This window comes from Cinclus cinclus, chromosome 1 (assembly GCF_963662255.1).
Source record: "Cinclus cinclus chromosome 1, bCinCin1.1, whole genome shotgun sequence".
Lineage (NCBI taxonomy): Eukaryota > Metazoa > Chordata > Aves > Passeriformes > Cinclidae > Cinclus > Cinclus cinclus.
In genome coordinates this window covers 103,095,922-103,371,135 of record NC_085046.1, presented here as the reverse complement: position 1 = coordinate 103,371,135, position 275,214 = coordinate 103,095,922, and the positions used below count along the sequence as shown (strand labels likewise).

The 275,214-nt window shown below is 39.7% G+C and overlaps 2 protein-coding genes across 6 annotated transcripts; one reads left to right on the top strand and one right to left on the bottom strand.

Moving 5' to 3' along the window:
* Positions 1-32,153: 32,153 nt before the first annotated feature.
* Positions 32,154-42,504, top strand: TGIF1 (TGFB induced factor homeobox 1). 2 transcript variants are annotated; one of them, XM_062501064.1, is made up of 4 exons: positions 32,154-32,165; positions 32,914-33,211; positions 39,843-40,069; positions 41,346-42,504. In XM_062501064.1, exons 1-4 carry the CDS (start codon positions 32,154-32,156, stop codon positions 41,910-41,912), a joined length of 1,104 nt encoding a protein of 367 aa, XP_062357048.1. In that variant the 3' UTR covers positions 41,913-42,504. The 2 variants fall into 2 exon arrangements, with proteins under 2 accessions (XP_062357048.1, XP_062357058.1); XM_062501074.1 differs by lacking the exons at positions 32,154-32,165; positions 32,914-33,211 and adding exons at positions 34,630-35,035; position 35,082.
* A 19,715-nt stretch (positions 42,505-62,219) lies between these two features.
* On the bottom strand, positions 62,220-194,252 carry DLGAP1 (DLG associated protein 1). Of its 4 annotated transcripts, none has more exons than XM_062501043.1 (11): positions 193,299-194,252; positions 179,001-179,215; positions 152,179-152,356; positions 149,723-149,963; positions 139,108-139,121; positions 88,517-88,912; positions 85,169-85,260; positions 76,390-76,808; positions 67,255-67,346; positions 65,266-65,418; positions 62,220-62,429 (listed from the first exon to the last, which is right to left on the bottom strand). In XM_062501043.1, the coding sequence occupies exons 1-11, from the start codon at positions 194,250-194,252 to the stop codon at positions 62,220-62,222; spliced, it is 2,964 nt and encodes a 987-aa protein (XP_062357027.1). The 4 variants fall into 4 exon arrangements, with proteins under 4 accessions (XP_062357027.1, XP_062357009.1, XP_062357035.1 ...); XM_062501025.1 differs by lacking the exon at positions 193,299-194,252 and adding an exon at positions 184,981-185,031; XM_062501051.1 differs by lacking the exon at positions 139,108-139,121 and having other exon boundaries at positions 88,517-88,890.
* Positions 194,253-275,214: the final 80,962 nt, after the last annotated feature.

The window sequence follows — 275,214 nt, the reverse complement described above, 5'->3', positions numbered from 1 at the left end:
ATCTGCTTGAGTTCTAGACTCTTAATCACTGTTACAATAATGACTTGCCTAAACAGTTTGCTCCATTTTATCTCTGATGCAGTTGAAATTTTCATTTCATGAATTTCCTTGCATTTCTCTGCTATATGCTGCTGATGTCAGACACTGTGACATCTGAGCACGTTCTTACATGGTCTGTAAAAGTTCATTCCAAGCTTTTGTTCTCAAAAGCTATGGAGAAAGCACTGTGTGAAATCTGTTCAGAACAGAAGTTGGTTTGGAGGTGGGAGATGAGAAGTTTTACACCTGGAAATAAAAGCAATGTGGCATGAAGGTATTTGTAATACGGGTTCCTTTTAATGAATCTTAGACACTTAGTTGACTAAAAACATTAAATTGGTTTTTCCCTAAAGTAAGTAATTAACTTTCAACACAGAAAATTAAATTGCCTAAGATTATTACACAGCTATCTGAACAATACTTCTAGTGTCTTGTTGCTTTTATTGCTTTGTTGCCCCTGGCATTTTGTGTGTAATTATCCAGACACCATGAGACATATTGATTAAATAATGTGGGGCACTTTTCACAGTACAGTCTTGTTTTATATAATCTTATGCAATAAATTATTACTCTACTCAAGTAGTAAGTAAGAGCGGAGTAAAGAGAGAAACTTCGGGCAATGCCAGTCTATCCTGTCATCCATTATCAGAAGTCATTTGGACTCCTGATCCTAAAACAAGTTACATCTTTACTGGGAGAAAGACAGACAGACTCCTGAGTTGACTTTAGTAGATATTTTTATATTAGGCTGAGCATATTTCCTCTTAATACACTGGAAAAAAAAGTGTTTGAGGAGCAACTTCTGTGCCAATGCTCCCAGAGCTCCAGAGATGTGAGCAGCTCTCTGTACAGTGTCAAGCACAATGGGGATTGGTATGCAAGTGGGAAAATTAAATGTCTTATGGCATTTTCATGATAAAAGTAATAAGCACTGTTTCAGTAGATGTGACAAAAGCTATGTTTAAAGAGCACTGGGCTCTCTAACTCATTGGACCATCAGTTTTACCTCTGTCTTGTCTAGGCTGATTTAGCAACTTTCTGCTAGAAAGGTTCTAGATAACAAGTGGCAACCAAAATATTTCAAGGCTGCCTTATCCTCTCTTATCCTACAGCCTAACGGCAAAAGGAGACAATTGTACCCTGTTTGCTAACTACATGTTGTCCTTTAATCTTGCATTTTGACTTATGTTGTCATGAAGTTGCTAATCATCATTCTGTGATGCTGTCTGCACAGCCCCTCCACACAACTCTGGGTTGCATTATGTGGGGCATGGTACCACAAAAGAACAAACACAAGCACTGGCACCTGTTGATAACTGCTGTTTAGAGGGAAGTTGTCCCTTTTGCCAGCCAGTGAAACATCAGAACTCCAGGCCACTAAATAAATGCTATTATACATCATCTGGGCACCATATGGTCTGCGTGTTCTGAGTGTAGCTGAGCCACAGCCCTCCAGGCAGTTGGGTGAGAGACCTGGGTTCAGCCTCAGTAGCTGTCTGCTTTCTGCTGCACTAAGGCTTCCACACTGCTGTGCTCTGAAGAGAATCAGGAAGAGCCTGTCATAAAGTACCAGAAGGATTCTGCTCCCCTGTAGAAGTGCTGAAGTTTCTGCTGACCCTTCTGGGCATGGGTGAATACATTCCCTTCCAGGACACAGCTCTGCACTCTGGGGTATCTGCAGCTCTGATGCTGCCTCAGAGAACTCATCTTCTACTCTGGTAACTGAAACTTGTGGCTTAAATCATCTCATCTCATCTCATCATCTCATCTCACGCAGCTTTTATTACGTCTTGCAAAAGAAGCCCACTCTACATTGGAGTCTTGCTTTGGCACCATGAATGGGCAGCACTGGCACATGTGCACAGCTGGAGATGACTGGGTTAAATGTGTCAGCAGGCTGAGTCCTTCCATGGAGGGAAAGAGGAAATGAGGTCTGAACCAATTCCTAGAGTAGCACAAATTAGTGAGCTACTAAGAGTCCTCAGAGAGGTTCCCAGAGGATCTCACACTACTAATTGTAGCTGCAGGTGGCTACAACCATGAATCACATAGGTGAAAGTAGTGCTGAAGCCTCAGCAAGACTGGTTTTATAAGTCCAGGAACTCAGCTCAACTACTAGTCCATTATTTTATTTGCCTTACTGCCAAGACATCCTCAGTCCCTGTACTAACAGCTACCCAGACTACAGCATCCTACTGCCATTTGAAACTCTGGCACTGGGACAAGCTGTTTGGCTAGGGCCAAACCCTAGCCTACATCCATACAAATAAACCCAGTATGCATACAAGTTTGACAGGGAAATTTGGCTCTCGGTCTGTGACTCACTTTTTAACAAGTGAAGATCTGTTTCCATCCCAAAGTGTTTGAAAGGTACTTCTGTTTTTCAGAACATGAGATAATTACAGTAAGAAATTACTTCATCATCTACCAATAATGTCTTGTAAGCATAGATACATAAGTTTTGCAAGGGAACTTAAAACTTCCAGGTTTCATAGTGAACTTCAAACTCTTAACAGAGTGAACTGTACTTTCCTTGTCCTAACTGCTTACATGTCTGGTTGTCTGGAGTGGTCTTTTAATTTTATCTTTTTTCTCCAGAAGACTCACAACCTATCTAATGCCAGTTGAACTGAACAGCTTGATTGTTATTTCCAGCCTAGGGCCACATTTGTTCTACAATGTCACTGTGCCTAACTTGTGTCCTGCTCCTTCAGAACCTGGGTCCAGCAATACACTGAATGCGTTTAGCAAGGGTGGACAGCATGGAGATAAGCACAAGCTCAGTGGCATCTCACACAAAATCACAACTGATGAAATTCATACCTTCTGCATCTCAGCTCAGTTTCTAGAGGTTGCTTATGGCACGTTGAGACATGACTGCAATTTCCTTTTGGGCCTGAGAAGGCTCAAGGATCTTATAGCAGGAGGTCTTTTACAATGAGACCTTTTTCTACTGTTCCTTTTGAAGCTGAACTTTTAAAAGAGGGTGGAATCCATTGAGAACAAGGAAAAGAGAGAAAGAGACAGCATATTGTTATAGAGAATTTATAAAAAAATGAAAACAAATTATCATTTGCTGTGTAATCTAGTGTGTTAAGAGCAGATAGTCCTTTGCTACAGAAGATTTTGTCTATCTTTAAAACTGATAAGATGGAACTAGTGCTTGAAAAACTAGTAAAAACTACATCTATAATTTAAACTATGACCAAAAGCCTTTAAAAACCAGCCAAATACCAAGAGAGCCTGCACAAGGAGCAGGTTCATCCAGAGGACACCGTAAGGATGACTGCTTATTCCTGTTTACTTCATCCAAAGACCCCTGCCCAGGACCACCAGAAAACAGCCCTCAGGCACAGAACGGGAGAGGGAGGTGAGGGGGGGGGGGGGGGGGGGAAACAGGCTTTGAATATCTCTAGGCGATGCTGAAACTTCCACGAATATGTATGAACTTAAGTATATCTAAACAGAGCGCTGAATAAACATGCCTGCTTTGTAACCTCTGGAGTTCCAGAGTCTTCCCTCCCATGTCAGTATGTGACTGGCTCTGAAACTCAGAAGTTTCTGGGGCACTTGGATTCCTTCATTGGGAGACCGAAGTCTTTGGGGATATTGACTCAAAACATTTCCCCATTTGTGGAGATGTCAGAGTGCTCCCTTGAAACGGAGGAGGTGAGCTTTTGTGTGTGTGTGTGTGATGGCTAACCTCTGATGTGATTAAAGGGAGGGTGAGTGATGGGCTGTGAGTGGGATAGGAGAGGGATCCTGCGGAGATGATGGTGCCACTTGTCATGGTAAGTTGTCCTCCCCAGCACAAACCATTAGGCTGTGGGGCTGCCCCTCCGCCCCCCACCCCGACATTCACGTGTGGTCTGCGGGTGCTCATATCTGCTGATGGGCCATAATGGGCCATAATTGACTCAATTGCTCCGTGTGATGGGCAACTGTGTTGTCTTAGAAAGTGTGAAGGACTCCCAAAGGGTCCCATGATCCACATTTATACATCATCCAGTGTGAAGCTCCCCACCCGGGAGAGCTGCCTGGGCATTCCCTTCCGAACTGGAATATAAAGCTAATAGATGTGTTCTGTGGATTTCCCCAGGATTGTCCCCCCACCTGAGGATCCAGTCTGCAGCCATCACTTTGACCAAGACTGAGGCCATCACACGTTGAAATTACAACAACCAAATCACTTTGAGAGGCCTACGGTGGTGATGAGAACTTTCTACTCTTGTCTTTGCCTTCTCTTTCTTATACATTTTCTGTAGTGATATTTTCATAGTCATATCACTATAGATAATAACAACCCAAATGGCTCTATACTTGTTTCCCTTTGCAAGCAAACTCTTCTATAACCCTGCATATGTATATTTGCAAGGACAAATGACTCAGCATCATTTCACTCTAATCTACCTCAAGGCATTTTTTAACAAGAACTTGGGATACCCATGCTTTCAGGTTGCAGAGGCCCAACTCAGTTTATGCATTTTGTTCAAACAAAAAATTCCTTGTAGGAAGCTAGGTCTGCCATCTCTCCTAGGAAGTGCCCTTATTAAAAGTGGGTTCAGAGTTATCTTCTCTTTTCCATTTTCTTTTCTAATTTGTACACACCATTATTATTGGCATGATTTTTTACAAATAAAGTATTTCTCTTCCTTGTATGACAGTTGACACCAGTCTCATTTTTGCATATAAAACTGTATCTTTCTATGGTTAGTACTGGTGAAGTGCAGATGGAAACTTCATAATGCTTTATCAGTTATTATGGCAGTTCCTAATGGAGAGTCTGAGATATTCAGGATTATTGCATTTTAAATACACCCTTCTTCAAGGAATACGTTATTTTCATTTGTGGAGGTCTAGTGTACAAATAGATGCTATTATGGGATTCCATCCAAAGGGACCTTGACAGGCTTTAATGGTGGGTCCATGTGAACCTCATGAAGTTCAACAAGACCAAATGCAAGATCCTGTGCTTGGGTCAATTCTAGGCATAAATACAGGCAGGGGACCAAATGGATTGAGAGCAGTCCTAAGCAGAAAGACTTGGAGGTGTTGGCAGCCCAGAAAGCCATATTTGTCCTGGTCTCCATCAAAAGCAGCATGGCCATCAGGTCAAGGGAGCTGGTTCTCTCCCTCTATTTTGCTCTTGTGTGACTACACCTGGAGTGCTGCATCCATGTCTGGGTCCTCAGCACAAGAAACATATGGACCTGTTGGAAGGAAGACCATGAAGATGATCTGGGTGGGACACATCCTGTGAGAACAGGTTGATAGAGCTGGTGCTGTTCTGCCTGGAGAAAAGAAGACTCTGGGGAGATCTTACAGCATCTTCCAGTATCCAAAGGGAGTCTGCAACAGCATCTTTTTACAAGGGCATGTAGTATAGGACATGTTGCTAGGACAAGGAGAAACAGATTGAAGGGTGAGTAGGTTCACCTTAGATATTAGGTAGAAATTCTTTACTGTGAGGGTGGTGATACCCTGGGACATGTTGCCCAGAGAAGGCCCATCCCTGAAAGTATTCAGGTTGGATCAGGCTCTGAGTAATCTGGCCTACAGAAAAGTGTCCTTGCACATGGCAGGGAGGTGGGAACTAGATGATCTTTAAGGTTTCTTCCAACCCAGACCAGCCTATGATTTTATAACTGGAGAAGCAAATTTACATCAAAAATTCCCCTACTGGGGCAGTGTCACAGGGCAAATCTGGACCTGCAATTCCTAGTAAAACTCTGGCAAAGTACAGCTCGCACACATTCTCTCCTTGACCTGCTCTCTCTTCAAACATTCCTTAAAAATTCAACAGAAAGATGGCCAAAGTCCTATACAGCAGGTACAGCCTAGGCAAATGACATGTGGAAACTCCTTAGAATTCTGTGGATGAACTCTTCAGACTGCTAGAATGGCCTTCAGTGCCAAAGAACCTGATGCAATGTTTTAATCCCAGTTTAGAGGATTAGCATTTGTCAGGCCTAAATGACTGTAAAAAACTGGGGGAGAGAGGGTGGTACATAGGAGCATTCAAAATCCGTGCTACACACTGTACCTGCTTCTGCTCAGGTTCCTGCCTGACCTCACCCTCAGAAACCATTATTGTAATTTTTTTTATCAGTCTTGTCTCTCTCAGAAAAGCTGTTATGCCACAGCCCAAGCATACCAACACACAGGACTCTGTACCCTCAAGTAATGCAGCATTTCCATGCATGGCTTTTCCTCTGCCCCAGCCAGAGTGTCTATGGTACAGCACTAATTTGAGAGGGACACACTTTCAATACACTCCCATTCTATCATCTTACCATAAGAGAGAATGACAGGACAGTGGCCAAGCACTGCAGGGAAAGGGGTTTACAAGTGCCTGAGTGAAGTCATGCATTGACCCTGTTCCATTTTTTCCAGATGTGATACTTATGGTTTGTAAGGTTGCAGTAGGCAGTGTAGTCCTCTGCCAATGTTTTTACAGTGTACTGTGGGAGAATTCATCTGTCCCAGCCCAGATCCTGGCAGAAATAGCATGGAAATGGCTCATCATGAAAGTTAATTGGTTTTGGCTCTACATTTGTGGTTCCATTGGTGGAAAGGCATTGATCAATGGTTCACTCTCCAGTGTTTAAGTTATGCAACAAGCCTGCTTGTCTGCAATTCTCCTTCTTTTAAATTGTCTAGAATCAGTAAATTGAGCCTATTTTGCACTCCAGATAGATCCACCTTCAGCTGTCTGAACTAGGCAGCCTTTTCTATATCTCCTGCATCCCAATACATCCTGCATTTAGCTTTGGTGCTGTGCAAGTCAGCACATTCCCCTTCCCCTGGCACACTTGTGCACAAGTCTGCCTCTGCTCAGCTTTCTAAGACAATTTCAGTGATGTCAGCCTGTGGCTTTCTAGGCCTGGTTTCTATCTAAGCTCTGTGAATCCACAGACCTGCACAAGACAATCTGTTCACAGCTCCTGATCCAGCCCAAGCAGTGAGAATATACCCAGCTGAAATATTTTTTTTGGTACAAGCTGATGTAGAATCATCGAACTGTTACTCTTGGAAGAGACTTCAGAGATCCTCAAATCCGACTGCCAACCCAGCCACTGTCATATTCAGAAATAAACCATGTCCCCAAGTACTGCACTCACGAGTTTTTGAACACTTCCAGGAATCGTGATTCCAACCACTTCCTTGGGCGGCCTATTTCAATGCCTGACCACCCCTCCAGTGAATAATTTTTCCTAATATCCAGTCTAAGCCTTCCCTGGTGCATCTTAAGGCTATGCCCTCTTGTCCTATTTTATTACCTTGGAGAAAAGGCCAATCCCCACCAGGCTACAACCTCTTTCAGGCAGTTGTAGAGAGCAATGAAGTCACACCTGAGCCTCTTTTCATGGTTGCAGAGGAGAAAGAATTAGGACCAAACTTCACAGTCTGATATGACATTTCTGGGCTATCATGGAAAAGAGGCTACTGTACTAAAAGGGAATCACTATGGACTAAGAAGGAAGATGGCTGCATAACTAATACATAAGCAATAGTCAGTACACAAGGCAATAGTAAGCTCAAGGACACATAAAAACTATCAAAAGAAAGCATTAGTAATAGGCTATTAATTACCCACGGTGAAATATTAATAAAAAATTAAAATTAGTTTAAACTGTATTTTGTGAAAACCCTAGAAAGATGAAACAAAGGTGCTTTCATGATTTGCTTGCTGAAAAGGCAGCTTTGAGAGTCAACAGGAAGCACTTGGACTGTCAACATGAAAGGAGCAATTGATCAGAGGAAAGTGCAGAGGGGCTCCCACTACAGAGCAAGCTGAGGAATTCTTTGCAGTGGGCAATAATAGCGATGATGGAGAGCCCAAATATTATAGGAGGGGCTCTTAAGTGACAGGAAGGCATAAGGGTCTTCTGGGATGAGTCAGCAGGAGGCAAAATAGCACTATAGAATTTGAGGAGGGGGGGTTGAAGGAAGGAGAGAGTTTAATACAATGATTAATTTCTTTTTTGCATGGGGATCAGGGAAAAGGCTAAATGGGGAAAATGAGCTGAGTAGAAGACAGAAGTTCTGGAAAGGGAGTTGGAATTATTAGTGTCTTCTGATAGTGGTGAATGAGAGAAATTAGGGGCTGCTGAGAGTAGCAGAGAGTAATGTGGCATTAGTATATGTGACAGATGAGGAAAGCTATTATCTTCATGTTTTCTACTTGAGGATCCCAAATTACTTCATGCTGTAATACCTTGAGCCTTGGAGAAAGTTTTTGGTCTTGAAAGGAGACACCAATCAGACAAATATAACTGTTCAGGTTCATAATGGCTATATGGCTAGCAAGGGATTGAGCAGATTGTAAAATCTGGTTGAAATAGGAACAGTATATTTGGAAAGGCACTGACCAGCCTCTTTTGGAGTGTGAGAAGATAGAAAAACATCCAGAACACAAGAAATATCAGGTAGCTGAGCCCATTAGTAGTTTTGAGAGACAAGCAAGAGAACCATTCCCAGCAAGGGCAGCAATAGAACTGACTGTATTGGAGGGTAATCAGACTGGGGGAAAAAAAAAACAAAACAACAAAAGAGGAAAATTCAGATTAAATCACAGGTAATTTCTGCTGATTTGCTTCATTGAAAAGTTTACTTAGCATTTCATGTGGAAACCAAGAGTTTACATTTATTGCACTCCTCTGTGGTTTTAGCAATGTAATCCCAGAACTCTGACTGCCATTTTAAAGAAAATATAGGAAGCTTCCTGGAAACCAGAAGTTCTGCTATCCATATGGCTGGCACAACCCATTCAGATGTGTATTCAACAAACATTCATGAAAACTAAAATAACACCTTCAAGTTAAAATTTTGTTGTCCTCTGCGCCCTGCTGCTTTCTCTACCTAGAAATGAGTACTGTCCTTGTGTGCTGCCCTGGGAGAGAGGATGGAGACAAGGAGAGGTAAAGGCAAAGGTGTGTGTGGAAACTGAAGGGTGCCAGCAGATAAGAAGAGGAAGGGAGGAACAGCTCACGGTGCTCACACTTTGGCAGTGCTGCCAGGGCACTGGTCCAGGGGAGGGACCAGGTAAGCACACATGGGCTGTGGCCAGGACAGCTGGCTTGGGAAGTAGCCACAACTGCAATCTCCTACCACTGGTGAGAGAAGAGGACAGACTCCCCTGGCAGGGATGGCACTCCCCTGTTCCTAATTTTTTCTCTTTGCCTCTTGAATTTTTTGAAGCAGTATGTCATCATTACTCATGCCAGATTCATTCCTACCCTGGAAGTGACTCTACAGATTTTAGCTCAGATATTAACTGTTTGGACACAAATATGTCATACAGAGCATTGAAAGGTAAAATTGTGACCTGGAAGAGGTGGGATAAGTATTTTGTACACCAAAGAGTTTTATTGAGGAAGGCTGTGTGGCAACATCATGACACTACTAAGACCAGGCCTTGGGTGCTGACTACCACTGTTTGTTAACCTGCTTGGGCTTTCAGAGGAAGAGAGACCAATACCATCAGTAAGGTCCTACAGCAGCTATTCACAGAATAAACAACAAAGTCCATAGACAGTAGTTCTGAGGTGGGACACAGATCTGGATTAGGAACTACCTGTCAACATCGGTGCCCAGAGGACTAGCACAGCGGGGCTTTAACAGAATTCCTCCTCCTTCCTGAAGAGCTGAAAATATTGGACCCCATGGACTCTGCTGGCTCCTTGCTCCCTTCCACATTCTGAATAAGAATAGGAATCACCCTGAGAGAAAATTAGTTATGTAGGCTGTTATTGCTGCCCTTTAGAGAAGGGAAACAAGCTAAAAAGCCATATTGAAGCTGAAATTAAAATTCAGGACTTTCTGGCTAGGTGCCCTCTGGAGCTTGTATCACTCATTCTGATTAGGAAGAAAAATATTTAATATACATTGAAATATTTTTGGCAAGAAGAGGGGAAAAATATGCTATATGAAAGATGTGGTTTTAATTACACTGCAAGTTTGGCTGAGTGGAATAGTAGCAGCAAAATAGTTCGCTGTTTAAGCCACTCCCCTCACAAACTTAAAAAATGGCTTTTCTGCTTAGCTAAATATTAAGATGACATTTCACTACAAGTTCAATCAACACCCTTGAAAAAAGACAGTTGCTCTTTCTTTACTAAGAAAACTTTTGACTTGTACATGAAAACAATGATGGGTAAAAATAATCTTGATCAGTTACTCATGGATCATATCTTCCTGTTTATTCAGATATTAGCCCAGTATCTTTACCTTTCCTCATTACAACAATCACTTTGATGCAGGATCGCTTTAATGGTTACTGATATACACAGAGAAAGAAAAGATATTTTTCCTAGGAATTATTGCACAGCACTGGCACTGCAGCAAGCACTCAGTGTTACAATGTGTGCAGCAAAAGCCATATAGCTGAAATTATTTGCAGATTTCTATTTTAAATTCCAATTTCACATACTTGAGATGTGGTCCCATTTGTGGTCTGAGTCTAAAGAAGAAATATTTATCTTCCTTTTGTTTAAAGATTATTTCTCTCTCAGACTGGAAGTATTTTGTTGCTGTCAGAGTTCCTGCTGTTCTTTAATCTATGGATATTGTGGACAACAGGCTGGACAGAACTCTAGAATACCATTTATTCTGGTGAAGGTCTCTGAACTTTAAAAAAAGAACTGGCAAAATGGGGATCCAAATACTGGACTTGGACTGTGCCCATTTGGTCAGGATATGAGCAGTTTTCCCTTTTAATTTTCATTCTCACCCTGGGGGTTGGGTTTTTTAGTCATTCTTTTATACATGCAGCATGAAAAACATGTTACTTACCAAATCACTCTGACTCACTAAGTCCTGTTAGTTCAAGGCCTCATCTACTCCAATCTCACTAGAGTCCTATTTCATGGCATAGCTAAAAGCTCCTCTTTCATTATAAGTCATGACCATGGCAACAATCCAGTTGCATTATTTGGCAGACTGGACCTCCTGACAAAACTAACATGATATTATAGCTATTAATATATATTTGCATCTCCAAAGCAGAGAAAATAATGTACAAGGTAAATATTAATGTTGCCGGATGCATTATACAGCAAAGACCAAAGTACTGAACACAGAATTTGCTTTCCCTTTCCACAGACATCTAGTTTAAAAACTTCGAGTACCAAGGCAATTGTTAATGCATCCACCATTCTCGGGTAAAACTTTAATGTATTACACTGCCATTCTGCTAAAGTAGCATTCTGAACCTAGGTAAACTCTTTTCCTATAACCTTTATTGAAAAGTTTCCCGTCAAAATCCTGTTGGTCATGGGCAGCTAATTATCTTTTTTAAGGAGATTAGCGTTCTTTAATCAATCCAAAGATTCTTTTTCACATAGAATCAAAACAGCCATATCACATTTGGTACTCGGAAAACATACTTGATTAAACAGGAATCTGTATTTTGTGAGTGCCACTTTCATGGGCTCATAGGACCATGGAATGATTTGGGTGGATTGGGACTTTTGAAGGTAGAATCATAAAATTGTTAGGATGGTTTCAAACGTCTTTTCCAAACAAGTCCAACTGTCAACCAGTACCACCATAATGTTCACCATTAAACAAAGTCCTCAAATGCCACAACCACACATTTTTGAACATGTCAGATATGGTGACTCTACCACTTCTCTGGGCAGTCTGTTCTAGTGCTTTACAACCCACTCCATGAAACGTGTTTTTCTAATACCTAATCTAAACCTCTCCACGTCATCTAGTCCAACATCTTCAGAGGGACATCTCCAACTTTCTGATCTGAGAAAGCCTTGCACCCAGGATATCAGGACACACTAAATCAGAAGTCCTCTTCTGTGTGGAGCTTGAGGTCTCCTCCAACACTGCCTCATGGTTCTGCTGGCATAGTCCTACATTGCTTCAGTCACCCTCCCTTCCACAGCCAGATGAAGCACAGTGGTCACAAGTTTCATCCTGCACCCTGAAGGTCAGTCCTGGGGAAGACCTGAGGACAAAGCAGGGAACTCAAGAAAACTGAGGTCTTGAATCTGTTGCAGTGCCACGGGACTGGACTCATCTCACAAACTACTGATGATGGAGCTGGTGGAGCCAGCTGTGCTGGGAAAAGTGGACACACATCTCAAATGGGGTGCTGCTGAATTTGTTGATTTGGCTGTTCCACAGAACTTCCTACGTCATCAGCCAGAAAGCATCCTGCCAGGCAGTGTAAAAACTCCCACACCCACCAGGCCAAACACTCGGTGCAGGTCTGTAGGGAAGAGCCATATGCCTGTGGGACCTGTCATACTTACATGGAGCCAGCAGTTCAGGCACTATTATCCTCTCTCTTCTCTGGCAAGTGAAGAAAGTTCCCCCTAATCAGATGCCACTGTTGCTTTGCCCTTCTCACAGGGGAGAAATCACTGACAAGATCATTCCTTCTGTGGAGGAGATCCCAGGGTGCCCAGTGAAGGGGAAGCCCTGGCTAGGGGGAAACACTGCTTGTAAGGTTCTACCTTGCATGCAAAAAGTTTGCAGTTAGTCTGTAGACAGTTTCACCTCCCTCCCCCAAACATTTTCCTGAGCAATACCCAACCTTCCTGCCCACCCTCTGTAAAGCTGTCCCTGCTCAGAAGCAGTGATACTGTGACCCCTGCCAAAGACTGTCCTAACTTTACTTGGCTATTGCCAAGACAAGGTAAAAAGGTCTCAAATTCAAAACTTTAAATCAGGCCTAAATTTCAACCATACTTATCTTTAAACATTTCTAGAAAAAAGACAAGTAGAGGAAGCATACAATATTTGCCAGCATAAACTGAAATAAGCACTGAAAAGAGAATTGTGGAAAAATGTGTTGTACTTGCTGTGGTTCTGGCCACATCCTGTTTTAATTCAACACATCAGAAACAATGCCACTAAATCCACTTTCCACTTGCTCCAAATAAGTGAGCAAATGAAAACCTGGAATGAAACTGAACTAGATTTAAAATTAATTTTTAGGCTTAGAAGCACAGATGAAAGGATTATCCTGAAAACTTCTTCCCCTTCCTTCATGCCACACTGCATTTTAAACATACCCAGACAATGAAACTATTGCAGAGCTGGGCAGTTCCTTAGTTACAGAATCATAGTTTTCAGGGGCATCAGTTTGTGCTTCGGTTCTTCAGGTGTTACTTGCTTAGTAGCAGTCTGAATTGTAGCAGTTGTTTTTTCTCTGGACAGCTCTGTGCAGCCCTCAGATCCATCAGGTGGTATTGCTCTGTGTAGTGAGTAAGTACTGCCTGGTGGTTTTCTTCAAAAAGGTTGCCCAGCTTCCCACTGCCTGCTAAGACTTGAATAAAGCAATTACTTCACTGAGCTTCTGTCCATGCTGCAAAGCCTCTACAGCTTCCTGACTTCCAGAGTCTATAAAAAATTCCTGCTGGAAACAAAACCCCCCAACTGTTACATCCTCCCTTTTGGAGAAGGAGTATGGTTGTGTCCACCAAGGGGTATGGTTGTTATTATATCCATAGTTGAAATTAACTCAGGTTTCTTCTTGTCATACTTTCAAGAAGCATCTTGGAAAAAGTATATCTTTCTTAGGAACAAGAACCTAAAAATGTACAAATAGTTATTTAGATCTGTTTATTGCCTGAGAAACTGAGCACTTTACTGTTTCAAAGACAATTTTACTTTTTTTTTAAATTTTCATTGTAAAATTACAATACTGGGACACATATAACTAATCCATTCCTGTATCACTAACTCCAAGGTAACATACAAACACAGAAGAAAAGACACAACACCAAATGATACTAGGCAACTAAGCACAATGGATTTCTGCAAAAACTGCTGTCTAACATGGCATGTAGATACACTTTCATGATCTGATGTCCTCAAACCTGTCCTAGGATCACTCCACAGGTATGCCACTGACTGAAGCAAACTCCTGAAGTCCCAAAGCAGAAATCTTCAACCAGCTCTTCCTCCAGCACATTCACCAGGATAACTGGACCCTGCAGGTCAGCTCTGAGCCATCTCTTAAGATATACGCAGTGCTCACAAAAGCCAAACCAAGATTTTTTCCCCTGTATGTTTAGCACTTAACTTCTCATATTAGTTTAGTGGTTAGAGTATTTACAGCTACCATGGAAGATCATGTTTCAAGCCCTTAAAATGGAATTTAACCCAGGGGTCTGTAATTCTGTATAACACAGGCTGTTGGGCAAGTCTGTATTAGGTAAACTGTTTAAGTAACTTTATATAGTTTCATATAAATAACTGCACAACCGTTAAAGCAAAGAAATGAACCACACTCAGTGACAATGCAGCTGAGTGAGAGAGGAAGTAATTCTCTCTCTCTCTGACTTGATAAATATTTGGTTACAAGAGGCTAGGAGAGATCTCTTACAGAGCATGCAGGAATCCAGTAACGGGAACGGGAACGTTCCCCTGGGATATGTGTCACTTCATGACTAAGCAGCATATGCTTGTTCTAGCTAATGACTGGCATTACCTCCCCCATTTAAAGATCACATCTTTTAAATAAAGAAAAGTTTCCACAGTGTGGTAGGGAAAGAACTCCAGAAGAGAATGATGACAGAAGGAGAAAGATTACAACCTTAAGTGTTACACAGGACTTGAACTGTCCTCATCATACTGGAAATCACAGCTGCTTCTGTTCCTCCTGATTGCACAGCCAGATCAAATCTAGCGACTTGGAAAATCAGCAATCCTTCCAAGAGGGTTTTTAAATGCAAGGGCAAAACTAGACACCTACTTACTGGTGGAGGGACCCAGTGGTCTGAATTGAAACTGAAAAAAATATGTAGTGCCTGAATACAAAGAACATGTTTCTTAAAAGTCACCAAGATACACATGTGAAACTGAATCCTTGACAGAGAGGTGGTGGAGGTGAAAGCTTAAAAGATAAAACTCCCTAGAATCCTACAGTATTTGAATTTGAGCAGAGGAAACTAGCAAAGATGGTCTGAAAACACAAAAGTTTCTAACAACTACCTTAATTTCCCTTTCCTTTCTCCTGTCATGTTGGAGAAAAACTCTTGAAACAATTAATTCTTCCTCTGGAAGAATTTCCTTCCTGGAAAATATCAAAATCAGTTTCACCCAAGTTTAGCTCTTCTAATTATGGTGTTTTCAGTATGATCTCTAGGTCACAGATCAAGGAGAAAATGATGTGCCACACAAAGACATGTTTGACCCAGACCCCTGGATCACTGATTTTTATCAAATGACCTATGGGTGAATTTGATCACAAGGCATCCAAAATGGGATTAAGAACAGTGTAAACAACTTTCTGTAAGCAAGCACATGCAGATAAAAATAAAACATGAGGGGTAGGGAGAACAGTAGCAGTCAGGTTAGAGGTAATTTTAATTTGGTTGTAAAGGACCCATCCATTCCAGCAACATTACACAAAACCTGTGTCCCACCAGGGTGAGATCTGACATGACTCAGCATTCCCTAGGCTGTTCCTTCCATGTGGGACAGCCAGGCAGGAGCTGCTGTACACACTGTTCAGTTTCCCACTTGGCATGAATGAAGAAACAGGACATAGAGTGCAAGCATATCATCGTGTGTATTCATTCCTTAAAATAAATTCAGCCCAAGCCTTCCTTGGACAGAGTCAGGGTTAGGGATTATGCCAGGGCTGACTGCCCAGTCAAACAAATACCATTTACAAAGCTAGACTTCGCACTTCAGTGAATGCAGAGATGACCAGAACTAAGAACTCAGGTCCCAAAATACTTCTAAAATTGCATAATCACTCTTTCTAACGGGCTAACTAGATCTAACCGAAACCTTCCTCATTTAATCCACTGTTTTGAAAACAATACTGGCAGCAAAGAAGAAATATTACCGATCCAGTGTTTTAATTCCTTTAGCAGGGCAGTTCCACCTCAGGATCCTGGTTGAATTATGACACTTTCCAGGGTGCTGCAATAACATGGTATGTGGTTGCTTTCAGCTTATCAAAAGGACACAGAACAATTTAGCTTAAACCTTTTTCCTGGAGGTTCACACTAACACATTTTACCTTGCACTTCCTAAAGCCCAAGAGCACATAGGCAGTGGCAGTTACCAGAACAGAGCTGACACACAGGAACTTTCTGAGCAAAGAAATTCAAATATGTTGTCTTTTCTCAGATCTCCGAGCTCCGGTCTCTTACAAAGAGCACTTCTCAAAAAAGCTAATGTAATTATTTCAATAAAAATATACCTTTTCTTATCCTCTCCCCCCCCCACCCCCTTTCTTTTCTTTTTTTTTTCTGAAATGGTGAAATAAAAGTTCATGAAGGAAGTACTCATCTGTTGCAAATTGGTGCATGATCATTATAGCCTTATCATAATGCTTTAGCATTGAGTTTATACATTTGTGCCTGTGAAGGCTTTTTGTTAATTATGGAAAAAGGGAGTGATTCTCAACAAACCTGAACTTTGGCAGCTATTTCACTATTTTAGTAGCATATTTTGAAAGTACTGATTTATAATTTAGCTCCAGCAGCATCTCAGTACCATCACTGAGAAGTGAAGTCACAGAACAAGGGAAGATTTCAACCAGTGTCAAGGTCTTCCCACATGTAAGAACCTAATTATTCTGCTTCAAAGTATAAAAATTTCAAGCAATGATTTCACTGATATCAAAGCTGACCTCTTGATAAAATACCATCAGACTGGGAACAGGTCCAAAGCATTCCTCAGAACTCATTACACAGGACATATATGTCACTCATTTGTAAGGCACTAAGTAAGAACATGCAGTACCCAGAACATGCAGTACCTAAATATGGGCTCTGTAATGTTGACTTTTGGATTCAACTTCCCCACTAGCATCTCCATCTTCCATTCTTAAGGGATGATCGTGTCTTGCCCATGGTTACATGGCAAATGAGAACTCACAATGAGCCACTGCATCACATTCCACATTTACCATTCAACCACACTTCATATTCCACAAATGCAGCCAGACTAGAAGTGCCCAAAAAACATGTTGTGGAAGACAACATGACTTTTCCTTGTCTAAAAATCAAGATTATTTGTGATCAAGATTATTAAGAGCTGCAGAACGAAAGATTGCTATAACTCTTTGATAGTACTAAAGGCTGAGCTCCCAGGCCTGGGATAACAGCCCTGCACTTCAAAGGGATAGTTCAGCAGCTCTGAGATTGACCAAAAATTGTCCCATCATGGCTGTTCTCTAAGATGTCTAAACATGTTTTCTGGGAAGACAGCAGCTCATAATTCAAAGTAAATATTATAATGCATGCTCCATTTCGGGAAGTTTAAAATTCTCAAGAAGAATGATGACAGAAATCTGCCAAACAGATTATGATGTTGATGCAGAAAACAAAAATCTTAACAAAATATAAAGGATAATTTTGTATCTATACCACTTATTTTACCTTAGTGCATACAACCATATGTAAAGACACAGACATGCTATAAAGATTAGACTCTCTGGGGGCAAAAAGGAAATTCCAGGACATAAGGTTACATCATTTCCAATCATGAGTGAAGAAGTGCTAATTAAAGAAATGTTCTCTCTGAACAGGTAGCTTTCAAGGGTCCTTTTTCATACCAAAAAATCAGGTTTTTGTTAGAAAGCGAACTGACAGGTGACATTTGCAGCAAAATCCAACAGTTCCAAAATACAGTCTTCCAAAGTCTGTGCAATACCAGATGCAGGTCTCATATTTTTCATTAAAACCAAATCACTCGGTACCCCTAATAATTTTGGTACAGAATACGAGGAGCTAAATTAAAGGTGAACAGAAATGTAAGCTCTCTGGATCTAAAGGACTAGCTGAGGTTATCACTTCAGATGCTTTAAAAGATGAATGCACAACTTGACCTGAACCAAACTTCAAAGTCATTGAAAGCCAAGGGAAGATGAAAAGAAAAATAAAAAGGCTTCAGTAATTACTTAGCACTGATATTTGAATAGTAGAGAAACTATGTGTACTTAGCTTAGAAGAAGCCTCCATACTCCTGATTAAATAACCTGAAACTTAAAAAATCCCTAACAGTAAGTCCCCGAAATACAAAATATAATATTACTTTGCACTCTAATTAATTCTTTTCATGTTACAGGATAAGTAGCAGTATCAATTGTGTTTTTATAACATACATGTTATTAAAATAAATACTAGCAAGAGGGAAATCATAGCACGGGAAAAAATAGTAATAAGGGCAGGAAACAGGAAAAAAAAAGGAAAAATTATTTTTCCACCTTACCACTAACCTAGAGACCTATTGAGCAATATAAACACAGGGTGGGGAAATGAAGAGAGGCAATTTCTTTTCTAAATCCATTAAATTCACCAGAATAATCTGTATGGACTCACATCCATTGCTGCAGAATTCCACCACTTAAAAATACCACTTAAAAATATTTCCTAAAAGAAGAATTACCCAAACCGCTCATGAAAGGCCAGAGAATCTGGAGGCTTCACAAGTCTATTATTCACAGTAACAGTTAGATGAGCTTGGAAAGTACAACTAAAGATTTAAGTAGCACATGGAAATCCTTGCCAAAACTCCCTTCCTATCAGCTTACTACCTCCCACTCCTTTCTCCTGCTGCAATCTTTACATCTGCACTGGGTTTTCAGATAATCATTCCACAGATGATTAAAAATGACTTTGAGATTAGATACCACCAGCAGCATGATCAAAACATCTGATCTGATGTTTTTGGCCCAACAAAGGCTCTGCCAGCAAGAGCTGCTCTAATCTCTTTACCTGGCTCAAGGGATTAGTTAATTAGTTAAGTAACAAATCTACTGGTGGAATAGTAATGGCAAAGAACTATTTCAAACTGCTCATTAGATGTGAGCTCATGATCTCAAGATGGTTGCGGCTGTAAGGTGGAATTACATCATTCCCCCTCAGTGTTGACACTGGGGCTTTGGGTACACATCAGGCAGACAGCATCTGCCTCACTAGAATTCAGATATGTAAGTCATTGCCAGTTCGCCTTCCCTGATATACCAATCAAAGAAGCCACAGCTAAGCTAAGAATTAGCTTTTTTAATTTTATTTTTTGTCTAGAACATCCATAACTTACTCAGAGGAGGACCAGGTAGCACAACCACAAAAAGAAGTTCAAGTCTTGTCTCTGCAGCAGGTTCTCTATTCACTACCACCTGCAGAACCTTTCCAGTAAACAATAACTCAGTCATACTGAGCAGATACACCAGCAGAGAGGTCACTGACACACAAAGAAAGAAGCAGTGAACTCAGTCACATGCATACTCACATTATCTGACCATCTCAACTAACCCCCCATGCTCATTTCCTAGAAGAAGTAAAACCTGTACACACAAATTCTCTGAGGCCCCCAAATACATTTTGGCTTCTGATGTCAATGTTCTTGGTAGCCAGTCTGCAAACCACACAAGCCAAAACCAGGGACCCTCATCACTCCCTGCTCTTGTCTCAAAGACTTTCTGCTCAGCATGTCTTCCCTCTATTCCTCAGAGGCCAGGCAGTGCTTTATAATTATTTTATTTTTTAACCCTCTCTAAAGGCCCAAGTGGCAAGCATAAATTAATGGTGTCACCATTAATCTCTGCCTATCCAATGAAGGAAGCACTTTCTTACATGACCCTTCATAACTACTTGCATGTCTGCAGGTAACACACTGGGCACCACTTCATTGCTACAGTCTGACTTCAGAGCTGCCTGGATGGCTGCCACCCCACCAGACAGCGACAGCCAGAAAACATTAAACATACACAGCAACTTCACACAAAGTCAAAGTACACATACCAAAACAGCACAAAGCAAACTTGTGAGCTTGGTCGGGTTTGTGGCAATACAAATGGCATAATGTTAACTGGAGAGAACCTTTTCCCCAGCATTTGCCCAGCAGTAAGAGCCATTCTGGTTTTATGGATATGGAAAGACTGCTGTTAGTTCCCTGTGCAGAGTCCTTCAGTATCAGATATGGAAATCAAGTCCCTTGATTCTCATACTTTGGATATATTTCAAGTGTTCTGTAAGTTATTAACTGCAAATACTATAATCTGACACTGCAAATACCAGACATCACCTAAAACCAGGTTAAAATCTGGTGTCTACAAACTGGTGGTTGTATTGTGTCTGCATAGCTGGATGAAATTTTTTTAAAGCTGTAACTGCTATGATCACTGTTATCAAAAAAACAGGATCAACTCTACAAGCTTTGATGACCATGAAAGAACAAGTTTGAAAACTGGGAGTCCTGTACAGTTCTCTGAGTATGAGGAAATCATGATATCACTGAACTAAGTAAGGATATAAAAAAAAAATTCTTGTGTTTTGTAAAGCAATGTGAGAAGCTGAACACGCTGTCTTGCAAATACTCCCTCCTCTTAATTTTAAAATCCATCAAAATTATCTCCTTGGCACTCCAAAGAGAAGAGGGATTTCCCTCATGCTCTGTGCCAGAGCAAGAGGCAAAAAGCCCACACAGTCCTGGGACCTCATTAATTGCTAGCACCAGAGGTTCATTGATAATCTCTGACTTGAATATTATGGTTAGTTTTAATGTTTCATTGATCTGCAAGTCTTCCAGAAACAGTTCTGTGCTTTGGGTTTATAGGAACCGCCACTGCTTCCACCAGTTTCAGAGAAAATTGATTTACATTACTTATTAAAAATAAATAAATACTTCAACAAAAAATAAATACAGCAACATAGATGGCACGTTATGAAGGCATTGTTATATTATCAGTCACTGAAATAAAAGCTTTGTCATCATTTACCCATTGTTTAAATTCTCCTAGTGATCTACCGTAAAAAGAAGAGGAACACAACTGAACTTATCTCTTTGTTGTGCTGGACCCTAGTAATTGAACTGTAATTAGGGACAGACAAACAAAGCTATTGGTTTAGCATTTTTGCACAAAACCAAGTTCACCAAGAGAAATATTTGTTTTGGTGTGGTGGATTTTTTTTTGTTGGTTGGTTGGTTTAGAATGTTTGTTTTTCAGAGAGAAATCAAGGAGACATCAGATTTAATGTTACTAAGTCGCTCATCATCTGTGCAATCACTGTAGTTATGCATGCAGATTTGTAACTGCAAGCATCTCTACTCTGGCTTTAAAAATACAAATGATTCATCAAACATCATTTAAAAGACCTAAATAACTCCACAGGGAGTGAAATGTTCTTCATGTTTACCTGCAGTTTTGTGTCATGTTTTTATTACCTGCTTTCAACAAAGACAAACGCTCACCGCTTTTTGCCTTGTGCTTGGGGTACTCAAAATTTCCCCCTTGTCTGTTTGTCGCTAAAATCATAACTGAACTCCTGTCGCTGACTTTCCTTCCGTGGAGAGGTTCTTTTGAATTCTGTAAAAAAATTTATCTGGAACTGTCCTACAACTTCTGAAGTTACTAAGGAACCCAGGCAGACCAATAGACAAGGGCAACACACTTACGTAAACCTCCTTTCCCCGGGAATCCTGTCTAAAATTCCAGACCTTGTTCTGCTATAATGCTACAGCTGCAACATTTCAAGATTTGCTTAGGGCCAACAGCTACCCTTTGCTGCCTGGCCCTCAGAGGAGAGGCACTTCTTTGTTCCTAGGAGGAAACTCCATGGTGAAGCAGCATCTGGCAGCATCACCCCTCACCAGACCCTCTGAAGCATTCGCCCGGTTTTTTGACCAAGTCTTAGGGGTACAACATCCCTGAGACAGGCCATGGAGACAAACCACACTAAGCTTTTTAATTTCATTTCTATTCATCTTCCACGAACTCATGGCTGCTGCTGCTTTCTCAGCTCTGAACAAGAGCAGCACACTGTTAAAGAACACATGACCAGCCAACAGTGAAGTAGCTCTGACTGATCCCATCTGTAGGGGCAGGTTTTCCTTATCCCTCTACCCCACTTTTACTGAAATTCCCAAGTTCCAGTGCCATTATGTGCTGTTTCAAAACAGCATTAGGCACACTCAAGACCCATCCAAACAAAAAAAGAAAAAAAACCAAATTACTGCCGTGATTTACAATGCATCAGGCAGCGACTCGCATAACTGGCTCCCCTGAGAGCTCTTTTGAAGTGTGCATGAGTCAACAGACTGACAGCAAAGCACAATGTGCCATCACCAGGCATTCATGGGCAGCCTTACTGTTTCTTCTGCTGCACATCTCATTCTCCTGTCTCCAGTACATCTCTTTTATACGTCCCTCTGGCTCTGTCAAAGCAAGTTATACTTTATTAATTTGCTGGTCAGGTCCTTTCATATTGCAGAAATTAAATTAATGGGAAGTGTAGCATCCTTGAACACTAGCAGAACTACAAGCTATAGCATCTTGCCTCACAAAAGTCCACAGAAGCTTTTACATACATCTGAGTTATGCCAAAGTTTCACTTCAAAACCCCTAAGACCATCTAAACCCTAACTGTGGCTACTTGAGTAATATTGAGTCCCCCATTTTTCACAGTCCCAGATGGTCTTTTATCAACATTCACCAACACCTGCTTGCCTTACTACTACCTTAAACTACTCCTGACACCGGGCCACCAACAAGTCTAACCTTACTTGTACTGAATTTCACACTTTTGAAGGATAATGAACATTTCTGACAGGGACACTGTATTTCTGAAGTAGCAGTTAATAAATCATTTGGCCACTTAACAGAAGGTGTTATTGCTGAAAGTAATCACCATCATGACTTTCTTAGCAGTGGTCATGCGTAACATGATGGAACACGGACAAGAAAATCCAAAGTTGGTTTGAGAGTGAAAAGTAGCATGGCTATATTAGTGTGGTGTTTCACTAACACTAAGCCTTACATCTTGCCAATTAGTGAAGCAGGAATGTCACAGTGACAAGATCATACTGTTACAAGTGCTCAGAGTTAATTTAGCATGGCATGTGTCACTTGGACAGGAGTTAAATTTTGGCCAGTTTACAGAGAACTTTTACAGAGGCTTATCATTTCCCAGCAGACATGGCACACCAGAGTGATCATTTCTGCTAGGCATTCCATTCATTAAGCCTTCCAAAAATAATACTACTGTCACCAAATTTGCAGACTAGTATCTTCCATCTGGACATACATTATCATCATTATTAGCATAGTAAGACAACAAAGAACATAAATAAAATGACTAACAACACTGTGTGCATATTTATGCACATACAGGTGTATGCAAACAGTGCTTAATGTCCGCTGCTTTGTATTTTCTTCAAAGATTTACACCAACAGTGAAACTTGCTAGAGGTTACTATATTTGTGTGTATATATATTCAGAAGCATAAACATAATTGTTAGCTCAACATACCCATATACACAGAACAGAATATCAATCTGAAGTTCTGTGTATATTGAGGCAGCAAAGAACATTAGATAAATGCATTCCATGTTATTATCTTTTAGTTTGGCAGGATCAATGTTTTCATACCAAGACTATATATAAATTGACAGTGTTACTGTGAAATAAAGCAAGAAAGAGTACAGCACTACAAGACAGGTTTCAGCTTAACAGCAGTTTTCACACTCTTGGTTTTTAATGTCTACAGCACAGAACAAGCTTTAAACTTTTTCATTTTAAAAAATACAGAGTAACAAAGTCATTAAACACTTTTATTCAGAATTCATAATAGCTGTTAGATCTTAAATCTTTATTCAAAATAAGTTACTCCACTTCTAAACACAAAACAATTTGAGAAATCTCATTTTAGCAGATGACACTTATTACCACCAAATTAATTACCAGGCAAAGAGTACTGTCACTTATATGACAGCAATAATCCTTATCTCTGTCTCTCTGATACACGTGTTTTGTGTTAAAGATCAGATAAAAGAAATCACTTTAAAGCGAGAAACTAAAAAATTGCTCTGCTCACGGTGCATAGCTCCTGTTATCCACACAGCAATCATTCCCAGATGGGCACTTCTGCATTTTAGCTTGACTAAGGCACGTTATGACAACTACTGTGTACAGTCAATGGTAGGTACAGGTTAACAATTTCATAGTACACTGCTATATAGTGCTTTGTGTCCACTATAGTTTACTGTAGGTATACATGATTTATTTCCTACTGAACCAGGCAGCAGTGCTTTTTCTATTGAAATGAGTGTGAACACACTCACTGGTATAATACTGCTTAGCTTTCACCCAGGAATTCATAAATACCTAAGCTGGTTTTGAAACTTTAAACATCTTCGTTTCACATTTAAGGCTAAAAAGTTCTGTCTCCAAAGAGGAAGTTCGTCCATTTTAAGCCACCATGATTTAAGAATACAAATACTAGCCAGAACCTAGCTGCATGCAGCTTTCCTAGATTTTGTGGCTGCAGGCACACTTGCAAGAGACTGGAATAGGTGCCACAAGAAAAACAATTAGCACTTTGCAAAGTTGCAAACAACAGAAAGATTGGAAGACATTCAAAGCGGCTGTGGCCTTTTGTTACACTTCTCGGCATTAACCAGTTAAGCTCAAATCAGGTAAGTCATAAACTTGTTGGCATTCAGGTGATTCAATTCTAGCTCCTCAGGAGGCAAATAATCCTACTTGGACTGATCACATTTTGTTATACTTCATGGGGGCACAGAAGTAGAGTAGGTTTAAGAGATTCTAATATTTACTGGTAGTAGGGTGGTAGCTCCTATTACACCTCTTATCTCCAATAGAAGGAGAAAAAACAGATTTTTAGTGTCTTAATAGTTACCATATACAGAGAGCAGACAGCTCCGTGCAGACTCAAAATGTCAGCGCCACCAAGAAGATCATAAATTCCCATTTCTCTGCACTGCCCAAACCTCCTCAGTCTGCAAACCTTCAGACTCGGGGTTTTAAAATCAAGCACTGACACCTGAGTTATTTTCCATCGTACAAAAAGTACCGAGAGTGAAAGAGCAGAAGACCCCATCCAATTGATGTGATCCCCTCCAAAGGCCCAAGAGAACCTGGATGAAATTACTTGTTAGACTGTCTCTCTCTCATTGCCTCGTAATGTTCACTCCTGGATGGGCCACTTGAAGGTTTAGTGATCTTCCTTGGTGCCCTAAATCATAACTGCAGGCAGGCACTCAGTCCTAAATCATCTCAACACGCATTAGCCTGAAGGAGACTAAGGCCTCAGGCTATGGCAAGGATTTTATAGAAAGGTGGCCAACACCCAGTACCTGTCACTTGAAAAACCTTACACAACTTCGGCAGTGAAAGGCTGTCTTTAGTCATCGTTGGATGACTTCTCACCCAGCTGAAAAGATCAGCTCACTATTATCACTTAAAGGACAGATGCAGTAATCCCTTATTCTACCAATTTGCTCCTTTAGGCTGAGCCTCTCAAGCAGGCAATACATCTTTTCAATGCACAGAAATGCTCAGTAAATTATAAAATTAACAGTTTACTCATATATTCAATCTAAGAAGCTGTCCCATAGGGCTGTAGATTTGACTGGTCACTCAGAACCTCTCTAACACATCCATAATACTGCAAAAACATTCTGTTTGCACTTAAAATCACAGAATGGTTTGGGTTGAAGGGAACTTCAGATATAATCTAGTTTCCACCCCCCTACCACGAACAGGAAGACATTTCACTAAGCCATATTGCTCAATGCCCCATTTAGCCTGGCTTTGAACACTTGCAGGGATGGGGTATCCACAGCTTCTCTGGGCAATCTGTTCTATGTCTCCCCACAGGCCTACTGAAGGGCTTCTTCCTAATACCTAATCTAAACTTGCTCTTTTTTTCGGTTTTTTTCGGCCACTCCCCCTCATCCTTTCACTACAAGCCATTGTAAAAAGTCAATCTCCAATTCTACAATCGCATTAATTTTAAATTGTGTAACAACGAAGATTACTGAAACAGTAACAGTGGCAAAAACAATCAAGTGGATGCAAAACCTATAAATGTACAAATCAGACAACTTAGAAAACAAAGCTCTCAGAATATATTCAGAGCAGGTACAGCACAGACAGCAGTGACAGCTTTTCTAAATTCAGTACACAGTGTTTAACAGTGGCTTGTCATAAAATTCTACTGGTTTCTAATTAGTCTGTATCTTTTTCAATCTTTGTTGAACATGAGGTTATGTATCTGAACAGTTTTTTCTGTGCTAGCTTACCTCATAAATAAAACTCACATTTATATTCTGCCAAAAAGGCATAGAAATTCTGCAGTCCCAGAATGCACACTTATTTCCTACATTTACCTTTCACCCTAATTACAGGAAAAGGTGACTGTGTGTCTTTAGCAAAAACTTGCTATTTCTCAACGTATTAAGATTCAGTACCATTACTTCCTCAGTTCACAGGTATAACAAATATTACAAGTTAGATTTTACCTCTAAACTAGTGATGTCATTTATTCTTCTACCAGGTAATATTTAGTGCATATTTCATTCATTACTATCATATTTTTTGTCCTTCTGGAAGTCAAATTTAAACTTGTCTTGTAAGGACAGAAATAACTTCATAGACAATGTTCCTGAAACACAATTCTTAAAAAACAAAACAAACTTCAAATGTAGACTCAACCAAGCAAATATTTGGCTAGCCATAATGTTATTTCCTTTAGAGTAGATACATTAAACACAATATAAGTGCCCAGGTAGAGCTATTATTATTGTAAAAGAGTTATTTTGTTCAAAATTAATATTCTACCCTCAAAAAAAATCAGCTGCCAAGTGCAGATAACTCTTAGGCATTGTTTTTGTTCCTTTATACAATGACTTTTGTACAGTTAGATACAGTTTGCTGACGCACAGCCCTAAGTGGAGATTGTCCAACTAAATACTAGACTGTCTAAGAGCCAGCTAAGCAAGGTCACTCCTTTTTTGGGTGTCTTGCAGTAAACCTTCTGTCTTGTCTTCCTTCAGTATGCACTACCAGTCTCTGGTAAAAGCAAGTTAGGCATCCTACAATTAAAACAAAACAAAAAACTTTAAAACCACCTTTTCTTTTTTTTTTTTTTTTGTCAGACATACCTGATTTACCTGCTTGACTTCTTACAGATAAGCAAAATCCAATTGCATAAATTGCATCCACGGTTTCGAATTTCAGGAAACAGGGATCTGTTTCCTCTCATGCCCCAAGTTCTTGAGCTAAACCAAGACTGTCAACAATCATGCTGATCTTGTTATACTCACTCGTGTACTACAAAAGAAAACAGAGACAGGGCATCCCCTCTTAGACAAGAGGACAAAGCAGATACGAGATGTGCCTGTGACAGACAGAAATTATAATTTCTGCATCACTGAAAGGAATACATGATACATGGAATACACGTACTTTTAAGTTAAAACCTGAAATGGAAGACTCTTAACTCCAAGCAAGATTAAACCTACAATTCATTATTTTTTTGTTTTGTTTTAATTTTACACAGGGATTTGTCTTCAAACTGTGGAAACAAAACTGCATTTACATTAATGCAAGTTTCACATATCACTCCCCAGAGGAAGCGACACAGATTTTAGTCCCAGAGTGGAAGTCATTACACCACTTAAGAATTTTCTGTACTGTCTTATAACTAACATCACTGAATATACTTAAATTGTCTCTACAGTAATAATATTATTCTATTTCCATATGCTTATGCACTAATCATAGACATAAGGAATGACCATGTGCAGATGAGGGAGCAAAGGGCTGGCACAGGGAATAATTGAAGGAGAGAGACAGCAGTACACCCTGCCAGAGCAGCCATTGCTCCTCTTTGGCAATAAATGTCTGAAAACCCCAGCAGCAAGCACAGATCACTCCAGGAGCTGGTCCTCCTCAGGAATCCTATCCCTTACCTTGAGTCCATCCTAGAGTCTTTGCTGAGAACCAACAGCTTGCAAACATGATGCCGCAGCAATCAGGAATCAGTATGATTTTATGTATAGAATTCCTGAGGTTTTTGCACTTGTTTGATCTTTGATAAGCACAAGAATGCACACAGAAAACAAGTGAAAATCGTGTTCAGGTTGCAGAGTCTATTATGCAGAAATTCTGAAATCTTAGAATTGTCTTAATGACTTAGATTTACCCTTTCTGCCCTTGCACAAAGGTAGCAAAGTGAGCTCTAATTGTGAGGGCACAGCTGGTTGACATAATTTATTCAGATTTCAGAAAGGCTTTTGACAGGGTTCCGCACTACTGGAGAAACTAAGATACTGCTACGGAAAAAGGGCAAACTAGTATCATAGGTGAATAGCTGGCTGGAGTAAGCAAATCAGAACTGTAAGATTAAACTCTTTTTTTAGTTATTATTATGACAAAAGGTTGGCAGCAAGGTACTTCTGCATCCTCTACTTAGTCCAGTGTTTTTAATATAATAACTCTGACCAGTGAGAGAAGGAGAAATGGGAAGGTAAAGAACAGTGAGGGAGTCTGTGGATATCAAAAATGTATTTGGGGAAAGAGAGATTTGTGAATAAGTTCAGTGTGACTTCTGTTACATGAGTGAACAATGCAATGAAAAAAGATTCAGCACTGATATGAATTTGAAATCATGCAGAAGAGAAACTTCACAGAAGCTATACAACCTCCAAAGCTGGTAGAGCCCCATGCTCAGTATGTAGCAGCAACAAAAGATAAAGCCTAACATGCTGGATTCCATACAAAAATAGATCAGGGAATAAGTAACATCAAATACATATATATTCTAATCAGAGGCATAACCTTGTTTGAAATACTGCAAGCAGCATAGGTCACCTTTACTGAAAAACCAAACACTATAGGATTAAATACACTTGGGAAAAAAACAAGGCAATGAGCAAAAGTTGGGAGTAATTCTCATAGGAAAAGAGTGAAATTTTCTGTCAAAAAACAGTCATGCCAAAAGATATAAATTAATGAATAGTACAAAACCAGGAATTTTGGTGGTTTGTCTCAAAGCACAAGAGGATATTAAATGAAATAGGTAAGAAAAAAATGGAAAACAATGCATTTTTGTGTAATTCACAACTCAACATGCTTCTCTGCCACTCAAATGCCATTATAGTTTTAGTTCTATGAAGATATTAAACTTTTACACCAGTGTCAAGACTATACAGCTAGGTCAGTAAGAAACTCTGAAGTTCTATTAAAGTATTCCTCCAGTGCTTGTATTGAACCATTAAATATTTGGATGGGGCCTTTTTATTTGAGAAATATTACCTCACATCTGCCTTGTGTAGCCTCTCCTTTCCTCTGATACACTGAAACTACACAACATCATGGACTTGAAAAGGTGAAGATTAGTTGTAACCTACAGTAGTGATTCCTGTTTTTCTATGGACAGATTTATTCACCTGTTGCATTGCATTACTTTTTGTGCCATAGGCACGAGCTGCTCAACTTTGTGCTACTTAATTTTGTTCTGACTACAATTTAATAAATTTTATCAGAAATATTTCAATGGCATCAGAGCGTCAATAGATTTATTTTCATTACAGCCTTGGGGGGGGGATGTGCAGGTGTGTGTGTGTGTGTATGTATGTAAAATGCTATCTAATTAATATATGGGAAACTGTAATAAAAAGACCAAGATAACAGATGTCCACAAGCCTGATTTGACTAGGCCCTGATTTCCCAGAGTACTTCTTTTAATTACTTCTATGCCCAAAACATTGCCTTGGAGACATCAGCAGTCAGGCAAACATAGTCCCAGCATCTCAAAGCAAAATACCTGCAAAGTAAGAAACATACAATGCACTGTGCATGTGGCAATGTGGAAGGACAGAACTATGTGCACACAACCACTGAAAACTGATAAACCTATCACATTGGACAATCATGGAGTAATTAAAAATACAGCCCCTCCAGTTTAATTTCTCTCCCTCTTTGGAATCCAGTTTTACAAACACAGCATGTCTGTGCAGACGGGTCCAGACAGAGCTGAACTTGTTCTGACTGAACCAAGCTGTTCCAACCTGTTGGCACAGATGGATCTTGGTGCACGTGTACGCCACTACCTACCCAAGGAGCTGCACAGATGCCAAAGTTGCTCAGCATGAAGCAGTTTGAAGTGCTTGTGAGATACAACTAACACTGCTGATGCAGCTCTAGTAGTTTAAGTGACTCTAAAAACACAGCCTCACCAGCACATGGAGGAAAAATAGAGTGCAGAAAGTTGCATATTGCCTTCCATACCTTCTGCTTGCAAGCAGTAGCCAATACTAATACACACAATCATCTTACACACCACCAGGTTATTTGCTATAAAACCAAGTTGATCTATCCATTAGATTTGAGCTCAGGCAAATCACCTGCCCTCCTTTTAGGTACAGCCTTGTTTCAGGTGTGTTGAAGTTTTAGCAGCAGAAGAAGCTGTGGGGATTTTCTTCCACTGCACTGCTTTTTTGCAAACTTTAACCCACTATCACCTGGAACATGTGTCAGGACTCTACAAGTGGTAAAGGCAGCCAAAATTTGTGGACAACCCTGAGATATTGCCCTGGGCAACAAGTGCAACGTGAACTCCTCAAACTCACTCTCAGTCTTTCCCATTGGTCCCAACTACGCGTATACCCCTCCAAACTCGTATCCATGAAGGAACCTGTTTCAAAACAATGTCTCCCCATGCTTTTTATACCACAGGAGCAAGGAATGAACACCCACTGCTCCACGGCCTTCTTCTACTAGCTAAAAAAAGCTGCCACATAAAGTCGAAATTTATCTTTTCCTGGAAAGGCTGTTTCTAAAGCTTTTGAAAAGAAAAAATAATTGAGTTTAGTGAGAAAGTAAAACTTTTTTTTTTCTCCTTACAAAAATGACCTTGTCAAGAAAAACAAAGCAAAACAAACTTCTAAGAAAAAAAAAAGAAAAAAAAGAAGAAAATAAGGAAACAGCTAGTTTCACAGATTCTGCTGTGGAACGGTCCCAAGCACAACGTGCAGGCGGCTCTGGCGGCACGGAGAAAGGGAAATCTCTTCGAATCCTTGACGTGTCTTTTGTTAACTTCCCATAATTGCTTTTTTGGCATGACCATTGCCCGGACGCTCCAAACAAGCAGTTCGAAGAGCCAGCCCTCACAGCTGGGAAGCAGGGCTTTTCAACAACAAAAACAAAACACTAAAAGCCAAAATAAAGCCATACGGCGGCGTGCGCACACATCCCCCGCCCCTGAGCCGCCAGTCCCTCGGGGGCACGGCTCGGGTGAAAACACCGAGCGAGCCCGGTCCTGCCGGGTTGGCACCGAGCTGTGCACCCATCCCCTGCGCTCAGCCGGGGCCGGCGCGGCGGGAAGGCGGCGGGAAGGGCGGGAGGAGGGCGCTCGGCCGGCGGGCTGTGGCCCGGACCGCGCTGCCGCCGGCGGGACCTCGGACCGCGCTGCACAAGCTCCCGCCTGGCGCGGCGCCGTCAGTCCGTCCGTCCGTCCGTCAGTCAGTCAGTCAGTGAGGCAGTGTGCCGTGCCCGGCTCGCCTCGCTGACCTACAGCTTGGACACGCCGCCCAGCACAGGGGTCACCCATCCCGGAGTGAACCTTCGGCCCCGCAGAGCAGCCGGCATCGAGTCCTCGGTTCACTGACGTGACTCACCAGCTGTCCTCCCCCCCCCCACACACACATACATACATCCATCCCCCGTTCGGCGTGGAACAGCTGTTTTATCTCCCGCTGTAATTACGCCACATAAAAATAGTTACAAGGTACTTGGGGAGGGCTTGCTGCTAAAACGCTGTTGCTTCCCTTGTGCAGTGAATACGGATTTGTGCGGACGCCCGCGCCGCCGGGGGGGGGGGGGGTGTAAGGCGGTGGGGAGGGAATGATCCCTGCTCTGCCATAGGAATCCATTATTTCATCAGCCGTTTCAGGTGCCTGCCGCTCATCCCCCGCTCCTGCCCGGCCGGGAACAGCCCAACAGCCCCGCACGTGCCGGTGCGGGAGTGACACAAACACGCTCCCGTGGAATAAGTGCACGCCGCCGCACCCGCACGCCTGCTCCGCGGCCAGGCGGCTCCTTTTCCTCTCCACGCCGAAACCTTCGTCCGTGACACTTCAGACCGCGGCTGGGCGTTCAGCACTATTTTTTTTTTTTTTTTTTTTTTTTTTTTTTCCTTCTGCCTGGTTTTGTCAGGGGGCGGCGGGGGAGCGCCGGGACCCGCCGGCAAGGCCGCCTGTGCCCGGGGAAAAAATCTCCACCTCGCCAGGGAAGCTGGAGCGAGCTGCTGGCGGGTGTCACGTTTCCCATCCCGGAGGAAAAGAAACTGTTGCTGCTGCGGAGCGTGCTCGCCAGACAGGGATGAGTCAAGCTGTGAGACTTCTCTCTTTTACAGCTGCGATCATGTGCCGCAGCAAAATCTACCGGGCTGGGGAGGGGGGGGGGGAGAGTCAAGGGGGAGAAAAACAACCTTTTACGAACTGCTGTAAAAATAACCGCAGAAACGGGGCTCGCCTTCCCCGCGGGGGTGGGTGGGGGGTGTGTGTGGCCAGCGCCGGTCAGGCGGGGCTCCTTCAGCACCGTAGGGGATGGGGGGAGCAGCCCCCGCCGAGGCGGGAGGGGGGTGCAGATCTTTGGACAGCTTCTTTCCCTCCCCTGCCGTACGTACTCTCCTTTCTTCTCCTCTATTCACGCGAAGGAGTGGGTGGTTCGTCCGGCAGCAACAGGAGGAGGCTAGTCAAGGGCAGCTGTCAAAATCTCCCCCCCCTCGCCCCCCCACCCCCGCCTCTTCCTTCTCCTCCTTCCAGTTTAATGATCAAACGTCTGCCTGGAAGAAAGGCGAGGGAGCGGGAGGCACGGAGAGCTCCCCCCGCCGCTGCTGTTGTGTGTGCATGAGCGAGCGGGCACAGGCGGACACCCCCCCCCGTTCCGGCCGGTCCCTCCCCTCCCGTCTGACAGAGCCTCAACACCCGGGAGGGGAGGGAGGAGAGAGGAGGAGGAGGCAGCAGCAGCCGCGAGTGCCAGTGCAGCGCACGGTTACTCTCCCGTACTCACTGCGGGGAGGTGGGGGAGGGCAGGCGCTGTGTACCTTTCTCTCCCGTGCCTCTCCTCACTTTAACAGGCCGGGGCCAATCGCCAGCAGAAGGGAACAAAGGAAAGGGGGGGAGGGAAACCCACCCCGGCCGTATCAGAAAGCCCCCGGGGGAGGCAGAGCCCTGCGGCTCCCGCTGACAGCAGCGCGGCCGCGGACAGGGTGCCTGGCTCCGCGGTGGTGTTTCTTCTTTCTTCATCGACCTCCACCTCCTCGCCGAGCTTAAAGGGGGAAAGCAGCGTCCGGCGAAGGGAGAGAAACTTGGGTCGGTACGTGGGGTGTCCGGCGATCGGCTCGGTCCTCGCGATCAAGATGAAAAGTAAAAAAGGTAGTTGTGGTGGGGTGCCGGGACAAAGCGGGGTGCCTCGTGCCCCTACCCGGGGTCGAAAGGGGAAGGGGGGGCTGTCGCTAAACCGGACAGAGTCCTTTTGCCTTCTCGGTCTTTTGTCCCCCGTGCCCCCCCACCCCCTGGCCTGTATCCCGTGGAAGATTGCAGTGGATGCTCCACTCCCAGACAAAACATGCGGGGCTGTTGTGTGGAGGCGGCCGTCTCTCTGCGCCGCTGGCTCCCTGTCAAAAACACGTCCAGCCGTTCGCCTCGTGTCCTCCGCCAACTTTTGTTCTCGCCCCCTCTGTCGAGCCTCTTCCCCCTGCCCTCCCGTAAAAAACACTTTTCAGCGCTTTTCCGCGCCGATCCTCACCATCCCTGCGAGGGGGACGAGGGTGCGGGTGGTTTTCCCAACTTGGGGCGAGGGAAGCGGGGCCGTCCGGCAACTCTTTGTTCCCAGGGACGGCAGCGTGGGGCTTGAGGCGTGGGGGTGGGGGGCATCGGCGGGAGGACTTCAGCGCCCTTCGCGCCCTCGACCACCTTGTTTTGCTGAAAGTTGAAGCCTTTTCTATCCCTTTTATCCCTTAGAACACGGAGACCAAACGCAAAAGTGCAAAAGTTTTGACACAGGAGATAAAAGGAGGAAGACTTTCCTCCTCGCTATAGCCAAAAGGCTGTTTGAGTTTTCTTTGTGTCCACTTCCAAACAGACAAACTTTACAGTTAGAGGATGGTTACTCATCGCGCTCCCGGTGCTTTAAGTGCCTTTAAATTAGCGCTTGGCCACAAAGACGCGGAACGTGCTTTTGGATCTAGCGCTCCTGCGCTGGCTGGGAAGAAGTTCATAGCAAAGCAGTGTCTGTTCAATTGCGATTTGCCAGTCGGCGGTGTGGCTGAAGGGTGTTTTGCATTCAAAGACCATTAAACGCTCCGAAGTGGAGGGTTAGAGGGAAGCAGTGCGCATGTTCAGTACTCCAGAGTTGTGCTGTTTTCCCCCTACTATGCATTCCTGCGGCTCTGTAGTAAAGCAGCCTCCCTCACTGTTAATACCCTCGGAGCAATTAATGCATATGTAGTTAGTGAAATCACTGGGCTGCTGCAGACATGGTGTGTACTAATATGGTTTGTGGCCCTCGTCAGAAGTTTTTTTTGGACATGCCACTCGGGTAAGAGGAGCTCACACAAAGGGAACTGAGCCACGAAGGCGAAGTTTAAAGAGCAGGCAGGGTGGTGTTGAGGAGCGCGGAGTCCCGCGGGAGCGGAGCGGGGATTGATCCCAGTCCCAGCCGGAGCTGCGCGCCGAGCTCAGCGCCCCGTGCCGAGACAGCGGCAGCGCTGGCTTTTAAATGTTTCAAGCGTCTTAGGTAGGTCGAGGTTCTTCACCGTGTTGGAAGCAGTTTGTGGTTTGTTTCCCCCTCCTCTTTTATAGTTTCGCTGAATTAATTTAGCCCAGTTATTTTTAGGACATTCCTATGCTGCCTATTTGCACAGCAGTGGTGAGCTGGTTTCCTGTCTGCTGTTGCTTCCATTGTTCAGACTTCTCTCCCCGAGGGCAGCTGCTGGTTGGTGAAATACCAAACTCACTGCACTTTCAACTGTTGTTCTTGCCACCCCCGAAATAAATGCGTGTGGAAAACGCTGACGCGGTTTCTAGGTATGCATGTGTAGGGCTTTGTGTGTAAGAGTGTGAGTGTGTATGTGTAAGCTCTGCTTTGAGGATTGCAAATCCTGGGCTGAAACAATGGGAACAATGAAAGGTGACAGGCGGGAGGGAGAACTTTTGAGAGGGGCCATGGGCCTCGGGTTTGCGTGGCACAAATTAAAAGTTGAGGAGACAAAGGCGGAAACTTTTAAAAGGATGTTAGGGCTAGGGTGCCTTTGTTTTAATAAAGATTGGGCTTGTACTTATTTGTGACCTCATGGCGTTTGAAGTTCATTCAAGAAGTTTCAAAGAGTGACTTTGTTACAGATTTCTTGCTTGCACCCCTAGAAAAATCCCATCTAGAGAAAAAAAAAAAAGTATAGTACAGCCAAGTCTAGTTACTTTGGAAGTAGTAGAGTGCAAGCTGTAAAGTACAGAGGACAACGTTTAGGCTACTTCCTCAATTATGAAACTCATTCAGAGGAAAGAGGTGTTATTTTGTTCTTTTTTTTTTTTTTTTACTGTGGAAATTCCCTTCAGTATCCTTGTAGTTTTTTGCTACTTCTGAATAATTTTAAACTAACGTATTTTTGTTGTTGATTTTTATATTCGCATTACATTTTAGTTAGATTTTTTGTATGTGTGTTGAGTTTTAATTTTTTTGTGTGAGATACTGTGTTTTTTTAATTTTTGTTGTTGTTGAGGTTTTTTTTTTTTTTTTTTTTTTTTTTTTTGTTAAGCTAGCAGATTGTATTTAAACCTCAGGACTCCTCTATGGATAGTTTAATTTACAAATAATAACGTGATAGCAATCACACGGAACCTACTTAGCTGATCTAGAACACAGTCTCGAAAAGGCACAGGCGTGTGCTCAAGTTTATACATGTGAAGAATCTTACTGAACTTGGTTACAACAGGATCAGGGGCTTAGATAGGAACTGGTTCTGTTTATCAGTGCTCATAAAGAAAAATCTCACTTAAGAAATTCAGAGAACCCTAAGGGGTGGGAGGTTTTCTTTAAGGTGATTTTCGTCCCTCTCGTCTCTGGAGGGCAGAGATTGTTACTTGTGGTATACTTTGTCCTCTTTTGAATAACAATTGGCTTCTGCCACTTCCTCCGTGAAGCTCTTCCTCGACACAATGGGATAGTTGTTTTTTTTTGGTGCCTTCCCCCCCCCCCCCCCCCCATAGCCTAAACTTTTCGTTTGCTTAACTTCAATTTTATTTGTCTCAGCTTCTCTAAATACTTTGTCCTCCCCTTCAAAGTATTTCAGCATACCTTTTTAAGCGGCAGTAGTTTGTTTTGAAATCAGCTTTAGTCATCACTGTACTTTTACTCAAGTTGTTTCAAGCTGTTAACTGAGGTTTGGGTGTTGAGCCCAGACTCCAGATCCTTGGTGTAATCTTCCCTGAGCTGATTACGGGGAGGACCTGTAAAGTCTTTGGGCTGTGATACAATGCAGCAGTGCATTCAATCATGTATATGACTTCAGCTGGGAAGCCAGGAGGATAAAGTAATTTATACAGAAGGAATGCTGATCATGTAGTCCTTAGGTCATTAACAGCGTAGACTACTCTTTTAAGTGGCAATGTAGAAATGAAGGAATGGGATTTTATGTTGTTTCTCAGGCCTCTCTGCAAATTTAATTGTGCTGCTTTGCTTTTAGTTCTGTAAAAGCTTTTTTTTATTTTTTTTTTTTTGGATTAAATGTATTTAGGAGGAGACATGAAATAGCCTGGTCCTAGCCTGTTTTTAATACAAAATAAATTAGTAGGTCAGCTGGGGCTACTCATCGTGTCCACAGGCCTTTATTCTGGGTGTAAATAACAATAAGCCAATGGTCCAGTTATGGAGCATGGCCAGGAGCCTTTTCAGTTGTCCCCTGTTAAAACAGGAAACCAGCAGCGAATAGGCTGATTACTAACAAGACGGAAAAACAAAGCTGGGTTGTAATCAGCAGGAATGCTTTAATGAAAACAGAGCCTTGACAGCAACAATGTGGCTCCTGCTCTAGTAAAAAATATCAGCTGGGCTAGTGAGAGATTTCTAGCCATGACTTCCTGTTGCTGCTAGCTCTGTGCTGCTCAGGAGAGATCTGCCACGAGTTCAGAGCACTGATCAGCTATTTAAATGAGCTCATTTAAATGAGCAGAAGTCGTACTATGCTGGGTTTCCTGCTTAACCAAAACCTGCTTTGTGTCACTAACTTAGTGTGTCAATTAATATGACACACTAAGCCAGCAGGTCAAAGGGCTGGCTCTGCTGGTGACTCATTTCTTGCTAGGTAGGTTACAGTTAGTCAGATGACAACTTTTACTTAAGCAAAATATCTTGTCTGAAAAGGGAGAAACGTTTTTATACTGCTGGTATTCAGACAGTTTCTTGTCACTTTTTATTTTCTTTTTTTCTTACAGCTAAAGAAAAAGCTACAGTTCTAGGAGAGGTTTTGCTGTTAAGTCAGTTTTCTGAAATACAGAAGTGTCCATGGAACCTTTTAGTTGTGTGGTAGATCATTGGAAAGGTCACTTCATGTTGAGTGGTGTGTATCTGGAGTACTTTTTGTTATGCCGTGTTAAATACTGCTTGCAAACCATTAGATGTCTAACTTTTTCATAGTAGTTTCTCCTTCCCTCTTGTTTCCAGCCCTTGCTGTTTGCCTCTCCCTCTTTTCCAAGGTCTTGCCTTACTGCCCATTATATTTAAAAACAAACAAAAAACCCAACCCAGTCAAGTGCTGCAACAGTTCTGGTTTCTGACAAACAAGAACAGTGAACTTCAAAACATTGTCTGAATAGCATGGGCTAGTTTTAGCTAGTTTTAAAATTCAATTTAAAAGGGCTGAGCTGCTTTGAAGAGCCATCCTGTTGTCTCTGCAGGATCTTTGTTCCCAGAAGTGTTCCTCATGGCTCCAGGAGCCCATGGTGCAAGGCGTATTCTAAGGTTAGGTTGCAAGCGTGACAGCACTTTCCATGAAGCTATGACAAAAGTGGTTTGCTTGGAATTATTGTAAAGCAAAATTTTAACATACTTTCTACATGAATTAAGAAACTGTTTGCATAATTTGGAGTTTATCTTGTGTTGGCTATTTAAATATTGTCCTATTGTTCCTGTTCCATGACTGGATAATTTATGTAGCTTATCGTCAGATGAAAGATTTGGTATGGCAGTTTGGTGTTTGTCAGTTACATAAATCAGCAACTGGGAGAATGAAAACAATACCAAGTAAGTTAGTGAAGTAACTATGTCAGTCAGATTGCAGATTGATCATCCTGTTGGGAATGCTTGCGTATCAGAACTGTGCATTTCAAATTGAACAACTTAGACTAAATTTAGGTATGTTGGAGCTATTCATAAATGGAGGAAGGAAAGAATAATTTACCATGTCAGTTTTGGCTGGAGTTTAGAAGGGTGAGGAAAGGTTCTTCTCTGCATCTATCTATCTATCTATCTATCTATCTATCTATCTATCTATCTATCTATCTATCTATCTATTTTTGTGTGGTGGTGGGAGCTTTGGTGGCTGGTTGGTTGATTTTTTTAAAAGGGCGTTACTTCCTTCTGTGCCTTTACTTATGGATATAATATAGTTTTATGTAGTTTAATATTTTCACAGGTACACTTGTTATTTAGGACTCCCTTTGTTTCCTTAAATAGAATTTTTTAATTATGGGTGGTTGCCCACAGAAAATTTTACTTTTGACATATAGTTGGCTTTACTATTAAGATTTTTAGTTTTGGTGTTAACAGGTGAGCAAGTTTGTTCCTTTCCACTCCCTCACCCCCCAGTCTAAGTTCAAAACACAAAAATATTAGGGGCTTGTTTTCCTTCTATAGTTTCTAAAACTGCTTCTGAAAGCCAATGTGAGTTCACTTGAAATTAGTATTAATTTGTGCTAGTTGAACATGGCTAGTATCTTATTTGGACTTGCATGTAGTTTGTAAGATTCCTAAAATTTCTGGTGAGTTTAAAGCATGGTTTTCTTTGTGTTTTATGCAACCTAATGATTAATGTATCCTACCAAAGGAGTAAAATTGTCGCCTTCCTAACTGTTGAATACTTGCTCGTTTGTTTGATTTACATTCCACAGCTTCATGTTGTTAGTAGTGTGGTGTACATATATAAAGAGGTAATCAGATTTTGAAATCTGTTCCTTTGTGTTGGAGGGAGAATGTATGCAGTTAACTTGTAAATTTGGAGACCTTATAGTAAGCATAGCACAGAACACATGTTTCCAGGGGGAAAAAAATGAGGTGAAAACCATGAAGTTGAAATAGGATACAATCTGGTATATTTAAATGATCATGGTTCTTTGATACAGAATACAATTAAATGAGAATTCATTTCCTCATAAACTGGTGAACTCTTAGGCAGCTGGTTCTTCCTTCTGCATTTTCTTTCCTTCATAAGTGAAAATCTCCTTAGGGGTGGTGACAAACACAATTTTTGCCTTTCTTTTTTTATTTTTCTTCCATTAATTTTTCTGAATAGATATAATTATTAGTTTATAAAATCTATAATCTATCCCTCCCAGGAGGGAAACATCAGAATGTTAAGAAATAATTAAATAACCTAATGCTTGAGTTGGGGTGTTTTATGTTCTTGCTTGTTGACCTTTTTGCCCAGCCATTGGATAGTTATCCTTGAACAAAAAGGGCTGGATGCATACCATAGCAAGCAAACTTGGACAATATTCTCATTAGATAGAAGCTACCTGATAACGTGCAGCAGATAAAAGGTTGCCAGGGGAACAAGAAAATGAAGGTTTGCAGAGAAAAATTCCTTTAGGAACGGATCATTGGTGATACTTTTTTGTTCAGCTGACAGAAAAGCTACAGCATGACAAGTTAACGCTGCGGGACGAATCTCCTGTACGAGGGGCTGCAACAGCAAAGGCAGTTAATGTGATATAAAATGTCTGTGCCATACAGTGCTGGAGCCAAGTAGTCAACGGATTTAGGAGGCTGATTGTTCTTGTCTTGCAATTGTAGGTGTAGTTGCAATATCAGGCAGTGAAACGGAGGATGATGACACTATGGATGTCCCACTGGATCTTTCCTCATCTGCTGGCTCGGGCAAACGGCGGAGACGTGGCAACCTGCCCAAGGAATCTGTGCAGATTCTTCGGGACTGGCTCTATGAGCACCGATACAATGCTTACCCTTCAGAGCAAGAAAAAGCGCTGTTATCCCGACAAACACACCTTTCCACACTACAGGTATTTAAACAAGTAGTTCTGCCTTCTAAAGGAGCAGTTTTCTGTTTTAGTTCACCTGTGGTCTAGTCATGGATACAAATGTTTACAATGTGTGTGAGATTTCCTTTTTTATTGCTACTCTCCTGCTGATGGTACTCATAATGAGAGATAGAGACTGATTATGTGTTACAACTATCTTTGTTTATTGGGAATGAATTTTTTTTTCTCGGAGAACGGACAGTTATGAATTGGAGCATGCATGTTAGTTTTTTGTGGAATCATGCCCCAAAAGAATAAAAGTGTCTGTACAAGGTAATTTTTTGTGAGAAGAAGGTATTTGTCAACAGAGCTTACATGGTGATAGATGTGCAGCTTAACATGTACCTCTTCACTTCTAAAATGGCAGCTTGAGGCTTGTTGCAGTAGAACATGGATATATATGTGTATGGTCACTGCCATTAAAATCAGTGGAACAACCTATGTGGGATAGAATTACTCAAGGGTGTTAGTACAGGCATGGTGAAGCGTTTGTGTGATTATTTTGGATTCTCATCCTGCCACTGGCATCTGTGAGGTCCCTTGGACGCATCATTCTCATCTTCTGTGATCATCTTTTGTGGAATAGTTTCTGCCCATTGCTGCATCCCATGTTGTAGAGAGGTGGCTGCACGAGAACTTTGGTAAACCAGGGTTTGGTTTGGGAGCTGCTAAATAGAGAGCATTCCTGTTGAGTCCTGGGTTTTGTTTTTCCATATTAATTCATTAGTGCAAATTTCATAATTGGCTATAGAGTAAAATTTTCTTAATGCAACACTATAAAGAAGACTTCATTTATGTAGTGAAGAGAAAAAAGACGTTAAACTATAAACTATCCTGTATTGCCCAGGAAACTGGTTGATATTTAAACAGGGACAAACTTAAATGAGGTAATTCATGTTATGTCTGTCGACACAGTCAGTTGAACAAGGAAAATCAGTAACTATTTGTGGGAGGAGTGGCTCTCTTCAGAGAGAAAAGGTTTTCCTGTTGTTAATTAACCTAAGCTAGGGAACAATAGCCAATAGGTTAATGTGTGTGCACAGAGTTAAAAGCTAAACCCCTAGTTTGGACTTCAGATGTCCCGGGGCTTTCTGTAACAGGAGCGGGGAGTTGCATGTCAGAACTTGTCAGTAGGTCTCTATTTTGTTCTGCAGTGAAGGAAACTGCTTGGAGGGATTCATTAATCTAACCATCCACTCTAGTGGCACATAGTTGGGAATGAATGAAGGTAGAAATTAAGATGTCATTATATTCCCAGGTCTGCAACTGGTTTATCAATGCACGCCGCAGGCTGTTACCTGACATGCTGAGGAAGGATGGCAAAGACCCAAATCAATTCACTATCTCACGGCGAGGGACCAAGCTTCCCGAGGGTGGCCTGGTGGAATCTGCCATCAGCCCAAAGAACTACATTCCCCTGCTGGAGGAGACCTCCTTCCTTCCTGCTGCCGCACCGCTCGGCAAGACTGTGTCCTCTTCCAAGCCGGCCTCCCCGGGCTCGGTCCTGGCTCGGCCGTCAGTGATTTGCCACACGACTGTGACTGCGTTGAAAGATGCCCCTTTCCACTTTTGCCAGCCAGCTGATGTAGGCCAGACCACGGACCTGCAGCAGCCCCCGGCTGGTGGCTTCACAGATAACCCCCTCTCCTGCCACGAGGACGCATCCAAACTGGGACCTGGTGCAAACACACAAAGTGGGCTCTTTAACACTCCTCCTCCAACACCACCAGACCTTAACCAGGATTTTAGTGGATTTCAGCTTCTGGTGGATGTTGCACTCAAAAGGGCGGCAGAGATGGAGATGCAGGCGAAACTTATGGCCTAAATCCCCTTCCTTCTCCTTCCCCGTTTTGTTTTACCAGGCAGGGATCTAACAGCTGTGTGGTTATTGCCACCCACACGATATCAAAAGACTTCACTGCATTATTATTTTTTTTTTTTTATTAATCTTATTTGCACAAGGGGATTGCTGAAATGAAGCTTCCTGTCACTGAGATGGTCTTCAGTGGAATACGGTCATTCCAAGAATTATAAACTTAAAGCTACTGTAGAAAGAAAGGATTGTGTGTTTTGTTGGGATTTTTTTTAATGTTTTCTTTGTAGATTTTTTCATAATGTGAGATGTTTCCCAAGATCATGTGATTTGTTTTGTTTCCTTCAGACTGTGCAATATCTAGTAATGACATAGAGTCTTCTTATCATTCCCATGTGGAACGGAATATACCGACACGCTGTCTAAATTTTCAAATTTTTTTTAACAATACAAACCTTGGATGATCATGCTTTTTTTCCCATAATATAATAAAATATTTTCTTTAAAAGTGATGAATACAGAGTATTTTGTTGAATACAAGATTTGCAGAAAACATGAATTAGCCTTGAAATAAATGTAAGTGAGAAATACTTTTGAGCTCATACTGACTTTGGTTTAGAGAGCCATGCTAGCAATTGTTGTCAACCAGATGTTTGAAAGAATGCTGAAAAGTGGGCCAGAAGTACCTGATTATGTTCTGCTGTGTTGAAATATTTTTAAGGAGCCAAAGGGAGCTATGCAGGCAATTCTGACTAAATTTCAGAGGGAAAACTTGGGCCCCTCTTCTCGGCTCCTTGTCATATTTTAGGGCTGGGAAATGTGATGGCCCATGGGGAAGATCTGAAGATAAAAGGAGGAGGCCAGAAGAGGGGCTGGGACAAGTGCTCTTTGCAAATCTTTGTAATGCAGCTCCTAGACATGTCTGGTGACAAATTTCAAATTTTGATAGGGGAGGGCAAGGGCTTCTACCCTTACTTGGACCAGCAATGGCAAGGTTTTTACTCAGTAATTCTAGTCGACTGAAATAAAATAGGCTGTATTGCATTGAAATCTGAGTTCTGGGAGCCAGGTCTTTGTGAGATACTTTAACAGGTGGTTGGCTAAGATTTAGAAGAGATCCCTGTTGTATTGGAGTGTATTTTTGCCAACAGAATCTAAGTTACCTTTCAGAAAAGGACTTTACTATCAAAATTACTTATTACTGAAAAACATGAAGACTTGCAGCTCATATTTCAACTTACTTGAATGTCAGTCGCCCACCCTTATGCTTCCAGCAACAGTGAAATAAGAGACGTCCAGGGTAAAAAATTGGTTCTGGCTAATCTTTAAAAACAAACCAGTTGTCTGGGAGGTTGTGGGAGGGCTTTGAGGAGCAGGAGAGTTGGTGAATTTAAGGATATCATTATGAATAGAAAGAAGACTACAGTATTCTGACTGCTGTTCTGTTTTGCTGGGGCCTTTATCATTTTCTAGTGTCAGAAATACTCTCTTCTCTGAAGTGCTGTTTGGAGTTCTTCTGAAATTGTGCCTTTCCTGAAGCTTCATGTTTAAAATCAAAATGGCAAACAGTAAACACTGGCTTACTTTTATGATTGCATCAACTTTGGTAACACAGTCATCCTACTATAATGTATGAATATAGAATTATTTTTTAAAATTATTTGGAAATAAAGCTGGAAAATAATTTTGAGCATAGAGATGTCTGTATACTCTGTCTTCAAGGAATTGCAGGTGGGTACAGAAGAGCCTTGTGTAGTGTCTCTCTGGATACACTGTACTTGATACTTCTGAGCTATTATCCTGAGTTAATTATGTATGTATTTTTTGGTGGGGGTTTTTAATGACTAGCTGTACAATGGAAGTGTACTTTTTTGTAACTGTGAGGTTCATGTTGAGGGAAAGGTTGGTTAATAGACATGGTTTTGTAGAATAGGTGATTTATTTTAAGGGGTTCTGCACACCTAAAGTGGAGTGTCATCTTTGATAAAGGTTTGGAAGATGCCTTGCTCTTTCCTGTTCTTGTGGAAAGGAACTTTATTACAACACTCCTGACACCCATGCTTCATGAATGAAAGAAAAACAGCCTCACAAATATGTTTGCATTGTTTGATTTGAATTGCTCAACATTTTCCTCTTCTGTTTCCTTGTTTTTTTAAAGCAGTTTGCTGGTGTGCTGTGGGATAAAGAAAAAGTGGGGCAACTCAGATCATTAAAGGGCATTTTCAGAGATCTTAACTCTTCATTACTTTGCCCTTTAAAATAAAAAATGTCAGCAAGCTTAGAAAGAAAAAAAACTTTGCTGGTTGAGCTGACCAGTTCTGTAATTTCACTGTAGCAGCTGCAGTACTGAAAATGAAAATAGAATGAGGAAGAAAGCTGTTGCCATTCAGGTTAACAGCTTTCATTGAAAGTAAAAGCCTGTGGTCTCTCTGCTGCTTTCATTTACTATTATTCCACACAAAGTGGTATTAGTGTAAATGACCACCAAAGTCCTCCTCATGTGATGAGCACTGCATTTCCATTTTGCTGACTAACTTACCCTGGGAACTTCACTGGTGGCCAATTTTGCTTGAGGCCAATTATACGCTTCTTAAATTATTACTTGTGTTAAGGTTACACCTAGAAGTTCGGCTGTAGTGGTCAGATGGCTGTGGCTGAGTAGCACCTGACACCACACCAGGTAAAAGCTTTTCCCTACCCTGAGGTGTTACTTAACTTAGAAAATGAAAATTACTGATATTGAGTACCTGCTAAAATGTATCAAAAGGGAGTTTCTGCTTTCCTGTAATCTAGCACTGATAGTTTGAGTGCTGGCTATTGAAGCTTACCTGAATCTATTCTTTCTGAGCATAAACCTGAAGTAATTTTATCTAAAGTTATCAGAGGTAGGTAGATGTAGGGCATTGGGTGGAGCTAAGATCCTGAACTGAGCCGGAGACCGAGTAACAAGCCAAAGGCTTCACGTGCTGGCCACAGATCACTGGTAGAGCAAACAAAAAGTTTTATTTGTGAAACTTGTTCTACCATGGGAAAAAAAAAAAAATAAAGGTAGTGAGGCAACATGGGTGGTTTTGCTGTTTTTGCTGTTCTTGCAGCAGTGATAAACCTAAATGCAAAACAGTTTTGTCAGAGCCCAACCTCTGACTGCAAGCACACACTTTGGCTGCTCTGAGGCTGAAGGGAAGGCATAGCCGTGTGTTACTGGAGACTGTGTGGCCAGCCAGGGCGTCAGCGAGCTGAGAGGTATGACAGATTCATGCCAGGGAAAACAGCTCACACGCAGACTTCATCAACCTTGTTTTCATGGCTTTTGTGTCTTGTAAACAAGTTGTGGCAGCTGCGTGCGATAAATCTCTGCGCAAAGCAGCAGTAATTACAATAGGGAGGGAATCTTGAGGCTGGCGTCGCTGCCTGCGTGCAGGGAGGGGGTGGCGTCTCGCTGCCTGTTGCTGGGGGTTTCGTGGTGTCCCGCATGTCCCCAGCCTGTGCCATGAGGTCAGCCTGCACAGAACCGTTGGAGCTGCAGCAGCTGGCCTCGTGCTGTGGGGGAGGGAGCGGGGCAAGGAGAGCGGGAAGCTGGGCTGGCTTGCATGGCTGCGCCCTCCCGGGCCATTCTGGCTCCGCTAGCGGAGGGATCCTGCTGCCCAGGCAGAGCGGGGGGCGCGGGAGCTTGGCTGGAAAAGGGGCAGCAGGAGAAAGTAAGCAGCAGCCAGCGAGAAGGGAGTGTGTGGTGGAGAATCGGTTTTCCCCTTGGAGATGAGGTAAGGCTGCAGTGGGAAGCCCAGCCCACAGAAGGTGCAGTACAGCTGGGAGTCCAGGTGCACCGTGACCCTGTTCAGTGTCACTTTTACACCTACGGTGTTTAGGCCACTTGTAGTTAACTGTGTCCTGCCTGTCAAAGTCTGTTTTCATCTGCCATTTTTCTTCAGGGCTTTTTGGTAACCCTTGGAGTACTTTATATTATTTTAAAACGCGTTTAGGTTTTTTTTTTGTTTGTTTTTTTTTTTTTTTTTTTTTTTTTTTCTCTACTTGGCATCTAGCAATTGTCAACTTCCCGTCTGGCTTTTTCCCAGTAGGGATTACAAATACAGCTCATGTTCACTTTTCAGGACATTACTTGTTCTAAGTCTCCTGTTCACCAACTGCCAGAGTTGTTACATCTCTATCCTGTTTCGCTGGTTCAGCAGGCTCTTCTCCCATGGGTTCCAGCCTTCAGACTGAAGGAGAAGAAATTAGATTAGCCACTCACTCTAGCAAAATGTCACTTAGAGCTGATGCTGTTCCAGACATGATAATTGTACCCATGTGTGCTGTATGTGGTTCAGTGTATATTCCAGTCCCTATCACGACAAGGAGTGCCTGGAGTTCTGCACACGCAGAAAATAATGTAAACGGGTGCTAGCTATGCTACAACGTAAAAAACTCAGGCTGCTCTTCCATCAATATTTTGCATGCACTCCTGCTGACAGCTCAAAGCCATTTCGCTCACCTTTCCCTTTGAAACTGGCTTTATTTGCCTTTAAACTCCTTTTTTCTTTCTGAAGCTGAAGTGTCAGGTCTGGGGCTAGAGCTGGCAGGAATCTCAAATCCTGCTACACAGATTTGCAGAACAGGGCAGCTTTCACCAACAGGTCGACTTCACAGCCCTTTGTAGCTCTGCAGGGCTGCTTCACTGTGCAACACCAATCACAGTCCCTGAATCTGATGCAGCCATGAATAAGTCGCATCTGCCTCCCAGCTAATCCACTGGATAGCAGGGTTTCTGCCAAATTCCATGTGTTTCTACTGACAAACAAGGTGTTGATCTTTCAGCTGCTTACACAATGTGTAATAAACTTGTAAAAATGCACAGAGGTAGGAGTGCTTTGAATTAATTTGACTTAACTGGGGGGGAGGAGGGGGCGGAGAGGGGGCACAGGTGGCAGATTGTGAGTTGAATGAGTGCAGCTGACAACCATCTAACCCTGTTCATTCTTGGACAGTTTCCCTGGGACCACAGACCTGGACTGTGGCTGCTTTCTCTAATTGCAGCCTAGGCAGTGCCTGCCCTGGGCACCAAGCCCTATCTCTAGGTGTGTTACAACATGACCCTCTCGGAGTGAAAAACCCTTGTCTGGGCATATATAAACCCTGCACGTGGCTTTTGTTATGAACCTTTCATCACATCATTTAGCTGACGATGGAGAGGATTGACCTGACTGCGGTGAGAGTGGGCCAGACCCAGAGCTGTGGATTTTGCAGTAGATATATCTGTGTTTCCCTGGCTTCTCTGAGTCTTTCCATCTCTGCAGTGTTGCCACACTGCTGGGGAAATAATGTCCTGGAGCTCCTCCATCAGTGACATTTCACAAGTTGGCAGGACTCACCTTCTTTTTGGAAATATTCATTTTTATATGTAGTAGTACCAAAATAATTCCCAACGATGAGGCCTGTAGTTTTACCAGTATGGTGCTCTATAAGTGCACAGAGAATGTTTGATCCTGCCTCTGAAGTCCCTACAGCCTGATAGCTTTGTGCCCACTATCACAGAGTGGGAAGACAGTGGGAAATCGTGTGCCACACACTCCATACTTGCTTCTGCTTCCTCCCCAAAACCAAACAGTTAGGGCCTGAGTGGCTTCCTTTAGGGATAAACCATTTGTTTTCATTAACTGATGTGTCCTATCTAGTTTCAGCATAAACCAAGCGTTCTTCCCTATCTCAACTTTTCCTCTGGTGTTCTAGCTCTTTTGCAGGAGCAAAGCTGATATATATATATGTATTTATCCTAGTAAGGATACCATATATGTATTGATTCTGGTATTTATATAAAAAAATAAACAGAATCCCTTGACCAATGTGAGAGGAATGTGATGTCCCTGAGCTTGCTTTTATGATTTCTGATAGTTTTCTTGGAAATTGTTCTGGATGGAAGGGATAACTGATGGTAGGGATCTCAACGGTTTTGTAATTTTCCTGAGTAAGCATTCAGCTGTTTTGCCAGAGCCTGTAATTTCACTTCCTTTTCCAGCCTGCAGTTTTCTGATTGCTTGACCTTGTATCCAGTGTTTTATTTTGTTTTCTTTTGCACTTTTAGTCTCATTCCTTATTTGAACTCTCCCTCTATCATTTCTGTTTGACTTGGGAGTGCTGACACAATATCATGCATAGTCCATTTAACTAGGTTAGAGATATTTTGACTAGTTTTGTACTGTTTTGAAAGACATCTAATCTCTGCTACTCCACTACGCTAACCACAACAGCAGATCTTGCTTTGATGCAAACAGATCAGCTTCTGTTCATGAGAGAAAGAACATTTTCCCTGTGTAGGTAGCTCAGCTTTTCTCTAACTTCTGCTTTCTGTGTTATGACAGGGGTAAAGCAAAGAAAGAAGCAATTAATAATAAAATCCATTGGGCATTTTCAAAAATGGAGGGAATATTTTTAGTTTTGAGTCAGTGGCATTACTGGTTTCAGCATACATTTAGAGTCCTGGCTCTGCTGCCATGAACCTTCTCCTGGTGAGGTGTGAAGCAGACATTCCTCTGCCAACCTGAACAAAAAGGTTAGTTCAGGTTATTGTATTAAACACTGCTCAGGCAGTTGCTTCTGTAACTCGTTCTTCATGCTAAATTCAGCTGGCTTGCCTTCAGCCAAGGTATTTCCAGTGATGCACTGCCAGCTTTCTCCAAAGGCCTCCTCAAAGTCTTTTTTCCTTAGCTGGTGATATGTGGTAAAAACCTTCTGTAATATCTCAGATTAGTGTTTAGATTTGCATTTGCAAAGCACATACTGCCTCTTGTAAAACAGTCAGTCCCTCCACCTCCCTTCCCGTACCAAACCTACCTTGACCCCTGATACTGTGTCCATGACACCTTGGGCAGAGAAGAATGTCCCAGTCACCCTCTGAAGGGAGAGTGACATCCTTTACCATCTGTTTGGACCCTAGGAGGAGGTGGTGGGAATGCAGACATACATGTCTCCCCATGGGAGAGTTCACACTCGGTCCTGCAACACCTTACTCCTTCACCTGTATGTGATCATGAGGTGATGGTGGTCTTGGGGAGGGCAGCATGTGAAGCCCAGCTGAGTATTGTGCCAACAGCCAGCACCACTCTCTGAGCTTCCTCTAATGTGCCAGTGTGAGTTTAAATAAGCAGGAGGAGTGAAAGGAGGTGTGGGGGGCTGTGTCAATTTCTCTCATATTTACACTGATAAGCAACGGGTATTTCCACTGTGCAAAATTTAATTTCCTTTCCTTTCCTTTTCAAATGCAGTGATGCAGAATCTCAGGTTTCCTTCCATGGGGTCAGAAGAGCAAAGAGGGCTGCAGGGACCAGCTGATGCCTGTGTTGGCCAGACTCTCCCCATCTGGCAGAAGTGACTCATCGGTGGCATGACCCAGGCGCTCTGTGAGGCTTGTTTGAGCTCAGGGGGTTTGACTTCATATCCTCTACTTCCTTGAAGATTTGCCTTTAGCCCTTGGCTTACCCCAGCCCTCGTCTGCATTTCCTACCCAGCTTGGGCTGAAGTGGTCTGCCCCAGATGCCTTCCCAGTGCCAGCGGCTCCCTTGTTTTAGGATGTGGGAGCTTCTATTGCAGAGCTCAAGCTGCTGCCTCCACCTGGGGCTCATTACATGTTGCTTCCTCTCCATCTGCCAGGGACCTGGACACAGAGCAGGGAAACGGAACGCAAGGCACTTGTAAAACTCTCAGCCCTGTCTCCCATTGAAGGAAGAGCCGGCTGAGACTCCCTCCCTTCAGGACAGGCTTCCTGCCCTAGGAAATCCCCTGCTGTAAGGCAGCCCGGGAGATCCACCTTGGGGCCAGTCAGCACTGGCTGGATACAGAACGACAGCTATGGGTTTTTAGAAAACCCTAATAAAACCTTTTGCTTATACATAAGAAAGAAAAAAAAAAAAAAGTGATCCTGACTGCTCCTCAGCTCTGTGGTTTGCCTAAACTTACTTCCCTGGAATACACTGGAGTTTGATCTTTGAGAAATGATATCTAAAAAAGCCCACATGTAAAAACTTAACTGTTCCAGCGATAGGATCATAATCTGCCTTTGATCCTGTAGATTGTTGAACCACAACTCTATTCGTTGCCCAAGGACTGCAGGAAATGTACACAGGGTTATGCAAATCTCTAGGAGAGGGAATGTTTTGCAGGGAGGGGGGGAAGATGGCTCTTGCCACAGCTGTCAGTCTCTGGCTTGCAGCTGAATAGTTTGGCAGCCCCTGCGCTCTCCTGTGTCACCCTGCTGCCGGTTCCCACGGCTCCTACCCCTCTCTGCTCACCGTCCAGTCGTGCCCGTCTGGAGCGGCGAGCTCTTTTCAGATCTCCCCCTGCGTGCACATTTACAGGCAGAGCTCTACAAGCTCGGTCCCTCGTCTGCGTTTTCCTCCAAGCCACCACTGTGAGTGCAGTGTTCATGTTTCGCCTCTAAATCCCCACGACTTTTGCCGGCTGGGGAAGTTTGCATGGGGTGGGTCAATCTGATGGGAAGGCACAAAACAATTTCTTTGGGAACCTTGAGCAGAGTTAAGCCTGCACTAGAGCCCAGCCAAGGCAGGACAACAGCAACAACACAATAGGACCAGCAGACATGGAGCATCAGGGAGGACTTTAATTTAGTGTAAAATGTGAATTTTTGCACTTTCCCAGACTTGCAAAAGAGTAGTCAGATCCTTATAAAGACACAGGTTGGGTGTAGCGTGGGAGTATATCTGTCATCAACACCACATTCAACACAAGAGCTTGACATCCTAACCGTGGCTCAGCATAACAGATCCTGATAAAAAATAAAAATAGAGGTCCTTTGATACCTTCTCTGGTCTTTCTTTTTTTTTTTTTTTTTCTTTTTTTTCCTTTTTGCTTTTGGTATGTAAGCTAAGTGGCATGACACTGGACTTTGGTACTTCACCCAGTTTACTTTAATTTGCATGTTGAAGAAAGATATCAAAAGGGCAGGATGAGCCCACCATTGCCCAGCTGCCCTGCTAGGGCTCCCCTGGCAGTCATGCCCTGCTGTGCCAGGGAAGGCTGCGCTGCATCCAGAGCGCAGCTCAGCCTTTTCCATAAGCTGGGTATACTGCACAGGTACAGGGGCTGCACACACCAGAATGTGGGGCAGTGCTGCATCAGCTGGGCAGGAATTTGTTTTGCTGTTTCTGTTTGGTTTTTTCACCTCGGTGATAATTCTTACCCAATGTGTGATCTCTGTTCTATGTACTTTACTACTCCTTGTGATAATCCAAATCCGGCCCTGAACTTTTTCACTACAAAGGAAACAAGAACTTTGCCCTGTTGGCTGTTAACAGGGTACTCAGCGATGCCTCAGGCTCGTCTCACGTGCAAAACCCCCCAAACCTGTGGAAATCAGGGTCATGCTGATGACAGAACACATATTGTTCTTTCACCAGTGCGGGTGCAGATCAGGTACTTTGCCACGGACACGACATTTCTGGTGTCAGACTCCTCTTAAAACAGGAGCAGGCACCCAACTGGTTGGTGGAAAAAAGCCTTTAAACACCAGGACCTCCAATAACATGCTGTGTACAGCTCAAAGTGCAACTTGTGGTGGGTTCAAAGTGCTGAAACATTAACCAGGCCTTGGGCCACCGTCTGTAGTTGCCGCTGGGTGCCCGCAGCATGGCTCCCGGGAGCGGGAAATGAGGGTGGCACTATTGTTATCCGCGTGGAGAAAGGGCGCAGCGGTGTTTGCGCAGTGCGGATGGAGGTGCTGGTGGCAGCCCCGAGGCGTTGGGTGTGCAGAGGCCGGGCAGCAGTAATAAGGTACAGCAATAACAAGATACAGCAATAACAAGATACAGCAATAACAAGGTACGAGCTTCCCCGTGTGGGGAACAGGGAGAGGCTGAGCGCTTCCATCTCAGCCTCCAGCTCTTGTTGAAGGGCTCTGGTGGATACTGCCATGATGGTGGTGGTGGTTTGAGGCTGTCCTAGCATGTCCACTCTTTTGTTTGCAGGTATAACTTACCTCAGGCAAAACCCCTGACTCTAAGCCTTCCCCTGACCCCAAATGAGGCAAGGCTTGTGGGTAGAACAAATATCATCTATGAAATTGCAGGCTGCAATAGCAGGGGAAAAGGAGATTGCTAGAGCTGCTTCCGGGCCCACACCTTGGATGGTTTGGAGCTGGGTGGTGCTCTGGTGGTGTTTTTTTCTTTTTAACAGTGGTGAGGTGTCCTGGAGATCAGATGGGGAGATATGAGGAGCCAGAAAGCATTTCTGAGCATTCAAGTGCTGTAATCATGTTACTGTTCCCTGAGCTCAGCTGACACAGGAGACAGGTAAGCATCTCCCACTGCCCAGGTAAGTGACAGTTTATAAATCTTCAGAACACCCGAGGAATAACAAGTCTTTTGCAACTTTGCCTTTGAACTCTGAAGGAGTTAGGCTTGCATGATGGATGGCAGCGGCGCCCAGCCGTATTCTGAGGCATAGCACGGCTCCCAACTCCCTTGCAGAGGCTTTATCCTCAGCTGGAGGGAGGGTACAGCAAGCTGTGCGTCAGCACCGACTCTTGCAGCTGTAGAAACTTGTAATTTCCTTTCCAAACACCAGCACCCTCAGCCAGGCAGTTGGCCTTAGGCCAAAAGCCATTCCTGTAGTGTCTGTTCCTGCTATATACATGTGTAATGTTAACTTACCTGATTCCCCATGTGGGTTTCCCCACAGCCACTGCCACATATCTGTGTCTTGTCAGTGTGGTGGCTTTGTGAGCAGCCTCTTCCATTATCAAGCCTTATGAGTTTACCTGAGAGTGTGTCCCTGTTCAGGGGAGCAAAATGATGCTTTTCTCTGCTTGTGCTGAATCATTGTTACCTGGCAAGGGTTTGGGAACTGTGAGATAATATTTTATTGTAGCATATTACAGCTGCAGAAAAGGTATTGGATTCTGGGTTTATATCAGAAGACTAATTCTTGATCAGGATCATAAAATATTTAGGTCTAGAACTTTGCCTTCACAGCTCTTTGTAAAGTAATTGCTCTAGTAGTAGTGGCAAAAGAAAGGACATGCTCATTTATGATGCTTTAAATCAGACAAATAATTTTTGAAGACAAATAACAAAACTGTAGCAGAGAGCTCTGGTGCAGGGCTCCTTCTTGGATTGTAAACACTGCAAGAGAGAAACCTTCAATATTTACACAGTACTCAGCCCAGCAAAGCGCAGCTTCTCTGGTTGGGCCTTTAGAGGCAGTAAAAGGAATATTAAATCATGTTGAATACCTTTTTGCAATATTTGCAGTTTAACGATAACCAAGCGTGTGTGTGTGCCAAATACTGTGGATTGTGAGCATGCAGCACCAGAACCAGAAAACCTGTGATGAGGCCAAGCCTTGTGATATCTTCCCCCTGCTCATCACACGTGTGCTGCAGTGGCCGGGATCCTTTCTGGTGCTCCCACAGTTCATCAGAAGCAACGTAGAAGGAATGAAGTGAGAGTAAGTGTGTTACTGTGTGAGCTGTCACCAGTTGTGCCAAGGACTGTGGATTGAAAAGTCGGGGGTGGGGGGGTGAAGCATTAAAAATACCACTGCTATGTTGCCCTGTGGGCTCACAGAAAAATGAGACACAGAGAAGAATTAGCCTTTTGCGGTTTCATGTTTCCCTGACCTTTTCAGAGAGGAAGAACAAAACAGATCCAACTTCTGCTCCCAGCTACAGTGCTGAAAGTCCAGAACACTGACTCCTGAGGTGCGAGAGCAGAGTTTCATGCTGTCTATTGAAAAGCATAGAGAGAGAGCTGAGGTGTAAAGATAATTTAACAAAAGCTGTGTGAGTTCAAAGATAAACCTCCATCCCAGGCAAGTGTAATTATCAGTTTGAATATAATTTTGGTGTTCAAGGAGATCCATTCAACCTGCTCTGGTGGGATTTCTGCCTTGATGTTAGTGTGAGGTAAAGCAGAAAACACATGTCTCCTGAAGCACAATGCCCTTGTACATGTGAGTGAGAGATGTGCCACAAGGGAGGACCCCTGGGCACCAGCACCGCAGTTGAGAGCCCCTGGAAGTGGCAACTACCACTGATGCACATGGCAGGGATGCTGTGACGGCACCTGCAATCACACCACTTAACACTTGGGAAGGCCTTGAACCATTAATGTTAAGCTCACATGTGCTACTTGATATGAAAATAGTTCCAGTTAAAAGCCATTTCAGAATTTGTTATTTTTGCTTACGCAACTGTTGACAAACAAAGCCTGCTTGGATTATACTTTAATGATAAACTGTGTGCTTCAACAGGTTTTCTTTGTTTTGGCTTGGTTTCTTGGTTTTATTTCCCACCTTCCACTAAAGGAAATTTTAATCTCAGAGAGACAAAATACACAAGGTGGGCTGCTTCCTACCTGAAATCCCAGCATTGCCTGGTAGAAGTTGATGGACACGAATCATCACAATGAATGCAACACTGCACACAAGTAGCTTTTTTTTTTTTTTTACAAGCACAAGGTTGTTAAGCAAAGGATGAGAAACACGTGGGGTACACTGCAGTTTGCTAATGTATGGCTGAGTTCCCAGGTCCGTGCACATTCCTGCAGACAGGCTGCAGTTGTCATGATGCTATTGCCAGGAAAGATGTAAACAAAAGGAAACCTCTTGTCAATTGGAGCATTAGATTAGTAATACAAAAGAGTACTTCATAGAGTCTTTCAGATCAATACACACCATCTATTTGTCAAAGATGTTTTTCTCTTATGTGTAGTCATACAGCCTCTTTGACGTAAGACACCGGTTTTTTTACATTTTTTAAATAACAGCAATATGTACTATGTGGTGAATCAGGGCAATGAGCAAGATCATAGGATCCTCTTGCAGAGGATCATGACTTAAAACTTGTGTGTTTCAGGCAAAGCATTTCTGGGTTCGTTTGAAGGCTGACACATGGACGTGTATCCATTGAAGTTGTTACAGGTTTGTCTTTATGTATGTCTCCACTAAATTTTATAGCTGTCAATTGTCTGGGATGAAGTCTGGTTTCTCTCCCAACACTGCAAATGCAATCGTGTAATTTCACTAAAATTCCAAGCCTGGCTCTTATGCTGGATTAAAACAGTAGATAGCAAGATGGAAGGAGAAGTCATGCATTCAAACTCTTGTTTCCCATTATGACAGTTTACTTCATGGAAGCAGTAGCAGCCATCTGACCTGGCTTACTTTTGGGTTGTGTTTAATGCACACCACATTCCCCTAGAGTTGCCACTGCTCCAATAGCAATGCCCCGCCCTGCACAAGGCTTGTTTTTGACTGGGGGTTTGTATCTCCCTGCCCTCACCATGATACTGCCCTGTGGTTGATGCTACCTCCGAGATTTGTGCAAATTGAAGAAGTGTGGTCATGTTGGCACTGATGCACTGGGAAGGGATGTCACATATTTAAAAACTATTTACTGAAATGTTGCTCCAAGGTGGGAAGGGATTTCCCCTTTCATCTGTTGCTACAGGTGTGATTGTCCCACAGCATAGCAAAACCCCATCTCAGTTTTAGTGCATAATCTGTGAGCTGTCTGGCCCATATGATTTTTTCCCCTTTTGTTGTCAATTATTGACTGGAGAGATGAAGAATGACACATGCTAAAGTGCGCCAGTTATCTCAGTTTCCTTCCCCTTAGCCAAGATTTACCAGAACAGCCTACAAAATGAAGAAGTTTCAGTATTTATTTTTTTTTTTTTCAGGTGATAGGAGTTTTCTTCTGAAGACTGACAAAAAGGACTGGAGCACAGTGAGTTATTATTACAACCACTTATTTAAAAAAAAGACAAAAGAATGTGCTGTAAGATAACAAATAATATAGCCCAACTTGTGCATGCAGTAACTTCTCAGTGCTACAAAAAAACCAGGGAAGATCGCAGTCCTGAACGCACACTCACAAAACCATTCCAGATTGCAACTGTGAGCACCCATAGTCAGTTCAACAGCAAAAAGTAAGACATAGTATTTTAAGGAAATGACTTTGATAATTCTCCAGTTTGAAGTCATGGATAATTGATGGGTTGGACATTCCCACCAGGGAAATAGGCTAGTTACATTGGAATGGGTTACCCTTTGCTATTCAACATCTCAGCTCCCTAGTTACCATCTCCAACCTCAGGTGTTTGCCTCAGCACACGGTTATTTACACAGTGACTTATCTTACCTTGGTGAGATATTTGATACCCATAAAACATCAGTCACACTCTGTCCCACTGCTTTTCTTTAACTCAAGGCAAGGCCCATCCCTCTTCCAAAACCTTTGACAGCTTTGAAATATGGCAGTGTTGCTGTTGGTGGAACTCAGGGGCCATGCAGTGGTTGCTTTCTCCAGAGGCTCTCTGCAACACCTCAGTACTTCCCCCTCTTTGAATAGAGGTGGCAAAATCCATAATTTGTTTCCATTCTGCTTGGCTGAAAATAAGGAAAAGTTCGGCACCCTGTCAAGGAGATTTTTAAGTGAAGAGTCAATACAACACAATACAACAAGTAAAGGCCTCTGCACCAGGAGTAGCCCATAATAGGTGGTGGCAATGTCACAGCTCCACTTGTTTTTTAGTATAGCTCTTTTTTTTCTTCTTCTTTCATGTGTGTGGGTTTTTTCCCCTCTGGGTGGAGCAGAGCTGGGGAGGTGACGACTTACCTGCCACAGCTCGGTAGATCACAATCTGGAACTGATAGAGTGTTAACACAATGCCCCAGCAGAGCTTTTCTGTCTCTAATTTCAATGATTATGTTGTTGCTGGATCAGTGAAGAGAACCATGAAAAACACAATTACCAGGAAGCCCTGTTCCTTTGCTGGCCCCTTTGTCTCACTGCGCATGGGGCATGTGACTCACGGAGCAGTAGAGCAGTGGCTGTAGTCTCACGCACTACAGAGAAGGGTGCTGTCCACCGATGGGACCCAAGCGTGGGAAAGCCTGACTGCTGGCTAAAGGGCCAGTCACGTCATGTTCTGCAGCTGGCATCCAAATGCATCCTGATGAATCAAGTGAGAGCAGCCACCTTCTCCTGCCACAACAGTGACCAAGCAGAAGAGAACCTCCCCGCATGCAAAAGCACAGGGAAGGGATGATGTTCAGAATGAGCTTGCTGTGACAGAACAGCAATGTTTTATAGGTCACTGGCACAGCATCAGACTAAAGGGAGAGGGCATGAGTATCTTTCAGCTGTGAGTGCTGGTCTCAGGTTTGCTCGGTGCAGCACCATGGCTAGTGGGCCTGACCTGACCGTGTTATGTGATGCATAGTGGGAAAAGAGAAATTCACTTGCTCTCTGCACTCCAAATCATGCATAAACCTATGACCTCAACAACAATACCAGTAGGAGGAGCAGAGCAGCCAATATTTTTATCATTAATTGCTATCAAAAATGTCAGCTCAAAGTCATCAGATTTGATAGGTGAACATGCTCCAAACTGTCAGCTGAAGTGAATTATTTGCCTATTGCATGATGCAAAAACAATGTCTTGCAGGAGAGAACAGACATTGGCAAACAAACTGACAAGAAGATATACTTCTGGGGAAGGCTTCAGATTTGATCTGGAAGGAAACATTGAGTAGGGAGAAAGTTTACCTGCATGAAAGGAGGGGTTGAGCCATGGCTTGGACTTCCTTACTCTGCTGGAGAACAGCATGAAACATACCTGCCATTTTACTCCCTTTGAGCTGTTCTCATTACAAAAAGGTACCAGACACCTCACAAAGTTCTTTAAGTAATAAAGCATTTTCCCCCTTCCACCCCGGTGCATCAATTTATCAGTGACTAATGAGCACATAATTCCAGCATGTGAAGAAAAAAAACCCTTCAACTTGGTGTTAAGCAGAATTTTCCCTGCCCATGGATCTGCAGCACAAATCTTTCTGGCCTTTCTGTGCTGAGGGTCTAGGCATGGGCAGACAGTACATGGTACAGCACTGGCACACTATTAATGTAACTACTAGGTACTACCAAGTGAATAAGGATGTGTTTAAATACTGGTATATCCATGAACAACATCATCCAGGACGTATTTCTGTGGAATTTGGTGACTGTCTTTATTTCACACAGTGGGAAGCAGGATTCCAGTGAAGGGAAAGTTAGCTATGCCTGCCAGGGATCTCTTTTGCCCCCAAAAATTCAGACATCATGGGACATAAGCAGAAAATGAAAGGGAACCAGTAAGGGGAAAACCAAACAGGCTGGGGTCTTCTTGCCACTTCTTTTGAAGTCCCCAGTGTAAGTCCTGGCATCTTCAGTGGGGTTTGGCTGGGCTCTGTGCAGAAGTGCCTTTGAAGATTTTGCTAAGGCTCAAGGCCTTGATCATGGCAACTTTTATGCCTGTGAGCAACTCTGTGCAGATGAACACTTCCAGGGTGCTCAGCAGGATGCTTCGGATGAGACTTTGCAGGGCTGGTCTTAAGCAATGAGAGCTTAAGAGAAATATTCTGCTTGTCGTGCTTTTATCCTTGGCCACATCAAATGAAATGCCTTGGCAGTTCTGGAGGAACAAATTTGCATTGAAAACCCACAGCTCTTACAAGCAGTGCTTTAATTATTTTATTAATTTGCTCTTTTTTTACATTATGGGAAACATTCATCTATTTACATTTTCTTGTCCACACACAAACCAGATAGATAATCCTATGGAAACCCAAATCATTAAGCCATAAAAACACTCTCCTCTGTCTAAAGGCTTTCAAATTTGTGTCTTTTGTTTCAAATCAAAAACATTTTTAAAATCACATTTGGAAATGCAGGTAGGCCAGTGATTTACATTCTACTTAAAATATGCATTTGAACATTTTCCTTAAAAAAAACAAAACAAAACAAAAACTAAAAAAACAAAACCCCAAATAAATTCACGAAGATACAGTTTAAATTAAAGTGATAGTGCACATCAAAGCATTAAGGGAACACCAATAAATAAACTGAAATATATTACAAATAAATTATTTCTATTTACCTTTTCAAATATTAAAAATCTTTAATCCATTTCTTCATCTTTCTTTACAAAAAGATTATGAGAATTTTATGGAAACATCTGCAAAAAATATAATAAATACCTCTTTTTTTTTTTAACTTTTGAAGCAGGAGACAAAAACAACCTTTTCTAAAATTTCCCCCAAGAAAAAAAACAACAATAGTTTAGTCTCAAAGTGAAACAGAATATAGGCATTTTTAATATACACTGGGCAGTTTAGACTAAAACCAGATAGTTACAAATTATACTAAAACAGAAGATGGAGCAACTATAGCATTAGTGTTGGTAAATGAGTCAAGTGGTTAACTAGTGGCATTCTATGGGAAGAATTATTTTATTTTGAATTTTCTGGTATTGGTTATATTTTTAATATTTTGCTAAAAAACTAGGCAAACACTATAATAACCTCTCCAGTGCCAAATAAACTAACAAGCATTCAGCTAAGAATAAATTCATTTAAAATAGATACAAAAAATATTCTATGATATACAAATACAATAATTTGTAATGTACAAGACTAGATAGTCTTCACTTTTCTGCTTTTTTAGGGGGGGACTTGCTGGATATAAATTTCTGTAGCCACTTGTCAACCAAATTCTTAACTCATCTTTCATAAAACGTTCACAAAACTAAGTAAGTCTGCGACACATTTGTGAATGTGGACTCTCACCTAGGTACTGCTTTGAATACTTCAGTACAAATGAGTTCCAAATAATTAATACTTCCTATGACTATATATGCTCAGAAGTGGCAGTTGGCACTATTACATACTGCAAACACGGTGATGTTTTGTTGCTGCTAAAAGTTAAACGCAGTGTTTCAAAACTAGCAAATACACTGGTATTCAAACGCTTAGAGGGTCAAACCTTTTGAAGCTCCTGTAACACCAAGCACTCTAGAGTTACACTGGATTTCTGATTATTCTAGTTAAAAGTCTTTTATTTATTAAATTATTAGCCCTTATCTTGTAAACCACAGCAGTAAATATTTGTGCCCTGTTTATAAAGACATAGCTCAGATATCGATGGCTTTGAGAGGTAGCAAATTCTCTAGTGGTTTTAGTATGCTCTCATGAAAATACTCGGTGCCAGAACCTATTACCTCTCCTATTTTCTCAAATAAAATTAAATTAGCACCTGGCTATGATGTCATAGGAAAAGAAGCTGTCTGGCATGGTCTCGATGAATAGTTTTAGCAAGAGCTTAACTTTTCGATGACGATTTTCAATGCTTCTTAAGTGCAAGCTGCAGAATTACGCCACATGTGCAGTGGGATTTTTCACTGGTTGGACTGTCCATACAGGTTGAGCAGCCATGGGCACAGCCAGCCAGCACTGGCATACAGCAAGGGCTGCCACCTGTGCCCCTCCATGGTGGGGCTGCCCCTGTGCCTGTGCCCACTGGGAGCAGAACGCAGCCTGCCTTCCTCTCCCGCTTACCCCTGCCCTGGCAGACAGGGTGAAGAGCACGTAGGGAGCAGCAGAGGAGTCTGGAAAACATCACTGCAGGACTGCACACATGCTGAGGACTGCACAGCACTCCTCTGCTCACACCAGTCCTGTCACCCAGAGCAGCCCTGTCACCCAGAGCAGCCCTGTCACCCAAAGCAGCTCAGGCTAATTCTGCTGGCAGCAGCACATGCCGGTTAGGCACGCGTGTGCGCACTCACACACGCTCACACGCACGCACACAACTCGCTTTCAGCAACATGCCTGACATAGCTTTCCTAATGTTGGCACAAGAGATTCCAGTAGCAGCGCGGTCAGCATCATTCCTCATCAGAGGAGCTGGAGGACAGGCCCCTGGCCCAGCCAGAGGTGGCTGGAGGGGGACAGACACACAGGACTTCTGACCTCTCAGGCTCCTCCTCTCCAGCCCTATTATCTGCCATTTCCGCCCACTATTAATGAGCTACTTAGGATGCATATTTTTCATGATTGCAAAACAATGGCAGAAGCCAGGGTAGGAAGGCTCGTAGTGAAAAATATTCATATTGATCCCATAACTTGTGAAAAATAGTCTATTGTTCTTGTTCAAGTGAGTACTTTATACTATTAAGAGGAGGCTGAATTAGAAATTTACTCCTAAATATGGATGGTTTGGTGATAAGCAGTCTGACCTGTAGCATATAACTAGCTGTGGATAGAGCAAAGCAAGCCTGGCCTGGAAAAACATCAGAGGCTCCATGTACAGTAATTCACCTACAGGTGTCCATGTGTGGCTGCGTGGACGTATGAGATTGGATGGTCCCACCGAGATTAAGACATCAACAAAACCAAGCTTTTTTTTCTGTTTTTTCTTTTTTTTTTTTTTAACCAATATAATCCATACAATACAATACAAGAGGAATTGACAATACAGTACAATTTTAAAAATTCTTAATACTTGGACAAGAAAATCCTTCTTTTATATTATCTCTTCAACTGTCATTGCTTCTTATCTCCTTTCTTTTTACTCTTTTATTGCCTTTCAAAATAGATTATTTCCCTGGAAGATCGAATTTACAATCTTCTGCTGATTGAAATGTTTAAGTAGTGACTGATGAAATAAAAATGAGGCAGTTTGTGCAGCTGCGAGTGTGCAGGTATCTTTCCACAGGATCTTTTATATCCCTCACCATCTCACCTGTGGGATATATTTCCACTTTTTCACCTGCCAGAGCTGTGGGGTTTCTTTTCATTCCCCCCCTCCCCACTCCCACCCAAGCTCCCTCCCCTTGTGTGACTCCTTAATTCAGGTGAAAATGTGATTTGGAGGTTTAGAATAAAGTGCGCCATCTGCTTTTAAAAAAAAAAAAAGCAATAAAAGGAAAGGAATCCGAGTCATAGCTCCTTTCATCTTTTGTGAGGAAGACAGCAGAGTCCAAAAGGATCACCCTGCATGACTGAAAATACCAAAGTCCCCTACAGTTTGATATTGCTGTACACTGGGTAACAGACTAGCTTTAGGTCAACTAAAGATCATGAGTAAGTTAAATGGAGCATCTACTGTACAGGTGCGCGGGTGTGTGGAGGTCTGAGTGCTGCATTTATTTGTTCCAAACAGAAAAGAAAAAAGGATCGTGCTCATTTACATGAGGCGAAGTGGCAGCATCAGTACATGTGACAAAGCATCATGATGACATGGGCGAACCTTCAGAAAGCAAGGGTGGTTAGAGGACATCTCTCGGAGGACCGACAACTATGCCACGGCAGTGGAGTTCACTGGGAGCATCGGGGCAGCTGCGTACAGAGAGAGAGGGGAGGGGAAAGGAGGGAGAGAGAGCGAGAGAGAGGAGGAAGTACAAATACTTTGTGGTGACCTTGAGCAGGAGCCTAGAGGGGCAGATTATACATGAGGCTTGTCTTGCCAGAGAGAGTCCTCCAGGTTGGATCCCTTCATAGCCTGGTCTGGGCTTCGGGGATGTATATCTCAATGCTTTCGGCGCTCTCGGTAGCTGAGTTCTGGCGGACCGATGCAGCGCGCTTGGCAGCCATCAGCCGTTTCCGGGCCTCTTGACGCTGCGAGCTTTCCAGAGAGCGTTCTCGTATGAGTGGCACCTGACCTTTCGATGGCTTCTTTGGCACTGGAGGAGGGACCCTTCTCTCCTGATCAAAGCAGAAGGTTAATGGCATTATACAGCTTCTCAGGGAAAGGTGGGAAAAACTAGGATATATCAGTAGTTAGAACACACATTTTACCTATGGTTTGTTAGCTCTTATCTGCCTTTCTGTCTTCAGTCAACTGGCTTTTGTGCTCAAGGGCTCATAAACATAGGGTAAGGGCAAAGGGGAGGGGAGGGCCGGCCGCCGTGCTACTTCTCCTCGGGGAAGGTGCTGCTGGGACCAAAGCCCCCACCGCTACCTGCTTAGTGCCAGGGACTAGGAAAGAGATCGACCTCCCGCCACCGGCACAGCTGGGAGGGAACTCTGGAGAGCCCCAGCTCCTGGGCCACCCTCTTCTATCCATGCATAGCGCTAGATGCTCCTGCAACACAGAGGTGCCATGGCTTTGGCGTTCCCAAATGCAGATGGAAGCTAGCTGTCTGTAGCTGGTGCATCAGAATAAGTAGTTTTTTTTAAAAAACACCACATATTTATATGTCTATTTCATAGCAGTTTAGTGGCTGCTCAAAAATCCCACACTCTGGGTTTTGCTGTGCAAGCTCATACACTCTGGCCTCGTGCTAAGTAGGCATGAAGCTACATTCATCTAGAAATAGAAAATCTGGTAGGAAAAACTTAAAAACCATTAAGAGAACATGCATCATGGTGGCAGCTAGCTCCAGATATGTGACCAACAAGGAGGGCTTTTATGTATATCCTGGTGCATGTACACACACATACGCACGAAAAAAAAAAAAAAAGAAAAAAAAAAGAAACCAAAAAACACCGACAAAGAAAAACCCTCAGAGAGGGATCTCTCCCGCAAAAGAAAAGTGTATTCAGAACTGAATTTCAGGCGTCCACAAAGACTTTGTCAAGTTAATTAGATTGTCTTTTAAGTTACATCCCCTTCCAACTGTGAACATGGTCTCTGAGCGAAGGGATTTTATCACACTACAAAGGTCCCATTCTGCCCTTTCGTTTTCTCTCATGCTGCTCACAACAGCTTCCATGGCTCAAAATATAAAGGTGCTTAGTTACACTTATTCATACTTTGCTTTTTCTCTCCATCCAAGGATTAGTCTATGCTGCTTAAAAAGGGCCCAGTGGCAAAGGCCAAAGGCAAATATCAATTCCACAGAAAGTTTTTTCTTCCTTTTTTTTTAAAATCCTTTTTAAGAAAGGAGATGATCTGTTTCATCTAAAATCATAGACAAATGCTGTTGAAACAGGAACACAGTGTAATTCTTTAAAATCTTTACCTTCCTACTGTAGGTCCCTTTCTTCAGCACTACTTAATTCCCTTTAAACCGTTACAGTCTTCTTTTTGCTGGAAATTCTTTGAAATGTTTTTCAGAAGCAAAGAAAAGGCACATTTTTTTTCAAGGATAGGTCTCATTTTTTTACTGCTGCAATTGCAAACACTCAGCCTACCCACTTTACTGTAAAAACTAATGAAAGACCATATACCAGCATTTCTGTGCATGCATGTTTGGCAGTTTTAACTTCCTTTTCTGATAGATACTGGAAAAAAAAAGAAGATAAGAAAATGACTTGCCTTCAGTACCTTGGACTAGGAAAACACACTCCCATTCATTCCCCTACAAAACACACTAGGTGTGCACAAATGGTGTGAACATGGCACTCCTAAGTCAGGAATGAGTATTTAGTCTTGATTGGAGGAGGAGGAGGAGGAGGAATTGTGCTACCAGCACTGCCTGTACAAGCTTCCTGCTGCAAGATTAACGGGGTTTGATATTATTATGGTTATTTGTCCAAAAGAAAACACCATTTTGGTAATTGGCAGCCAGCTGACCATAAGCTGGGGTAGCCAGGACTCCTGTCTGAACCATTGCACCTGTAAGTCGTGTTCCCCCTCCTTCTGGTGACCCTACCTGTTGGCTGTATTCATTGCTATCAGACCAGTCACAGCAGAAATTCAGCCATCAAATCACATACCTATAGGAGCATGACATTAGACCATTGGTTCCTCTAGGAATGGGTCTGTGCTCTACGGATTTTCTGAAACATTTGTGTATTTTGGCTTACCCAAGTGCTGTTTGTCTTGAGGTGGATAGTAAGGAGAAAAAAAAAAGGCGATGGTGCCAAATGAGAATGTAAAGTGAAATGTGACTCACACTTGGAGATGTGGTAGTTTTGCAGGGTGACAGAAGAAGACTACATTTACCAGGAAAAAAAAAAAAAAGGAAAAAAAGCTCACCAAAGCTCCGGATGACTTTTATGCTACCTCATGTAAACAATGAATACCAGGAATGTGAATGTCTTTGTGAAATCACTCACTTAAGAAAAGCCCAAAACAAATAAAAAACAAACAAATGGATAAAAAATGTAATTTCGTCATGTAACATTTTAACATTCTGGAAGGCATATTTTTTATATTGCTGTTTGTAATCTGGCTACCAAAGTCAGCGATGGTTACAGTGCTTCCCTAGTGTTTTCAGTAACACAACCTAGAACTCTTGCTGTATGCAATAATATGAACCGTAAATGTGATTTATTTAATTTTAAGAATCAATATATAAGGCAGTTCCTTCCAACGATTGATCGTCTAATACGATTAAATGTAAAGCTTAACAAAGTACCACATTCCCATTATCCGATTCACAAAGACAGTTTTGGCTTAAAAATATGCCTGAAACATATTACAGATAATATCCCAGATGATTATTATGTAAACATTGTTATTACAATGAAATTAATTTGATATGAGCTTCATTTCACATTTTTAACGTCAACGCTGTAACACAGAAGCCTATTTAATCTGTCCAGTATTTGTGCAGGGTTTTAAATGAAGCATACAAAATCTACAGTGTTCTACCTTCTTGTCATGAGGATCCATCTGTTTCCAATTATTGGCCTTTAACTGATGAAGTTCATCAAATTTCATACTAATATTTTCTATGGACAACTGCAACATATCCCAAAACCCTGCTAAGTCCTGGGAGGTCGGCCGTGGATGTGCATTAGGATTCTGTGCAACAAAAGAAAAGAACATGTTGGCTTTAGTACTTCTTAATGTAAAGCATTCATGCAAATGGTTACAAATCTTGCTAGCAAAGCTGTTTGAGCAGATCCGAGTGATGGGTGAGACCCAGAGAGAGGAGCAAAGCAAAGCATTACTTACTGGCAGGAATCTGGTGCGCTGTTGAGCTGCTGTGCCCTTCAAACACCCACTCACCAAAGGCAGTGGTACCCCCCACAGACCAAGGGTAAAGGGCCCCTGTGACAAGATCTGCCTAGGGATGCTCCTGGGCACAACTGGTGGCAATCCTATCTGCGCTGCAGTGAATTGCCAGTCTCCACTTTCATGAGAAAGGATTCCCCACCATGTTCACACTTGTAAAAAAGAGTGATACCTGTGCAAATTTACATTTCCTGTATGTGCAAACAGTGATATATTGATGTGTGAACAATTTTTCTGCACTCTGAGAATGTAAGGTTTACAAGAATACACTAAGTAAAATTGTCTCTTGTACATCTCAGGCCAATTTTCTTTTTTTTTCTGTTTGTCAAGAATAACCTGTGCAGGGTGAAAAGCGAAGCCTACATGCAAAAGCACAGTAAACCCATTTTTACAGTCAGATTTTTGGGAAGAATGAAACTGGGACAGAGGTGGGGAACTCTGATTTGTGTGTGCAAACTCATCAGCCCAAGAGCATTGCTCAGAAGAGCACATCTAGACAGTCAGCATCTCCAGCACAGCTTGGGCCAGACCCAAGAAATCCTGTCCTTCCTTCTGTCCCTTTAGTGCACCCCAGCTCTGAACACTTTTTGCATGCAGTGGGTGAACACAAAACCATCCCTGCTCCACTGGCAAGGCTTGGGGGGAGGGAAGGTTTTCTATAGGATGTGTCTCTTTCAGCTGCTTCCCAGCTGGAACTGTTTAATTAAAATGAGATGTTGCATACACTCACTTCAAACATGTTTTTTTGTAAATGCTGAGGAATTCCTACACCAGTCAGCAAGGTTTCATGGGTGCTGTGGCCTTGTCAGATTACACTGATATATTCTTATTAATTTTGTTGTTATTAAATAAATTACTAGTAGCACCTTGCACAATGTTTTACAGGGCTCAAGTTTTACTTTGCCTTTGGTTTTCTTCCTCTTCAGAAGTAATAAACTCAAAAGAGTCAGTCAGTTGCCTTATAAAATTCCTACTTGTGCTTTTCACAGTCACACTGACAAAGGATTTTGGTAGGATTATTATACCATGAAAGGTGCAATTATTGAAAACCATAAAGTATATATTTTTAGAATCATAAGGAGATGAGAGATAACACTTCGATTTCTAGTTTTTCAGTGCGTGTCTAGCAGTTGTAGGTTGTTATTTGCAAAGATGTGAAATCAGAAAGCTTTTTCAGTTTTTATATTAAGGATTGGAAGTCTTACTAAGACAGAGCCAATTTCTGTTGCATTTGCCCACTGAGCCAGATTTTAGTCTGGAGCTTGTTTCCCAGGAACAGCTGGGAAAACCCAATCAGGAGATTTCTGATCCACCCTCCAAGACCTTAAGGTGTTTTACCCATCAGTGTGCCCAGGAACTCGAGGATCAAGGGAGAGATCCTTGCTCCTCTGAGGTCAGTAGCAGAGCCTCAGTGATAGTTCACCCAAAGCTTTTTGCCTTTGTTTTAAGGCTCTCAAGCTATTGTGAAACTCATGCTGACTCTGATAAGTTTGAGTTACTCTCAAATTCATGTCAAGGCCTTTACTGGTGCCACATTAGTCAGAAAATCAGTTTAGTTTGTGTAGGATTATTCACAGGGTTAGTAAAAGGCTCTCATTAGTATCTAGCAGAAAAATTACATACCAGGTTTTCTTCGCAAAGTTCTCTGAACTGGTAAAATTTCTGAGCCATGAGAAGCTGGGCACTGCCCACTGCAGTTCGAATTTTCCCTAGAACTGAGAGAAAAAGAAGAGTAAGTCACAATGTTCTCTTTGCTGCAGGCAACCAAAAGCCTATAAAAAGAGAGGAGAAAGCTGTGCAGCAGTCAGCTCTGGCTTTCAAAAGGTATGTTATCTTTCAGTCACAAAAAGATATAAGCTGATAAATCTAAGGTCAGATCTCCACAAGGCAAAAAAAAATATGTAAAAGGTTGCTGCATCTTACTCTCATTCCTCCAGTGAGACCAGTTGTAACCAGTTGTAATGACAGTGTAAACGTGACTAATCAAAAGCTTCTGTGGGCTGTATAGAAAGCTCCCCAGAAATGTCACCACTCGTGACACCGCTATGACCCAGGCTCAGGATTTGAATACAAACCCAACTCCCTGCACAATGACACGTGGCTCTCAAATCCTGCTTGCTCCTCCAGCTCACTGAGCACCTCAGGCCTTATTGTTAGGTGTAGCTTAGTGTTGCTCCATCACTATTTTAGTGCATGCCAATGAATCTCATCTGGACCTTCTGAGTACTTTCCATGAGCACAATCCAAGGCTGTTTCTGCCTTCGAATTAAAATGTCCAGGAGTACTTCAGGGAGCAATGGCACACTGGCCTCTCCTCCTTGCTGGTGACTTGGAGGGAGGTGTCAGAAAGTCCTAGCACAGCTGACTGGGGACTCCTTTGTACAGACAGCTGGGTACTTATTGCCCCTTGGGACTGACCAAGTGCTGTGAAGGGCTACAGTGAACCAGAAGACAGCCCATAGTAAATGCCTCTGAATAAAGCAGGAGCTCACACTGTTTTGGTTGCATTCAACCTCACTCAGACACTGGGATTTTACAGGGGTAGCTGGGAATACACTGCCCAAAACCAAGGTATAGACTGACTGGTGCATTCAGAAACTCCCTGGGGAGTTCTGGTCCAGGGGGAGACTCTGTGTGTGGACACATGTGTATGTGTGTACCTCTGTGTGTGTGAAAAAAAAAGCAGGAATGCAGAAGCACTGCGAAAAGACAGACATGGCCTCAGCTGGCAATAAGACAGTGAATCCAGAAAACAGAGTATGAATTTAGGGACTGCTGAGTGAAAGAATTGATGCTGTGAGCAAGAAAGCAGCTACTGATTTGTTTGAGATTTCACGTGCTCAGAAAAAAACCCAAATTTGGTTTTAAAAAAACAGGTTGGTATCACAGATTTATCTGGCTCCTTTATTAATTTCTCTCTCATCTGAAACAACTTATTATCCCCAATTCTCTGGTTAACAAGTGATTAAAAAGAATTGAAATTAAATTTTTTTAATACTACCACTTCCTTAATGAAAAACATGAATGGCAGCCACTGTTTCACAGTTCTCACCATCATTTCTACTCAGGCATATTTGTATTGTTTCAACCCTCAAATAGACACAGCGACTTTTCCATGACAAATTTACAGCCTGGATATATAAGACAGGTGGAGGAGGATCAGGAAAAACAAACAGATGAAGTGGCCAACTCAAGGTGAGTGAATTGCTGGCAGAGCCTAGAAGAGATAGTAGTCCTAAGGTGCCATCTTCTGCACCATCCCTTGGGCACAGTCACTTTTTGTATAAAAGCTAAGACAGCATTAGCAGAGCTCCCCTGGGAAAATACAGCTAAGTATTTTGATTTACCACAATGAAAAAGATACACATATATACATAAATACATGCAACTTTGCTATAACCCCTTCTAACAAGATTTTTAGCGTTTCATTGGACTGGTGGCAGTGCTGGCTACCAGAATGCCACCATACAGTGCTTGGTAAGAGAAAGGCCTCTCCAAGGGTTTGAGTAGCCACATGCTAAGCTGACTGGTACAAATACTCATGATAAACTGAACCTCGATACACACAAGTACGAAATCTGTGTTCTCCTCCTTCAAAGCAAATGGTTTGTCCTCCACCAGCCTCAAAGCTCACTTCCTAAGGATGTTGAAGGAAAAGTGGGATGTGGAGTTCATTTATACTTCAGACATACAAAGGGGGGAGGAAGGGGGAGGGAGGAGAGAGTCTTTTCACATTTTTTTCAGAACCTATAGGAGAGAGTTCTGTGAACGCACACAGAGCCTAGACTTTCATTTTGTTCCCAGAACTCAGCTCAGCACTGCCAGGAAATAACCATGAGCTGGAAGATTCACTAAGCAGAATATTTTCAGCATATTGCGCAGGGAGTTTTGCACACAACTCTCATTATTGTTAGCAAGGCTTGCGTGTCTAATTCTATGCGCACAGTGCTGAAAATGGACCCCTTGGTGTGTCTAGTCATTTATGCAACCCAATATGCAAACCACTCAACTGAAAGGACTTTTCAATAGTAGGAGGAGCTACTCTGAGAGCTTTCATGTGGTTCCCATTGTTATGAAAACTCTTCCCACTGAGTATATTTGGGAACAGCTGCCTCATCTGGAGCTCAGCCACTCTGACGGCTTCCCAAGACTTGAGAAGGGAAGAAAAAAGTCTCTCAACTTCTTGGGATTTAAAAAAAAAAGAATAAAATATGAGGTGGGCTTTTCTAGGAAACCTTCACCAAATGAGCTGGAAATCACATCCCAAGAATGCATAAATGTATATACGACTTGTTGGTGATAGATAGGAATGTGCCCCTTTCTTTTGGGGAAGAAGAGCTTAATATTCAGAGATCTCAGAAGAGGGAAAAGGAAGTCCTTGTCCTTGGTTGCCTAGTGGCTGGCTATTTGCCTAAAAACCATCATCCCAGCTGACTGCGGGATGCATGCTGATGCTGCTCTCTATTGTTGCCACTTCTGCTGTAGCTGTGGCTGTATCTAGTCAAGTGTCACTGATTCCTCACCCCTCAAAAGCAAGGGGTCTGTTAATGTGCAACTCCTCAACAACCAACTCTGTCACGGAAGTTAGGGGGGGAAAAAAAGACAAAACACAAAGCATGCAAAAAACTGAAAGGAATGTCTCTACAACACACAAAGCCTTATGAATAGCCTAAGTTTTGTTTCCAAACCCACGTTGCTTTTAGTGTTGCAAGGCACACTGCTCATTTTGCTTACTCAGTCAAAATCTCTGGTGCCCAACAGAAAGGCTAAGGTGTAGGGAAAAATCAGAAGTAAAAATAGACCAATAGATTTTCTTACAAGAAAAGCCTGCAAGGCTTGAAGCCAAATACAAAAAAATAAATGGAATTGCAAAGATAATACTCAAAACAAATCAGAAAAGAATCAGAGAAATCTTTAACCGCAAGGGAGATGGGGTAGGAGGAAAAACACATAAACATTCAAATTGATGTGTTCAGCTAATAGGATACAAAGAAAGCATATAAAACCAAGCAACAAAAAACCCTGATCTATCAAGATGCAATCATAACGGATTTAAGCACCTATATAATGTTATTCATATCTGCTTTCTGTTCCATACAGGGCTATACAGCACACTCAGCACTGTTGGATCTGAATGCCTTCCAGTAATGCATTAAGCAACATTATTAACATCCATCATATGTTTTGGTGTCACCCCTTCCCCAGAGAGAGAAGTGTGTGTACTGCAGTGTTTTGTTTTTATAATTTAGGTTTTTCCACCCTTTTTTTCCCCCTCTCTTCTGGCTTTGACTTATCTTCCTTGTAAATCCAGTTGTCTCCTGTGACATTTTTAAAGACATGGACAATTATCTCTATTCTTGAAGAACTTATAGCTATTTTGATGGAATTCAACTACTGTGGAATGCCTCCTCACTATTACTGTTCTTATCTAGGAGTCACAGAGTATTATTCTAGGACAGACACATGACAGTGAATATCCTTGTGTCTTTAACCCTGCAATATGTTCTTCTTTTAAAACATTCTTGAAAATAGACTTGGACTATGTGCTGTTCAAGCAGTAAGTTCTTGCTTCTCTTGTTTGCAAGAATTGCCTAGGACCTGTTTTGAAGTTGTAGAGCTCTATGTATTTCCCTGTTCCCTGTCTTCATTGGAAAATAAACAGGAAAATGACAACAAAAAGAACTGTGAACACAAGCAAAAATTAGTCATTGTCATCTGCTCTAACTAGCAAGGTGACTGTGCGTGTAACAAGCATAACAAATATAAGAAAAAAAAAACACACCTGAAGTGATGTGAAAAGTCATCACATAGAAGCCAGGGGAGTTTTGAGAAGGGACAGCATTATTTGGCCTTAAAACCCCAACTGATGTATTTGCATTTGAACTTTGACAGGCCCCAGGGTCTAACAAGTGACAAAGGAGGCACTTTAGGACCATCAAATGCCCTTAGTGTGAAAGCACCTGGTTGATAGGCAGGGCACAAGATAGGGAACAGAATACAGGGGGACTTGCTCATTGCCCCAGAACCAAGTGGCAGGAACAATAGCTGAAATTACAGGGACACAGCCTGACATTTGCGTTGCAGATGTTGGCTGGGCACTATGCATATGAAGCAATCCTGACACAGAGCTGTCACAATCCATTTCCAAACCAGGATGGACCAGCATTTTAGCCTATTCATGTTGACAGACCTACATTTAAATAACTCGGAGCATGACAAAAGCCAGGAAATTCAAAGTTAAAGCTACTGCTCAGGTCTTAAGCTCAGCTATTAAGGAGAAAACAGACAAATGGAACAAACTAGGGAAGGAGCAGTCCTTTCTTTGAGCCATATATACTTACAGGAGTGATCTCATTGAAATTAATAGGGCTGTCTGCATGAGCAAATGCTGTTCATTTGGAGTAAAGCAGTTTCCACGTGTTCTCCGACTTACTTGGCTTTTATTAGCACATTTAATTTTTCTTCCCCCTTAACTAGATCGTTTCCTTACTTGCGAGTTTCACTTTTTGCCTTGCTAGCCTCTGGGCACTGGTAGGGCTTTCCTTGCTGGCTTTCCTTTGAGAAACCCTTGTTTATGGAGAAGTCCCTTCTGGGAACAAAAGAAAACCAGAACAAGAAAAGGATGAGTTGGGCATATGGCCAGAGGCACGTAGCCAGGGGGATTCCAGCAGGACTCGGCCACATGTCAGGCTGGTGGCCATCCCTCTGCAGGGCTGCCCCAGCCCACGGCAGGATGAGGCTGCCTCACTCCTCGGGGCGGCAGAGACCGGGATTGTTTGGAGAAGCCCTGCAGAGGAATGGCAAATGTTCTTCTGTGCTTATGGCTGAGATTGAACCCATGGGTCTCTTTTGCCATGCACAACTATTATGAAAAATGTACATTTTCCTAAACTTTATTCTCTCATGTCTAACCTTTACTTTTTATGTTTTCTTTTGAGACAATTGAAACAAACCAAAACAGCAGACAGTGTGTAGGCATTGCATAATTTGCCAGAACTGGATGAATCTGTAGAGGATCTGCTCCTGAGCAGTGAGGTTCCTGCAGATTTGAGGTCAGCCTTTATTCACAGACTAGCCCAGAGGGCTACCATATACACTCAAGAGAGTTATAATGACATGTCTTGTGAGAGCCTTGGTTTATGTTTTAGTTGGATTGGCCTGGCTTGTCTCGCCACTAAACCCACATTACACCTGACTTGTGGTGAATCAGGCCTGCTGTTTGCTTCCGATGGTTATCTTTACACCAAAGCCACAGTACAACCCCATGTGAAAGAGAAACTTCTGGGGGGGTGGGGGGGGGCAGGCAAAATGGAGCTTTCTGGTTCTTCCAAGAAGGTCAGTGCTCCATGTGAAATACAAACAGCAAAAAAATACCCCTTCAAAGACAGGCCAAGGCCATAGGAGTATTTTCCTGTGCCCAGCGCTCCTGGGGAAAAAAAAAGTGGTCAGAGCTGTGCAGGGAGCCAGGTCTGATGCTGCTAATTTTGTATGTAAATGGTGACAATAGGGGCCTGTGCCAAAAGTCACCAACACTCTGACTATTTGAAATTTTGCAGGGGAGAGGAAGGAGGAGCAAGCAGATGGTTGAGGAAAACATACAAAAAAGTCAACAGTTGTTTTCACTTGAGGCCTGATCCAAAGTGTCAATCAATTCTCTCAAGGTGCTTAGCCTCAGATGTGTAACATCTTTTTTTTTTTTATGAGAGCCCTTGAGTTTGTAGCCAACTTCCCTGTAACTGCAAAACACACTGAAATCGTATCAAGTATGTTAGTTTAAAGTGTGAGTGGTGTTCATCTGCCTGTCACACATGCTGCAGCTTTATCAGAAAATGATTTCAGATAAAACCAGTATGTACTATACAATAAATAATTCATAGCGGAAGGGAAGCCACATTTCTCTCTATATTGGCATTTCATCGTGCAGCCGCTGAACCACAGCTTGTTTTTATACAGGGCAGCAGACTCCATTTCCCAGCTAGAAACATTCAATCCCATCTGGCAGATTCATTCCCAGCTAGATAATACCCCACGTATCTATGTAACATACAAGCTACTGTCAAACAGCAGCGAGCCGTCTCCCCGAGACAGCTGTTCCGCACAAGGGCCGCATTGTCTGAAGGAAGCGCGGATCGTTTTACGTGGAGCGCTGGGGGGATGAGCCCTCTGTCAGCTGCCATGGCATCGAGAAAACCTCGCTCATCACACGTTCTCCTTGTTTTGTTATCTGGCCAAACACATGCTCGGGATGTCAGGTTGGAAACAAAGGATGCATTCCCTGCTCTGGTTATGTTTCATTAGGGAAAGCAGGACAAACGCACCTCTTCTCCTCCTTTCCTCTCTCTCTGTAAAGTTTATAGATGCACGAAAAAGGCGTTTTTCGGGGAACAGTTTGTAACAACCAGGCTTTTGTTTCTGGCACTGCTGAGCAGGCAGCGTGGCCCCAGCCATATGCTTTTCCTTGGCACCAGGTTTCCTTGGGACGCGCTGAGCCGCAGCAGAAAGCGCTGCGCAGCCTCTGTGGGAGGCAGCTGCCACGTGCCACGGCAGCTGACAGTGTCACACCAAAATAAGTACGGCAACAGTGGCTACCAAACCCAGGTGACCCTTGTCCTCCTGCCATTTCCAGTGATCACAAGCCGTGCCGGGACACATGCGAGGTGTACTGCGAGGAGGCACTGGGAATAGCCAGTCTAACCATTCCTTTATCTTCCTCGTAACTGAGTCCTCCCACTGATTGCTCCAAGAACCCTATAAAACTGTCTTATATCAAAGACACCAAGACACTGAGAGAAAATTCTGTACAGATATGCATTTTCTGCATCTACCAGCCTCGTAAAATTCACTTCATGTTCTTTTCCTACCACTTTATTGGTGCACCAACTACCTTGGTGCACAAAGAAAATATTTATAGGTTTTTCCAGTATTATCAGTTTGTACAATGACAGAATAGTTTGGGTTAGAGAGGACCTTTAAAAATCATCTAGTTTCAGCCCCACTGCTATGGGCAAGGACACCTTCCACTAGACCAAGCTACCCAAAGCTCATCCACCTGTCCTTGAACCCTTCCAGGGATGAGGCATCCACAACTCCCCTGGGCAAAACCATTCCACTGCCTCACCACCCCCATCACAGAAGATATTCTCCTTATGTCCAGTCTAAGTTGTTATGACTTACAAAAGTTGTGTGTTTACTATTTGTTATGTGTTTGCACTTCTTTTTCAATCCAAAATGTCATCACTCACAAGGTTTATTTCTTTGTACTACATAAACAACAGAAACCCTTTTCTTCTGATACATGTTCAAACAGATTTTTGAATGCATTGATGGTGTGAGTTAAAAATGAGATTCAAGAATTCTCGAACTTGGGCAATCTGGATCTGCTTTTAAGGTCAAACCTTCCATATGTTTTGTTCAGAAAAAATTGTTAGCCTATTATATAACATAAATTTTGTAGAAATATAAAATCTTTACATATCTTAAAATTCAGGTTATCTTACACCTGCCATTAAAATAAATTTCCAGTTGCTTACAATTTTGTCTAACTTTGACTATCTAGATACTACCTTTTCTTTCACTGGGGTGAATGGAAAGTTCCAGCAGAAACAGCTGATGCATTTCTAAGAATTTTTTTTCCAGTGTTAATTTCTTTACTTTCATAATTCAAAACCTTTACATTTCAAAAGAATTCAAACATCTCTCTTCTTGAGAGGAAAGGTTAAAAATTTTTAAGAAGCAATTCTGGAGCTGAAGTAGTAGTCCTTGTTTTGGTAGGACCTAATTTGGGAGTTGGAAAAATATTACTTGTATATCAAGGAAAATATGCTTAGGCGTGCCCAAATTATATAAAACTGAATTCTCTATAAGCAGCTCTGCTCCTTAGTGTTTCCCAGAAACTCACTTCTAAAATTTGAAACAGCTTTATTTGCAAGGAGCATGTTCGTAAGCTCACAGATTTACCTCTGTCTAAAATTGACAGCTAGCAATAGTACTGTTCCTTGTAAGAGAAATAGATGGAAAAAACCCTTCCATTTTTACTGGGATAAAAAATTCTGGACTGGGGAACACATGCTCAGCCCCCCTTCCCTAATTAGAGTGAATAAATAAGATGTGAACTACTCAACCCTCAACCCTTCTAAGTAATGAAGGTTTACTAGACAGTCCTATTACCTTACAGGTAGGTTAATATTGGTGATGACTGAGATGTAGTTTGCATGTGTGTGGTTTTTTATCACACAATATGAAGATTGGGATGGTCAAAGCAAATGAGAACTGCAAGGGAGATGTAGAGAGGCTGGAGAGGGGAAGAGAGAGAGGACAATTTGGAAGCATAATTGAAATCTCTTTCAGTAGGGAGAAACATCTAAATACTCTTACGCCAATCACCATCTGAAAAGGCAACTGAAATATGAATTTAATTAAAAGGAACTACAATCTGTTAAACTATATGCTGGGGTAATGAGAAGTGATTCCAAATAGAAGAGTTAAGAAACATTAATACTACAAGATCCCTAATCACACTCTCCTAATTATCCGTTGAACTATGCAATCCCAAAAGCTAATACCACTGGAGTTTCAGAAGTGCTGAGAATTTGCATTCCCTGTCAGCTTTAATAAGGATTATTATACACATACATACAGTCCTTTTGAGAATCACTTCATTAGCTAAGTAAGAAAGGGCACAATACAGAATTCACTGGAGTAAATTTGACCTATATTAAATACTTTGCAGTTACAGTATTATTGTGTGTGGTCACTTACTGTCCTCAGGTAAGTTGTTTTCATGTTCTTCTCTCTCCATCTGTTGGCACCAACCTTCCATACGATCTCTCTCTGCCTGAAGTAGCTTCAGAAACCAGTGGCCATCTCGCGGGCACACTGACCTTTGAACAGCTTCCAAAGGATCTTCAGTAATAGAGTCAATCCATGGGTCAGGAGGAGGTAAAATTGATGGATCAAAATCTGTCTCAAAGTCATCATCCACTGCACATGCATGATAATGGTTTCCTGACCCTTGTATGCTAACAGTAGAGGTGCTTGCGTCTCGGGAGAACTGTCTTGATATTTGTCCAGAACATGTATTGTCCTCTTGAGGGTCGATTATTTCAAAGTTCTCATGGAAATCCAGGTCTGCCTGCACAGCTGTTGTTACACTATTAGATCGTGTAAACCTGCGAAAGCTTTGGAGAGCACAAACAGAAAACATTTAGAAAGTTTTATCTAGGTAACTCAGTATGGAAGGACTTACTAAGATTCTGACACTCTTCCTAAGACTGGCAATCATACGTAAACTTTTTTCCTCATCGCAAGCAAGCAAACAAGCATCTCTCTTTTTCCATGTAAGCTCACTGTTTATTGAGACAAGGACCTCTAATTGTTCCGTGGTTTAACAAAGCCAGAGGCCAGCCCAAGAGAGAGCGAACAGTGACAGTAGCTCTGGATTTTAGGTTACTGATTAATGAAAAGTTTAAGAGGCCCAATTTTCAGAAGCGGTTTATCTTTCAAATTTTATAACTCACACCCCTTTGAAATTGCATCCAAACTCACAAGCCCGCATTTAAAGATCATACATGTGAAATCAGTTAGATACTAATACCAATGAGTCTACTATGTATGCGATATTATACATTCCATTTATACAAAGAAAGTACTTTTAACCCCAATAAGTACTTTTATTGCTTCTTCATAATTACTCTTCATAACTATAGATCTGCTGTCTCTCACAATTTTATTGCCCATTGCCCATTGTGTTTAGACACTTTATTTTTCGCATTCAAACTTCAGTTTCAAAATGATGTCTTTTTCACCAAAGCCAGCATTCTGCCTGTGTGTGTTACCCTCATTGTGATGGCTGCTCTCCTATGGGTAGCTTCCTCTCACCTTGCAGAGTTCTCCTGTGTTGGGGCATCTGAGGGCCAAGAACAACCCTGAGGGTGAAGGCAAGAGCAGGAGAGAGAGAGGTTTGGGGGTTTGGGGTGGGGTGGGTTTTCTTTATGTAAACAACACTTTAAATTCTGCAGTCCTAGGCATCTGACCTGAAAAGGCTGACAGAGGAGGAGCACAGAGAAGTATAAGGAATGAAAGATGGCCAATGCTGTTGCAGGGGGTAGTAATGAGAGCCCATTTGATCAGCAGTGAGTTGTGGAGGGCATGAGTGGAAAACAGGCGAGGCAGACTGCTGTCTTCTCCCATGATGAAAAAGAAGGTAGAACCATAAAGTAATTAACATAGATGTTTCTTAGATCAGGAATAGTTAAGGTTCAGAATTAACAGTTTTGAACTCAATAGGGAGAGATTCCCATCTCCTCTTCTTACAAATCCAGGGCACTCATGCAGCCAGTAGCTACTCTCCAATTTGTTCTCAATCTCATGTCTACACTTGAAACTAGTGTTAGGACCCATTTGCCTTTGATGTTTTGGCTGTTTTGCCCTTGCCAGCTCCATTTTTAGTTCGCATTCAAGCGGGAATGAAAATGGTGAAGAGATGGTGGAACTGGATGCTGGTGCCATTTCACTTCCTTTCATTTATATTCCACCTTCCACTAAAGAGCAATATCCAGTTAGACAAATACTATTCAGAGCAAAATTTTGTCAAGTTTATATTTAGTCTGCAACTGGTGAGGGAGCGGATGGAAGGATGCTGAGGGAGAATTTAACGTCCTATATACCTGGTATATCCAGATAGCTCAGGAGGACTGCAGCAGACTTCAAGGAGGATTGTAATAGGTCCTGCTGATACAGGAAATTAATGGCTGTTGATCTGGGGCTTTGAGTGGTGTAAAGCAAAGCAAAACAGAAATTGAGAAAGATTCTCCAGTAAAAAAAACAAACCAAAACAAAATAAAAACAAAAAACCAAAACAAAAACAAAAAAAAACCCAAAAACAACAACAAAAAAACAAAAACAAAAAACCAAAACCAACCAACCAAACAAAAAAACACCAAGAAACCAAAAAACCAAAACCAATACCTCTGCAGAAGAAGGCTCATATTAACATCTCAGCCATACCAGTCTCAAGAAAACTTATTAATAGATTGTGTATTTTTAAAATAATCACAAGCATTTTAACACAGTATCTGCTGCTTGCAGTCCTTTTGAAATAGATGTCGTTAAATGATACAAAAGTCATGGTTGTGCCACTGTAGTTGTGAATGATATGCACCAACAAACTGAAAAATAGAGAGTGTGCAGAATTCTTCAGCTTGGTACTCTTTATCCTTTGGAAAGCACAGGAAAGCATTTGTTATGGACTGATACAGAAGAAAAATTTAGAAGGGGAGGACAAGGGTCACTGGGGAGGTGGAATCCCTTCCACTGGAGAAAAGGTTTAGAAAACACACGGCTGAGGACAACTATGAGAGATCTATGAAATCCTGACCAGGGGATGTTTCACCATTTTTCTGAGCGCAGTAACTGTGGGGAGGAAGGCAGCCAGTTGAAAGGCTTAGAGGTCTAAAGATCTACATCTAATGAAAGGAAGTACCTCTCCACACAATGTGTAGTTAAATTGCCACAGAATCCTGAAAAAAGCAAAGGTAAAAATAAGTTCAAAGAGAACTTGATCAAATTCACAGGAAGAGCCATTACACATCTCATATTTGGCTTAGGAAGTCCCTGAATAACAGAATACTAAATTGGGAATATCTACTGGGACAAACAATGCTTAATTCACTTTACACACTTTATACACACTCCTTTATACTTTTCCTAAGTATCTGCTACAGGCCCCTGGCAGAGAAAAGCTGTCATAACTAGCTGTTGGTCCAATCCATGTTAGTTTTTTTAGAAATTGCTTCGATTTGACCACCAACCTGACAAATCCCTTATCTGCACTGAAATACATGAACACACATATAAACACACACATAAACATGTGTGCCCACACAGGCACATGCTGACTGGGGATTTCTTTTCAATCATTTAGTCAGGGTTCATTGAGAGCCAAGGCATTAGTCCATAGTGTAGTTTTCCACACCTTCCATAGCACTGGTGACAAAAGCAAATGCCTTAGTCCAGGCTTTCTCTTCTCCATGTCCCTACCTCCATGTCACAGCCACCTTCTGCTTTCTTCAATGCCCTAGACTTTGACACTCTTCTGTTTCAGATGACCACTTGTGTTTTCAGTTAACACCCTGGCTTTTCAGTGTATGCCAAACCCCAAATGTGAAAGCATCCAAGTCTGCTTGACAGGAGGATGTATTGCTGGAGGCTGTACATTTCAAGTCTTTCAGGAGTGTACTCTTACTGGGTTCAGTATAAGCTAGTACCACCAAACTCAGACTCTGCTTAACAAATGAAATAGAATGACCTACTTTTTTTTGCCTTTGTTTTATCTATATAATAGTATGTTACAGGTTTTCATGGCAGTTTCTTGGCACCGGTTTATGTAACTTATCTGTCTTCAAAAGAAAAACAACTTGGCAACAGAATATAGCATCAGTTTGAAATTAAAAAAAAATACTTCCAAGGAAATGTATTTTGAATAAAACAGAAATGCAGAAAGGTGCTTACTATCTGCTTGCCTCCAATTCATCTATATAAAATGCCTAACAGTTGGTAATTTTAGTCTCTGACACAGCTTCCTCACTCACTTCCAGGATGTTTTACTCTTACAAAATACCATTTGTGTCCCACATGAGCCTTTTTTTTTTTCTCTCAGTTAAAACTCTATAATAGAGGAGAGCTGTTGAAGCTGATGATAAATTTTTTGCTACTTCTACCATATAAAACAATCACAAGTCTAACAAAAAAACAAAAAAGGAAAAATTTCAAAACAGTGATTTGCTTCTTCTTCTGCTTTCAGGCTTGGCCCTTTTGTACTCAGCTGTGCCCTGCAGGCACAAGGTGTAATAATTACAACTTCAGAGAACTGCAGCAGATATCTGGCCTAGGGTGCAGAAAGCCATGAAACCTCAGACTGGATAAACCAGTATGGAGAATAACAGAATGATGTGTTTTGAACAACACCACAGTCACATGTTAGCATTAAACTCTCAGCTTCCAAGTCTCTGACTTTCTTTCGCAAAACACGTTTGCAATGCAACTTGGATAACTTAATTTGTTCCTAAGAAAGCCCCAAACCCCAAACCCCAGAAAACATCTGGATTTCAAACCAACTAATGCATGATCAATCTCACAGGTGTTTAGATTAAACTCAGCCTTACTGTACCCACTGGCTGTCCTCCTTCTTGGTGGTGCACTTCTCTGCTAAGGCTGCAGTTGCTGTCAGCAGAACAAAACAAACTGCAGAAGGAGTTAGCAGATATGGTACCGTGTATCTAATGGCAGGAACAGTATTCCTGCTCCAACACCATTCCTTGCAGCAGCTCATCTTTGTTCATCACATTGTTTTAAGCTGGTTGGTTTATTTGTTGTTTTTTTACCAGCTCTTGCATTGCAGAACAGAGATGCAGGCTGGTGTGCTCAGCTACCCTCCAGGGCTCGATCTGGGGCAGGGAGGCTATTGCCAACCAGCAGGGTGTGATCAGAAATTTATGGCCAATTCTGCCAAGGCCAGGCTTGCAGCACCCACCATCTGGCTGGAAGCCACCAGAGGTGTAAGCATTCCCTTAGGTCACAGGCAGCTGTGGCCAGAGAAGGAAATTGGCCCTGTAAGAGTCAGGGCATGCTTTGCCTTTTGTTCCAGCAGCTCCTCCTCCAAGTATGCACAGGGTAGGAGGGGCTGTGGGGAATGAGTCCCACCAGGGTGGGACTGGCCAGAGGAACTGGTGTGGGTTGCAAGGGACATTTAAAGGTCATCTGGTCCAACCTCCCTGCAATAAGCAGGGACATCTTCAACTACATCAGGTTGCCCTAAGGAGTGCAGCATTGAGAAGTGTGAGTTGGACTGTGGGACTGGCCTATTGTATAGGAAAAACACTAAAACCTGAGTATTTTTTGTTGGACAATAAGTAACCAAACCCAAAAACCTACAGGAAAAAAAAAAAAACCCAGAAAAATATGAGTTTATATAGTAGCAAAATACAAAGATGTGAGAGGTATTTTTTTTTCCTGGAAGAGACAGCACAGGGTTTTTGTTTGAGTATTTGATTTATGTTACCATGTTGTTATTTCAAATGATTCCACTTTATACCATATCAGGAGTTGTGCTGTGATAGGACACACTTTGTGCATCAAGATCTCGCGGTAAGACACACTTTTGTATAACAAGATATGGGGGCACCTTCCTCAGTACCCCAGAAACCAGAGAAGAAGGAGAAGGACCATCTTTTTACTGCAGTCTCCTCTGCTAGTGTTCTTACTTCAGAAACTGCCATTGTTTCAGTATTCAAAAATTCTTATGATGGCAAATCAGGCACAATTACCAGATGATGGTACATCTAGAACAATGAGGGAGACAATTTTGGAGGTGAGACTGTAATAAGAGGAGATCTTGGGGCAGGCAAGATAAATTGCAAGAGAGACTAAAACTGATTACAGAGCTATGGGACTGAAAACCCTTGTCCAAGAAGAATGCATGCTAATTGTTTTTGGTAGAATAAATTATTTCCTTTTTTCTGCTTCAGTAGAACTGGTTGACTTCTAACAACTCGATTATCTTCTGTAAGTGAGGAGGGTGGTCCCTTGAGGTCAAGAAGAAGTTACAGGTAGAAAGAAATGACAAACAGAAATGGACAGAAATTGAAGTGCCCTGAGATTGCATGGATGAGTTTCATTAAGTGCACTTTCCAAAACTGCCCTGGAAGGAAAAAGGGAACAACATTTTGGTTAGGGTTTTGTCAGCATCATGGAGAAGGTCAGGTGAGAGATAAAAGATTAGCAGCAGTAGTATCATAAGGCTGCAAGAAATGCATACCAATTTCTCTCTAAGAGAAAGACTGGACAGAGTTACTCTATAAATGCTAGAAATCACAGAGCTGCAGGTAGGGAATGGGTATGAAAAATATTGAGAACCAGCAGCATAAAGAACTGAGGATAAGATAAATAGCAGCAATGGGTCCAGTTGTAATGTGGTCAGGTAGCAGGAAGCACATTTATCCTTTGAACAGTACAAGAGGAGGAGGCAGACTGAGGCATTTGTCTTGGCAGGATGCCCATGGTACAGAAAGTGAAGGGCCAATGAAAGGTCTGAGCAAGATGGAAGATTGAAGAGACAGAGCTGTCCTGTGAAGATGTTCTCTTTTTGAATTACTTAGACCAAGACAATAGAGGCAAAATGTTTTGCTTACCTGGTCCAAACACAGAAGAAGGAGTATTTAAAAGGACAAGAGGAGGTAAGACTCCCCAGTGTGAGAATGACAATCATATGAGGGGAGGGAAAGGGGAAGGAAAGAGCAGGAAGCCAAGGAGACTGAAAGCTGTGGTAGGCTTTTGGTGCATTAGGCAAAGAGCTTTCTTGTTTTGTAACACTGTAATTAATAGTGCAATACTGTAATAGCTTAGACTGTCAAGGAAACATGATCAATTTACTGTATTTATCCTCCCTGCTGTGTCATTCTTCTCATTTTACATTTATTTAGTATTTCTGAAGCCTGGAATATTAAAAAAAAACCCATTAATTTCTCAAAGATTCAGCTAAAAAGGCCTTTTCTGAGGCTTTGCAGATGTTATGGTGCAGGAACAGCGAAGAATGTACTGTATTTACAATTCTATTCCTGTAACAGATAATCAATACGTTTTGCTCTGCTGTGTTATGGGGGAAAAAAAAAAGTATGAGTGCCCTACTGTGATGATAATCCCTTTGTGTCTTGAGTGCACTCATTTTCTAAGGATTAGAGGTTGTCCTTTATCAGCCAGCTCACTTCTGAAAGTCCATGATAGATTGCTGCTTGCCCGTCTGCTCCAAACAGCAGCAACCTCAACTTTATCAGCAAGGAAACCCCCCAACACAGCTGTGAGTAAGTATTGCAGAAATACTGCTTTCTCAGGGCAGACTCTCACAGGCAAATCTCACCTTTTTCTCTGGAGCAATAAAAAATGCAGCAGAAAGAGGACTTTGGAAGTAAGGTATTTACAAACAGCCATTTATTTCTTTCTTTGTGGGGAGGGGGAGGGTTGGGCTTTTGGGGTAGTAATTTCCTTTGTGCCCAGGCTGAAGTGAAATGGTCCTTCAGCATCCATTCTAATGTGCTCATTTATCTCATGCTGGAAGAGTTGTGGGTAAATGGGGCTAAGATCTAACACATAAAGAAATGTCTGCCAGCAAGAGATGTTTTAGCAGGTTAATGAGGAACTTGGTAACAGCCTAGCAGGGTCATTGCAAAATCACATTTCTTTCTGCTGAAATCACTTTAGCCTTTTAAAACCACAGGAAAATGCTCTGCAACTTTACAAAGAGATTTGGTTGAACTGAAAATGGTGTAGATAACCTGCTATTTTTGAGTGTTTTTGGCAGATGTAGCAAAAAAAGGTGTGAAAATGGACATCTCCATTGGCTCTTGTAGTCAGTGGGCCAGAGAAGGGGAGAGGGCCTGAATTTTGTCAGCTCAGATTTTTTGCACCCAGGTTTCCTCTGGAGAAATTACAAGAATAACTTCCCTCACTGGCAAGTCATACTGTACTGAGGCTTCACCTGTGACACAGGAGGGTACTGAGAGTTATCAAGAAAGTGGCTCCAGCATCCAAAAGTGGATGTGTCCACTTGTGGCATTGTGCCACAAGCAGCCTGAGAAAAGAGAAGCAAGACTTGTGTGGGTGCTTGGAGCAACACTGGACAGGCCTGCACACTCAGAGGCAAGGGGAGAGTCTGGCTTTTCTTCAGTTGCTGAGTCCAGTTTTGGGAAGGAAATAAGGTTTGCAGCTGCAGTTAAGCACTCAAAAATTTTACGTGTCTCCCGAGTGCTACGCACGGTTATGCTATCCTGCAATGTAACTGCAAATTTGTCATCAGAAAGAAACAAAACCCTTAAAATCAGCTGCTCTAGTTTCTTTTTTCTTTTAATTTTTTTTTTCCTTGGAGGATATTTGTTTACTAACTCAGGATATGCTACAAATTGTAGGGAAAACAGTGTTTTACAGGCTTTCTTTGTAATCTCAACTTTTTTTGTTGTTGTTTGTTTGTTTATTTGTTTGTTTTTGCAAGGGAGCAATTGTAATGCAGAGATGTCTGGGTGAGATACCTGAGTAAAAGCATTCAGTTTGGCTCTGCCACTGCACTGCTACATGTGGCTGAAATAGTTCTGCTGAAAATCAAGATAAAATTTTCCTCATCAGTTCTATGCTGCTGCAGCCATCCCAAGACTAATACTCCAGCTGCAACACTGTCCTCTGTTTAGGTAGATTTTCTGTGAAAAAAGAGATTATTAAAAGTATATGAGGTCCCTTATATATGTACACATATTGGACTTCCATGTAATGCAGGAGAAGTGCCACATATATACATTTCTCTCACTGATGTTGAAAAATCCTCTCTGAAAAACAAGAGCTACAACATTTACAAGACTCAGCTTTTCAGATGGGTGATATAACAATTCATCCAGGAAGCAGGTTTATGTGGTCATGTGTGCAGGAACTAGGGCTCTTAAAAATTAGCTGTGGCATAATTATTTACTTTAGAAAAACAGTATTAACTTTTACTCACCACTTCTCCTCCTCTACTTGAACTCCTATGGACTGGAACTTACTGGTTGCTTTATTGTCACCTGGTATGGTAGATTCTTCAGCACCATCAACCTTAAAAAAACCAAAACATGACAGGTAATAAGAATGTGTTTTAGCAGAGATATCACCTGGCTGCTTGCAGTTTCTATTTACCTTAACTACTAGAGTGTCTGCACCTGGAGTTTGTACATGAGTTCCTTCATCTAGTCAGTTTCTCTGTGCTCTGCCCATTTCTGATGTTATTAGTGAATATTCATTATTCTTAATCTTATAAAGCATTTCTGGTAAGACAGCTTTCAACCTGCAACATGCAGATGGATTTTATCCAGTATTTTACGGAGGCTGGATACTCAGGTTTGTCAGAGGACATCTCTGAGCAGCTGTAATCCAGGTATTGTGCATCACCATTTGTTTGATTTTTCCTTCTATCTGTGCATGGACGCATATGTGGACTCCTATCAAAACTGTGTGTTTATTTTGTTTAAGTGTTAGTGCCTCAAATCAGAGCACTGCAGAAAAAAGATTTAAAGACAGCAGATATGAGTCTTAGATGCCCTATCTTTACTGCTTCATCTTGCAAACAGGTGGTCCCAAGGACACAGGGTGGAACTTAATACCACATCTCCATCTCCAGCTCCATGAGGACATTTGTGCCAATGGAATAAAGCTAAAATTTAACCACAGATGTGTCTTTGAACAAAATCACAATATTCTGGGTCCAGTCAGTGTAATTGTTAATCCCCAATGCTATATATAATATGGATACTCATAGAAGAAAAACATTTTCCAGCAGACAGAACTTTTGGGCCATAGCAGTGTCAAGAGGTGACCTGTAGCCTCAAACTGACCATGGGTGTGCAAAATATCCAGCCGTACTGGTTGTTCCACCTGCAACTTCTTGTTGAGAGCCACTTGACCAAGCTGTGCAGGAAAAGTGTTCAGTGAGGGAAGGGAGTTACAGAAGCTGTTCTGTGAGGTGAGCTACTTCCTTGATACTGAGGGCTCTGGGGAGATAAATACACCTTAAATCCCATAATTGACAGAGTGAAGCAACCTAGCAACCTTTTGATGGAAGGGCTTTTCTTTGCTTAATTTTGCTTGTTTGCTCAGCAGATTTACCACAAAGGCTTGAAGTGTCCTAAGAGTAACTGGGGGGTGTAGAGGACACACATGGAGGTTCATCAGAAGTACACACTAGGTTTATTTGGCAGAGGAGGAAGAAGAAAACCAAGGAGATACCTGTGGCTAATGCAGCTTGCCCTGCTCTGCAGCGATGGGTTGAGCTATCATTAAGGTGCACAGTTGGTCTGAGTTCAGACTGAGCCTGAACTAGGCTCCCTTTGCTCAGTGGGGAGAGACTGACTCCATACTGCCAGTCAGAGGACTGACAGCGTACCTACCACCTTTAGGGCAGTTGTTTATAAGAGAAGTAATTTCTGGCATCAACATCTATCTTAAGGTATTTCTACTCCCACACTACCCCTTCAGCTGTACCAGCATGACTGCTTGTGCAACGATACTGCAAAATGGATCAGACAGCAGACTAGTGAAGTAAATTTCTTTTATCTGTGAAGCCTGTCTGACTCTAAAAATCTCATTGATGTGCACAGCTGTGAGGATGGGACCACGCACAGGCAGGACTCGCATAAGGCTGTGTCACTGCTGAAGGTTTTGGTTTATGTCATCCCAGCTCCAGGTGGTTTGTACCATATCTTCGTTGGACAGTACACAAATACTGCCTTGGCACACCCTCATGTACCATCCCCAGATTTCTTGACTATTTCATGTGATTATACTGGTCATCTGTAAACTGCAAAGTTTAAGAGGGAGATTGTCAAAGGCTTGAAGAACATTTGGAGCTATGTTTTCCTCAAATCTCAGGAAACTGAGGCCTCTACACCTTTCAAAAGCAGCATTTGTTACTTGCAACACTACCTTAAGAAAAGATAGCATGGAGGTGGTCTCTCAAGTACCATGATTCACATTACCATTTTGGCTTCTGCAAACATGAAAATTATTTCCTTGAGCCCATTATTTTGCAGGGTCTTTGCTAAGGAGTCTTAGTTTCTTGGATTGGTGAAATAAGGGATTACAATAATATAATGGCATTTTAGGCTTGGATGGTAATGGGAATATATAACAGTTTTCCTCTATCCCTGTCCCACCTGGATCTTTCTCCTGTGTTTAACATTGAACATCAACCCTTCTTTCAGAATATACCCAAAACAAACAGATGTGACACAGTAAAAGTCTATAACAAAGGCAGTGAATTGAACCCACAGGCAATGGTTATTGTTGCCCTTCCAAGAAGAAGTGAGAGTAAAGTCACAGCTTCTCCAGCAGTTACCCCTGGGATGGCATACTTCAGCACAGCACCTCTCATTTATCTCATTGGACTGATGTAGAGATTTCATAGTTAATTCTTAGACTTTACTAATCAGATAAGCCTGTCCAGACACACAGTGTTGTGCCTACAACTACCTTCTGCAAGAAAAAAAATTCTGTCTTCTTGTGAAGACCGATAAGCTGTGGATTGCTATTCTATTTGCTCAAGATTCATCTGTCAAAACTTGTGTTGATACTCAGTTAATTTTAATTGCAAGTACTTTGTTACAAAAGCTAATCTGCAAGCAGATAGTCAGAAGTCCTATGCACATCATTTTTTTGTGGGGAGTAGGGGATTGGGAAAGATTAATTAAGAAATCTAGTTCAGTCTAGTTTAAAGTCTAGTTTTATTTACTCTTGTCCTTTCTGTAAACAGGAATGAACCTTGGCAGGGTTAGTTTTCTTGTTTCATTCCACTAGAGGTAACAAAATGTAATTTTCTTTAACAAGGGCAAATCAGAAGGATCTTCTGCTCTTGAGGCTGAGATAGGAACAATGCTGCCTCATTCAAGTGGCTACCAGTCATTATGAAATGCATGAATAAGCAGCAACAATTAATTCAGTGAGGCTGGATGAAAATATTTTTTGGTGATAGTGTAATGTAAATCATTGTTTTACACATTCCCTTTCAGTGATTTAATTCATGCCTTTCTGACCCCCACTGTGTTATGATTCATAGATTAGTGCTCATGTGTGTAATTTAACAGAGTTGAATAACAAACAGCACAAAGACTCAAAAAAAAAATCCTTGTATCCGATGTATTTATGATAAATTAGGAAAACATCATTAGTACCATGCAGAATGATTATGCTGATGCAAGTTCTACATAGGTACCTGTCAGGACAAGAAGAAAAATACACAAAACATTGTATAATGAGCAGTAAAACAGATGCAGAAATCCAAAACAATGGCCAAGCATGTGATCTATGTCATGTACTGTACCTGTATTCCAATAGATAAGCATCTGTTTTTCTTGAAGTGGTCCTTCTTCCTATCTTCTACTGCAACAGTGGCAATGGTGGTGGTGGTGGTGACAGTGGCAGTATTGTTCCCTACATGTTGGCTTGCAGGGCCATGGATCTGTGCATTGGCAGCTTCAATAGCAGCTGTCAATGCCTTCATACTGTCCAGGCTTTCCGTGGAGTTGCTAAGTCCAGACTGACTGATGATATCACCCCTCTGTCCATGCCCATCCATGTATGCATCTTGGGCAGACTCTGTGCTGCTCTGGGCTGTGATGGAAATAAAGGGTTTGGTGGTAGTTCTCGGTGGGACTGGAGGAGGCGTCTTCTTGTAGGTGGTAATGCAGGATGACACTGAAAAAAACATAGCAGAGTTCTTGTTTTATTGATGCTGCGGGGAAAATGGATGCAAGTGTGATATCACAGCATCAGCAAGCATGGACAGAGCAGAGGTGAAGATGAGGCTGTTAGCCAAAGAGCCCCCAAAAGTCGATCTACGTGCCATAGTAATGTCTTGCTTATCAATGTCTTCTATTCCTCCTATGTGAGTGGCAGAACTGCTAGTAGGGCAAATAGGAAGAGAAAGTATTTATTTACCAAGTTCCTCCTTAGTCTTTTTGGGATTTTTTTCCACAATATATTTTCTACTAACTGTCCTAAGTCCCGTGGGTACAAGTCCTTCCACCAAAACGTCTTCTCTGTTTATGGCTCCCAAACAAGATTCACAAGGATGGTAAGTCTCCATCCACTTATCCCAGCTAAACTGTACTTCAAATAGTTTTATTGCAATTGTTTGATTCTGTCTCCCTATCTTGTCCTACTATATGCAGAATCTCAAACCACATTTTTCTGATGAGAGAGAGATTCTCAAATCATCCTTTATCAAAGTTTGTTAACACTCACCATGCTTGGACTTGTGTATTTCTTTCTATAAAATGTCTCACTTGTTGCACAGACTTCTTGAACACTTTGAAATGCTCTGTAAATTGTTGAGAACATATTTAAAAGAACATTTTGCCATGCCTAATTTCTCACCATAAATATAACATCAGTTCTGGAAAAAAAAATCACTTGATTTTACACAGAGAATTAGTGTAATGAAGTCAATGGCTAAAACCGGTCAGTCAGTGGTAAAGAGTAAGTATAAATGTGTGCAATAGCAAAGACTTCATTAAAAGTTCGCCTTTTGAAGACTATGCTATCTTTTTAAGTGCTGCTATGTGGAGTTATAAGCTTAGCTTGAGATTCCCAGGTTAAAACTGTTGTTCTGTATGCACAGAATTACATACAGAAAGCACTACATGGAGATTGAAACATCTTCCTTTAAGGGTTACTTTGCAGCTCTGCATTACTGAAGTCCTGGAATGCTTTCAAGGGAGGAAAGAAAGTCCATTAAGAACAAAAAACAACCATGATATGCTCTATTTTTTAACAAAATAAATGCAGGCATGAACCTGTGCAAAGTTCAGACACAAACTTGTTAACATAAATTCTTATTAACAGTAATCATATGGCAAGAAATGATTCGTCAGATCATTTTAATTGGCAGATGTCTATGCCACCCACATAAAAGGTAACTACTACAGCTGTTCTGTTCTCTGTTTGCACTGTATCTGCTTGTTGAGCCAGAAGCCATTATGGTATTAATTTGACTAGCTCACATCCATATGTCTCCTATCTCCCCATAGCTGTAGGAATAGTTACAGTGTAAAAGGTGTTTCCAGGGCATGAAATCACACGGGATTTTTTTAAAGGACTCTAGTATAAGTTTCTGATAACATGTCTGAACCCATGTTAAACACGTTGAATGCTAATGGAAAAAAAGAGTGTTTCAGGTAGTGAGGGTTTTGAAACTATGATTCACTTCTGAAGAATCAAACTGAAACCACGGCATCTCTGAGAGAAGAGATGGCTAAAAATGGACTTGTCAAATTTTAACTCTGGGGAAGTGAATAGTTAATAGGGTTAAAGGTGCTTTATAAAGTGCTCATGACAAGGTCAATACCTGGAACTAACAGAAAGGATGACAGTTTTACAAAGGGGATTATAAATGTTGTGTTGTTTTTCATTGGTCTTGATGCTGTCAAAAAGCATTTGTTGTGACAGCACATGAAGGCAAATCAGCTGCTGTTGCTGCAACACAGTCATATACTCCAGGACTCATGGAGAGTTGTGGAGGTTGCTGCTTGAATCAGGATACCCCAGAAACACTCTGGGTGGTTCATGGTCAGGAGAATGTTCTCTGAGTTGTGGAAATGCAAACTGAAATTCAGAACAGAGGAATTCAAAGCACACACATACACACACACACACACACACACACACACACACACATATCCAGGTAACTCTTTGGGAAGCTGGTGCCAAACTTGTCTAATAAAAAGTTCATGAACAGCCGTACTTTGCAATTCAGCAAAGTATAAATTGTACCACTTAAAATATACTAGGAAAGGTCACTGGGGAACTTCTGGGGACATGCCAGCACCTTCAGTACATCCCAGCACAGCACGTAAGTATAATTTTTCTTACATAGCAGAGAGGGGGATGATAATGAAACACACTTGAAAAGGCATCTTAGGTAGGAGAGAGAGTATCAGAACTAAAAAGCAAGCCTCAACAAGACAGGTCCCCACATCACTGGGCATCTTGCACTGGAAAGAAAGTCAATAGCAACTGTCTATTGACAGCTACCATGCTCTCTGGACACAGCAGTACAAATACAGAATTGCCTGATTAAGTCGTCTTTCATTCTGTTGGTAAATGTACTCAATGAGGAGTATAATCCACACCGCATTGAAAGATGTTTGCACTCAGCTAATTAAATCTGAAGTTATTCTTAAGAGGGGGGGAGAATTGACAAGTCATACGGTGAAATTGTAGAGAAACAGCAAAACGTTCTTTCAGCAAGTCAAAACAAATCCTCGGTTTCCTGGAGTCACGCAGCACATACTGTACAGCTCCAGAGAAGCAGAGTGTGCAAGTCATAAAAGAACCCCAGGCACTTCATTACTGGAAATGATGTAAGCTCCTGCCGCTCCTCTGCAGAAACGACACCAAAACAATGCCGGGGTCGCCGCCGCTGTCGGAGGCTGCTGCTCTCAATGGCCCCGAGGCACAACAAGGAAAGGCTTTCGGTCCCACCGCTCTCCTTCGTGCGCGCTCAAGCACCTGGCAACCTGCGCCAGGGCAACCTGAAGGATCTGCGGCTCTTCAAGCGGCCACGGTGTTTTGAACGCCAAGCTGCTCGAAAAACGAAACCAGTCCTTCCCAAGAAAATTGCCAAAACGCTGGCGCTCTCCTTGTCCAGCCAGGAGAGCCTGAGCATCCAGTGGGTGCAGGGAGAGCGCATCCATGCGGAGTTTTGGCCCTGCGGGCGAAGGAGGAAACTCATCTCTGCATCTCTCCTGCGGCACAGACTGCCCGGCAGGAGGACTCAGAGGGAGGAGGACACTACAGGATCACAGGACTCGTGAAAAATTTGGAGAAATCCTCACTTCATACACAGGGAACTTTCAAAGTGTGGAAGCTAGTTTAATTCACATAAGGAAGTGTATTTAAAGGGCTGTATAAATTCCCTGATAAATATGTTCTCGGACATAGATCAAGGAGTGAAGTTCTGTACGGAAACTGATCTGACTGGAGAGTCAAGTCAAAGTAGTTAGTCTTGTGAATCATTAAAATTGTTTAGATACAGAGTTAATCAGAAATCACTTGTTCTGAATATTAGAAGAACCCTCAGTTTGACACAACATAGACTAGTTTCCACTGTTTTTTTCCAGAGAGCACATGCTGCTGAAGCAGGTACACATTCCTCTCCCAGGGCATATGCAAGTTTTAATCCAGAAACTAGTTAAGTCATGAACAAGAATCCTCAGACAGCCAAAGCACTTTGAATCAGCCTCACTGTTTCCAGTGCATCAGTCCTCCAAGTTATACTCTCCTTTTCCTTTTGATCTTTACCCTATTTCTGTGGACTGCCATCAGGTTACAGTTTAATCCCAAATGCCTAGTGAAAAAAAACACTTTCTCCAGATTAAAAAGAAAAAACAACAAACCAAAGAAGAAGCCACAGTTTTTGTCTTTTGGTTTTTGTCTTCCTCGCCAGTATTTCCAAACAACTAGCTCATGGGACAGGAATTTGGAACAGGGAGTGTCAACCACCCAGTTCAGAAGGAAGTCTAATGATAAAAAAAAAATAATCCCAGATTGCATAATAATAAAGGCTTGAATTTGAATGTTTCATTGTAAGAGTACTTCAGTTGTTTAAACATGCTCACTAGGGGAGATGAGCCCTCAGGAGCAAACATCAGCATGCAAATTCAAATTTTTAACTGAGTGAATGGGTGCTCAGGAGAACCCCAAGGCAGATTAATATTTTGAAGGAATCAAATTCATCCAGTGCTTTGAACAGTTCAAGTGATGAGACACATCAGTAATGTATTTCTAATTTGGCAGTTTTATGTAAACTTGATTAACAAGAATAAATGAACGTGCAAATTTAAAATTAAGTAACATAATAGTGTTTCTTCTGAGAAAAAGCATGAACTCCACAGTTTGAAAGGAGCAACAAAGGACACAACTTTCTCAGCACAAGAAAGATGTGGACCTGTTGGAGCAGGTCCAGAGGAGGCCCATGAAGATGAGCAGTTGGTTGAAGGACCTCTCCTGTGAAGACAGGCTCAGAGAATTGGAGATGTTTCACCTGGAAAAGGCTCCACAAAGGCCTCACTGTGGCCTTCCAGTATCTTAAGGAGGGAGAGGGACTCTTTTATATGAACGGATAGCTACATGACAAAGGCAGTGGTTTCAAACTGAAAAGAGGACAGGCTTAAATTAGATACTAAGCAGAAATTTACTCTAAGGGTGGTGAGGCACTGGAGGTTGCCCAGAGAGCTTATGGATACATCACCCCTGGAAGTGTTCAAGGCCAGGTTGGATGGGACCCTGAGTAACCTGGTCTAGTGGTGGTGTTCCTGCCCATGGCACGAGGATTGGAACGAGATGATCTCTAAGATCATTTTCAACTCGAACCATTCTGAGTCAACGATTCTAACTTGTACACAACTAAGTATGAGAATAAAATGCAGGAGTTGTTCCATGCTACACAGACAGACCTCAGTCTTGTGATTTACTGTCTGTTAAATGGGTGTGTTAACAGTGGTGCCCTTGCACCACAGATACAGGCAGATCTCAGCAGACCTAAGCTTCAGTACTGCAGCCTCTGGGTTTTAGAGGTGCAGTGCTTGACTTGCCTTGTTAGACTCAAACTATACAATTATTTACTTTTATTTTTTTTTTTTTAGAGTTGGGAGTAATGCTTGAAAGTAGGGTTTCAGATCCTGTATTGTTATTTTTACATGCAAGAAATTGGTATGAAAACAGAGCATGCATTATCTTAATAAAAACCTAAGCAGATGGTTTCTGAGGATGTAGAGATTTACTCTTACAAAACTGAAGCAAAGATTTTTATAAGAAGTTTTAAACTGCCCAAGGGAATAATACCACAGTGAGTTATGGATGTCATTATTCCAAATGAGAACTACTGAAATTTAGACACCACACCATCAGGAATTCTGCCAAGGCCATGCTTTTTCCAGACCTCCCTCACCACCAAGCTGATACCTTATTTGATGAAAGCCTAATCTTCACTGGTTTAGGAAACAGGCAAAACATATAACTAAAATCCTGCAGAAATTTATACAAAGTATTTATTTTTTCTGGCACACAGTAGCACCACAGACTTAATACCCCATGTGCTCAGAGGTTTAAAGCCATTGCTGGTGACTTTCTTTTAAGTCTGGACATTTTTGTTTGCAAGTAGGGTGCTTCCAGCTGGAATTCCAGCTGGATACAGTGAAGGATCTCCTGAAGGTGAGACTAAATATGGCTCATCCTGCATCTCAAATGAATTGAGCTGGAAAATCTGCATGTGCATACCCAGTGGATGACAGGTGAATATTTCTCCAGCAGATTTTTTTCTCCTTTTAATTTCTTCTGCTGGAAGCTGCTGATACCAGTCAGAAGCTTAATTGCTATCTCAGGGAAGCTGAATTACTGTGCAGGGAACAGGTAAGACAGCGAAAGATGTCTGCTAAATGCAGTTTATCACTAGGATATTATCACAAATTATGGATGCACAGACAAAACCCAGGGCATTTAGGCTTCCCAGGAGACCCACTTTACTCCTTGTACTACACAGCTACTGCTGAACTTCTCTCTATAAAAATGACCAGTACATTAACAGCACACAGCTTAAGCATTTCAGCTCTTGTGGCCCAAAAGTCAGGAGTCTATAAATAACTGCATCTCTGGAAAAAAAATTTCACATTAACTGAAAGTTATTACCCAGTGTGGATCACTGATGGTATATAATTAACTCCCAAAACTTGTGAACTTTACTGGTCTCAAGCAATTAGCACTTGGCTCTATTCATGGCACACAGGTATCATATATACCTACTGAAATTCAGTCAGGCTGAGAGAAATCAGAAGAGAAACTGTTCTGGCCTTGGCCCTACCCTAACCTTTGGCTAGAAACAAAGAATCTGGAAAAACACCACCAAGAACTTCAAGGATAAGGATGTGAGTCTGTTCAGGACAGAGTCTCTCCTGTAGGTTTGAAGATTCAAATGCTTTGGTACAGTCATGGTAGAAGGTCTTCGATACAGAGTACCAACCTCTACATGCAATGAAACATGAAGGAAAAGAAAAAGGAGATCTTTTCACATGTACAACACTTTTTTTTTTTTCTGAGAAAATTGGGGAAACACTGCTTGATCTGTTGCTTAAACTAACTCTTGCAAACCGTTCAAATGCTTTCTGCTCTTCACTGAAATTTTATCTCCCCCCATATTGGAGCAGTAATGGAAAACATGAAACCTTATAATTTCAGATAAAAATAGGGTGTTTAAAAGTATTTTATATTTCAGAACTTGTATGTCATAAAATCGCCATAGTAAGAAATGAATAAGCTTTCTGAATATCAGTATTTTAATTTTGTAATAGGTATTTAGGGAAAACAAAGAAAACCTTGTGAAATATGGTAGTTTATCCCACTTAGAACAAGAATGTGTAACAGTAAATAAATGTAATAATATTCATCATAATGAAATCAGATTATTTTCCTATATATTTTTCCAGGAAGCAACTTCACTGGCACTTTGATATAATACTTTGTTACGTGTTACTGCAGCACTCTCGAGTTCCAGAATTTGCATATTTTCCTCTTGGCAATAATGTTAATAAAACAAAATGGGCATTTTTTTAAAATGTGGAGTTGTGCTGACCAAATACAGACATATCTGTGTAAACAGATCTTTAACTAAAAACACAGTACAATAACCAAACCCGAGATTTTCAGAAACACAGGGGGTTGAACTGTCTGCAAGTATCTAGTCACCACAGTTAGAAGATGTATTTAGAAGTTTTCAAATCTGAGCATGCTCCGAAAAACCCATCACTTATTTTTTTGCCTACTGAGTAATGGCTGAATGTAAAGACTTTGTCTACTAGTGCACATTGCAAGTTCCTAATAACTTGGTGCTAATAACTTGGAAAACATGCCTCTTTACATTCCTAAACTGGATTTGGATTCTTGAAAACCTCACCCAAACTGTGAATATTAAACCTAATTTCCAGACTGTATCAGTAGCTCTTTCAATATTCCACAAGTCAGTGTGTGCCACGTCCCATTGTGTTTGGGCATGTCACTGCAGGTGCTATTTCTTGACATTAATATGTAATAGCAACAACTACTGGTGCTGGCCATATTAATACACTTCTATATATGCTGTCCCCTCAGTTACAGAGAGAATAGTTAATATCTGAGAATAGTTAATATCTGAGCATCCAGGAGGCTTAAACCCTATCAAACCTGGAGATACATCAAGGCAGCTGTTTGGTCAGAACCAAGCCCACATACAAGTAAGTATCTCCTGATTTTTACTGAAGCAGTTTATTCAGATCCTCCTTCACAGTTTGTTAAGAACTGCATTTTGTCCTTTCTGAGCCTCTGCTGCCAATGTCTCATCCTTTCATGGTGGCAGACTGATGATAAAGCAAGTTTAACAGCCAGTCATTTTAGGAGGAGCTTGTCATAAATTTGACTGAGAAAGTGCAAGTTGAAATTGTATCATTCTTGTCACAGGAGGTCGGACTAAAGAATAATTAAGATGCTCCCTTTCTGAATCCCTGAATCTCAGAAACCAACCTGTCTCCCAGAACCTGGAGGAGACTTAAGCAAGCCAATTATCTCTGAGTAATCTGATAATGCAGCATTTAAGTTAGCTAGATATTGATGTTGCATCACTCTTTTCAACATTATGGCAAGGATTTTCTTTTAAGCTCCTCACTGCAGCTAACTTTCAGAACGCAACACTTGACATTTCAAAGTGCGATTTCTATGTAAGAAAAAATGTCTGTAAAAGTTGTTCCCTCTTCCTCAGTCTGGAAATGTACCTTCTTTATTTGCTGCTGATGTTAGCAAGAAAACAGGTTTCTACTGGTTTTTACTCCCAGTGGTTTTCTGAATACTTAATAAACTTAAGGTAGAGTAAGCAGAATTCTGTATTATTGCCCACATTGGTATCAAGCTGGTCTCACAGAATCTGATTAGTGATGCATCTAAACTGGCTTAGAAATTAATTAGTTTAAATTGCTGCAAACTCATCCATGATGTGGATATATTTAGAAGTGAATATAACTGTTAATGTCTTTTTTAAAACTTAAATGAAAATGAAGGAAATGAGAGTGATTATTTCAAATGATTTATTGCAATTAACTGCATCAGTTTGACAATTTTAAAGTGATTTCCTTTTATGCCATGGTGTGCAAACAAGCTGTACATTGTTTTCAGTTATATCCATTTGAATCCAGTAAAACTGTGTAAGTATCATTTAAACCAGTAAGAATTTGTGAAATTTAATTTTCTGGGTCATAATCAGTTTTCAGGGTTGCTGTATTTGAGTTCAGTTGTGCCTGCATGGTTTTATATATATATATATATATATATATATATATATATATATATATATATATAACTTTTATATCTGTGATTTTTTTTAAACTACACTAAACCAGAGAACACAATGAGCATGCATTATTCTAATGTATTTTTACTAATGAAATTTTTAAAACTGACCCACAAAGGGAAAGTTCTGCACTATGAGACAGCTCTGTGTATACATATCTATCTATATCTAATCTAATATATCTATCTATATCTATATCATCTATATCTATATCTATATCTATATCTATATCTATATCAATATCAATATCATCTATCATCTATCATCTATATCTATATCTATATCTATATCATCTATATCTATATCTATATCTATATCTATATCTATATCATCTATCATCTATATCTATATCTATATCTATATCTATATCTATATCTATATATCTATAATCTATCTCTATCTCTATCTCTATCTCTATCTCTGTCTCTATCTCTGTCTCTATCTATATCTGTATAAATACACATACACGCATATATAGGGCAGTTATATTCATTCAATCATTAGGGGACTAGTATACACAGCAAATACAGAAATCTAGGTTCACCAGTTTTGCATACTATTCAACCTAAGGCTGTTCAGAAGATTTTAAGAAATCAAGGAAGTCATTGCTCTGACATAGCCTATTCGAATGCATGTAATGCAGCCTATAGGAGGTGGGATTTGTTATTTTCAATACAATAACAACCTACTTTATTAATCAAACTATTTTATGATGCTGCTGAGTATAGGCTGTGATTCCGCAGAGCAGAAAGCACTTTGTCACCTGATCCAGCAATTAACTCAAATCTCTTCAAACTCTTAAAAAAAAGCATATGTTTTTTTCCTCACTACTTGGTGCCACCAAGGTGTTACTTCTTTGACATTGTCTCAAAAAGTCAGCATTTCAGTTTTGGGGATCTTGTTTTATGCTACTTGATATATAAGATTTTGTTAAATAGCTTGTCTAAGAGTTAAAAGTTATTCAAATGACAGTGATGATGAAGGGCTGCTGTATTTTTATCAGATAGATGTTGGGAAGAAACTCCATGAGCACTAAAGACAAGAAAATAAAAGCCAATGTCAACTAAAAGAAGAATGTGATTGATAAAAACTAATAGGAACAACTTTTTACCTATTGTGAAGTGCCATGAAGCACCACAAGAATTGATTTAAACTATTTACTGCAAATTTCAGTGCAACACAACAGGGTTGAAAACCCTATGCAGGTATAGCAGCACACTGTATTATTCTCATAGATAAAATCCTTATAAACATAACTGTAGAAAACCAGGTTTCAGGAAGAAAAATATCACGTGCCTATTGAGCAAGAACATCTGTTCAGACAGGGAAGTAGTGACTTGTTTTTAAGCAGCCAGTACTGCATTTTTCAGCACACTTATCACTTTTGAGGTGTTCCTATCCAAGCAGGAATCTCTAAAACAAGCAGGCTATGTTCATGCATTTCCTAAAAAATCCAAACCAAAACCAAAAGCAAGAGTTGCTTGCTGCAGGAAGAAGGGAGGGAAGAAGGAAAATTACAGCTAAATCTGTGCTCCAGGCTGAACATTGACTTGTCACCCACAAGAGAAAATTATGCCCCAGCTCAAAAGTTCTGCCTCTGCTGATAAAGTTATCAGATGACCTGCAAAAAGTCACCTGTCAGGGCAGATCCTCTAGCACAGTGGGGGAAAATCCAATCCCGTCTCAAATGAGGAGGAAATGTAGACAAAGTGTTTACACAAGAAATTATGCTTATCTTTGGCCCAATCTCGGGTAAAATAGCAAAACAGAGACTTGAGAATGTCAGCACTTTTCTTGAATTAACTCGAAAAAAATTAATTGTTTGGTGAACAAGGCATATGAAAAATATGTTGGAAATGCACATTTAGTGTTGAGAGGAATTAAAATCTACATCATACCTTGATTTCTATCCTCTAATGTTACATTCAAGTGAACAAGTTACATCCTTGCCCAGTGACAGGTCTGAGGTCACCATGAGTGACCTCATCCTTTCAGCTATTTGGTTGTTTTTATGACAAGGGTCCTACTTAATAATGCAACAAGTCAGCTGAAAATACTCCTAATGTGAAAAATTCGTAATGATCAGCCCAAGTGCCCTGAGCACAAAAAATACTGACATCTCATTTACAGTCATTATAGTGTACAGATAAGAGCATTTCAATAAATCTGAGCACAAAAATCACTTATTGCTGGGAGTACTGAACTAGCACCCAGAATACATTCAGATACAGAAAGATTGTAGCCCTGGCATGCATGAAAGAGGACAGACCAGTCTTGTGTGACTTTTAAGCAAGGTATCAGTGAAAGATGTTGCAATTTCTTTCCACATTACTTCTCAATTTATTAAAAAGATGCTTGTAATACAGCTTCACAGTTTGAAGGAGATGTCAGACACAAACCCCCATTATCTTCCCTAGAGACACTAACTGCATGTCTGATAATAGTCTAACAGTTTTTGTCCTTATTTTTCTTCCATTTCTTTTTTATTAAAAAAAAAAAAATGAGTCCAGTAGAGGCAGAAAATTTAAAACTTGGCATCATGATCTGGAAACCCTGAATTTGTGCCATATCATTCCAGTGGCAAAAATAATGGGTTTATTTTACATAATTTCCACAAGTGCAAGAAGCATTGTCACAGTATAGAACCATGAGGGTATACTCTTCTTTCTCCAAACCACTCACTTTATTTTCCACTTACAGTTTAGTTTAGTGAGACATTTTGGAATTAGTGCTCATCATTAGCACCTCCCTTTTCTCTAACCCCTAGACAGCAAAACAATTTTAGCATTTCTCACCTTTACTTAAATATTAAAAAATGAATGATGCATTTTGTAGTGACTTAGCTAAAAGATAAACCCAGACATTCTGGGTTGGCTAAGCCAAAAGGTAGACCCAGAACACCTATTTGAGACAGAAGAAGAGAAAGCAAACAAGCCCAAACAAATTTTGACACTTGAAATTATTTAGACCTTTTGAATCTTTAGACTACATAAATGCTTTCTGTAGATCACAAGGCCAATAGAAAAATCTTTGCCCTGCCGACAAAATGAATCCTACAAATCCATACAATTTCACATGCAGATAGCAAACACTACAGACTTCTCAGTGCATGAAATTCAGGAAAGATCAAATTTATAATCAAGGCTCCAATTTTTGAATTTTCTTCCTACAGTTTCCTCTCCCAGCCTGAAACTTTCTCTTCTTAGTCATCCCTCTAATAAGACCCTTTTATCACACCCCCATATTACCCATATAGACCTGGTGTTTATTTTGGATTGGAAATCGATTTCTGAGACTTTATTGGGTAAACCCAAATCTATGACTGAGGAGGGTAAACCCAAATCTATGACTGAGGATGCTACCAGAGGCTTACAGGATGTGAAAGAAAGAGGAAGAAATCAAGTCTGGATCCTCTTGTACAAATTGTTAAGTTAAAAATAAATAAATAAACAAACACATAAACACACTAATAGAAATAGCTGTGAATATTAGTCCAAACCAAGGTTGCTAAGAGGGCAACTCTCAGCCTGGTTCAACTCAGGCTGTTTTGCTCATCTCTGCTTTGCTTGAAAACCTTTCTATGACCTCAGTTTCTGTTTGCATGGATGTTTGAAGAATGTCTGTCTTAACACCAGCACCTTTATCTGCCTGGTTAACATGTGGTTATTCATTATTTGTTATTCTCATCAAATTACAGATTCTGAGCATCATCACTGTCAAATGCCAATCACTGAGCACAAAAAGCAAATAATTAAAATGGACAGATGATGACTAATCCACAGGCCAGGGTCTGCTTTTCCTAAACTGCCTCTTAACAAATGAAAAACAAATACATGTGTAATAATGATGATGGTTCACAAACAACATGTGAACTGCAAAAATAATTTATTCAAAATTAAAATCAGTTCCAGTGAGTAAATCAGTCAGCTCTTGTTACAAATAATATTAATATAATTTACTTTTTATCACAGGAGATGTAAGAGGACACACAGAGTGTGTCTAGCTCTAGGTCACAGCAGCATCATCCAGGGCTGCTCAGCACCCAGCTGAGAGGATGGGCCAAGGCTAGTTGGATGCTTTCCAGAAGAGCTATTACTCTGGAGTAATTATGCATTTTGGAAATGGTTTAAACTGAATCACGACACCCAGATTTTTATTTAAGATTAAGGGTATCCAGATGAAGAGCTATTGTGGAATAACCACAGTACTCTTGGAGAATTTCCAGAGAGACTTTACTGCAGAGAAGTACAGCACATTGAGCCAGCAGTCTTCTCCCACAGCCTTTGTTTTCTTCAGAGTCTGTCAAAGGTTAGGAAGGTCTGGCTTCCCTCAGCTTTTAAAGACTAAAAAGGGCAATATTCAAGATACTTTGGCTGAGTGACTTGGGTGAAGAAAACAGCAAGAAAGTGTGTGCATGAACTAGTTTCTGTCTAAGGTTTCTCAGGGCACAGACTCCCCTACCTGCACAATGATTAGAAAAAGCATGAACGAATATATTTTAATCATTTCAAAGTAGCTTATTACATACACAATGCCATTCTTTTGTGTCTAAGACTGCCGTTTAATTCACGTACACCAGGAGTGAAATGTACTCAAAAGATGAACTTTCTTAGCAGTTTTCCTGAATTTAGTGCTTAGTCCTGTGGGTGAGTCATATTTTTCTTGTTATCCCATTCAGTTGACTTTTCTATACATGTGTTGAATGTGCTGTGTATCAACAGCTAAGTAGGCCACCACAGCAGTTTTCTTTGAGATTGGGAACCTGCTGATTTCTCCTGCTTATCAAGAGAAAAATGTCATCTCAACAGGACAAGATTGTTTCATATTTCTCCCTATTTTCTTCTCGTGAGCAATTTTTTTAACCCCCTAGAGCCAAGTAAAAAGTCATCAGTCTAAGAATTTTTTTAAAATTTTTCTTATTTTCTAATACTTTTACATAATTAAAAAATATAGGAATACTTTTCCTTACATAAAAGTTTAAAATGTGAAGTTGGAAAAGCATACCCTTAATGTTCTTTATACATGCCTGCATGGAATCACTTTATGTCTATTTTTAAGCACAACAAGTGGAATTTAGACTCTTATAAAGCAAAACAAGTATCTACCTGTGAACTACTCTATAATGATAAAGGAAAAAGTGCAAAACCTTTCAAGAGAGAAATAATTTCTAACCTTGCTATGTTTATACATCAGAATGGAAGTGGTCTGCTGGGCACAGAATCACAGAATCATGAAAGTTGGAGAAGATCTTCAACCTTCAACAGAATACCATCCATTAAAAACAAACAATGAAGTGCCATGTCTGCTTGGTTTTTGAACACTTCCAGGGATGCTGATTGCACCACTTCCCTAGGGAGCCTCTTCCATGGCTTAGCGTGTTAAGAGTCTTTCAGGATGGAAAGCGCTATTCACTCTAATTTAACTTAGCATTACAGTTTGTGTCCTAAGCTGCTCTGCAATGTTCCAGAGCCTTCTTTTTTTCACTACCACTTTAACAAGTTAAAAGTAAGACCTCCTAGATTATAGTATTAGCCTCACTAAGGAGAGCTGAGCACACATTTCTTCCCTCTCCCTTATAAATGATATGTTGCCAAAAAAAAAATAAAATTGGGCTTAAAAGGCTATATTTCACAAATTTTAGACTGCTGTGTGCCACTTGGTCAAGAACTGAGCTTCCCATGACCTTCCACAGCCTGCCATGTGTGAAATGCATCCTACGTGACAATTTTAACATCAGTTGCATCATTAACACATGTTCCTGGCTGCACAGTGTTTTTTTTCACTTTGCCAGATGAGGCAGAGGCTAGATGAATTGTTACTGTGCACATGAAGTTTTCTAATAAAAACAACATGGCATTATTGTTCTTGGAAGCGTGTTTGGAAAATCTTACCCCACGTTGTGTAACATGCATCAGGATGACAGGTGGGCGAGGCGCTGTGTGTGGGGCAAGGAAGAGGAGCCCATAAGGACAGTAAATACCTGTGTGCTTTTACCTGCCTGAACACATAAATACAGCCACCCGTGAATACACACGCTATGTTCATCTTCAACCTTGCCTCTGAGTTTTGCTCTTCTTCTCATCTTGCATGATGCAACAAATTTCAAGGCATGCTTTTCTCCCGAGCTTCGATTTGTATCTTTGGGGTTTTTTTATGGGGCGCTCCTTTCGGGTAGCATTCTCAGCTTCCTCGGCATATGACACTGGGAAGGATTATTTGGTCTATCCACAGCTTTCATGTCAAGTCCCAAAGTATATTGTAACACTGACTATGCAGACTCAAATCCCAACACTAAATAAAACCACATAGAACTTGCAGTAATAAAAAGGCTAAAACCTCAAAACTAAAAAGCTATGGGAAGTGAGAAGAAGAGTTTCAAAGGCTTGGCCAATGTCCAGGGCCCTTCCCGATGAGGATGAATCTGCCCAGGTGATCCTTTCCTACAGGTAAACTAGGCAAACACCACAAGCTAAAGAGATGAGTATCCCCAGCATGAGCTGGTTTGGATCCAAACGCAACTTCGTTCCCTGACAGTTCTGCACTCCATGGAACAGCATATGCAGATATACTCAGAAATGCTTTTTCTTGAAAAAGCTTTCTTCAGCTTTAAGGTAAGTGTACATGCATGTGCATCTATTTTTATAAAGGTGTTACTGGGACAAGGAGGGAATTACAGTTAACAGCACCAGGTGTTCTACAGCTTTTTGTCAAAGACAAAAATAAAATTCTGCTTATGAGCAAAATAATGTACATTATTTCACTGCTCAGTCTAACACCAGCCCTATAATTACTAGATTCTCAACTATCTTCCACATTCCCCTTGAGCTATGAATTACAAGTTTTCAGCATACTGGATACCAATACTGTGGCATGATTAGATTACCATTTCCACAGGTTGCCAAAGCAGAAGAATAGCTCATCTAAGTATGAATAGATTCATTTACTTGAAGAGAATTTTTTTACCTTTCAGGCTAATCATCTGTGTCTAACACAGAGTAAAAAGAACACAGATTATTTTCAGGCTAGTTTCTCTTAGAAAATAAAATGACCTCCCTCTTTTTTACATCCCAGTGTTTGAAGGTATGCAGATTTGAGGGTTTTGTCTGACTGCTCAGAGGAAAGTTGTTTGCAGAATGCAGATACAGACCTGTTTTCTGTTGTAGATGGAATCCATTAGTCACTAAGGAGGCTACAGCAAAATGGAAAGTAGCCATTTTGTGTTCATTTTAGTGCACAGCCTTGGAAGGGAGAAACACACAAATCCATGTAATTTTTGATGTGCTATTGAATAGAATGTAAAGACTACAAGTATTTTATTAGTCAGTTATAGGTTAAAAAGGTATTTTGTACAGAGTAGATATTTCCCTTTGGAATTCATGAAAACATAACAGCTTTGAACTTGAAACAAGGACCAACATTTGAGGATATTTGTTATTTGTAGACTTTGTTAAGTAAACATTTAACTGTACATTCAGAAACACTTAGATCACCAGTATGCCAGGAACTCCTGTTCCACTGCCACCAAGCAGCTGTAACCCAGCCTGAGGGGCAGCACCTATCACAGATCTCTTGTGCTGCCAGAACTGCAGGTGGAACTGGCAGGTGAGTCCACTCTACTGTTCATTCAAATAAGTAGGTAATAAATCACATGCAACACGCTTGTTTTTTTTTTTTTTTTTTTTTTTTGTGGAAGCTGACACACTGCAAGTGGCAGCTTCGGTGGCTCACCAGCTCTACTTGCCCACTGTTGACGGGACCCTGGTTTTGCTAAAGTGCATTCACATCCTTGCCCTCCACCATGGGATAAAGCACACAGAAACACATGTTGCCTTCCCAGCTGTTCACATCTTACAAAAGGTTTTTGGCGGATGCAAAATGACAGAGAAATCAGTGAAAACTCATAGGAACTTCCATCAGTGAGCAACCTTTGTGGGCCATCCCTTGTGCTTGCAAATGAAATTCCTGTCATATATTTGTGGCCTGCCTGGCATTTTTCTTGCCTGTGTTTTAACTCATTAAACAATTTTATTATTTTAATATGGTCTCCAGACCATCTGCAAACCACCAGTGCCTTATGATAATTCTCTGCAGTGATTACATTAAAAACTTGTTAAAAAGGCAAATCTGAACAACTTCGGAGATGCTGAAGGAGAACCACAGATTTCTTCTTGACATGCACCATTATGTAGTTAAAGAACATTCCACGAAACACAAGGATATTCATTATTCAATAGATTACACCCTGTTATATCTTAAGCTAGTCTTTAGCAAATGCTAAAAGGACAGCCTTATTTAATTAATGATGGTTTTCAAATTACATTCAGGGAGAGAATAGCTGCCTTTTCAGTTTTTGTTTGCCCATATGTGTCCATGTGAGCACTGCGCACAGAAATTCTACTCCTGTCTCCCTTGCTCACATGTAGACACACACATTGTTCTCCTGATTTTGTCCTGACTGTTCCTGGACAGTTTTCTATTCTAACAAGCATCCAGGCAAACAAAAACATGTTTCCTGTAGGAAAAAGAAGCCCTTTACTTCGGGGTATCCACATCTCTCTCTGTCTAGGACAAACACTCACTGTGTTTTCTAGTGTGGCCTCTCTCCAAGTTTTCCATCCCTTCCCCAGCCCGACCTCACATTGCAGCCTTGCAGATGCTCTTTCTGAGCCTCACTGCTCTCTCCAAACAGGTGTGATTACAGCTGAATTCCTCCTTTCCTACAGACTCTCAGGACACCATATCTTTGCTTTGGACTTCAACGCATTGTTTGATCACTGGGCTCTTGTTAATCTGCTGTTTTGCTTTCTATAACAGCACAATAAATGTCACCTTCTTTGTACAGAAGGATAAAGTCCCTGTCTGAGTGCCTACTCACTGCACATAGTATGCACAAAATTCCTGAAGTTTTCCAATGTGCTGTTTATGTCCTGTTGCAGTACTGTCTGTCTGAAAAATCTCAGTTATGATTTGGCTTCTGTTCTGGGTAGTTTCAGTCTGGATAATTTCAGTTCCTTGATGCAAATGGAAATCCGAAACAAATACAAAGCACACTCACACTCCGCTTAGCAAATATATCCAGAAAACAAAAAGAGGAAAAATCTGGGAGAACCTGTATAAATGGCTATAAATACTTGGAAACCACAGGCACTCTGTCAAGTAACTTATCCTACCCTCCTTACAAGAGCTATACTTGAAGGGGATGAACCACCCTTGGCAACGTCTGCCTCCCTCCCTTTACTGAACATCAGGCCCAGATGACAAATTTTGGATGGCCGATTAAGAAAGTGGAACCCCAATACTAAACAACTTCAGCATGCTGCTGCACAAAAAGATACTGTTCTACTCTCAGGGTTTATCTGTCTCAGATGCAGTGCTTGTCTATACATAGAAACGCTCTTTGCTTTTTGTTTAGTGCTGTGCAGTGCAAATCAGTGGTTTGTAGACAGCTCTTTCTAAGATCCGGAGAACAAATACTTGTTTCTTTTCTCTCTGATTTCCTCCAAGTTAACAATATATATTGACCTTATGGAATCTCTGTAGCACATTGTGAATTATGTATGAAATGCAATTTTCCTGTCTGCTGTGGACATGTTTGACTGTGCTGTTTGCAGCACTCAGTGTCAGAGGGCTTGCAGTGTTCTCAGCAAGACAGCTAGGCCAACTGAACTCACCATAAAGAAACTGTCAATATTTAATTAAAATAAAATTATTTTTCATTCCTTAAAATCGAAATTATTAAAAGCCATCAGCTTGTCATAACTCCCATCCCATCTTCTAACACAGTTTAAAACCTTTTCACAGAATCATGGAATTGTTAAGGTTAGAAAAGACCTCTGAGATCATCACTTCCAACCATTAACCCAGCACTGCCAAGTCCATCACTAAATCATACATCCAAATGCCACATCCACATGTCTTCTGAACACTTCAAGGGATGGTGATTCCACCACTTCCTTGGGCCGCTTATTACAATGCCTGCTACTGTTAAAGCAGAGAAAGTTTTCCTAATGTCTAACATAAACTTCCCCTGGAACAACTTGTGGCCACCTACTCTTGTCCTTCCCCTTACTACCTGGGAGATGTGCCTCATTATATCCTCCTTTCAGGCACTTGTGGAGAGCAATAAGGTCTCCCCTGAGCCTCCTTTTTCCCAGGCTAAGCAACCCCAGCTCCCTGAGCTGTTCTTCACAAGAGCTGTGCTCTAAAAATAGGTTTTATTCACCCAAGGGTTCAACATGACCTTATAGTGAAGTGCAATATGAAGTAAACAGAATGCCGAAGAATGGAATAGAATGGAGTGGAGTGGAGTGGAGTGGAGTGGAGTGGAATGGAATGGAATGGAATGGAATGGAATGGAATGGAATGGAATGGAATGGAATGGAATGGAATGGAATGGAATAGAGTAGAATAGAATGGAATAGAATAGAATAGAATAGAATAGAATAGAATAGAATAGAATAGAATAGAATGGAACAAGAACAGAACATTTTGGTTGGAAAGGTCCTACAACATCATCTAGTCCATCTGCATCTAGTCCTTAGCACTTCAGGGCTGAAAAGAATTTAAAGCAAATTATTAAGGGCATTGCACAAATGCCTGTTAAATGCTGACAGGGATGGGGCATCAACCACCTTCCAAGGATGCCTGGTAAAAAACCCAAACTTCAATCAAAGAAGATTCAAAGCATGGGCAGATGCCTTACTAGTGAGCCTAGAGTCAAGAAGTCAACAGTTATTATAACCTATTCTTTTTTTCCAGCAAAACTCGCTTCAGTAACAGTCTCCTAGATTACAATAAATGTGTGATCTCAGATAAGAGGTCCCATACAGACACAATCTAATTTTCATGGGTAGTCTGGCTTGTGCTGATTCCCTGGTCAGCATGTTTCTTGTGCCCTCCAATTTGATCATCACAGATTGTCTGTGAGGTTTATGCATGTGACTCAGAGACTAAAGCAAATCAGAAAGAATTGGCTGATTTCTAGTGGGGACACATACTTTAAAAAATCTAATCAGAATACTTTTCCCTAGCTGAGTTATTAAGAAGGTGGAACAGAAGCAGGTTTTTACAGCAGTAATAATTTTTCATTCCTTTTGTTACATCCACTATTAAAGTGTGTAATCAGTGTTTCTTCTCCCCTCGTCCTACTTCTACTATCATGCTAGGAAAAAAATGCCAGTCTAACAATGTAAAATAAATGGAACCACTTATTAACATTATACAAAAGCTACAGAAGAGGCCTGAATTAGTGAATCTACTGTGAGAAAATTTCAGCTAGGTGGTTTTTTTCTCTCCTCTTGTGCAACCCTCATTGACAATGTCCCATGTGTACACCAGGAATGTAGGCTTTGGTTTTGGATGCGTAATGGGGTAGGAGTGTAACAGGAGCCCCTGGCAACATGAGTACAGCATCCAGACCCACTGTTGCTTTTCTGACATTGAAATTTTTTGGGGAAGCATCATCTACACTCAAGCTTGAGCTAGTGACATAAGTAGAAGCAGAAAATGTACACAAGCCACCTTTAACTGATGAGCGTGTGAGTAAATCAGGCGGGCACTCAAGTACAGCAAGGAGGTTTGCGTCAATGGTTCATTCTGCTGATGCAAGGCTGTCCTGCAAATTGCACCCAAAAACAAGCACGGTTGGCTTGGAATGTTTACTTCTGAAAATGAATCATAAAATGGATTATTAAAATACACCAAATCCTGAGTTCCTTGTGGGCATGTGTAATTTGTAATCATGGAAACTGCAGGAGCCTTCTTTTTTCCTGCTCTCAAGTAATTAAGAGTGAAACTGTTCAGCCATTCGCATGCAATGAATTCGCTCTTCCCTCACTTACACTGCTATGTCCTGTTATACATTACACATCCAAGGATTACATATTTTATACACTTTTGATCTTGTGGTGGAAATAAATTTTACCAGCCAGCCAAACTTCTCTTAACCACGTATACATCTGCTGTCTCCCTGAAGCTTGCTGACAGTTAATTCCCTTCACATCTCCTGTAGCTGCACAAGAGGTACTGTTCCCAGTGCCCTTGCAAGGTTACAGCCAGCTCCCACCCCACATGACTAAATCAAAGCATTCCAAAAAACCAAAGGGACAGTCAAGTCTCTGGAATTTCAAAGCAAACATTTTCTGTATGTCTGGTGCTTCAACTCCTGCCAAGTAATTTCTCCTAGTAATCATGTGCTGTGTTTAGTACACCAGCCCAGATTCTGACTCCCTTTTCACTGACAGAGCAGAGGCTTTGATTCTGGCCTGACATACACCTGGATAAATCCACCAAGGTCAACAGAACTATGCAGGTATAAACTGAAAAGACATAGATCCAGGCATGTGACTGTGTACACTTATATCATAGTAAGAACGCACCATGATTTTTCCAGCACATCCATAACCCCACTGACCAGCCATGGGCAGGTGCTATTCTGGGAATGGGGGGTCACTGTGGCAGGACAGTAAGCAGCTTGTGACGCATAACATGCTGTTATCCCTCTGAGGACCACTCAGTGTTGCCCTGTATGTAGGGTGATCTCATATGGAACTGTGCAACACTGCAAGGCAGAGCTGCCAGCTTTGTGCCACTTCACAGACTCAAGGCAACGTGGCTGCCATCAGAAGTCAGATCCGGCGCTGCAAGAGTTAAACTAGCAGGTCCCTACCCAACACTGGACTTCACTCACCATAATACCTAAGGACAGGTATCATTTCCCAGCTTAACTCCTACAAGAAAAAGCAGCTCTCCCTCTCTCTCTATCTTACACATGCTGTGTGAGACTCACACTCTTTTCCTTCCCTCTTTACTCACTCATGCTCGCTCCAAGTTTCTTTAAACTGCAATTGGTTAACGTCCCCAGGTCTCAGGGAGCCCCTTGCCATGGTGAATATCTCTCCTATTTGATGAAACAGAGAGTAGCAAAATTGCCGAAGAACTGAGTAGAGATTCGGTTCTTTCCTTATAGTAGAATCCCCTTTTACCAGCAACTATTTAAGGACGATACACAATACATATGCTTAACACAATACATATGCTTACACACTCATGCTTCTGTATTTTATTTCCTGCCAAATAAGGTGCTGTATTTCTGAATATTGTGATCCCTCTCTGTGTCTCATTGGGACTTTGGACCTTAGCCTGTGCACTTGCTACCCTCGACCTCGGAGATCCCAAATGTGTAGGCACCATTTGAACCAATTTCCCCCAAATTTCATTTTTTTACTCTCTCATCATGTACATGTGGCTCTTATTCACATGCAAAAGCCCTGTTCCTAACAACACAAGACAACTCTGCAGTAAATGTCAAATGGACTGCTTAGTTCCTTAAGATTTCCAGTGTCCTCTCCCTGCCTTGAGGAATGCCCCACAATCTAATTTGCTTTAAAGAATAGCCCTCAAAATACTTTTCAGGAACTTGGTTAATCTGGTATTACTCATGCTTCTAATATTACAAGGAAGACCTTGAGTGACATTTAGCTAACAGGCAGTGTGTAGCTATGGACATAATTACTTCTGAGGTAAAGACCTTGAGCTGAACGTGCATATGGTTTGCATTTGTTTTTTAAGAGAAGCCCCTAATGAAGCACATTCTCTATCCCACAGGACATAATAGTCTGCAAAAACGGTGGAGATGAAGTCTTACCATTAATAATTAAATTTTTGTTGCTACCACAGTGGCAATCATTAGGCAATTTCCTTTTGTCTTTGGAGCTATTTGTTCAGATAGGTTTGTAAATAGATCCTTGCTTTTGTGAGTCTGACACATTAAAAATAAAAAAAGAAAAAATAGCAAGATATCTTCTGTTCCAGAAGATGTCAAGGACTTAGTCAAATATAATGGCTTCTTCCCCAAGCAACATCTTGTCTGGATTTTGTTCACAGTCTTCAATGTATTTATCAACAAGCAGAAAGAAATATCCATTACTTCTACTACTTAACAAAATTAGTAAGAGGATTTCTGAGGAAGTATATAAACTCTGAATTGATGCAAGGCCACCACTGTCAAATACATGAAGCTACAGGGATTGTTTCTGTGCTTAATAAGTTGTAGTTGGTGAGTCTTGCTCGGAGTTTGTGTCCCAAGAACCACCTGAGCAGTTCAAGGTTGTGACCTCATGCACAAGTGACCCAGACAAGGGAGGCAGAGCTCAGGCACAGGTGTTTTGGGGATATTCTTCATACTGTCACCAAAGAGGAAACTACGGATGGACTTAGTGACTGCTGCAGGTCAGGTGTCCTCAACAAAGGCATCTGTTGACCTGCTGATGCTGCATCTTTGTTCAATGGAAACATCCCCAGAAAGTCTTGTTTCCTAGGATCCCAGGCAAGCCAGGGCTCACCAGTTTCTGCGCAAATGCTTGGAGCACATACCTGACCTTGTCTCAACTCCCTCCTGCCATATCCATACCAAAATCCGGCTATGAGAACTGGAAGCTTGAAGGTGTTTTATTTGATTTTTTGCTACAAGTTTTCAAACATCAGTAACATGTTTGAGGTGCTGCTGCTTTTTGCGTGCTTCTAAAACAACAATTTTTTTTGTCTTTTGTGGAAAAGAAGAAGGATGGTTTTGTATTTTGGATCATAGAAAGTTGTGAGTGTGTGTGAGAATGCAGTGAACTGCATTAAGAGACATTCTTAACTTCATTTAGAAGCAGCTTGGGTTAAAAGTGTTTGTAACCAATAATGAACATAGTTACCTCTTTTACTATTCAAAAAGCTTGGGAAAAAACTTTTGGTATTTTTTATTAGGTGCAGCATCATTCTATACCACCTCTTATGGAACTAGGTCAGATTTTAACATTGGTAAGCAACTCACTTGAACTGTATCTTAGCATATTCAGTGTTGGTGGTTTGCGGCTGAGCAATTTTCATCACACCTGACTTTTACTGTTTATTTGTTAATGGAAACTTTCGTAAAGCATCTGCAAAAACAACATGAGTGAGTATCTGAAAAATGAAAAGTTCCCTTTGAACTTCCCATGAAAAATACCTGTAAAGAGTGAAGGATACTATTGAAAGAGACTTTACATTAATTTTCAGACAAAAATTATATGGGGTTGCAAGTCCTACTGCCAGGTGAGAATTAAAAAAATTGGAATGCTGAAGTACTTATTCCTAAACCAAACATTATACAAGGTGGAATTCAACATCAAAGTTAAATATAAAATAAATCCAACAGGATTACAGAAGGGCATGATAACCCTGTCCCTGCAGTGACCCATGTAATAGCTCTGTGCTGGTGCTTGTGATGACATGTCAGCAATCCCACGTTAAATGTACTTTGAAGGCACATTAGCTTCTCCCTTTTGTGCATCTGGAGGTTTCCTTCTCTCCTTTATGAACACATTTCAGTGTCTCCTACCCTCTTCCCCTTACCCCACATTACCCGAGAACAGCATTATGTTGTTCTCTCCTGACCTTCCTCCTCAGCTGACTGCTGAAATGAGGAAAGTATTTTGAGATACCAGCTCTGTTTTTTTTCTCTTCTGTTTTTAGCAGAAATTCCTTCACAGCAGCTTGTTCGAAATAGCTGCTGTGTGGGAGGGGATTTTGCAGCCGTGCTTGCTTTAATGCTGGCAAACAGCTAATGCTGTCTTCTTGAGACACAGAAGTAGAAGAGACAGACACATCCTAGAGCAGAGATGAGTGAGGGCACAAGGAGCAGGTCTGTGTGCCAGGTAAATACTTTCAGGGGTGAGGGGAATCAAATTTTCTTGGAGGACTGAGGGATGTATAGGTACAGGTGGGGGGGGGGGGGGGCAGATCTTTAGAATCATATTTGACACTGGTGAATTACGTGTTACAGAACATTTTATACAGCCCTTGTCACTTTGTTTCAAGCAGCTCTTCCAGAAAATTAGTTGTAAAATTCTAGGTTAGGAAGAGCTTTGAACATCATAGTTGCTTCACAGATGTTGTGGGTACCCCATCTGAATGAGAAAACCACAGGTTTCTTATTTTGAGTCCACAATTAAAATATCCAAGTTTCAAGGCTGGCAAGGGTGAGGACAGTTTTCCATGAGAAACATAGCAGATGAAGCCTATTTTCCCCTGGCTTACTTCTTTCTCACTTCAGACAATTCTCCCTCCATAATCTCCACCTTCCCTGTTGTTTCACCTCTTTTCAGTTTCTCTAGGTTTCTCACAGCCCACGGGAAGTGTGGCTAATTACATAATTAGCATGAAGGAGATGTATTAAAATCTATGAGTTCATGCTATGTGCAAATAATAATAAAAGAGGTGCATTTCTCTTGCCTGTATAGCTACTTTCTCTGTGCATACACTTTTCATTTATATGAAACTCTTTCAACACCTGCTTTTGTTTTTCTTGCTGAAAATTAATACAGAGTTATTCCTTGTGCCCCTTACACTATTCCCTTTCACAATGTGCTAACATCTATGATGAGAAAATGCTCATGGCCACAGAGAAAGCAATAATAGAAATTATCCATTATTCCTCATAGTCCCATTTATATTTCCAATTTCAACATTTTATTAGAAAGCTCTCAAAGTTCTGGTCCTTGAATTAAATTAATATTCCTGTAATAAATCAATTGCAACTGAACACTTTGAAACTCAAAATATGAATAGAGAGAAATTACTTTTTAATACCTCATTATTGTTACTCCAGATGTGGAGTTGATGCGGTATACAAATGACAGTGACTGGTTTGGGATATTTTAGACCAGAGAAGACCTGATAACTGATGAGAACAACTTAAAATGAAGTTATGTATGCGATCCCAGATTTTCTGGGGGCTTCTGATGTGCACGGAGAAATTCCTCCTTTTTGCTTTTCCCCTCCACTTTCTCGTAACATTTTAAAATCTGAGCCTTCCAAACCACACCGCTGCTCTAAGCTAATTAAGTCAACCAGAACAATTAATGGGGAAAAAAAATAAAGCTTATATTGCATTTTAATAATTCAAAAGAGAAAAGATCTCACACTGTGGTACTATTTTGAATTTTGTGTCAGGTATCACAGAAACAAAACACAAAAGCAAGGTTAAATGAGAAATGAACATCCTGAAATAGTCCTGAACAATTAATTTAATATTTCAGAAAAAGGAAGCTTTCAAGCCCTCATAGTATCAAGCAGGGGCCTGTACCACCCTGGTATTACAGTCTCTTTTCTTTAGGTCTGGAAAGCATAAATGAGGAGTAAGATTACTTTTGGGAGACTCTGTCTAGCATAGTTTGTGTGGGAGTTTTCTGAGAGTTTGCCCTGATAAATGATTTACCGTGACAATAAAAGATCAAGAAAGCCCTAAGCTGTCCTCTCAAGACAAATTACTTTCTTCACCCACTCCCTGAAATCCTTTAAAAACTTACTGTAATGATTAATTTCCCAGAATTCTAGAACTGTTGTAAGTCCAGGAGTATGGCTATCACATATCTCTCCTGGGATAAAGACACGTCATGCTCTTGATTGAATCCTGCCTGGTGCATTCACATGTTTATTCTGGGTATCCATTTGTTATACTTGTTACTGAATTTTCCTACAGAGTCATTGGGGTTTTGGTATTTTATAGTGCTGCATGTTCCACTACTAAACAAAACACAAGGGAGTGTTTTGCCCTCCTTTATATTTGTTTCATCAAAATTATTTGTTTTAGTCGTAGTAAAGACAAAACCAGACTCACAGGGAGGAAAGAAGAGGCAAGTCAGAAGATGTCAATAAAGGCAGAGAAGACAGAAAATGGAGATGGAAAGAAAAGTCTGCACATACATAAGGGGCTCCACTGCTTTTCTGCGATACTGGTGTCTCACTGGACCCATGAGGAGTTTTGCAAGGCACATGGAGAAGAACAATTAAGGACAATAGAGAAAGAAATTTACAGGAATAATTGTGCCTCATTAGAGGTATGATAATAAACAATGATATGTATTTCTGGTGGTAACAATCCTGCAGTTCACTCTCTCCACTTATTTCAACTTCCCCCACACTGTCTAGTATGGCATATTTATGCAAAAAGATGAGTTAGGAAACTAGATTCCATTATGAAAGCATCAGGTATAATAAGGAAAGCTATGGAAAATAACCTGTTATGCTTCTGTGACTGTCTTTTCCAGTGGTTTCCACCACCCACCCATAAACATTTGATAAGTATTACTAAGTGTAATATTCTCTTGGTTTTACTGAAGGAGAAACTGAGGCAAAATAAAATTTGTCTACCAAGCATCAGAGCTAGGCACTGAGCCAGCCTGCAGTCACATGCATTAACTGTTTCTGATGCTTCTATATTGAATATTATTAATTACTGGCAATTTGTAGTAGGCAAACCCTTACGAAGGTGTAATTAGCAGTGGGTGAACCCAGGGAGAAGAGGTCCCCAGAGGAGCTCCCAAACACTCACAGTTTTAATAGCCATTAGACACCCACATTGGGAACAAAGATCTTTTAAAGCATTGCTCCCATACTAATCTTGATGACGGCACATAATTAGTCAGCAAACCCAAGCTCGGGGACTGCTTACTGAGCAAGGAAAGCCTCGTATCCACAGTGCAGCTGTGACTGCAGGCTGGACTGCCTCGCAGTGCTTACAAAAGCAGCTGCAAAAATATTTTCAAGACCTTTAGCAGACTGGTGCAGGACAGCTTATCCACCTACCACTACTGGGCTGATCAGCTCTCAAAACTGGGGAGGAGAAAAGGTGCCGGTGATGCAGACACTGCTAGCAGGGGCACTCAGGGGTCAGGCTTTCATCCCCTATTTAGCAGTAATTTGGTATGTAAGGGCTGCATGAGCCTTTGAAGCTCAGTGCTGCTGTTTTTAAAGGCTCCTGTCAACCAGCCCATAGTGTAACTGAAGCAGAAACAGCAGTGTAAGAGCAGACACAGTATTCTTGCAGACACAGTATTCTTCTTGCAGAGTCTGCAGTTCTCTGACATGTCTGCTTGACTCTCCTTTCATAGCGGACAAACTTCCCGTCAGGAACCAGTTAGCAGGGACAGTGAGGAGCAGCACTGACAACCAACAGCTTTGGAGGAAGGCAGTCATGGATTTAAAAAGGGAAATCCACTACGAATAAGCCTGCAAAAAAGCCACATTATTTATTTTTCTGGGAGGTGAGTGGGAAGAGTTTCAAAGCATGGCTGTTATGCTATTTTGGCACAAAAAGTACTTTTCCAAATTCAAATCTTCCATCAGGCTGGCCTGGAAAACGGCATGTGGTTTATAACCATGGCTTGTTCCTTTCAGCTTTGCCTCATCTTCCAGGTTAAAGTCGCAGCTGGGAGCGTATCTGGGAGAATGGAGGAGCATGTAAGAACCAGAGTATTCCCAGTGCATTTCCACTGGCTGGCCCTGCGATCTGCAGGTAGTAAACACAAGCACTTTCCATAAAAGGATCTTGCTTGGCAGGATACTGAGGGCAAAAAGAAGGGACTATTGCTGAGGTGGGGAGCAAAAAGAAGTTATTTGCTGGCAGAGGAGGAAGGAATGAAGGATGCTGAAAGGGTACTGGGCAGCTGCTTTTCCGGCTGCTATGGGAGCCAAGGGAAGAGCCTTTGATCTGCTGAGCAGGCCTGGGCTTGCTGCCAGGACCTACATCCTTTCTCCAGCACTGACAGCAGGCTTCCTTGCTAGCTCCTCTCTGATTACCGAGTCAAAAAACAAGTGACGTAATTCATACAGAGACCTCACTGAAGCATTTCTATTATCACCAGCTCTGCAGAAAACATATGCTACAGATGCCTCTATCTGAAATTATCTTCTTGTCCAAGGCAGAGCAAAAAGGAGAAAAAAACCATGAGGTCCTCTGGATTACATCTTGCAAAGCCTCATGAAACCCCTTCTGGCATACTATGGGATTAAGCAAACCCATTGGTTCTGCAGGAGAACTACCATGTCGCATTGCACCTTGGCCAAGCAAGCCCTCCTCCCAGTCTTTATGTGCTATTACCTCTTGTGACTGGGAGATTTAAATGGGAATACAGATTCCAGACCTAATATAGCTTCTAGATGAATACCTCAAATAATGTCATTAAGACGGCATTTACTAAAGAATGAGCTGTTTCGAAGTAATTGCCAACAGTGTTTAGTTTATAGAGTGATGTGGAGATCAGCCTGCTTGATGTGTGCTATTCCCCAGGAAAGGGGAACATGAAGGCAGCTGTGCTCCTCAGCCCTCAGACCAAAACAACTAGAGTATAGAGAATTTCCTCCAACACCAGCATGTCTTTAGTCCTTGCTGGTGTAACATGCTGTTGGCATCACTGCAGGTGAATTTTGCTTGTACATGACACAGGATTTCGTCTTACCCCAGAACTAACCAGAATGTGAAAGTCTCATCACTTGAAGCACAGAAATATGCTACATTCTTTAAAGCAGAATCATATGCATTTGCATGATGCAACCAAAAATTCACTTTGCCTTCTTTGAAGCACAACAGTTTTTGCACTGTTATCTGCCCTTCCTTTGATGCTCACCATCACTACTGGGGGTACAGCCTCACTGGAAGTACTGACTTAGGAGCTTGGATGGTGCCATAAGGTTAATGCAACCCAGCACTTCTGTTGTCTCAATAATGCATCCATCTTGCTATCAGGTGTGCTAATGTTACTTGCATGGCAGTGGCAGCTTCTCTCAGACAGGGTCTCCCCTAAGCCTTCTTTCCTCAAGTCCAAACAAACCCAGTTCTTTCCTCATATAGCAGACTTTCAAATCCTTTGAGTGTCCTTGTTTCTCTTCTCTGGATGCTTTCCAGACTGTTTGCATGTTTTTATTCCATGGAAGGTTCCAGAGGACACTACTGCCCTCCCTTTCCACCTGCCCCACCTGCCACCTAAGCTTTGAGTGAGCTGAAGTTTACTCTTCAAAAGCCTAAAACCTTTTGTTTAGTATTAACCTTCAGCATGTCCAGCTGAATCCAAAAGTCCACAATACCGTCATCATTATAGCCAAGGCTACCAGTGACCAAGATATTTCAAAACAGGTTTTCTTGATTTGTGAGTCCAGCAGTCCCTCATTCCTGCTTGGCACATCTCTAATATTTGTATGAGGAAGTAGTCCCCCTAGGCACTCCAGGAACTTGATGGATAACGTGAGCTGCTGTACTGTTCTTCCAACAAATATCTGGGCAGCTGAAGTCACCCACATGAGCAAGGTTCTGTTAACCTTCCAAAGCTTGCTTAAGTGACATGAATATGGCTTTGTTGGTCTTATTGTCTTGGTTTGGAGGTCAGCAGAAATTGCCTACTGAAATATTCCCCTTGAAGATGACTTCTTTGCTCTTGACCCAAAGGCATTCTGTAGGGCTTCCACAGTTGCTGTGGTTGACTTTTGTGCATTAGAAATTCCCCTTGACAAATAGTGAGACTCCTCCAGTTTTTCCCTGCCTGTCTTTTTGAAGCAGCCTGCTTCCATCCATCACAATCCTCCAGTCATATGAGTCGTCACACCATTTTTCAGTTATTCCTATGAATAACTCTGCTCTTGATGAAACTCTTAGTCCCTGGTGCCACTTGGGGCCCCATTTTCAATCTAAGTTGCTGTCTGCTGCTTTTGGTGTGGACAGAACCTGCAAGGACTTTGTGCTTTTTTTCTCCTCCTAGCTGCTAAGTTTTACTAAACCTTTCAGACACTGAGAAGACATTTTGAATAGAAACATATTTATGCAGTCGGGTGTATTGAGAAAAGAATAAATGACAGAATATCAGCAATGAATTTTGAAATCACTCGCTAAATTTTACCTTCTAGCACACACAGTCAATATTTATGGAGGGTTTTTTGAATCTATGTATCTGAAACCCATTTTTTTTCACTCTTTAGTCTCAATTGTGTGCAATTGCTTACTAGTCTGATGTGATATAATTTGCAGCTCCTTTGTAGATTTTAATTTATTTTGATTTTAAGAAATTGTGGTTTATTTGCATAATTGCTTCTTGAACCCATAGAGTAAAAACAACACATCTAAACAGTTTTGCACATTTCATAATAAACCCCAGGTTTTCTTTCCTAGACTTCTGCAATTCCATATCAGCATTTTTGGTACACTTACATAAAACCCACACTTTTAAATAAACTGTTTGTCAAATAGAAAAGAACAGCACCGATCAGGAAAGAAATTACGTTATCCATCTTCCAACTGCACATTGCAAAAGTTGCAGTTTCCTAAAAATGACAATTTTGAAAAAGCAGTGGACAGTTTAATTTTTAAGAGAACTGAATGATGAGATTTTCTGCTATGTTAATGCTTGAAGCTTTATTTTTAATTTGTCATCAGTAATAAACACAGGAGTGCAGAGATGTCCGTAGCTGGGTTTACAGGAACTTAACACATAACTAGAGATAATGCTGCAGAACAACTGCAAACACACTGCAGCAAGGCCCTCCCCACTCTGCCCAAAGCTGCATAGAGGGTTAGGCTGAACAAGTCAGTTGAAGGATTTGTTAGAATTATCACAGGGCAAGGTATTAAAAAGCTGCAATTTGGCCCAAAGAGGTGACACAAAAAAAATCATTTTGTCGTGACAGATTTTGCCTGCCATTGGCTTTTTGAAGGTGAAGGCACACAACGACTTGTTTTTTCTTATGACTTGGAAGCAGGTGTCCATGTCCTCCAACAGGCCTTGTCACTCACCTTCTTGATTCAGCGTCAGCAAGAACCATTTGGACCTTCCTTCTGGAACTCAGGGCCAAACAGCCCAAATTCGAAGATCAGGAGGAAGACCTAATGTCAGCAGTTCATCTAGAAGCTCTTCTTTCTATCCTGTTCCCATGCCTGTGGCTCTGGCAAATGACTCATTCACTTAAAGGGCATCACAGAAGAGCTTTCCAAATTGGTACCATCCAGATCCTACTTAGCAAAGCAGGCTCCTGGGACATAGAGCTGGGACTTAGCCTGCTTGAAAACCAGCTCAGGCTATATGCTTTTGCAATCTGGTGATAATAAAAACCAGCAATATACCTCCTAGGCCTCTCCTTCAGCCTGTTGACAGTTCTATGTGTTTAGTATGTAACTGGCATCAGACAAAGGGAGGAAAGCCTACAGAGTCAGAAATAGAAAACACTCACTAAACCAGATGCATTTCAGCTATCATAGTTTCCATATACTTTTGCACATCTTTAATAATTGTCAATCTGAAATGGGACCAGCTGACAGGCTGCAATATATAACAAATATGTTCATGTTTATATATGTCCCTAACTTCCTTCCCCAAATGCACACGTTTGAAAAGCCTCGTGTTTTGCAGCCTTACCCAAACATCTGCAATCATTTATGGACTAAAACAGCTTGCCATCTCAGCCTAGGTTTTTCAGTGCACACTACAACTGATGTCATTTTGGTATTTTGTATTTTCAAAAGAAACAAATATGTTTCCAGGCAAACCACATCACAGAACATGCCACGGTTATCAGTTCAAAGAGCCTCACTGGCTCAGCAGCTAGTGCTGTGTTTCATCTAGTCTTCCTGAGGTCAGGCAGGGAAATGTTAGCCCAGGAATACACATGTGTGTATACAAACAGCTTCAGTCTTTAGTTGTTCTCTCCTCGACTGCCCCCTGAACTAATCCTTTGCAAAGCACAAGGACTGTCAAGTACAGGGTTGGCCAAGGGTCGACTTTCATATGAATCACATTCTGGAGTGAGTGTTTTGTGTGCCGTTTTAGGGATGAAGGAAAACAAACTGACGGAAATGGAGATTGTTACTTCCATCACAGTGCCATGACATAATTATAAAGAGGTCCCATAAACTTATATACAAAAATGAGTTCTGCTTGCATTTTGTCTTTTCTGTAGCCAGCACCAGAACTGGGATGAGAAATATACTCCTAAAGGATCCCAGAAAATGGAAGTAAGACAGAATTCAGGATGGACCACTTAAACCTTTGCTTCTCCAATTCAGCAAAAGAAGCCAGACATAGTTTGGGCTTCCAAAGGGCCCATCATGGATCCAGGCTCCAGTGATTAACAGTGACTAGACTGGACACAGCAGAGGCAAAACAGAACTGGCTGTGGGGCTGCTCCTGGCTAACCTGAACATGGTTTGGGTTTGTAACCTCATGCATATCCCAGGCTGAGGCCTATGAAGCTTTCCTGACACAAATTCAGCTGCATAAATGAAACTAAGGTGTTGTAGTAAAGGGGATGAGTGGATGCTAACAGCACAGAATTGGCAGGTATTGATTAAACACTTTGATGGCTTTAATGACAGACTAACAGTGATAAAGTTCCATCAAGTTCTGAAGGCACACAGTGAACTTTCTGAAGACATATCCTTCACTGAAATGAGAGGAATAGACTGTTCAGGGGACTCAAAGGAGTGATGAGTTTTAATATGTAAATCCTTGGGATTTACCTTGGTAAATGGGTTTGAACATAGCTGACAGGGAAAATATGCTGTAGCAGAAATACAGACATTGTATTTCAGATTAGGTATAAGGGCTTCAGTTTCAGGAGACCACAAACATCAAATGAAGTGTCTTAATAACTTGATGTAACAACTTCAGATAGAAATGAAGAAAATATAAAAGATGCCTTTAAGAGTGATTTGGAATTGTATTGTTGGAAATCTCTGTGTTGCCACTGGGACTACTATTCTGTGCTTCTCTTCCCTGTTAGGGAACATATGGACACATGCACTAACATGACCAAAATTTATTTTTATCATAGATTATATGACCTCATGGAAGGGCTCCAAAGATGTGTGTTCTTTAAAGTAGGCATTCAAAAGCACAGGCATCTAAAAATGTGTTATTAAAGGAGAGCTATATGAGCTTTACAAGCCATATTTTCCCAAGGGCAAGATGATTTTCTTTTCCTTGTTCTCACCATTGAAAACTACTTTTCAAGACCCACATCCTGAAAGATATTAGTGAGAAATGACTCTTCATGTTACAAATGTCTTCTCTGCTGCCCCTGCAACTGTGCCTGGCAAAGCCTTTTGAGCTTTAAGGTAATATCACAGCGACTAGTTTTGAATGCAAGTCATGCTTGGCATTTCAGATGTTAACAGTTTATAGTGCTCTTGGGTTTACAAAAATATGGCAACTCCAATGTTTGCTGTTGCACTTTTGTCTTAAAAGGTATTCACCATGGTTTTATGTTTTGGGTGATGATAATATATCAGGTCTATAGGGCAGTTTGTTTTGGATATCTGTACTTAATGGAGGACAGTTGCTACAGCCACAAGCTCCTGTGCAGCTTCTACCTATTCAACAGCAAGCCAATGTTCTCCAGGCCAAACATCAGGATTCATCATAAAAGCTGTTGTAGAAAAACTGTTATTTCCCATCACTTCAGCGCTACAATGCTGCTGCAGAAGAAACACTTGCACTACTCAGGAGCTGTGAGCAAGTCACAGAGAACTGACACATGGATATGTTTAAAAGTCTGTAATGGAAATGTCCCCAGGGGAATGGGCTGTTCACAAAGGATCACTTCAGCTCCTTCCAGAGCATGTATTAAGGACAAGATTTGATGGTAGTTGTCTTCAGTGGTAGCAGTTCCCCCCACCCCCTGCTTTTTTTTAGTTAGGTTTTTGAAATTTAAGTCCATATTCATAGCACAGATCCAGAAAACAGCTGTATTAGGAGCGCTGGAGGGAGAAAGAAACTGAAACAGGACCAGGGATACAACAATATCACTTCTGAAGATAGCATGCTATCACTGAAGTCTAACTTTAGGTGTGCAGAGAGCCTCTGACTTTACACTGATTATGAGAGCAGCCCAGGGAGTTTTATTTTCCTAATCTGAAGTTGGTTTCCTAAGCACTTTTACTTCATATTGTAGGAAGTATCAAATTTATACTGATTTATATTGATTTTTACCTTTAAAATGAGGAGCAATTAATTACTTTGCAACCAAGGAATCATACCTGACTTCACACAGCTACTGATATCTAAACAGATTTGTTAAACCAAAACTACCTGAACATCTGGTCTGCATACAGGTTTCTCAGAATTTCACCTATCTACGTCATCAAATACCTAAATACAGTTCTCCTCCTCTACATTCAGATTGGTGTAGTTGAGGCAAGAGTGGGATTCCAGTTCTCTGAGAGGTCTCTTTTACCTATCGGAAGAAAAAGGTTTACTGCCTGGATAATTCAAGTATGGTTCTGTTTTAATTAATCAACAATTAAACACCCACCTCTAATAACGCCCAGATCTTTTAAAAGATCTTGACAATGCAAGTCATCCACCCGGATGTATGAAGCGTCTTCTATGTTCGCCACTGTAACAATGCCAAGATCCTCTTTTTGTGCTGGTGAGCTCTGTAAAGCTGACACACCTAAGAAGAGAATAGGCTCATCTCCATTAGATCTTACATACCTGCAATAAAACTGTTAGGAAAAAATAGTTTTGTTGCAGAATCCTTCACCTTGGCAGCATTGTGAAAGCCAGGGGTATACAATTTAACATCGGGCTCAGCCAGGATTTAATTTGATATTCATCAAAGAAAGGGTGATTTGTACAGAATACCCTTCTGAGAATGGAAAAGAACTTTGAAGTCTTCTGCTGAAAAGACAGGTGAGCTGATCTTTGCTTCATATTCCACAGGTGACACTCAGTGTGACGGCTGTGGAAAGTTAAGCACTGTTTCAATAACAGAAACTAAAAGCATTCAGAGCAGAAGCATTCATTACATGCACAGAAAAAGCAGACAGTGACTCTCCACTTTAGTCCTTTGTCTTGGAAGTTCAGCAGTGAATTGGAGAAGCTTTCCACCTGCCCCAGCATTGTGAGAAGTGTAATGGAATTGGGTCATTTTGTTCACTGAAATGTTCTTCTAAAAGATACTGACTGGCCTTGATGTACCTTGGGGCTGACTGTGCTTTCTTTCAATCAGTTACTGAAAATTGAGCAGTTGCAAGAGCCTCTCTATGGAGAGCCCAGGGGATGCATTTTTCTGATCGTGGCCAGCTGAAACTTCACAAGCAGAATGTGGCCAGACTTTTAGCAAACATAAAATGCAGGTGTAGGTGCTGAAAGGGCAGTCTATTTCCAGTATGTAGATAACCCACTCGTTTCTTTCCTATCTGTGTATCCAGATTTGCTTCCATGGAAGATTAGGTCATCTGGGGAGATGGCTGCATCCTGGACATTCTCCACGTGCAGGACTCTGAGGAACCAGGACTCTGAGGGTATGTGGACTTAACCAGCCAAGACACAGGCACTCTAACGGAGTATGGGCCTGTGTGGATGGACCAGGAGAAAACACTCCTTTAACAAACAAGTGAAAAAGTTTACTTCTTATTGCCTGCTTATCTGGCTCTTGACACTGAACTGCAAGGCTCTAGTATTGTGAAGAGATGTAAAAAATTTACTGGAGGTTGGGTGGGTGTTATGCAGTAACTGCTTGATACAAAGAAGCGCTGGAATTGGAATCAGCGCTGAAAACTGGTGAAGAACACCAACTCTTTCAAACATCATTAGAATTAATGGTTTCACCGTTTACATTTTGTGGAGTCATGTCACCTGAACATTTTTCGCTGGGTAGAAACCTCACACTATTCACAAACACTGGGTCCTGAGGCACTCCTTTCTCCAGTAGAACAATAACTCCCTCTGGTGTTTGCCTGCTATTGTTACTGCCTCAGCCACAGCCCTGGGAGAAGCCCTGCCGGAGGAAAGAAACCCTGTCAGAGGATGTATGAACTCTAAACGCTCTTTCCTTAACCGATGGCATTTTACACTTTGGGCAGAAAGGCCATTGCACCCACCGGGCCGGCCCCAGGGGCACTCGGGTCTGCAGGGAACATCACTGCGTCGGGAAAAGTGGAATGCCAAACTCCGCTGCTGCCGAGGGCCCATGCTGCCAAAGACTCATTTACATGCTCCCTGCATTTATTTAATTACATGAACAGTAGGCTTATTGCAATGTGTCTGGATGCTTTATTGGATGAATGCTGGAACTTACCAATCCAGTCCCGAGAGGGTTGGGATACACATACGGGTATGTCAAATGGCTGGATGATAGTTCAGAGTTAATGAATTGCTGTGCTCAGCTCTTGGGACAGACAATGTGGAACTGTCATTCAGCTGCAAACATATTTACAGGAATGCTGTCACAGCTTTGAGGCTCAAATCTGACCTACAAGTAAGTTACAAGCTACATCTGCAGGCAGAGGAAGAAAAATGAGATGCAAGAGAATTAAGTTCCTGCCCTTTGGGCTAGACCATATAGATCTATAGCCATAATAATGCTGATTGTAAATTTTCTTAATCTGAAATTTATGAGAAAATCTAAACTTTTAGTCTTAAATATATATTGCACAATAATTTTAAAGTACAGACGCAAAAATTTTTTTCAGATTTCAGCTGCAATCAGATGATGAAAACAAATCTCAAGACAAGATGGAAGACACTAAATGTTTGAGTTATGCATTTTGCAAAAGAGAAGAGACTATTTTGGTGGTCTGTTTAATAGAAATTTCTTCCTGTGATCATTCAACTGGATGCTCACTCCAAATAGCCCAGATGCTTTTTATATTTGACCTAAATGTCTGGATTTTTTCTCTTTTCTTCAGCATATCACAGAACAGAAATCTGTAAGCTGATTATTGTTGCTTAATTCACTTCTGAATGCAAACATCTTTGCATATTTCAGGCACTGCTATATAGAGCTGAAATCAGAAAAGCTAAAAGAGCTTGAGAGCTCAATCCAAATCCCAACTGTCTGGCTCCCTGGCCAATGCCTTGTATTATACAAAATGTGTAACTATCCTACACCTTTGATGTAAAACAACTCTCTTTTAATGTGCTGTAATCTCTTATTCCCTTTGTCTCTCAAATAATAATCCTCTTGCTCATGGTAATCCTCAAAATCACATATGCTCTTTAAAGCTTTTCTTTTGGAAAGTATTCACACCCATTTTTTCTGGGCACTGGCAACTAAATATTATAGAAAACCTGATTCTTCTGACTTTGACCAAGACAACCTGAATTATTTGTATTCCACATTTACTGCTCGGCTGAAACTGGGTCAACAAAATGAGTGAACAGTTTCTAGGTGTCCAACAGAACCACAGTGTGCGGACTGTTTGTTTGGCCAAGGCAGAGGCACAAGATGTTTGGGAGAGTTAACAGCAAACAAGTAAAATGACATTTTTATTTGGGTTATAAAACAGATAATGAAGTTTAGTTGTCTAGAATGATTTAAGAACATGTTCTCCTGGACTATTAAAACAAGCTACTAAAAGAAAAATTCTCACCTCCTCAGCAGTAATAATCAAGCCCCCTAGCACTGGCTCCTGGCCACTTACAAACATACTACTAGCTACTCGAAGTTTCATTACTGTAAGGTTAAATATTTTTAGATATTGTCACCTTAAATCAGAAGTAGAGGCTCAGACTAGAATTACTTAATCAGATCAGCATGTTGATTTAAATGATCTAATAATGACAAAAGGTGGTGATTAGGATGGAAGTCTCATCAGGTCAGATGTAAGATCCTAAATGACATGGACTGTATTAATTGCAGGACACAATGAATATGAGCCAAAGAGTTCAAAAAGAGAGATCATTTAAAAGGTCTTAGAAGATTGTTTCATTTGTTGGCAAATGTGCACATTGCCATCAGGAATTTGCAGCAAGCTAGGAGTGCTGAGGCACAGCTTCCAAGGATACAACAGCACAGCCTGCTGATCAGACCACCTTATCTCGTCTGTCCAAGCACAGCCCGTTTGCTTCACTCACTCCCCAAAAGACCAAGCACAGAAATTTCTCCAGGTTTGCTTTTTTACAGAGAGTGGGTTCTGCTGTTCTGTCAGCAGGACAGATCCTGGTTCTACTCCTGTCTGTGGGTGTTTTACCTTTTTTGCCTTAGTTGGAAGGTGCTTCCCCCCATCCTTGGGCATGGGAATTACCCGTCCATAACCCCTGTGTGTTGATCTGTCCTACACAGACGTGTTATCCCCCTCTCCTGAGCCATCAGAGCAGGCAGAGGGAGGGATCAGTCCTGGGCATGATGGATAGATACACAGACCCCAGCTGAACAGCACAGCTCTCTGGCATCATGAGTTAGTTTTACTGGGCTTGTTATCCGATCTTGTCACTACCAGGGGCTTAAAGTTGCTCCAGAAGTTCTGTGAAACTCTCATTCTTATACAAAATCAAGGTAATTTTTGTACTTCCTTCCTACAGATCATAACCCACACTGCATGAGTCACAAACCAGAACACAAACTTCGCAGTTTTGAGTGTCTGAGGAAAGGGATCTTGATGGTTTCTCAACCTAAGCAGCTTTGAACTTTCCACGTTCAGGGATGCCTCACAGACCTGCTGGTCCCTCTTTGCAGTGAGCTGTGGTAGCTCAAAGAACGCCACCCAGCCTTAACAAGAACAATAAATAGTACCAATAAACACTCCAAGCTGAATTGGGCCACATGTGGGAATCAGGCAGTACTATTTCTAAAAGAAAGGCAGGAAATTAGGCTCTCTCATGTCATTTCAAATGTTTACAGTAAATCAGCAAAATTAATGGTTGTAGCAGATAAAAACTCTGCTCTGACTGAGAAATTCACTGTACTCCAAGCAAACTAGCCAAATATTAATTTCCTTACAGCTGTTTTTGCCATTTATTTCCTTGATTTCCCAAAACGATGTCAGCTGAATTTTCTCATGAGTGCAAACATTTGTGTTGCAAAAAATAAGAAACTCAAGAATTTAAGCCATTTTTAGGAAATAAAGTTAACTTATCAACTATAAGTGCTAATCTTCCCATCTCACATGAAATCCAGAAACTTCAGATAAATATAAAACACTTAGGTAACTTGACTCTTTGCACGAAGATTTAGATTCTTAACATTGATGGCAAACATTTGTCAAAAGGAACCAGGTTTAATTTGGTGAGAAGGGAAAAAAAAAGTGAGGTATAACACCAAGGTTACAAGCAAGATCCCAAGGAAGATGCTGAACAAAATGCAGATGTACCAATGCATATAAAAAAAAGGGACTGCATCTCTTCCATTTCTCTAAGGAGGATCAAAAGTCCAGCTATCACAGGGAGCATTCTTGCTTTCTTTAGTCCTCATTGAGGTGATGACAAACAACTCTAGTCTGCCAAAGCTTAATTAAGTAATCACTCTCCCAACCTTTGTTAGGAGTGTATTGATTCGACAAGCATCACTATTAAGTTTTGAAATATGTTGCTTTGTTTCTGTTTCTGAACTCTTCACTCCTAACTCTCTGCTTTAATGTTGATTGAAAAACAATTTATTGAGGTAGCTACTTATTAAAATTTTTTAAAAAAGATCTTTACTGAAATGAGGCTAAATGAACAGAAGTTAAAATAGAGGAAAATTTAAACCATGGCATATATGTTAATACTATGAGAAGAAGAAAACTTTAGTATTCAGATGGGAAGCTTAATGTTATCAGCACTCACAAAACTAGAATCAGAAGGTCTAGAGTGAAAATTCAAGCTCCAGTTCCCATTTTACTTTTGTTTTTTTCATCAGTGGTACAGGGCAAATAATCCTTACTTTTCTTATTTGTGGATTATTGCAAGGATGAATAATACAATGTCAGTGTTGAGTACTATTGTAATTGGTTTTATAAGTGGGAATGGAATCATGAAGATATATCATAAAAGTAAGGAAATTGGATATTTGAAGCAATAAATGCACAACACTGAACACATCAGGAAATAAGTCTGGCAAGGAAAAGAAATGAGTAATTTTTTTTCTTCAGTGGCAATGAACCAAAATTTCAGAAATCACCATATGAATTTTTTCCCCACATGTTTCTGACTAAGGAGGTCCATTCTGAAAATATTTATGGAACAACTTTTGAAAGTTAGTACTATCATAAGTGCAAGTATCTTTTGATACATGTATGGGTAGAGTCTGAGATTCTCACTTTACAGAAGAGTGGTTGCATACAGAAAGAATTGTGTAACTAGTAAAATTTTGTAGTTAAGTGAATTCTAAACCAGCTAGTGATATATGAAAAAGGAAACTACAGAAGTCTTTTTAAATCATCTCTCTGTATTAAAAAATCAAAACAAAACAAAACAAAACAAACTCTTCCTACCTGGAGAATTCACAGAGGACACAAATAGCATAAGAGTAGAACTAACCACAGAAAAAAAATTATCCTTAAAAATATTAAAATTAATGTCAGCAGAAGTCATCAGTCATAGTTTAAGATACACATGACAAGCATAATTGGCTTATTATTTTTCCAGGCAGTCAGTAGAACAAGATGAATGACAAACCGTACAAGTTACAGCATTTTATCAGCTGCTTATAAAATAATTTAGCCATATAGCCCTATAAAAGTGTATGTCTGTATATCAGGCAAAGGTCTGACTCCTTTTTTTGAATCATATATGTCTTGGCAGTGGATTTTTAGAATTCACTCCACTGAAAAATGTGGGAGTGAAATGCTTTGGAAACTTTGTCCCTTTAACTTTTTCACTCCTAATCTCAGCAAAACTGCACAGCAGCAAGCACCTGCTTATCATTCAAAACAATGTTACTTAGTGGCCTTCAGCAAGTTTCCTTTCAGTCAAAATTAATCCTACATTTACATTTATTGCTGGAACACAGAAATTCCAGCTCAACTCATGTTCTAGGTATTTCTAAATCAGTATGAAGGCTTTAACTCCTGTGTGATTTTTCACTTAATTTTGTTTGTTTAGGTTGCAGAAACAGGCACTGATGTAGTTATTCTTTCAAAAACAAACTAATGGTCATCCTAAATTTAATCTAAAAAAACCAAACAGACAAAAAAACCCAAAAACTTTAGAAGCAATAAAGTGAATCTGGAACACAGCATGGATAACCTGCAGCAAGGTGCATGAGCCTTACTATTTGCTATGGATGTGTCAATGCTTTTTGTGACCTGAGGCTCTCTCTGCACATTATGTAAGAGGATAAGACCAAAAGGACAGAATTTTAGAAGTGACTCTAAAAACTAATAGATTTTGCATGCTGACATGCTTACCTGCATGGTGCTACACCTTTCTGTCCTGATTAAAACGTGGAAGAATGTTGCAGTGAACCAACAGGACATCAAGAGTAGAACACCACGATACCGTAAGTGTTTGTGTACCAACCAGGAGTGCTGATAAAGGATGTAAAGTGGTTTAATGAGCACTTCCACCAGCTCCCTCAGCACCCCTGGCTGATCCCAGCCAGCCCCATGGACCTGTGTGTGTGTTTAAGTGGTGCAGGAGGTCACTGACCATTTCCACTTGGATTATGGGGGCTTCACTCTGCTCCCTGTTCCAGTCTTCCAGCTCAGGGGCTGGGTACCTGGAGAACAACTGATCATACAAAGATTGAGACAAAGAAGGTATGAGGTGCCTTGGCCTTTTACTCATCTGTGAGGATGTTTTCTTTTCCATTTCAAAGTAGCATTAAAACCTTCAGTTGACATATGCAGGTCTATCACTGTGTCAAATCCTAAAGCTTTTAACACCAAACACATGATTAGTGTTGTTAGATCTGTCAGAATTCAACAACTTCAGCAGGTATTAAATGCAGTAGCACCAATTCTGTTGTTGGCAGCTGGTTGGATCTAGCAGGGCTTGCCACAGGACTGAACCCCTCTGTGAGGGTTCCAAGCCTCCCTGTCTCCTTCTGCTCCCTGAAGTCCCTTGGAGGGACCTTCTGGGCTTTTCATTTTCTCTCAAGCACCCTAGGACAACTTGAGCACAGGGCAAGCTTTCTTGATGATGGAGGCTCAGGGAAGGGACTTAACAGGTGGCTGGTGGCTTGACTTTCTGTTTAATTGACAATCCTAATGCTGTCGAGATCAAATTATATTGTTTACAGTGTGTTATGAAACACTACTTTGGACAGGCTATTTTTCATTATTACTGAAATCAAGTAACCGAGTGCAAAGGACAGCTGTGCAAGAAACATATTTTGTAGCCAACACTGTATTGTATTACACTATAATATCAAAAGGCACTCAGTGAATGGATGTCAGGGTGTGTAAGTTTTCACTGGCTCAAGTCTTCTGAAACTGCATCTTTCTTGAATGAAGACATATCACAAGAAAAACAAAACCAAAAAAATTGAATTTCCATTTTCAAAGAATTTCTTGTACAGTTGCTACATGCTTAACACTCGATGGATCAAGCTTTGAAATCATAAAACCAAATATATATATATATATATGAAAGACTTATAAAGCTTTTCATAGCAGAAATTGATAATTTCAAGTTTGATACATCAGGCCCTTACAGGATTTGAAAGAAGCAGCTGCACAGAACAATTAGGCAGCTGGAGATCAACCTTCTGCAGCAATATAAAGCTCCAGTTTCTGTGCCTGCAGGGATATGCGATATCAGATTTTAAGCAGTGACATCTTAACATGCAGAAGAGCTGTCTCTGCTGTTTTCAGTTTCAAGAAGGAAATTATTTCTGGGGCTGGAGCCAAATTTAAAGAGGAAACATTTTGGGAGGGTATTAAGGCTAAAGCTGGAAGCTCTTTGAAATGGCAAACACGTTTGAAACAGCAAAGTCTAAGCCTTTCTTTTACTTATCACTACTTCTACCTTTCCCAAAATACTTGATTTTTAACCTTGTTTACACTCTGTTCTGGTGAATTTGTGCGATAAGGCTTGCAATTTAATGCAAAAATGGTTACAGCTTATGGGATCAACTTTTTTCCAGCCTTTTTCAGTCTCTGCATTTTAAAAATTAATAGCTTCTTTATATCTGAGATTTTTTTTAGGCTGATTGGTTAAATCTGTAGATGATTAAATACTGCACAGAGAGCATACAGAAATGCTCTGCATGTACCAACACTGGATACTGGAAAAACTGGGGGCCCTCTCTGAGAGCTAGTCAGGTACTACAGGAATCCCAACAGTGCATAGCTGCATTTGCATCTTCTGCCTATAAATAGACTCCATATGATGGTGGAAACCACTTAGAGTCTCATTATTAGCAAAAATTGTTACAAAATCTAAACAGATGAGATCCCAGAGAAAACCACACACAGAGAGGCATAAGCTACACTTTAAACTAAACTGAAGTTGGGGAGAAATCAGAGGACAGATTAGTTATGAAGTCTATATTATATATTTTTCTGTATAATCAATATAGCCATCTATCTGCACATAATACGTAACTTCTCCTTGAGGATGCTCTCAATATATGCCCTGTACTCAAATTGTACAAAAACCCACAGCCCTTAAAAGCCTAAACTCAGCCCAACTGGCTATTTCTTCACAAAATGGCTATTAATTCAGTAGAGTTGGGGTGTAGGAGGTCATCACCTCCTACATGTAAAGGAGAGCTCCCTTTGACTTCAGTTCCACCCCAGCAATTAACCAACCAAATAAGCATCTCCAGCCAGAGACCTATGAACCAAGTTCAAAGCAGGCTGACATGCTCCTGCCCATGGCAGGGGGTTGGAGCTAGCTGAACTTTGAACATCCCAACCTGTGATTCTGTGTCGCTCTGATACCTGCAGGAAATTTCTTGTTTAACACCATACAGGAGCTTTTTGTCAAATGCAGGGAACAATCCAACCCCACAGGACAGCTTTCGTCTGTCTTCCTGAGCAATTTTCACTCACAGCTTTTTCAACAAAATGTTCTCCAGTCATATTAATTTTTATCCCATCTTGTTGAGTCACTTTGAACTTCCCATATTTTAAAAAACAGCTATTTCAGGTAGAAGTCTAGTAGAATTTATCTCTTCAAGTTTAAAATAAGCTCCTCTGGGTCTTTTCAGGAAACTTACTATAAGGAATAGGATGAAAATGATCTACCTCAAATCATAGCAGACTTGAGGTTCTCTCCCAGCTGAATCAACCTGTGATTATGATGTGTCCTCTTAGAGATCACAGTTTAACACTCTTCCTGCTGTGGCTTGCCACCTGTCTTCTTACCTTGTCTGTCACTACTGTCCTAATTTTTAGTCCCAGGCTTACAAAAATGCCATTCTGTCTCCTTGTCTGTCTCAAGAGTCAACAAGCACTTTATAGGTATCCTATGGGGGTGACTACTTTGTCTTCCTGATACTTGCTCTTGCAGCTCCCCAAGAGAGTTTGCTTGGCCGTGGAATTAAACATCTGTTTTCCAATTTTTTTCTTTTTAAACAAAGTATATCACCTCAGTCTGGAACATGAGAGTCTTTTTTCCCCTCAGCAAGTGAGAAAGCTTTCATTTTGGGAAGAAAATATCTTGTTGAACTTGTTATGCATTATCTTTCTTTTTTAAAGATGACCATGAAAGACAGCAAGTGCTCACATTCTGCTGTAGTCTCTTTACTAGGAAGCAATGCTTGCTACAAACAGGACTTTAAGGGAATCAGGTATCCATACATTAAGTGAAGATCTCTGGAAGAAATTATTAGCTATTTGCTTTAAGTGATTCCCTTTTTCCAACATGATCATCATATATGCATAAGTAAAACCAGCTGTTCTCAGGCCTCACAAAAGTGATCTCTCTCTGTGTGAATTAAAAAGGCCAGAGAGCTGCGGGACTGCTTAGTGGGGCTTATTGCTGATGGTAATGAAGAACAACTGGGTCAGAGGAGGAAGCAGCCACATCTCATTTTCATCATTGGTCTCTGGAAAGCTGTGACCCACATTTGCAGTTACTTCCAAGAAAATTCTTATTTATCCATTTCCAGTTTGAGATGATGCTTTGTCAAAAGGTATCCTTCCGGGAAATGTGGATTCATACTGCAACTTTCTGCCTGGGACCAATTTGTGCACTAAATTACGGGGAGAAGTAATGCAAGTTGCTGATGCAAGGAATGTAGACAGGAAAATCCATTTAGAAATCTTTCAAGATTGAATAAAGCTGACAAAAATTCACAAAACTGAGGCACAACAATAGCTTTCAAAAAGTAAGCATTGTTAATAACAAATTTGCAAACCTTGGAACTAGAACAGGCACATTTCAAGTAGAGCACCTGTTGAAATATTTTAACAGCCTTCCAAACCAAAAATGTCATTTCACACTCCTTGTTTCCAGGATCAGATGTCAGTCTCCTTCAAAACAGGAGGTGCAGCCAATAACATCCACTGTTTCAATTTCAGCAGTGCTGGCTCATTGTGACTTTCCAAGCTTTCCACTATTCCTGTTTTTCTAGACATTGTGAGAACAGTTTTCACTTTTGCACGGGAGGGATGATGGTATCAAGGCAGTTGCATGACTTTTCACTCAAGAAAAATGAAAGACAAAGGGCACCGTGGTGCAGTTCACACTCAGCTGAACTTCACTCCTTGGAAATGTCTGTCCTCAGCACTGTCTGCAGCTGTGAAATCCAGAGCAGTGCCTTGGCTGCTGCAAGCTTCAGCATGGCACTGTCACACATGGCAGCTTGTCAGCACTCAGGCCATGGAGGAACTAGCACTAAGCACACCTGCATGATTTTGTTGTGATTTCACAGATATCCTCAGCTGGTCAGCTTCAAAAGACACGAAATTAATGGGCTTATTTCTGATATAAAAAGAGCACTATCTAGGATATATTTATTTCAGGGCAAAATTCATTTTGGCTATGGAAACAATTTTGCCTTCAGTGTGCAGCAAGAGTTTTTAACATTTCTGGATACAATGAAAGAAAAAAGGGATTAACTCATAACTTTTCAGATATCAGAACTACTGAATTCAAACTACTGCTGTTATTATCAACATAATTCTTGTAAAAGAAATTGTATTTATTTCAAACCTAGTTAACAATTTTTTATCTTGTGCTGGAGCAGATCCATATGACCAATTCTGACCCATTAGTAAGAGAAGGGGTCCCTGAAAGCATCAAATGAGATAAATCAACATGTGCAAATGGAGTTATTAAAAAAATTGACCCTGTGCCACACAGTTCATTCATCTGAATGAACCACAGGCCTTGCTTTTGCCATAAATGCTATGTTTTAAAATCTGTAAGTTGGAAGAACACAATATACTGTAATTGTACTGTATTTGTAACAACTTGTTCAAGAAGAGATTTTTGTAAAAGAACTATCATGAAGTGGAACTGAGCCAGCCAGATTACTGGCAAAGCTTCCTGCTGAATATGATTAGATGGAAGGGAGAAAACTGATCCTCTCAGCAGAATTTGCCATAATTATATGCAGGATGGGGAATTAGTTATTATTCTGCCGTTAAATTCCTCAAGTGGCCAGAAGAAACATTCTTGCATAATCTGCTTTTTCAATCTAGTCCATGTAACACAAAGATCATGTTAAGAAAAATGGAGATGCAGCTGACCAAGTTCTATAAAGCTGTAATTTTTCCCCCTAAAGGTTAGACAGTGGAAAGGGGTATTGGGATTGCCTTAACAGCACTTCTCCAGTAGCCAGCTAACTTTTGTTTAACAGAAATTTTCATTTTAAGATGTAAAATCACTGAATTTCACATATGCAATGCAGAACAGCCTCACATCAAATGCTATTCTGGTAAGGCAACATCTTTGTAATGGTTCATTGCCAGCCTGACCTGAACTGTGCCTCCTGAAATTGTTGTGACTCAAATTCTCATGTTTTTACTGACAAAACAGGACTTCTGTGATTGCAAACTTATGTTTATGCAAATAATACACGGCTCGGAGCTTTCTCATTGCTGCTTTATGTAAGTGGAAATGGTGCTAATAAGATAAAATAAGAATTCAGAAAAGATACAGCAGATTCATTAACACAACAGGGAATAGGATATATAGCTTAACAAGAAGGGGGGATTGCCCCGGATGCTACTGAGTGGAGTGAAACAGCAAAAAAGAAATGGTGAGAAGTGGGCACTGCTGGCCCATGAGCCACCTTTGGCAGCAGAGGGACTGTGAGCCCAGCTACACAAGTGGAATCCATCTCAGTGCTTCTCCTTTCAAAAAAACATAAACAGTTACCTAATTATTCAAACTACCAACATGAAACAGAATCAGAGGAAAAGGAAACAAAAGAAAAGCTGTGAAAAGGGACAGATTGTCTGCAAGATAATTATGTACAGTGAAAAAGAACTAGGAAAAAAACACTGGTATTGTATTCTTACAGATTAGTAATGATCTTTCTTTAAATGCAGTCTGTGCTAGTTATCCCCATTTCTTCCATTTCAGAAGCTGCAAACATAATGGTTTCATAGTTCATGACTGGGTGGGAGACCTCAGCTGATGTATTCCTACAAGCCAACATGGAGGGGTGTTGCTGGCTGACGAACTAAAAGACATCTACATTTTTCACAGGCAGCAAAAGATGAAAGATCTAATCTATGACATTAGATCAATTATGGAGATATCATTAGTTTTCTCTAGAACAGCATTAAAGAATGGTTGGAGAGCCATTATCCGTAAAAATCAGAATAAATGTCCTAGGAAAAATGGTGACTGACATGAGTGTCATGAGGTCATCAGATACAGTTTGCTAAACAGCAGTTTTTATTGAGGAAATGAGCTGTGCTATTAGCCTCTCCCCAAACAAATCTTCATTAACTAACCACTTCTGTGAAGCATGGCAAACAGCTCAGTCTTGATTATTGTGGGAAGTCATCAGGGACTGCACTAAGAAATCAGTATAAATACAACTCCAGGAGAAGACATGCTAGTTGCCCTAAACTTCAACAAGTACTAAAACATTAATTCAATAGAATTAAATAGGAAACCTGCAGTGAGAGTAAAGATGAATCAAACAGTATGAAATAAAAAGTCTTTTATAAAAACACATTTTAAGCAGACAAACTGATAAGAATCAGGAAAGCAGCTAAAGTATAAGTGGAAAGCTGACTGGCAGATGATGTGCATCAGCAGCACACAAGGCATTAGTAGGCCTTGTTCTATAAAATTATTTAATGACATCACCACTTTTGCAATGTGAGCTTATTTTCACTTAATCTAACTTGAGAAATGGAACACTTTTCTATTGATGAAAACCCATAATTTTATAACTTACTGCAATTTTAGGAAGATGGATGCTAATTTGGATTTCACAAAATTTCTCTAAACTGCCCCAGTAGAAAGATACCCACTTGTTCCTGATACTTTATCAAAAAGCAAACATGAACCAGTTTCATTTTACAAGTGAAATGTTTTTCATAACAATATGAATGAACTAGATACTGCTGACAACTTGAATTAATAATTTCCCTGGGCTTTTTTCTCTCTCCTAAGAAGCATATTGTCATGCTCCAATAATAATAGTAATAGACTTTTCAGGAGAATAAAATTAGATATAAAAAATGATGCCAGATGATGCTGATACATCCAGTACACTTCAGTGTCAGAAGCTGACAATGCCTCAGGCCCCAGATTAGTTAATGTCATGTTGAAAGTGAGAAAAAGGAAGCCTAGACCAGGTGGGTATGCCTAATCCTGCACCCATGATTAATATCACATATTCCCAATTACAACACCTCAGTTGTTAGGTAACCACGCTGGAGATTTTTGGAAATTAATGATGGTAATTGACAATTTCAATTACCTAGGTTTTGGCTACAATAAAAAATACTTTGTTGTTGTGCATCTGCATAGGCATGACCAGAATGCCATCCTAAAAGAGTTCCGGACACTTTTTCCATGCCTGCTGGAGAGGCAGTTGTCTGAAGGTGGAGTGAAGCTTCCCCTCTACATCACCAATAGCTGGCAAAGTTAGTTTTTTGCCTGTTCTTCAAAATACATGCATGTACCAAACTTAATGTGCAGAGGAGGAGACAACAAATGTCTTGGAGAAGTGCACGTGATTGCAGTGCAAATAGAAACAAACCTTTTAATGAAGCCATGCTAGTTTGCAATGGGTGGTCTTTTTAAAATAATTGTTTAGGACACATAAATGAAATATTGTGGCATTGGTGAATTCTCAACATGGTGTTATGGACAACAGGTGCAAGGCACCCGGTGTTCCTCCACCTTATTCCGCTGAGCATGATCTCCTTGCTAATCCTGGAGAAGGAAAGATACAGTTGCCCATTCAGTCTCTTCCATTTATGGATGTGACAGTAACAATCCTGACACTGGGTAAAAAAAATACCAGTTTTTATTGTGCTGCAAATTTGCCTGCTACTAGAGGATAGGGGAAGTTGGTAAATATTTACTCACTGGCACTTCTCAGGATCCAATTGTTTTTAGCAGCAAAACAGAATTCCCTGGAAACAATGCAAGCCATGTCTGTATTATGCCCTAGAATCTCATTGCCCAGTTTAAGATTTCAACACCAAAAAGGACTAGAAAAGCTTACATTTTTGTCTTCTAAAAAAAAATATATATATATTATATATATATATCCTAAACTGGATTCCAACAGGTTCATGCTGCTGCCCTAGACTCCTCTGGCTGTAAAGGTGCTGGCAGAGAAACAGAGGAGCCAGATGTTTCTGTGATGCCAGGCTACAGAAGTCAAGAACTGATTCTACGATGGTGGCAGCTGAGGACGCTTAGCACCTTACACAACTAGACCCTCAGTGAGCAAATTCTGCAGGAAAAGAAAGACATGTCTCAGCTTTGTAACTTAACAGACTGCTCTGGTTTGCAGTATTGTACTTAAAATATTAAGAAATGTATCTGCAGAACAGATGGGGGAAAGCATTCCCCTTCATTTGATGAAATTCCAACACTGCTGCTGTGGTCCCAAAAATTCCCACAGCTATTCAAGCTTTCTATTCAGTGCCTACTTATCTGTCATGTTCATTATTTTCCATTCACTAGTTTTGCCAGCCCTCTGAAGGCAATAAAGGGATTCTGGACACCATTAACTTGATGACCATTTCATATCCCTCAGTATCTCCTGCTTGCAGGAAAACTGGATTCTCATCACAACCAGAAAAAAACATATTCTAAAATAAATGGCAAAAACTGACTACACTGGGAGCTCTAACAGCATCAATAAAACCTGCTAGAGAGCACATCATCTCCACCTAATCTACACATCAATTCATACAGGATGAAAGAATAAGAAGTCAAAGTATTTTGGAAAAATTCAGGTTAAAAGCTTCATGCATCTGTTTCTCTCCATCAACTATTCACACAGGTGTTACTGATTCTATATAATGAATGATTTTTGAAGTGCAGGCCACAATTCTGTTTTATGAAACTCTTCTGGACCTACTTTGCTACTCAAAATATTTTTTTCCTTCATCCTTCTCCTTCCCCTTTTGTCAATTCTTCTCACCTTTTTTTTACTTAATCATGAATCTCTTTGCCTTTCAATGAAAGCAAGTATGTTGAATTAGGAAAAAAAATAGTGTTAAGAGTAAAAACTGCTTTAACTGCTACTTATTCACATTTACACGTTTTCCCCAGTGGTGCATGTCACCTGTAGGATGGGCTATTGTATTCCATCAAATAAAAAAATGACTACCCACATTTTCAGGTTCAGTACCCCTTCACCCTACAAGTATTCCTCGACTATGCTACCCAAACTCACAGTACATAAGATCAACCTTTGCACTCAGTGAGAGTCTTCTCAGCTAAAGTAGAAATAAGCACCCTCCAAAAGGGAGATACACACTTCTGTTCTCAGTAAGCACTGACAGACAGTGGAAAAGGCTCTCAGGACTGTGCCACATATTTGAAGTCCTGAAAAGGGGACAACTGGCAATATAAATCAGATTGTGGGAGGGAGCTCTTACTCATAACGCTATGTGCAATCTGCGGAAGTACGCGACACCAGAACAGATGTTGATGTGCTGCAGGCTGCAGCGTCTGTGTAGACAAGGTGTGCCTGTTTAAGCATTAGCCCTGCAGGTAGCTCATGTGAGGGTAAACACAACTTCCTATTTACACAAAATGACACTGAACACATCTGGGTGAATGTGATGGAGCTCTTTGGTTGTGGGCAAAGTCCTAGAGGAAGTTTTAGGAAGACTGAATGTTGGTGCTGGTATTGGAAATCTTAACTAATGGCTCCTTGTCCTTATCTCTTTTTATGTTTTTTCAGAAAGGACAATAAGCATTTTGGTCTTAGCTGTGTATTAATCTAACTTCTAACATGACCTAACTCCTCACAGCCACATCCCAAACAGGGCAAGACAAGCTTCCTTGGAAGTGTGTAACAAGACAGTAACTGACTTCACCCAGATCAGAGCATGCAGCCCTTCCAATCCCACTATCAGAGCTTCCAACACAAATGCAATAGTTCCCTTCACCCCTCCTCCATCTCTCTAGAACTCTTCTTCTTTTGCTTCCCCCTTTTTAAATAAAAGAGGAAAATGGCAAAATGTCACATGAGCATTCAGGGGGCTGTGTGAGATAAAGCAGAGTAAGGTCATGGCACCAGGTAACAACTGGATCTGCCACTTGGGTGCCAATTACCCATCATGCAAAATGGAAAGCAGCAGGTTTTCTCAGGCCTTCATGAGGCAGTCAGATTGAGGCTCATGGAGGAATTGGGTTTTATTCATAGCTTGGTTATTTTGATCTAGTAGACCGTGATTGTTTTCTGCCACAGGTCTAAAATATTTTTTTTTTTTGATTCTTTGTGAAGTTCAGAAGAAAGTTAAAAGAAACTGAGAGAAAAAAATCTCGAAACAAAAATAGCCTGCCAGCATTTGTTTTGCTATTCTATTACAATATTTTGACTTCCATCTAAACCTTCCTGGGGGGTAAATATCTACATTTAACTTTAGCTAAAGACAGAATTAATTTGAAAATTATTACAGGAAAGAGAATGGTTATTAAGACACCATCATCTTGACTGTGCAGAAACAAAAAAGCAGGCATCTTCCTCAACAGAACAGGCACAGATCTGTCACAGCAGAGGGTTCTGTGGTATTATTTATTGTTTTTTAGGTTTTTTTTTCCTCCTCTGATAGCTTAGCTCAAATCCTTGATCAAAGCAGCTAGGAATTGTTCTGCTCAGATGGCTTACTGCATTTTAAGTGGATGCAATTTAGCACTCTCCCATCTGACCAAAGCTAAATTCAGTAAGGGGAAAACAATTTTCAAAGACCAACACATCCATCTCCCCCTTGAGAGGCCAGACAAAGGTTGTGGCATTAGAACAGATTACCAACATCTGCCTACAGAGTGCTTTTGATAAAAGGAACTGTTAGACTCTGATGGCAGTGAGACTGTCCCTCTTTGCAAAATAGCATTAGGTGTTTTCCAGATCCCAGTATTTGAGTTGCATTGTGCTTGTTATTGAGCATTGTAAGAAGCAGTGCAGTGAGACTGGTGTAATAGCAAGAAATAAAAAGAGTAAATCACATCTCTGTGTATGCTTCAAGTTCTGCAATTTTTTTAATGTGCAGTTTTCTTTGCTGCCACATTTCCTTTGGGTTTGTCTGTCATATTATTAAGGAAACAAAGCAGTGTTTGTTTCAAAAAGTGGTTAATAATGTACGCACCCCATAGTCTACCATATCTTCAAAGAGCCAATTACTGTTAGACTGTTGCATAAACACATATTTAGGAAGCATGAAAATGTGCAATTATTTACAGTATTCAGTACCTAATACATCATATTTGAGCTTCAAAATGGGAATTACTGACATGATGAAATATAACGGCTCCTAACAAATTGCTGTACAACAAGAGGGGCCCTGTAGAGCTGTACTCATTAAACACACTTATTAAAAACACTTAGTTTTTCGAAATCAAAAATCACTCAGTCACTTTAAAAAGCCCATCATCACCAAGTATGTAATCTGTGACTTCCTGCAAAATATCATGGCTCAAGAGAGCTTTGCAAGTATTTTATCTGGGCAAAATATTGAGGTTTGTCTGAAAGGAATGATGTGGAACCTGGGGAAGGTGAGTGGTAGCACATGGCTGGAGGTTGGACAGTAGCACAAACTCAAAAGAAAAGCCTGAGGTTTTTTTTTCCACGCTGGATGTATTAATTAAGCATAGCCTCTTCAGGAAAGAGGCCTAAGTCTTGCTTCCCAAAAGACAACTGTAGTTAGAAGCACATTAGTCTATTTTAGGAAAATGGCAGGAATTATTACTCAAAATGTGATCTCATTATATAAATTGGGGCATGTCTTCAGCAAATGATTCAGCTCATTTCTGTCACTGCCATCACAAAAACATTGCAATGGAAATAAGCTGGAACAAAGAAAAAAGATTCCGGTCTTTGTTGTACTTTTCCATAAAGTGAGAATTTAATTATTTGCTCTTGAGCTACGGAATGATGTACCTCTAATTCTCAGAGTTCTGAGAATTAGAGCAATGACCAGTTCTTGAGAATAAAATTTTGGGACAAAAGTTATATTGCCTCTCACAAGTTAGAAATGGAAAAGGACTGTGGGTTTATTTTATTTTATATCCTGCTGCATATTCCACCCATTAGTGTGCAATTACAAGCTGGTACTGCTGTGGGAAGCCTGCTTCCTTGTGATGTGATTCCAGGTGTATTTTAAAAAAGGTTGGTTCCTACCTCTGTGTTCAACTCAGGTAACTCCGTCCCCAAAACCACAGGTACACAAGGCTGCTGAGTTAGAGCTGCTGAAATCACATCAGCCTTGCCCTGCACCTGAGTTCACTCCTAGGACACCTGAGCCAAACTGCTGCCCCTGTCTGAGGCAGACCTGTCAGCCAGCCCAAGCTGCTGGCAAAGGGCAGACTTGCCTTGCAGTAGCGAGCAAGAGAAAATATTTGCCACAATTCATTGCTTCTTGGATTGTGGCAAAATCACGGAGGTTTCATGCTTGTTTATGGGCTCAGAAAAATGTTAATTCTCAGCTAATGAGACTTGAGGCATGCAGTGCTCAGTCAGCAGAACAACTTTTAAATTACTGTTTTGCCTGTAATGACTTCCTGTACATTTTTTATGGTACATCAAGTGGCACTTTTTCTCAGCTAGGTGCTGGGCACTCAGGTGTTGTAATACACAGGCATGGCTGCAGGCTCCATCAGGGCACCTCCAGAAGAATGTGCATACCAGCAGGAGTGGGATACACAATCATGGGATCAGGGCTCTCTCACTGCATTAGCACACTGGGAAGTCTCGCTGGGGTCTGAACATCCCTACAAAAATCTCCTTTAGAGGTGCATTTGATAACACATCTGCCCAGTCTGAAACTAAAGCAGAGTTCAAATCCAAACATTCTCTGCACACATTTAGGGAGAACTGTACAAATCTGAACACCTGAAATGATTATCACTTTTTGTGTGTGCAATATAACCAAAATAAATGAATTAATGGAATAATAATTTAAGTACATTCCCTACAAATATTAGCAAAGGGCTTCCACAGAATTTTTCATATCTGTAACAGAATTAATGCCAGATTAACAAATAATGAAACATTACATTTTAAGTAACTAACCCCTGCATCCTCTTTATTTGTGTTCCACTTGATAAGAAATGCATTTACTAGTTCTTTGCATAGAACAATAGAGATTATGGCTAAAGTTCTCTTTCTCCTCTAAAATCATGCTTTTCCCTATTTCTTTTGAGACTATCAGCTCACAGATCTGATGGCCATCTTACTCCCAGCACCTCAAAAAGCCAATAGGGACTTACAGAGCAGCAAGCTGAGCAACACACAGCAGTGTATCCTTGCACTGAGGAGTGCTGACTGCATGCCAGGCTTTGCCAAAGCTCAGCTGGAGGTTTGAGGGAGGTGTAGTCCTGGTGAGACCACATCTCAAGTGTGTGCCCAGCATGGCACTCCCCAGCAGAGTTGGTGGGGCAGGAGTATGATTTACCTATTTTCACTCTTGGAGATGTACAGGTAGTTTGGAGAACTGGAGAAGTCAACCAAACAAGTGCTGCCTCAACAAAATAGCAGAGTTGTTCCATGTTTCTGGAAGTGTTCACAAAGTAAGACAACATATTCCTTCTAGATGTTTTAAGCTCATAGTTTTGAACAATTAAGTTCTCACATTCTTACCTCACTATGAGTCTTAGGCCAAATGTTTAGAACTGTGTCAAGCAAATAAAGAATAAGAACAGTAAGCAAAGATGGAATACCAAAGGGTTACGCATTCCTGGTTTTTCAGTCCCTGTATTTGAAACACACTTATAACTTTGGAGACTGCTGTAAACTCCTCCAAATGATGTTTTCAGATGTGAAAAAAAAAATATGCCATGCCCTACAAAACAAAGTCCTTTTCTCGCCCTTTCTGAATATCTCATTAAAAACCTTCACTGGCTTCATAAAAAATGGTGGTTTTTTGGTGTGATGTGGAGCTTAACATTCATCAAGCTGCCTATAGGATGGACAAGATGAAACTCATACTAGCTATAGTCAGGCACCTCTGAAATTGGAAATAATGTTCTCCTTCAAGGTCAGATCCTCATTAGCAAAGGAAAACATTTTAAAGTGCTGGTTTAAGCAATTTGATAGCAGATCCAAAGGCAGGACACATTTTAGGATTACTCAAGGAAAGAGAGGAAATGAACCATGTAAATTCTTTGTCAAAGTTTTCTACATTCTTCAGATTTATTTTAAGTTTCAACATCTGCACGAAGGCCTTAGCATAGTTATATTTCTTCAGACCTTCTGTGGAAATACCTTAATTTTGGTACAGAGCAAGAAACGAACCTTAGATTCAGCTGGAAGTCGCATGAGAAATCCTAATACCTTGTTTCCTTTTGAACAGAGCAGTCTCTGAAAAGACAGCTCTGCAGAATCCAAACTACTTGCATCTGGCATACACTCAGTTACAGCTTCCTTATCCACAGGATTTAATTTTATTTTTGAATTCTGCCTGGCACAAGTCAGTTTTTAGACTTGTTTGCATTTTATATGCTTATTTATTTATTTATTAATTTTTAATTGGCTAGGCAGCCCCTTAGAGATTTTCCACAAAATACCTGACTTGTCTCGATCAAATGTTTCAATGAATGGAAGGAAAAAGGTTTGCTCAGCTGAAAGACTGTCATTAGCATATACTGTGGTACTCTCTTACCCTGCTGGCTACACAGCACGATTTCATTGGGATTTTTATTTATTTTGCTTTTAAGCAGAGGTGTAATATTACTGAGAATCACCAGATGGCATTGCTGCAGATAACTCTGATATTTCTCTTCACCTAACTGTGCAGAGGATAGGTACTGAATTGCAATCCAGAGCAGAGCTTTTCCTGATGTTATTACTTGAACTCTGTTAGAGACATGTCATTACATATTTATATATTATACTATATTATATATTTGTATGCATGTGTGCTCATGCCTGAGCCCTCACAATGTCATAAGGTTTGTTTACAGCAAAGGATCATGCACGACTACATAGGGAAAGTTTAGAACCATAGACACAATAAATGTGGGAGAAAGATGTTCTTTAGACTACTTTAACATTTCATTGTTTCTTAATTAGTGCATTCTTCAAGCTCATTGAAATGATTCACAGACTTAAAATTGTTAACAGGCTGCTTATTTAGTGACTGGATTTGTTGGCCTGAAGTGCTTCAGCTACAATAGTTGCATCTGCAAATAACCTGGGATCAAATTATGTAATAACTCACAGCTCATTAACCTCCTCTGAAGAGATCAAATGACCTGGGTGTTAATTTTTAGTGCAGTCTATGGTGTAGAACATATGTTAGCACTTCAGAGCTGCTCTGCCTTCCAGCCTGCACTGCCCTGCTCCCAGGGATGGCCCCAGTCAGGATGCCTCCGTGGGTACCACCGATACTGAGACAGCAAATATGAGGGTGAACAGAGCTTTTCAACTGATTAGCTTTCAAGGCATGACACAGCTGTGACATAGAACTTATTTATAATTCCATATAAAGTGTCAAGACTGCATTTTCTCCTCCTCATTCCAAAACCCTTCATTTAAAAATGAAGATAAAGGGAGTTTGTAGCCAGGTGGGGTGTTGGGAGGAAAGGGTTAAAACAGGAAGATTTGGCAAGGAGGGAAGAGTTTTTGCTCTAAGTGACCTTGCAGCTGGGAATGCTAAGAATGTCAGAGTGGGAAAGAGTGTCCATTTATTAAGCCTAGTGTTGTTCATCCTCTGCTGGTTCTGAGAAGTAGAATTCCTGTGTAGAGACAAGACACTCAGAGACATGCTTGAGCCTTCTGCTGGAAGCGAGATATCATAAAAGTACAGCCTTGTGATGAAGTGCATGTGTGCAAAGCCTTTTGATATCTGGGGCAGGCAGTGGGTCCCCTTGTCACTGTGTGCTAGGATGAACTGAGCCTAATGGAGCCTCTGCCTCTGTGTGTCTTTTTTCACTAGGATGAACTAAGCCCAACAGAGCCTGTGTCTCAGTGTGTCTCTGCTGTCCAGCAATGTTGGTGAGGTCATGAAATAGCTCTACTCTGCATTTCAGCTGTGGTTTGGTGCTTGGCATCGTGACCTGTATGTGTTGACTCACACATGGGGATTGACCTCTCCTCTCAGGCAAACCCGGACAGGATGAGAGGACTTAGTCTTAAGCTGTGCCTGGGAAGGTTTGGGTTGGACATTAGGAGGAACTTCGGTGGCAGACTTTGGCGAGGTTAAGATTTGCCTCTCCTTTCATCAGGTTTGTGACTCCACCTCCATTTTTACTCTTGGGCTCTGTTACATCCAGCCACAGCCACTGAGTGCTCCCACAGCCGTGCCAGGGTCAGTGCAGGCTGCAGAGGTCACCAGGTGGGCAGCCACCCTTAGCTGAGCTCTGTGCCACAGCCAGTGCACAGGTTTTTAGTTAGAGTGGGCACATCCTCAGGTCCTGAGCTAGAGGTGCAGTTCCTGATTGCAGAACTAAACTGCCAACACTATGTGACAAAAGGAAATGAAAACCTGAGGCTGCTACCACAACAGCAAAGGCTAACAGGCAAAGTGTGATTTTTGTCCACAGTTCTTGTTTTATCCAGATGCCCTGGAAAGCTGTGGATCATTGCTCTAGAGGAATAATTTTGAATCCAGTAAACCAACAGCTCTCCTGTCTTTACCACCACCAAGCTGGCATTTTCCTGGACTTCCAGCTGTCAAAGAGATTCTCAATATCAGTGTATGATCACAGTTTTGGTATTCGTGAGTTAAAAGCCATGTTTTTGAGGGAATTGCTAATGTTGATGAAAGGAATCTTTCTTGGTTGAACAGGCACAGATGCTTTAGGGGCAGGAGCACTGTTCTCTCATTTGGAGATGTTAAAACCATTTTTAGATCATAACGGCTCCCATGTCTCCCACAAAAGCCTTTGCAACATCACCTCAGTGGAGATAAACCTGAGATACTGTTCTCCTTTCTTCATGTCTGCCTAGTTGTTGTGCCATTTCCCACTTTATTGAAGCAGGTATTAATAGAAACCATCAACAGTGCCTTTCATACTTCTCTTCTGTGAGCCAGTCACAGGCAACACTAAGGTAGTCAATACAGATGCTTTTGAATAGAATTAATTCAATTCTAATCCCTATTAGAGAGACAGTGGTATGTAAGTCAGGTACTAAAAGAGACAAGTTGTCTGAAATGCTACCAGTGGAAGGGATGGGTCCTTGGAGCCCAAGAATCAGAAAATGAAAAAGATAAGTCAATAAAATTCCCACAGCAGAAAATAGGCATATACAGCAATCTTTAAATGCTTCTATGTACGTCCAAAGAGAGCACTGCAAATCATTCCTCTCTGCTTTTAACGGCTTGACTACAGAAGCAATAACCCAAGACATCCTCACTGGACTATGCTTTTCAGTACCACAGTTTTGTTCATATGATTTTTAAAATAAAGCCAGCTGCCCAGAGAAGAGATCAGGCCTCTATGGTTGCACTACAATAAAGGGTTCATAAACAAGAGATAGTTTACAGTACAGATTTTCCTCTTTCATGTTTTCCAGTGTTTTTGGCAGGCACACACAGCCAACCTTCTCCATTTATACACCATTATCCCCAGACACAGGCATCACTTTCCTAAGTGACAGGAACAACCTCTTACACACAGATAATGAGCACATTTAATTTTATAAAGGAAAAATGTTATCAAAGCCATTCTCACAGAACAAAAAACCCTCCTTAGGATCCACCCAAACTCATCTCACAAAGATGAGTGCACACTGAAAAATCCCTGAAAACTTCCATCCTTCAGCTTTTGCCTCAGAATATGTTTGACACAAACTAATGCCACACAATGAAGTAGCACACACCTTATGCAAATACTTTCTTTGTGGTTTGGTGCAAACCCTGTGTGCTTACAAAGACTATTTCTATGGCAGAATTGCTGTCATGTGAATACGATTTCTTTAGTGATTTAGATGAGAATTGCTCTGCAGCATTTGCTAAAAATGCTTTGATGTTTGTGATGCACTGCCAATATGTTTACAACAGTACTTAAACTTGCTACTTCTAGAAAAATCTTTAATTTAGCTGAACATTTTTGGTAAAAGGATTTAAAGTGTTCTTTGATGACATAAAACAATTGACAAGCGGCTTTAAAAAGACTTACAAGGAATAAACAACTGCACCTGTGAGATAACACACAGAAAGACAAAAGTTTACAGAAAACAAATGAAAAAATACAGCAAAAGAGATAGTAGGTACAGTGAAATACATATAATAGTCAATATTAGTCAAGAATATGATTAGTATATGAACAGTATATGAATAGTAAATGAAGCTTGTGTAAAACAGTGGAATGGTTGCACAGAAGTCAAAAGAAAGAGGCTCTCTCTCATCCTGCCACAGGGAAGAGCACACTCATGTAATGGCTCCTGCCTCTTGCTTTCCTGAATGAGAGAGGCAGACTTAGAATTTGGTTTTACTTGTTTTTTTCTTCCCCTTAAGCACCATTTTGGTGACAAAATCTGAAATTCATCATGGTTATTTCCAAAAGAAAAGCAGCCTCAAACATTAAAAGGAAGGTTTGAAGTCTCATGTTTATACCAATACCTCTCCCTCTTGCAAGGCTTGAATAGTTTGAACTGCAGAAAGAATGTAACAGCAAAACATGGACGTGCACGTTTTGACCTGCAGAATGCTTCTTCCTTTCTTCATTCTCACATCTTAGATGGGACTTAGAGAGCTGGAACAGTCTCTTCGAGCCAGTAAAAACCACATCCAGTAACTTACACAATCACTTCAACTTTGTGTAAGACCTCATCAGAGGCATCCTTCTCTGCTGGTCACAACCAGCAGAACTGCTAACGTAGAGCCTTCTTGTTCAGCCTTGCCAAATTGTGATTGCTCTTTTGGGGAGGTTAGCAAGAGGAGATACGACCCTTCTATGTGCTTTTGGCTCAGAATAAATTACCTTGGACACAGAAGGGAGTACAAGTGCATCAGACTTTGTGTGTGGTTTGAGGCTTATTAGTCTGTCCAGCTCCCTGGTGAAACACAGACTCTCTTAAGGGCTTGGCGTCTGGCAGAGAAAAGCTTGATCTGATGGAAAAGCACTCCAAGTCTCTTCCGTTTGTGCCCTCCCCTCTGGATTTCCCTTTTGTGTTACTCACCAGTACTGCTCTGGATGGTCCTCACCGTGGTGGTCGTACGCGGGGGAGATGAGGACCGCAGCGATATGCACTCATCATCCTGGGAGCAGCCCTTCTCGATGGCTCTGACATAGCTGTGGCTCCTCATGCGGAAGCAGCCCGGCATTGGCAGATCCAGCGCTTCCACCGCCTGCGACTCCAACTCGCTGAACACCGACTCGCAGACGGACTCGAACTGGCCGTTCACCTCCATCTCACTCACCTGTGCACACACACACACACACACACACACACACACACCAGGCAGGGTCAGGGCATCCTGCACATGGATACTCCACGCTGCCTCACACAAACACTCTCCAGCTACAGTGGCACAATGGCCAGCACCTGCTAGAGGATCCCTCTGCACATGATGAAAGGCAAATGGGACATCCCATAGCAGCAATTGTGATGGGAAAACAACAATGTACAAAAAGGGAAGACAGAGGTGCTAGGCAAAGATTCAGCAGAGTTTGGGCTCTTGGCTCTTCTGTAACTGGTGGGAAACCTGGAACCCTCATAGCAGCTTCTGTTTTAGCAGAGACTGAATGTTTGGGCATTGTGATCATTACATGTAAAACAAAAATCACAGTATCATTGTGGGTCAAAAAAAGGTCAACTTAATCCCAGTACGTTATTAATGCAACCCACAGGCAATCACAGTGATAAAAATCTGAGAGGCTGGGAAGCTGAAGGGAAACAAAAACAGGACGGAGAGGTTGGTAAGGGAACCAGCTTTGCTGCTGGGGAAAAAGGTTTGTAGAACTACATTTCTGTCTGAGAGCAAATGCAAAGGAATCCTTAGACCCTTTGTGCAGCAGACACTAGGTGGTGACAAAGACTTGTGCTCACGGTGGTTAAAGAGCATTCAAAAACTTCCTGCAGGTCTTAAGGATCTGGAAACCATTTGCCTTAATTAGTAATGGATGGCCATGTTTCTAAACTGAGAATTGAGCCCTTAGCTTGGCATTAAAGTACAATAATAATCACTGTAGGAAAGAAACATGCAGGTGGAAACCATCACTTGAGGATTTTGTTAGTTTTCAAGAATATACAAGACCGGGTTAGCAGGAGAAGATAAGACTATGTTAGGATGGTAGAAAAAAAACCTCATTAGAAATTATCTTCCAGGATTAATGTTACAGGAAAAATGTTTCGCACAATCTTTGTGCACAAAGACTTTGTAAATGAAAAATCTCAGAGAGTAGAACATGTTTTTTTCAAAGGAAAACTATTTAAAAAAAGCATGGAAGAGTAGCAGGTAGTACATAGAAAAGAATAATCTTACTATGGCAGAGAATATCCAAACCTCAAGTAAATATCTCTGAATTAATGCATTTTTGAGCAAAAAAAGAAAACTTGTTCACCTCGGCAAATGATAACCACTCCTTGACTGACAGCTTTGTCTGTTGGTGTACAGCTAAACAAGTAACCTGGCTTAATGCTCATTAGCTGTAGTTGCCTCTGACACCTAAATTTCTGTACTGTTTTCTCCTAGATACATCCTGACCCTCCTTTTAGAGCATCAGCCCACGCCCCTATGCAAACTGCCTCACTATGAAATACACAGGTGAATACTCTGAAGTGTCTAAATATACTATGCTGCAGAAAGGGGAACTACAGCTCCATACTGAATGGCACATGTATGTGTTATGGCCACAGCTGAAGTCCTGGTGTCACTGATGTCATGCACTTTTTTTGACATTGCAATGGCTTGATATGCCAGTCATAAGGGCTCAGTGTCTGGCACCACAAATCCTGCCCGCTGCACTTCTGGACTAGCGTAAGGAAATTCTTTCATCCAACTGATTTACCCAAATGATCACTTAAGCTAATGAGCCAAAAATCATATCAAAGAGCTAGGGGATGTAGTAGATGAGCTACTGGACCTCTGCCCTGTGGTGTACTGGCACTTCTGCACTTTTTTCAGATTTGTTCCCTATGAACTCAATTGTACAAGCACTCTGAATGCAAGGACAGGCTATTTTTTAACATTAAAACACATAAACTGAATCTGTCACAGTGGACTTCATTTTCTTCTTTAGAAGCATGAAGATCTCTTACAGGATTTCAGGGCAGAAATACAGACAAATTTTTGCACTTAATACATATACTGCAATATTTGTACTATTTAGGTGAAAAGTTTGGAGGTACACAAGGTAAAAAATGCATAAAATAGGATAAAGAAACTAAAATCTCTAATAAAACTGTGGATTACAAACTGCAAACAGCCTAATTTTACTTTAGTATCTCAGCATACAAACTTTTTTTTTGAGGCATTCAGAAATTTCTGACTGGAGGTACAAAGCACAAGATCCTTAAGAACCCAGTTTAACGACAGTGTTGGTGAGCACCACTTAAAACAAAATCCAGATTCTCCTATTGCAATCAGGGTCCAGCATGACACCTGCCCTCCAGGCTGCCCCAGGTGCACTCACCTGGCTGATGGTGCTCATGGCTCTCATGTAGCTCTCGTTGCGGGAGCGGAACTTGGGGGATGTCAGCAGCCCTGCAGGGTCCAGGCTGTCCAGGCTCCTGTTGATGGAGACTTCACTCACTGCCCTCAGGTAACTGTGGCTCCGGATCTGAAGCTTTGGAGAGTGTTCACTGGATATCCTGGGAGTTTTGGGTGGGGGAAATAAAGAAGAAAGAAGGAAAAAAGATATTCCATCAAATCCAAATGGCCTCACCAGGAGTGAGAATAACCAGATGTTTTCCACTGGAACAGCATGACTTGAACAAGTCATGACACAGTCCTTGTATATTTGTAAAATAAAGGCAATGTTAGTACTTTTATTTGGATTACCCCGTCCTTTTATTTGCTGGAAGGAAGAGAATAGGATGGAAAGGATTTTATTTTCATTTTTTATACACCATGTCTAAGCATAATGGCAAAATTGCGTTCATTTTCTTTCTTGACAGCAGAATGGAAAAATATTACAGTGTACTGACAATGACAGCATCCAGCTCCTGCAACTCTCCCACTATGTTAGACTTTTGAAGTGACAACACTGGAATGACTTCACGAGTTGATTTTAAAAGTGCAAGGGCAGCCATTGAGATGAGCAGCAGAGAAAGTCCTGTGGCCTTACAGAGATGAATGAATGCAGCAACCATCAAGACCAGCTAGGGATGCAGGTAAAGAAAGAAGATGCCTGATAGTTTGATAGATCTTAAATTTATCAACTGAACATGCACATCTTAAAATGCTGCTTGGTGATGTGACTCTGACATGTTCTCATGAATGTACTCATGAAACGGGATGGTTTCTCATAGGGCTTTCAAGGGTGTACAGCCAATAGGGCAGGCAGATCATACAACCATGCAAAATGCACTCATGGTATGCCTTAACCTGGGAAATCATTCCAACAGCATAGACCACCTGATAAGGTCTGATATGCTTTAATTTTATTTTAGACCTGGCTTAAGCTGTGACTTAACCAAATATATGATAGGGAAGTAGCTTTACACAATGACGTCAAATTAGAAGTTTAAGAGTCACAGTCATATTTCTGAAGTGATATCTTTGCCTAGTTTTTCAATACAAGTGACAGGCGAGATGTACAAGTGATCAAAAATAAACAAACCCCCCTCCACCTTACCCTCCCATTCCCTAGGGAATTTGTATTTCTGCTGTGTTCCTGCCCTATGTACTAAGAGTCAGCTAGAACAATCCTCCACTTGTGAAATGTTTTATCCTCTGAATGTGCTGGCTAAGTGCTGTCTTCACAACCTGAGGCATCCTATAAAGATATGAGTCACAAAAAGTGTGTGAAATACGCTTGTATGAAATACAATTAATTTGGGGGATATGTCTCTTGAAAGAACTCATTAATGAATAAAGTATCAAAAGGGTGAGTCTCTAATATATTTTTTATTTTTAAATATTCTTCATGTATCACAAAGCAAACTAATCTCATAGAGATGTTTAGATATATGAAAGAAAAATCTGTAACCTAATTACAGGCTTAATCTTTGTCTCCTAGTCTTTAGAAATACATGCACAGCTGACCTGAAGAAGAGAATCCATTTTATGTCTAATTCCTGAAGCATTTGCAGATATTTTGTATTCAAGTATCTAATGATGGTAATTAGTATCAGCAATTTCCCAGTGGCATGAACAATTCTGGTAATTGTCAATGCATTTTGGGAGGACAATTCCATTGTGTAATTGCTCACCTAAGTAGTTCAGAAACCGGGTCTGTTTCTGAATAGTATAATGCTGTAATAAAATCTAGTCCATCTCTACAATACCATATTCTCTGGCTGCTAGTTACCTTCCTAATAAAAATACTTAAACTTATGCCAATTGCCCTATACCTCTGTCACAAGATGAAGAGAAAGCCTTTGCTTGCCATTTTCACTGTGCATACAGTGCAATACAGCAGCCATTTCCATACTCTTTGACTCCTCATACCACTTGATTCCATATGACAAAACCATCAGAATAAGTGGCGTTCCAAACAACTCAAAAAAAAAAAAAAAGGCAGAAAAAGTGGTGAAAAGTCATCTGTTAGTAATGGTTTCATTTGTTTATTGCATTTTGGTAACTAACATTAACCATGAACCTCTTGGAATAAAATATATTGCCTGTTATTTGATTAAAAAAAATAGAATGAATAATTCAACGGACATAATTTTTCTGATACATGTGAGCTACTTCACCACGCTCCAGATCTGCAAACTGATCAGCATCTCCTGAAATGCATTTCCTAGATTGGTTCAAAATGTATTTTATGATTATGATGTGAACAGTTCGCTGCCAATATGTGACATGCAAAATTCAAATAAGCTTGATTAGCTGCCAGTTAGTCAAATACGTCACCTGGGGCTTGTTGCTGCTCACTGATTAGCTGAGCTTGCAAGAAGACTGCAGCACATCACAAGATTCAATGTGCAGACATTGCCATGCAGAAATTTGCAAGTGCCAGAGGCATGTGCCCTTTAAAGAGTGGAACTAATATAACAAGATGCAAGTATCCACAGCACAAAGATTTTGTTGTGGCAGCCAGAATAAAGAGCGTGTAAGATACTCATTGGAGTGTCATGGAAAGCCACCACAAAGAATACAGAAATTAATTTTCTGAATGCATTAGTGTTGCATGATATATTCCCAACTCTACTTGAAACTAAGGAATTCTTCATAAAAGTAGATATTCCCCTTTTTTTTTCAGATGTGGATCCTCAGCACAGCTGACTTTTTTTTTTTTTTTGGCTTTCGTTCCTCACTATGCAACTGGCCAGTTTGACACAAATCCAGAACCACATTTTACAGGAGGCTATTTGTCTTAATCTGTGCACACCTCCCATCTCCTGTATAAACCAGAGGAGGTAATTGGATGCTGTTGAAGGAGGTAGCTCCTTGCTTACTGATTGCTACAATTTCTATTTCATTAGATGTAGTGGTGGGGAAAAGAGGAAAATAGAAAGCATTTAAACATAGAGAAAGAGACGTTGAAGGCTTGCACCAATAATGATTACTGCTGCTTCTATAGCTGTGTAATAAATTGTCACTATGTCCTACAGTAAAGTTTAATGAACAGCTGAAATGCCACCAGGAACTTTGATAATATGGCACTTATGAATAAATCTGACTATGTATGATGTGCAAGATCTGAATGTAAAATTAATTTTCTTGGAGTTACTATTACCAGTAATGTATAAATGAAAATACCTTTTTCTTCCTTGAGGGTTCAAGACCATCTCTTATCCTGCATTACCTAACTTTCTGTTTGTGCCGTTGTAATTTCCACAGTAAGTACAACATGTCAGGGACTGAGACTTTGGGACAGCTCTTTGGCCAATACAAAATGGTCTTTTGGCTCCACTCACTGCATTGGATGTATTAATTGGCAGAAGTGGGATGTGAATTATTTAGGTTCTTAAACAAGCTCCTCAAGCATGCTCCATCATTTCTGCTCTGCACTCACAAGTGGCAGGTCTTCACACTGGCTGCACCGTGCTTTTTCCCCACACTGCTGCCCTTGCCCCATGCCTGGATGGGAGCACAGCCAGAACAGCATCACTCTGATACCATACAGGGTGGGAGGCGAAGCACTACTGAATGTGCTTCCCAAAAAAACGTAGCAAGAGGCATCAGGAGGAGATGAGAGGTCTGTGTTGTTGCTGCTCTGCTGATTGCCATTGTGGGTTTCCCAAGGGGACTGACAAGAGAAGGAGCCAGCCCTGAGCTGAAGTGGGTGAAATGGGAGTCTGCTGAGTCCCAGCAGATAAAAAAATACTCCCCTGGGTAAAGGAAGGCAAGTGCCTCTGATCTGCACTGTGCATCAGGGAAGAAGATCAAGGTACCCCACCAACGAGGCCAAAATGGTACAGAAATTCCATGACAAGCTCTGAGAGGCAGGAGAATGTTCATTTAATCAGAAAATATGTTCTAGTGAAGCATCTGAACCGAAGATCATGTAGGTGTATAAAGGAAGTCTCTGCATACTGTACTGAGATTTCTGCTCTGTACATTTCAAACACACCAACACCTCCTGTTTTCATTCAAATAGAGAAAGTATTTAAAACATGTACATCTAATCACCCTACCACTGTGGCAACATGCATGGTAAGAAATGCTTCTAATTTGCTGTTACAGATGTGTTTGTATTTACATGATAATAACATGATTTACATGATTTATTTCAGATGAAAACACATTCTGGTCCCTCATTCATTTGATTATTTGTGGAGTAAGGAGTTGGTTGGTGTAGACATTTGTGAGAGGAGCTAGATTCAGTTACTTTGCTCTGGAGGTTACAGGGGAGCCAGAGAGGGACCCTTCATCAGAAACTGCAGTGAAAGGACAAGGAGTAAAAGCTACAGACTGAAAAAAGGAAAAATCAGGTTAGATATTTGGAAGAAATTATTTTGTGTGAGGATGGCTAGACATTGGAACAATTGCCCAGGGAGGTCGTGGATGCCCCAACCCTGGCAGTGTTCAAAACCAACTTTGATAAGGCCTTGAACAATCTAGTGGTGTCCTTGCCCATGGCAGTGGGGGGGCAGATGATCTTTAAGGTCCATTCCAAGCCCTTAATATTCTGATTCTGTGATTCTAAATCAAAGGGTTCAAAATGCAGTGTTAGCAATTAACAGTGAAATAACTGACTATATTCTTGGAAGAGTTCCTATGCCTTGAAAATGTCTTTCAAATGACAAAGAGAAGATAGACAACAGGGATTTACATAAGCAGGCAATTTTAGTTTCAAATATTTCCTTTTAATTTAGGAATGCACAATGCACTCTGTCATATACATGTTCTTTATAAAAAGCATTTTTATTGATCACATTTCATTTCTGAATGAAGAAAGGGAAAACCAAGCCTTATGATAGCTTCTTTTTTTTTTTCCTTTAAGGCCAGACACGATATAATAAAACATAGTCCTGGAACTCTATTGTCTTCTGCAAGTTCAGCAGTCAGAATCATAGCACAGTACAGTGTTGTGCCAGATGGGTACTGTGTTCTGCCAACAGAAAATGACAAAGCAAAGTAAAAGTCCAGAAACATGCCCCAAATGCTTCTGTAAGCCAGCAGAGGAATGTGCTACAATTTTGCATTTTAGAAGAGGAAGACCTCAACAAATACACTGCATGCAACATGAAACCAAGAAAAAGTAAACCTCAAAGCCACCACTACTGTTAAATATCCCAGCCCTCAATTGTGCTGCATATAACTGACAGCTTGGGGTTCCATGGGGATAAATTATCCTCTGCTCAGTGTTCCACCTCTGGCGTGGCTGGTGGGCACATCCAACATACATTCCTCTGCTTAGTTTTATTTGCATTTCAGCGTTGCTAGAAGGTAGAATAATCCAGTGCAGCCTGACACAAGGTGAACACTGAAGGACACCAGAGAGGAAGATGTAGAGAACAATTTACTGATGTGCATCTGTCTGATCCTACACATGACATGGGTCAGCAAAGCTGGGGTAATTTTTCTAGGTTGGCAACTATGCTCTGCTGCTTTTTGGTGCGGTGAACAGGGACCTGATGGAGACATGGGCAGCACATAAACAGTTTTTAGCATTTGCCCTCCCCACCCCAGATTTTTCTGAGTCTGAAGATTTCCTTTTGTGGTCAAGTGAACTTCAGCATGGGGATTTCCTGCCTTGAAGCTAAAAAAATATATGCCAATAAAACCTCTCTTTAAGTCAAGACCCTGCTAAAAGGTCAGGTGTGAGAAAGAAAATTCTAAAACTCGGATATACCCAGAAAAAGCTTATCTGCTGAAGAGCAAAACAATGTCATTGACACAAGAATGGCATTTCTTCCTTCTGCTTCTACTACCAGATCAGAAATTGTCCTTGTTGCATGGAGCAATCAACACATACCACAAGATTGCATGGACATGCCTGTGACACAGAGCTTTTCCCATTCTAAGAGGCGGAAATTGCAGTATGGTGCATTTGTCTCTATCTGATTTTTTAGATTCTCTTGGGAAACAGAAGAAAGAAAAAAAGGAAAAAAAAAACAATCTAAAAGCCCCCACAATTTGGTGTTATGCATCTGTATCTCCAGCTGTTGTGCAGTTTTTGAGTGAGCACATGGTGTCCTGCCAGAGAGCTTCTGTTTGTTTGAGGGCAGCAGGAATTGGATTGATGTTTTATAGTAGAAAATGTTTCTAAAAAGACCAGTCCCTTTTAAAACCCTCCACATCTGACTACTGCCAGCTTCAGAATCAACCATGGGACCACTTTGTGCTTTTGTTACAATCCTGCTTTCCTCTCAAAGGACACAGAAGCTTTGGGGTTTTTTTCTTCTTTTTAGGATGTGGAGGTATTGAGGTTGCATGAATTTATTTCATGAGCAATCGTTAGTTATTAAAATATTATCAAACAAAGATGACTACTGAATAAAAAGTTCACATATACATTATAACACATCTTCCCTTTTATCTCAAAGATCCTCTCAGGTGCTTTGTACAACCAAAAAATACCACTGGGTAATGTATTTAAAGAACATTTCCCTTGTCTTTGACATACTGTACTTTGTCCTTGCATTCTAGATAGACATGGTGAAAGAATAGTGCACAGTACAAAAATGGCACATATGCAATTGAGTTGGCAAGAAAAGCAGATGGAAGATGATGCAGACAGACATTATACAATTCTCTTTAATAAGAAATCTGGTCTACATGCTGGTTCTGATTGCCATGTGTGTGTGTGCGTGGGTATAGCTGTGAGCACTCTTTTCTTCCATCCTGGAGAGAGAGAAGAGATTCTGAAAGGTAGAAATAGTTCCACTCAGATGAACCAGCTCAACCCAGTGATGCCAGGGTAACCTGCTTCTGTGTAAAACCATTTTTTTGTTTTCACTAGAAGACAAATCCACCCTATCATGTCAAAAGAAGCAGGGTTAGGAGCAGCCAGCTTGAGAAGAATAGTTCTCCCAGAAGACCCTTTGAGGAAAGCTATAGGCCTTAATGTCCCCTACTGCCAATCTCGCTGGGTACATGCTCAAAGGGGTTTTGCTGGAGGCAGTTTGTCTGAGCCTAGACCAAATGCTCCACAAAGGCTCTTGCCTTTTTCAGCACAGCTCTCTTTTGAGTGGGCACTAATGATCCCAGGAACCAGTCCTGTTCAGAACAGAGAAATGTATTTACCCAAGTTGGAAAAGGTTTTGCCTTGCATCAGATACAATGGGCTGAGAATGCAGACTGCCTGAGGGCCTGAGCAGGTCAGCCATACTCACAGCCTTGCCTGGAGCCCTTTGGACCTTGCTGGGGTGAGAATGAAGCCTTCCACCACTGCTTTGATGAACTCTTTGCCAGCACAAAAGTTATACCCTCCTTCCTGCAGAATCTACTCCTTCAGCTCTCCTCATCATGGCCAGACATATCCACCTGATTACACATCACTTTCCATTCTTGGTTACTCCAGCACCACCTCTTCTCACTAGTGAGACTCAGAAGTCATCTGCAGTCTGCTCAGATGAAATTCTTATTTTAGCAATTCAGGAATTCCCCCTTGTCCCATCACTACATGCCCTGCTAAAATGTCCCTCTCCAGCTCTCTTGTAGACTCCCTTTAGGTACTGGAAGGCCTAAAGAATATAAAGAAGATATTCCCCATTGCAGTCCTTGTACAATCACAGTCTCCACAAGCTCGGACCTCACCTGCTTAGCTAAATTTTCAGGTCTCCCCCATTCACATGTTAAAAGTTTGATTAATTCTGCCAGTGGGAACACCAAAGAGTTACAGATCTCTGCCAAACCGCAAGAGGAAAGCAGTTACTTTTCAGGAATGTCACCTGGCTGTGTGCTGTGCTGGCAGCACACCCAGCTCTGCCTGCTTAGCACCATGATTTATGCAGGAGCTCTGGCATGCTCCCGGGAGTGGGAGGATGGAGCTCCAGCTCCCTAAAAGGCATCTTCTGGGCAGACTTCCCATAACTGAAAGGCCCTCCCGTGCTACTCCGTGTTACAATATTGGGTAGTATTTATCTACAAATAATGTTTTCTAGGTAAATACTAAAAAAAGTATTTGCTGTGGTGAATGTCACTGAAAACTTGCAATGTATTTTGAGCTTTCAGTGTCTTCAACTCCACAGGTCCTCTTGGACTGGAAACCAGGCAATGATCACCCACACACTGCATGGCCATGTGCCTGCAAGCCCTGTCACATATCTGCATTTGAGTCACCTCCTTCAGAAAGACATTGCCAAATATCCAGATTAGATCTGCATAAACAGCTCTCAGTGAGATTAGGGAAATATCTTAGTTTTGCAAGTCAACAACATTACTCTAAAACCTTCACGTACATAAAAAGCCACCTGCATTTTCCAAAAATTTTATTTTACATATGCAGCAATTTTTCACTTCCTATTCAGTATTCTGCCAGTTCAAAACTTTTGGCTACCTAGTAAAGGGAAACAAAAAAAAGCAAAAGCAGCAGATTCAACACCATCTGTACAGATGTGCAACACAAGCCAAACTACTGGAGAAATGGAAAAGCAAGCACATTTTAAAGCAATGAGAAGGGTAGGCTAGTAACTCTGCCAGGAGAAGGGAATAATCCCAAATCCAACTAAGCTAAGGGGGTGAGCTTCTCTGAGTAACAGCCCTATGTCCAAATGAAAATTGGAGGCAGCAAGATTCAACACAAGGCTATGCATGTTACCTAACAAATGCTGTGAGTGTCTCACCCATTGTGGGCACACATTATTTCTTGATAACACTTGCAAATTGTTGACCTGCAGTGTAGTAGGTGCTGGTGGTGAATGAACATGGATTTTCTCTTCTCTCTTGATGGGGTTATTTTGAAATATCACAGAAGCACTCTTATCAAGTGGCTACTTCAGTATTATCTATTTTAGCTGGTTTGTGTTTGAAGAACACAAGTTTAAAATGCCTGAAGAGAAGCCTGCCTTTTCTTCTTTTATAAGCAAGTACTTCTCACTTAATATGTTTTGTTTCTCTGCAGACACCTGGAAGATGGTGACTTGAGATAGGATCCAGCTACTCCTGAGGCACAGGGGTTGGGGTGGGGGTGTGATAGGATAGAGCAAAGTTATCCTGGATAACTCTACAGCCATTTTCTTGAGATATGTCTGAATAAATACAGGTTGGAGCTCACATATGACTTGCAGCTGTCTCCTCCTGATAAAAAAAGCAAAGATTTTTGGGGAAACTGACTGAGATAAAACCCTGCAATTTCACTTGTCATACCAAAGAAGCTAGAAATAGTAACTTTTAATCATGTTTTTATTGAAAGTAATGTCTGGATTGCAAGTAATATAAAAAATGATGGTATGCAGTAGGGTTTCTGGAAAATTCTTTACTGATCAGGCAGAAGTCTGTTGCTCTGAGGGATTTTCCCTTTTCTTACTGATTTTACAAAGCAAAAGCAATACCCCAGGAGCAGGGAGAATTTCTCACCGTGTAACTTTAGCACAGCTATTCCTTGGAGGAAAAGGAGAAGCTATCACTTTCCCTTCAGATGCTTTTACATCAAAAGAAATTCCTCAAAACAAACCCAGCTAATTCCAAACCCCCGGCTATTCATATGTATTTTAATATTCCCTTTTTCCATCATAAATTGCTTCCAGTTTTGTTCTGCAGTAATTACAAAAGGACCTGTTTGCTGTACTGAGATACAACATAAGGTGATAATCTATTTCAGGTATATATATATAGTGGTCTGGGCAAGTTATGTTGCCAGTGCTCTTATAAACAGGGCCAAAGCACTAAATATCTCAAGGTGGAAGTCTGAAGTCAATATCCATTATGAAAATCTTCTGATAAATAGAAGTTTCTTGAAAAGATGTGAAATTATGCTTAACACACATTTTTAGATTTCTTCTTGTCCTTATAAAAAACCCCCAACATATGCTTTCTGTGTTAGAGGCTGTTGTTGGGCCAAATTTGTACAGAATAAATCCTAGATAAAGTCAAACTAATTTTATTTTTGAGCATGAGAGAACCAAAGAAATAAATGTCTTAAGGAATCTGCATAATAATGCAAAATCCTGCTTGGGACTGAAAGGGACTTTTTTTCCCCTTCAGTTCTTTAAAGCAGGTATTTTTTGATCCCCTGAACCAGAAATACTCTGAAACATTTATTTGGGTCTGTTAGTAAAGGAATGGACAACCAGTTGTCATGTCATTCATCACATTGGCAGTATCAAGTACAAAGATTCAGATTGGGGCAATGAGAATGTAAAAAATATTTCCAAAGAGTGGATGCCCTTCAGCGTTGTGGAACTTCAAAAGGATTGTGCAACTCATTTTAAAAGAAGAAAGCCTTAACTCCTGAGGAAGTCAGGTGGTTTCTTGACCTGTAGCAGTAGGCATTCTTATGTATTTCCAAATATTTGTTTGAATTTAATTTCCATACTTGTAATTAAAGCAAAAAAAATTTTAGAAAAGCACAAATGTCTGTGTTTGCATTGAAGGGGATAAAGCTAGTTCCTTACTGATTTATAGTGTGCTCTGTATCCCATCTAAACCACAAAACAGACAAACACTTGGTAATTGAGTTAAGTAAACAATCCCTCTTCAGAACATAATATACATGGTATATTATGGTGAAGGATACAGGGTGAAGCTGAAGATGGCCTTTGGTTCTGCTCAGAAGATGAAAACACTTGGATATCTATGCTTTTGATTAAAACACCATAACAGAAAAATACCCCAACACAAGAAAAAAACAGTTCCCAAAAAGCCCTCTAAATTTTTCTGGATAAATATATTCTACTGACATTTAAAACTACAGGCAATTGACTGGTGGTTCATGGGTTCAGATTTCAGTGTGGACTGAAATTTGCTTTTTGACCTGGAGGAAAAGTCATAGTCTCAGAATACAGGTGTGTCAATACTTCCCTACAGCCCCTCTGTGGCTGTGGGTGGCTTTGTGATGCTGAACTAAAGTCAGCAAACATAACTGAGCTTCTTGGATGGAAATGAACAGCAGCACCAAACTTTCATTGTATTACTGGAAGCTAAGGTAACAGAACAACTGAAATAGTAATCTTCAGCCCCAGAGACTGATATTGTATATAAAGTAGAATACCTGGTTAATCAAGACTAAAGAATGTTGGGAGTGATGGTTAAAAGGTACTTGAGAAGAAGTAAATTTTCTGATTAAAACCATGATTGACTATGAATGGTGATTGGTATAGATATTATATCATCTCAAGTCAATGGTTTTGCTAAGGTACAACAGAACTGCTTGAAAAGGTCTCCAGCCTAGTAAAACTTCAGTAACCTATTGAAAAGTTTAATGCCTAAAATGTCAATTTAAAGTAAATTGTAATGAAACCTGCATTACTTTCTAAAGCCCCACAACTCTTATGAGAAGGGATAGAATTTTTCCCTGAACTTACTTAATTTAACTTTGTTAAAGTACCCTCTTCCTCAGATGACCTCTTCCTTAAACGGCTGTTGTACATAGAGCAGGTATTTTTACTGCTCTGTCACCTTTATTAGGGAAACAACAACATTATGATAACTTTGATCCATTTTTATTGTCAGCATCACCAGGGCAGAGACCTGTGTGATGATGTTTGAACAGCAGTATGTCTGCATGTGCAGGTGGGATGCCACTTTCGAAGGGCTACTCAGTGTCCTAGGACTCTGGTTTCTCTTGTGGTGTGTCAGGCAAGGGCCAATTTGTCAATCCATTGAATTCTGTCCCTCCAACTAAGTATATATGGGGATTGAAGCTAAGCAAAATTAGGTTGAGCATTTCACCTCTGCAGTAGCTTTACAGCTTCTGGAACTATCCAGAAAGGGATGGGTCAGTTGTTAATGACATGAACACACCTGAGCTGCCTGCTGTTGTATGGGCATGCACTGACACATCCAAGGAGATGGAAGAAGCACTGGTCTCCTGCTCACTGTCTAAGCACAGTATTGCACCATGACTGGACAAACTAAGCTGCTTCAAATTTGTCACTTTTTCAATTAAGTATACATCAGAGATCAGCTGTGATAAATCACCTTGTTGGATCACAGAAATGCAGTAGAACTGGGTCAACCTTCTTTACCTGACTGCTACTGGGAATCATATAATAAAATGTACAGAAGGGATTGAAAAAGCTTGAGAACACTGTAGAGGTGACCTTGAAAAACTGAAAGTTTGGTAATATAACACAGTCACGGATGTGCACACGGAGGCACCATGGATTACCCAGCAAGCAAGGGGCTGGAGGATGCTAGTCTGAAAAAATAACTTCACAGTAGCTAAACTAAGGGAATAATTCTTAAGAAAGAGCTCCATTTACTGTCACTGGAGCCAGCCAGCCACTAGAGGGAGGAACGATCTAGTGCTGCCAGTGGCTGCTATTTCTTATCCTTCCACAATTCATTATGGTTTTTTAAAGCTCATCTCATGAGGCTTGCAAAACTTTCCAGTTAAAGGAAAAAAATATTGAGCTTTCACAGTTGGTGAAGAAAGCACACAAACACACAGTTCCAGGGCTCAAGAAACAGAAAACATATAAAAAGAGGATCTTCATGTCTCCTTAGGAATATATTCTGCTATTTACAGCCCATATGAATTGCAGACCTGATTTTCAATTAATTAGGATTCATGGAGCAATTTAATTTCATGGCATTCAGGATATCATTAACAAAAATTGTAGGATTGAAAGCTTTTTTACGTGCCTTTTGTGATTCAAAATATTTTTCTTGGTGACTAGAAAGGGCAGGTCAGTACTGCATTTGAAAAAGGTATTTTTCTTCTGTACAGAAACCAGCAAGTTGCTAAAAATGTAACTTTCATATTCTTTAGGAATAAAGCTATTTGAAAGTAGAAACCGAAGAAAAGCCCAACACAATAACACACTCTCAGTAGCTGCATTGCTAATCTTTTGCCTTTCACTCCAGATTACTATGCTAAACATCCATTTATAGCAGGAAGGAAGCAATTTGGATATGTGAAGCAGGGTTTTGTGTGTAGAACTATTCCCTATTCACTGATAAGAAGATATTCAGTAACAGGAAAATGCTAAGTAAAATTAAAAAGCTGTTTTTATCTGAAGAAAAGCAAGTAGTTAACGAGATAGGTAATTGCTAGATGTTTAGCAGGACAAATCTTAAGAGTTTTGCTAGAGGTCTGTTAATGGAAAAGTCTGAAAAAAGATCTTTTTCCTCAACTTAGACAAATTCTGCTAAGTTAGCAGGCCCAGTTCTGTCTTTCCAAGCAGGAAAAAGCCAAGCTTAAACTAAGCAGAAAAAGCTTTTTCATTAAAAGACTGTGGAAAGCTCACGGATAATCTAGTTTTGAGTGCACTAACAGTTTGGGATGTAAGTGAAAACTTCTCCTCCTCTACCCTTGTGGGTTTTACTGTACCTGGCTCATGTTAGATAATTAGGCTGCCATCAGTGTAGAACCATGGGTGCTGCAGTCTACCCTCTTCAAAGAAGAGAAAGCAGGAGACAATATGTCAGAGACAAATCTTTCCCACAGCCTTCCAAATGGCTTTTCATCAGAAAATTCACGGGTTTTCCAGGAATAGTCACACACAGAGCATACAGTGGGAACCCCCTCCACTAAACCAGACTCTGATTTTCAGTGTGTGGTGTACTTGCTTCTCTGCAGCACACACCATGGCAGCTCAGGCTCTGAAAAGTACTAAAATAGCTTTTCCTAGCTCTAAAGCCTTCCCTATGGAAAAGAAAAAAAAAAAGGAAAAAAAGGCATTTTAAGATTCCCTTCTGTTATAGTGTGAAGAGTCACAAATACAAAGAAAATTTATAGAGAAGTGAGTGGGAAGCTGTGCGTGAGCGTACGTGGGCAGGTTGAGGAGGGAAGAGGAGATGTACAGTGAGCTGAAGGGCATCTGTGAGAATATCTGAACCACCTCTAGGACATATGTTAGCAGTGGTGTGGGCTGCATAGTGGTGAGAGATGGGGAGGTCTGTCCAGTTAGGAAAAGATCAGACCTATGAATTTCAACAGACACAGCAAAATGTAACATTACTTAGCGCTGGGAGTAGCTTGCTACCCTCTGGGCTTTCACATGGCACAGGGAGTACAAAGATGTGCAGCAGGTGGAAGGAGAGAAGGGAGGCACGGCTGAGGAGGAGCTACAAGAACTGACCCTTTTATTCCTTGGTGGGGCCTTGCCAGCCTCTGCAGTTCTTCCTCTGGCAGGGAAGCATGAGGATGATGGAAGTTCTTCTCTCCGTGCTGTGCCTCACTGCTCACAGCAGTATGGTGGGGCTCTTCCCAGACATCTCAGTGAGCACCAGGAAATGCTGCCACAAGCCTCTCTATGGGAGCACCAAACAGTAGCCAAGGGGACGATGACTAAAACTGGCTGTACACCATCTCCACAGCCTCTTTAGAAGGTTCTCTAATTGTCTAATTGTCGCACTAAGTGTAATGAATCGATCCTCGTGACAGCCTGCTGTACAGGAGGTGAGTGCCATCGTCCCCTTCTGCCCAGAGCTGGAGGCACAGGGATAGCCGTGCCAGGGAACAGCAGCAGTGGGATGTCCTCCAGTGGGATGTCCTCATCCCCTGCTCCCGAGGGCACAGCCTCCTGCCATGGAGGCACAGCACCCCTCTGGCAGAGAAAGGGGCACGACCCCTGAGAGCTTTGCCATTTCAGTCCTTCATTTTAATTGCTCAGCTGATCCGCCCCTTCTCTAGGGGAGCAATTCAAGCCAGGCTCTTGTTCCAGGTGCACCCCTCAGGCTCCTTTTCGACCTGAGAAACACCATGCAGCAAAATCATACCTTAGAGTGCTCCTGAACTATAATTAACCTTAGTGTATCATTTTTATGGAAAAGAAAGCAGTTAAATTTGTCTGAATTCAAAAGGACTTGGAAGAAGAGTGGCAAGATAATGTTTTTTTAACAAGCAGCTTAATTAATTCATGGCAGAAGTTAGCATCCCATTGTGTAGGGTAGGAGGCAGACATTTAAAACCTTTTATCAACTTTGTCCAGGGAAGAAAAAAACCTCAATAGAACGGATTTTAAAATGCTTCATTTGAGATTTGTAAACAACCCACTGTAGAATCCAGCAGTGAGGACCCAGATCCCAATTGCATAGTATTCCCAAGGAATATCAAAGAAACAGTCAAGAACCATTTTAACGTGTCTTATTCTTGTTAAGTCTCACGCCTTAGGGAGAAAAACTAGAGTGTTGATTTCATGGTACACAGCTCCCAAAGGAGCACAATGCCATCCCAAAGGATATGTCACGCCTTTAACTGGGGGCAGTGGGTAGCCCCAGGAGAAGGGCAAGATATTTACATTCATCTCAGATCTAACCTGGATCACATTTAACCTTCCCATACTGGCTGACTTCAGTGCTGCCCATCATAGAGGCATTGGGGGAGTAACTGTGATGTATAGGATAGCACAAAATAAACTGTGGCATTCAACCCAGAAGTAAACTTTTACTTGTGTCTGCCTACTAAACAAGATTAATTTTACTTCCTCTAGAAATATAAATATTATAAGAAGTGTTTAGATTTTTTTTAAAAAATGGATAGCTGAAAATGTTGTAAAAGAGGGTTGCAAATAAATTTCAAAAAATTTAAAATCAGAGTTCTAAGTTTTACTTTACATGCCAGTTTTATTTCATCCTTTTCATTAAACATACTTCTTAAAAAAAAACCCCAAACCTTCCTCTATGTATTATTTATTATTCTCTATTTTGTACCTGGTTTAAAGGACTTATATAAAATAAAATACATAATCTGGAAACATATTCAAAAGAAGAATCTCTACAACATCAGTGTAAAACTACAGCCCTGTTTTTGAAGAGACAGCTAGCTGTTCAGGTGATTCATTGTTTGTATAAACTTCAAATGGATTATTTTATTATTCTTTGGGCTGTTGCCCTTAGGGGAACTAGTTGCATTAAATAAAAATGTACCATTATATGGACATACTGATTCCAAGAACAGGGGAAGAAATATAGTCATAACAGGCAATTTTCAGTAGAAAATGCGGGCTTGTCCATATTCTGCCAGAGGCAAAGCACTCAGACGGATACCGCAGTCATCACAGAGAGATAACGAATCTGATTAGCTTCCCTGGAGAAGGAACAATTAGAGCTGATAGGATAAATCCTCGGCGCTCACGTGTGTTTGCACAGGGATCAGTGTGCAAGGACCACCTGACTGCTGGCCAGTGACAAGGGCACCTCAGCTGCTGGGCTGCCACTGCAGCAACTTCTGTCTGGAGAAATGCAGCAGGGAGCACACCCAGTTGCTGAGGAAATCACTCCAAAGATAGCTTGAAGCGTGACTGTGTGCAGCTGCCCACCACATGTATGGTGGCAGCAATGGAGCACCAAAACCAAAGGGAGACGGAGCTGTTTTCATCACAAGCTGCACGCCTTCCCAGTGAAACAGGACACAAAGAGAGGGATACAGGAGTGCTAACAACAGACTGGCACTAGTCAGGACAAGAAACCGTGGGATGAAAGAGCTGTGAAAGACTCATAAGAATGATGTTAGTAATTGCACTAAGGGAAAAAAATAGTAATCAAATAAACACTGATGAAATTCTAGCAGGAGGATGTGTAAGGATCAGAGTTACAATAAATGGAAGCAGAAGAAGCTGCTACATACTGATTATTTTCAAAGTGTGAAACTCATAACAAAAGGCAAATAAGAAGTGGGGAGGTGGAAATACAGAAATAGTTGATAGGACATTAGTTTACTGGGTGAAGGGACAGTGACTGTAATTGTGCTGTTCTTCATGCAAGTCTTGTCTCTTTTAATGGAGAAAGGACACTTAGCTAAGTCCTGAGGTTTATAAGAATACTAAGGAATTACTTATTTAAAAAAAAAGAAAAAAAAAGAGAGATAAAAGAAAAGGAGCAACAGAAATACTGATATAGTGCTGACATTCATTCCAGCCACTGTCAGTGTAGCACCTCAGTTATGAATAAGGCATCATCCACTTCCTCTCAATTCAAACTTGTTCATCAACTTGTAAACAACAATTAATTTGTGCCCTAAGTCAAATGATCTTTCTGTAGGGGGCTGGGAAGTGTTGAAGGACAGGAAGTAATAGACAGAAGAGTTACCTCTCTGCCAGAAATGACATCCTACCCAACAGAAAATGACTGAAGAACTGCAGTGGAACAGCCTGACTCACCAGCATTTCAAACAAGTCTGAGCAACATATCTCTGCCAAAGCCCTGCTGTCTCACAGCTTTTACAGCCACATGCCTGACATGGGTCCAACAACTCCTGTGCAAGGCTGGAATCCTTGGCTAGAGATTTAGATTGGACGTTATTGACAAGGCAGTGCCAGCGTTCATGAGATTTCAAACATTTTTTGATTTCAGCTTCTTGAGGATGGTTTAATGACAAGTCGGTTACATCCCGCTAGAATAGAGAAGCAAAGACCTATTCAAAGTAGAAATTGTCTTCCCTTAAAATTTCATCTTTTATAAATAGAAATTTATCACTTCTACAAACATAACTATTATGTGATGAAGTTAAAATTCAGTTGATGTCATTGACAGCATTTCACCCGGAGTGTTTCTAAGTTTTCTGCATTATGTACTTATCCTTATTTTTGAGATTTATATAAACTTCAGAACCAAATTATTTTTTAAAATGCAATGAAAGCAAAGTAGCAGTTTTAAGTTTTGTAAAACAAAGAGGAAAAGTAATAAATGAAATAAGAACCTTGTATTATTTGGCATTATAGTACATCTTCCAGTTTTTGTTATGCAGACAGTACTAAATACTGATCATTGTGAGAGAGTTTTAATAAATGACTATATTATAACTCTCCTGATGCGATAAAGTAATAAAAAATAACTGTGAACATTTTTAGGACTAACCCTAGGAGGACTACCTCCCAAAAGTAGTTTCTCAAGGTTTTCTTTCAAGCATAGAGTAATGAAGGCTTAGCACAGATTTGCTGTAGCAATTGTCATATATTAAACAGGAGAGATTTATATACTAGTCCTGAAATCTCCTGAGATTGCCTTCAGCATGATACATCACTGTCACAGTTCATAGCTGCACAGGCACAGCTCAGGTATGTCTGCCAGCCCAACATCACTTGAAGAAGAGAAGGATTTGGGTGCTGTGGATGTGGCTGCTGGCATTTGGGGATGACAAAACCAGTCAGTGCTTTCTGCAGTCGCTGGGGTTGCTGGAGGCAAAGCTGCTGGGCAGCTTGGGTGCAGGCTAGTTGTGGTAGCACAGCCCTTCTGGAGGGGAATGGGAAATTGCTGTGTAGCTCAGTTGCAGATGGAACCACAGAAATATCTCACAAGAACTCAGTAGCTGCTTCAAAAGGTGCTTTCAACATTTTTTTTCCTCACACCAACAAATTAAACAGTGATTGTATGATGGTTCTCTGCCCTTGTGGTATACAATGGGTAAGAAAGCAGGCATGATGTAAAAAAAGCAATTAAGGATTTTCTCTCATTTCCACACTCCTAAAAAAGATTTATAACTTCTTTAGAGGAGAGATTTTAAAAAGTCAGGTCTCTTCAGATGAACTTTCATTCACATGTGTCACAGGGAGCAAAGTAGTATTTGTTGCGGCACCTATTAAACTTTGCTGCCCTATGCTCCCTCTCTTTACCCTGAACCCAAGCCAGCAGAGAATTACTAAATTAAACTGAAAGTTACGCTATCTTAGCAGTAATACAAGCACAAGAAAATTGAAGAAACAAATTACTGGGTATCCATATAACTTGGATAGAAATAGTATCCTTTATTTGTAAGGGCAGAACAAGTTTTGGTCTTAATCTCTCTTTCTTTCACCCTAATATGATGCAGGTTAACAGAAGATCCCAAAGCATGTCAGCAAAAACACTGTCTTGTACTTTCACATTAAAACTAAAGCAATGTACACTATTTAACTTTTTCCATTTTTAATCTGAAAGAGCTCCACCATTTCACTGTGAAAAATAATTGCACTTCTAGCTGACCAGAATAGAAAATTATTATGAATAATTAACTTAATTATTGTTGCTTGCCTGTTTGTCTTGTTACGCAGAACATTAAGGACTCCAGACTGATTTTTTTGCAAATGCAGGTCTCTTTTTATGCCTGTGAATCTTCTGCATGGCAGGTTCAATACATCAGCTGAGCTCCCCTCAGCGAAATAAGCCAGACAGGATGAGATCACATACCAAGGGTCAAGCATGGCATGGCTGGCAGCGGTGGGAACACGATTTCAAAATGCTTGCAATGAAATAACATTTAAAGAACATGAAAGAATTTGTGCAGCACTGCTGTGGGTGGGATATCTATATTTACTGTTCCACAGAAGGCCTTCAGGAATAATTTGGTCCCGAGGAGAGTTTTAAGTAAGAACAGTGATAGTGGGTGTATTCAATAGCCTGAGAAAGACAGACAGAGAACCAAAAAAGATAGGTCTGGAAGGGTCTTCAAGAGGTCATTTGGTCCCTCCTTCCACCCTAAAGCAGGATCAGCAATATCTAAATTTGTTCTGACAGACATTTCTTACCCTTTTCTTGAGAATGTCCAGTGAAGTGATTTCTTCTGGCAATCAACTCCCACGCTTAACTATCATTACTGCTAGAAGCATTTTCATAACATATAGCCTGTGTATACTTTTGCAGTCTTTTCTATTTCCCTGTCTCCAATGGACATTATTAACTCCCTTTCTGAGGCAGCATTTTAAGTATGTGGGAAGAACTAGGGCTAAAAATAAAGAAGACCAGTTTTGTAGACAAACCTGCATGCTGGCTCTGTAAAGACTATACACTGGAAGAGATGGCTGAAAAACACATTTTGATTCAGTAACTACAATTGTTTTTCTTAACACAAGCCCTAGAAGTGCCCATTTTGCTACATTAAGTACAATGATAGGCTTTGCTTCTTAAGAGATAACAGTGCTACCTTGCATTCATCAGCATAATTTGCTGTAAAATGTATAAATGTTTCCAGGATTTAGTTGAGAGAAGCTAGGATGCTGGAAGTCCTAACTTTCATCTGTAGCTATGTTCCATATAAAGCTAAATCTTGTGAAAAGGTGAACCAGATGATTAGACACAGGACAAGTATATTCATGACTGCAAATAAGACAATCAGCTAAATGAGGTTGCTGCTTTTCTTTTACAGGTTACTGACTTCCAAAAATTTTCTACAGTATTGCCAAAACCATCACATTTTGGCTAGAAAAGTTATAGGCTTTTTCCTTTTTTTTTTTTTTTTGCCAATGTTTATGCCTGGAGAAGAGGTCACCTCCAGGGTGACCTTATTGCAGCCTTTCAGTACCCTAAAGGGGGCCTACAGGAGAGCTGGAGAGGGACTTTTTTACCAGAAGAGCATGTAGTGATAGGACAAGAGGGAATGGCTTCAAACTGGAAAAAAAACCACAAAAACAAGTGTAGGTATTAGATTAGATATTAGGAAGAAATTCTTAACTATGCCTGTGGTGAGACATGGGAAGAGGTTGCCCAGAGAAGCTGTGGATGCCACATTCCTAGAAGTGTTTAAAGCCTGGCTGAACTGGTCTAGTGAAAGGTGTCCCTGTGCATGGTGGGGGGGCTGGAAATGGATGATCTTTAATGTCCCATCTAACCCAAACCGTTCTATGATTCTATGGATATTTTAATGCAAGTTTATTTTACACAGTATGATTGCCTCAAATTTCAGCAAGTGAAGGTAAAAGTACAAGTGGGACAGTAACAATAGAATACATCACAGATTACAGCAAAATTTTCACTTCTCATCTCAGAGAAACAAGAAATAATATTTATACAAAATTTCTCTCATGCCCATCAGTGATACTAAACCTGAACTGACTGAATGTGCTTTATAAATCCATCACTAACAACTGTTCATTAAAAGCTCCAATCTCTAAGTTCCTCCAATAAATCAATATTCTCGCCTCCTTAAATATCATATACAGAAAAAAAATGTCAGCTGTCAAGAAAACCATTGGCTCCCAAAGTATTCTCACCTAGTACCTCAAAATAAATATATTTTTCATTGTCTTGCCTTTAAAATTTTTCTGACTTATAAATTATTCACTGAACTTATTCATACTTGACACACAAGCCTGAAAAGTGAGAAATATGTCCAACAGCTTCTCCCTAGTTTCAGAGAGAAGACAGAATGGATTGCAATAGTATGCATAAAAAGTTAAGTAATATATCACGCATCAGTGACTCTGAACTGGGAAAGTTACTACCTAGCCTATAATAGTTCCAGAATACTGTTCCTTAGGATGCATGTCCAAAGCACATGGAGATGCTTCTGTCTCTTTAATGCAAAATTTAATAAAAACCCTCCCTGTTCAAGAAAAGAAACAAAACACACCTCAAGGAACATGGAAACAATTCCTTTGCTAGATACAGGTTTGAAAAATGAAAGAGACTGCAACATGAAACAATTACACCAATTGTACTGAAAACATACTGTAAAATACTAGTAAAAGATTAATCAGACTTATTCCTTTTGTACTAATTAGCAAAGTCATTGTTCCCTAATTGGAAGTCACTCAGCAAGAAAGAAAATTAACAAGTTTCCCTGCATGTGTCTAAAAATATTCATGATAATGAAAATGTGGTATTGCACTACCTCTCCCTTCTCTCCTTCTGTGATCTGGATCAGATCACTTCAGCAGAATGAGGACACCACCTCATTAAAAAAAAAAAGGAAGAAAAAAAAGAAAAAGAAAATACAAAAGAAGTGTGCTTTTGTTTATATGGCACTATTTTCCCCTGTATATTTTGGAGTATATTATAGTAATATAGAAACACCTCAAAGTAAATAGGCACTCATTCCCAAGACTGGGATGGTTTTCCTACCTAAGGATTTATGATGTGCCTTATGGTGGTGAAGTGTAGCGTAAGGACATCAGCTTCAGTTTACTCAAATGACAGAACAGCCTGGGCACTGTTTCAGGCTAAAATTATCCATACAACCCTTATCATTTTCATCAGTGCAGACACTTCCCAAGGATCACTTTTACAAAGACCAGGGGATTTCCTATCTTGAAATATGTCTCAAGCTAAGTAACAATGGCATGGTTTGATTTTCCTTCCAAGCTGTCCTAGCAGAGCTGTTGCTGCAATGCTGTCAAGATTTGCTTACTAATATAGGTGGACTCCAGCTTGGTGGTTTGTCCTCCAGGAACTGACTTGGTCAATTCTCAGTGAGGTGCTGTCAAAGTTAGAGTTCAGGATGTATACATCAGATCTACCTCCTTCTCCTTGCTCTTGTCACTGCTACTAAGCTTGCTGACAGATTATACCACTTAATTGAGCTTCATAATTTATTGTGATTTGGCTTTCAAAACAATTTTGTCTCCAGATTCCCATTAATACACAAGTAGAAAATACTGACACTATCTGTATTAGCACATAAAAATATAAATGTGGGTGTAAACAAATAACATTTCCCTTTTTTTGAGATACTATTTTTGGAATGTCACTGATAAACTTTAAAGGTAGGAATGGTTTGGTTTAAGTCATCTATGCAGTAAATCATAGGAGGAGATGCAGCTATGATGGAGATTTTATAGAAAAATCCTTTACCATGGTATAAAAAGGAGAAATGTCTAATGCTTATATGCTCACATACTCTCTTCATCACCTGTGATGAAACTTGGTGTGCATTACAAAGGGGATTTGGTGTTTATAATTGAGTTTCTCCTAATCACAGCTGACTGGAAAAATATTGCATAGTAAAATATCTTGGAAAAAAAGATTTGCTAAGAAAAAAAACTAATTTATCTTATTCCTTCTATTCTTTTTCCATAAATTCTACAAATGCATCTACGAAGTATTAAGATCATTAAAGTTTTCAATTCACTAGTGATCACAGAGTACAACTCGTCTTAGAAAAAAGTTTATGTGATCAAAAATCAGTTCAAAAGAAAATTTCTGCAATAGTATTTAACCTAACGTCCATGTCTACAAATAAATTACCATTAAGTTCTGTAATATGTTACAAAAACCCCCTACAAACAAAGAAAGAAACAAACAAAACCCAAATAGAATATTCAAATGGATGAAGTCCCCACAATAGCAGTAATAACAAGTTAAGAAGCATTACTTGAATCTGTATTTTAAGCAGTGAGTGTGCCTACAGTGGACAAGAGGAAAGGGGGAAAATAAAGTAGAAAGCCTGTGGTGACAAGATCAATCTCTCAGCCCTCTTGTCCTCAACAGAGTTTTCCAATCGCTTCCATATTCTTTATCTTTTTAGGCTGGGAAAATGCTGCCATCACATTGTGCTGACCCACCAGCTACTTTGCCTACAGTCCTTCAAGAGAACAAAAAGGATGGCTGCAGATCCTTCTTTGCCAGCTACAGATCTTGATAAAGCCTTCTGGAACTTCATATCTTTCAGATTTCAGTCATTCTAGCAAACTTGGTTATAGTTGGCCAATGGATTTAAGAGTTACTGGCTTCTGGAGGTGGCAGGCTGTCATGTGAACAGCAATGTAATTGCATACTTTTGATCCCAACAGAAACCATGCTAAACATAAACAAGGTACAAGTGAAGGAATAAGTCTTGAATCAAGCTCAGCTGTAACAGAATTGTCAGCTATCTGTCACCTGCACCTTTAGAAGTTTGCTAACCAGTCCATTTTCAATCTCCTTAGAAGTGAAAGATAAACTTTTGCCACTTTTTAGGAATGGCAATAAAATACTGTCTTTTTTTTCCCCAGCTGAATCAGTTTATCTAGACTGTGAAAGCTTAAACACCAAGAGCATAATGCCAGTAAAGACAGAGAAAAAAAAAAATCTGCATACTTCCTGATAGGATAATGAGAATGCAGCAGCGGAGGTGTGTATTTCAAAATCACAGCAAGCTGTGCTTTATCCAGAATGGTACCACAGCATTTGACACATGTGCTGTAACCACGTGGAAACCATGGCAATAGGGGAAAATTGTAGGAGGGAGATTGTATGGTATGGCAGGGAAAAAATCCTTGGCAAAACCAGGAAAATAAATTTGTATTATGTAAAGGAGATATGACACAGTTGTGCTGTTCAAAGGTTATTCCTTATATAAAAAGAAACATTGGTAATAATGAAAATACTTTCTCAGAAGAGTGGGCGCAATGGTAGGTAGGTAGGTGGGAGGAACAGCGTGGGCTGTGAGACCAATATTAGACTTAAAGGAGTCAGAGAGGAAAAGTCCCCAAAGGTGAAAAATCCCTTCAAAAACAACGGAGAAAGCAAAAGAGAACATGTTTTAAGTTGTTAGCTCTGCCAGAGATGAAAGTGCAGCCAACTAGAGACTGCATACAGCAAACTGAGAAAGGGAGTAGCAAAAAGAAGTGCATCAGGAAGATCCCTGACAATTACTGCTGTGGAAACACTGCTTTCACAGCATGCTTTGTTCTTCACGGACAGAAAAAAAACCATAATTAAAGGAGTGAAATACCACTCAGCTTTAGGGTGTTAATAACACCCTTCGAGGTCAACTAAAAGGTCCACTAGTTACAGCAAAAGGCTGCCTGCTGCCTAGAGCAGCCTTTGGCTCATTTCCACAAAGCTCTCATTCAGGTGCAAATTGAATCCAAGTCAACAGCAAGCCAAGGAAATAACTTGTTATCACACATCACACAATTGCTTGATGACCTATATTCAGTGAGTTAGGGGCCCTAGTTTAGTCCCCATCCAACATACCTGCAAAACTCTAACGCAACTCTCAGAGTAATCAGGGTAGCTATGGGATGAAAAATGAATGTCATTGTGAAGGTCAAGTCACACTATTAAGAAAGTATGAAGAAGTCTGCAAACAAAGACCTAGCTTAACAGAAGACTTCAATTCCCAGACCAAGCACTCAGCTGTTTCTCACAAAACCCGCAGAAATTATCAAGTTCAGCAGAAAGTAATGAAAGCACTGCATAATTTTGTACTATACAAATTGCCTCTGAAAGTGAAAGGTTTCTCAGGAACAGATATTTCTTTAAAATATCAGCATAGATTAAAAGAAATAATTCTATTTCATCCCAGTTTATGCTGAAATGCCACCGAAAAAGAAAAGTTCATGCTTTCTCCTCTTTTTTTGTTTTACTACCATTTACCATTTTCCCTGCCTTCTTCTACCCTATGATTTACATCCTACTTCTGCACAGCTCCTAAACTTACATGAATTTTACAGAGTGCATCTTAAAATTAGGCATATTCCTAAAAGCTTTCCCAAAGAGGAAGGGATTTAAAAACATAGGAAATTAAGTATTTATACAAGCATTTTGCTGAATTATGATGACTTTAAAGCTAAAAGCTTCTGCTTGCTGGCACCTCTGGTCTGACATCCTCCGTGGGTGAACAGTGACACACAGGACTTTTGATTTTTCATAAATATATATTTCTTGCAAATCTTCTATCTGCAGAGAACAGAAATGACCAAGAGCAAATACACTCATTGTGATGCATTGTGCTTCACATATACTGTGGAACTCTGGGAAGCATGCTTCTGAAAACTCAAAAAGAATAAACTCTGTGCCTGAAAGTGTGACCACGCATGCAGCATGGCTGGATGGAGTTTGTGGTGGTAAATAACATTCATGTTCACCTTGCAGAGGTCTCAATAACTGATCTCACAGAAGGAGTTTTGGCTCAGGAAAGGATGTGGTAAAGTCTTCTGGATGATGAAAGGAATCACTAGATCCCTTGAGCAAAAGCCAGCTAGATTATGAAAATCCCTGCAGAAAATGAGATTGCTTTCTCCTTCGGACACTAATGGAAAGACAGAGAAGAAGCAATCCCAGGCTTCCCTTGAGACAAAGTCAGGCAGGCTGCTATGGGGATCTGCAGTAAGCTTGCTTTTTTTCTGCTGGTCTATTCATCACTGATGTCAAGAGCATGACATTCTTAACAAGGATCAAACGGTTTTCTCTAAAATCTGTTCCTCAGATAAGGTCTCTGGGAAAAAAATGGGGTAGAGGAGGACAAGGAAGGAGAAGAAATTAACGAGGGAAATGAAGGAGTCTTTTGTCACTGATCATAGATACTAGACGAGATAAGAGATCCCTTTTATACTCCACCCCCCATTTTAAAGCTACAGCCTTAGGCAAGTTATACTAAAATTGGGTTTTTTGTAGTCCAGTGAACTATGATTCTCTTTATAGCTAAGAACTTTGAAAAAGACAGAAACAATTGTTGATTTTAAATCCACACTATTTTATTTTATGGATATAATTTATTTTCTTGCTTTAAGGGACCTTTCCATTTTAGAAAAAAAAATGAAATGTTAATACAAAATTGTCCATTTGTGCCATTTTCCTGACAATTTGGGTGGATTTCTTAAAAGGTCCAAATAAAAGAAAAACAAATAGTGACATTTAAAAAACCACAAACCCATGATTCCTTTTGGCTAAAGCTTTCAAAATGTATTTTTTAAAAATCAATTTTTGGTTCTCCACAAAATACAGTGAAATTCTGAGTGGAAAATATGGGTTTGTCTACTTTCAGATGGTCTTTGTTCTTTTTGAATAAATGTCAGATTCTCTGGAGTTGCAAAGACTATCTTCGGGCTAATTTCACATATTGAGTATATATAAATGCACAGTTACACAAAGCTTTTGAAGGCCAAAACTGTATTTTAGCAAAGCATTCAAAGAGCACACCTACTCTACATACCTGGATGCTCACTCAACAGGCTAAAATACTTTGCATATTCATAGCGCATGTTCCTTTTCAGAACAACATTGAAATACACTCTTAGATTTATTCTTGTTCAGAAAATCCCATGCAAAAATAAGCATGACTGAACACACTTGCTCAAATATGCTCCTGAACCGGTAGCTAGAGGTAAAGAGTAGAAACAAGCATAGAAAATGTATGCCTTAATGGAGAGCTGTATGTGATACAGCAGAACTTACTTGAGGGTGGTGAGCTCGGTAAGGGATGGCTGAGTGGCCTTGAGATAACTCTCTCTCCGTGCAGCAATCTTGGGAGATGGCTTCGGACTTGTGTCTGAATCTCCACTGTCATCGTCCCCCATGGCTTTGATGTAGCTGCCACTGCGCATCCGGCGGCAGGGAATCTCGTCATCTTTTCCTCGTGGAGTGTAGCCACTCCATTCATCTTGAGGAACCTGAAGCAATAAACACAATTCTCCTGTTAGTTCGCTCCTCCCTGGTGTTATTGATAAGCCACAACAGAGCCATAAGAAAAACTCTGATGGCCAAAGGCCCTTTCTTAATCTCATTTGAACATGGGTTGCTGTTGCAATGCAGGCACCCACTTCTCACCCTGCATAGTCACAAGCACCTCTGGAGTTCTTTGCTATTTTCCATTACTTATCTGGGAAGTTTCTAGCAAACATGCTGACATAGAAGGCTTGGTTAAGTTTAATACCAGGATGGAAAAATCTTGGGTTTTTTCAGGTATTTTCATTCAAAGCCTTTAGAAACCAGATCAGAGTATTTTTGGTTCAGCTCAACATGTTGAACATCTTTGAGGAGGCACAAAAGCTGAAATATGAATCCCTATATGACAGTCTTTTCTGACAGTGTACACAGGAACACTTACCAGGACGATTTGGTCTCAAGGTACCTTTCAAATTAGTGGAACTATGCACTAATCATCACAAAAGTAGGTTTTCAAGTGGGAAATTTTACTACTATTGCTTCTATAGCTTAATTGGTGCAACTGCACACCTGCAGCTTGCAGTGAGCCTCCCTTTGAATTCTGTTAGTCTGAGTGTCTGAGTCCTACAACCCTTTATTTCCTTCTTTTTATTCTTCTTCTTAATGATGCGCATTACTTCTCTTGACCTGAAGTCAGTGCTGTCCCTTCTTTGTATTGGAAATCTGGAACTGTGGAAATGTGCATTCATGAGATTTTGAGACATAACAAAGGACAGTTGTGCTGACCAGAGTGCTCTATCCCACTCATTGTCTCCCTTCCTCTGCTCCTGGGGCTTCTGACCATGCAAAAACCAGCATCCTTCTCTTTCCTGTAACTGCAAAAAAACATACAGTGGAGCAGGGCCTTTGAAACTATTTTGCAGAAATGCCATTTTTATCTAAAGATGAACCTGCAAAAGGATTTCTTAGTTAAACAAATGTTGTGTTAGACTTAAATTCAAGTAGTTGTGAATTTTTAGTTTGCTGCTTCTCTGATTCTTCTCAGTGAATCAACTCTATAAAGCACAGCTATATTTTTTTTAATGTTATAGCCATAGCTATAATGCTGAGAAAACCTTACAAGCCACATTAAATAGGATGCATGAATCTGGGTTATTATACTTGTCTTGCAACTTACAAATACTCTCACCTACCAGAATAATCTTTTCTATGAGAAGTTTGCTCTTCATCAACATTTACCTTCAGCTGATGATCTTGTGAATCCCATTGCAGAGTTCAGCTAGAGCATGCATGTGTCAGTTTGTTTAGAAAACAAAAACTAAAAGATTGAAATGCTTGCTAACAGCTTAGCTGTTGATTCCCAGTGCAAACATAAGTTTAAGTCCAGAATCTGCAAGGCCTTTCAAATGTTACTGTTAGTAAAAATAAATGCTATGGCCTTTTTATGGCCTTTTATCAATCTATACCGCTATAAACTGCAACCATAAATCCAATGTGCTATACAAAGGAACAAAGATATTTAACAGTCCTAAGCCCATATAGGCTTATTATTAGTTATAATTAATTATTTTATTAATTAAACTATTCACAGCTCATGTCTTTGCTTTGTTTCCAGATGATTTCAAAACCCAAGACCTTGCCAACCCTCTTCCTTCATTGATTTTACTTTTCTTGCTTCTGACATAATGGTTTAGGGCCTTTCTTAAATTGCCAGGCTCAAACAGTCCTTCTTTCCTCAAGCAATCTGTTCTCCCCATTCTCTTTTGCTCAAGTCCACCCTTGAAAGCCACTTGAACCTTCAGTATTTTCCTCAAAGGACAGAAGATTTAATCCTGGAGATGTATTCTAGATCACACCTTTATCAATATTATTTCTTAAGTTCCAGTCTTCCTTCTCAGGACTTAGTTGTTATCCATTGCTCCATGTTTCATTTAACTAATTCTTTCCTTGTGCCTTTTTAAAGTAAATTTCCATCCTTAAGTTAATGGCTCTACAATTCCTAGCTTCCATCAGCATGCAAAGTTTGTTGTTGTGGGTCTGGGGGTTCTTGTGTGTGTGTGGTTTTTTTTTTTTTTTGTTTGTTTGTTTGTTCTGTTTATTTTAAAATTTATTTTCCTAGGCTCCAATAATCTAAGTTCCTTAAGGCAGGAATATAGTTCTAAGTGCAGTTTTCTTACTGAATGATGCAGAATTGTGCATCTATAGGATATTATTGAATGAATACTCATAAAAACAGTTGAAATATTCTTCTAGGAAAGGTTTAACTAAGACTAAGAGTACAGAACAGTATCAGTAACAGAATCTACTGGAAGAACAGTATTGAATGAACAGCTCTAACATTTTTCCACATTAAAAAAAAAAAAGGAAAAAGAAAAGGTATTTCCATTCCGTGGCTTCTAAGTTTATGCCTGGACACCAGATCTGGAAAGCTGATGCTTTCAAAATGAAGGTAACACTCAGTAGTGGTTTTGATTTTTGATATAGAAGAGTACAGAGAATTTACATTCCTCTCCAAGCCACTTATGACAGAGAAAGTATAACATTTTTTTCAGGTCTTACTCTTGCATTAGTTCTAGGCCTGGAACATCATCAAACAGTATACAATCTATATTCCTACCACCTCTCAGACACATTTTTGAACCTACAGCTTCTGCTTGTCAGTGCAAAACCTTGACTTTTCAGATCACTCATACAAAAAAGAATTTAAGACAGGATTAGTAAAATCAAGCTCTGCTGACATTTTGATGCCATGCTCAGACTTCAGTCAGCAGTTTAAAACCTGTAATGGTGTATGTCCAATCAGTTTTTAGGAAGTTGCTAGATATCAAAGTTAGAGTATGTAGAGAATCTGTGAATTCTCAGAGGATATGCACTTTGATCTGTTTAGTATTTTATTAATTATGCTTTAATTGAAGGTTTTTGCTTTTTCTCATTACGATTAATTAATGAATTAATCTTTAATGCACTAAATAAACTATGTTGGCATATTGTTAAGGTTGGTGTCTTTAACAGAGAAAAAGTCAGGGGAGATAAAGTTACAATGTTGATACTCATATTTCAGGCAAGCTGAACACTTGTAGTTTTATTACATAATAGACACGCTGTTAAATTTAATGCCATAGTTTATAGGTGCAATACAAGTGAGGAGATAAAGTTACTGTGGAAACCCTTACTTTGAAATTACTGAGTTCTGTTATCAATAACCTCACATATAAGTACAAGACCTTTTATCCCAAAGCTTCTCAAAATTATTTAGATACAATAGGCCAGTTTTGGAACGCTGGTTGCAATGGATTTACCCCAAAATGTTCCATTAACACATACAAACACTGTGTACCATGATGAGGTTTGAATGCATTGCTCTAGTCCCTCAATTTACATGACATGATTGGAAGTTTCCAGTTTGAGCTCTGCTCCTATCAGTAAAGGCAACAATCACTAAGAAACAACCATTATGTTTTTAGTAGCTTTTCCACTTTTAAAAAGAACAGTAGTTGCAGAGAAAGAAAGCTGAGCTGTTCACACAAAGACCAGGGCAAAGCAGCCTCAGTGAGTGCCACAAACCCACTGGCTGGTTTGGGCACTGGAAGTCACCTGCATGTGCAAAACCGATGGAAATAACACAAAAGTGACTCAACTTCCATTTGCACATTATGGGTTTAAGGGTAAGCCCTGTATGCGCCAAAGAGAAGAGGATGGCTGTGGTGAAAAAGCCATCCAAGTTTAGAGAACAGACTAAAATACCAACCCAGATACACTTCTAATTTCACAGAACACACTGAGGAAACCAGAGTGCTTGTACAAGCTACCTTACCTACCTATATAAAGTTGCAATACAACAATGTAATGGATATTTGATTAAAAAGCTATTTTAGTTAAAGTTTGACCATGGTGTTTTTTTGCACATTCATTTAAGTCTGGTTTGTTTCTTTTTTTCCCTAAATATTGTTTTAAGTATTTTTTTATTGTTTGTTTACAGTAAAATTTCAGTATATAATTGATTTTGTAGATGAAATTTTGGCTCCAGTTCCCCTTTATCTTATTTGTTCTTATTTCTTATATCACATTCACAAGGGCAAGAAACCCTGATTGCAAAATTTGGGGTAGGAGAAACTGTAAGGCACTGTTTAACTGTTAAAGAGCATTTGCAGGGTAAAGAAACACTTTAGAAGCTCTGCCTTGGCTATTAACAATTGTAATACTTTTAAAAAGGGTCTCTGTCCGTGTCTTACTTGAGAAGGACAAATAAATAACTCTTAAAACTCAGCACTTTTTTCATTTCAGTCAGACAATGTCAACATTTTAATAAAGCTGTGCCTATAGTCAAATACCTCAAGCAATACCTACTAAAAGAAGTGACCTGATTTTCAGAGTGCCTTTTTGGTGCCTAAAAAGTATTGGCTGTAACAGACAAGGCTGTAACATTTCATGCAGAGAAGTGCAGTTCACTGTCGCAACAAAGTGTTTTATAAGATGAGAAAAAAGTAAAACATAAAGACCTCTCCAAAATGTAAACTGCAAAATTAAAATCAATCAGATCATTTCATACATTCTGTTTCTACACATATGGTACTACACATCCTGTAGTGTGATTTCTTCTGTTGGTCTGGAAAAAATGCTGGGAGAAATATCTATGTGAACTTCCAGCTCTCTTATTTTTTTCAGTCAGGGGTTCTGCACAAATGTTCCCACAGGCTCTTACTTTGTTTGAATGGCCAATATTATGCCTTGCAAGGTCACACACTACACTGCACACAAGTGCAAATGCACAGTATCTTCTGCTTTAGAGGATTAATGGGATTAAGATTGACATACTTGAGATAAAGATGTCTCATGCTTTTAAGAAAACCATATTATCCAATTACCTTGGCAATACCATTTTCCCAGTATTAGAATATCAAGAGGGAACATCACTTGCAGGATTGTTTTAACTCTCATGGAAAAGGGGGAAGAGCTAATCTCAGATCTAACAATGAACATTGTTTTTACTAAAATAGAACAATTATTATTCACACTATCAAAGTAATAATGATCCTGGAAACATTTCATTCTCTAAATTATCTTTAAGCTCGTGTAAAAATCTTTACAAGCCTAGAAATCAAGAGTGTACTTCACTTATACAAAAAGCATACTGAAACAGAACACCATTATTACTTGAATAGAGATAGAAAATATTCAGCAAAGGCCTTTGAGCCACGCATCTTACTAAAACGTAAAACTTCAGCAAACCCCTGGCAATAAATTGCTACACCTATGAGCACTAAGCCTGACAACAGTTCCTTTCTTTTGATTAAAAGCCTGATATAACATTCTTTTGTAAACAGAGCAGACTATAAAGATGAAATACTGCTACTAGCCAACATCTTACCTGGATTTGACATCATTTAGTGTATAGATTACCTGTCCCAATCTTTAACTAAATTTATGTTGCTCTGCAAGTGTTCACAGTTTGTCATTAGCCAGGTTGTACTGACCTGTCATTTCCTTTAATGCATTTTGTGATATAAAGGAACAGGACTTTTTAATAGATAGTCTAGGACCCCTAATAAAGAAACAAAACAAACAGGTATACTGGCCCCACAGTTTTAAAGCATTCATTCCATAAGCTCACATGTAGTAGTATGTGAAACAAACCCAGATTGTAATGACAAAGGTAAAGAAAACATTTTAAATTCAATTTCTAAACTATTAAATTAGAATATTTAATTTCCTTTTTTCTCTTTTTCATTTTTTAAAAAAAAATTTCCCCCCCAAGTAGTCATTAACTTACCTTGCTGGATGAAATAGCAAACAGACTGTCTCTATAGCAAATTAAGTTCATTATTGATCTCTAGTTTGCTTTGGTTTATTGCAGCTGAAATCATTAAAGCTTCTGCCTGTGCTTTGCCAAAGCAATGTGGATGACTATAGAAGTAAACAAAAGGACTGGAAGGAGTGGCTAGCCATCACACACAGCAGTAGACTTGTAACTTTAGCTTTCTATTAGTATGCAAATACTTAATGAAATGAAATCACACAACTGAAGAACAATGCCTAATGACTGCTCAGTGCAGATTTTCCAAGCCCATGCAATTTGGTCTTCTTAGCCATTATTATGCCTCTTCTGTGTGCTGTAAAGGAAGTTTCATTTGCCATCTTCCACTTACTGAGCCTATTCCAAGCACTCATGAATAGTGACTTAATCAGACCAATAAGGATGAGTAGCATTTCTTTCTATCAGTGTGTATATGTCACTGAAGTATGCAAAAATAAATGAGGCCTTAGAAAGCAGAAAGAAAAATATATGTTTAATAATCTTCAAGTGTTTTCAAAAAGGCAGTTAGGACAGTTGCCTTTATTTAGGATAAATTTAATATGCTCAGTATCTGCAGCAATATTTGCTTTAGCTTGTACTATTTGAGCAATCATGTTCTACTATAAATTTAATAAATATAAATTAGCTGACTTATCTCCATATTTTTTTTAACAAGAGGTGAATTAAAGACAGAACGAAGACTTGTCCAAGATGGAGCATTACTTCCTCTATTGTGTACCCACCCCTTGCATTAAACCTGAACAAACAGGGAGAAGAACTCAAATCTTCCTTCACATAACAGTACCTTGGAAAGTCTTTTAAACCAGTATGAATCCTGAGAGAGTCAACCAATAGACAAAATGTTTCAAGCACCACTCCAGTTTACAATGTCCATTCACCAAAAGGTGTCTTGAGCGCTGGCTCATCAATCTGATTCACATTCCACTTTATGAAGAGGAAGATGCATCTTCTAAATGAAATTACCATGTCTTGATTCCAGATAAATTTTTCTCCTTCTGCTTTATGCGTAAAAATCCAACCAAGCATGAAGAGGGGCACACCAATACAATGATTCCATCCACTGCCTTGCAATTCTGCCACCCATAAACACCTTCAGAAAGGAAGCCAAACAGCAACTGCCACATCCATTAGCTGAGGTGAACATGACTGAAGGTCACAGAGCAGGGCTCTTGGCCAGGTCCTCAAACTAGAACTGCTCCAGTGACACTCATGGATGATAGTCTCCAGTGGCAGAGGGCAGACATTTGTTCTCATCTTTCGCAGTACCCTTGAAGCATTCAATGACATTGGTTATAATGACATATGGTTTCTTGCCCAATTAAGGATGACAGGATGACTGCTAACACAAATGCAAATCCCTAAAAGAACACTTTCAGTGACTAGCAGTAGAGAAACGTTCTCTAATTTCTTCTTTATATCTTCTTTTGTGGTGAGTCACTTCAACACCTGCATACAGTGACTGCTTGGCATCCAAAGCAATAGAGTTAGATGAGATGCCATTTTACCTTTCTTTCACTACACACAGGCACAAGCCTGCTATCAAGCAGACAGCAGGAAACTGGCTAGTGGGTGGAGAACATGTAGCTGTAGCTGAATCTGTATCCTTGGAAGAAAACAGATGTGGTGGGGAGAGCATTTTGAGAAACAGCCCTTATGCTGTTTCTTTTGGCTGACTGTAACTCAGTAATCTCTGGTGCTTTGCTAATGTGTGCTCACAGGCAGCAGCTCTAAGTGATGCCCTTAAACTGCCATCTCCTGCTGGCTGTTGGCTTCTGTCACATTTTAGTGGCCAGTGGACAGACTTCATTAACACTTTTACAATGATTTCCTTTAAAATTACAGCAACGCTATACACCTGTGAAATAAGCTTTCATTTGGCTGTAAGGAAACTGTTCTGGTTTCAGAACATCATAGTGTGTCTTCTCAGCAACTCCAAATGGGCACCAAATGGGCACCAAATGGCCACCTGTGCTTTACAGTAGGTCCTGTAAGATATGAAATCAAGGCCATAGTCCTGACTCTTATCTGCTGGAAACTGAATTGCTACAGACTAGGAAACCTCAAAGATTTCCTAACAAACTGGTTAACAGGCTGGGGTTATGTCAGCAAAGCAAAATTAGACACGAACTTATTTGCATAAAAGAGTCCTGGACACAATTCAGAGACTGTATTCGGAAGCCCTGGCCCTTCAGAACTGTCACACTGCCTTATACAACTGCATGACACATGGCCTAGTCTTTGGTAAGAGAAACACATATCTATCAGAAGCCCAAAGAAGACAGTCCATTGAACAGTTTCAGGGTAAGAGGATGACTGGACAAACAATATACAGCAGATTGATGTTCCTATTGCTTAATTCACTAGTGACAGAACCTCACCTGTGCAAGAAGAACAGCACAGGAGTATTTGTAAAACAGAACAAAAACTATGGCCAGATAACCCAGCTCAAACCACTCTTCTGGCAATGTACTGTTTCCTTACTCAAGATCTGTACTGTGAATTCCATTCTTGAAACAAGAACAAAACCCCAACCCAATAACTGCATGAAGAGAAGTGCTCCTTATTACTCTGCACTGATTGAGGAAAATGTATCATTGCCCAGTGTTTTCTTATCCACCTTCTTCACGTGCTTCCACAGAAAAAGTTAAGGTTTCTAACTCAGAGGCAGATTGAAATGATCCTCTTTGCTGGACTTGTCTTGAAAACTTTTTGTTTTACTAATTGTTTTTTTTACAGTGAAATTACTGAAAAGAACAAGAGTGGAATACTCCAAATATTTAGGGTTACAGAAAGGAATCAGATTCATGACTGAAACAAACGTTATCCATGAAAGAACTGAAACAGATACCAAATGCAAGCTGTTAGGTGCAGCCATAATTTTAATAAACATTTTGGATCTAACAGTACATGTAATGTAGTGTCACCCAAGTAGGTTGCTGAATCCTATAAATAGTAACCCAGCAACAGGTTCCAGCTGCCAGACTTGCATTCATTAATGGACGACAGAAAGTAGGGATGCTGACAAAATGAACTGACAGTAATTCAAATCAATCTGGAAAAAATAAGGTCAGTGCCAGCATATTCAATACTTAGAAGCTACAGGATGGCAATAAAACTAAAGGACAGAAAATTATGGAATATTGGTAGATAAAATTACAGCTGAAATTGCTGTTGAAGAGCTCTCTCCCATTACTCAAGACACCAAAGGTCAGCACAACTCTCAATTAAGCAAATAAGAATGCACCAGTTGTTAAGGTGAAATGAATGGCAAGGTCATTATCACCAATGCAGCTGACAATTTTTTTTTGTTTGTTTTGTTTTTTAGTTAAGTTAAATGACTGCAAAGATGAGGAAGATAAGTATATTAAAATACTCTCCTACATACATCTCTCAGTATAGCAATCACATCTTGGGTGGATTTGCAGGTAAGTTAAATAACCAAGATACCAGTTTAATTAAACTATATGTTAGTAATATACATTTTGTAAATAAGCTCTTTTTGTGCCTAATCTGTATCTTCCATATATTCCCTAGCTATAGCCAGTATTCATATTACCCACCTCACAATTTTAAAACCAAATCAAATTCACTTTCTGAGAAAATTCTTTTCAGTATTAATATGCTTAGATACTAGTTCATTTTAAGATTCAAGAGCATTTAAGAATTTCCAAATATTTTCATGGGTATTGAATTACCTAGAAGTTGACCTAGAATACATTAAAACATTAGACACTTGATTTCACATTTGTCCAAATTGTTTTACTAGCTTTACTAAGAATTAATTTTCACATGAGCTCATAAAAAAACCTTGAAACTTATACCTCATATTCTTGTAGTTCTGAGTGGAAAAATGAAAGAGAAATAACGTGTGCTTCATTAATTTTCAATTTATGAGCTAAAAAAGGGCAAGTGATGAGATACATGAAAAATGAAAGATTTACATTACTGGATGTTAATACAACTTTTATATATATATGTATGTGTGCATATATATATATATATATATATATATGTATATATGTATAAAGATATCCTGGAAGATTAATTTGTGGTAGCTGCATCTGAAATGCAAACACCATAAATGAGGAAAACACAAATTGAAAATGCAGAAAAAACTTGCACAAATAAACTTAGTATAACAGATGTAACACAAACTGCTGTTCCATAAGGAAAAGCACTTTAAAATGTAAGGTACCATGTTAACAAAACACATTACACTTACTGGTCCTTATTAGCACCCTGACCCTTAGTTCTATTTGGTCATCCATGGACATAGGCAACAAAAAGAGGCTGGCTGGGACTGGAATTCAGCTGTCTTTCCTAAGAAACTGTCTCTTGAACTGAGACTGGAAAGCAAGTAATTTGGACGATGAGTTTCTTAGCACTACACATGGCATATCAATGCACATAAGTCAAGCTTTGCCCAGGAAACTGAGTGCAGTACCAACCAGGACGCTTTGTCACCTGAAAATTCTTACTACACCCAGAAACTTGATTTATATATTTTTACCAGTATTTCTCACAGTATCCCACCAAAGGACAAGCAAAGAGAATGTGGAGCTTGAATGACAGCGCTGTTGCCCCACCTTCTGCACTTCAGCTTTCAGAAGTAAAATTGCCATCCTTAGCCTCAAGTGTCTGACACAACTGATATGAGTCTCATCAGTTGCAATGAAAACTTATGACTGCCCCACATAAGAAAAGAAAATTAATTTGAAAAACATAATTCTTTGTATTTTTCTCAGTCTCTTAACAAATGAACCAAGGACAACAGGAATGGTAACTACAGGGAACATCAAATGACAAAACTGTAATCAGAGACTAACTCTGCAGTGTATTTGCTACACTATTAGCTCCAAAAAACGATGAATTCATAGAAAACAAGAGTGTCAAAAATATCTCCCTGTGTATTTAGACCCTATTATTCGCAGCAAAAGACTGATGCTTACATTTTGTCTTTGATAGTTTTGCTTAATTTCATTTTTTTTTTTCAGAGGAGAAGCTAGCAGAGAAGTAGAGGCTGTCCACTGTTTTAATTTTTTTTTTTCAAGGGTGGGAAACTATTTTGAAGAAGCATTTTGATAAAACATGAACAATTCCATCTCACCTTCCTCCACTGTAGTCCAGCTGTAAAACTGGATCAAGTAGTAGCCCTTCTCTGAAATAAAAATCAGCCCTAAAAAATATCCTTATCTTTCTACTATCCAGCTGCTCACTCTTGAAAGGAGAAATAGAACATAAAAATGCAATCCCATTCTCAAAATGCAGGTAAAAGATTTGCTTGACACTCTTTAGACTATTCTAGGGAAATACCTGTTTCTGAGGATGAACAGAACCAAGCCTTCCCTAGAACTTCAAGGATGGACACCGTGCCTCAATACTAGGGCTGGAAGTGGAGCCTGGTGGGGTAAAGGAGGCAATGCAGGAGGACTCTGCACTTGATCCAAATTATGAGAAATAAGCCCATCTGTAATATGAACTACTGCCAACTCCTTCCACAGAACACTTAAGTGGAAAATATCACAGCAAATGAAATAATTGCTTGTTATTTCCATGTCTTTACACTGAGAATTCATGCAGATACTTTTGTGATAAAAGCCCTTACAATCAAATGTGAAGTCAATGTCACCTGTGATCTCTGATATACTCAGATCTATCAGGATAAAGAAAATTATCCTGAGCACCCTGAGTTGAAAAAAAGTCAGTCCTTCATTGAATTCAGATACAGTGACAAGAAGAGATTGAATGAATAAGTATCTGCTCTTGGAATGATCAGAGTTTATGTCCTGAGCGTTTATGTCCTGGACCATAGAAAACAAGTAACAAGCAAGTTGATAAAAGCATCTATTTAACATTTAGTGAGTTAATGAAAGCAACAAATAAGCATCATAACAATGAAATTAAATTATCAGGGTTGTCCAGTGTTGTTGTGAATTTGCAGCTTCCATCTCATTTCATGCCTTTTCAATTGTTCTAACACAGGACACCGGCCTTTTGGTACAATAATGAGAAGGGCACCTGGGAAATAACAGATACATAGAAACTCATACATAGAGTAACTCTACAACTCACTAACAGAGTAGAACTCTGCTGCTGTTAATATAAATTTATATTGCAGGACAGACAAAAGGCCTCAATTAGGTTCTGTGCCCCATTGTGCTGGGCATTGTGGAAACACAAAAATGAACAAAGTCCAAGCCCCAAAGGGCTTGCAGTGTAAAAAGATAAGTGATATAGTGCAGAGGAAAGCAATGGGATGCATTCAAAATAGACTGACTTTTAAAATACCTATATGCATTTGTCATCCCTTCAAGCTGCCAAGAGAGAAGAATAATCCTGACCTGCTTCCTCAAATCTACTGTACTCTGTTTGAATATTACTTCCAATGTTAACTGATACCTGGTTAAGACTGTCCTTTAAAGAAAAAAACAACCAGTTCGAAAACAATTATATTTCCTTTGAATTTACAATGGCATGCAATTAGAAAGAATGAAACAAAATTAAGTGAAAACTGAAATAGAACTAACAGTCAGAATGGAAAACGCAGTGAGAATGTAGTTATTCTAAGTGAGAATTTAGTTATTCTTGTCCTTGACAATTGTTGGACATATTTTCATATAGACACAGATAATGTCCTCTAATTCCACTTGAGGAGTCTATTCCTGTCAGTTAAACATTATCTAAAGGTCCCTATGGAGGTGTTCGTTTAAAGCTGATGCTGGCACAGTTTTTCACTCTTTTCTAGCCATCTGGTCACATACTGAATTGTCAGCTATTTTATCTAAACCCAAGAGAAGGCTGAAGGAGTAAACAAAAATACCAACAAAAGAAATCTCAGGGTTCAAAGTAACCACAACAATCAAGCCTACAGTTATGATTTCTTCTTACTCACAAAATTCACACAAAAGATACTTAATAAAAAACCCACAAAATCTCAAAAGGTTGCAACCTGAAGCTATTTTGAAACCCCTCTCCCTCCCCAGCCCATACACAGAACTGTAAACACACTGAGCATTTGTATTGCCCCTTCTTTCCCCCACCCCACTCTCCTAAACAATTGATAGAAAATATCCATATCCATTCCTTCACATTTAAGACCTAGAATCCCAGAGGCTGGCATTCAAAATTATTTTGCATGACACTCCATAAAACCTTTTAAGATCAATTTATAAATGCTGATGCCTCAGTCCTACGCTTTCTCTGCATACCGACTTAAACAACAGAATGTGGAAGCTGTCTCATTAAAGCACCCATATAAGAGAACTTGCCACAGCACTATACAAATAGAAAAGAGTCCCACTACATTAAAATGAAACCGAATCATCTTAGCAAACCTCTTTTTTCCTCATGGTCTTCTCTCTTCTCTGTGCAACGTTGTTCCATCTTACACACACACTTAGATGTGCCATAAGTGCTTCTTTTAAAGTGCATAAAAGCTATCCAAAGCTCTCCTAAGGATGAAACAGTTTTAATATTTTCTGATCCATGTTCCTGCCACAAACATTCACCGGCAGTGTGATAGCTCCAAGAGGAGACATCTGATTCTTGACATTTAAAGATACAATACTGGTGAAAAATAGTGACGCTGTATTAACTGCAAACAGCTTGTGAGGGAGTAGGTGATGTACTCCTAAAATGTATAATCAGAACAAGCAATAATTTCACCCTTTTGATTTTTTATTTTTGACTCAGAGCCATGAAAAAGGAGGAATAGCCTGATAAACAAATCTGGACACGTTACAATAACTGTTTTAAGAGAATTTATATTCTATGGCAAAAAGAAAAGTAGGTTGTTTTCCTGCTGGAGAAAGTACTAAGGTACCCCATAGTTTCTCAAAAGGGTCTTAAAAGCTTTCATAAAAAACGAGCACTAAATGAAAGCAAAATTGAAATTACAGAAATCAAAGAATTTGTATCCTGGTAACATTCAGTTAATTGACACTGTAATGCTAAATGAAAGCACTAAAACATCAAATTCCCCATACCCCTACTGTGACAGCTTTATAAATTCAGAACATACACAGAAAAGTCTTATTTTTCCCACATAAAAAAAGAAAAGTCCTGTTCTAACACGAACTGTGGCTTTGAAATACTGAATTCTGCACCAAAAAAAAAGAAAAGGTGATATATTTTTAATTTTAGCAGCAGCACCCCTTTTTTGGTGATCAATGACCTCTGGGGAAAGTTGAGACATCAGAACAAACCTCCATCCCCCACAAACACCTGAGACAAAGCAGGGCACAGTTAACAGCAACCAGTTCTCCACACTGTACCTGGAGGTACTGACATGACCGTTCCTGCTGACACGTCTCTGCCTTCACCACTGTCTGGTCCATGTTAACTGATGCTTTCTGGTAAACTTCACGGGCTCTGCTCACGGTTAATGTAGAGGACCAAGAGCTTTTCTTCATTAATTGGGAGTCCAAATTCACAGGCAGGTTTGCACAGGTAGAGCATTTGACATCATTATTGCTTCTGGAGGACTTCACAGTATGTTCGCTAATAGTGTTATAGGCTTCCATAAAGTATTGGGAAGAAGAGCGGTCAGGGCATCTTCCCATGGTCATGACCCCACTGGGACCATGATAAATGCAAACATCATTGTCCAAGTTGTCATCTGAACTCCACCATCCTGATGCATTGGATCTGGGCTTACCTTCCGATCGCCTTTCTTTACTCTTGCTGCGCTTCCCATACCTCATCGTCTGTGACTCCTCTGGGCTTGCTTTCCCCCCATTGACACTCCCCTTGGATGGTCCTTCCAGCGAATGGGACTTGGTGAAGAGCTTTTGGACAGAATGAACCAGATGCCGGATCCTGCCCGGGCTGTCACTGCGGTGCTCCATGGCAGTTCGCTTGTACTGCAGAGTGTGGTAGCCATCCCGATTCAGGGGCAGCTGCCGCTCAAACTGGTCCAAAAGGTTGGCAGGAATGCGGTTGGTCTTGTTGGCAGTTCCATGGGGAACCAGGGCACACTCGTCCTTGAGTTCGTGGTGGGAGCTGTAATGCCGCCGGGGAAATGTGCTGCTGGCAATCTGATCATTGTAGGGCACCATGCACTCGGCCTGGAAAGAGTTCCTTTGAGTATAGTAAGGGTGGTCTGCGGGGTGGGGGTCCACCGGGTTTAACAAATATGGCTTCCTGTCCTGGTGGTGTGGCAGGCTGTCACATGCAGGGTCACAGGCAACCCCGTGATGGTGACTGCGGCTGCCAGATAAACCCTTCATCGCTGATGGAAAACGAGTCCCAAAGTCATCTAATACGTATGGCTGTGCAGCAGGCAGAACTCAGAGAAAGGCCTAAAAGAAAGAAATACAATAGAAGCTGTAAGATATTCAAGCTGAGAGAACAGACAGTACATGCATGCTTAGCATTCTTTGTTTCTTACTGTAAAAATAATTGGAATAAACATTCTCAGACTCTTATCCTTTAATCTTTCCCATATCCAGCATGGTGATAAGGACACCTAAGAAGTACACAAGAAAAATGATCTTGTTCCATTAGCTGCAAACAGACGCAAGAAAATTTTTCTGATATGAAAAGTAAGATAGGTATTGCCATCTCTACTCTAATAAAACATCAGTCCTGAAAACATTCATGGGCAGGGACCTCCCTGCTCACCTGCATATTTTCAAGGCTAAATGGACACATTAAAAAAGACCTTTTCTTCAATGGAGCACTTCTTTGGGCCAAACACAAAGCATAGTACAATTAACAGGAAACTTTTCTTGAACTTCAGTTAATATTTTTACTCCATCTCTATATTGTCTCCCTGGACTGTAAGCATCTCAAGACAACAGTGAAACATTATTTCCATAAGTTCTTTTCAAATTATGAATAAAGTAGCAATAAATTACACTAACTGTCAAAACAAAGCCAAACCAACTATTTTACAACCTATATATCTGTGGGGTTTGTATTTACTATTTGCTGGCTCCTACTCACTAAAAAAACAAAAAAACAAAAAAACATCTTCTTCTGCTAATGTGTGGCTTGATTTATTTCTCAATAATTTTTCACAATACTAAGCAGTATTCAAATATCCCTACACACTCCTACCATTAAAAGAACTGGGATAGCCAAACCTTGCACACAATAATAACAGTTGATAACAATAACAATAACACTTAATTCTTGATTGCAGTTATTTGTCCCTGAAGTGACTCACAATGCTGTAGAATATGGATTACAACAAGATGAAAATGGAAATCTTCATCCAAACTGATATAATAACCATTATGTTTGAAGCCAGATACCCTCATTTCAGTCCTCAACTCTAGCAAAAGTCTGGATGCAACCTATGAGCTACTAACATGTAAATTATGAGGTTTCAGCTGTGGTAAAGCAGTCTCATGATGACATCTGAGAAACTGAAGGGGCAGAAGACTCCTTAGAGGATGCTTTCTTACACTGCACTGAAGTGGGAGTCACTCAGCTACTTCATTCCTTTCTGGCAGGGTTAACCACATAATACTTTTGGAAATGTAGCTCTTGAGATCTTTCTTGGAGTACGGATAAACTTGCGTAGCAAACAGGTTTCCACTATGCTCCTCCAGCGTTCTCTCAGCTAAAGTTCATGTTTTAACAGGTTGTAGACATTGTACCCACTGGCCAACTGGTAACAATGAAGTTTTTTAAAATAGCATTATGTTAATGTCAGTCTGGAAAAGCATGCTCTGCACTTAATCAGAATTTCTCTTATGAACCTGTAGCAAGCCAAAGAGGAGCTCTTTTTTCAGTATGCTTCAAAGCTAATCTGGATGTCCTGAATTTTATTCCCCCTCACTGATTCCCTACAACGCAGAAAATGTTCCTTCTCAGGAGACATTGAATTAAAAAAAAAAAAAAAAGTTTTCAAAATTCCACAAAAGGCTCTTGAAAATTTCCAAATGGATAAACTGACTGATTTACCTAAAGAGAAGAATGGCTAAAGGCACATTTAAAAGCAGGAAAATAATATATTAAGGGTGATGTACCTGTCAATTATTCTGTAATGACAATCCTTAGACCTTCTAAAGAGAATCTTACATCCCTACCATAGTTTTAAAAATATGATCTACTTGTCTGTGTAATCGAGAAACATCCAAAGGGATGTAGTAGTACATTAATTACTTAGGTAATTGAAAATGTGACTTGAACGAAGATACCCCATTAAGCAGAGTTCTCCTCTAAAGAGGATACCACTTCTAAAGGATACAGAGATCTAATAAAATATAGTCCAGTGTTTGCTATCTATGTAAATCTTTTACACATCAAGGCTTATGAGAACAAAACTTCAGCCAGATTTTTTTTTAATCATTTTCAATCATGCAACAGTCCTTAGGATGATTGATAAATTCTTTTAAGGCTAAAAATAGACTAGTATACTATATAAGAATAAAACAAAATTAAACCTTGCCTCAAAGATAGGAGAAAGATATGAAAGAGTACAATTAACTGGTACATGCCCTAAAACAGTGATTTATTTTCATTTTTACCTATTTGAATGGCTATGAAATTTTTGTATACTGTGGAAAAAAGTGTGTATGTAGGCAAATAACCAAAAGGACCAATAATTCACAGCATAGTGAAGTTATAACAGGCACAGGGGATGGAATTATGAAGAAAATGTAGCCCTATTATACTGATACAGCAGAATATCTCAGCTCGGGAAACACTTATTTGGGCAGAACATTGTGGAAAACTTTGAAACTAAAAACAAGCTTAAAAGATGCAGCTATGGTTTGACCAACGAGAGCAGCCATGTTACCAGCTGTGTTTGGGATGGACTGGCAATATGGATGCTAAGGAGGATGTGCAAGAAGTGGTAAAAAGTGATAAAACTTATGAAAAGTGACATTTGTCTGTATAGAGAGAAAGCGACAGGCTTTCAGTAACATTGTGGAGGAAGATTGGCTAAGCACTGCTATATGAGCTTGGATGGCAAGTAGGATGGAAATGTTTAGGAGAAAAAAATACATGTATTTTGAGTCTGAGCTGTCAATAGATCTTTTAAGGAGAAGTACTGGAGAAAAAAGCAGAAGATAGATAGGATCATCTGCCCAAAAGGAATCAGATGAACAGATAAGGACAACAACAGAAAATGCTTGTGAAAGCAAAAGATCATAGGGCTATGAAAAATCAGTTTTAAAAGAGAAGGAAAAAAAGAAGGAACAAAAAAGCAAAAAACAGAGAGTGATAGAAATTCAACCCCAAAACAAAAGGGAGAAACCAACCTGAGTAACTAAAAGGAGTGGTGGAAATTTATTCCTAACTCCTAGACTGATGGATGCATTAAGAGAGTTTTTTTTTTTTCTGGTGCAACAGCACTGAAAACATTTATTTTATCCCAACAATTGTGATGAAAAAGTCCCACATAAGCATTTACTGGAATATAGCTTCATTTTATCTTAACTGTATTACTGCTGCCACAGCACTGAAAGTGCGATGAATTAGAAAAAAATTCAGTCATGTACCATAGTTCACCTTCCAGGAAGGAAAGAATAAGTATACTATGCTCAACTGAAGAAAGAATTGTTGCTTTTCTTAAATATTTAGTGGACAATTCTTCTGCACAAAATCACTCCAAACACAATACATAAATCACTCTCACACCTCAACCCTGTTGAATATGTTAATATATATCTAGAAAAATTTCTATCCCACAGTCTCTGATTTGATCAGTATTTTTCAAAGAATATGCATACTTTTCCATAATTGTATTGGCTGAACCTATACATCAATGTTTAGTGCAATTAACAGCTGGAAACAGGGCTATCTGGTCATGCTATGAGTAGCTGAGGGGAAGCCAATTAAGGCTTTTATTTTATTGGTATTTTTTTGGCCAAAACAGGAACATTTAATTACTCATGAAACAGGGCATGAATGCATTAATAAACTGTGCAAATAGCAATTCTACAGACAGCAGACCAAAACTACTTGATGGCACAGGAATAAAGGAGATGCTAAAGAAATACAGCATTGTAAGGCTGAAGAATGCTTAGTACTTTCAACATTCATGCTACATTTGGTTTTGTTTTCTTGAGGATGCCCTGGGTTAGAAGGATACAAATACATTCCTCCTTGTGCCCTAATGCATAACAATCTTCTGGAATAACATAGTGGCTAGAAAAATGCCCATTTGAATCCTATGTAATTAAAATGAAAATGAATGCAAAATAACAAAACCTAATGCAGAAATGACTTTATTTTTTACTAATTTCATTTGACTGTATTGTCTACTCATGTGTTCCAAATTTACTCATAAAACACATCTTTGAGAAATACATTCTTTCCCTTGGACGTAAGTTCAACCTTCTGTCTTATAAAAGATTGACTGATATGCCCCAGAGCCCCTCCAACTTCATCCAACAAGATTGCAGAATGCAGAATATGCTGGAGTAGAGGAAGAACTCTTCTTGAGCAGCAAGTGCTCCCTATCTCCCTGTGCCACTTGGAGGGAAAGAGGTAGAGCTCAGGAAGAAGGGAGAGGTGGGAGGATGGTGTTTTACTTCTCATTATCCTGTTCTGATTTTGACTGGTAATAAATTCAGTTTGTTTCCCCGAGTTGAATCTGTTTTGACTGTCACCCGTGATGGTAATTGGTTTGTGATCTCTCCCCGTCCTTATCTCAACTCATGCGACTTCTGTTTTTCTCTCCCCAGTTCAGTCATAGAGTGGAGTGATAGAATGACTTTGGTGAGCACCTGACATCCTGCCAGGGTCAACACCCCACAGGTTGATGGACCTGTGGTTGCCTGGGTCTTCCTTCTTGCCCCCTTTTGAAGGTGGGGATAACATTTGCTTTCCTCCAGTCCTCAGGTACCTCTCCTGACTGCCATGACCTTCCTAAGGTGATGGAGAGTGGTCTAACAATGATGTTCACCAGTTCCCTCAACATTCATGGGCGCATCGCATCCCATCAGGGCCCAAGGGCTTCTGGATGTCAAGTCTGACTCCATGGTCTCTAACCCAATCCTCCTCAACCATGGGAAGTCTTCTTTTTTCCAACAGAAAATTCACCAGCAGAGACACCCTAACTGGGCATAATCAGGGCCACAGCACCTTGGGTCTACTATCTTTGTCTGTTCAGAAACGGAGGAGTGAGGTACATTGTTTTTTTTAATTGTTTGGTGAATGTGGTTCTTCTAAGATAACCATTCAGTGAGTCAGATGACACTTCTGAATTTTCAGGTGTCTGCCAGGTCCAGAAATTGAAGCACTGGGAAAGAGGTGGAAGGCAATGTAAACACATAATGAGTTTATATGTGTGAACAGCTCTGAGTGAGGAGGGCATTTAATCACATGCACAAATTGAACCAAAGATGCTTCTGAGCAGTACTGTTTATAGTTGTGCTCTCATTTTATGCTCTGTGGTAAACAAAGAGAGGTTCTGATTTCCATACTAAACTCCCAAGTTTCTCAGAATTTGCATATTTATTTAATCCCACACTATGGAATGTTCTCAGTGAAATCCCTTTCCTCAATTCTCAAACTTTACAAACAAATGGAAAATATGATTATGCTGAGAATCAAACTTCCACAGGCTCCTCATACAGGACATTGCTTTATCACAAAGGTCTTGATATTTTGCAGCCATTATATGTGGCCTTTTTGTTACATTTCATCACATTAATGAAAATCTAGACACCAATAAAAAGATATGATACATATTCTAAAATTCATCTATCCCCATATTTTATTAAAGGTGTCCAAAAGAAAATGAGATCTCAAATTATCTTCCTAATACATTTTGGCATGTAATACGAACAATTCAGTGCCTTGGGTAAAACTCTCAAGAGAACATCTAATTTTTTCTTCTATGTCAGCAATCACACCTGGCAAGTGATATTTACAATATAATTTAATATTGAACAGTGGACAAGGAGTCATAAAGAGAAATGTATTGGCCAGTCAACTCATTCCAAGTACACGGGGAGATCAATAAGTGGGAGTGACTGGGGAAAAAAAACATAATTAAGCTTTAGCTGATCTGTGAGGAGGCCCTTGTGAATGGTATGCATTCAGAAAAAAAAAAAACAAGAAGTGAGGCTTCCCACCAATGGCATCATAAAAATTTGTGAGGGTTTTTTCTGTCTGTATCCAACAATTTTTAGTTTGCATATATTTTTGGTGACAGGTTTCACATTTACATTTGACTACTGTTTCCATTCATGTGCTTTTGGTGAGCACCTGTGGTGGTGAGTACAGGACAGTACATGCCTAAAAGTTTTGGGGTTGGCTTTACTTTCTTCATCTCTCTGGCTAAAAGCAAACTGATTTGCCACCAGGAGTGTCACGAAATCTGTAGTCACTAAGGTAACCTAACACATAATTAACCTCTGAGTCATGTCTAAATACATTACAAAGTCTGCAAGATTCTACAAGATTCACAAGTAATGTGTCAGCAAAATTTTGGCACAGAGACTGGTTTTTCCAATCCTCTTAGGAGTGTGACTGGCAATACGCAGGTTTGCATGCAAAGATCTTGACTCTACAAAAGAAGTATTAAACTGTGATTGTCTGCTCTTCCACTCTCCTGATTTGTACACAAACTAACAGTCAACTTTTTAAAAATTCTGATATGCTTCAGTGAGTAATAATATACAGTGCAATTAGACTCTCATAACTTTCCTGTGGTGTAGCACAGAGTCTGATTCGACAAGGTACAGCACATCAGTTGGCCTGTTGTGAATTCAGAACTGCCAAGGGACATTTTCTTCTCCCAGAAAGAAAACAAACAGGATATTACATCTGTATAATGTGCAAGTAAAATAATATATTAAATAGAATCATTTAATAAATGTCATATAGGCAGTGTTGAAGCATGTACCTCATACCCAAATTCCGATGTTGCATTTTAACCTTCTCAGTCTGGGGGATGATGAACTTTATGACCTTCAGTTTTTTTTAAGCAGAACTTCTAATGCATTTCCAGAATGCTTTGTCTGGGTAAACAGCAAAAGGGACTGGAAAGGAAGATACACCAAAACTGGGAATGTGGTTAACATGCACTTCCCTGGGCTGCTCGCTTTTAGGTACCCTATTGCTGCACCTAAGCTTGCAACTCTATTTTGCTTGCTTTCTTCACAGAAGATTTCTTAAAATTAAAGTATTACAGTCACTACTTTCTATCAATTGCAAATAATCAATGTGATACGGCTGTCTTTTACTAGTTCTGGATAACAAAAGGAAGCAGGTATGAGGGACAGGTCAAACATTCATACACACTGACATCTGATAAAAATAGATTATCACAGTGGCATATAACATACACCATTAAACTACTAATATAGATACAGCGATATCAGGTATTTATCTAGATTCCTGAAAGCCAGTCAGTTATGAGTGTAAGAGGTTTATTTTTTTTAGTAGGAATGAGGTGATCAGCAGATAAAACCTACATTCAATGTGTACTTTTCCTGTCAAAGGCAAATAAATTCATGGTCTTCAATGTGGTCACAATAGTGAAAATAGACTTTTTTGTACTAAAACAAGCTCTTGATCCTCATTGCAAGGATACCAGCATGACTAAGTGTAGGAGCCACTATAGCAACTAGTGACTGACAGGGATCTAATGGAAACCTCTAATCAGGTGTTTCACAAACTCTACACAAATCCCATCTGCATTCATCATTAACTCATTTTCTACCAGTTTAAGTGTTTTGCAATTCTGCAGCATGGCAATGTGACAGGTATCACAGTTAAATTATTGCCTGAGCTACAGGTTTTCATGCTCTCTAGAGCTTTTCTACACATACATTGAAAGAACAATATTCACAGTAAAGCCAGGGAACTGGCATTAGTCCTACGCACTACACTCCACTCAAGACACCTGAGAATCCATACTTTGATTTCTCTGGTGGCAGTGACAGTGTGATTGTGTATGACATGACTTTGCTTATCTTGACCAGCAAATGTCATGACTCCAACTGTCTCTAAGCTTTTTTTTCCTTGCTATTTAGAAATCAAGTGAAATATTATGTTAAATATTTCTTGCCCCATGAAAAATCACTCAATTCAATTTAATGAAACATAGTTTTACAAGACTCTGTCTACAGCTTCAGTCTTACTAACCCTGACCTCATTTAGCAGAAATAGCAGTGGTGTCTTTGAAAAAATATTCTTCCAAGTACACTATAATATTTTAATTCCTAGCAAAAGTGGATGCTACGAAAATATACAAGCACCATAATCTCTATGCTTGCAGATGGTCTCCTATCTTGGCTTTCAATTGGTAGCTCTATTTGAATGGTGCCTTCCCTGAACATCTGTTGTCAGCCCAGAAACTAATGAAAAAGTGTCTTAGTGGAGAAACTCTATGGAAATGCTGCAGAACTCTGTGAAGACCAAGGGTGAGAGTTGTGAAGACATTGCTTTTCACAGAATGACAATACAAGTCATATTAATCACCACTCTAGCCCACGGGTTATTCCCACTAGCCCACCGGAAAGAATCAGCAAAGCCTCAGAGAAACTGTCCCACATCATAACTATGAGTAAGAACATCCTGGAAATTTCACTTCATAGTCATTTTGGTATTGTGGAGCTTTAACTGTAGCAGCAAATGTCACCACTATGATCACCCTGCTTGGTCATGCATACGTTCCAAGTTCTGTGTGCCCAAGCCAGGTTTCTCCAGTGAGGCAGTAGGAAAAGAAGAGAGGCACACCGTGCCAAGAACGTTCTGCTTGTATGCAAGACCAGCTAACTCCTACATGGGTGCAAATTGACTCCTGGGAGAAACAGGAAAAAGCCCCCTCTGAAGGTGCGAGATAAAAGGGCAGGGCAGAAAACTCATTGGGTGGGTAGAAAACCATCATGCTTAGATCAAAACTCAGTATTTTTCAATTTAACCTGTTAATCTCAGCTCAATCTAAAGGTAAAAACCAGTAATTGTGAGTGCAGTTAGTCACTGAATATGAAACATCTGATTAAAAGGCAGAGAATAACAGGATTATTTCTTCCCTGAAACATGGCTATAGTACTGAACTTCATGAATTTAAGGTTTAAAAAAGTCCACAACAACTAGAAACTGAAACAAATCCTCATATTTGCTGCAGTATATAAATGCAGTTAAATAATTTTAACCATCTTATCTTCAATGGTTGCAGTAACTGATGAATATTTGTTGTTACACGGTAGATGAAAGGGAAATACTTTCTAGTTTTATAGCAATGCTGTGAAATAGATTTGGCAGAGCTCTGAAGCTGCTTGCTCAAATCAACTTGTCTCATTTCACCTGTACTGGCATAAAAAAATAATATGAAACATAAACATCTTCTTTTCAGAGGGAAACATTTGCCACAGATATTTTCTCACGCAATTTTAATTATGAAGAAATTGAAATAGCAAATATTTCCAAGAGGAGTATTTTTCACAGAATTCCATGAAATTATTTTTAGCTTTGGCAAACTGGGCAATAAATCTTAATTTTTGAAAAATGTCTGAAAAAAATTACCAGTACTTTCAAAAAGCTGCTTATCAAGTATGTCATACTGTAAAATGTGGCAACAAAAGGAAGAGAAAGTGTGGAAGAAAATGTTCTTCCCCAGGCATGGCACAAGATAATGGCTGCATCCCCTGTGGGAGACAATTCTGCCCTTGAACAGAGGATACAGCTTCTCATCTTCTGCTTTAAGCCTTCATTCAGCTCCACCTAAACCACCAAACCACCAGCTACATTTAATCTATTAATTTATAACAACAATAATTTAGAAGTTTTACAAAATCCCTGTACCAGTAAATTTCCTTTTTGGATATGATTCTGATTGTAAACATAAAAAAGTAAAAAATAATATCTGAGACATTTCTGCTATTATTTTTGCTTCTACTGTGCTCATGCCACAGAATTAAAGAACAGAATTTAAACTATTCTTTATATATAAAGAAGTCAAAATCAAGGAAAACATACTCAAGAACATTTTAATTTCACTTGAACTTTGCTGTATTAAGGAGCATTCATTGATACAGAAAAAATGAAATGAGGGAGGGAGTGGAAGAGAAAGCATTAAAAGAAAAGGAGGAAGAGGAAGTATGAGCTTAATTCCATTTTTTTGCATGTTACTATTTCCAGCAATGCTCCAATTGATGTAACTTCACAGATCTCAATGGAATTGCTCCTGAGACCAACATGACTATCATTAAATGAACTTAATTTCTGCTTTCAATATTTGATAGTTTAAAGAAGTAGTACAGAGTAAGTATTCTCCATAATATTAGGTAGGTAGAATTAAAAAACTATTAATAATGCACTTGAAAAGAAAATGCTATCAGCAATTCATTGCTTCATCACACAAAACTACCATAAATGAAATACACTTTAAGGAACTCATGAAATTTACTTTACATGTAATTGCAAATCATAGAGTGTTCATGTACTAAAATACCATACACTTTAAAGTGAAAAGCTTTATCTCTAGGTTCTACTGCAAAGCATCTTGTCATGAGTATTTTAAAGAAATCACTAAAGTAATGCATTTTAAGTTATTTTTAATTAAGTTCTAATAGTCTGTAAAAAAATACCTGCATAGTAATATACAAGTGTGCAATAAATATTTCTACAGCATTGAAAATACTTCAGAAAAAACGATGCTTTAAAAGAGTAATGCACCATAGACAGACTACCATATATATCTGTACCTATCTGTATCTATCTGTATCTATCTATATCTGTATCTATATATATCTCACTGGTGATATATGGGTAACATCTTGTTAATTCCTTGTTGCTTCCTTCTTCCAATTTAATCTAATTTCATTTCCAGGTGAAGAGGAACTGCTTTATATAATCTAATTTGTGTATTAAAAAGACATACTCCCTTAAATCTGAATAAAAAGCACACACCCTTTTTACTTTATTACATCTTTCAGCCATTCAACTGAAATCTCACCTTTCCCCTCAAAACATGAGGTTTATCATATGTTAAATGTCAGCATTATTGTGAAAGTTCAGGGGGAGCCACAGTGGGCTATGCTGTTTGTCCACAGACATAATTTAAGGTTTATAAAGTCCATCTGTAACTGCTACTGTGGAGCTACAGTTTATTGCTGACATCGAGTACACCTTATGGAAAAATAGCAAGTCTGATTTTAAAGCTATGAAGTCACAGAATCTGCTTCATTTCCAAGAAAATTGTTCTGGCAATTAGCCACTGATACATAGCTGCAGCTAAATGTGTCCAGGACCCACTTCCAGCTAATAGCTCTGGAGATTTTTCAATAGACTTTCTCAGAAGCCCTTACCATGAGCCATGTTCCCTCCTGCTGCTGCGAGACAGAACTATTTCATGCCTTTATACATCTCAAACTAATATGGCTCGTTTCTCAATCACATCTGAAGGTAGATTTTCAGGCCTTTAGTAACTCCAGAAGCTTCCTCCCATCTAGCCTTTGTCTACTTCATGCATTCCTTATCAGATACAGTTCTTATCAGATATGCAATGAAGTTGTTAGGCTGCATCAGTAACTACAAATTTGTTCTTGTGAATTCCTCAGTCTACAAAGAATTTACCTGAGCCTAGAAATGCTAACCTGTGTTTTCACAAACGTAACTCAGAATCATGCCATCTTCAAGAAAATGAATTTAATTTTCTTCTTCATATTTTCAGCCACTACTTTTTAGCAATGTTAAATCTCTAGTGCAGAAATAAAATGACACTAGCCCCATAAAACAGTAGCTGATCTAAAATTTCATGCCTACCCTCTCTCTTGGGAAGTTCACAGTAAAGCCAGACCTGGTGATGGTTATCTATTCTGACAGTCAGGCTGACCCATGCCAAAACAGCAATGCATGTGAGCACTGGCAAAGAAACAGGACACATCACTCAGAAAAACTGCACTACTGTAACTGGAATATTCAGTGTACTTTCACAGTGTATGTTTTAAGGCACTACAGAGAAGATCCAAAGGAGGAATGATGTAAGATAACAATTGATGGTTGCTTTCAGAAACGCATGATTTTGGTAGTACTACTTTCCAGCAGATGAATGAAGAACACTGGTTTCAGTAATATCTATTTTGAAACTATTTGAGCACGAACCTTATTTAAAATTAAAGTATTTTAGCTATATTAAAAAAGTTCCTTTAGCTTGCAGATTACAACCACATGAAGGATATTAGTAAACTGATTGTATTATTTTTATTCCAGTGATAATCTTTATGCATTGATATTCTCAAACTATTTAAAATACTAGAAGCCAATGAGTATTTAGGTAGAGTTTAGTTCTTGATGCTATAAAATCCCTCATTATTATCTGAATTACTGAAGGTAAAACAGTGGCAGAACAGAAGTCCACGATGACAGAGGTTGAATCTTGTGTTGTGGGCAGAGTCCAGGGATCTTCAATACTGTACAGTCACAGAGAGTTCAGCTACTTGCATTTTGAATTCCTTTGCTCCTAGAATGCATGCATGGAATAAGGTGTGCTTCAGCACTATCAGGATATATTTCTTTTATCCTGTCTCTTCCTTACATTTTATTTCAGGTTTAAGAAGAAATGTGGTTAAGAGGAGAGGAAGGCCCTTAATTTTATCACCATCTTCCATAAAAAGATTTTGTAGAACAGTGTGAAACAGAAGACAGAACAAAACCCATATACTCCACAAACTCTTTGAAATCACACCAAGTAAGAGCACAAGTTTAGATCCAACAAACAGAGTTAATATTTATATGAGTGAATGCAATGGCTTAACACTGGCTGGAAGACAGACACCCACTAAAGCCTCTCTAACACTCCCCTCTAGAACTGGACAGGGGAGAGAAAATATAATGAAGGGTTCATGAGCTGAGATAACGACCAAGAGAGATAGCTCATCAAATACTATCATGGGCAAAACTGACACAAATTGTGGATATTAACTGAATTTATCACTAACAAAATCAAAGCAGGAAAATGAGAAGTAAAATAAGATCTTGAAAACACCTTCCCTCCACTCCACTTCCCAGTTCTACCTCCTCCTCTCAGTGGTGCAGGGAGACAGGGAATGGGGATTAAAGTCAGTTCTTCCCACACTGTTACTGATGCTGATCAACAAGATGAGTCCTTCCCCTGCTCCAGTGTGGGATCCCTCCCACAGGACAAAGTTCTCCATGATCCTCTCCAACATGAACTCATACCATGGGAGACAGTTCTTCACAAATTGCTGCCACATGGGTCACTCTTCTACAGGGTGCAGTTCTGCCATTCCTCAGGCACAGACTGTTCCTGTGTGGGTACTGTTCCAGTGTGGGTACTGGGTCAGAAATCCTGCCAAGAAACCTGTTGTAGCATAAGCTCCTCTCTCTATGGCTCTGCTGGCCCTGGCCAGGACCCTGCTCCAGCACAGGCCTCCCATGAGTTCACAGCCTCCTCTCAGGCATCCACCTGTTCCAGCATGGATCTCTTCCATGGGCTGTGGCTGAATTTCAGCATCCCTCCACGGGCTGCAGGGGCACAGCTGCCTCTCCATGGTCTGCACCACAGGCTGCAAGGGAAACTCTGCTATGGCTCCTCCTTCTCCTCCTCCACTGACCTTGGTGTCTGCAGAGTTGTTCCTCTCACATATTCTCATCCTGATCTTCTTTGGCTGCAATTACCTCTGTGCAATAACTTATTTTTCTTTTTCTTAACTGGTATCACAGAGGAGTTGCCACCATTTCTGATTGGCTTAGACTTGGACAGTGGCACATCTATTTTTGGAGCCTCCAAGGATTGGCTCTACTGGACATGGAGGGAGCTTCTAGCAGCTTCTCAGAGAAGCCACCCCTGTAGTCCCTCACTACCTGGCCACACAAAGCCTATACATTCCACCCCTCACCTCTGAAAATCATATATTTAAGAATTATCCCTAAAATCCACATTCATCACACAACCTGCACTTGCACCAACAAATGCAACCAAACTAAACAAAACAACACAAACCCAAAAATAACACCATCACAACACAGAAAAAAAGGGCAATTTACACAAAATTGAACCCTTGTCTGCTCACCACAATTATAACAAAAATTCCCCATGATCAATCCACTCTTTGACATTGTTCACAACTTGTTTTGACCATTACTTCACCCAATTACTGTCTTTATCTCAAAATCTGCACAATCCCATGTTCTGGCACCAAAACCACTGTAGTGGGTTGACCCTGACTGGTTGCCAGACACCCACCAAAGCCTCTCTATTACTCCCCTTTGCTACTGGACAGAGGAGAGAAAATATAATGGTATTACCAACACCTTTCTAGCTACCAATGCAAAGCACAGCACTTTGCGAGCTGCTATGGGAAAATGAACTCCATTTCAGCCAGGCCCAATACAGTGAGTATGTCGAAAGGTAAAAATGAATGATCCTACTATTATTGATTTTTTCATTATTCGGAAAAGTACTTTATTGGCTGATGAAAAAGCTGTGTTTAGAAGAGCCTTGCATACTTAAAAAAAGTTATTCCTCTCTTTTCCTCAATGAAAAGAGACTTGCAGGTCAAGTGCATATATAGAGAAAGTTCAGAATAAAACTCTGGAAGCAGCATGAAGAGGTCTGTGATCTCTTCTACCCAAAGTGAATAGGAAAAATCCTGCCAGGCCTGGTTAAGTCTGCTAACATTGCTTTAGTTCCATAAGACTGATTTAAAAGGAAGTTTTTATGGCTTTTATAGAGCAGTTAAGAGTACAGTCTCAGATAGTTACAAAGTGCATCTTTGAAGTCTACAGAAGAGATGGTGTACAGCAACAATAATGATCTGTTAAGCATTATTTTCCAGGCTTCCTCAGTAATAAGGTTTATACAATCCCCCATCTGTGCACTTATGCCCATTCTTCCACCCACTACCCTACCTCCTGCCCTGCCTCCCTGCTTCAAATTTAAACTGGCAGGGGTTGAAATACAAGATCTGTACAACCCCTGGAAGTTTTGGAAAGAGCAGCAAGTTCCACCTGTTTCCTGACAGTGGGAAAAACCATAAAAGAAGCTGAATTTTCTCTAGGAATGAACTATACTTGGACCTTTTTTGACTCTAGTGACACAAGGTACCATGGACACAATGCATTGAGAGGACCTTGTCAAGATGTGCGGTGTTGGAAATAGTGGCATCTGAAGATAAAGAACAAGAGCAAAAGACAGAGAGCATCATGCATCCTCCAAGCTAACCCTTTTTCTTTCAGTAGCCACAGGACTCCCAGGTACGCTACTTGGGAACCTGGGAAAGCCAAGGAGCTCAGTGGAATGATCCCATCTCAGGTTTCTTGCAATCGGCCTTCAAGGTCTGCCTGATGCAGGAACTGCTGTCAGGCTCAGATGTGGACACCCAATTCGTTTCCATTGGTCCTGCAGTTTGAATCCACTCAGCTGGTTGAGCACCTCCCACTTTACTCTTACAGCAGACCTTGGAAAATTCCTCCATGTGCTCAGGTTGATTTGACCTCAGTTAATTCTCACTTTACTGGGAAAAATAAAGAAGAACATTTTTTCCCTTTAGTTTTGAAGAGTGTGCGATTATTTGGATTGAGTACACAGCTATATTTTCTGCCATTTTCTCATAAAATTTTGAACTCAAATCTGATTGAAGAAACCACAATACCTGTAAAAATGATTACATCCTTACAGGTCTCGTAAAAAAACAGGAAGTCACACCAGGCCTGAACATTTAGAGGTTCACTTCTCATAACTTTTTATTCCTGTGTCTGATTACTCCAGCTGAAGAAAACAGCCTGTCTGCTGTTCCCAAAAACGGATATTGGAAAAGACTAAAGATACATATGGAGTACCAAAACCACTATCATGAGTCAATTAATTATTCAAACAGTTGTCATACACAAGGCTATGGAAAGTCACATTGCCCAGTCAAGCCATTCAAGGTGACCCTCGCAGGCTTGAGATGTGGGTCCATCAGTTCAATGAAGTTAATGAAGTTCAACAAGATTCAGTTCAAGTTCCTGGACATGTGTTGGGGCAATTCCAAGTACAAACACAGGCTGGGTGAAGAACTGATTTTGAGCAGCTCTGAAGAGAGCTTGTTGGTTGGTGAGAAGCTCCACATGACCTCAGCAATGTGCATTTCCAGACCAGGAGGCCAACCCACATCCTGGGCTGCATCCAAAGCAGTGTGGGCAGCAGGGTGAGGGAGATGATTCATTCTCCCCCTCTGCTCTGCTCTGTTCTGTTCAGGTGAGACCTCACCTGCAGTACTGCAGCCAGCTATGGGGACCCCAAAGTTACAAGGACATGGACCTGTTGGAATGAATCCAAAGGCAGGCTACATAGATGGACAGAGGGCTGAAACACCTCTCTTGTGAAGACCTGCTGGGAGCTGGGGTTTTTCAACCTGGGGAAGGTCACAGTTCGTAAGAGAGGTTGAAAAGGAAACTGAAGTGGGACTTTTTACAAGGGCATGGTGTCATAGAACAAGGGTGAAAATTCAAAGAGGGTGGGTTTAGATAGGTCTTACAAAGACATTCTTTACTGTGAGGATGGGGAGGCCATGGAACAGGTTGTTCAGAAAGTATGTGGATGTCCCATCCTTGGAATGTTTGAGGCCAGGTTGGATGGACCTCTGAGCAACCTGGTTTAATGGAAGGTATCCCCTGACTGCAGCAGAGCATTGGAAGTAAATTATTTTTAAGGTCCCTCCTGATTGAAATAATTCTATGATTCTATGTATTATGACAACTGCAAAAAGCATTATGTCTATATTTTTTTCATTAATGTTCCTGGGTTTTCTTTCATAGACAGAAGCTCAAGAAACTAGACTGTGCGGTAGTAGAAAGCTTTATGGATTAGAATTCTACAGTAAATTTTTTTTAATGAATGTTCTAAATCCAAAATTATACTAATAGAAACACTTCTGTTAACACATCTATTAATCTTCTACTAAGAGAACGTGTTATTATAACAAGTCTGAATATCCCACAGTCATGCAGGTAATAAAACAAAGACGTCTTTTGTACTTTCATTTCCAGTCCACCCATATTCTTATAAGTAACTAAACCTACCCTTGACATCTGGAAATGCAAGCAGTCAAAATTTATCCGTCCTTGTTTCACACGTTCTAAATCTCATCCAAAGGGAAAAATTCTGGAGGTTGTAACATTATCCTGCTCTGCTCAGACTGGAGTGATTCTGCTCTGGGCAATGCCCGTGTTTCTCAGCACAACCTTTGACCTCCTCTGGAGGTTTTGACACGCGCTTCTCAAAGTGACAGGTTTGCTGTAACATCTTGATTGGGTTACTTTGGTGGGGTTGTACTCACTTTTAATAGGCTAACTGTGGAAATCTTAGACAAGGTAGTCACAGGCTTCTGCTTACTCCTTCTCACATGGCAAATAAAACTACTGTTACCAGACTTTGTGGTTGCTACTCTCCCACAGCCTGAAGTCCCCAGCAACTCTTCATGTTGGTTTTCCTCAGCACTAGTTGTGAGTAGGAAACAGGTTGAGAGCAAGAATGCAAAGCAAGAACTTTTCTTAAAAATGCACTGAGTAACAAAGTTACATTTATTTTCCTAAGCTGGCAATTTTCATGCCATTGGTCATCAACAGTATGGCTAAAAGCAGGATGTCATGGATGAAATTTACCTGGAATGCAATCACTCTGCAAGAATACTCAACAATGAAAAAGGCTCCTGTTTCAAATCTCTTCTAATGACCAACTAGATGCCCTTTGTGAAGCGAGAATAATTGACTAATGGTTTTCTTATTGTCAGTAACTGGATATTTTTTGTTGAACACCTAATGATAGGACTTTTTTTTCCAAGCTAGTTCCTTTCCTAAAAGAACTCCGCAGGCAGTTGTTTGTTTGTTTTTAAAAATGACACAATGGGATATTATTCTTCCCTTTTCTTCTGAGGTTAAGTTCAGCACACTGATAATTTTCCCTGGCTTAAAGATGATTTGGCCTCAGAAGTACACTCTCAGGGACACGTAAGCAGCACTGCGTTTCTAAATAGTAATGTTCTGGTTGAAAGAGAAGATGTAACCAAGTATGATAAAAAACACAAAGAGGAGTGAGAGGAATATGAAATGCTCCATGGCTAACAAAGCTTTGCTGCTTTGATGACAAAGAAGACGATCATAAGCAAAGAAGCTGGCTAGTGGTATTAAACTACTGCCTGAAGAAAACCTTTCCTGTTTTATCTCCTGGTCTGTTACAGCTTGTGGCACATATTTCTTAACTTCTCGGACTCTGGGGTATGTAATGTCATTCTCCTTGAAGCATGAAGAAACAGAATGTACACAGCTTCCCAGAACATCATATGATACTGAAGAGAAGAAGTGAAACAGGAATGTCTCAGTGACGCCCACAGGAACAGTCACCATCGCCAAATTGTCAGCATGCCTCTGCAATGCCAGACCACAGCGAGCATATGGATAGTTTAGGCTTCCTGCCATTAGACTGGATTAGTGAAGCACATGCTTCATGCATATCTAGTCTAGCTTTGTGTCAGTGGGAAAAAAAAACTCCACTACACATAACCTACCGAACCCAAGGACAAGGGCTAGCTCTTAGGCAACTTCCACAGAAAATGCCAGCTGCATTTGTCAGGTTCTGTGGTACCTCCCTGGAGAAATCCTTCATGTGATCTGTGGTTGCACCCCTGACACCACGAACTGAGTGTGAAACAAGAATACCATTCCTTTCTGTAGAGCAAACATGACTGACAGCTCTGCAAAATCCCTCCAGCAGATGACACTACCAGGGATTTTCATACTGTAACAACTCATGGAGGCTGCATGGCAGCAATTTGTGCAAAGCCTGCTCTAGACAGCTTCTCCAGGCAAGAGGGCTTTAATGAAAGACATACCCATTGAAAGATACCCCCAGACCCTTCAGTGAAAAAATGTTCTGTATAATTTGAAGGCAAAAACTTCAAGTCTGATGGAATTTGATATTTCAGGCATCTTCTTTAGAAAAATATTAGACCCCAGCCACAAAAAAAATTCCACAGTGTGAATAACATGGTGGATTACCAAACTTTGGTCTCTTTAGTAGCAGATTCTGGCTCAGTTGGCAGGGCTGTACTCTCTGTTGCCAAATGACCAAGCAATTTACTATTTTTTCATGCAATTTCCTTATGGGTTATTATTCCAGCAAAAATTTAGTGTTGAAATTTTCAGTGTACTGACTAAATAATGAAAATCAGAATATAGTATGCTGTGTTGCAGTTGACTAAGTAGCCCACTTTCACCAGTCCTGAATGAGCTAGAAATACGGTTATATAAAATACTCTTCCTCTTGAAGCTGACATGGTTATTTATATCCCTGCTCATAACTCATATTACAAATCTCCCATCTAGGAAGGGTTCCAGCTTATATGCTACAGAGATAACATAATATACCTGTACGTTTGTTTCACTTCAGATGAGAAGCGAAACAAAAAATTGGACAACAGTTAAATAGCAAGTAAAATATTGGTTAATATATACATCTATCATTCTGCAAACACACATGATTAATTATACTAGCTTGAAAAATCCTATGTAAATTCATCTATTTGCAAATAAAAATTCATAATACTAAATATTTGTGAAATAGAGGACAGAACGTTCATGCCAAATACACAGTTGAATACAGGGCTTAAAACATTCTTTTTGTGTTTGCCTTCCATTTTTTGGCATATTAACTAAATTTTCTTTTGTACTGGCACCATACAGGAATGATTTGATCAAGAACTCTTTAAACATTAGCAATGAGCCAGAGCAGCCTCAGAGGAAGGAATCTTGTTACTTGTAATGTAAATGCAAACACATGCAATGTTTACTTCTGGCATAATACTATTGTGGCCTTTCCTGTAGGCTAAAACCATTATTACCCAACACAGTATAATTAGATGTCTTTTCAATTAACACAGAGAAATACTTTTTAAATCTAGTTAATCTTCATGTCAGGTACAAATGTATGTTTTTCTTAATACTTGAATGTATTGTAAAACTGAAAATAACAACTACCTATATAGAATTTCAGTAAAAGAGCATTTCTAATTATCTTACCTTCCTTATAAACTCTCGGGCCAGAGTTAAAAATAGAAACTACACATCACTATGTAGGCTTGCTCTTCAGCAAAAAAATGCCATGTACAGCATCCTGCAAAACTGGTCATATTTGTCGCTAAAATTATTATTCAGTGCTGTCAACCACTAGCAATTTTACATAATAAAAAATTATTCCAAGTAAAATACCTTTAACATATCCTCTGGAAACATTCTTTTTATAATCTACAAATATGGAAATACATATTTGTGATTTAACATATTAATTATAGGAATCTAACTGTTCTGGCAATCCTTCACATCCCTCTTGTTTGTTCCTACACATAAAACTTAGTCACTGCTTGCACAAGGAAATATTGGAAGGAAGATCACTCCAGATTGGGTGCACAAAAATAGGTATGTTTAAATAGGTCATAGCAAGATGCTATTGGTAGAGGCTGAGTAGCCACTTCTATAAACTCTGACTTTGTACACACATATTTTCCTAACAGCTCCTTGCTGTGCTGGGTATTGTGTTCTCAAGCATAATTTTATCATTTATAACAAAGGTACTTCCATGCAGCTCCACTGCTGAAACCAGACCGTGGAATGAAATGAATTGTACTGCCAGCTTCTTTATGGTTCATTTACACTAAGCTTTCAATGTACTGGATGAAGTTGCAAGCCTATAAAAGAACATGTCATTGATGCCACTGGGAATTTCTTGAGGGTTTAAGGTGTTATGACCGTGCAGGGTAATTTGCAAGACACTGGAAAAATTACAGGTATTGCAATTTCTACGAACTACAAAATTCATACAATGATTTGGATTTAGAGGGGCCTAAAAATCATCTTGTTCTAACCCCCTGGACATGCATTTAAACTCATTAACAATTATTAATCTAAGAATATATATATATACTGTATTCGCATGAGGCAGAGATAATTGTGGTTTATGCATTACATTATTTCGAAAAAAATCTCATACTCATGACAATGCAAACACATTCACATGTGTTCTTGCTCATCCTTTTCATAAATATTAATTTACCCAGCTGATATGGAAGTACTGTTTTTCTAAGCATTAGATAATCCTTCAGACAATTTTGCATTCTGAAATTGAAATAGTCTTTTTCCCTTGACAGTGATCAGAATAAAGGTAGAACTTTCAACTTCATCCTTCATTCAAGACCACCATAATCTATACATAAATAAAAATGAAATTAAATATGAGCAGCATTCTCTTGCATTCATTACTCAATAAAGTATGTTATTCTATATTTATGGAAGATTTTCTTATGTAAAGACTTATTGCTCAACTAACTTCTGTCCTGAATCCAAAATTATTGATGGAACACCAGATCCCTTCACCAGCTTAATGTATATCAAAGGGGCTCCTAGCTATTGACAAGATAGGACACAGACCAAAAATGGGATTCACAGTTTCTTACACACTCTTCATTGCTCTCTGTGCTGCCCATCTGCTCTCCTCCTAACCTTGACATGGCAACTTTCAAACAGCAGTGGTGCAATGCAATTTTATGGAACTCTGCATGGTCTCCTGTGGACCACACTGTGACACAGGGGAACATCCCCACCAGTAGGAGTCTAGTAAGAATTGGCAGCTAGCATTTTGGAAGACTGCTTTAAAATTCCCATTCCTTGAACTGCAAGGAAGAAAATCCCACTTATTAAAAGTTATATATTGTTGGATGACTACTACTTGTGCAGTGAAATGTGCCATTGCCTGTAACCTACTATTGTGTCTCAACAGTTGGAATGTGCAATATGAATGAATCTGCAATATTATAACTCACAAGTAAAAAAGAAGGAAAATAGAGAAATATTTTCTTTTACCACTTCTGGAGACTACATTTAAGGTGATTTTGGGAAGAAGTTATTTGAAAAAATTCTTTTTGTAAAAGAAAAAAGAACATCCTTCTTATCAAGTGAGACAACAAAATAGTTTTACTGTAGTACATTTATATCACTAATATATCTGTATCAATGTTATGAGATTAGGCTAAAAATGAATCTATTCATCATATTTTAATGCTGTGGAAAACTATGTTTGCATGTAAATTACTGCAACACCCACACTGATTGCATTTTCACCCTAGAGAAAAAACGCCAGACTTCCATAAGCATATTTATAGTGCCTAAAACCAGGCTGGTGTTTTGTAAGAAAAAAAAAATAGATCTGGATATGTTATCAACTGCAACTGAGGAATAAATGGAAAGGAAGGAGAAGTGAACTGTGACAGATGATAACAGCAGGTTGCTGAATTTTTCAGTTACTTGCAGACTGCTTGTGGGAAGAGGTTGTGGCAGTGTGCTCTCAGCTGTGCCACATTTCCACAGTGACATTCATGACTCACTCCTGTTGAACTTGAGGGAATTAGACATGGGCACAACTTGCCCTGGCGTTCACACAGATCAAGGACTTACTCTGAAATAGTGGCAAGAATGCAAGTATTGAACTACAGCTGACTGCATTGTTTGCCATCATGTCTAACAGGTGGTCCTAAAGCTCTGTGCATCACAATGGAATCTTTTACACATAAGTACATAGCACCACTTACTATGAAGACTGCCAAATACCTTATAAACCTTCCTTATAATCCTAACACACCTCTGTTCATATGGGCTGACATTTTCTGTTACTAAGAGTTTTCCTTTGAAATATTATTTAAAAATTTCAGCCAAAAGAATCCTACTATATAAAAAAAACACAGTAGTGGAAATATTTTTCTTTGCTTGTTCAAAAAAGAGCAAAAAAAGTGGTCTTAGCTTCAGTCCTTCAGTCCCAACTCTTCTACTTGCTCCCCGCTTGCTCAGGGGGAAGGGGAATGGAGCCTGTGGTCAGTCTGCTTTGGTTTCCTCTGCCTCCTCACACTCCTCCTCTGCTCCACTGTGGGTCTTTCCCAGCAGTCATTCAAGAACTGCTCCAACTGTCTCCTTTCTACAGGGTGCAGTCCTTCAGGTACAGACTGCTCCAGGAAACATGATCCTACATGATCCTGCATGGGCTTCTCTCCATGGGCTGCAGCTTCTCCCAGGGTATATCTGTCTCCTGCACTGTGGGGTCCTCCTTGGGCTGCGGCTGGATCTCTGCTCCACTGTGGATCTGCATGGGCTGCAGGAGCACAGTTGCCTCACCATGGTCTGCACCATGGGCTGCAGGGGAATCTCAACTCCACTGCCTGGAGCACCTCCTCCCCTCCTCCCTTGCTAAGGTTGGTGTCTGCAGGGTTGTTTCTCTCACATTTTTCTCACTTGTTACTATCAAAATGATAAACTTTGGGGGATAAAGGGACAGAAAATAAATTGTGCTTATGAATGATCTTCATCTTAGTCAATATGGTCTCAGCTAAGGTGTACCTGAGAGGTCTTTCTATAGGGCAATACATTACATTCTCTCAATCACTGATAGAAAGCCCACAAGCAAGATCTGGCCCTGGCTTCTGTCTAGCTTTGCCTTCCTATGTGGTTCATTAATTTAGACCTACATGTTTCCCAGAACACAGCTTTCAACACCATGAATATCCAGATACTCCCATATTTGCAAGTTTTTGAGAAACAAGGACTAAACTAAATAATTAGGCAAAGCCCTGCTGTGACCTAATAAATTTTTCACAGTGTATACTGAGAACCGCCCCCCCTTTCATCAGCATCTGACACATCAATACTTGCAGCCAGTTTCTCAGATCCATTATGCAGATTCAATTGAATTTCAGTTAAAATTCAGTTGTACTGGCAACTGTACCTGAACTGTGGAATTCAGGCTATGCTGGAGGGAAAACTTTATCATATCCCACCTCTGTAATGCTCTCTGGACAGGGAGAGTTTATATAATGCCAGAATAATATTTGCTTTTATATTTCTTTTCCATATATTTAGTAGCTCTGTAGATTATTGTAGAGTTATAGAGTTCCTAGCTAGCTCCAGTACTTTTCCCTACCTTTTCCCTATCCTGATAGGCAGAAAGACAAAACACACTCCAGAGGCTTCAAGCCCTGGGGCGGTCCAAGGCCCCTATCCCATCTTAGCTTTTCTTGGGAGCTGAAAGCAGCTCTTTGAGACACACTTGCATAAACAAAGTTTAGCTCCTCTCTAAGGGGGGGCTACAGAAAAGGTGGGATCTAAAAGGGGGAATTACTTAATCACCTGTGCTTCTAATGGGATTCTTGTAGATTACGCTAATTTTCTAAATTTATAAAACTGTATTCACCCCATGTGGGGTGGGCATTTTTCCACATCTGTCCCTTGGAGGCCTCCAACAAAGACCACCCTCTATATTACCTCCTATACTAATATTGACTCAAAAATGTGTTATTTCTACATATTTAAGGTGTCAATATATTACCTGTAGGTTTTCTAGTTACATATCCCAACCCCCTGAAATTATCTTATAGCAGAAGGATTTCAGTCTGCTCATCCCCTTCTTTGCAATAGGATCTCATTTTTTACTAAAGGCACTGATAATGGCCTGTCCTCTAATAAAGCCAAGATGCTGTCCTGTGACCAAAAGGGCTGTACAATACTCTCTTCCTTCATTGGCATACCTAAATAGATTGCAAAGCTGATCAATTCACTAAAGAGGGAATTGAACTCCCGTTGCAATTGGTCTGGTTTTAATCCTGGCTTGTTTCTCAGCTTTTCCCACATAATATCACCCCATGCTCTGTTAGAAATGTCATTCTCATTTCTTAGCCATTCCGCTGAGACACTGACTTGAGAGATTGTTCTAATTACTAGTGGTGAAAATGTCCAAGTGGATGTAGAGATAGGCAAGACATTTATTTATTCTGGTTCATTCTAGCAATGCTTAGGTGCTCTAAAATCTGACTTTTTACACACATTTAATTGACAGAATTTTCTGTCTTTTGTTAACAGTCACACAAGCAATATAAGCATGAATAGTTAAAAATGCAGATTTTTAGAATGTGAGTGTATGGCAACATGTGTTGAGTGTTGTATTTTATTTAGTATTTGAGGAACAGAAGCACCTGAATCCTCACCTTATTTTTACCTAAATGTGTGAAAGATATCACATGTCTAAGAACTTGGCCCAAGCTTTCTTTATTTTTTTCTTTAAAAGCCAAATTGAACTCTTGACAATAATTAATCTCAGTGGTTGTTCTTGGCATTCTCACCATTTCATACAAGGGAGTGGGCTGTAATGGGCTGTAAAATTTTCTTTGGGGATGTATGGTAATGGACATGTTTAATAGAATTGCACTTCTGGAGCTGATTGCTTCTAGTTTGGCCAGGCATTGATAGTACTAAATGCATTATTGTGGTAGTCTTGGCATAGGGTGGGGAGGAAAGCAGTGAAAATAAAAGAAGTATCAAAAGCTAAGCAAAGATAAAACAACAGAGTAATGCCCCTCCTGTAGAAGAAGTTGTAAATACAATTTCTTGTTTCTTGTTTCCTAATGTATGGCACTGTACCACAGCCCCACATAGAGCAGTATTCCCCACAACTGAATGACCTTTTATCTTGTATTCAGACTTCTAACACAAATGGTTATAAAAAGCGAATATGAACTAGCAGAGAAACTCAAGGACAGACTCGGAACCTGAAAATAATTTACTTATTCCACACACCCCCCCCGGATCTACTAGATTTTAGATCCCCTTTTATGTTCTTTTTTTTTGTTGCCACTTCCGCAAGGCTACCAATAGGCACTGTTGCTTTTTTGCATGATTTCCATGTTAATTATTTGTTCTCAAAAAGTAATGCCATTATTCCTCTGGGGAAAAAAAATCACAATATAAGGGATGAGATGATAGGGATAATTAGACTAAATCATGGAATACAACACAATGGGAAAAATATCTTTTATGTAGACCACCTGTCTACTTATTTTTGCAGCCTGAATGATGTTTTGTTTTGTTCAGGGAAACAAATTCACTTAATAAAATCCAAAACACAGATGGCAGCTGCTAGGAAAAGCCCATACAAGATTTTGTTGCAAAGGGTATAGAAGTGATCTGAGCTCTGAATGGAAGAATGAAAAATTCTGTCTCTCTCTGTCAACGGTGCTCTTTTCCAAGAGCACTCTCTCATGCAGTCTGGGATTTAGTTAGGACAGAAATTCTAATCCAGAGTGTTAGAAATAAGGCTTTCTTTCACATCACTCTAAGCTGTTTCTTATATATTTCTTTTTATGCACCTTCATTATTTTATTGAAAAATATTTGAAAAATAATGCTTGACTCTACATAGTATTTGTTCACGTTTGTTTAAAATGGATCAGAAGATTTTTAGATCTCCATTCCTCTTACAGTTAAGATGCATATTTCAATGGAAAATCACCTAAAATTAAGAGAATTTTTTTTTAGACAGTACTGTCCTTTATTAGACTAAGTCCATATCTCAGATTACATTCACAAATTCACATCAAATATTGGCATCCTGTTTGGCTGAAAACATACCATTTGGTATCTACAAATATTAGTAAGAGCAAGGGTAACTCAGAGAATCACTAAAAAATACAATTTTACATATTTAAAGTCCCTCTTTGCAAACTCTACAGAGCCACAAAAATCGACTTGGTATTAATTCAGTCTGGTACTTGGGAGTTTAGGAAGACAAGGGGCTTGATTGAGGACATTTCTAGATGGCAGGTCAGAAACACGTGAGGCATCTTGGGATGATTTCAATCTGGCCTAAGTCCTTCAAGCACAGCTATTTAAATGTGCAACTTAACTGGGGGGATAAAACAATGAACAGCCAGTGAATGTTATGGTTTAGATACAAAAGAATCTTTTCCTAAAGACAATTATATTTTAAGGAATGAAAACATTAGTCACGTTGGCGGCCTACTCGATCATATTCCCTTAGAAAGGGAATGTTTTCCATGGGAATCTTATCTTCCCTTAGCAAGAAGGGCAGACGCTTCCAGCCCTGCTGTTCTCCCAGGAAACAGAACCCCATCCAGAGGGAGCAAACAGCATAAAGACTAGTGCAGACACCTGGTATCACAGTGAAGTTCTCCAGTAATAGAATAACAGTAAAACAGTCTCTGAAAAGATTCACTTTTCTGGAGCCATTCTTTGGAGAAGACCAGTGTCTGGCAGATGGATTCTGGTAGAGCATCAGAAAGGGCAGTGCCAATACAGATTATGAAAATGGTTGGTTTGAAAGATCCAGAAAGTTCATCAGAGAATCAGATGATTAACATAGAATGCATAGGATTGTTGATTAGCAGAGAATTCAGTTAGTGATCATAGAATGATAGAATTGTTTGGTTAGAAGAGATTGTAAAGGTAATTTAGTTTGAACCCTCTGCCATAGACAGGGACACCTTCTACTGGACCTGGCTGCTCAAAGCCCCATTCAACATGCTATTGGAAATTAGAAAATTTTCAATTTGCTCACTTATTACATATATTAAAAAAAAAATCCTCCTAAAAGATATTTCCCAGGAAAAAATTCCCAGAGTTTCTTACCAAATTAGCAAAATGAAAATGTCATACAAGTTGTAGATATGTTAAGTTTTTAGTTAACTAGTTCTAAAGAAATTGGTAATCATTGTTCTAAACGCTGGTCACAACAATAAAACATCACTTGGAATTGAAAAAAAAAATGTGGAAAATACACAGGGAACGTGATGGAATTTTGCCACTGAAATCATACAAATCAACATCATTTTTCTCACAACTCAGGATAATTGGATTGTAAGCCACTGCTTAACAGGAATAAATCAGGGCAGTTAGTAAGCAAATTTTAATTTAAAATAAATGGGCATGTATCATACAAAGCTCAGTTCTCATCTGATTGAAAGCTTTTACTTCTCTGCCAGCAGATCCACTGTGGAAACATGAGAATGTAGCCTCAGGGAGTACAGGCTTGCCAGATTTGCCAGTGTATGCTCTGACCAAATCTATTACATGCATTGAGGGCCTCACGACTTTGTTCTGAGAGAAGGAAAACAGGTTCTAGAAGTTAGTAATTCACTGGGATAACTTATCTATAGGGAAATTCTAGCAGACACATAACAAAATGCATTTTGCCTTACTTTCATTAATGGCAAATCCCAACTAATCAGGCCCAAATTTTGAAAGTAACCTCCAATGAAATCTGGATGACAGCTCAGCGAGGTATTCAGTGATGGATTTATACTCCTTCAAAATCATTTACAGAAAAGCAGGAGTGAACTTTGACCAATTACTTAGGCCATGAGTTTTTGTTATAGCTAGGAGACTATTAATTTCAAAGGGTCTTTTGAAGAATTCATTTACCACTTCTAGAGCATGTGAATTGCCAATGTCTACAAGATCTACATTAATATTAGGCACTTGAAATCTCTGAGTCAATCAAAGAACTTTCAAATCAAAGAGTTGAAAGTAACTTCCCTGTTTGAGGCAATTTCTCCATAATATACTCTGTTAAAAATCCTTTTGAGTTACTGCATTCCCTTGTGTTGTTAAGATTGAGTATGACTGAGTCTACTAAATCAGGAGTGGCAGATGGTATGATCATACCAGACCTCCTCCTGTCTTATATGCAAGGACCCACAGGCCCAGGTCTCTCCAGCTTCAGGGTTCTGAAATTACAGCTTCCCTTCCTGCTAGCACCCCAAAGATTGAAGAAAATCTGAACATAGCACTGCCATCATTAGCAGCACCCATGTGAGAAAATACTACCTCCTTCGAGGTGATATTTTGTTGACAACATCTTTGCTGAGACACTTGTATTGCTGAGCATTTCTGATACCACAGGATGCTGGTCCCTTTTGTTGTACTTCATTTGTTGTCTTGGCAAAGAAAAATACCACACATTTGACTGGGCACAGCCTTAAGGTCACAATCAGAAAAATGACTGATTTAATTTACCATATGTCTTTACAAAGAATATTGTAACACTAGACTCTGAAAATGAAGGAAACACAATTCTCAAAATATTGAGGGAGAAAAATTACTATTGTAATACTTTTATGAGGAGTCTTTAATGGAATTTTAAGGTAACAAACCCCTACAACTGAAGCATCTTCAGAATCTTCTTATTAGCCTGACAATTTTCACTGACAAAGATTATTTATGAGCGTAACACCGCTGCCAAAGACCCATAATGGTAAGACAGTATTGATAACACTGACCATAGGGATATGTATTCTTCCTTTTTATACATATACATATGTCAGCATGTATACACCTGTGTATATGGTGTGTCTCCAACATGATGCCTCATACACAAGTTGTTGTGGGCAAGAATGTAAGAAATGAACTGGCAAGATCACGAGATGGATGGAAAACCAGTTAACCCACTTGACTCAAAGGGTGGTGAGCAAGGGCTTGAAGTTCAAGTGTCAGCTGGTTACCACTGGATGGTTTGTCAGGATGGATACGGGGTCCAGTACAATTCCATGTCTCAGGAATGATCTGGATGACAAGAGTGACTGCACCCTCACCAAGCATGTAGCTGGCACCAAAATGGAAGGAGGTCAGCCAGAAATATAGCCACCACACAAACACATCAACCAGCTGGCAGATGGGGACAAGAAGATTTGTGTAAGGTTTAACAAAGATAAATATGAACTCCTGCATCCAGCATAACTCACACAGCAGTGTGGGCTGGGATCCCATGTGGTGAACAGCCCTGAGGAAAAAGCCCTGCAGATCCTGGTGCACATGGACTTCCATGTTTATGTTCCAGCTGAACATGAGCCCACAGGCAAATATGTTCTATGCTGCATCAACAGGAGGAGTACAGCCCAGCAGATGGAGGGATGTGGGAATGTCCTATATGCCCTTTGATAGGTCAAAGTTGAAACACTGTTTATCCTGCTCTGATGTACCAAGTCCTGCTCTCAGGAGTTCATAAGCAACATCGAAAATTTGAGGGAATTCAGTGGAGAGACACCAAGATGATCAGAGGGCTGGAGAAGTTGACATAGGAAGAAAGGTTGCTGGAATTGGCTCCATTCAGCCTAGAAAAGAGAAGGCTCAGGGGGATATAACCACAGTTATATCTAAATATCTACATGCAATATCTAAAAGGTAGTTATAGAGCAGACTGAGTCACCCTCTTCACTGATCAGAGAAGAGGTGAAGGGCTTCACAAGTGGCACAGCTGCCTCAGTGTAAATTCTATAGGAAAAGAAATTGTACACTGAGAAAACAAATAAACACTGGAACAGGTTGCCCATAGAAGTGGAATCTCCTTCACTGGGAACACTCCAGACTGTTTGACAGGTCCTTGGATAGCCTAACCCAAGCCTTGTTTTGGGCACAACCCAGCAGGTTAAACCAGATGGTCTTCAGCAGTTCCTCCCAACCTTGACCTTTCTGGGTTACATATGTGAGTGACTTCAAATGCACAGTGGTCATGATGGATTTCTCACTCTGTAAGAAAAGTTTACTTGAATTTATTCATAAGCAACCAAGCCACTTCTGAGATATGCTATATATTCCAAACAAGCGTATACAAGGTGTCTAAATCATATCTTAAATGTACAAGTCTGGTGTCATATTTATTGTGAAAGGGGAAAAACTTCGAAATGTTTGAAATATTAATGGCATTTTCTAACTGGAAAAAACCTTTAGTGTGCTATTCCTTTACGCACATTTGTAGGCTCTGTATCTTGTTATAAACTTAATACAGGAGGATTGAGACAGAGAAAGAAGTATGAATACACAATGTATAAAACAGCCCAAACCCATCATAATCTAAAGTGATATTGCAGGTACTTCTATGCAGTAATGCAAATGCTCTTGAGACTGTATTTATCCACCTTATAGTAATAAATAAGACTAGTAAACTACAATATATCATCCCTTGGAATGAGACTCAATATTGACCATTTTAGATCTTGAGTTATAGCAAATACAGGGAACAAAATTAAACGAAGTCAGGCCTCTTGGCACTGAAAATATGAAACAGCTCCTACCTGACCAAGCTCAGAATCTTGAAAATATGTAAACAGCTGGAATAAAGTTGCATCACAGGGAAAAACTTTGGTTTCTTTGCATATTGTTGCAATGGATAGAATGCGTTTTATGAAGGACAGGCCCTTCACTTGAGTAATGTAGATGAGTTAAGCTGACTAAGGTATTCAGCACTTCAGTTTGTCCTTTTCCAAATGTGATTTTTCCCACCAGACCCAAAAATGCTTCAGTCCCTTCAGTCATTGCCTGCATTCTTTTCTGGTGGCCAACCACACATCCTTTATGTCTGGGAAGTATAAGAAATCCTTGTCCTATCACTTCAGAGGCACCTATCTAGATTATCCTCTGATGATCAACATCTGCTGACAGACTGAAATGATAAATGCACTTCTGCCACACTGTTACAGATGCACTACAGTATTACTCTTTGTTTTCAATTTTTAATGATCTAAGAAGGAATTCCTTCTTTTTCCAGTCACAAGATAGCACACACATCTTTCCACTACTGCAGGGAAGGAAACAGGTAATTTCCCCCAAACCCAAAAAGGATTTGCACGTGTACTTTCTTAAAATACTGCACAGAGGCTTTACTTATGCAAAACAAAATGAAAATCAAACATTACAAGTAAGTCAGTAAAAACATATAAATTTAACTTGGAAACTTTTATGTTCCATGAAACTTATTCTCCTGTTGAAATAGTGCTGTCTGCTTCATATTTGAAAGAAACATGCAAAGAGGCTGCTTGAAGCTACAGATAAATAACAGATGATGCTTTTCCCAGTGGAAAAGCAGTAAATGCTGTAGAAATATAGCAAAATGAAGAAAATCTGTGCTAAGAAGTTGCAAGGAGCTAGGATTTCACATGAAAAGAAAGTGCTATTGCGTTTAAATTTGTGAACTATCACTACATATCTGGGTCAGTGTCCATTCCTGAGTCAGAATGACTTTTGACACATTTTAAAGTGTTATTCACACTACTTCTAAAAGAATACAGAAAAACAAAATAGACCTTTCAATGATAAAGAAGAGCAGAAACTAATCCCTTTCTCTGCTGTTATATTAAGCAAATATCCCTGCACATTTGAAGTTGTAAAACACATGGTAACTTAATATGAACAGATTAGAACTTTACTCCATTATGAATGAAAACATTTTATTTCATGGTTAATTTTTAAATAAAGTCACAACATGCAGTCCACTCTCCTGAGACCAAGCCAAGATTTCCTTTCCAAGCATGAAAGAAATCTCTCTTGTATTCAGTCTAACTGTAAATGAGGTACTGAAACTTAGGGATTTCATGAATAAAAGTAATTAAACATATTTTTGCATTCAAGAGTGAAAAGCTAAGAAACACAGGCATTAGTCAGGCAAGGAATGACAACGGGTTTCAGTTACTTAGCACTCCTGAAGTAAAAGCCAGAAAATTGCTTTGGTTTCCTTCATAGCACTGTTGTGAAAAGCCCAAGTCAACAACTGGCTCAAAAACCTTGGAAGTGGAAGAGGAGCATTTTGCATGAAATTATCTCTCACAGCAAAGGAGCTCTCTCTGAGAGCAGATCTTTCCCAACTCCTCTTCAGACAATTCCCAATTTGCTGTACACTTTCAAAGGCCGTATCTATATCTCACAGCTGCTCACAGTTTTCTAGGAAATTTGTGCCGTAAAATTAGATTCAAGACATATATATGGGAGACATAGAACACACCTAGCCTCTTTCTCTCCTTCCTCCTCATATGCTCCATGAGGATGTGTGTGCACAAGAAAACAACAGGCATTAGAGGCAATGTCCTGAGTCTTCTTCTATGCATTTATAAATCTTGTTCCTGTTTCTATTACAAAGCCTTTGTTGTCTTTACAAGAAGGTACATAATTTGGTATATTTGAATAAGCTTAAGAGTTCAAGCATGTCAGTCCACTTGCACGGTTGCCACAATAAACTACAGACACAATTCTCCATGTAGCAACACAACTGAATCTGTGCAGCCCAATGTAATAATTTAACTGCTGACAGCTCTCACCTGGGCCAGTAGTTTTGTTCTTAGCATATGCTTACTCATGTCACTTTTAACAATTAATTATGATACTCCTCAGAGACTATTTTGGCATCTAGCAGTATTTATGTAACTGTCAAACCTAATCAAACCTAAACTGCACTTACAACTATTTGAAGATATTTCTTTCATTATAGTCACTGAAAAACTTTTGGACTCAACACGCAGACCTGCATTCCCTGTTTTCAACAAATACAATGGATTATAGAACACCAATAGACTGCTCTATCATGTAACAAGTACTGAAGTTTATGGACATTACTTATTTTCATCTCAATACCACAGCAGCTATCATGTAATAACTTTGTATCTCACATTGATCTCACTTTAAGTGAGTACTAGATATTTGCTTCTATTTTCACGCATAGCTGAATGCATTGGAAATCACTGAATTACTGGAAACAGGTAAGATTAATCCAGTATATGAATTTATCAGAAACTGGAAAAAAATTGTAAGTTTACCTACATATTGAAATATATTCATTTAAAGACAAAGTTTCCAACAGCTCAGGTCCCAGATGCAGATTTTTCATCATGTAATGAATAAGAAATATGCAGAAACAAGGCATAGTACACAGGTAACACATAAATCTTAGATTTCATGCATGCTATAATTTTATATCAGGTATCTACACTATTTCTTCTACCAAACTGCAAAATAACATCTTGTGCCTGAATACTGAACTGAGAAGTGCAAATATATTACTAAGAAATTAGTCTCCTTGCTGCAACAATTTCCATGGCAGCATCAAACTACTAACAGTTTCTAATAAAAACGTAAACTTTTTAGGGAAAAAGTACGTTGTCCAATCCCCCAAATAATTTCATGCTGATACACTGATGCAGCAGGACTATGCATTACAAAAAATGTTCCTAACAAAGTATGACAACTTCCTATCCTCACTGAAGAATTAAATGATAATTAAATGTATGTGGAAGTGAATCAGATAGATTTCAAAGTGTAATCAGGGAAATAATTTGATTGGGAAAGATTAAAAATTGTTATTCCATTGTAAAATCCCTGTCTTGCTACCTGTTCAGTGGCACTTGAAAAACCATAGGTTGCCAAACTGCCTACTCAGAGACCAGATTATGTTCTCCACTAAACTGACAAGAAGCATGATTTTTAGGGTTCAGATGGCATGGATTTTATGGTCTTTTTTGAGAATTTAGAATGTTTTACTTTCCTCTAAAGGCTGATCTTACCCTCATCCTTATACTGCTAGGATTTACTTGGAACAGCATTGTTTTGAACGTGGAGAAAGGCACAGGACAGACAGAACAGACCTTTGAAGTACCAGAGCAACCACACCAAAATACTGTATCCCAGAAGTTTTGGTATTCATGCACCTCCTGGTCCAGGTAAGTTACTGCTTCAGCCTATTTCAATGCTGAAATACTTTGTGCAGAGGGAAATCCTTCTGTCAATTTCTGGATTCCTATCAGATGTTATAGTATTTTAATCTCTTTAAATTAGAGATATAACTGTTTGTTATAACATATTTGTTTGAAATGAAATTACAAATAATTATATATTTACTGTGCAGAGCATACAACTGGTACTTTTGGCTCAATGCTTGCAGTCGAATTAGTCCACAAATGAGCTTTCACTGTACTCCAATAAAATATTCAAAAGAAAATACTGTAATCAGCTAAGGATTAGAATTTAAGGTACTGGTATATTGAAGAACCTTGAATGACATTTTTTTGTCACAGTGATGCCAACAATGACTTAAGGTCCTAGGTCTCCACTGAGACTGCCTGCTGCCAGTGGGATGAGCCTTCAGCTAAAGTACCTTCGTGCTGCAAGGAATCAAACAGCTCCAAATGGAGCTGCTTCACTATTTCAAATAAGAACATTATTGTAAAAGTTGCCTGATTTACCCTGCTTTTTTTGCATTCTCAGTAAGGCCACCTGCCCACTGTACAGATTTCTCTACTACCCCCTCTCCTGCTCCTACTACAGATTTGCTCAAGGGAAGACTCTTGTTTTCAAATGATTAATATTAAAGTTTTGCAAGAAAGGGGCTTTTTGATTGAATGTGGAATAAAAAACACCTAAGGAAAAAATAATTTCATGGCTGTTATGAACCCTCATTATTCCTCTGTATTGCTACTTCTTGCAACTATTCATTGTACTCCTGCAAGATGTGCAGTTTTGATAAGAAGGGTAAAAAATGCTAATGGAGAAGCATCCTGAGAAGTCAGTCGCTGTTATGAACTCAACAGATGTTAGTTTTCTGTGCTCCCTGAGGCTAAGGAATTATTTATTTGTAGAATGTAAAACTGAAATTAATAAGTATCTTATACTGAGGCTTTGAAAAATCCCATATTCTATTTTACCTCTATATCTACTGCACTAAGAAAAGGGCAAACTTGCTTATATTGAAATCTAGGTGGAAATTTCATTAACTTTTAATTTGAAACTAGCCTTTCCTGATGGTATATGGAATCAAAACCAGGCTTTTTGGTCAGCTCCATGTAAAGATGAGGAGTTGCCAGCTGAACCAGTCATCAAACAGGAGAAATGGATGGCTTGGATCTGCAATGTTTTGCTGATGGAACTCAAGTTGTCCTTGAAAACCTGCCAGATTCATTCAGTGTGATAATATATTTCATGATTAAAATGGGCTTTGAAAAACTTTTGTCTGGAGTTGGAAAGACACATCATTAATCGTTACAATATTCAAAACACCTTAAGGAGTAACAAAATAACACTGCATTGATTCCAAAAGTGCAGTTTTCTTTCCTGTCTTGGCAGAAGAGATTTCATAAATAACGTAAGCAAAAATATGTGCAAGAAGATAAGCTTTTCATAACCTAAATTCATATTTCTTTGCATAACAAGTGACCACTTAGAAAAATGCCAAATATGAATTTGAGCGATTTTGAAAGTGTCAGTGCACTGGAAAGAAAAGAAAAGAAAAGAAAAGAAAAGAAAAGAAAAGAAAAGAAAAGAAAAGAAAAGAAAAGAAAAGAAAAGAAAAGAAAAGAAAAGAAAAGAAAAGAAAAGAAAAGAAAAGAATCCTTTACATATTTATAATTTTTGTTAAGGGTTTGGGAAAAAACAAGATGCTTGGGCTAAAGCATTCAATCTTTCTCTGCATTGTAAGTGATATATTTTTATCAAAGATGCATTTTATTTTGAAAAAAAAATATTTTGTCCCTCGGCATGTACATCTGATTGTATCATCTGGAATTTTGTGCAAAGCCAAAATGTGATATAAAGCCTAGCTTTTTTCCCTTAGATGGGGAGTTGGTTGATTTGACCTACATTTAGAAACACAGTAGCATTATATTTCAGATAAGAATGACAATTTTCCCCCCAAATTATTTTTCAGGACAGACACAGGGAATAAAGTTAAACCCTTTTCCATATCAGGCTGTGCCGAGCCCATTATAAATTGGACATCAGTGTCTTTCCTATGCTTTTGTGACAAAACACAGGCTAAGAATGACTGGAGACTGGGTCTCATTACAGTCTTGAACTATTTCCACTGGCATCCTGGGCCATGAAATTCATAGATATATGCACTTATAAGCTAATTTACAACTAGCTGTAGCTTGAAACTATGTATTTGCCCTCTGCAACTTACATGGTAGATATATGCACAAATATAAAGCACAATAAAAGCAAGACTAGCTTAAAATGTTTATGCATAAACTTTAAAAGTAAAATATGCACTGGTAGGGAGGAATGAGAAACATAAAAAAGCCTCACAGAAACTAAAAGAGATAAACTTGAAAAATCAACATACTTGGCTTTCTTCCCTGTTTTTACACACAGAAATAGATAAAAATTCTAAAACTAGGTGTCTGTTATTTGAGCAAGATAAAAAAATATCCATTGGAAGAACTTAGGAGCATAAAATATGCTCACACAATCTGAATTTACCAGGTTCACTAGAGCTATTACTAACACTATTTCAAAATTCTGTAAGATCACAGAATAGTAGAATCACATAATGGTTTAACTCAGAAGGACCTTTGAAAGATCATCTAGTCCCAACACCCCTGCCATGGATAGGGACATCTTCCACTAGATAAGGTTGCCCAAAGTCCAATCCAACCTGCCCTTGAACATGTCCAGGTTGGATGAGCCATCCACACCTTCTCAGGGCAACCTGTTCCAGTGCCTCATCACCCCCACTGCGAAAAGTGTCTTCCTTATACCCCTAATTTACCCTTTTCCAGTTTGAAGCCATTTCCCTTTATCCTGCCACTAAAGGCAGCTTTAAAGTGATTATACTGTGCTTGACTAGCATTTGCAGTCAACCTGCTCTTCTGAGCTTAGAATATGGGGAGTCACCTTGCAGGACCTCTTAAACTCTGCTTGCATTATGGATTCATACAAATCGTGTTTCGCTCCAGTTGTGTATGCTGAATTTTACCCTCACTAGCACTTGGGCTATTTTTAGTGTTCACTCCTGTGGGAGCTCTCACAAAAAGTAACTTCTGCTACTTTCACATAGGAAAAAAAAAAACCACCCAAGCTTTTTTCTAGAAGGAAAACACAAATACTCAGGCAACACTAATATTACTGTGGAAAACCCAGCGATGTTAAAAAAGATTTGCAGCCACCATGCTCTAGACCACTCAGCATCCCTGGTATATACAAAGTTGACATTCTTCCTCTGGAAATAAGTTCTAACTTTTCTGACATATATTAAAAGTTGACCTATGGTGACAAAAGTATTGCCAGCAAGAGCAGTACCTGAATAATTCAACAACGGAGTCATGGCCAAAGAAGCTGAAAGAATAATATTTAAAGCAGACATTAAGGATGCATTTTTGGAGTTTTTCCTACAGTGGTATCACCTGACACGATGCCACTTGCTGTCTGCCAGCATGAATAAAAATAAACAGAGTGCACCATTACATTTTTTTTCAGTGATAAATAAGGTTATTTTGCTGATTTCTTAAGTTTGTGACTTTACCCAATACTTCTGGTGAGATTGATTGGGCAAAATATCTCCCAGAGGTAATGGTTCTTAATTTGACAAGATTAAATTTCTGATGGAGGACACAATGTTTGATTGTTAGCTTGTCTATTAATTCAGATTTTCTGAGAAAAATGTGGGGTAATTCGAATGTTTGCAGTCTGTATCTCTAGCATTTCTCAAATGGTCAATACAGTGATAAAACTAAAAACAAATAGCAAAGTTAAAATGAAGTATGATGGTTGAATAAGTGCATAAATTGTTATCCTATAAATATCTAAATTCTCAAGAAATCAAGGGTTCTCTACATGATATGTGGAGGTAGATTTGTCCTAAGTTAATTTGTAAGTTTGTTCTAACTATTTACTATATGAAAAAATAATATTTATGACATCTCCATTTTGAAAGGACTGGCTTAAAAACCATTGAATTCAGTGATAAGTTGTCTCACTTATTTTGAAATACCTTATATTAGCTGCTTGAATATTCTGCTTACTTCAGGCTGAAAGACAACATCTCAAAATTCAGGACGAAAATCACCGACAGGCTCATTTTGCCCAAAAGCAAACTTGAATGGGATTTATTCTCACTTCTGTCAGTCAATATGCTACACAAGAGTAAAGTCATGTGATGTGCTACACTAGCAGATACTGCTTAAGAAGGTGTAAAAGTAATGTGTTCTGTTATGGACATGCATGGGACCTGGTACCTTCAGAAATCTGTCCGACTACTGCCAATGGGACAAAAAGCTAATAGGTATATAAATATATATATATATATATGTACACTGTACATACACAAAACATTCTAATCAAGCAGATGTTATCCACGTAGACTCACAGTCAGTATGTGATACACACCTAAAAACTGATCTTCTGTCTGTGAAAGAGAAACCTGGGAATGACATTTATTTTTGGTAAAGGTGCAGGGACTAGTGTATCACTTTTCATTTCTCCTCTGTCTTGGAATGAAGCTTTGAAATGACAAACACAATGAAGTGCTTACCTTGCACTGTAAAAAATGGGGTTCAGATTTTTTTCCTAAGGGAATTTAATTTCTAAAATAGAGACTGTACAGATATAAGAACTTTTGAGGATCTCATCTTAAACCTATAGCTGTAGATTTGGACTTATTAAAACAGGCTGCACCCACAAAATCCCGGAGATCTCGAATTCACAACACAAAACAGCCTCTTGGCCTGTAGCATGTCTTCAATGCATCCACTTATTGTTATTATAGTTAACTGACAGTTTAGCCACCAAAAGAAACACCTTCCTATACACAGTCCTTTCATGACATATCAGCTTATACACTCGCCCACATTTTTTATTTTTTATTTTGCACAGCAGTTCTGGTAATGATTAAACACATAGTAACATACATTCCCAGAATGTGACTAACACAAAATCCAAGTGTAGCCATGTACTAAAGTCCACGTTTAGCTGAAATACTAATGACCCTTTAGGCTGGCAGATCCTGGATGAAATTATTGAGTCCAACATATTCAGCGGAAAGGTCAGCAACTCATTTCTCATGCTCACCAAACCCTGGGACTCTTTTAGTCCTCACTGCTCACTGTTTGCTCTTGAAAAGAAAGGAATTATTTACTTAGTAAGGTCTAGTAGCTGCTGAAACAATTCTCCTCTACAGTCCTGTATGCATGACTGGGAAAGGTATTACCTATCACCAACAGCCTGCAAAATAATTCTTTTTCTGAGGCTGACGATATACAAAGGGAAGAATAAGATAAATTACTTAAAATCAGATAAAACAGAGGTTTATTTGGCAAGGGATTACAAAACCGTGGCTATTTTTAAAGGAGGAAAATAGGTTTATTCATAGCATCATAGAATCATTTAGGCTGAAAGAGACGTGCAGAGGCACACAATGACTACCTACAGCTAAGTTTTACAGAACTTACATGTTTTTCCTATCACAAATATAAAGAAGGATGGGAGCCAATTTTCCATTTGAAAAACATGGAGCAGAGTCAAAGAGATAAAAATAACCCACCATTTGAGCTAGAGGGATGAGACACGTGTAGCCCAGCACCACTTTAACAACTCCCCAAAAATATGCTTATGGAGATTTACCAAATAAAGCTATCAATCATGTACTTTAGGCTAAAGTAATCATGCAATTTTGCTGGAACTTCAGGCAATAGCTTGAAATTGTGTTAAATTATTTATTCCCTGGAATTACTTCATGGGTCCACCAGGGAAAAGCAAATGAAACTCTTCTTATCATGCAGTTCCCTCAGTTTCTCCAAGCAGACAATAAGAGGCAATATTGCTATTTGTCTTTAAGCTTTCCTTGGGGGAAGCTTTCCTTGTGGAAGAGACATTTTAGGCTATGGCAGAGGTACTGAAAGGAAACACAGAGAAGCAGCCCCAGCCCCACTGGTTTCTGGCAGTACAGAATTCTCTCTGCAGTGTTTAGCTGGTGGCTCTCCAGAGCCTTTCTCAGCCAAGTGGAACTGCACCTGCTTTCCATTGCAAATAACCACAAGAGCAAAGCCTCCCTGTTGCCAAACTCTTAAACCTGTGGGTTTTTTTCTCTAGCTCAGTGTAACAGCAAATGGTCTATATAACAGGAGCAATTCCTGTTGGTCATTAGTTCTGTTCAAGTTGGTTTTTAGAAAGCTCCATTTTCCTAGGAGAAATCCTGCCATCCATGAGCAGAAACTTGAAATGTCCCTCCAGAGACTGCCTTGAGGTGTTACAGCTCTCCCTGCCAGCAGCCATCTCACTGTTTTGAAGTGGCCTGGTCTAGATTGAATGCATATATATGAAGAAGGACTTTCAATTCATTATATTGGCAATCAGGGCTAAGGATAACTATGCACTGAAAAACCATGTGGTTTGTGTATTGTTGTTTATCCTTTATTACTTTGGATGGCAGATCCATAAAAATGGTGGCCTTCTGCCTGTCTTAAGCAACAATGGTTATTTAGCAAACCTAGTATTTTCTAAATTGCTGCTCAAGTGATTAATATTTAAATAATATTAGCCAATAAATAAATAAATAAATAAATAAACAAACAAAGCCCTCAGTGTCACTGCACCTAGAAGTACTACTGCTCTAATCTAGTGGTGGAAGACCACTTTTTGAAAGCAAGGAAATTATGTTTAATCTGACAGAGAAGCACTCAGTTGTCACTATACTGCTTCTCAATTAAGCAACTTCACTGGAAATTGGTAAATTCACAGAACATTTCTACAAAGAGTGAGAATTATGAAACTGCACATTTAAAAAATAATGTAGTATTCAGCTTATTTTTTAGATTTGATAAGAAATAATGAAGCCTGAGAAAGATGTGAGCAAGCTTTTGGCTTCTTATGTGCTCTTTGTACACTCAGTCTGGAGACTACCCCCTTTTTACCCTGGATCTTCTTCAGATTTTAGCTGCTATTTACTTACCTCAGACAACATTCCAATACTGAATACCAGGACTGTTGTCTTCTTCATCTCATTCTCATCATCTCTGTTTGCACAAAACATCAAAGTACTTGCTGAGTAGATGCTTTAATTTTGTCTCTTCAGTACATGAACAATTTAATTTTCATTTTTTTTCTCTTCCAACTTACTGTATTTGCAGTTTTCTACTCTTGTGTGTTATGTTTTGTACATGGTCTACTTGTGTTCCAATCCATTTTGCCAAATGACAGTGTTTTATTGTAAAGGATTTGTGAGCTTAAATTCACCATCTCAAATGTGCCTTACTGACCTTTTCATTTTTCTTGGATTAGAAGCAATATATTTTCTAGTAAAAAAGTGCCGCAATGAAGTGTGCTGCGGAACTGATTACATTTGCCACAAAAAAGCCAAACATCAGATGAGTTTTTGTCCTTTATAAGACCTTTTTTTTTTTGTGTTAAACAAACTCCTATCTTGACTTGCTTATATATTAATGGAGCTACAGGTGTCAACAGCTTAAAGTGCACTCCTTCTCAAACTCAATCCAGTTTCATTAATAATGCAAGTTTATCTGAGGAAGCTGTTCCCAAGTACTCTACATGCTGCCAGCTCACTGAATGCATGCCTGGACTGCATAAAGCAGTAAATTTCAAATAAGATGGAAAAAATATTGCTTCTTTTTTGGAAGCCTTAAAATTTATCCCTCTAACAAAAAAAAGTGAACACATAAGATTTCCTAGCAATTCTTAAGCAAAGATTATACCTTTGTATTCCAATGGAGATGTGATATTTCTGAGTGATTTAATGTTTTTCTATCAAAAATATAGAAGTGAAGTCAGAAGAAATAAGTGGTGAATCACAGAATTATTAAGGTTGAAAAAGACATCCAAGACCATTGAGTCCAACCTTTGACCAAACATCACAGAGCAACTAAACCCCAGCACTACATGCTAAATTAAGTTGATTCTTGAGTATCTCCAGGGATGGTGACTCCACCACCTCATGGGGCAGCCTGTTCCAATGTTTAACAGTCTTCAAGTTAGAAATTCTTCCTGATGTCCGATTTGAACCTCTCTTTGCACCACTTGAAACTATGTTCTCTAATCCTGTCACATGTTGCCTGGGAGAAGAGGACAATTCCCACCGGGCTATGGCCTCCTTTCAGGTGGTTTTAGAGAGCGGTATGTAGAGAGCCTCCTCTTCTCCAGACAAAACAACATCAGCTCCCAGATCTGCTTCCTCAAATGACTCACACCAGCTCTGCTGCCCTTCTCTGGACATTCTCCAGCACCTCAGTGTCTTACTTGCAGTGAGGGAGCAACACTGAACACAGCACTTGAGGTGTGGCCTCACCAGTGCTCAGTACTGAAACACAGTCACTTCCCTAGTCCTGCTGGCCACACTATTTCTGATACAGGCCAGGATGCCACTGACCTTTCTGGCCACCTGGGCACAGCTGCCTCATGTTCAGTCAGATGCCAAGCAGAACCTCCAGGTCCTTTTCTGCCAAGGAGATTTCCACCTACTCTGCCCCAAGCCTGTAATGCTGCATGGGGTTGTCATTGTCCATGAGAAGGATTTAGAACTTGACCTTATTGAATCTTGTACAACTGGCTTTGGCCCATTAATCCAGCCTGTCCAGATCCTTACGTAGAACCTTCCTGTCCCTCCGCAGATTGACATTCCCACTCGGTTTAGCATCATCTGCAATCTTACTGAGGGTGCACTCAATTCCCTCATCCAGATTATCAGTGGAGCTATTAAACAGGACTGGCCCAGTACTGAGCCCTGGGGAATCCAGTGACTGGATGACAGCTGGATGTAACCCCATTACCACCACTCTCTGGGTCTGGCTGTCCAGCAAGTTCTTAACCCAGAGTGCAGAGTTCAACCTTTCCAGCAGTATACTGTGGGAAACAATGTTCAGCACTGTGCTGAAGTCTAGGTAGACTACATCAATACAGCAGCTTTTCCCTTATCCACTAGGTGGGTCACCTGGTCATAAAGGACAGCAGACTGACCAAGAAGGACCTGCCTTTCCTAAACCCATGGTGACTGGGCTTGATCCCCTGGTTGTCATGTGCATTCTGCATGATGGCACTCAGGATGATCTGTTCCATAACCTTCCCTGGCACCTGCCAGGCTGACAGGCCTGTAGTTCCCCAAGTCCTCCTTCAAACCCTTCTTGTGGATGGATGTGACACTGGCCAACCTCCAGTGACTGGGGACCTCCCTCATGAACCAGAATTTAGGATAGATGAAGGAGGGCTCTTCCACCAGCTCCCTCAGGTCCATCAGGCAGAAATACAAGATGAAATTTCTGTTACTCCTTTTACAAACTCTTCACTACTACAACAACACTGAGAGAGTGAGTGACAACTTTTACAACATTAAATATAACAAAAATAACATAAATCATCATGAGCTATCAAATACTCATCTAATATGTATATGTAGAGAGGTTTATATGATCATGTGCTACCACTGCTCTGTGGAGGTGCCTTGTTATTTATACTATGGTTCCAATACTATCATGAAGCCTTTTCTACTTTCCATTTAAATCCACACTGCCTGGATACATTTTTCATATAAGTTTTGAATCTCTCTCATTCTGGACAGCATTATAGATTACCTGCTTAGAAGAGAGCAGGTAATTCTGCTATCATCTGAGGATAAATTGCCTAACCATATGTCTAATAAAATTTATTTACTATTTTCCAGTTAAACTGTTGCCTGATTTGCAACAATCTTCCAAGTCAAATAACATTCAGGGGAATGAGAAAGACACTATGTACTACGCAAGTCCAATCTTGCATTTTATAAGAAGTTTCTATGGTATTAAACTGATAGTTTTTATTTCCTTTTTAAGGTTGCTGAAATCTTGCTCTATATAGAACAAATTTTTTATTTGAAATATATTACAGAATAACCATTGCAACATCTGTAAAGTCTCACTTAGGGAATTGTTCCAAAGCTGTCAAGAGATGAAAGGTTAAAATACTCTCAAGCTGGGGAGGTCATTCTTCTTCTGGAGGCTGGTAGTTTAGCTCAAGTTTTTATCTTGACAGTAACACATGCTGCTCCAGTCTTTTGCTGTCTTTTTTCTTTTTATTTAGAAAATTAGGACAGCAGTTTTATATGCCAAGGTAATTTAATGTAACTGTGGGCTATGACTATGAATTTATAAAATAGGTAATAAATCAGGTGATAAAAGAGTAATACACCTCCAATGCTGTTGCACAAATCTAGGCTTCACATGCTTTTTCATTCCATTCTGGTACACCTCATTTCCAAACTGAACTGAAAGATATTTTTCCAGACTAGACACAGAGAATACTATGACAAAGCATGTTAAAGCAGATCCAATTTACAGAGGACAGTCTGGTAACAATTCCTTGATGGTTGCTACTGACTATCAGCAGCAAATCTAGGTTTTTTTTTTTTTGTTAAACAAAATAAACTACAGATGGATCCTGCTGCATCCATTAATCCACAATCACAAAACACTGATGCATCTTATGTTCTTATTTAAATATCTAATAATTATTTAATAGGTGCATATCCCACAATGATTTTACTCTTCTTCAAAAAGAATACTTCTAAAATTTTAAGCTGCATACTGGTTGCATGAAGGAAACGTCTTTTCTTTTTATCCTAGTGAAAACAAGCAAAAAAACACCCAACCCTAAAACAGATTTTGTGATAGAAGGTACATATGCCATATAAGATCAAGTCCTTTAAAAATAATTAAAACCTGTGTATTTTAACCAGCAGCTTTGATAAATCTCAGAAGAATTTGAAAGCAAGGTGGAGGACAACCACAAAGGAAGAGAGAATAAAAAACTATCCACCTGCCTAACCCACCCAGCAGTGATGCAGAACTTCATACTCAGAGCGTGGTACAGTTTCAAAAATTTTAAATCAGCAGCTGTCACTGTCCAGTTTTAAAAGAGAAAAAGAGTGGGGGAAGAACACAGAAAATGTTCTCTTTTATATTTTTCTTTTTCTTTGTTCAAAACAGATTTTTTACTGTACCTGAGCTACAGCTGAGTGACCTGAGCACCCAGAAGAGTGCCCATTAAAGCAGGCAGAGGAAAGATGAGAGAAGCTGTGGAAGAGAACTCAGCAGCAGGAGAGGCACACTGGACAGATGCCAGGTAAATTACAGCAGGGGAAAGAGGGGAGAAACCCCCAACCCATTCCCAAAATACCAAGGTGACATCTTTGGTTCTGACACAGATCATGGGAAGAAGCACGGACACAAGGTAGTCGTTAATGGGGAGTGTTGGAATGTTCTAATTCCAAATGCTGAAGTCTGTGACATTATAAACTCCCCAAGCAGAGCAAAGGGAGCACTAGGAATTTTGCTGGGGTAAAGCTGTTTTAAAATGGAATCTGTGTAATGTTTATGGGGATTGACATTTTCCAATTTGTAGTTGATCTGTGTTATACATAATAGTTTTGGAAAATAAAAAAGGCTTCAGTCAAATTGCAAATTCCTGTAAAGGTATACTTTAAAATATACTTTTGAGGCCTCTTCATGTGATGTCTGATCATTCATTGTACATATTTAGGTCACATGAGTACTGGAAATTAAATATTTTGGATTTTTGCCTTACAGCGTTACTAATTTTGAAAAATATTAGTTAAAAGCTGGGCTTACCAGCTTACCCCTAAGTTTTGAGGAAAATGCCATTAGATGAAAGCAGCAGTTGGTTTTCACTGCATTTTTCATGGATGTAGAAGCATAAACATCTGCTTTTGTGTCTTTTTTTCCCCCAAGTTTCTCCAGGCTTGAAAAATAGTTATGCACCATAAATATCACTCTATGAGTCATTTACTTAAGTGAACAGCTGCCTGCTAATTAGCCAAATGCTCTCCATTTTAAATCATACAGTTAAATGAACACACTGCAACAGGCACGAGAACAAAGTGCAGGAACTTCACTAAAATGATGAAATGGCAGAAATTTGTTATTTCCGTGTCAGCAAACAGAGGTCATTTCTTTATTCTGTATCTATGGACTGAGAGACATAATGATCATTTGCAGTAGATTGTGGCTCTGAATACTGAAAACCAGACAAACATTACAGAGCCTTGGTTAAATATAAGAAATAACACAGCTCGTAGACCACCACTATTTTCTGCCAACTTAATAATGCTCTCTTTGCTTTTTCTCATGGAACTGCTGATCAGAGCTAATATCTAAAGAGCCAGATTGATAAGCAATAGTGAGGATGGCTGCTTATGTTCATGGAAAAGTCTCCTGTCCTACAGTGTTACAGAAAGATAATCATACCTACACAAAAGATGGAGCAGGCATGCCATCATGGAAGAAGCCAAAGCAAAGCAAAGCAAAGCACCTTTTTGTCTTGACCATTCTCCCTCACTTTCAAATCTTGATTTTTTTTTTCCTATTAGCATAATTATTGGGAAATGTAAATAATTATGTGAGCCAGGACTTCCCTTTGAGCCTCATAGCCTGCTTTCTGAAACAGAAACTCTTTTAATCATAAATAGAATAAAATCCCTACACAAATCCACAGTTTTCAAACTCAAGTCGCTGAAACAATGCCCAGTGTATATTGAGACAAAGCATCTGACCATAACTAATAGAATAAAAGTCCACCTTTGAACTCCACTAAGCTTCAGGTGTGCTTTTATAAAGCTACATTGGGACAGAATTTAAAGAATTTTTCATCATCTATTTGTATCTTTCAGCAATCAAGAAAAGTCAGTTGACACAAGAGCTAAGAAAGCCATAGGATCCAAGAAACCAGTATTTGAAATCCTTACTGAAGTCTTTCATTAAATTCTCAATTCAGATTAAACCTGATGCAAAAAAAAACAAAAAAAACAAAAAACCCAACTCCAACAATCAACAAAACAAACAAACCAACCAAGGAAAAATACTCAAGTAATTATTTCTTTCTGAGAAACTCTGTTTTTCAAAAAAACCTGATGTACCTTAGAGAGAGGGCTACTGTGTTTGGAGGACACATTCTTGTTTTCACTAGAAAGAAAATGGACACATTCCTTCTTGTTCTCTGTTCATTAAAACTGAGAGGAATGCATAAACCATTAGCCAGGTCTTCAATATCATTACAACAGTGACCTCCAGTGAAAGATAACCATAAAAGGAATCACTCACTGACAGAACAGCCACTATGAGGGGCTTTAAAAATTAAATAGTTTTATGATATTTGGTGTATTTCTACTTTGTTTCAGAACTATTCAATAAAGGTAGAAGCTATGAGTACTTAATGAACAGTTTCAGAAGTCTAGCATTCTACACTTTGGTTAAAATACTGAAATAATTCCTGAAATGCTGTGCATTTAAAATAGAATTGTGTGAGATATGATTATTTACAGAAGAAAAGAATTTACTCAATGACCCTCCAAATCCTTTAAAATCCTAGATTCATAATGATAATGAGAAAAGCCCCAGGAGCTAGAGGCACTCTGTGTATCAGAATCTGATGTCTTATTCCAAATGACCTTATGTTACTTGTTTGTTTTCTCAGTAGTGCATCACAATCAGGGGCTTAAAGTGACAAACAATTAAGTATACCTAACTTCTTAATGTTTTAGCAATTTTACAGTGATTCATCCACTGATACAGTCCCATAGTCCTGTGAATCTCTTGCAGTAAACCTGGCAAAACTAAAATAAAAAATCCACTCCCCAAACACACAGGCTGGAAATCCATGTCCACAGATCCTGTTGATTTCTATTTCAAATGTAGTCTATGGCCGTTTGAATTTTAGGTTTCTAGTTGCTATTCTGCACATTTGTGAGATGTAAATGACTTCTTGAGGCTTGAAGCCTCAAGGAAAAGGAATGACAAGTGGACAAACAACTTCTGCTGTAATATGTGCTGCTGCTTTAAGGAAGGTGTTTTGCAACATGCTCCTTACATTCTGATTTCCTCTGTGTTTGCAAAAGAGTGAATATACCTCAGTAGCTGAAAAGATTTTATCTCAAAACAATGAATAGTCAGAAATTGAAAAGCTTTGCATGAAACCTCATCTGTTTTACAAAGGAGACAGAGGGCAAAATTTGTTATTAAAAGATGCAGATGCCATCTGTTCATTGGGGAAATAAACTGCATCATTCACCTAGTATGTCCCTCATTCTTGCCAATAATTATGATTCAAACAGAAGTCACATATTTTTTGCAAAAATTATTCATCTCACACATGGAGAATGAACACTTAAGCACAGGCATTGCCTCTTCTTATCAAGAGCCCTCAAGAAGGTCCCCTGCAACAAAAAGCAATCTAATTCTCATAAATCGTATCTTTCTCAATCAAGCTTTCACTTGACCAGCAATTCCCTTCTTGCTCTAATGACAACACCACCTGCTAAATAGGCAAATTCTTTCAGGGATTTAAGAGCCACAGGTACAGCTGGGGCAGGATTTGAATATGTAAAGATTACCTATTTGAGGTTTGTCTTTGTGTGATGGTGTTAGACCCAGCTGTGAAGAGAACAGTAAAAGAAACCAGCATAAAGAAACAAGGAAATTTTTAGGAAAGGGAAAAGAACCATACATTTTGGATATCTACAAAGGGGATTATAAATATTCATGTTTATGAAATCCACCTCAACTGTGGGTCAGGAGTCTGGGCACAGCCAAAAGCATTTTTAGCTTGAACTTCATTGTCTGTGCACAGAAGAAATGTATCAATGTCTAAAGAGACATGCTAAAGCCAAAAAAAACTGCAGGACATTTAAAAAAAGAATGCAAGTATTCAAAATGTCAACAGCAGCAACAGAAAACTGCAAACTGAAATCAAAAGTTCTCAGCATACACAGTCGGTTAATGTAGATCAACTGGTTTTTTTTACAGTAGATTAAATAACAAGATAAGATGTAGGAAATTGACTTTAAATGGATAGCTTCATTATTTCTACAAAGTAATTGTATGTCTCATCTTACATATCCTAAAAATGCAGAACTTGGTCTGAAATGCTTCTCTCCACAGGGCTTAGGGACAGTTAGGTTTTCCTTCCTTGTTTAGAACACTCAAACTGACTCAAAGTCACTTTGAGCTTCTGTGTATTACTTTTGTGTCAGGAAGACATACAGCCCAAAGCAAATAGAAAATCAGTCAAGATGTTTGAAAACACAGGTTCTGCAGCAGTGAAATGAAATTAATTTGTATTCCCAGATTAGGGGGAAGGAAAATCAAGCGTAACTTGCCTTTCTCATTCTCTTCTCACTCTCCAACATTAAACTTATTGTGTTACTTGTCTGGAATAAGACATCCGTGCTTTTTGCTGACAGCCTCAAACTGAAATTAAAAGCCTATGAGAGGATTAAAGTGCTTGTAGCAGGACCAGCATATGCACTGTGTGCTCAGAAACAGATCAGTGCCAATGATTTTCCACCTGCCTGTACAAAACCAAAAGCAAAGGTCACAAAATCACTTCAGTCTTTGGTCTTTGGCTTTGCATCTCTTCAGTGTGGGTGTTTTACTGTGCTGGATGTTGGAAAAGGATGTAATTAATTTAAAAGCCTTTAGTATTGTCTCACCAGTGCAGGTGAATTAAACTCAGATGGCAGAGAACTGTTACCATCCTCAGCTGTTTGCTCTACTTCTCTTCAATGAGTTGCCATTAACACTGCATGGATGGGAAAACCACACATGAAGCATATCCTGAAACCATCACAGTTAACAGCCTCAGGCTGCTTTCAGGCAAACAAAAATTGATTCTGGACTGTAAAACAAGCCGCAGGAGATGCTTAACAAAAAGCTCAGTAGTTTATACAGTGTGACTGCTCAGGAGAGTTGTTTAATCAAACATCTCAAAAAAACTGTCCCAGCCCAACCACAAAATGGATCTAAGAAGCTGATACTGGGAAATCATGTGAGTGCTAACCAGTCTTTTTCCAGCAATATTGCAGATTTTATTGCAGTATGCATGAAAATATGCAATTTATTGCATATTTACTTTGGCAGGTAATGCAGGTATTTCTGTTCATTTTCTGCTTTGCAGAGAATGCAGGGAAAAAAAAACAAAAAAACAAGACAGGTCTGTAAGAGCCTACTGAGAGGGTGCAGCTCCTCCAGGGAGTGTTTATTCCTTTCTAGGGCAGTTAGCTGTGACATGGAATTGCTTTCCAAACTATGACCATTCCTTGATCACAAAGCAAGACTTGTGGTGTTCTCAGACAAGGCACCTGACTTTTTTAAACATTCAGTTAGCTGTGTCATACACTGAGCACTTCTGTTCTGATTCAGGTTTCTCCTTACCATGTATCTCATCTTTTCTCAGACAGGAGAAAAAAAAAAGAACTCAAGAAAAGATAAAGGCATTTCAGCCTCTTTATCCTAGATTGCTACCTGTCTACAGAATATGACACAGAAAGGTTTTCCTAATGCTTAGCCTCGTTTTTTCCTCCTCTAATGCTATCGTATACTCTTAATTACACTCCCACTTTCTTCTGTGCTAAATAGATCCACTGTTACTATTTATGGAGCTCAGTAGAGATATTTCCAAGTCTATGAACAGCAAAAAGAGCTTGCTCTTGTGTATGATAAATGTAGATACCATACAAGAACAAAAGGAAATATCATGCTTCTGAAGACATACTTGGCTTTGCCTTGTAGATCAACCACATGCCTCATTTAAATCTCAAGTCTTCTCTGCAGGATTGGCAGGCTACCATACAGAACTGAGGCTAAGGTAGAACTCAAGTTTCACAGATAGTCTATTCAGCCTGAAAGTTCTTACTGCTGTGCATGAGTTACTTACTTCCTATGAAAATTCAAATTTGTGGATTGTTATTAGTAAGAGCTGAAAATGGTATAAAAAAGTTTTTTCTCATTAAAATTTGTACTCAAATTCTAGCTTCAGTATTTAAAAAAATCACTACCAAAATTATTATCTCTAAACCAAAATATTGGTGTAATAAGATGATTTATGTTTGGTGAGGACCCTCACACTTGCTTTGGATAGATTTTATGTTAAAAATATTTTTTTCTCACCACATAACCTTTTTTTTTGTTGTTGCTGAAGAGAGGAATGAGAGGAAGCTGCTATTCAGCCCAAATTTGATAATTTTTAAATTCTAGGCAGAAAAGGTTATTTTCTTCTCACCTGCAAATACTCTACTAGGTGCCAGTATCCAAAGGTCATACAATATATGAGAAACTAAAAATCCTTCTAAGAAAGTTCAATTTGGAATAAATCTCCAAAAGAGAAAGGACTTATTTTGCTGCTTCTTTTCTATAATGTTATTTTCTTTTAACACTAAAACTCCATGGAGTCATTACCATTTTGAAAATATATGAAATAAAGTTTATCTATCATAGAGTCGAAAAACAATTTTCTCATGAACTTTACTGTGGTAAGGAATATAAATTAGAACTAAAGGTCAATGAAGAAGACCAAGTAAAATTTGGTATTTTATGAAAAAAAACCCCAAAGTCTCAAGTCGTATGTAGAAATAATAGATGCATAAAGAAAAACCACATGCAGTCTCTGAAAGAAAAATGATACTTATTTCTAAAGGAAAAAGAAAACTTTGTCAAGTAAATTAATGATGGGAGCAAGTTACGTTCATGCATTTCCTATTACCACATGGTTTTGAATCAAGGATTCTGTTAATTTATGCAAAATCCTGTAATGTTTTATTTTGTGAAGAATTAGCCTCCAGGCTGATTAATACTCTGATTTTCTAAACTGTATGGTCTTTTCAATAGAGGCATCTGTAATGTCTACGTATTTACAGTAGCTTGTATAATAGAGGCCTGACTGATTAAGGCATCTGAGCATTTTAAATAAGCTGATAAATAGTTATCAATACAAGGTTAAGATGTTTTAAAAAACACATACTGAGACTGATTTTTTCTTTTTTCTTTCTTTTTTTTCCCAGATATTGCATCTGACTTTTTTTGTGAAGGGAAAGAGAAACCAAAAATGTGTTCAGACACTTAACATCGTATTTTGCAGTATTAGCGTAAATGTCACCTCAGACATTCAAAATATTTGCAGTTATTTCATTAAAATTCATGAACGTTCTTTAAAGTTGCATGGATTTTTTCATATATTTTGAGGAATGAAAGTGAAAAATACATACTAAGTATACAGATATACATCATAAGATTAAATATGGAAAAAGAGGAGGGAAGTAAGAGCAGATTACAAAAATGAAATGAGAAAGAGATTTAATTGCACCATAAATGCACTCTATTATTGTACACAGCCCTAAAATAAGGAAGAGAACATTCTACCAGAAAACACAGCACATACTGTAACGAATTAGGTTTTAAGTTACATGAAGGGGAAAAAAAAGCGTCAAACATGCATAATTTGTAAGGGTTTCTTCTGCCTTAATTACAGATATTTGATGTGACATTAAATGATTAAGAGGACCAGACTGTCAGTTTTCATTAGCAGACACTTAAACAGGATGACAAGAAGTAGCTTTGAAGAAATTGCTAGAAGAAGAGGCATCTTTACAATAAATCCCTTGCTGTTTCAACATGGAAATTCTCTGAATTCCTCTCCAGGTCAGTATTGAGGATTAGCACTCCAGTGAAATGAGAAACATACTAGGAAAAGTGCAAAGGGGGACAAATGAGCACAAAGCAGATACTGATTGTCAGTCCACATGACTTGAGAGGAAAATCCATGGATTCACATTTCTCATGTATCTTTTCTTCAGGGAATGCACATGACGTGGTATTTCCAGAAGTACCTATTTTCATATCTTGATTTTGATACTTGATATGTGTGAGAGAGCTTGGTATCTACGGAAACTAGAGATGGATGTTATGAAAAACTAGGATCTAAATTTTTTCCTCTATTTCAGTCTTCTGTATCCATGAGACACTAACAGCCAAGGGACTGAGAGTTGGTGAAACACCTAAAAAATCTGAAGTGCAATTTAAAAGCTGAAACACTGGCTGGGCTGGGCCCACACAGCCTCACTGAACTGGCTTTACAACACTAGCTGACACTGGTTTAATAGCACCTGTGTTCACACAGGTGATGGAAAACAACCTCAGAGATGGACACAACCTTTCAGAGATGGAAAGCAACCTCACTATGGCATCCCTCTTTCCACTGAATCACGAAGTCTGTATTCTCTGATGCTGGACATTGCATTTCTTGGTCTTTATAATTTGTTCTTGAAGCTTGTCAATGACAAATTCTTTGGTGTTTCTCTGATTCACCTACTGAAAGCACCCCCCACCCCCCCCAATCAAATCAAACATATTTGTTTGCATTAAGACTTTGTAACTATCTGTCAGTCCTGCAATCAACTGTGTAATCACTCCTATGGATTTTGCTCACTGTCCTTAAAGTAGTGATTAAATGAAAGGTTTTGCCTTAAATGTCTTTTTTATCTTATTAATTAATTCCTGCAAAGGTAATCTTAAACTTCATACTTCTCAACTGAGGTGTAACACAAAGGAAAGTATTCTCCTTCATGCATTAAATGGCATACCAAACAACTGCTCTAGTTAAAACTTAACATTTTTTTGTTGCAGCACTTTTTTTTTTCACCTGCAGTGCTTCTCTGGCTGCCTCAGTTTTTGGAATTAAAATTATCATGCTGTCAGCTTTGATCACTGTGGATGTTTTTCAGGTTTTGCTCTGCCCTGGAATACAAACTTAGATGAATTGCATTTAGTCATAATAACGCCTTGGCAATTTCTCTACCAGTCGAAATAGACAATTTAGGCAGCATGTAATATTTAAATCCTTTATGCTCCCTTCACTTTTTCCAAAGGGTGTCTAAAGCCTCTCCCTTGTATATTAGAGCAGTCATTTCAAACAGTGTTGCCTAAAGAGAAGGCTCTATGATATCTTTCCATGATGGAGAGATGCAGCTGTACGTGACAATAAAATGAATTGTTTGCTGTAAGCTTTTGTTTGAGCAACTAGGATATTTAGACATTCAAGAGGAAAGAAAACAGCACAGTCCTAGCATTTTTACCCACATAAACAGGATTAATTTCCTTAAAATTAATTAGCTATATGTCACAGTTATGTAACATGAATTACATGTTCCAGACTCCCCGTCTTAAGAGGTAAAAAGGAAGAAAACCCCCTCTAGACCCCAAACCAGAAGCCATTCCTTGATATTCATCTTGCAGTTTCTTAGTTGTCATCCCCTTCACAGTCCAAGCTACACATCTTAACCACTAGCTATTTACCTCACTGAAGTTCTAAAATACATTCTTGCCTATGCTGGAACTTCCACAGACAGCATCAGTGCTCACCAACATAAATGAGATTATCTTTGAAACAGCAGTGCTTCAAAAGAAACTTTTACAGACTGGGAGATTTGCCTACGAGGATTTTCCACCCAGGAAATCTCTTGAAGAGCAAGAAAAAAATCTTGTCTAAATGTTTTGATATTGTGTCATTTTGACAATAAAATGCCCAAAACTAAACACAAGGAATACTGGTTTCATTACTGCCACGGCTGGAAGAGCCCATGCCCTGATGGAGATCTGCAAAGTATGGATTTGTGCAGGCCTTCTGTTCCTTTGGATCTGTCTGGGATATATTTGTAACATTGTGTGTAAGTAGCGCTGAGCACAGACTATCAGAGCAGGCAGGAAGAGTGGCAGGAGAAAGCTGAGAAACATCACAGCTTCTAATTTGTGTAGTAGCTCCATCTACCCGAGTGGAGTTTCATTGTAAAGACCCCCTGCTTAGAAAATGTTCTGTGCAGTTTGGGAAAAACAACACTCAGTGCCTGCGATGACTACTTGCAAGCCAGGAACTTGTCAGAGTCCATGGAAAGAGCTACTGGAGCTTAATGTTATCGTGCACATCGTTATCACCCACACAAACCTTTTGATGGATGGATGAATAATTCCCATGTGTGGGAAAGTAGCACCAAGTGATGGATTTCACCAGCATAAATATCACCAGTAATTACTTGAAACTGGTAAGGGAAGGAGAAAAAAAGGGAAAAGAAAAAGTGAAAATAAGAATATGTTGGACACTTTGATTTGGAAATGCATTAATATTTAGATAAGTGATTCTAATTGAGAGTTTTATATATCATGACATTAGAGAGCTTTCAGAATGGGATGAAGTTTATTTTACCTCTACTATGAGAGCAAAAGGGATGCGCCAATGATGAAACAACTTTCAAAGAAGGACAGTAAAGGGTATTTTCAGTATAGTTGTCCATCTGCTTTGCTAATACAGATTAAAAATACTCTTGTGTAATATGATCTTCACACAGTCCCTCACAAATGATACAATTAAGTTCTTCACACTCAGTATTCGGCTAGAAAACATTTAACATCATTATGGATAATATCAGTTTTGCTCATAACAAATACAGTAAATGACAACTATAATACAGTGCGGCTCAGTACCTGATAACAACATGCATAAAAGGGCAGAGAGTTCTTACTACAAAAGAAGAGCCACTGATAGTCTGAATAAACAACCAAATTATTCCTATTTTTCTTTAAAAATATTTTCAAGAGGAATAAGACATACACTGCTGCTCCTCTAACTCAAGTCACTCATATTCTTCTTGGTATATATCACACATTGTAAGAAATACCAAATTACCCCATACAGTGTTTCTCAGGCTTTGCCAATACATTCCAGGTTTCTCTACATCTTGTAATACAAAATATGCCTGCAAATAGCTTGTTTTACTACCATGAATTGCTCTACTTGCAGATACCAGAAAATGACAAAATGACCAAACAGAAAATGCAAACAAACACCCCAAATTGCTGATTGAGCAACCCTGTGTCACTGAAACAGAAATGTGATTTGTAAAGACAAAAAGACTTCAACAATACTGAAGTTTCCTACAGGGCATATTAAGCAGGCTATTCAATGAAGGGCTAAATGATAAAATGATCACAGTAGACAAAAATGGCTTGGGGAAGAATTTAAAAGCCTTTATTTGAAAGATGGATTTGTAAGGCATCTATATGGCCCTTAGAGACATGAAGTTCTGTATCTGTATATAAGCATATAAGTGATAGAAAGAAGGAAACAAACCCATATTTAGATACCTGATGTAAAATTAAAGAAATGTGACTGATGTTCAGCAGTTTCATGTCTTTTAAAGGTCCTGTTGTGGTATGAAATCACAGTATTGGACAAACAAATCAAGTCTTAGGAACTTTAGGGAGCTTAACTCATAGATGCTATGTGGCACATACTCTTAAATAATTGTTGGAAGTTCATGAATAAATAAGAGCATCATGTCACTGCTTAGGTTGTACAACTATCCTATCCTATCCTATCCTATCCTATCCTATCCTATCCTATCCTATCCTATCCTATCCTATCCTATCCTATCCTATCCTATCCTATCCTATCCTATCCTATCCTATCCTATCCTATCCTATCCTATCCTATCCTATCCTATCCTATCCTATCCTATCCTATCCTATCCTATCCTATCCTATCCTATCCTATCCTATCCTATCCTATCCTCTCCTCTCCTCTCCTCTCCTCTCCTCTCCTCTCCTCTCCTCTCCTCTCCTCTCCTCTCCTCTCCTCTCCTCTCCTCTCCTCTCCTCTCCTCTCCTCTCCTCTCCTCTCCTCTCCTCTCCTCTCCTCTCCTCTCCTCTCCTCTCCTCTCCTCTCCTCTCCTCTCCTCTCCTCTCCTCTCCTCTCCTCTCCTCTCCTCTCCTCTCCTCATCCTTTTCCATTCCATTCCATTCCATTCCATTCCATTCCATTCCATTCCATTCCATTCCATTCCATTCCATTCCATTCCATTCCATTCCATTCTTAAACATTCCCCATTGACTTCATGCTACCTCTCATGTAATCTATGTAGCATCCGTGTCCTTTTTGAAGAAAAAAAAAAACCAAACAAAACACAGAAGAATAAAATACAACAAGAACAGCTCTGGGAGAGGGCCAAGGCTATTTTCAATTCAGCTATTGGACAGATAGAAAGGCCTATTTAGTTTCCAAATATTCTTCTGAGAAGACAATTTCAGACAGTGAAGGGGAATTATGTATGTAACAGACTTAGACTGTAACAGGCTACTGACTCCATTGAAAACCATTTTTCAAATCCTATCATATAAATACTCATTTTTCAAAACAAATTCATTATTTGTATCTTTTGGGGCAAGGAGAGAGAAAGCAATCTTTAATGATATTACATATATATTACAATTATCTTGAATAATCTGAAGGTGGATATATTCAAGAATGAGAAACTGAAGTCTCAGTTTTCCATTCTGGATTAACAGAACTGTGTTTTCTGCTATAATTGTGGGGGTTTTCTTTGAGAATTCATTTATAATCCAAAATGCAGTCAGGAACAAAAAATGTATATCAACACACACACACAATGCTCTCTTTTTGGTTGTACTGTATTATACTTACAGAGTATGTGGCAAGCAGTAGAAGCAATGCCTACAGAATATGGCAAACAACAAAACATGACTCAAGATTCTGATAACAAGTAAATCCTGACATTTGTTTTGTGATTTGTATTCCAATGATTGCCATATTCTGCTAATTTCCTTTTTGACCATCAGATGTCTGTCTTTCCTTATTAAAGGTTCACAGCATTTGTATTTTCTCATTTTAGGAGCAAAAAGAAGCATTTTGTTCTACTTACCTCTTGGTTTTTAGTCAGCTCACAAAGATATATACACCACTTATGCTTTTTTAATAATCTTATCCCCACTGCTCCAGAATAAAACATGTATGTTCAATATCTCATAGAACAGAGATTCTTCCTTGTGTGGCTTGGTTTTAAACTAAAAGACAGGTGTGGGGGAAAGCTAATCCTTCTGTTCTCCCTGTGGGTCTGGTCAAAGAAACTGAGAAACCAGCTACATCTATGATACACTTCCACAGCTCCACAGTATTTCAAATGTAAGGCTCTGTCCTGCATAGTTTGAAAAGTTTTATTGATTAAGTCTGATTGAGCTGATGGAATTGAAATTGTATTAGCTGACTCTTAGCCATCTTAAAGTTACCTTTGTATCATTAAAAAGAAAATTTGCTAGTACTAAACTAAAAAGAAGAGAGCAAAAAGTGGGTATCTGTATAAGGTTCTTCATTAACACAATTAAATTGGCTTAAAACCAATGCAAGTTAGGGCAAAAATATTTCCTTTGGAGGCTAGATCTAAGTCAGCTTCAGCATTACAGTATATAATAAAGTTAGAAACATCAAACTAGCAGGCTACCACAGATGGTTTCACCTTCATTTTCCACATTCTGCTCCTAAGCCAAGAGTTACTGGAAAAATTGAAACAAAATACAAAATTATGCTTACTTTTGATAGGAGTACAGAATTGAAATCTCTGTACCCCCTCTGACCTTTCTGGAATGGAAATGCCCTGAAGGACAGAGAGGAAGATGTTCTGGTATTATCTGCGAGTCCATTCCAGAGCAAACAGGCTGCCTTTCACCCTGCCTACGTGACCTTCCCTATGTTCCTACATTTATCCTCTGAAAAGCTTGTCTCTCAATTTATCAACCTTTTAAAAATGGAATAATGACATTCAGCCACCCATTTAAGGGTCTCTAAAGAAAATTAGTTACTGTTTTTATTATTCTACAATCTTGTTGAGATTTCTTATTCTCTTTCAGGTTTGTTTTTTTTTTCTTTTATAAATTTAGTTTTTAAAAAGAAAATATGGCAGTTAAATTTTATATCAAGTATTGATTGAATTGGAAAAGTGATAAAAATTAATGAAGAGAATGGAATATTACTTCAAGAAGCAGGAAAATTAGAAAAGTAGGCTAAATAAACAATTTAAGTTGTGACTCCAATGGGGTTGTTAATGATTTAAGTTAGCTTGGCAAAGGAATTTGAGACAGAAAATCAATGCCTTGATGTTTTTTAATCACTGTAAACATTATATGTGTTTCAAGCTGTATGGTTGAAAGGAAGCTTGGAGAAATTAGACCACTGGGCCCATCAAAAGCCCAGGGTAGAAGACCATTTAAAAATAATTTTTAAAGCATAAATTAAATTACATTAAGGGATAGAAGTAATTTATGCTCTGTACTTTCAAATGTAAAAGCTACACTGGCCTAAGCTGCTGATGCTATCTTCTCTGAAAATGACAATATATTCTGCTTTAATACTCTTTTCCCTTGCTTTAGAGGTTGACAGACTGATAAGTTGAGTCTCACTGGCAATTCAGCACAAGAAAATTTCTCTGCAAACAAGTCAAAATTAGTTTCCTTATCTCTTCACTCCTGAATAGAGATTTACAACAATTGGGTGGCCTTCCAATACATTTCAGTTGTTGTAATAACGAAGTCCTCAGAAAAAACTACCGTAGATTTCAAAAAATATTTAAATACAAGTACTTCAGAGAGCTAACATACATGCACTTTCATTCTTTCAGAGGTTAGGGTTTCTTTTAAAGTTTTAAAAAAGTAATTTAAAAGTAATTGAAGCCCATACTAAGGATTGCTCAGTGATTATTTGATGGCAGTTGCTTTTAATGTGACTTATGCACTGTACAATGATCCTAAGATTTACACCATATTTAATTCATTAATTTCAGTGTCACAAAAGCATAGCAGGAATTATCCAGTAAAAGCATTATTTTGCCCTTTTCATATACAGAATATTTATAGGTATATCAAGAAGCATTAGTATTTTAACAAATTAGTTTATTATAATTAGATGCTAAACTCATAGCTAAAGCTAAAAGGTATTTTAGTTATCACTGAAAAGACAAGAAAAAATGCTATAGGTTTTGATAAAAGGATGCACATGTTTGTACTCAGCTACACAGTGCTTACAAGCACCAATAACAATATATTAAAAATTCCCATATTAACATTCCATTTCCTTTGACTGACTAAAATGGACAGGGATGTGACTTCTATTCAGAAACTGAAAAATGTAACACAGAGGCAGTTTGGGGTTTATTGACATAAGTAACTTGTAGGTGTAAAACTGGAATAGTAATTTTTAAGTACAGACTACATGTTAGCAATATGACTATTCTTAGCATAAGAATAAACAGCAGTAGTGCTTTCAAAATTACCTCCCTTGTTTAAAAGTCTTGATTATTGACTAATAATCAATTTTGATGATTTAGGGATAGAATTACTAAAATTTGTGTGGTTGCTATCTAAATTCTGTTGAAATGAAGATGAGTCGTTCTGGTAAGTCTTGTTCATATGGAAGGCTGCAAAAGCTCAATTTCTTTATTCAGAATTTAAGCTGAAAATAAATAGCAAGATAACAAATTATCCTATCATATATTGTTTTGATGAAGGTTTTTGAGCATTGAATTTATGAACAGCTGCCTAACCTGCAGTTGCTGAGGGTCAGATAAAAAGGTTTAAACACGTTTTCACTGGAGACATTTTAAGAAAAGGAGTCTTAGCACTCTATTCAGGGATCTGACATGCAAGAGCGAGTTGCACTCAACCTTTTTTTCTGACAATCTGAGCAGCAAGTTCAGAATGCATCTCATGTTCTCTGATGTAACTCTCATGGCACAAAGTTGCCTTCCAAGTGCTCCGAGTATGCATATTTTTGAATGACTTTCTTCAACTTGTTTTCAGTTTTTCAAGCTAAACATCTGATGTTCTATCTAGACTGAGAAATGTACTTAGGTCTGTTTGCTTCTCCTCAAGGTGATGTCTAATATTTCTGTTTAATAAATTTACGTACACTTTATTTTCCTTCCTCAGCTCTCAGATGTCAAGGAAATTGAATCTAACCCTATATCTAGGTTTTGAGGTGTCTCCTACATTTTGATTGCTGCAGCTTACCAGTTTGGTTTCACTTTCTGCACATTTTATTTATTTTATTTAGAGAAGTATTTTATTCAATATATTGTAAGTAATAACAGTAGATAAAATACATCTTAGTCTAAAACAGGAATATTGCACTGAAGGCTCCATTTAGATTCTCTTCTCTATCAGCCTCTATGAGTTACTGGAGGTGCAGATTACTGTCAAGTCTGTCTTGGCTATTTGTATTTAAAACAGAGTATTTCATATCACTGAAAACTGATCTCAAATGTGGGTGTTTTGTCAGCTCTGAACATAATCTGGCATACACATATCCTATCATAGAATATCCTTAGGGATTCACTTCCACTACTTTATACACTGGAGTTGTAATTACATCCTGCAAGTGTCACAGCACACAAGCCCTCCAAGCAAGAGCCTGTAATTGCAATGTTGTGAAACGTCTGCTGTTCAATAGCACAAACATTGAACAGTTTGGTGCAGGTCAGTCGACAAAACCAGTGGTATAGCTGAAGTAGGGAGAAACAAAGGTGTGCTTACATCACCTTTACCCTCTGTGTTGCAGAAATCCAGTTGCCCTACATTATTACATGATGGTGGGCTGAAATAAGCCCATGCAGAAATTATGAGCCAGAGTTACAATGAGGAAGCAATTACAGTAATTAATTTTGTGACAAGCATATGTCACACACGGTTTTGTCAATGTTAAGCTTCCTTTGTTAAAGGTCTTCAAAACAGAGTTCAATGTACTCCCTAGCCTAGCAACAGCAAGACCATGATTTATTTTAGCAATAGCACTTTGTCAGCAGAGAATATACTAGGGAAGTTCCTACCATTAGAAAAACACTCAGTGAAGGCACAACACAGAATGGTAAAAAAAAAATTAAAAAAAACATAGCTGGAAAATAGAGTAGCTTGGGTGGACAACCCAAAAATCCAGAACAAAACCATGCTGCTGTAGCCAAGCTTAGACTTGCTTAAACTTCAGATAACAGATTCAGGATAAGGATGCAGATCAGGCATTGTATCAAAAGTTGTTTGCAGCTGACCTCAACTTCATTCACATAATATTCCAGATGGAAAAGAAACTGGCTGTATACAGGAGACTTTCATGGTAGTCGAGGCCCCAACCTCCTAAGCAAATTCACCACTTATATCTTTGAGTCTTGAAGGACTTACAAGTGCAAGTTGAGCTTAAAATGGGTACTACATTCAGATCATACTTTAATAACATGCCCTAGTGGATGTTTTAATTAAAAGTGGTATTATGTTTAGAACTGTCTTCTTAATGTTCCTAATCAGAGAACATGTAGATTCAATGAAATTTCAGAAAAGTCAGAAAAGGGAACACTGGACTAATTTTAGATGGCTGACAGTGTTTTGTATCCCAGTACAAACATCTTTAGAATCTTTCCACAGCATGCTTTCTTTCTTGTGAGTCATACACATAATTTTCATGGCTTGAAGTCACATACAAATTTCCCAATTTTAATACAATCTTCATTCTGCTGTGTTAGGCAGTGCATATTTTCAGCTAGAAATCCAAATTTTTGCCAAAAAATTAAGAAACTGTGATGCGTTTCATTTTGGCTGACTCAAACATCCACCAAGCCATTCTCTCTCTCTCTCTCTCGTCCTCTCAACAGGAAAAGATAAGAAAATAAGATGAAACACATTGAGATAATGACAAGGACCAATTAACACCCCAGGCAAAACACACTCAGCTTGGGAAATAATTTTAAGTTATAGCCAGTCAGAAAAAGAGTAGTATTTAAGTAAAAAAGACAAAATTACTAATACTTCTCCCCTACTCTTTTTGTCAGGATCAACTTCTACATTCCTGATGGTTCTACCTGCCTGGCAATGGCACGGGGGAATGGGTTTATGGTGAGATCATAATGCTCCATCTCTGCTGCTCCTTCCTCCTCACACTGTCCCCCTGTCCCAGAGCACAGTCCCCCCACTAAGGTACAAAACTTCATGAACTGCATCAGTGTGGGCCCATTCCCCAGGCTGCAGTTCTACAACAGCTCCAATGTGGATCTCCTCCAGAGTGCTCTAGTGTAGGTTTCCCATGGGTGCAAATCCTGTGAGAAAACCTTCTCCTGTGTGGGCTCCTCTCCATGGGCTGCAGTTCCTGCTGGGAGCTGTTACAGCATGGGCTCTCCATGGAATGCAGCCTCCTTCAAGCCATTTCCATCTGCTCCAGTGTGAGGGCCTCCACAAGCTGCAGGCGGAAAACTGCTCCAGTGGGGTCCCTCATGGGCTGCAAGGACAGAGTTTTCTCACCATGGTCTTCACCACAGACTGCAGGGGAACCTCTGCTCTGGTGCCTGAAGCACCTCCTCTGCCTCTTTCTTCACTGACCCTGGTGTCTCTCTCTCACACTTTTCTCACTCCTTTCTGACACCTGCTCTGCCGCACTTTTTGCTTTTTGTTGAACAAGTTGTTGTAGAGGTGCAATCAGTGTCCCTGAGAGGCCCAGCCATGCCCTGTGCTGGAGCCACCTCTGTCCCTAACAGGACAGCCCCAGTGCCACTTCACACAGGCAGCCCCAGCATCACTCCTGGGCAGTGCCTCGGCATGGAGGCACTCAAAACAGAAACAAAAGGAATAACTTTTGCCAAAACAATAGTTTGTGAGTTCAGCTCAAGAACATTCATGATGACTCAACTGGCTGCTTTAGTTACCTCATTAAAAAAAAGTCACTTCATCTGGACAGAAACAAGCTGATAAAGTCAATAAGTAATTCAGAAAAATGCAATAAAATAAAGAAATTGAGGAAAACCAGGCAGGCTGAAGGTGCATAGCTCACAATAACTATGTACACCACTCCATGGTAAATGCTGTGACAAATGGTTATGATGTGATCCCATTACATGGTACCACAAGCTCAGAGTTTCACTTGAATGTCAGAGGAAAAAAATGGACTAAGAATTAGGACATGTACATAGACAGCATCAAAAAATATTAAAAAACTTCTTCATCATACACCTGAGTATGAAATCAACTTCATTACACTTTGCCTTTCAAAGGAAGTTGAAAGCTACAACTAATACTGTCCTTTCTATCAAAAGGTAATTTCCTTTATACTCTCTAGTGCGATCTGTGCTGAACGACTAAAAGCAATAGGTATTGAATTATCTGGATAGAAGAGAATGTTGAAACAGTGAGCTGGCTGCTGGCAGAAGCTATACATACTGTAATGGCAACATAATCACAGAAAGTAAAATTAATTTCCAGCAAAAATATAAACATTTAGAGAAAGACTGGTGAGTCTTAGGCAAGAGAGGTTCTAAGGCTTCTATGTTAGATATCTTTCACAGAGTATTGTTTTCACAACATGGAACCTGGTTTTGTTTTTCTGTTCTTTATCAAGGTAACACACTGTCACACTCTGTGGAACAGATTTACATTTGTTTATTTTGCTTACGTACTACTACAATATTCTTTCCTTCCTTAATTTCTTGCACTTGCATATCTAAAGCTGTGGTAGCCTAGTCTGACTATACATTATGTTACTAGTGGAAGAAAAATGAGGCAAATAGCTTAACTGAAACCTCAGGGTTTAATGCATGACATTTAAAGTAACTCTCAGTGTTCTGTCTATGCTGAGCGCTACCTTAGTCACAGAACCACAGCATGGTTTAGTTCAGAAGACCATAGACTCCAACCCTCACCCTGCCATAGGCAGGGGCATCTTCTACCAGATGAGATTGCTCCAAGCCCCTTTCAACCTGGCCTTAAACTTCCAGGGATGGGGCATCCACAACTTCTCCAGGCAACCTGTTCCAGTGCCTCATGACCTTCACAGGGAAGAATTTCTTTCTAATAGCTAATCTAAGCCTCTTTCAGTTCAAAGCTGTTGTACTTTGTCCTATTGCTGCATGCATGTAAAAAGTCTCTCTCCAGCTCTCTTGAGGGCTTTTGGATACTGAAGGGCTGCTGTAAGGTCTGCCTGGAGACTTCTCCAGATTGAACAACCCCAACTCTCAAGTCTTTTCTCATAGCAGAGGTGTTCCAGTGCTCTGATCATCTTTGGGGCCCTCTTCTGGACTCACTTCAAAATGTTCATGTGTTTCCTGTGCTGGGGCATCCAGAGATATAACCTGGATCTAATTTGAAAAAAAAAAAAGGAGCAAAATCACCCCAGCCAGTGGGGTTCTCTCAGAGAAACAAGAAGGATTCATGGTAGATTTTAAAAGTACATTTTTATGAGACCAGCTGATAAAGTGGAAGGAAATCAATGAAGCTCTCTCATACACAGAAGGTCTTTTTCAACTCAAAATTGTTAAATGCCTTTGAGCACCATCCAAGTTGAAGCACGCTCTTGCATTTCTCAAAAGAAAAAACTAAGCAAACGGCCCAAATTATTCTTGAATAATACTACTACAAAAAATGTACATGGTCACTAGAAGGACCAAAATGTGTAAATATGTGAGGTCAAATTAGCTACAATTTCCAGCTGTGCAGTTTTCAAACACCTTCATCAACACTGATTTATATAAATATGATAATTGCTTCAGCAGCTCCAAAGAAACAAACAATCCTCACAAAATACTCATCATATTTGTATCTTAATGTATCTGTGCTCTACAAAATCTGATTTAGGGTAGGATGGGTAAAAGAGTCTTCACAGCTGATTGTGGCTGCGCTGGACTTTGCACTCCAAAGACTCTTTGGTACTAATGATAACAATGAAAATAACACATAGCAGGACTCTGGCCTCAGCCAATATCGACAGAGGTCAAGAAAGGAAACTAACTTAAAGCTATTTATGTGGATTTTGGCCTAAATATAATTTAGAAGAGAATGAATGGAAGCTCTAAAAAATTGATTTGTTCAGATATCACTGACAATACACATTTAAAAAAAATATTGAACAGTAAGAAGGCAATAGTCCAGCTGCAATTTTAAATACCTATCAGAGCTGACAGACCTGGAATATGAAATTACTTCATGAAAAAGATGAAGGACAGCAAGGAACATGAATGGTGAAATGCTTACATGGGCTTCTTTAGAGAAGCATTTTCTTCAGACAAGATTGATATTATGCACCATTTTACATTCCAGAAAAACGACATTTGAAAAAGTCAATAAACCATTTCCAAATTTTATTTTGTGAAGACAGAATGGAGTGAAAAAAGTAAGAATGACATAAAATATTTTACAGTTGTGCACAAGGTTAAGTTTTCAATTTTATTTTAATATTCTGTTAGGTATAATAAGAATGTGGAATCTCATTATGTATCTTAGAAAAAGAGAAAAAGAGAAGGAAGACCAACAGCCACTAGAAAAAACCCACACAATTTTTTTCCATGGTCACTGACTATAGGAAGTAATAACTTTATCAAACTGCTAAGAAGTTCTGTGCAGGCAAGTTATTACCCACCTTAAAAACAGAAGAACAATCCTTGAAATGCCACAACATTCACCAGAGTGCATGAGAAAAGCCCTCGGTCTGGTGGAAAGGCCTGGACCATTAATCCCTATAGATACTCACATCTTAAGGGAGCATGTTCCTACAAATCAACAGATCTCCAACATCTTCACAGTCACTGGTATATGAGGCACAGGTTGGCAGCACCCCACACAGCAGCTCTTAGTGGACTCCCAAATATCCCACCTTCCCTAGCCCCACTCACGATGCCAAGAACAATATCAATATCCCATTCATTCACTACTGCCAAGCTTGTCTCCTTCTGCCAAATGATGTTTTATCTCATTTCATTTGCAACTTTCCAATGTGCTATTCTTTTCTAGGAAGATAGAGAAGGCTGCAGATATTTAAATTGAAAAAGCTACACTCATAGCAAAATTATTCTTTTGACAAGGTTTAGCTGAAAAAAAATAAATCAAATGTAGGATCACCCCACTTGCTTTCAGTTGCATAGCTAGGCTTCTGGAACTAAATTTCCTCCATTCAATTAAATCCATTTCAAAATGTAAAAGTAACATTTACTGCAAAAGGGCTGAAAGCTTTCCTTATTTATCTTGTTTTAGCATTTTTCAGTCTTTGGGATAAGAGTAATGAGAGTCCTCTAAGTTAAAAATGCAAATTTGCCTGTGCCAGAAAGATGAAAACTGTATCTGTGTTTGCTGTATTAGGGGGATATTGATAGTTTACAGTAATCTGGACAGCTCACTTATCATCTAAGCATACCTACACCATACCTCCTAGGATGAAATACTCTGGTGAACGTGACATTGCACCATTCCTTCATTAATCTCCATTCCAGCACCCCCACGTACCATCCCACTGCACTGTGAACCAAAGACATTTTCACAGCTTGTCACAGTGCCGTCACACCACTGATTTACTTGACACTATAAAAGATGCTGAGGTGGTTTGTAGACGCAGCTAATGGCTGCATCTTGGGAGTTGAAATTTTCACCCCTTAATTATCAAAGAACTAGCTAAGTTTGTCTGTCAGCTCTGTGGAAGCTTGGGGGAGGCAAACACTTTTTCCTTTGGTCATAAGGTGGCAGCCACAATGACAGCATTCATACTGCAGACCTGCATGTCTGCCTGAGAGATGCTGCAGCAGGGTCTGCTCAGATAAAATGCCTTCATCCACACCCTCCTCTGCACCTCTCAACCCACATGCAGCCCCAGACACAGCAAGCTTTGCACTGATCTGAGAGTCACAAGGTGCAAGGCCCCATGTCCTCACTCCTTTGATTTCTACACAGGGACCACAGTGACCATGAAAAGCGAACCAGCTGGATTTTTCTCTTTAATGATGCAAATAGGAAGTCTAACCTCTTGAAGGATTTCTTATTTTTTAAGGAAAAAGTCTACCAGAAGGAAAGTGTTCAGAACATTTACTTGAACAAACTAGCTTACATCAGCTGAATCTGGCTGCTCAGTGACTCCTGGATGAAATGGGAAAGGCTAACCATATTATGTGCCTAACTGCTGGAAATCTAATGGGCAGGCTTCCTTCTCACAGCTCCTGATTGAAAATCTCTAGCAATTTAAAATTAATATGACAGTCTTCTGTGGCAGGGAAATGTACAACTAATATATTTCTGAATATAGTTTATTTAGTAAATGATACCCTTACTAGTTCAGGGACTGCAATTAGGTATTTTTCATTTTTAAGGTAATCTTTTTCCTCTGCTCCTGTTTCCCTCTGCTGTGCTCCCCAGTTTCCCTCTGCTCTGTTCCCCCCTGCCCCATTAAAAATGGAGTAAACAAAAGTAATTTCTATAATTAAACCGCAAAGTTGCCATGGCAGTTGGAAAAAACCCCAGTGATTCTCTCCCACCAGCTCTGTGAGCTGTCGGTACAGGAGGCACCAGTGTGCTGGAAGTGCAGACCCCCTTACAGAGAAGATGGATCAAACACAAGGCAGGTGCAAACCCAATCACTCTGCACTTGTACCAGAAAGCCTTTAAGGAACACAGGCTCCTCCAGAGAACCACAGCACTTTATTATTTCTAAGCACTATCACTTCCAGCAGTTTCTGCCTCCTGTTACATACACTGAGAGCAAACAGAGGGTTCTGCACTGCCCCACTGTGTGGTACAGGAATGGTCTGTGCACTCCTTTCAGAGGTAAGATTGGTTTTAATCCATTTTTCTGTGGGCTGAATTCTGGATGGGATCAGTCCCTGTTGAATGGTCTTTTTTACTCTCTGTGGAGCATATACCTGATCTGAAGTGTCTCTAGGCTGTCCCACACCACACAGTCCCCTAGCGATGCTCTTATCTGACAACAGATCTCTTCCCTTTCACCCAAATATTGCCCCAGACATTCCCAACACCAGATCTCACAAAGAAATCCATAGAGGACAACACTGTGGCTGTCTTTCCATACCACAGGGAGAAGCTACAACACCAATTAACTGATCAGTCATTCAGTCCTGGACAGGAATTCAACACTGATCTCTATTCAGTAAACTAGCAAACACTAGTTTGCAAATAAGAAGTTGAAAGTATTCCCAAGTATTCTGCTGAATTTGGATTTTAATAAAATGTCTTACATAACAAACATTTTTCAAGCCATATGAGGATGTCTATGCTAGTGAGAAAAAAGCTGTTTTAAAATACGAAACATTATTTAGGACTAAAGGCTAATTTAAATGTCATTCCAGACATTAAAAAAGTCTGAGTTTATATTTTATATTAATGAAATACTATCAAATGTAATCTAAACAATTTAATGGTTGACTGGGTTAATTAGCATTTTCAAAGACTGATAATTAATATTTTTTTAACCTCAAGGTCACAGCTCAAAGCCAAGATTAAGGCAATGACAGTAATTAGGAGGACAAATACAGCATTTTCATCTGAAGATCTTAATGTTTTACTTCAGCATGTATTTCCTCAAAACAGCTACAGGTTAAGTGACAACTTTTAAGACCTGTGTTACAAAGAAGTAGGCTGAGACACTGACAGAAAACAACATTTTCTTCAATCACCATAGTACAATGAAGAAGAAGATTTTGCATACAGGCTGGTAAGCTGTCTTGACAACTTTGCAAGGCTGATAAAAATGTATGTGCCTTTTAATCCTCTTCCAAAATGGAAGTATCACTGCTGAGCTTGACACAAACAGTGTCACACAAATACCTAAAAATGCTTTCAGTGGAGCTGGTAAGGCTCAAAATAATCAGAATCACTAAGACCACTGAACTGTTTGCTTATTTAATTAAAACTTCATTTTACTAGATATTGATGTATTAAGTGCAAAACTGCTCCTATAGTACTCAAGAACATAAACTCACTTTTCATACAAAAGTAAGTGATTTATTTATTTTTCCTAAACCATTAATATTAATTAGCCCACACAATTCCTACATAGGTTGTATTGGCATTTACAGTTTAGGGCAGTTTAAGTACCAATAGCTTAATCTATAAATATCGGAACAAAGAGCTCCTTTCTCAGATGATTTATTGTCTTTTCACTCATTTACTACTCTTTGTACTACTACTTTAGCACAAGAGAGATTTAGGGACACACAGACAAGATCATGCACCCAAGATCTCAAGATCTTTCACAGGATCCTTCCAGTTGATCTAATCAAGACAAATTAATAGCAGGAAGAAGAATATATTAGGACCTTTCATGGAACTGGAGAAAAACATCAACATATGGGAAGAAATTTGATGGTGGTTAAGCATGAAATCTGCAGTGAAAATTCATTTTGGTACCCTAACAGCCTTCCAAGTGGTACAATAAGAAGCAGGATCCAGGTACTTAAACAAAAGCAGTTTGTGCCAGTTTGAATACTCTTAAGCACTGACAATGTCTGAGACATTTTTGTGGGGCTGGCAGGTACAAACAAGGAGTGAGACCTGAGCTGTGGCCTTTTTGAGGAACAGCTTCAAGCCAAGCAGACTGACTTAGAGTATTTCAAATAGTAACAGATGCTCAAGTCCCTAAAGTTGAGATAAACCTCTGATTCATGCCTGGGAGAAAAGTCTCCAGAATTTTAAACAGAAAAATGTAAGTAATCTGTATGTTTAACTTTTGTTTGATTTTGAGTTCTACTTGCAAAAAATGGTGGAAAACTGACATGCAGTCACAATCAGGTCATTATTAGGAAATTCTCCTTTCATACACAAAGCTGTAAACATATGGCAATGTTAATGATTCAGCTTTATCTTTCCTGATTTTCTTCTACAGACTGGTGACCTGTACAGTCACCATCTCAACTCCTTATTAGTATACAAAAAATTGCAATTAATAATGTAAAATCTGGAAAATTTATACAAAAAAGCAAACTCTTTATAATTACACACTTTCAGAGAAAAGATGGTGCACTGTATCAGGAATTACATTTCTTTCAAGTTTACCTGTTTTATATGAAACTGATTTTTTAAAAAGTATGAAAGGAAAAGCATCAAGTAAATGACAATATCCCTGATTCTTTCTGCACATGCACCTCTTGTAAATTCCCTTAAACATATTGTACTTTACACTTCATGGGACACGTAATTCTTACACTAATCTTCTTCAGTTTCTTCAGTTCTTTTCAGGGCATCTAGAAAAGTTTGTTTTCTGCTACAAAGTCTAGGAGGCGTCTTTATTCTCTGATCATAAGAAATTTACGTAAAAAGCAGCATAAAAATAAATATTGTTGGTTAAAATCAAAGGACTAAAAAGAACAGAATTCCATCTTGTTGTACTTACAAAACACTACAAAGTATAGCCATGAAATTTTGTATGTCTATACTTGCATGGAAGTGCATCTGTCCCTGTCAGTTTCAGCACTTTGGATCAGACAAAATATTTGCAATGGAGCTCAAATCCACATCTGTCTGTTTGACACTGCAAGATATTTGGAGTGGAAATCAAAGACTGCACTGTTTTAGAAAGCAGAGGCTCCCTGTGATGTGTCAAGCACACAGGCCCTGGTTCTCTGGGCAAAGGCCTTAAATCATCCTTCTGCTGACAGGTGTGCTCAGGGAAAAAGAAGGGTTGTTTATCTTCATGTCTTTATATATTTTCTACAGCCTATTCACATTAATTGCAACAAAGCATCTTGGAAAACATGCTACTGACGTAATTCTGTGCTGTGGCTGAATAACATTAAAAAACATTTATCTAGCCTTTGAAGTGCAACCTTTTTATTCTCTGTTCTAAATACTAAAATAAGTAAAAATTGAGGCTTTAATGTTAGATGTCCCATCCTTATCTCCCTTTTCTCCAGCAAACACAAAGGAAGCACAATGAAAGCTGGACTAAAAAGTGGACAGCAATGTCTCATAGACAACTACACATCTGTTGGAAAATTGAGGGGCATAACAGAAAGAGAACATGGAACTTGATACAGCCGTTTACATAACAAGTTTTGCCTACATCTGCACTTTTGTTTTTTTTCTCAAGACTATGGGCCAAATTCTGTAGCTTTTTACACTCAGTCTGTAGCAGCCCAGAACACAGAGTCCTGCTTCTCAATGCAATTAATTGTTTGACACCATATGTCCATGACTGAACACTGGAAGTAAATTCACTTTCCCCCATTTTTAAGCCCTTATCTGTATTGACATAACTATGTTGCCATGTCATATTTGAACACGGTGAAACATTCCTCATAGAGATATTGAATATTCCTGGCTAATATCTCTTTAATGCAGTACAAAGCAGATCTGTAACAGCCTAACACAGATTAACACAAATGACTCATTTTTTATTAATATATGCAATAAAAAAAAGTGCCTAAACACCTGCTGGCTTCCAGACTGAGCTATTTTTGTCAGATGTTTTAAAAGAAACTGTCAAAGTACTTTCAAACAGGATGATCAAAGTTCCTATGATGAGTTCAAAGGCATTGACTCTCCACATTCAGTTCTCTGCTGCACAGGAAGACAAATAATAATGGCTGTACCACAGAGCTGATGATATCCCAGGAACAGCAGTAGGGTGCCATGGCTCAGCTGACATCTGCCATTCCCATCCAACTTAGCAAGAAAATCATGAGAGCCCAGCATGGGGCAGTGGCCCAGGGCAGGCAAGCAGGGACATGCTGTACAAGAACAGTTCCTTTTTGGCTGCAGCACAGCTCTGCTCTGCCAAGTCAGGCAGCTTCAGGGGACAGAATCATAAAATAATCTAGGCTGGCAGGGGCCTCTGAAAGTCATCTGGTTCAACCCTTTGGTCAGAACAAGGGCAGCTTAAAAGTTAAAGCTAACTTTAAAGTAAGATCAGGATTCTCAGGGCCATGTCCAGTCAAGTTCTGAGTATCTCCAAGGATGGAGATGCCACAGCATCTCTCAGAGATCTGCTCTAATGCTTGAATTTACCTTACCTGTAAAATATTTTCCTTAATATCAAAATGTAATTTCTTTGTCAACTGGTAAAATTCTAAATAGCAATACATTCACACTCCTTTTGAAGCAGTACTGAGCAAACCCAGCTCTCAGCCTCCCCACCTTGCAAACCCTAATCATCTTGATGACCCTACTCACTTCATGGTGCCAATTGCACTCCTCTCAGCTTCCTACCTGCAGTGGTGAAGGGCTCTTGTGAAACGGAAAGAATTATTTTGTAATAAGCAATGGCCTCAGGATATTGAGGTTCTACCTTTTTTTGTATTTTTCTTGCATGAGTATGGAGAAGTCACCTCCTTGGGTTTGGGTGTAGAAGGGACTGCTGAGATCTGTGACTTGAATTTAAGCCTACGTAATTTGTTTTCTAATATGCCAAATAATACTTGTTTATATTGATTACATGAGAAAAGAGTGTAGTTGGGCTCTTGAAATAGCCACTTCAGCTAATAGCCAAAGATAATATGAAAGATGGATTAGGACCTAATTTAATACAGAAAGGACACTGAGCTAAATCTGCCCAATGGTGGGGTAACAAGTGCCTCATTTGATGTAACAGCATCATCTTTGAACTCCATCCCTTTCTGTGTGTGTTTTTTGAGAAGAGAATGGCCAAAGCAGAGTGATTTAAGTCTGAGTCAGGCCCAAAAATTGAGAGTGGAGGGGGGAAAAAAACCCAATTATGAAGGCTTTAAAGATTCTGGTCAAGCCAGAATTCTTTTCTCTATCTTCTAATTCTCCACCTCATTTCCTGGATAAGGATAGTAATAATCACTTTGCCACTCCCTGCAAACAGGCAGTCATTTTAACATGCCTCCAGAGGCAGGAGCTCTTAGCAGGGCATCAAGGTTTCATTGGGCTGGGCCAGGAACCCAGCAAACACTAAATGGATGCTTCTGCATTGAAAACTAACAAAGCCCCTTGGACAGTGAACTGGAAATTCACAAATTCACCAAAACTGCATCTCATAGAGATTCCAAGTACTTCTTAGATGGCAATGGCACTTCAACCACTGACCTGTGCAGGATTCAAACTGGACCTGTAAGGGAAGAACTTTATGCACTACTGGAAATAGTTTGAGACATCTCATGTCCTTAAAGAACTTTGGCTGAATCTTTCAAAATGAGATGAAAGACAAGCTTATTAACTCAAATGTTAACATTTTTAGGAGCTTTCATCGGCAGATGTCCTGCTTATAAGAAATCGGCAAAAGATTCCATAACAGGCTCTGAATATACACATTCAAATGAATACAAAACTGTTTCCAGAAAAATAGGTTTTCTAAGATGAAAACATAAAAATGAACATTATAACACCATCCAAATTCTCTTCTTAGTGCAAATGTTTTGCAGTATAAAAATTATTTTCCATCATTCTGTTGCAGGGTTGGCAAAGCAAATGAGTCTTAATGCCAATGCAATAGAAATCTGAAGTCTGTTCCCAGCTCTGCTTAAAGTGACCTTGAAGAAGCTGTCCAATATTTTGTGAAAATGAACCACTGAAAGATACTGTCAAAGTTAGAAATATGAACCATGTGTAATGTGAAGGAAATAGAAATATTAACAGCAATTAGGAAGAGAGCTGGAACTGAAATTTATGGTTTCTGGGCTTCCTATCAAATGTATCTTTGTACACAATAACAGGGGTAATAACAAGGACTGTCTGTGTCTCTTCCACAGCTCTGGTTCAGATAAAATCACATGCTCTGGCTGTGCTGTTTATCTTACTGCTGTATATGAAATAAATAGGAGCAACTGAGAATATTAAATGATGGAACTCTGAAGGACCAAATCAGAATCAGCGGCACAGAGATTATTTCTTCCTCTCCTGAAAGCCATATCCTTTGATTTTTCTCTTTTGCAGCTATGAAATAATTTTGAGAAGGGAGACTCAAAATACATTTCTTCAATTTAAAAGCACCTCAGATTATAATTTCACTGAAGATATTTTTCTAATCTTTTTAAATAATCAAGAACACTTAAGGAAAAATATATGATGTTTCCCACTGCAATACAAGATTTTCACTTCTCCTAGAAGGGATCCCAGCAGAAAAAAGGATAAATAGCAGTCTTGCATTGCCTAAGAAAACTATTACTTGTGTTGCAAATCTCAAGTATTAACGATAATGGTTGCAAATAAAATAAATCCCACTTGACTCTCAGGAAATGTTCAACATTCACAGAACTTTTTTTTTTTTTAACTTGCAAAATGAAGGCCTGAGATACTGTGACATGAGCCACTACAAATCTAGTTTTACTGCTATCTTGAAAGAAAACCTGAAAATACTGGTGTAGACTTGTCATAGTCCTAGAATAATGACAAATAAGACTGTTTCCAGTAGAATATGGAGACAGGACAATAGTCAACTCATCTTCAGTCCCTTCAGACATCAAAACTATATACTTAATAACAGTGTAATACTTTGTTACATGATGTGACTTGAAGTCCTCTGACACTGAAAGGGTTTAAAAATTTTTATATGGAACTAAATTTATTAACAGTGAATTCTATGTCAGTATCATGCTGATTCTCTAATCAGCAAAAAATGTGTGTAAGAGCATGTCCTACAAGACTTAACAGGGATATTTAGTTAAAAGGAGCCATGAGCACTGAGAGTATTAAATTGGACTTTGAGCTGTCATTTTCTGAGGGTAGTTTAAAGAAAGCTAATGCACATCAAAGTGATCAATCATGTCAGCTCTGGAGTAGAATTCTCCTTGGCTCCTTTTTCTGTCAACTTTGTGTGTATTAAGAGTATCATCAGACATGATGTCCTATCCTCTCACTTGCAGGCAGTTAAGCCAGAAACAGCTTGAGGGACTGACAGGAGTTACTTTGATATGAAGTAAACAGAAGAAGAAAACTGGATCCATTGTTTAGAAAATCCCCCAAGAGGGTAATTATTTGTTTGCATATCCTGGCAGAGAAGTAGAGAGATCATAACACTGGTCAAAGGTCTTCAAAGAGATGGGGAAAATGGCAGAAAATGAACTACTCTTTGTAATTATAAGAGACAGCAGTTCTGTTTCTCAGACCCTTCCGATTTTCAAGTCAGGAGCCCAATCTTTTCAATTTTCCTCTACATCAATAACTATTTTCATCCTGTAATACAAAAGGTTTCATGCTGCTGTTTGATGACATATCAAGTCCCTCATTCCTGCCTGAAGAAATGTGCTATATATGCACCTCTCTATCTAAAAAAATATTGCATCTGCTGTCTATATAACATGGCCTGGAGTGAAGAAAGTTCTCCCTCAGCAATTTGTAAACTTCAAGTTTTCTTGTTCCTTTTCAGTAGTGAATTACTCCTCTGCCCATGCCCCAATACTGTGTTTCAATGTTTTCTGCTGGACAGGAAGGGGATATATTGCTTTGTCTGGATTTCTATTATGAGCTGGTTTTTTAGTTAGAAAAGGTGGACTTGCAAAAATTCTTAAAGTGAATTTATTAAGCATTTTATTTTAATTTATAAATGAAATACATGCAGTCCATCAATTTTATGAAGGGCTTCTTTTCCTGCAGAGTTTTACAAAAAGATCTCTCTAAAAGGGAAATAATTAATTTACCTTTTTTAAGAGAAACATCACCCTACATTTGATGCTATTACATTTGTCATCTGCTTTCATGAATCAAGCCATTATCTCCAAGACATCTTTGGACAAACTATAAATTAACTATACTACAGAATCACACTTCATTTAGTAGACACACTTCTAAATCATAGCTTCTTCAAGGACTGCCACCTCAGCACACTTAGCAAAAAATCTCCAGTTTGGTTTAACAGCACAGTTATATTTTATAGTATGTGACAAAGGATTTGAGAAACTCACTCATCATTAAAAAAAAAGTAAGCTTCTAATCATCAGTTGAGTGAAAACAAAATCCAAGGGAGTCCCAAAACTTAGGTACCAGCAGCTGAATAAAAAGAAATACAAGCCAAGGATTTCTGGAGCTTGATGGATGTTTTTGAATATCTTGAGTTGGCACTGCTCACTTTATTCCATGTTTAAACTATGACAGGTCCACTGTGACTATCATGTACTGTATCTAAAGCTTACTTAGCTGCCTGGAAAAACCTTGTGTTATGCCTGGGAGTTATCACTTATAACAGATATTTCTACTTTGAGGGGGCAAAACCAATTTGGAAGATGTAATTTACTTCCTGAGTTTTTTTTGGTGGTAAAAGGAGAGGTTTCTTTTCCTACTCAAATACACTGAAAAGGCCCCTACCTTTACTTTTTCTTTTCTTAAATAGAGCTACTCTGCTGTATTATACATTCACAATTATCATGATGCAACAGAAATTAAGGAGCATATCTAGCAGGTGAGTTAAAGAATTGAAGAGTTTCTACTAACACCATAACTGGATACCCCTCCTGGACTTCTTTTCAAGCATTCCAAGGAGGCTTGAAACGAATCTATAGAATTCAGAACTGTGCAGGGAAAATTACCTTTGCACTTGTCCTGAGATCCTATGGTGTTCTGAAAGGGCTCAGAGTTATGCAAACACCTTTTATGGCGCTTTTTGCTTTTGAAAGGGAGATCCAGAATGGCAATTACCATGAAACAGTAACATAGCATTCAAATTCACTGAAGGAAACCATATGAGAACTCATAGGGAATGTTATTGCTCCCCAAAAATGATGGACAAAACATCAGATATATTTCTTATGTCTTCAGTAAAATCAGCACATACCTCATCCCCAACCACAGCATCACAGAAACATCTAGAAGTACTGACAAGACTGAAAGTTAACCCTTTATACACATAGGGGTAAGATAATTTTGTATCAGTAAAGACTTTTTAATAGTTCAAGTTCAGATAAAATCTCAATAGTATCCCATGGACACTGAGAGCAAGCTAGACTAAATACTACATTTTTTTAACACATGGTTTTTAGAGATGCTTGTCACACATAGCTCTACTGCTTTAAATACACACAGACAATAAAACAGAAATATTTCAAGCACACACTGAAATTTTACCTAAATTAGAACATAATTACTGCCACTGAAGAAGCCTCATTACTGTTAATGCTCAGTAGGTCTCATCTCTTTCTCCCTAGGGAAAAAAAACCAAAAACCAATGGCTGGAGAATGCTGTAACTAGTGTGGCATCTTCCTACAATTAGCACAGTTTTCTAATATTAGATTAATTTATTTAGTAATTTTGTGGGAAGAAGAAATTCAACACAAGTCTCTTTTTGAAAACCCTGCTGTGCCAGCATTATTTGTGTTCTAATATTTTATAACAGAATTTCCCAGGTATAAATAAGATGTCATAAATTAACACTGGAAACATGACCTGACCTGTTTTTTGCTGCAAACTGACAGCTCTGCTGCATATGTCAAATGTAAACCACCCTCCCAGCTAACTAGAGACTCAGGATTGGCATATTGCTGAACTGCAAAACTTAGAACATCACTCTAAAGAACAAGGAATCCCAAACAATTCTACAAACTCTATTTTTCATGTCTTAATTATTTTTTTAATTTTTTTTCAGTAATGATTCTTAAAAATTAGATTTCCAGGGTCTCACAAAGTCTTCCTGCATAGCAAACCCCTCAAATAGCCCCCTTCCTCAGAGAATTAACTGGTTTTCCCACAACTTCTTTCACAGTCATTTGGGTTCTGCCTTGCTCCTTCCTTCCTCATGATCATATAAAAAAGACCTGGGATAAACTGGTTATTTTATCAACCACCCTACCAAGAATTAGTATCTGAAAAACAATCCTGCCAGCTTTTATCATACCCTTTATAGAATGAGAAAATAAGTTCCCTTCCTCTTAACCTTCTGGTTAAGTAAAGGTTATAGTATCTCCTCTTCATTTCTGTTTTTACTAAGCAATTACTATTAATGAAGTCTTTCCTCCCAATAATTTCTCTGAACTTTATCCTGCAGGTCCTAATCTTCCCTGAAGCACATGGTCTAGAAGCAGAATCACTACTTCAGCTGAAACCCTTCAGTACCATCTCTCCCTTTTCCTAAAAATTCTATGTAATATCCTTCCAAAAAAACAAATAAATCAGAACAACTAGTACAAAAATAGATGATACAAGCAGAAGAAAAATGTTGTTAAAGCTGTATGTCTTCATTTAGCAAACTTTACTTATCTTCAGATCACCAAAAAAGAGGTTTCTAGCTCAAATGGACTAAAAAAGATCTGAGAATCTTGAAGACTTTTAGGTTAATGTTTCATGTCAGATAAAAGCCAAGATAAAAACCTCCTATTCCTTTTCTTTGCAAATGATAAAGCCATATTCTCCATGGACCCCAAGAAGAACAGGAAGAAGGAAAGCATTTTGGAAAATCATGCCATCAAATCAATAGAAAAATAGAGGATGATCAAAAACATTAAAGATTGGCAAGAAAATAAGATGAACTTTTTTTCATGTTCATTTTCATTACCACATCTTGTGCATCGACTCATCAGTCATAGCTAAACACAGTTTATGCAATTGAACTGAAAACCTTTTACCTCTTAAGAGTGAGAGACTCTTCCACGGTCCTTTCCATTTGACAAGTGAATACTTGATCAGCACCTTAGGTTTCAGTATATTTCCAGCCCAGTGGCCAGGCTCTAATTTCCTCTGCCATTTTACCTGATCTCTCTACTTTTCAATATAAGATTTCTGCTTATATGTGACCACTGCAATTCTTTGCTGATCCGCTTTTCCAACAGCATTCTTATTTCACACAAGCAAGTTAACACTTGCTGGATCTCATCCAGAAATGATCTATTTTGCTATAGACTAGGAGGACATTTGTGTTGGTTCGGGAACTGAAGTGGAATGCAAGTTACAGGAGTAGAAAGGGAATATGGAAGCATTCCTAATTCCCAGGATGGGGCAATTTCTGTCTGCCCTGTCTTCCTCTGCACTTTCAAGGTTGCTCCTGGAGATGCCTGAGCCTGGTAGCAGTGGGAGTAGCAGCGCATTGGCATATGGTTACAGCACAGGTATGCATAGAAGTCAACACTATTTCTAGGTGAGGTGAAAGGTTCAGTATTAAATCAAATGTGTCTTACCTCAGGAACTAATATAGATGGAAGCTATGTATAGGAAGTATCCATTTACTGAACAGCTAATTAGAATACTCAAAATAAACAAGAATAACAACTAGTCATTACTGTAATTACTCATTTCTGTGCCAGTCACTTTGCCTTCTCAGAGTACATTAATGTAATTTAGAGATGGCAAGCACAGATGAACAAACATCATATTGCACCTGAAATTACTGAAGCACGAAAAACAAACACAATATGTATATTGATGGCTCTGGAATAGAAATATGAAGTCATTATTGAAAGTCAGCAAACGAGGTGCTGTCATATGTCAAAGTCATCCTTTGGAAAGTTAAGCAAAATATGTATTTAAACTGCAGTTATATGTCTAGATAATAAATATACTGGCCATATAAATAAATATACTGGCCATATAGGTTCAAACACCTGGTCCATGTGCAAGTACATGAATGCTCTAACAACAGAGTACATATATATTCCATCCAGAATAGAGGTGTATATGTGTTTCAAGTGTTTTAAGTATTGACATCTGCACTATTTTGTTCACATTCCATGTTTTTCCTATGTGTACAGCTTATTAAAAAATAAAGAGATGGAAGTTGTCTCTGTCTGTACCGTTACAGAATTCAGAAACCCCCTGAGGTGGGAAAACCCATTCTTTGCACTACCTGTTCATTGCACTATTCCAGGCGTAGCTTTTGAGTAACGGAGGGACCAGGTATTTTTACCACAGCCAACTATTGCTCTATGGAAAGCTGATCTTACCTTAACTCCCTACAGCCAAATACTATTAATGAAGAGAATTCCATCATTAAGATTTTCATCACAAATTTTTGGGTTTTGTGTAAGCAAGGTCAACATTGCAAACTGAGTATTTTTTACCAGTGCAATATTAGTGATTTTACATCCACTCCCATTACAAGTGCAAGCATATACTGCACTACCTGTAAAGACTAGCTACTGATAAATGTTAACTTCAAACCCCAATTACTCTGGTATCTAAACAGAGTGATATAGGCAAAAATGTACCTGAATTCTATGAAGCAAAATACGATGATTCTGCAGAATCATTAGAGGAAAACAAAGAAAAGCAAATGAAACATTTTTTATGATAATGAAAAGGTCATAATAAATATTTCTCACAGATCTTTTATCACTTCTCTTTTGACAATGTAACTGCCTAAATGAAGTTGCATAGCATCAGCAGACCCATATAAAACAAACATGTCATGTCAACAAATGACAGCCACCCACTAGCAAACACTGTGATAGATCAGAAATAATACAAGAGTAGGATGAATCCCTGTGGCATTTCCAAATTAAACCCACAAAATATTGACTGGGAGCAATTTGGAACAACCACCTGGTCTCAGTATATTAAGATTTTTAAATCTGATCATAACTGAGCTAAGTAAGTACAACATATGTTTTGCAGGTGTAGCCATATCCCAGAAATACAC

Bases quoted from the DNA above. Each gene is read 5' to 3' on its own strand.
- TGIF1 (XM_062501064.1), top strand. The intron at 33,212-39,842 runs GTAGTTGTGGTG...TTGCAATTGTAG, and splicing joins CAAGATGAAAAGTAAAAAAG to GTGTAGTTGCAATATCAGGC. The intron at 40,070-41,345 runs GTATTTAAACAA...TTATATTCCCAG, and splicing joins CACACCTTTCCACACTACAG to GTCTGCAACTGGTTTATCAA.
- DLGAP1 (XM_062501043.1), bottom strand. From the start codon at position 194,252: ATGAAGGGTTTATCTGGCAGCCGCAGTCACCATCACGGGGTTGCCTGT. The intron at 85,261-88,516 runs GTACAGTACATG...GGTTTTTTTAAG, and splicing joins GCTTATCTATTGGAATACAG to GTTGATGGTGCTGAAGAATC. The intron at 76,809-85,168 runs GTGAGTAAAAGT...TGCTCTCCAAAG, and splicing joins CAAGTAGAGGAGGAGAAGTG to CTTTCGCAGGTTTACACGAT.